General features: G+C 41.9%; 3 protein-coding genes, 2 long non-coding RNA genes and 1 pseudogene across 22 annotated transcripts; 3 read left to right on the top strand and 3 right to left on the bottom strand.

Annotated features, from left to right (window-relative positions):
• The first annotated feature begins 75,040 nt into the window (after nucleotides 1-75,040).
• LOC115153616 (vinculin) lies at nucleotides 75,041-122,007 on the top strand. 5 transcript variants are annotated; one of them, XM_029699249.1, is made up of 24 exons: nucleotides 75,042-75,571; nucleotides 86,305-86,375; nucleotides 87,778-87,928; nucleotides 90,710-90,818; nucleotides 92,789-92,911; nucleotides 93,330-93,490; nucleotides 93,919-93,921; nucleotides 94,118-94,208; nucleotides 94,372-94,519; nucleotides 96,720-96,873; nucleotides 96,987-97,162; nucleotides 110,228-110,418; nucleotides 110,598-110,624; nucleotides 111,206-111,405; nucleotides 115,293-115,421; nucleotides 115,562-115,711; nucleotides 115,801-115,909; nucleotides 116,128-116,430; nucleotides 116,524-116,648; nucleotides 116,805-117,005; nucleotides 118,253-118,423; nucleotides 119,327-119,530; nucleotides 119,621-119,725; nucleotides 121,178-122,007. In XM_029699249.1, the coding sequence occupies exons 1-24, from the start codon at nucleotides 75,404-75,406 to the stop codon at nucleotides 121,322-121,324; spliced, it is 3,417 nt and encodes a 1,138-aa protein (XP_029555109.1). In that variant the 5' UTR covers nucleotides 75,042-75,403; the 3' UTR covers nucleotides 121,325-122,007. The 5 variants fall into 5 exon arrangements, with proteins under 5 accessions (XP_029555113.1, XP_029555109.1, XP_029555110.1 ...); XM_029699250.1 differs by lacking the exon at nucleotides 110,598-110,624; XM_029699251.1 differs by lacking the exons at nucleotides 93,919-93,921; nucleotides 110,598-110,624.
• Nucleotides 122,008-133,626: 11,619 nt separating this feature from the next.
• LOC115153613 (AP-3 complex subunit mu-1) lies at nucleotides 133,627-157,318 on the bottom strand. 9 transcript variants are annotated; one of them, XM_029699243.1, is made up of 10 exons: nucleotides 156,906-157,318; nucleotides 155,392-155,599; nucleotides 151,601-151,691; nucleotides 151,330-151,501; nucleotides 140,191-140,328; nucleotides 139,965-140,050; nucleotides 139,395-139,528; nucleotides 139,063-139,270; nucleotides 138,688-138,832; nucleotides 133,627-134,425 (listed from the first exon to the last, which is right to left on the bottom strand). In XM_029699243.1, exons 2-10 carry the CDS (start codon nucleotides 155,592-155,594, stop codon nucleotides 134,325-134,327), a joined length of 1,278 nt encoding a protein of 425 aa, XP_029555103.1. In that variant the 5' UTR covers nucleotides 155,595-155,599; nucleotides 156,906-157,318; the 3' UTR covers nucleotides 133,627-134,324. The 9 variants fall into 9 exon arrangements, with proteins under 9 accessions (XP_029555103.1, XP_029555102.1, XP_029555104.1 ...); XM_029699242.1 differs by having other exon boundaries at nucleotides 155,392-155,596; XM_029699244.1 differs by having other exon boundaries at nucleotides 155,392-155,596; nucleotides 157,081-157,193.
• On the top strand, nucleotides 157,024-204,967 carry LOC115152704 (inactive tyrosine-protein kinase 7-like; annotated as a pseudogene).
• On the bottom strand, nucleotides 169,604-171,691 carry LOC115153614 (uncharacterized). 2 transcript variants are annotated; one of them, XR_003867721.1, is made up of 7 exons: nucleotides 171,515-171,691; nucleotides 171,275-171,384; nucleotides 171,103-171,194; nucleotides 170,892-170,996; nucleotides 170,460-170,564; nucleotides 170,189-170,348; nucleotides 169,604-170,063 (listed from the first exon to the last, which is right to left on the bottom strand). It is a non-coding gene; the product is annotated as an uncharacterized LOC115153614 (long non-coding RNA). The 2 variants fall into 2 exon arrangements; XR_003867720.1 differs by having other exon boundaries at nucleotides 171,275-171,691.
• LOC115153615 (uncharacterized) lies at nucleotides 174,548-176,245 on the bottom strand. The gene is made up of 3 exons (XR_003867722.1): nucleotides 175,994-176,245; nucleotides 175,115-175,619; nucleotides 174,548-174,766 (listed from the first exon to the last, which is right to left on the bottom strand). It is a non-coding gene; the product is annotated as an uncharacterized LOC115153615 (long non-coding RNA).
• Nucleotides 204,968-213,432: 8,465 nt separating the features above from the next.
• LOC115153612 (serum response factor) lies at nucleotides 213,433-273,351 on the top strand. 5 transcript variants are annotated; one of them, XM_029699234.1, is made up of 8 exons: nucleotides 213,433-214,556; nucleotides 250,563-250,796; nucleotides 266,993-267,236; nucleotides 270,190-270,339; nucleotides 270,983-271,084; nucleotides 271,346-271,567; nucleotides 271,966-272,042; nucleotides 272,986-273,351. In XM_029699234.1, the coding sequence occupies exons 1-8, from the start codon at nucleotides 213,924-213,926 to the stop codon at nucleotides 273,079-273,081; spliced, it is 1,758 nt and encodes a 585-aa protein (XP_029555094.1). In that variant the 5' UTR covers nucleotides 213,433-213,923; the 3' UTR covers nucleotides 273,082-273,351. The 5 variants fall into 5 exon arrangements, with proteins under 5 accessions (XP_029555094.1, XP_029555096.1, XP_029555097.1 ...); XM_029699236.1 differs by having other exon boundaries at nucleotides 213,434-214,556; nucleotides 250,563-250,829; nucleotides 271,966-272,067; XM_029699237.1 differs by having other exon boundaries at nucleotides 213,435-214,556; nucleotides 250,563-250,829; nucleotides 271,346-271,525; nucleotides 271,966-272,067.
• Nucleotides 273,352-283,314: the final 9,963 nt, after the last annotated feature.

The following is a 283,314-nucleotide window of genomic DNA, read 5'->3' as shown; positions in this document are numbered from 1 at the left end:
CAGAGTAATCGTTTTTGGTGACAAAAATAGATCTGCAATTTTTGTGAAAATAGTTTTAACATTTTTTTTTAGGCTCTGTCCAGAATGTCGCTAGTTCGGCATGTCCGTGGTCACTGTTTTTTGTCACGAAAATGAAAAAAAAAATCTGCAATTTTTTGTGAAAATGGTTTTAAAAATTTTTTTAGGCCTGTCCAGAACGTCGCTTTTTCGGCATGATCGGAGTCATCGTTTTTAGGGACAAAATAGAAATCTGCAATTTTTTGTGAAAATGGTTTTAAATTATTTTTTTTAGGCCTGTCCAGAATGTCGCTAGTTCGGCATGATCGGAGTCATCGTTTTTGGTGACAAAAATAGAAATCTGCAATTTTTTGTGAAAATGGTTTAAAAATGTTTTTTTTAGGCCTGTCCAGAATGTCGCTATTTCGGCATGACCGGGGTCACAGTTTTTGTGTCACGAAAATGAAAAAACAATATCTGCAATTTTTTGTGAAAATGGTTTTTATAGGCCTTGTCCAGAATGTCGATACTTCGGCATGACCGGGGTCACTGTTTTTGTGTCAAAAAATGAAAAAAAAAATCTGAGCTTTTTTGTGAAAATTGTTCTAAATGTTTTTTTTTTAGGCCTGTCCAGAATGTCGCTAGTTCGGCAAGATCAGAGTAATCGTTTTTGGTGACAAAATAGAAATCTGCAATTTTTTGTGAAAATGGTTTTACATTTTTTTTTAGGCCTGTCCAGAATGTCACTAGTTCGGCATGTCCGTGGTCACTGTTTTTAGTCTCGAAAATGAAAAAAAAAATATCTGCAATTTTTTTGTGAAAATGGTTTTAAAACATTTTTTTAGGCCTGTCCAGAACGTCGCTTTTTCGGCATGATCGGAGTCATCGTTTTTAGGGACAAAATAGAAATCTGCAATCTTTTGTGAAAATGGTTTTACATTTTTTTTTTAGGCCTGTCCAGAATGTTGCTAGTTCGGCATGATCGGAGTCATCGATTTTGGTGACAAAATAGAAATCTGCAATTTTTGTGAAAATGGTTTTTACATTTTTTTTTTAGGCCTGTCCAGAATGTCGCTAGTTCGGCATGACCGGGGTCACAGTTTTTGTGTCACGAAAATGAAAAAAAATATCTGCAATTTTTGTGAAAATGTTTTTAAAATGTTTTTATAGGCCTGTCCAGAATGTCGATAGTTTTTGTGTAAAAAAATGAAAAAAAAAAATCTGAGATTTTTTGTGAAAATTGTTCTAAAACATTTTTTTAGGCCTGTCCAGAACTTCGCTTTTTCGGCATGATCGGAGTCATCATTTTTAGGGACATAATAGAAATCTGCAATTTTTTGTGAAAATGGTTTTAAAATGTTTTTTTTAGGCCTGTCCAGAATGTCGCTAGTTCGGCATGATCAGAGTCATCGTTTTTTGGTGACAAAATAGAAATCTGCAACTTTTTGTGAAAATGGTTTTAAAATGTTTTTTTTAGGCCTGTCCAGAATGTCGCTAGTTCGGCATGACCGGGGTCACAGTTTTTGTGTCACGAAAATGAAAAAAAAAATATCTGCAATTTTTTGTGAAATGGTTTTAAAATGTTTTTATAGGCCTGTCCAGAATGTCGATAGTTCGGCATGACCGGGGTCACTGTTTTTGTGTCAAAAATGAAAAAAAAAAATCTGAGCTTTTTTGTGAAAATTGTTCTAAAATGTTTTTTTTAGGCCTGTCCAGAATGTCGATAGTTCGGCATGACCGGGGTCACTGTTTTTGTGTCAAAAAATGAAAAAAAAAATCTGAGCTTTTTTGTGAAAATTGTTCTAAAAATTTTTTTTAGGCCTGTCCAGAATGTCGCTTTTTCGGCATGATCGGAGTCATCGTTTTTAGGGACAAAATAGAAATCTGCAATTTTTTGTGAAAATGGTTTTACATTTTTTTTTTTTAGGCCTGTCCAGAATGTCGCTAGTTCGGCATGATCGGAGTCACCGTTTTTTGGTGACAAAAATAGAAATCTGCAATTTTTTGTGAAAATGGTTTTAAAAATGTTTTTTTTAGGCCTGTCCAGAATGTCGCTAGTTCGGCATGATCAGAGTAATCGTTTTTTGGTGACAAAAATAGAAATCTGCAATTTTTTGTGAAAATGGTTTTAACATTTTTTTTTAGGCCTGTCCAGAATGTCGCTAGTTCGGCATGTCCGGGGGTCACTGTTTTTGTGTCACGAAAAAGAAAAAAAAATCTGCAATTTTTTGTGAAAATGGTTTTAAAACATTTTTTTAGGCCTGTCCAGAACTTCGCTTTTTCGGCATGATCGGAGTCATCATTTTTAGGGACAAAATAGAAATCTGCAATTTTTTGTGAAAATGGTTTTAAAATGTTTTTTTTAGGCCTGTCCAGAATGTCGCTAGTTCGGCATGATCGGAGTTATCGTTTTTGGTGACAAAAATAGAAATCTGCATTTTTTTGTGAAAATGGTTTTAAAATGTTTTTTTTTAGGCCTGTCCAGAATGTCGATACTTCGGCATGACAGGGGTCACTGTTTTTAGGGACAAAATAGAAATTTGCAATTTTTTGTGAAAATGGTTTTAAATTTTTTTTATAGGCCTGTCCAGAATGTCGATAGTTCGGCATGACCGGGGTCACTGTTTTGTGTCAAAAAATGAAAAAAAAATCTGAGCTTTTTTTGTGAAAATTGTTCTAAAATGTTTTTTTTAGGCCTGTCCAGAATGTCGCTTTTTCGGCATGATCGGAATCATCGTTTTTAGGGACAAATAGAAATCTGCAATTTTTTGTGAAAATGGTTTTAAATTGTTTTTTTTTAGGCCTGTCCAGAATGTCGCTAGTTCGGCATGATCGGAGTCACCGTTTTTGGTGACAAAAATAAAAATCTGCAATTTTTTGTGAAAATGGTTTAAAAATGTTTTTTTAGGCCTGTCCAGAATGTCGCTAGTTCGGCATGATCAGAGTAATCGTTTTTGGTGACAAAAATAGAAATCTGCAATTTTTTGTGAAAATAGTTTTAACATTTTTTTTTAGGCCTGTCCAGAATGTCGCTAGTTCGGCATGTCCGGGGGACACTGTTTTTGTGTCACGAAAAAGAAAAAAAAATCAGCAATTTTTTGTGAAAATGGTTTTAAAACATTTTTTTAGGCCTGTCCAGAACTTCGCTTTTTCGGCATGATCGGAGTCATCATTTTTAGGGACAAAATAGAAATCTGCAATTTTTTGTGAAAATGGTTTTAAAATGTTTTTTTTAGGCCTGTCCAGAATGTCGCTAGTTCGGCATGATCAGAGTAATCGTTTTTGGTGACAAAAATAGAAATCTGCAATTTTGTGTGAAAATGGTTTTAAAATGTTTTTTTAGGCCTGTCCAGAATGTCGATACTTCGGCATGACAGGGGTCACTGTTTTTAGGGACAAAATAGAAATTTGCAATTTTTTGTGAAAATGGTTTTAAAATTTTTTTATAGGCCTTTCCAGAATGTCGATAGTTCGGCATGACCGGGGTCACTGTTTTTGTGTCAAGAAATGAAGGAAAAAAATCTGAGCTTTTTTGTGAAAATTGTTCTAAAATGTTTTTTTAGGCCTGTCCAGAATGTCGCTTTTTCGGCATGATCGGAGTCATCGTTTTTAGGGACAAAATAGAAATCTGCAATTTTTTGTGAAAATGGTTTTAATTTTTTTTTTTTAGGCCTGTCCAGAATGTCGCTAGTTCGGCATGATCGGAGTCACCGTTTTGGTGACAAAAATAGAAATCTGCAATTTTTTGTGAAAATGGTTTAAAAATGTTTTTTTAGGCCTGTCCAGAATGTCGCTAGTTCGGCATGATCAGAGTAATCGTTTTTGGTGACAAAAATAGAAATCTGCAATTTTTTGTGAAAATGGTTTTAACATTTTTTTTTAGGCCTGTCCAGAATGTCGCTAGTTCACTGTTTTTAGGGACAAAATTGAAATTTGCAATTTTTTGTGAAAATGGTTTTAAATTTTTTTTATAGGCCTGTCCAGAATGTCGATAGTTCGGCATGACCGGGGTCACTGTTTTTGTGTCAAGAAATGAAGGAATGTCGCTAGTTCGGCATGATCGGAGTCACCGTTTTTGGTGACAAAAATAGAAATCTGCAATTTTTTGTGAAAATGGTTTAAAAATGTTTTTTTAGGCCTGTCCAGAATGTCGCTAGTTCGGCATGATCAGAGTAATCGTTTTTGGTGACAAAAATAGAAATCTGCAATTTTTTGTGAAAATAGTTTTAACATTTTTTTTTAGGCCTGTCCAGAATGTCGCTAGTTCGGCATGTCCGTGGTCACTGTTTTTTTGTCACGAAAATGAAAAAAAAAATCTGCAATTTTTTGTGAAAATGGTTTTAAAATTTTTTTTAGGCCTGTCCAGAACGTCGCTTTTTCTGCATGATCGGAGTCATCGTTTTTAGGGACAAAATAGAAATCTGCAATTTTTTGTGAAAATGGTTTTAAATTATTTTTTTTAGGCCTGTCCAGAATGTCGCTAGTTCGGCATGATCGGAGTCACCGTTTTTGGTGACAAAAATAGAAATCTGCAATTTTTTGTGAAAATGGTTTAAAAATGTTTTTTTTAGGCCTGTCCAGAATGTCGCTAGTTCGGCATGACCGGGGTCACAGTTTTTGTGTCACGAAAATGAAAAAACAATATCTGCAATTTTTTGTGAAAATGGTTTTTATAGGCCTGTCCAGAATGTCGATACTTCGGCATGACCGGGGGTCACTGTTTTTGTGTCAAAAAATGAAAAAAAAAATCTGAGCTTTTTTGTGAAAATTGTTCTAAAATGTTTTTTTTAGGCCTGTCCAGAATGTCGCTAGTTCGGCAAGATCAGAGTAATCGTTTTTGGTGACAAAAATAGAAATCTGCAATTTTTTGTGAAAATGGTTTTACATTTTTTTTTAGGCCTGTCCAGAATGTCACTAGTTCGGCATGTCCGTGGTCACTGTTTTTAGTCTCGAAAATGAAAAAAAAAATATCTGCAATTTTTTGTGAAAATGGTTTTAAAACATTTTTTTAGGCCTGTCCAGAACGTCGCTTTTTCGGCATGATCGGAGTCATCGTTTTTAGGGACAAAATAGAAATCTGCAATCTTTTGTGAAAATGGTTTTACATTTTTTTTTTTAGGCCTGTCCAGAATGTTGCTAGTTCGGCATGATCGGAGTCATCGAATTTGGTGACAAAATAGAAATCTGCAATTTTTTGTGAAAATGGTTTTACATTTTTTTTTTAGACCTGTCCAGAATGTCGCTAGTTCGGCATGACCGGGGTCACAGTTTTTGTGTCACGAAAATGAAAAAAAAATATCTGCAATTTTTGTGAAAATGTTTTTAAAATGTTTTTATAGGCCTGTCCAGAATGTCGATAGTTTTTGTGTAAAAAAATGAAAAAAAAAAATCTGAGATTTTTTGTGAAAATTGTTCTAAAATGTTTTTTTTTAGGCCTGTCCAGAATGTCGCTTTTTCGGCATGATCGGAGTCATCATTTTTAGGGACAAAATAGAAATCTTCAATTTTTTGTGAAAATTGTTTAAAAAAATTTTTTTTAGGCCTGTCCAGAATGTTGCTAGTTCGGCATGATCGGAGTCATCGATTTTGGTGACAAAAAAGAAATCTGCAATTTTTTGTGAAAATGGTTTTAAATTATTTTTTTTAGGCCTGTCCAGAATGTCGCTAGTTCGGCATGATCAGAGTAATCGTTTTTGGTGACAAAAATAGAAATCTGCAATTTTTTGTGAAAATGGTTTTACAATTTTTTTTAGGCCTGTCCAGAATGTCACTAGTTCGGCATGTCCGGGGTCACTGTTTTTGTGTCACGAAAAAGAAAAAAAAATATCTGCAATTTTTTGTGAAAATGGCTTTAAAACATTTTATTAGGCCTGTCCAGAACTTCGCTTTTTCGGCATGATCGGAGTCATCGTTTTTAGGGACAAAATAGAAATCTTCAATTTTTTGTGAAAATGGTTTTAAAAATTTTTTTTTTAGGCATGTCCATAATGTTGCTAGTTCGGCATGATCAGAGTCATCGATTTTGGTGACAAAATAGAAATCTGCAATTTTTTGTGAAAATGGTTTTACATTTTTTTTTTAGGCCTGTCCAGAATGTCGCTAGTTCGGCATGTCCGTGGTCACTGTTTTTAGTCTCGAAAATGAAAAAAAAAAAATCTGCAATTTTTTGTGAAAATGGTTTTAAAACATTTTTTTAAGCCTGTCCAGAACGTCGCTTTTTCGGCATGATCGGAGTCATCGTTTTTAGGGACAAAATAGAAATCTGCAATTTTTTGTGAAAATGGTTTTACATTTTTTTTTTAGGCCTGTCCAGAATGTCGCTAGTTCGGCATGACCGGGGTCACAGTTTTTGTGTCACGAAAATAAAAAAACAATATCTGCAATTTTTTGTGAAAATGGTTTTTATAGGCCTGTCCAGAATGTCGATAGTTCGGCATGACCGGGGTCACTGTTTTTGTGTCAAAAAATGAAAAAAAAATCTGAGCTTTTTTGTGAAAATTGTTCTAAAATGTTTTTTTTTAGGCCTGTCCAGAATGTCGCTTTTTCGGCATGATCGGAGTCATCGTTTTTAGGGACAAAATAGAAATCTGCAATTTTTTGTGAAAATGGTTTAAAAATGTTTTTTTAGGCCTGTCCAGAATGTCGCTAGTTCGTTATGATCAGAGTAATCGTTTTTGGTGATAAAAATAGAAATCTGCAATTTTTTGTGAAAATGGTTTTAAACATTTTTTTAGGCCTGTCCAGAACGTCTCTTTTTCGGCATGATCGGAGTCATCGTTTTTAGGGACAAAATAAAAATCAGCAATTTTTTTACATTTTTTTTTAGGCCTGTCCAGAATGTCGCTAGTTCGGCATGTCCGTGGTCACTGTTTTTTGTCACGAAAATGAAAAAAAAAATCTGCAATTTTTTGTGAAAATGGTTTTAAAACATTTTTTTAGGCCTGTCCAGAACGTCGCTTTTTCGGCATGATCGGAGTCATTGTTTTTAGGGACAAAATAGAAATCTGAAATTTTTTGTGAAAATGGTTTGAAATTATTTTTTTTAGGCCTGTCCAGAATGTCGCTAGTTCGGCATGATCGGAGTCACCGTTTTTGGTGACAAAAATAGAAATCTGCAATTTTTTGTGAAAATGCTTTTAAAATGTTTTTTTTAGGCATGTCCATAATGTTGCTAGTTCGGCATGATCAGAGTCATCGATTTTGGTGACAAAATAGAAATCTGCAATTTTTTGTGAAAATGGTTTTACATTTTTTTTTTTAGGCCTGTCCAGAATGTCGCTAGTTCGGCATGTCCGTGGTCACTGTTTTTAGTCTCGAAAATGAAAAAAAAAAAATCTGCAATTTTTTGTGAAAATGGTTTTAAAACATTTTTTTAAGCCTGTCCAGAACGTCGCTTTTTCGGCATGATCGGAGTCATCGTTTTTAGGGACAAAATAGAAATCTGCAATCTTTTGTGAAAATGGTTTTACATTTTTTTTTTAGGCCTGTCCAGAATGTCGCTAGTTCGGCATGACCGGGGTCACAGTTTTTGTGTCACGAAAATAAAAAAACAATATCTGCAATTTCTTGTGAAAATGGTTTTTATAGGCCTGTCCAGAATGTCGATACTTCGGCATGACCGGGGTCACTGTTTTTGTGTCAAAAAATGAAAAAAAAATCTGAGCTTTTTTGTGAAAATTGTTCTAAAATGTTTTTTTTAGGCCTGTCCAGAATGTCGCTTTTTCGGCATGATCGGAGTCATCGTTTTTAGGGACAAAATAGAAATCTGCAATTTTTTGTGAAAATGGTTTAAAAATGTTTTTTTAGGCCTGTCCAGAATGTCGCTAGTTCGTTATGATCAGAGTAATCGTTTTTGGTGATAAAAATAGAAATCTGCAATTTTTTGTGAAAATGGTTTTAAACATTTTTTTAGGCCTGTCCAGAACGTCTCTTTTTCGGCATGATCGGAGTCATCGTTTTTAGGGACAAAATAAAAATCAGCAATTTTTTTACATTTTTTTTTAGGCCTGTCCAGAATGTCGCTAGTTCGGCATGTCCGTGGTCACTGTTTTTTGTCACGAAAATGAAAAAAAAAATCTGCAATTTTTTGTGAAAATGGTTTTAAAACATTTTTTTAGGCCTGTCCAGAACGTCGCTTTTTCGGCATGATCGGAGTCATTGTTTTTAGGGACAAAATAGAAATCTGAAATTTTTTGTGAAAATGGTTTGAAATTATTTTTTTTAGGCCTGTCCAGAATGTCGCTAGTTCGGCATGATCGGAGTCACCGTTTTTGGTGACAAAAATAGAAATCTGCAATTTTTTGTGAAAATAGTTTTAAAATGTTTTTTTTAGGCCTGTCCAGAATGTCGCTAGTTCGGCATGACCGGTGTCACTGTTTTTGTGTCACGAAAATGAAAAAAAAAAATCTGCAATTTTTTGTGAAAATGGTTTTAAAAAAAATTTTCAGGCCTGTCCAGAATGTCGCTAGTTCGGCATGACCGGGGTCTTTGTATTTGTGTCCCGAAATGAAAAAAAAAAAATCTGCAATTTTTTCGGCATTATCGGAGTCATCGTTTTTGGTGAAAAAAATAGAAATCTGCAATTTTTTGTGAAAATGGTTTAAAAATGTTTTTTTAGGCCTGTCCAGAATGTCGCTAGTTCGGCATGACCGGAGTCACTGTTTTTGTGTCAAAAAATGAAAAAAAAATATCTGAGCTTTATTTGTGAAAATGGTTCTAAAATGTTTTTTTTTAGGCCTGTCCAAAATGTCGCTAGTTCGGCATGATCGGAGTCATGGTTTTTGGTGACAAAAATAGAAATCTGCACTTTTTTGTGAAAATGGTTTTAAAATGTTTTTTTTTAGGCCTGTCCAGAATGTCGCTAGTTCGGCATGACCGGAGTCACTGTTTTTGTGTCACGAAAAAAGAAAAAAAAAATATCAGCAATTTTTTTTGAAAATGGTTTCAAAATGTTTTTTTAGGCCTGTCCAAAATGTCGCTAGTTCGGCATGATCGGAGTCACTGTTTTTGTGTCACAAAAATTTTAAAAAAAAATTTTGCAATTTTTTCGGCATGATCGGAGTCTTCGTTTTTGGTGACAAAAATAGAAATCTGCAATTTTTTGTGAAAATGGTTTTAAAATGTTTTTTTTGACCTGTCCAGAATGTCGATAGTTCGGCATGACCGGGGTCACTGTTTTTGTGTCAAGAAAATGAAAAAAAATATCTGCAATTTTTTTTGAAAATGGTTTTCAAACATTTTTTTAGACCTGTCCAGAATGTCGCTTTTTCGGCATGATCGGAGTCATCGTTTTTAGGGACAAAATAGAAATCTGCAATTTTTTGTGAAAATGCTTTTAAAATGTTTTTTTAGGCCTTCCCAGAATGTCGCTAGTTCGGCATGACCGGGGTCACTGTTTTTGTGTCACAAAAATTAAAAAAAAAAATCTGCAATTTTTTCGGCATGATCGGAGTCTTCGTTTTTGGTGACAAAAATAGAAATCTGCAATTTTTTGTGAAAATGGTTTTAAAATGTTTTTTTTGGCCTGTCCAGAATGTCGATAGTTCGGCATGACCGGGGTCACTGTTTTTGTGTCAAGAAAATGAAAAAAAATATCTGCAATTTTTTTTGAAAATTGTTTTACATTTTTTTTTTAGACCTGTCCAGAATGTCGCTTTCTCGGCATGATCGGAGTCATAGTTTTTAGGGACAAAATAGAAATCTGCAATTTTTTGTGAAAATGCTTTTAAAATGTTTTTTTAGGCCTGTCCAGAATGTCGCTAGTTCGGCATGACCGGGGTCACTGTTTTTGTGTCACAAAAATGAAAAAAAAAAATCTGCAATTTTTTCGGCATTATCGGAGTCATCGTTTTTGGTGACAAAAATAGAAATCTGCAATTTTTGGTGAAAATTGTTTTAAAATGTTTTTTTAGGCCTGTCCAGAATGTCGATAGTTCGGCATGACCGGGGTCACTGTTTTGTGTCACAATTTTTTTTTTTTTTAAATCTGCAATTTTTTCGGCATGATCGGAGTCTTCGTTTTTGGTGACAAAAATAGAAATCTACAATTTTTTGTGAAAATGGTTTTAAAATGTTTTTTTTAGGCCTGTCCAGAATGTTGATAGTTCGGCATGACCGGGGTCACTGTTTTTGTGTCACGAAAATGAAAAAAAAAATATCTGCAATTTTTTGTGAAAATGTTTTTAAAATGTTTTTTTTGGCCTGTCCAGAATGTCGATAGTTCGGCATGACCGGGGTCACTGTTTTTGTGTCAAGAAAATGAAAAAAAATATCTGCAATTTTTTGTGAAAATGGTTTTAACCTCTTTGGTATAGGGGGCAGTATTGAGAATTTTGGAAAAAATATGTTCCCATTTTTAACTGCCTCCTACACCAACTCAGAAGCTAGAATATGCATATTATTGTTCAGGTTTGGATAGAAAACACTCTGAATTTTCTAAAACTGTTTGAATGGTGTCTGTGAGTATAACAGAACTCCTATGGCAGGCAAAAACCTGACAAGGCTTCAAGCAGGAAGTACCCTGTCTGACAAGGAGTCGTGCGTCTTACCTCTTTTTATTGAAAAGTAAGGATCTTAGCTGTAACGTGACAATTCCCAGGGCTCCAATAGGCTCTCAGAGCCCGCGAAATAACTGAAGGTTTACGAGGGAACCTCAGGTTGAAATATATTATCGCCTTTTGTAAGTGGATGCTCGGAGGACCTTTCAATGATGCGCGTGCATGAGTCGCTTCTGAGGAGAAATTTTATTCGGCTGTTTAGGCTCAATGCATACTCCCGGTCGGAATATTAACACTTCTCTATGACATAAATGGCATAAAAATTGGTTTTAAACAGCGGTTGACATGCTTCGAAGTACGGTAATGGAATATTTAGACATTTTTGACACGCCAATGCGCCATGCGCGACACCGCGAAGAAGCATTCTAGAACTCACGAACAAAACGTCGCTGTTGGAACATAACGATGGATTATTTGGGACCAAACCAACATTTGTTATTGAAGTAGAAGTCCTGGCAGTGTATTCTGATGAAGAACAAGCAAGGTAAGAACATTTTTCTTATAGGAAATGTGATTTTGGTGGAGGCTGAACTGGGTGGGTATCTAAATAGCTAGCCCTGTAATGCCGGGCTATGTACTTAGATTATTGCAAAATGTGCTTCATCCGAAAAGCTATTTTAAAATCGGACATATCGAGTGCATAGAGGGGTAATGTATCTATAATTCTTAAAATAATTGTTATGCTTTTTGTGAACGTTTATCGTGAGTAATTTAGTAAAATCACCGGAAGTGTTCGGTGGGAATGCTAGTTCTGAACGTCACATGCTAATGTAAAAAGCTGTTTTTTGATATAAATATGAACTTGATTGAACAGACATGCATGTATTGTATAACACAATGTCCTAGGTGTGTCATCTGATGAAGATCATCAAAGGTTAGTGCTGCATTTAGATATGGTTTGGGTTTATGTGACATGATATGCTAGCTTGAAAAATGGCTGTGTGATTATTTCTGGCTGGGTACTCTGCTGACATAATCTAATGTTTTGCTTTTGTTGTAAAGCCTTTTTGAAATCGGACAGTGGGGTTAGATTAACGAGATTCTTGTCTTTAAATAGCTGTGAAATAGTCATATGTTTGAGAAATTGAAGTTATAGCATTTCTAACGATTCAAAAATCGCGCCACTGGATTGAAGTGGCTGTTACGTAGGTGGGACGAAATCGTCCCACATAGCCCAGAGAGGTTAAAAAAATTTTTTAGACCTGTCCAGAATGTCGCTTTTTCGGCATGATCGGAGTCATCGTTTTTAAGGACAAAATAGAAATCTGCAATTTTTTGTGAAAATGCTTTTAAAATGTTTTTTAAGGCCTGTCCAAAATGTCGCTAGTTCGGCATGATCGGAGTCATCGTTTTTGGTGACAAAAATAGAAATCTGCAATTTTTTTCGAAAATGGTTTAAAAATGTTTTTTTAGGCCTCTCCAGAATGTCTCTAGTTCGGCATGATCGGAGTCATCGTTTTTAGGGACAAAATAGAAATCTGCAATTTTTTGTGAAAATGCTTTTAAAATGTTTTTTTAGGCCTGTCCAAATTGTCTATAGTTCGGCATGACCCTGTTTTTGTGTCAAAAAATGAAAAAAAAAAATCGGAGCTTTTTTTGTGAAAATGGTTCTATAGTTCGGCATGATCGGAGTCATCGTTTTTGGTGACAAAAATAGAAATCTGCAATTTTTTGTGAAAATGGTTTTAAAATGTTTTTTTTTAGGCCTGTCCAAAATGTCGCTAGTTCGGCATGATCGGAGTCATCGTTTTTGGTGACAAAAATAGAAATCTGCAATTTTTTGTGAAAACGGTTTTAAAATGTTTTTTTAGGCCTGCCCAGAATGTCGCTAGTTCGGCATGACGTGTGTCACTGTTTTTGTGTCACGAAAATGAAAAAAAAATATCTGAGCTTTTTTTGTGAAAATGGTTCTAAAATGTTTTTTTTAGGGCTGTCCAAAATGTCGCTAGTTCTGCATGATCGGAGTCATGGTTTTTGGTGACAAAAAAAGAAATCTACAATTTTTTGTGAAAATGGTTATTAAATGTTTTTTTAGGCCTGTCCAGAATATCGATAGTTCGGCATGACCGGGGTCACTGTTTTTGTGTCACAAAAATGTAAAAAAAAAAATCTGCAATTTTTTCGGCATGATCGGAGTCTTCGTTTTTGGTGACAAAAATAGAAATCTGCAATTTTTTGTGAAAATGGTTTTAAAATGTTTTTTTTGGCCTGTCCAGAATGTCGATAGTTCGGCATGACCGGGGTCACTGTTTTTGTGTCAAGAAAATGAAAAAAAATATCTGCAATTTTTTGTGAAAATGGTTATAAAATGTTTTTTTAGGCCTGTCCAGAATGTCGATAGTTCGGCATGACCGGGGTCACTGTTTTGTGTCACAATTTTTTTTTTTTTTAAATCTGCAATTTTTTCGGCATGATCGGAGTCTTCGTTTTTGGTGACAAAAATAGAAATCTACAATTTTTTGTGAAAATGGTTTTAAAATGTTTTTTTAGGCCTGTCCAGAATGTCGATAGTTCGGCATGACCGGGGTCACTGTTTTTGTGTCACGAAAATGAAAAAAAAAATATCAGCAATTTTTTGTGAAAATGGTTATTAAATGTTTTTTTAGGCCTGTCCAGAATGTCGCTAGTTCGGCATGACCGGGGTCACTGTTTTTGTGTCACAAAAATTAAAAAAAAAAATTCTGCAATTTTTTCGGCATGATCGGAGTCTTCTTTTTTGGTGACAAAAATAGAAATCTGCAATTTTTTGTGAAAATGGTTTTAAAATGTTTTTTTTGGCCTGTCCAGAATGTCGATAGTTCGGCATGACCGGGGTCACTGTTTTTGTGTCAAGAAAATGAAAAAAAATATCTGCAATTTTTTTTTGAAAATGGTTTTAAATTTTTTTTTTAGACCTGTCCAGAATGTCGCTTTTTCGGCATGATCGGAGTCATCGTTTTTAGGGACAAAATAGAAATCTGCAATTTTTTGTGAAAATGCTTTTAAAATGTTTTTTTAGGCCTGTCCAGAATGTCGCTAGTTCGGCATGACGTGTGTCACTGTTTTTGTGTCACGAAAATGAAAAAAAAAAAATCTGCAATTTTTTGTGAAAATGGTTTTAAAAAAAATTTCTAGGCCTGTCCAGAATGTCGCTAGTTCGGCATGACCGGGGTCTTTGTATTTGTGTCCCGAAATGAAAAAAAAAAAATCTGCAATTTTTTCGGCATTATCGGAGTCATCGTTTTTGGTGAAAAAATAGAAATCTGCAATTTTTTGTGAAAATGGTTTAAAAATGTTTTTTTAGGCCTGTCCAGAATGTCGCTAGTTCGGCATGACCGGGGTCACTGTTTTTGTGTCAAAAAATGAAAAAAAAATATCTGAGCTTTATTTGTGAAAATTGTTCTAAAATGTTTTTTTTTTAGGCCTGTCCAAAATGTCGCTAGTTCGGCATGATCGGAGTCATGGTTTTTGGTGACAAAAATAGAAATCTGCACTTTTTTGTGAAAATGGTTTTAAAATGTTTTTTTTAGGCCTGTCCAGAATGTCGATAGTTCGGCATGACCGGGGTCACTGTTTTTGTGTCACAAAAAATAAAAATAAAAAAATCTGCAATTTTTTCGGCATGATCGGAGTCTTCGTTTTTGGTGACAAAAATAGAAATCTGCAATTTTTTGTGAAAATGGTTTTAAAATGTTTTTTTAGGCCTGTCCAGAATGTCGATAGTTCGGCATGACCGGGGTCACTGTTTTTGTGTCAAGAAAATGAAAAAAAATATCTGCAATTTTTTGTGAAAATGGTTATAAAATGTTTTTTTAGGCCTGTCCAGAATGTCGATAGTTCGGCATGACCGGGGTCACTGTTTTGTGTCACAATTTTTTTTTTTTAAATCTACAATTTTTTCGGCATGATCGGAGTCTTCGTTTTTTGTGACAAAAATAGAAATCTACAATTTTTTGTAAAAATGGATTTAAAATGTTTTTTTTGGCCGGTCCAGAATGTCGATAGTTCGGCATGACCGGGGTCACTGTTTTTGTGTCACAAAAATTAAAAAAAAAAATCTGCAATTTTTTCGGCATGATCGGAGTCTTCGTTTTTGGTGACAAAAATAGAAATCTGCAATTTTTTGTGAAAATGCTTTTAAAATGTTTTTTTAGGCCTGTCCAGAATGTCGATAGTTCGGCATGACCGGGGTAAATGTTTTTTTGTAAAAAAATGAAAAGAAAATCTGAGCTTTTTTTGTGAAAATTGTTCTAAAATGTTTTTTTTTTAGGCCTGTCCAAAATGTCGCTAGTTCGGCATGATCGGAGTCATGGTTTTTGGTGACAAAAATAGAAATCTGCACTTTTTTGTGAAAATGGTTTTAAAATGTTTTTTTTAGGCCTGTCCAGAATGTCGATAGTTCGGCATGACCGGGGTCACTGTTTTTGTGTCACAAAAAATAAAAATAAAAAAATCTGCAATTTTTTCGGCATGATCGGAGTCATCGTTTTTGGTGACAAAAATAGAAATCTGCAATTTTTTGTGAAAATGGTTTTAAAATGTTTTTTTAGGCCTGTCCAGAATGTCGATAGTTCGGCATGACCGGGGTCACTGTTTTTGTGTCAAGAAAATGAAAAAAAATATCTGCAATTTTTTGTGAAAATGGTTATAAAATGTTTTTTTAGGCCTGTCCAGAATGTCGATAGTTCGGCATGACCGGGGTCACTGTTTTTGTGTCACAATTTTTTTTTTTTAAATCTACAATTTTTTCGGCATGATCGGAGTCTTCGTTTTTTGTGACAAAAATAGAAATCTACAATTTTTTGTGAAAATGGATTTAAAATGTTTTTTTTGGCCGGTCCAGAATGTCGATAGTTCGGCATGACCGGGGTCACTGTTTTTGTGTCACAAAAATTAAAAAAAAAAATCTGCAATTTTTTCGGCATGATCGGAGTCTTCGTTTTTGGTGACAAAAATAGAAATCTGCAATTTTTTGTGAAAATGCTTTTAAAATGTTTTTTTAGGCCTGTCCAGAATGTCGATAGTTCGGCATGACCGGGGTAAATGTTTTTTTGTAAAAAAATGAAAAGAAAATCTGAGCTTTTTTTGTGAAAATTGTTCTACAATGTTTTTTTAGGCCTGTCCAAAATGTCGCTAGTTCGGCATGGTTTTTGGTGACAAAAATAGAAATCTGCACTTTTTTGTGAAAATGGTTTTAAAATGTTTTTTTTTAGGCCTGTCCAGAATGTCGCTAGTTCGGCATGACCGGAGTCACTGTTTTTGTGTCACGAAAATGAAAAAAAAAAATCAGCAATTTTTTGTGAAAATGGTTTTAAATTTTTTTTTTAGGTCTGTCCAGAATGTCGCTTTTTCGGCATGATCGGAGTCATCGTTTTTAGGGACAAGATAGAAATCTGCAATTTTTTTGTGAAAATGGTTTTACATTTTTTTTTAGGCCTGTCCAGAATGACGCTAGTTCGGCATGACTGGGGTCACTGTTTTTGTGTCACGAAAATGAAGAAAAAAAATCTGCAATTTTTGTGAAAATGGTTTTAAAATATTTTTTTAGGCCTGTCCAGAATGTTGCTTTTTCGGCATGATCGGAGTCATCATTTTTAGGGACAAAATAGAAATTATGCAATTTTTTGTGAAAACGGTTTTAATTTTTTTTTTTTTGGCCTGTCCAGAATGTCGCTATTTCGGCATGACCGGGGTCAATGTTTTTGTGTCACGAAAATGAAAAAAAAATATCTACAATTTTTTGTGAAAATGGTTTTAACCTCTACGGGCTAGGGGGCAGCATTGAGAATTTTGGAAAAAATATGTGCCCATTTTTAAATAGTGAGCAAAAAAATTTACTTACAAAGTGTATCAAACATGATTTAGACCTTGTTTATGGAAAACTGTTTATAACTGTATTTCATGGTTGCAACTTGCTGAAAATTCTCCACAATGCTCCTGTCATCTCATTTAAATAGTCATGCAAAAAAATTTACTTACAGAGTGCATCAAACATGATTTAGACTTTGATTATGGAATACTGTTTAAAACTGTATTTCATGGTTGCAACTTCCTGAAAATTGTCCAGTGTTCCTGTCATCTCGTTTAAACAGTGGTGCAAAAAATGTACTACTGAGTGCATCAGACTTGATTTAGAACTTGTTTATTGAAAACTGTTTATAACTGTATTTCATGGGTGCAACATTCTGAAAATTGTCCACAGTGTTCCTGTCATCTCGTTTAAACAGTGTTGCAAAAAATTTACTTACAGAGGGCATCAAACATGATTTATAACTTGTTTATGGAAAACTTTATAACTGTATTTCATGGTTGCAACTTGCTGAAAATTGTCCACAGTGTTTCTGTCATCTCGTTTAAATAGTGATGCAAAAAAATGTACTTACAGAGTGCATCAAACATGATTTAGACCTTGATTACGGAATACTGTTTATAACTGTATTTAATGGTTGCAACTTGCTGAAAATTGTCCAGTGTTCCTGTCTTCTCGTTTAAACAGTGTTGCAAAATGTATTTACTTACAGAGTGCATCAAACTTGATTTAGAACTTGTTTATGGAAAACTTTATAGCTGTATTTCATGGTTGCAACTTGCTGAAAATTGTCCACAGTGTTTCTGTCATCTCGTTTAAATAGTGATGCAAAAAAATGTACTTACAAAGTGCATCAAACATGATTTAGACCTTGTTTATGGAAAACTGTTTATAACTGTATTTCATGGTTGCATCTTGCTGAAAATTGTCCACAGTGTTACAATCATCTCAACTACCCAGTACTGCAAACATTTTTACTTCTAAAGTATATCAAACATGATTTAGACCTTGTTTATGGAAAACTGTTTATAACTGTATTTCATGGTTGCAACTTGCTGAAAATTGTCCACAGTGCTCCTGTCATCTCGTTTAAATAGTGATGCAAAAAAATGTACTTACAGAGTGCATCAAACATGATTTAGACTTTGATTATGGAATACTGTTTATAACTGTATTTAATGGTTGCAACTTGCTGAAAATTGTCCAGTGTTGCTGTCATCTCGTTTAACCTCTTATGGCTAGGGGGCAGTATTTTCACGGCTGGATAAAAAACGTACCCGATTTAATCTGATTATTAGTCCTGCCCAGAAACTAGAATATGCATATAATTATTAGCTTTGGAGAGAAAACACTCCACAGTTTCTAAAACTGTTTGAATGGTGTCTGTGAGTATAACAGAACTCCTATGGCAGGCAAAAACCTGAGATGCTTCTGTTCAGGAAGTACCCTGTCAGACCTTTTATTTTCTTTGTTTGACATCTCTTCCAAAACTCAGGATCTCTGCTGTTACGTGACACTTCGCACGTCTCCAATGGAGTCTCAGAGCCCGGGAAAAACAGGAATGACGTAATTCAAAGCCCTGGCTGAAACAAAGGAGAGCAAAAGCTAAGTGGTCACTCAGTGGACTAAGCCTTACGCTCGCGACCCGCCCCGCCCCCGGCTTTCGGTTTTTCCCTCAGTATACAGACAGGCAGATTCCCGGTCGGAATATTATCGCTTTTCTACGAGATAAATTGCATAAAAATTGGTTTTAAACAGCGGTTTACATGCTTCGAAGTACGGTAATGGAATATTTAGAATTTTTTTGTCAAATTCTGCGTCATGCTCGTGGCCGAGATTTAGCGTTGGGATAGTGTCTAGAACGCACGAACAAAACGTCTTGATGGAACATAACGATGGATTATTTGGGACCAAACCTACATTTGTTATTGAAGTAGAAGTCCTGGCAGTGTATTACGACGAAGAACAAGCAAGGTAAGAACATTTTTCTTATAGGAAATGTGATTTTGGTGAAGGCTAAACTGGTTGGGTGTCTAAATAGCTAGCCCTGTGATGCCGGGCTATGTACTTAGATTATTGCAAAATGTGCTTCATCCGAAAAGCTATTTTAAAATCGGACATATCGAGTGCATAGAGGAGTTCTGTATCTATAATTCTTAAAATAATTGTTATGCTTTTTGTGAACATTTATCGTGAGTAATTTAGTAAAATCACCGGAAGTGTTCGGTGGGAATGCTAGTTCTGAACGTCACATGCTAATGTAAAAAGCTGGTTTTTGATATAAATATGAACTTGATTGAACAGACATGCATGTATTGTATAACATAATGTCCTAGGTGTGTCATCTGATGAAGATCATAAAAGGTTAGTGCTGCATTTAGCTATGGTTTGGGTTTATGTGACATGATATGCTAGCTTGAAAAATGGGTGTCTGATTATTTCTGGCTGGGTACTCTGCTGACATAATCTAATGTTTTGCTTTCGCTGTAAAGCCTTTTTGAAATCGGACAGTGTGGTTAGATAAAGGAGAGTCTTGTCTTTAAATAGCTGTAAAATAGTCATATGTTTGAAAAACGGAAGTTTTCGGATTTTAGAGGAGTTTGTATTTCGCGCCCAACCCATCATTGGATATTGGAGCAGACGTTCCGCTAGCGGAATGTGTAGATGTAAGAGGTTATTAAACAGTGTTGCAAAAAATGTACTACTGAGTGCATCAGACTTGATTTAGACCTTGTTTATGGAAAACTGTTTATAACTGTATTTCATGGTTGCATCTTGCTGAAAATTGTCCACAGTGTTCCTGTCATCTCGTTTAAACTGTGCTGCAAAACATTTTACCTCCGAGTGCATCAAACTTGATTTAGACCTTGTTTATGGAAAACTGTTTATAACTGTTTTTCATGTTTGCAACTTGCTGAAAAATGTCCACAGTGTTCCTGTCATCTCAACTACGCAGTACTGCAAACAATTTTACTTACAAAGTGCATCAAACATGATTTAGACTTTGTTTATGGAAAACTGTTTATAACTGTATTTCATGGTTGCAACTTGCTGAAAATTGCCCACTGTGTTCCTGTCATCTCGTTTAAATAGTGATGCAAAAAAATGTACTTACAGAGTGCATCAAACATGATTTAGACCTTGATTATGGAATACTCTTTATAACTGTATTTCATGGTTGCATCTTGCTGAAAATTGTCCACAGTGTTGCTATCATCTCAACTACTCAGTACCGCAAACATGTTTCCTTCCAAAGTTAATCAAACATGATTTATACCTTGTTTATGGAAAACAGTTTATAACTCTTTTTCATTATTGCAACTTGCTGAAAATTGTCCAGTGTTCCTGTCATCAGGTTTAAACTGTACTGGAAACATTTTTACTACAGAGTGCATCAAACTTGATTCATGACCTTGTTTAAGGAAAACTGTTTATAACAGTATTTCATGGTTGCAACTTTCTGACAATGGTCCACAGTGTCCCTGTCATCTCGTTTAAACAGTGTTGCAAAACATTTTACTTACAGAGTGCATCAAACTTGATTTAGACCTTGTTTATGGAAAACTATTTATAACTGTATTCCATGGTTGCAACTTTCTGAAAATTGTTCACAGTGTTGCTATCATCTCAACTGCCCAGTACTGCAAACATGTTTACTTCCAAAGTATATCAAACATGATTTAGACCTTGTTTATGGAAAACTGTTTATAACTGTATTTCATGGTTGCAACTTGCTGAAAATTGTCCACAGTGTTCCTGTCATCTCATTTAAATAGTGATGCAAAAAAATGTACTTACAGAGTGCATCAAAATTGATTTAGACCTTGATTATGGAAAACTGTTTATAACTGTATTTCATGGGTGCAACATTCTGAAAATTGTCCACAGTGTTCCTGTCATCTCGTTTAAACAGTGTTGCAAAAAATTATACTTACAGAGTGCATCAAACTTGATTTAGAACTTGTTTATGGAAAACTTTCTAAATGTATTTCATGGTTGCAACTTGCTGAAAATTGTCCACAGTGTCCCTGTTATCTCCTTTAAACAGTGATGCAAAACAATGTACTTACAGAGTGCATCAGACTTGATTTAGACCTTGTTTATGGAAAACTGTTTATAACTGTATTTCATGGGTGCAACATTCTGAAAATTGTCCACAGTGTTCCTGTCATCTTGTTTAAACAGTCTTGCAAAATGTATTTACTTACAGAGTGCATCAAACTTGATTTAGAACTTGTTTATGGAAAACTTTATCGTTGTATTTCATGCTTGCAACTTGCTGAAAATTGTCCACAGTGTTGCTATCATCTCAACTACTCAGTACTGCAAACATTTTTACTTCCAAAGTGAATCAAACATGATTTATACCTTGTTTATGGAAAACTGTTTATAACTGTTTTTCATGGTTGCAACTTGCTGATAATTGTCCAGTGTTCCTGTCATCTCCTTTAAACTGTGCTGCAAACATTTTTACTACCGAGTGCATGAAACTTGATTTAGACCTTGTTTATGGAAAACTGTTTATAATTGTATTTCATGGTTGCAACTTTCTGAAAATGGTCCACAGTGTTCCTGTCATCTCGTTTTAAATAGTGCTGAAAAATTGTCCTTACAGAGTGCATCAAACATGATTTATACGTTGTTTATGGAAAACTGTTTATAACTGTTTTTCATGGTTGCATCTTGCTGAAAATTGTCCACAGTGTTCCTGTCATCTCGTTTAAACTGTGCTGCAAAACATTTTACCTCCGAGTGCATCAAACTTGATTTAGACCTTGTTTATGGAAAACTGTTTATAACTGTTTTTCATGTTTGCAACTTGCTGAAAAATGTCCACAGTGTTCCTGTCATCTCAACTACGCAGTACTGCAAACAATTTTACTTACAAAGTGCATCAAACATGATTTAGACTTTGTTTATGGAAAACTGTTTATAACTGTATTTCATGGTTGCAACTTGCTGAAAATTGCCCACTGTGTTCCTGTCATCTCGTTTAAATAGTGATGCAAAAAAATGTACTTACAGAGTGCATCAAACATGATTTAGACCTTGATTATGGAATACTCTTTATAACTGTATTTCATGGTTGCATCTTGCTGAAAATTGTCCACAGTGTTGCTATCATCTCAACTACTCAGTACCGCAAACATGTTTCCTTCCAAAGTTAATCAAACATGATTTATACCTTGTTTATGGAAAACAGTTTATAACTCTTTTTCATTATTGCAACTTGCTGAAAATTGTCCAGTGTTCCTGTCATCAGGTTTAAACTGTACTGGAAACATTTTTACTACAGAGTGCATCAAACTTGATTCATGACCTTGTTTAAGGAAAACTGTTTATAACAGTATTTCATGGTTGCAACTTTCTGACAATGGTCCACAGTGTCCCTGTCATCTCGTTTAAACAGTGTTGCAAAACATTTTACTTACAGAGTGCATCAAACTTGATTTAGACCTTGTTTATGGAAAACTATTTATAACTGTATTCCATGGTTGCAACTTTCTGAAAATTGTTCACAGTGTTGCTATCATCTCAACTGCCCAGTACTGCAAACATGTTTACTTCCAAAGTATATCAAACATGATTTAGACCTTGTTTATGGAAAACTGTTTATAACTGTATTTCATGGTTGCAACTTGCTGAAAATTGTCCACAGTGTTCCTGTCATCTCATTTAAATAGTGATGCAAAAAAATGTACTTACAGAGTGCATCAAAATTGATTTAGACCTTGATTATGGAAAACTGTTTATAACTGTATTTCATGGGTGCAACATTCTGAAAATTGTCCACAGTGTTCCTGTCATCTCGTTTAAACAGTGTTGCAAAAAATTATACTTACAGAGTGCATCAAACTTGATTTAGAACTTGTTTATGGAAAACTTTCTAAATGTATTTCATGGTTGCAACTTGCTGAAAATTGTCCACAGTGTCCCTGTTATCTCCTTTAAACAGTGATGCAAAACAATGTACTTACAGAGTGCATCAGACTTGATTTAGACCTTGTTTATGGAAAACTGTTTATAACTGTATTTCATGGGTGCAACATTCTGAAAATTGTCCACAGTGTTCCTGTCATCTTGTTTAAACAGTCTTGCAAAATGTATTTACTTACAGAGTGCATCAAACTTGATTTAGAACTTGTTTATGGAAAACTTTATCGTTGTATTTCATGCTTGCAACTTGCTGAAAATTGTCCACAGTGTTGCTATCATCTCAACTACTCAGTACTGCAAACATTTTTACTTCCAAAGTGAATCAAACATGATTTATACCTTGTTTATGGAAAACTGTTTATAACTGTTTTTCATGGTTGCAACTTGCTGATAATTGTCCAGTGTTCCTGTCATCTCCTTTAAACTGTGCTGCAAACATTTTTACTACCGAGTGCATGAAACTTGATTTAGACCTTGTTTATGGAAAACTGTTTATAATTGTATTTCATGGTTGCAACTTTCTGAAAATGGTCCACAGTGTTCCTGTCATCTCGTTTTAAATAGTGCTGAAAAATTGTCCTTACAGAGTGCATCAAACATGATTTATACGTTGTTTATGGAAAACTGTTTATAACTGTTTTTCATTGTTGCAACTTGCTGAAAATTGTCCAGTGTTCCTGTCATCAGGTTTAAACTGTACTGCAAACATTTTTACTACCGAGTGCATCAATCTTGATTCATGACCTTGTTTAAATGAGATGACAGGAACACTGTGGCCAATTTTCAGAATGTTGCAACCATGAAATACAGTTATAAACAGTTTTCCATAAACAAGGTCTAAATCAAGTCTTATGCACTCGGCAGTACATTTTTATTGCAGCACTGTTTAAACGAGATGACAGGAACACTGGACAATTTTCAGCAAGTTGCAACCATGAAATACAGTTATAAACAGTTTTCCATAAACAAGGTCTAAATCATGTTTGATATACTTTGGAAGTAAACATGTTTGTAGTACTGAGTAGTTGAGATGATAGCAACACTGTGGACAATTTTCAGCAAGATGCAAGCATGAAATACAGTTATAAACAGTTTTCCATAATCAAGGTCTAAATCATGTTTGATGCACTCTGTAAGTACATTTTTTGCATCACTATTTAACCTCTTACATCTAGACGTTCCGCTAGCGGACGACCTGCTCCAATATCCAATGATGGGCGTGGCGCGAAATACAAACTCCTCTAAAATCCGAAAACTTCCATTTTTCAAACATATGACTATTTTACAGCATTTTAAAGACAAGACTCTCGTTAATCTAACCACACTGTCCGATTTCAAAAAGGCTTTACAGCGAAAGCAAAACATTAGATTATGTCAGCAGAGTACCCAGCCAGAAATAATCAGACACCCATTTTTCAAGCTAGCATATAATGTCACAAAAAACAAAACCACAGCTAAATGCAGCACTAACCTTTGATGATCTTCATCAGATGACAACCCTAGGACATTAAGTTTTACAATGCATGCATGTTTTGTTCAATCAAGTTCATATTTATATCAAAAACCAGCTTTTTTACATTAGCATGTGACGTTCAGAACTAGCATACCCCCCGCAAACTTCCGGTGAATTTACTAAATTACTCACGATAAACGTTCACAAAAGGCATAACAATTATTTTTAGAATTATAGATACAGAACTTCTCTATGCACTCGATATGTCCGATTTTAAAATAGCTTTTCGGTGAAAGCACATTTTGCAATATTCTTCGTAGATAGCCCAGCCATCACGGCTAGCTATTTAGACACCCACCAAGTTTAGCCCTGACCAAACTCCGATTTACTTTTAGAAAAGTTTGATTACCTTTGTGTTCTTTGTCAGAATGCACTCCCAGGACTGCTACTTCAATAACAAATGTTGGTTTGGTTCAAAATAATCCATAGTTACATCCAAACAGCGGCGTTTTGTTTGTGCGTTCAAGACACTATCCGAAGTGTAAATAAGGGTCACGAGCATGGCGCATTTCGTGACAAAAGATTTCTAAATATTCCATTACCGTACTTCGAAGCATGTCAACCGCTGTTTAAAATCATTTTTTATGCCATTTTTCTCATAAAAAAGCGATAATATTCCGACCGGGAAAGCATGTATACGTACAAAGAGAGAGAAAATAAAAGCATGGGATCACCTCGTGCACGAGCCTGAGTTTCATAGTACTGTGACTGGCCACTATCCAAACGCGCTACTTTTTTTCAGCCAGAGCCTGCAAAGCCACGATTCAGCTTTTTGCCACCTTCTGAGATCCCATGGGAGCCGTAGGAAGTGTCACGTAACAGCAGAGATCCCCTGTAATGGATAGAGATAATCAAGAAGGGCAAGAAATGGTCAGACAGGGTACTTCCTGTACAGAATCTTCTCAGGTTTTGGCCTGCCAAATGAGTTCTGTTATACTCACAGACACCATTCAAACAGTTTTAGAAACTTTGGAGTGTTTTCTATCCAAAGCTAATACTTATATGCATATTCTAGTTTCTGGGCAGGAGTAATAATCAGATTAAATCGGGTACGCTTTTTATCCGGCCGTGAAAATACTGCCCCCTAGCCATAACTAGCCTCTTACATCTAGATGTTCCACTAGCGGAACGTCTGCTCCAATATCCAGTGATGGGCGGGGCGAGAAATACAAACTCCTCTAAAATCCGAAAACTTCCACTTTTCAAACATATGACTATTTTACAGCTATTTAAAGACAAGACTCTCCTTTATCTAACCACACTGTGCGATTTCAAAAAGGCTTTACAGCGAAAGCAAAACATTAGATTATGTCAGCAGAGTACCCAGCCAGAAATAATCAGACACCCATTTTTCAAGCTAGCATATAATGTCACAAAAAACAAAACCACAGCTAAATGCAGCACTAACCTTTTATGATCTTCATCAGATGACACACCTAGGACATTATGTTTTACAATACATGCATGTCTGTTCAATCAAGTTCATATTTATATCAAAAACCAGCTTTTTACATTAGCATGTGACGTTCAGAACTAGCATTCCCACCGAACACTTCCGGTGAATTTACTAAATTACTCACGATAAACGTTCACAAAAAGCATAACAATTATTTTAAGAATTATAGATACAGAACTCCTCTATGCACTCGATATGTCCGATTTTAAAATAGCTTTTCGGATGAAGCACATTTTGCAATATTCTAAGTACATAGCCCGGCATCACAGGGCTAGCTATTTAGACACCCAACCAGTTTAGCCTTCACCAAAATCACATTTCCTATAAGAAAAATGTTATTACCTTTCCTGTTCTTCGTCAGAATGCACTCCCAAGACTTCTACTTCAATAACAAATGTTGGTTTGGTCCCAAATAATCCATCGTTATGGTCCATCAACGACGTTTTGTTCGTGCGTTCTAGACACTATCAGAATACTAAATCGCGGTCACGAGCATGGCGCAGAAAGTGACAAAAGATTTCTAAATATTCCATTACCGTACTTCGAAGCAAGTCAACCGCTGTTTAAAACCAATTTTTATGCAATTTATCTCGTAGAAAAGCGATAATATTCCGACCGGGAATCTGCCTGCCTGTAAACTGAGGGAAAAACCGAAAGCTGGGGGCGGGGCGGGTCGCGAGCTTAAGCATTTCCCCACTGAGAGACCACTTAGCTTTTGCTCTCCTTTGTTTCAGCCAGGGCTTTGAATTACGTCATTCCTGTTTTTCCCGGGCTCTGAGACCCCATTGGAGATGTGGGTATTGTCACGTAACAGCAGAGATCCTTAGTTTTTGGAAGAGATGTCAAAGAAAGCAAATAAATGGTCAGACAGGGTACTTCCTGAACAGAACCGTCTCAGGTTTTTGCCTGCCATAGGAGTTCTGTTATACTCACAGACACCATTCAAACAGTTTTAGAAACTTTGGAGTGTTTTCTCTCCAAAGCTAATAATTATATGCATATTCTAGTTTCTGGGCAGGACTAATAATCAGATTAAATCGGGTACATTTTTATCCAGCCGTGAAAATACTGCCCCCTAGCCATAAGAGGTTAAACGAGATGACAGGAACACTGTGGACAATTTTCAGCAAGTTGCAAACATGAAATACAGTTATAAACAGTTTTCCATAAACATGGTCTAAATCATGTTTGATATACTTTGGAAGTAAAAATGTATGCAGTGCTGGGTAGTTGAGATGATAGCAACACTGTGAACAATTTTCAGAAAGTTGCAACCATGGAATGCAGTTATAAACAGTTGTCCATAAACAAGGTCTAAATCAAGTTTGATGCACTCGGTAGTAAACATTTTTGCAGCACAGTTTAAATGAGATGACAGGAACACTGTGGACATTTTTCAGCAAGATGCAACCATGAAAAACAGTTATAAACAGTTTTCCATAAACAAGGTATAAATCATGTTTGATTCACTTTGTAAGTAAACATGTTTGCAGTTCTGAGTAGTTGAGATGATAGCAACACTGTGGACAATTTTCAGCAAGAAGCAACCATGAAATACAGTTATAAAGAGTTTTCCATAAACAAGTTCTAAATCAAGTTTTATGCAATCTGTAAGTAAAAAATTTTGCAACACTGTTTAAAAAAGATGACACGAACACTGTGGACAATTTTCAGAATGTTGCACCCATGAAATACAGTTATAAACAGTTTTCCAAAAACAAGGTCTAAATCAGGTCTGATGCACTAGGCAGTACATTTTTTTGCAGCACTATTTAAACGAGATGACAGGGACACTGGACAATTTTCAGCAAGTTGCAACCATTAAATATTGATATAAACAGTATTCCATAATCAAGGTCTAAATCATGTTTGATGCACTGTGTAAGTACATTTTTTTGCATCACTATTTAACCTCTTACATCTAGACGTTCCTCTAGCGGAAGACCTGCTCCAAAATCCAATGATGGGCATGGCGCGAAATACAAACTCCTCTAAAATCCCAAAACTTCCATTTTTCAAACATATGACTATTTTACAGCATTTTAAAGACAAGACTCTCGTTAATCTAACCACACTGTCCGATTTCAAAAAGGCTTTACAGCGAAAGCAAAACATTAGATTATGTCAGCAGAGTACCCAGCCAGAAATAATCAGACACCCATTTTTCAAGCTAGCATATAATGTCACAAAAAACAAAACCACAGCTAAATGCAGCACTAACCTTTGATGATCTTCATCAGATGATAACCCTAGGACATTATGTTATACAATGCATGCATGTTTTGTTCAATCAAGATCATATTTATATCAAAACCCAGCTTTTTTACATTAGCATGTGACGTTCAGAACTAGCATACCCCCTGCAAACTTCCGGTGAATTTACTAAATTACTCACGATAAACGTTCACAGAAAACATAACAATTATTTTAAGAATTATAGATACAGAACTCCTCTATGCACTCGATATGTCCGATTTTAAAATAGCTTTTCGGTGAAAGCACATTTTGCAATATTCTGAGTAGATAGCCCAGCCATCACGGCTAGCTATTTAGACAGCCACCAAGTTTAGCCCTGACCAAACTCCGATTTACTATTAAAAAAGTTTGATTACCTTTGGTGTTCTTCGTCAGAATGCACTCCCAGGACTGCTACTTCAATAACAAATGTTGGTTTGGTTCAAAAAAATCCATAGTTACATCCAAACAGCGGCGTTTTGTTCGTGCGTTCAAGACACTATCTGAAGTGTAAATAAGGGTCACGAGCATGGCGCATTTCGTAACAAAAGATTTCTAAATATTCCATTACCATACTTCGAAGCATGTCAACTGCTGTTTAACTTCTTAGGGCTAGGGGGCAGTATTGAGAATTATTGTTCAGGAACACTGTGGACAATTTTCCGAAAGTTGCAACCATGAAATACAGTTATAAACAGTTTTCCATAAACAAGGTCTAAATCATGTTTGATGCACTCTGTAAGTACATTTTTTGCAGCACTGTTTAAACGAGATGACAGGCACACTGTGGACATTTTTCAGCAAGTTGCAACCACGAAATACAGTTATAAAGTTTTCCATAAACAAGGTCTAAATCATGTTTGATATAATTTGGAAGTAAAAATGTTTGCAGTACTGGGTAGTTGAGATGATAGCAACACTGTGAACAATTTTCAGAATGTTGCACCCATGAAATACAGTTATAAACAGTTTTCCATAAACAAGGTCTAAATCACGTCTGATGCACTCGGTAGTACATTTTTTTGCAGCACTGTTTAAAGGAGATGACAGGAACACTGGACAATTTTTAGCAAGTTGCAACCATTAAATACAATTATAAACAGTATTCCATAATCAAGGTCTAAATCATGTTTGATTCACTCTGTAAGTAAATTTTTTGCATCACTATTTAAACGAGATGACAGGAACACTGTGGACAATTTTCAGGAAGTTGCACCCATGAAATACAGTTATAAACAGTTTTCCATGAACAAGGTTTAAATCAAGTCTGATGCACTCTGTAAGTACAATTTTTTGCATCACTATTTAAACGAGATGACAGAAACACTGTGGACAATTTTAAGCAATTTGCAACCATGAAATACAGTTATAAACAGTTTTCCATAAACAAGGTCTAAATCATGTTTGATATATTTTGGAAGTAAAAATGTTTGCAGTACTGGGTAGTTGAGATGATAGCAACACTGTGAACAATTTTCAGAAAGTTGGAACCAAGGAATACAGGTATAAACAGTATTCCATAAACAAGGTCTAAATCAAGTTTGGTGCAGTCGGTAGTACATTTTTTTGCAGCACTGTTTAAACGAGATGACAGGAACACTGGACAATTTTTAGCAAGTTGCAACCATGAAAAACAGTTATAAACAGTTTTCCATAAACAAGGTATAAATCATGTTTGATACACTCTGTAAGTACATTTTTTTGCATCACTATTTAAACGAGATGACAGGAACACTGTCGACAATTTTCCGAAAGTTGCAACCTTGAAATACAGTTATAAACAGTTTTCCATAAACAAGGTCTAAATCATGTTTGATTCACTTTGGAAGTAAAAATGTTTGCAGTACTGAGTAGTTGAGATGATAGGAACACTGTACAATTTTCAGCAAGTTGCAACCATGTTATACACGTTATAAACAGTATTCCATAAACAAGGTCTAAATCATGTTTGATGTACTCTGTAAGTACATTGTTTTGCATCACTGTTTAAACTAGATGACAGGGACACTGTGGACAATTTTCAGCAAGTTGCAACCATGAAATACAGTTATAAACAATTTTCCATAAACAAGGTCTAAATCATGTTTGATGCACTCTGTAAGTATATTTTTTGCAGCACTGTTTAAACGAGATGACAGGCACAATGTGGACAATTTTCAGCAAGTTGCAACCACGAAATACAGTTATAAAGTTTTCCATAAACAAGGTCTAAATCATGTTTGATATAATTTTGAAGTAAAAATGTTTGCAGTACTGGGTAGTTGAGATGATAGCAACACTGTGAACAATTTTCAGAATGTTGCACCCATGAAATACAGTTACAAACAGTTTTCCATAAACAAGGTCTAAATCAAGTCTGATGCATTCGGTAGTCAATTTTTTTGCAGCATTGTTTAAACGAGATGAGAGGAACACTGGACAATTTTCAGCAAGTTGCAACCATTAAATACAGTTATAAACAGGTATTCCATAATCAAGGTCTAAATCATGTTTGATTCACTCTGTAAGTACATTTTTTTGCATCACTATTTAAACGAGATGACAGGAACACTGTTGACAATTTTCAGCAAGTTGCAACCATGAAATACAGTTATAAACAGTTTTCCATAAACAAGTTCTAAATCATGTTTGATACACTCTGTAAGTACATCTTTTTGCATCACTATTTAAACGAGATGACAGGAACACTGTGGACAATTATCCGAAAGTTGCAACCATGAAATACAGTTATAAACAGTTTTCCATAAACAAGGTCTAAATCACGTTTGATTCACTTTGGAAGTAAAAATGTTTGCAGTACTGAGTAGTTGAGATGATAGGAACACTGGACAATTTTCAGCAAGTTGCAACCATGAAATAAAGTTATAAACAGTATTCCAAAAACAAGGTCTAAATCATGTTTGCTGCACTCTGTAAGTACATTTTTTTCTAGCCCTGTTTAAACGAGATAAAAGGCACACTGTGGACAATTTTCAGCAAGTTGCAACCATGAAATACAGTTATAAACAGTTTTCCATAAACAAGGTCTAAATCATGTTTGATGCACTCTGTAAGTACATTTTTTGCAGCACTGTTTAAATGAGATGACAGGCACACTGTGGACAATTTTCAGCAAGTTGCAAAAACGAAATACAGTTATAAAGTTTTCCATAAACAAGGTCTAAATCATGTTTGATATAATTTCGAAGTAAAAATGTTTGCAGTACTGGGTAGTTGAGATGATAGCAACACTGTGACCAATTTTCAGAATGTTGCACCCATGAAATACAGTTATAAAGTTTTCCATAAACAAGTTCTAAATCAATTTTGATGGACGCTGTAAGTAAAAAAAATTGCAACACTGTTTAAAGGAGATGACAGGAACACTGTGGACAATTTTCAGAAAGTTGCAACCATGAAATACAGTTATAAACAGTTTTCCATAAACATGGTCTAAATCATGTTTTATTCACTTTGGAAGAAAAAATGTTTGCAGTACTGAGTAGTTGAAATGGTAAGAACACTGGACAATTTTCAGCAAGTTGCAACCATGAAATACAGTTGTAAACAGTATTCCATGAACAAGGTCTAAATCATGTTTGACGCACTTTGTAAGTACATTGTTTTGCATCACTGTTTAATCGAGATGACAGGGACACTGTGGACAATTTTCAGCAAGTTGCAACCATGAAATACGGTTATAAACAGTTATCCATAAACAAGGTCTAAATCATGTTTGGTGCACTCTGTAAGTAAATTTTTTTGCACCACTATTTAATCGAGATGACAGGAACACTGTTGACAATTTTCAGCAAGTTGCAACCATGAGATACAGTTATAAACAGTTTTCCATAAACAAGGTCTAAATCAAGTTTATGCACTCTGTAAATAACATTTTTTTGCAACACTGTTTAAACGAGATGACAGGAACACTGTGGACCATTTTCAGAAAGTTGCAAAGACGAAATACAGTTATAAACAGTTTTCCATAAACAAGGTCTAAATCAAGTTTATGCACTCTGTAAATAACATTTTTTTGCAACACTGTTCAAACGAGATGACAGGCACACTGTGGAAAATGTTCAGAAAGTTGCAACCATGAAATACAGTTATAAAGTTTTCCATAAACAAGTTCTAAATCAATTTTGATGCACGCTGTAAGTAAAAAAAATTGCAACACTGTTTAAACGAGATGACAGGAACACTTTGGACAATTTTCAGCAAGTTGCAACCTTGAAATACAGTTATAAAAAGTTTTCCAAAAACAAGGTCTAAATCATGTTTGGTGCACTCTGTAAGTACATTTTTTGCAGCACTGTTTAAACGAGATTACAGGAACACTGTGGACAATTTTCAGCAAGTTGCAACCATGAAAAACAGTTATAAACAGTTTTCCATAAACAAAGGGATAAATCATGTTTGATTCACTTTGGAAGCAAAAATGTATGCAGTACTGATTAGTTGAGATGATAGCAACACTGAACAATTTTCAGAAAGTTGCAACCATGGAGTACAGTTAAAAACAGTTTTCCATAAACAAGGTCTGAATCAAGTTTGATGCACTCGGTAGTACATTTTTTTGCAGCACTGTTTAAATGAGATGACAGGAACACTGGACAATTTTCAGCAAGTTGCAACCATTAAATACATTAATAAACAATATTCCAAAATCAAGGTCTAAATCATGTTTGATGCACTCTGTAAGTACATTTTTTTGCATCAATATTTTAACGAGATGACAGGAACACTGGACAATTTTCAGCAAGATGCAACCATGACATACAGTTATAAACAGTTTTCCATAAACAAGGTCTAAATCATGTTTGATATACTTTGGTAGTAAAAATGTTTGCAGTGCTGGGTAGTTGAGATGATTGCAACACTGAACAATTTTCAGAAAGTTGCAACCATGAAATACAGTTATAAAGTTTTCCATAAACAAGTTCTAAATCAATTTTGATGGACGCTGTAAGTAAATAGTTTGCAGTACTGAGTAGTTGAAATGATAAGAACACTGGACAATTTTCAGCAAGTTGCAACCATGAAATACAGTTATAAACAGTTTTCCATAAACAAGGTCTAAATCATGTTTGATGCACTTTGTAAGTACTTTTTTTTGCATTACTATTTAAACGAGATGATAGGAACACTGTGGACAATTTTCAGCAAGTTGCAAACATGAAATACAGTTGTAAACATTTTTCCATAAACATGGTCTAAATCATGTTTGATTCACTTTGGAAGTAAAAATGTTTGCAGTACTGAGTAGTTGAAATGATAAGAACACTGGACAATTTTCAGCAAGTTGCAACCATGGAATACAGTTAAAAACAGTTTTCCATAAACAAGGTCTGAATCAAGTTTGATGCACTCGGTAGTACATTTTTTTTCAGCACTGTTTAAATGAGATGACAGGAACACTGGACAATTTTCAGCAAGTTGCAACCATTAAATACAGTAATAAACAGTATTCCAAAATCTAGGTTTAAATCATGTTTGATGCACTCTGTAAGTACATTTTTTTGCATCAATATTTTAACGAGATGACAGGAACACTGGACAATTTTCAGCAAGATGCAACCATGACATACAGTTATAAACAGTTTTCCATAAACAAGGTCTAAATCATGTTTGATATACTTTGGTAGTAAAAATGTTTGCAGTGCTGGGTAGTTGAGATGATTGCAACACTGAACAATTTTCAGAAAGTTGCAACCATGAAATACAGTTATAAAGTTTTCCATAAACAAGTTCTAAATCAATTTTGATGGACGCTGTAAGTAAAAATGTTTGCAGTACTGAGTAGTTGAAATGATAAGAACACTGGACAATTTTCAGCAAGTTGCAACCATGAAATACAGTAATAAACAGTTTTCCATAAACAAGTTCTAAATCATGTTTGATGCACTTTGTAAGTACTTTTTTTTTGCATTACTATTTAAACGAGATGATAGGAACACTGTGGACAATTTTCAGCAAGTTGCAACCATGAAATACAGTTGTAAACATTATTCCATGAACAAGGTCTAAATCATGTTTGACGCACTTTGTAATTACATTGTTTTGCAGCACTGTTTAAACGAGATGACAGGAAAACTGTTTATAACTGTATTTCATGGTTGCAACTTGCTGAAAATTGTCCAGTTTTCCTGTCATCTCGTTTAAACAGTGCTGCAAAACAATGTAATTACAAAGTGCGTCAAACATGATTTAGACCTTGTTCATGGAATACTGTTTACAACTGTATTTCATGGTTGCAACTTGCTGAAAATTGTCCACAGTGTTCCTATCATCTCGTTTAAATAGTAATGCAAAAAAATTACTTACAGAGTGAATCAAACATGATTTAGACCTTGTTTATGGAAAACTGTTTATAACTGTATTTCATGGTTGCAACTTGCTGAAAATTGTCCAGTTTTCCATAAACAAGGTCTAAATCATGTTTGATTCACTCTGTAAGTAATTTTTTTGCATCACTATTTAAACGAGATGACAGGAACATTGTTGACAATTTCAGAAAGTTGCAACCATGAAAAACAGTTATAAACAGTTTTCCATAAACAAAGGGATAAATCATGTTTGATTCACTTTGGAAGCAAAAATGTATGCAGTACTGATTAGTTGAGATGATAGCAACACTGAACAATTTTCAGAAAGTTGCAACCATGGAATACAGTTAAAAACAGTTTTCCATAAACAAGGTCTGAATCAAGTTTGATGCACTCAGTAGTACATTTTTTTGCAGCACTGTTTAAATGAGATGACAGGAACACTGGACAATTTTCAGCAAGTTGCAACCATTAAATACAGTAATAAACAGTATTCCAAAATCAAGGTTTAAATCATGTTTGATGCACTCTGTAAGTACATTTTTTTGCATCAATATTTTAACGAGATGACAGGAACACTGGACAATTTTCAGCAAGATGCAACCATGACATACAGTTATAAACAGTTTTCCATAAACAAGGTCTAAATCATGTTTGATATACTTTGGTAGTAAAAATGTTTGCAGTGCTGCGTCATTGAGATGATAGCAACACTGAACAATTTTCAAAAAGTTGCAACCATGGAATACAGTTATAAACAGTTTTCCATAAACAAGGTCTAAATCAAGTTTGATGCACACTGTAAGTAAATTTTTTGCAGCACTGTTTAAACGAGATGACAGGAACACTGTGGACCATTTTCAGGAAGTTGCAAAGATGAAATACAGTTATAAACAGTTTTCCATAAACAAGGTCTAAATCTTGTTTGGTGGACTCTGTAAGTACATTTTTTGTAGCACTGTTTAAACGAGATGACAGGAACACTGTGGACAATTTTCAGAAAGTTGCAAACATGAAATTTAGTTATAAACAGTATTCCATAAACAAGGTCTAAATCATGTTTGACGCACTTTGTAAGTACATTGTTTTGCATCACTGTTTAAACGAGATGACAGGGACACTGTGGACAATTTTCAGCAAGTTGCAACCATGAAATACAGTTAAACAGTTTTCCATAAACAAGGTCTAAATCATGTTTGGTGCACTCTGTAAGTACATTTTTTGCAGCACTGTTTAAACGAGATGACAGGCACACTGTGGACAATTTTCAGAAAGTTGCAACCATGAAATACAGTTATAAACAGTTTTCCATAAACATGGTCTAAATCATGTTTGATTCACTTTGGAAGTAAAAATGTTTGCAGTACTGAGTAGTTGAAATGATAAGAACACTGGACAATTTTCAGCAAGATGCAACCATGAAATACAGTTAAACAGTTTTCCATAAACAAGGTCTAAATCATGTTTGATGCACTTTGAAAGTACATTTTTTTTGCATTACTATTTAAACGAGATGTTAGGAACACTGTGGACAATTTTCAGCAAGTTGCAACCATGAAATACAGTTATAAACAGTTTTCCATAAACAAGGCCTAAATCAAGTTTGATGCACACTGTAAGTAAATTTTTTGCAGCACTGTTTAAACGAGATGACAGGAACACTGTGGACCATTTTCAGGAAGTTGCAAAGATGAAATACAGTTATAAACAGTTTTCCATAAACAAGGTCTAAATCTTGTTTGGTGGACTCTGTAAGTACATTTTTTGTAGCACTGTTTAAACGAGATGACAGGAACACTGTGGACAATTTTCAGAAAGTTGCAAACATGAAATTTAGTTATAAACAGTATTCCATAAACAAGGTCTAAATCATGTTTGACGCACTTTGTAAGTACATTGTTTTGCATCACTGTTTAAACGAGATGACAGGGACACTGTGGACAATTTTCAGCAAGTTGCAACCATGAAATACAGTTAAACAGTTTTCCATAAACAAGGTCTAAATCATGTTTGGTGCACTCTGTAAGTACATTTTTTGCAGCACTGTTTAAACGAGATGACAGGCACACTGTGGACAATTTTCAGAAAGTTGCAACCATGAAATACAGTTATAAACAGTTTTCCATAAACATGGTCTAAATCATGTTTGATTCACTTTGGAAGTAAAAATGTTTGCAGTACTGAGTAGTTGAAATGATAAGAACACTGGACAATTTTCAGCAAGATGCAACCATGAAATACAGTTAAACAGTTTTCCATAAACAAGGTCTAAATCATGTTTGATGCACTTTGAAAGTACATTTTTTTTGCATTACTATTTAAACGAGATGTTAGGAACACTGTGGACAATTTTCAGCAAGTTGCAACCATGAAATACAGTTATAAACAGTTTTCCATAAACAAGGCCTAAATCATGTTTGATGCACTCTGTAAGTACATTTTTTGCTCCACTGTTTAAACCAGATGACAGGAACACTGTGGACAATTTTCAGCAAGTTGCAAACATGAAAAACAGTTATAAACAGTTTTCCATAAACAAGGTATAAATCATGTTTGATTCACTTTGGAAGTAAAAATGTTTGCAGTACTGATTAGTTGAGATGATAGCAACACTGAACAATTTTCAGCAAGTTGCAACCATGGAATACAGTTAAACAGTTTTCCATAAACAAGGTCTAAATCAAGTTTGATGCACTCGGTCAGTACATTTTTTTGCAGCACTGTTTAAACGAGATGACAGGAACACTGGACAATTTTCAGCAAGTTGCAAACATTAAATACAGTTATAAACAGTTTTCATAAACAAGGTCTAAATCAAGTTTGATGCGCTCGGTAGTACAGTTTTTTGCAGCACAGTTTAAACGAGATGACAGGAACACTGGACAATTTTCAGCAAGTTGCAACCATGAAAAACAGTTATAAACAGTTTTCCATAAACAAGGTCTAAATCATGTTTGGTGCACTCTGTAAGTACATTTTTTGCAGCACTGTTTAAACGAGATTACAGGCACACTGTGGACAATTTTCAGAAAGTTGCAACCATGAAATATAGTTATAAACAGTTTTCCATAAACATGGTCTAAATCATGTTTGATTCACTTTGGAAGTAAAATTTTTGGCAGTACTGAGTAGTTGAAATGATAAGAACACTGGACAATTTTCAGCAAGTTGCAACCATGAAATACAGTTATAAACAGTATTCCATAAACAAGGTCTAAATCATGTTTGATGCACTTTGTAAGTACATTGTTTTGCATCACTGTTTAAACGAGATGACAGGGACACTGTGGACAATTTTCAGCAAGTTGCAACCATGAAATACAGTTATAAACAGTTTTCCATAAACAAGGTCTAAATCATGTTTGATTCACTTTGGAAGTAAAACATTTTTTCAACACTGTTTAAACGAGATGACAGGAACACTGTGGAAAATTTTCAGCAAGTTGCAACCATGAAATACAGTTATAAAGTTTTCCATAAACAAGTTCTAAATCAAGTTTGATGGACGCTGTAAGTAAAAAAATTTGCAACACTGTTTAAACGAGATGACAGGAACACTGTGGACAATTTTCAGCAAGTTGCAACCATGAAATACAGATAGAAAGTTTTCCATAAACAACTTCTAAATCAAGTTTGATGCACTCTGTAAGTAACATTTTTTTGCAACACTGTTTAAACGAGATGACAGGAACACTGTGGACAATTTTCCGAATGTTGCACCCATGAAATACAGTTATAAACAGTTTTCCATAAACAAGGTCTAAATCATGTTTGATATACTTTGGAAGTAAAAATGTTTGCAGTACTGGGTAGTTGAGATGATAGCAACACTGTGGACAATTTTCAGCAAGATGCAACCATGAAAGACAGTTATAAACAGTTTTCTATAAACAAGGTCTAAATCATGTTTGATGCACTTTGTAAGTACATTTTTTTTGCATTACTATTTAAACGAGATGACAGGAACACTGTGGACAATTTTCAGCAAGTTGCAACCATGAAATACAGTTATAAAGTTTTCCATAAACAAGTTCTAAATCAAGTTTGATGCACTAAGCCAGTGCATTTTTTTGCAGCACTGTTTAAACGAGATGACAGGAACACTGGACAATTTTCAGCAAGTAGCAACCATTAAATACAGTTATAAACAGTTTTCCATAAACAAGGTCTAAATCATGTTTGATGCACTTTGTAAGTACATTTTTTTTGCATTACTATTTAAACGAGATGACAGGAACACTGTGGACAATTTTCAGCAAGTTGCAACCATGAAATACAGTTATAAAGTTTTCCATAAACAAGGTCTAAATCATGTTTGATGCACTCTGTAAGTAAATTTTTTTGCAACACTGTTTAATCGAGATGAGAGGAACACTGGACAATTTTCAGCAAGTTGCAACCATGAAAACAGTTATAAACAGTTTTCCATAAACAAGGTCTAAATCACGTTTGATGCACTCTGTAAGTAAAACATTTTTGCAACACTGTTTAAACGAGATGACAGGAACACTGTGGACAATTTTCAGCAAGTTGCAACCATGAAATACAGTTATAAAGTTTTCCATAAACAAGTTCTAAATCAAGTTTGATGGACGCTGTAAGTAAAATAAATTGCAACACTGTTTAAACGAGATGACAGGAACACTGTGGACAATTTTCAGCAAGATGCAACCATGAAAGACAGTTATAAACAGTTTTCTATAAACAAGGTCTAAATCATGTTTGATGCACTTTGTAAGTACATTTTTTTTGCATTACTATTTAAACGAGATGACAGGAACACTGTGGACAATTTTCAGCAAGTTGCAACCATGAAATACAGTTATAAAGTTTTCCATAAACAAGTTCTAAATCAAGTTTGATGCACTCTGTAAGTAACATTTTTTTGCAACACTGTTTAAACGAGATGACAGGAACACTGTGGACAATTTTCCGAATGTTGCACCCATGAAATACAGTTATAAACAGTTTTCCATAAACAAGATCTAAATCATGTTTGATATACTTTGGAAGTAAAAATGTTTGCAGTACTGGGTAGTTGAGATGATAGCAACAATGTGGACAATTTTCAGCAAGATGCGACCATGAAAGACAGTTATAAACAGTTTTCTATAAACAAGGTCTAAATCATGTTTGATGCACTTTGTAAGTACATTTTTTTTGCATTACTATTTAAACGAGATGACAGGAACACTGTGGACAATTTTCAGCAAGTTGCAACCATGAAATACAGTTATAAAGTTTTCCATAAACAAGTTCTAAATCAAGTTTGATGCACTAAGCCAGTGCATTTTTTTGCAGCACTGTTTAAACGAGATGACAGGAACACTGGACAATTTTCAGCAAGTAGCAACCATTAAATACAGTTATAAACAGTTTTCCATAAACAAGGTCTAAATTCATGTTTGATGCACTTTGTAAGTACATTTTTTTTGCATTACTATTTAAACGAGATGACAGGAACACTGTGGACAATTTTCAGCAAGTTGCAACCATGAAATACAGTTATAAAGTTTTCCATAAACAAGGTCTAAATCATGTTTGATATACTTTGGAATTAAAAATGTTTGCAGTACTGGGTAGTTGAGATGATAGCAACACCGTGGACAATTTTCAGAAAGTTGCAAACATGGAATACAGTTATAAACAGTTTTCCATAAACAAGGTCTAAATCAAGTTTGATGCACTCTGTAAGTAACATTTTTTGCAACACTGTTTAATCGAGATGACAGGAACACTGTGGACAATTTTCAGCAAGTTGCAACCATGAAAACAGTTATAAACAGTTTTCCATAAACAAGGTCTAAATCAAGTTTGATTCACTTTGGAAGTAAACATTTTTGCAGTACTGAGTAGTTGAAATGATAAGAACACTGGAACATTTTCAGCAAGTTGCAACCATGAAATACAGTTATAAAGTTTTCCATAAACAAGTTCTAAATCAAGTTTGATGCACTAAGCCAGTGCATTTTTTTGCAGCACTGTTTAAACGAGATGACAGGAACACTGGACAATTTTCAGCAAGTAGCAACCATTAAATACAGTTATAAACAGTTTTCCATAAACAAGGTCTAAATCATGTTTGATATACTTTGGAATTAAAAATGTTTGCAGTACTGGGTAGTTGAGATGATAGCAACACTGTGGACAATTTTCAGAAAGTTGCAACCATGGAATACAGTTATAAACAGTTTTCCATAAAAAAGGTCTAAATCATGTTTGATGCACTTTGTAAGTACATTGTTTTGCATCACTGTTTAAATGAGATGACAGGGACACTGTGGACAATTTTTAGCAAGTTGCAAGCATGAAAAACAGTTATAAACAGTTTTCCATAAACAAGGTATAAATCTTGTTTGATTCACTTTGGAAGTATAAATGTTTGCAGTACTGTGTAGTTAAATTGGTAGGAACACAATGAGACATTGTCAGCATGTTGCAATCGTGAAATACAGTTATAAACAGTTTTCTATAAACAAGGTCTAAAACATGTTTGATGCATTATGTAAGTGAAAACTAGTGCAGTACTTGTAGTGTTCCTACCATCTCAATTACACAGTACTGGACAATGTTTTACTTACAAATTGCATCAAACATGTTTTTAGTCCTTGTTTATGGAAAACTGTTTATAACTATATTTCACAGTTGCAACATGCTGAAATTTGTCTTATCTGCTTTCAGTCCTGTACTAGTTTTATGGAAAAATTGCCTCATGTTAATCACCAATGGTGGAAAACTGACTAAAAGTATATTTGTGGGTAAAATAGACAAAACCATGTCTACTATTTTTGAAAAAGATCTCTCATGGGTGAAAATCTCTAAATTGAACCTCCTTTCTGTCCTTTAGTAGTGTTGAGTACCGCTCCTTTTCTTTGTTTGCTGATGCGCGAAGGCCCATGCTAAATACACTGATGTTATTGGAGTGTAACGTGTCAGTTCTCGGAATAATTCTATGTGGGTTGGGTCGGAATGTGGAGAAAAATCTGTCCTGGTGTCGAGTGGGCCTCAGAATTGATATGGCAGGGTGCAGCTTCAAAGAACTTCCCCGTGCAGGACTCTGACTCTTAGATTCCCAGTAGTGTATTTTCTGAGTTTCTTAGTTCCATGTAGCATATGAACACAGCATAATGTCACTACAGGAGTGATTCACGATTGATTCACTGATTCATGTTGGACCAGTTGGAACATAGTTGGCAGGTAAAAACATCTTGGATTTGATGTTCTTCAAGGGTTACTGAGAAACACACTTACATCACTAATACATACCTAATATACAGTCCTACGGTGCACACGCTAGGTTACATCATAACATACCATGGTACGAACAGCATTATGTGAATCCAAATGGTAACTTAGCCCTGCCAAGCTTTCCCTCCTGCGGTCCCAACATCATTTTCATCCTGAAGAACAAGTGCTCTGCTCGGCGCTCACACACGCCAACTCTCACCCCATCTGCCCTTCTGCTATACTGTGTGTGTGTGTGTGTGTGTGTGTGTGTGTGTGTGTGTGTGTGTGTGTGTGTGTGTGTGTGTGTGTGAGCGTGAATGTGCTTATACAGCAATGCAGCAGGTATAAGAATCTTGTCCGGATAGACTGGCGGCATTACCGATACAATAGGGGTGGGAATACTAGTAATGACCTAATCATCATGGGCATTCCAAGGGTCCTGATTACAGTAACTTCTGGATTTAGATGTTTCGTTAAATGGGTTAGGAATGTCCATGAATATTTTTGTGTTGGGTGGTGGGGACTGGGGATGGAAAGGGATGGATTGGGTTGGGATTTAAAACCTGAAACACTCCTTGAAGGTTTGTAAGCACTTCAAAGGACTTATGTTGACTAACCCAACAGATGGCGCTATATGATAACAGTCCAACTAAACTGGTGTAAACTAGACGAGTCATCTTTCTGAGTCTAACACTCATACTTTCTGTCCGTCCGTCTGTCTGCCTGCCTGTCTGTCACATAGGACACTGTCAAATGAAGAGTTAAATAGAACAGAATGTTACAGGGTGTTTGACAGCATAGTCAGACAGCAGAGTCAAGTTTCCTACTCCTGACCCCTAACCACTTCCCCTTGACCTGGCCTGCAATGTCCGTCGGTCTGTCAGTTTGTCTGTCTGTGTCTGTCTGTTACATAGGACACTGTCAAATGTTTGTATTATTACATATCAGCTTGCAAGGTTGCTAGCCAACTAGCCTGCTGACGTTATCCCTACTAGCCTTTTAACATTAGCCCTACCAGCCTGCGAATATTATGTTAGTATTGCATGAGTAAGCCAGTTGCTATCACCACCTAGCTCACAGCTATATTAATTCTTAAAAGCACAGAGAGGATAAATGTGGGTTCCAATGCTTGTTAGGGAAGTCACCAGGACCTTAGATGTATGTGAGTGCCACTGGAAAGTTGGTAGCCTATAATTTCCTCCTTATATTGAGTACCACAGTATGAGTCATAATACCCATAAAACCTAGAGGTAAAACCCGGAAAGGGTTAAAATCGTTTTTCCACCATTCATTTTTTCGTGGGGGATTTTAGAACGACTTCATATAAGGCCTGTGTTGTGTGTAGGCTTACCCTGGCGTGACGTTTTGATAACCGTGCAAATCTCTCTCGGACAATGTAACTTTTATCATTATACACCCCAAAAAATGAAACGCTAATTAGCCGCTAATGTGGCCGCTAATCATACAGAACTACACATCCTGTCACAAGTTTTGACTTCATCACTCATGGAACAGGGTGGGAAAAACCTTAACATTTCTCCATGCAAACTCTCATTGACAAGTAGCAAGTAACCTAGCAAGTAGATATTATAGCCTTTTTAGTTTCTCATGTAAATAATTTATATAATGTATTTCTTGTGTGTATTCTTGTTTAGCATTTTTGTAATTACCTAGCTAGCTACCTTAGCATTTTTTAATTAGTAGAAATGTTTTTGAATTACCCTGGCTTTTGAAGCTAACTGGCTAACCTTAGGTCTCTTCGTCAATCAGAAGCAAGGATGGTTCTGTGCTATGTACCGAATTGTAACTACTACTCTGATAAGCACACATGCATTTTATCGTTTTCAAACTTCTGTAAACGAGAGGCGTTGCTGGAGCTGTGTGACAAGTTAAGCCCTGTTTGCTAGCTGCTAACAAGCTATTTTGGTTAGGTCAAAATCTGTGATTAGCTAGATGCTTATTAGGTAGATAACCACTGACTGTAGTTACGTGTACAACGCACGTTACCTTTCTTACAGCTAACGTTGTACCATATCTCACTGTGGTGTAAGCAGACTTTTCCGACAGGTGTTGACATGCTAGCGAATGTGCCTAAAGTTAGCAATGTGCCAAACTAGCCTGACACAGCAGTGAAATGGCTAGTACAAAATTGGACAAACTAGCCTGACACAGCAGTAAAACTTTGCCTTACAAACATCGCATGCCACAGATTTAGGACTTGAATGTTACCCGGGTTAGTAGAAATCGTGGTCTGCTGGCTAGTGCCCAAAATCCTTATGTTCCATCTCTGCATGTCAGTCCCTTTCAGACAATCTCCCTATCACTGTTGGTCTTCCTCAGTGACCTCACAGCTGAGGTCTTTAACTTTCCTTTTGAAAATTAGTATCAGAAGTACAGTTGTAATAAGTCACCTCATCACCTTTCATTCTTCAAAAATGCCATAAGGTCTGAAATTGACACCAAAGTTGACATACTGTACAAACAGTTCTTTAGGCCAAGTAATACAAAATATTTTTTTAATCTACTGCACTGATAACTAGCTAGCTAAGGTGTAGTCAGTGGCTAGCTAGGACGGTAGCTGACAGTGTCTTGCTGAATTAGTAGTCTTGCTGAGGTCTTCTCTGTCGCTAGTTAACTTTTTTTTATTCAGTAAATGGAGGCGACTATATTGATAAAAACTCACCTTGTACGAGAGAGAATTACACGGTTATCAAAACGTCATGCCAATGTAAGCCTACACCAAACACATACTTAATATGAAGTGTTTGTAAAATTCACTATGTGAAAAATGAATGGTGGAAAGACGATTGGAACCATTTGCGTATTTGACCATTAGGTATTGTGGGTATTATGATGCATCCACTATGACACGTCCACTGTGTAGACCAACAATCTGTTTATCCACCATTTTCATTGGCCTCTGCTATTGGTTGCATTTAAGATATGGGTTGTTTGTTTTATTGATCTCAGTATGTCAATGTCAGAGTATCCTGTCATTTGGGTCACTTGTGTGGTATTAAAAAATATTATTGTAAAGTCTCCAGTCATGTAAAATTATGTGGAATTACAGGAAATTATATATTTTTTGGACTTAGACTGTTAAAATGCAGGGGGGAAAGGCAGACATATTATATAAACATTGGAATTCTGGCTCCAGTTTAATAATCATTTTCGTTTTCAGGCATTTTCCGTTCGTAGACCTACCGATGTGTCTCGCCTCACTCGGAAAGCCTGCTCACTGATGTCAATACCAAAGCTGATAATTGTGAGTTGATTCATTTTGAATGATGGGAACAATGATAATGATAATGATGGTGAAAGCCCAGTATAGCCTACCCTTTAATCATAGGCTATTGTTACTTTGTGTCTCTAAAATCACAATGTTTCCATTTCTATTGTCAGTGCTGTGGATAACTGTAGGGCCGTAGGGAGACCGGGCAAAGGGAGGAGACGGCAGGACTTAGAAAACCGATCCAAAACGACCAGGATTGTGGTGTTACCCTGTGAGGGAGGAAGATCCGTCAGGAAGTCCACCGACAGGTGCGACCACGGCCGTTGTGGAACGGGTAAGGGTTGTAACTTCCCTCTGGGCAGGTGCCTAGGAGCCTTGCACTGGGCACACACCAAGCAGGAGGAAACATAAACCCTCATGACCACCAGTACTTCCCACTAAGACAGCGCACTGTCCAACCGATGCCCGGATGACCAGAGGAGAGTGACGTGTGGGCCCAATAGATCAAACGGTCGCGGACAGCAAACGGAACATTCAGATGCCCAGCAGGACACTGGAGGGACGTGGGCTTTGTATGTAATGCCCGCTCGATGTCCGCGTCCAGCTCCCACACTACCGGTGCCACCAGGCAAGATGCTGGGAGTATGGGAGTGTGATCCATGGACCACTCCTCTGTGTCATACATCCGGGACACTGCATCTGCCTTCGCGTTCTGGGAAACTGGTCTGTAGGATAGGCTGAAGACAAAACGGGTAAAGTTCATGGCCCACCTTGCCTGGCAAGGGTTCAGTCACCTCGCCGCCCGAATGTCCAGATTGCGGTGATCCGTCCAGATGAGAAAAGGCTGTTTAGCCCCCTCAAGCCAATGTCTCCACGCCTTCAAAGCCTTGACGACAGCCAACAGCTCCCAGATCCCACGTCATAGTTTCGTTCCGCCGGGCTGAGCTTCTTCAAAAAAAAGGCACAGGGGCGGAGCTTTGGTGGCGTACCCGAGCGCTGAGAGAGCACGGCTCCTATCCCAGCCTCGGACGCGTCCACCTCCACTATGAATGCCATAGAGGGATCTGGATGAGCCAGCACCGGAGCCGAGGTAAACAGAGCCCTCAGGTGACCAAAAGCCCTGTCCACCTCAGCCGACCACTGCAAACGCACCGGTCCCCCCTTCAGCAGTGAGGTAATGGGAGCCGCTACCTGACCAAAACCCCGGATAAACCTCTGGTAGTATTTGGCAAACCCTAAAAAATACTGCACTTCCTTTACCTTGGTTGGAGTCGACCAATTACGCACGGCTGAAATGCGTTCAATCTCCATCTCCACCCCTGAAGTGGAAATGCGGTACCCTAGGAAGGAGACGGGTACCTGCTCCAATATCCAATGATGGGCGTGGCGCGAAATACAAAGTCCTCGAAAATCCGAAAACTTCCATTTTTCAAACATATGACTATTTTACACAATTTTAAAGACAAGACTCTCCTTTATCTAACCACTCTGTCCGATTTCAAAAAGGCTTTACAGTGAAAGCAAAACATTAGATTATGTCAGCAGAGTACCCAGCCAGAAATAATCAGACACCCATTTTTCAAGCTAGCATATAATGTCACATAAACCCAAACCACAGCTAAATGCAGCACTAACCTTTGATGATCTTCATCAGATGACACACCTAGGACATTATGTTATACAATACATGCATGTTTTGTTCAATCAAGTTCATATTTATATAAAAAAAAAGCTTTTTACATTAGCATGTGACGTTCAGAACTAGCATTCCCACCGAACACTTCCGGTGAATTTACTAAATTACTCACGATAAACGTTCACAAAAAACATAACAATTATTTTAAGAATTATAGATACAGAACTCCTTTATGCAATCGCGGTGTCCGATTTTAAAATAGCTTTTCGGTGAAAGCACATTTTGCAATGTTCTGAGTAGATAGCCCGGCCATCATGGCTAGCTATTTTGACACCCACCAAATTTGGTACTCACTAAACTTAGATTTACTTTAAGAAAAATTGGATTACCTTTGCTGTTCTTCATCAGAATGCACTCCCAGGGCTTCTACTTCAATAACAAATGTTGGTTTGGTTCCAAATAATCCATAGTTATATCCAAATAGCAGCATTTTGTTGTGCGTTCAAGACACTATCCGAAGGGTAAAAAAGGGTGACGCGCCTGGCGCGTTTCGTGACAAAAAAAATCAAAATATTCCATTACCGTACTTCGAAGCATGTCAAACGCTGTTTAAAATCAATTTTTATGCGATTTTTCTCGTAAAAAAGCGACAATTTTCCGACCGGGAGTCGTTTTCGTTCAAAGACGGACAAAGTAAACATGGGGTCATCTCGTGCACGCACGCACCATTCTCATTGTTCTCAGATCGACCACTATCCAAATGCTCTACTGTTTTTCAGCCATGGCCTGCAAAGTCATCATTCAACGTTCTGGCGCCTTCTGAGAGCCTATGGGAGCGTTAGAAAATGTCACGTTACAGCAGAGATCCCCTGTTTTGGATAGAGATGATCAAGAAGGCCAAGATATGGTCAGAGAGGGCGCTTCCTGTTTGGAATCTTCTCAGGTTTTGGCTTGCCAAATGAGTTCTGTTATACTCACAGACACCATTCAAACAGTTTTAGAAACTTTGGAGTGTTTTCTATCCAAAGCTAATAATTATATGCATATTCTAGTTTCTGGGCAGGAGTAATAATCAGATTAAATCGGGTACGTTTTTTATCCGGCCGTGAAAATACTGCCCCCTATCCATAACAAGTTAAAGAACAGGCATTTCTCAGCCTTGTCGTACAGGTCATGCTCCAACAGTCAACCAAGTACCCTGCGCACCAGGGACACATGCTCGGCGCGTGTAGCAGAGTATATCAGAATGTCGTCGATATACACCACTACACCCTGACCGTGCAGGTCCTGGAAAATCTAGTCTACAAGGGCCTGGAAGACTGATTGAGCATTCATCAACCCGTACGGCATGACAAGGTACTTATAGTGCCCTGAGGTGGTACTAAATGCCGTCTTCCACTCATCCCCCTCCCAGATACGCACCAGGTTGTAAGCGCTCCTGAGATCCAATTTTGTGAAGAGCGCCCCGTGCATTGACTCGACCGCACTGGCTTTGAGAGGTAGCGGGTAACTGTACCTCACAGTGATTTGGTTGATGCCTCGACAGTCAATACACGGGCACAGACCTCCATCCTTTTTCTTCACAAAAAAGAAACTCGAGGAGGCAGGTGAAGTGGAGGGCCGAATGTACCCCTGCCCCAGAGATTCGGAGACATGTGTTTCCATAGCCGCCATCTCCTCTTGCGACGTGACTCCTGGGAAGTGCTGCGTCTACCAGGAGATTTATCGCACAATCCCCAGTCAATGGGGTGGTAATTGAGTCGCCTTCTTTATACAGAAGGTGAGAGCCAATTCGGCATATTCAGAGGAAATGCGCACGGTGGAGACCTGGTCTGGACTTTCCACCGTAGTAGCACCGACGGAAACCCCTAAACACCTCCCCAAGCACTTTCGTGACCACCCCGTGAAAGACCTCTGTTGCCACGAAATAGTGGGGTCATGACAGGCCACCCAGGGTAGGCCCAGCACCACGGGGAACGCAGGAGAATCAATTAGGAAGAGACTGATTCTCTCCTTGTGACCCTCCTGCGTAACCATGCCCAGTGGAGCGGTGGCCTCCCTAATTAGCCCTGGCCCTAATGGTCGACTATCTAGGACATGCACAGGGAAGGGCATGTCCACTGAAACAATGGGGATCCCTAAACTATGGGCAAATGATCTGTCAATAAAATTCCCAGCTGCACCTGAATCTACGACTGCCTTATGCTGGGAATGTGGGGAAAACTCAGGAAAATGAATAAACAAAAACATGTGAGCAACAGGGGGCTCTGGGTGAGCCTGGTGCCGACTCACCTGGGGTGACACGAGAGTGCCCTGCCTGCTGCCTCGACTCCCAGAAGAACCTCCCCAACACCGACTGGCAGTGTGCCCTCTGCGGCCACAGATGGTACATGGAACGGCCCCTCCTCCGGTCGCCCTAAGTGCAGCACCTCCCAGCTCCATGGGTGTCGGAGTGGTGGTGCTGGGGGATGGAACCGACAGACCCCGATCTGGACGTCCGCGGGTAGCCAGCAGGTTATCCAGCCGGATGGACAGGTCCACCAGCTAGCTGAATGTGAGAGTGGTGTCCCTGCAGGCCAACTCCCGACGGACATCCTCACACAGACTGCACCGGTAGTGATCGATCAGGGCCCTGTCGTTCCATCCCGCACCGGTGGCCAGGGGCCGGAATTCCAACACAAACAACTGTGCGCTCCTCGTCCCCTGCCTCAGGTGGACGAGATGTTCACCCGCCGCTCTACCCTCAGGCGAGTGGTCAAAGACTGCCCGGAAGTGGCGGGTGACATTCTCGAAGTGGTCCAACACCGCTTCTTCTTCCCCCCATACGGCGTTGGCCCACTCCAGGGCTTTCCCTGAGAGGCAGGAGATGAGGGCGGCCACACTTTCACGGCCCGAAGGAGCCGGCTGGACGGTTGCCAGGTAGAGCTCTAGCTGGAGCAAGAATCCCTGACAACCCGTCGCCTTTCCATCATACTCCCTTGGGAGGGCGAACCGAATCCCACTGGGCCCGGGTGAAGGAGGGGTGAGTGATGGTGAGATTGGTGGTGCTGGTGGGGACGCTGGAGGAACTCCTCATCTCTCCCAGCGCTCCATGGTTTGTAGAACGCGATCCATGGCGCTGCCAAGATGCTGTAGCATGGCAGCGTGCTGCTGGACTCGCTCCTCAACCCCTACTGCAGGGGCACCTGCTCCTGCTGACTCCATTCCGAGTGGGTGCGTGTTTCTGTCAGGGCTGTAGATAACTGGTGAAAGGAGTCAGGCACAGGAGAGCTGAGATGCATGGACAAGGTATTTAATACAATATAACACCAGTATAAACACAATACTACGGTGCGGGAAAAATACCGGTACCATGAAATAAACGTCCGTAATAACAAAACCCAGCAAGAAAATACCAGCCGTCAGTAACAGCCTGAACAATAGAACAAACACGCACACAAACATGGGGGAAACCAGAGGGTTAAATAATGAACATGTAATGGGGGAATTGAAACCAGGTGTGTAGAAAACAAATACAAAACAAATGGAAAATGAAAAGTGGATCGGCGATGGCTAGAAGACCGGTGACGTCGACCGCCGAGCGCCGCTCGAACAAGGAGAGGGACCGACTCCAGCGGAAGTCATGACATCTATTGTCTAGTAACCAAGTATTTTTTAATTGAAACGGGGGGGCAGTGGGGGAGGCAGATGGACGAATACTCCCTGCAGCAAGAGAATCCTCAATGTACCTCTCCATAGTCTTGGTTTTCCAGACCCGACAGGGAATAAAGCCCCCCCTGCGGCGGTGAAGTAACCGGGAGAAGATCAATAGTGCAGTCGTAGGGTCAATGCGGAGGGAGAGATGTAACATGGGCCTTATTGAAAACCTTCCGGAGGTCCTGGTACTCAACGGGAATGGCGTAGAGATCCGAGGCTTCTCCCAAGATCCCTCCCAGACATCAGCCTTATCAAGTACTCTATCCTCGAGCGATCTGAGGAAAATGAAGAGGGCTGCAGCTCAAAGATGAGAAAACACTGGGAAAGAAACGCCCGGCAGGATCCTGGATCTCTAGCGTAGAGCTCCGGAGGAGGTAAGCAGGGTTCTCGGGGAAGCTGGGGTAGATTGGGGAGAAGCGCCTCTGGTAGCATGGTAAATGACAGTCTGGGGGGTTACTGTAGTGGCAGGCTGCCTAACAGACAATCCGCGGAATTGCTCCAACAATGTATTGAAGGCACGGACATGGCGTTCCGCCAAGGTCTGGAATTCTTCCATAAGACCTTGAAGTAACTCCTTGTGGATCCTTGGGAGGAGATGGTGTTGCGGAGCTGGTCCGAGTCTGCTGGGTCTGTCATGGCCAGTTCGTACTCAGGCTAGGACCCAGATGCAGACACAGGAGGCGCTAGTATGGGTCTCAGAGTTTATTATAGTACAAGGAGCAGGCAAAAGTTAAGTCAAGGCAGGGAAAGGGTCGTAATCCAAATCAGAGTCAGGCAGGTACAGGTCGGCGGGCAGGATCAGGACAGGCAGAAAGGTCAGAACTGGGAAGACTAAGAAAAACGAAAACTAGAGCACAGGAAACATGGGAACATGCTGGTAGGACTTGACGGGACAAGACAAACTGACAGCAGACAAACAGAAAACGCAGGTATAATACACAGGAGATAAAGGGGACAAATGGGAGACACCTGGTGGGGGTGGAGACAAGCACAAAACAGGTGAAACATGTCAGGGTGTGACATCAATCATATAGTGGGAAGGATCCTTTGAATGAAGACTCTGTGAATGCATGTACCACTCCAAATAAATACTGTGCCTTTGAAGATTTGTCTCTGGCCATGAAACTACAATATAGACTGGATGTTTAAACAAAGTCATTTCTGAATGTCAATAGATTTGTTTTATTCATTCTCATCAATGACAACATTCTAGAACTAAGTCTGTTATCCAGGGTAATCTGGTTCATTATTGTATAATTGATTGTGTCTCTTTCCTTGTATTTCTAATGCTAAAACGTATTTAATATCCACGCTCACCAACACAGGAAAACTTTATCCGTCATGCTGGCCCTGACCAAACCGGTAAGTTGCCCCTAACTATAGAGGGCTTGCAGTTGCACAAATATCACCAGCTTGCTCACTTCATATTAGCTAGTTAGCTAGCTATTTTGATGTATTTATCGTTGTAACTCGAAATGCATTTGTAGCTAGGTAGGTAGCTAGCTAACAGCCATGATTGACCGTGAAAGGATTAGCTAGCAGTTCCAGCTGTCAGAGAAGGGATAGTAGGCTACTCTGGATAGGGCAAGTACCTTTTGTAGGAGGACATTATGAAAAGATTGTTATTAATTCCAGTTCCTAGCAAGAAAAACGTAGGACAGAGGGATATAGCAACATAATATTCAGTGCTGTCTAATTTGAGTATAATGCAGCCTGTTTCTTTTGTGATGTTTTCTGTCCTCAGATACAGAGAGCCGTAAAACCCTGTCTGCAGATGAAGAGATCCCAACGAACGACTCAAAAAACTAAAGGTACATCATTGTATACCATAGATTATATGTGTACCTATATTAGCACATTTTGTGAACAAAAATAGAGTTCTAAAGTCACACACAATGTATGAACCTATTACAACTGGAGCAGGCCAACCTTGATGGGTGTGCAGGCTTCTGTTCCAGCCCAGCACTAACACACCTGATTTAATGTATCAAACCTAATTAGTTAATAGGCTCAGTTGGTAGAGCATGGTGTTTGCAACGCCAGCATGGTGTGTGCAACGCCAGGGTTGTGGGTTCGATTCCCACGGGGGGCCAGTACAAACAAAAATGTAAAATGCATGAAATGAAAATGAAATGGATGTATTCACTACTGTAAGTCGCTCTGGATAAGAGTGTCTGCTAAATGACGTAAATGTAATAATCCAGTGTGCTATTGCTGGGCTGGAACAGAAGTCTGCTACAGAAGTCTACCAACTGACCCATTTCCCTGTGGCTCAGTTGGTAGAGCATGGTGTTTGCACCGCCAGCATGGTGTGTGCAACGCCAGGGTTGTGGGTTTGATTCCCACGGGGGGCCAGTACAAAAACTGGCTGGAGTGTGTCAGCAGTTCCTGCAAGAGGAAGGCATTGATGCTATGGACTGGCCCGCCCGTTCCCCAGACCTGAATCCAATTGAGCACATCTGGGACATCATGTCTCGCTCCAACGCCACATTGCACCACAGACTGTCCAGCAGTTGGCGGATGCTTTAGTCCAGGTCTGGGAGGAGATCCCTCAGGAGACCATCCGCCACCTCATCAGGAGCATGCCCAGGTGTTGTAGGGAGGTCATACAGGCACGTGGAGGCCACACACACTACTGAGCCTCATTTTGACTTGTTTTAAGGACATTACATCAAAGTTGGATCAGCCTGTAGTGTGGTTTTCCACTTTAATTTTGAGTGTGACTCCAAATCCAGACCTCCATGGGTTGATAAATTGGATTTCCATTGATTATTTTGTGTGATTTTGATGTCAGCACATTCAACTATGTAAAGAAAAAAGTATTTAATAAGATTATTTCATTCATTCAGATCTAGGATGTGTTATTTTAGTGTTCCCTTTATTTTTTTGAGCAGTATAGTATTTATTCTTTGATGTTAAGTCTTTAAACTTGTTTTAATTGTTAACTTAACTATTATCCAAGATGAACAAGTGTCGATGTTGATTAATCCCATATCACAATCCTGCATTAAAGAGGGGAAGGGAATGTTACTAATTTGTCTGTTTCTGTGTTATATTCTCAAATGAACATTACATTTTTGTTCAGTCATAAGATCTTTAATTAGTTTTGAATTGAGTTTATTTTGGGTAAGAGACATATACAACAATTTACAATGTGGACCCAGAGGATATCACTTGAAAGTATTCATCAAAACGCTTGTTTCCAAAGTGGTCCTCGATGGTAAAAACAATAACACATATAATGATGACAAAATTGCAAACAACCATAAATACACTCATTTATATTGACATCCTAAAACGTGGCACTATTCACTGCACTTTTCCCTAACCTTAAAAATGAACCATATCAATTTCACATTAAAACAATCTATTCATTGCACATCATATCTATCAAGTGGCTGTGGAGTGGTTTCTCTTACTTATACAACCTTGTCCAAATTTAAACTTTTGACTGCTTTTTAAAGCTATTTCTACTTTTTCATTGCTTGATCTCCAGGGGGAGGCTATTCCATAGACAAATGCCTGTAAAAAAACGTACTCCTGGCAGTACTGTTTACTCTTGGGATTTTACAAGACATAACACTAGCTCTGGTATTGTAACTGTGTTGGTTATAGACCATATCAATGTGGTTTTTCATATAACCTGGGGCACGATCATTTAAGATGACAAACATATGATTAAGTTTAAGTTGGTCCATTCTGAACTCAAGGCAACAAGCCCACCTCCCGGAATTCCTGTACCCCTATGTGGGTCCTACCTGATATCATTATTTTGCATGACCTGCATTCTCTTTTTCAGCATTGTTGATAGCCCACTATACCAAGCAGAGCAGGCATAATAAACATGACACTGAATCAAGGTTGAGACAAGCAGTTTATTTTATTTATTTAACTAGGCAAGTCAGTTAAGAACAAATTCTTATTTACAATGACAGCCTAGGAACAGTGGGTTAACTGCCTTGTACAGGGGCAGAATGACAGATTTTTTTACCTTGTCAGCTCAGGGATTCGATCTAGAAATCTTAATTGCTCTAACCACTTGGCTACCTGCCGCCCCGTCTTAACTTTGATGTTAAAATAGTTAGTGTTACAATACAAACATTTCAATTTGTTCGCCATTTTAGAAATAATTTTTGCAGTAATCATGTCTCACGAAAGGGATTGATCAAGGGACACACCAAGATAAGTAACACTTGTTTTAGATTCAATTTCCTTGCCTGCACAGTTTGCCTTTATCTTGTCAGCCCTAAGCAATCTACGTTTGGTTCCAAACAAAATCAATTAAGTTTTTCCAAAATGTAGCAACAATTTGTTGTCAGTTAACCAATCGCTAACAAAATATGCAATTCCTTATTCAGGGTCTCCTCTATGTAAACTATATCCTTCCCTGATACCAGAGTATGGCTGAGTCATCAGCATAAAGCAAGATTTTGCACTTTACTGTATCTGGCATATCATTAACATATACAAGAGAAACCCTTAAATGTATCCCTGCGGTACTCCATAGGATATTTCTTTGGCTTCTGACAGAACATCACCAACATTACATACTTGTGTTCTGTTGATCAGATAAACCAATTCACTGCTACAGCATTTAGACCCATGCACTTCAGTTTCATCAGGAAAATATCATGGTCCACAGTGTCAAAAGCTTTCTGCAAGTCTAGCATTTTTTTTTGTACCTTTTTTGTACCTAGCAGAAAGCAAACGTGACCACACTGTACCTGTATAACTCCCCTTCTCACATTCCTGCTTGATGTGGTCAAAAAGGTGTATAAGGCAAGTATCAGTGGAATGAGCTGTTCTAAAGCCAGATTGGAGTTCATAAAGAAGTTTGTGCTCGAGAAGCTATCCCTCAAGTTGATTAAAAACGAATCTCTCAACAACTTTGGATAAGGTGCTGAGGATTGACACAGGCCTGTAGTTTCCTACATTTGTTTTGCTGCTCTTCTTGTGGAGCAGAATCACCCGGGCTGTTTTGAGATCAGTGGGAAATGTACCACTACTAATAGAAAGGTTTACAATATGCATTATCATTTTAGCAGTGACACAAGCACTATCCTTTATGAATCTTGCAGGAAGGTTATCCAGCCCAGCTGCTTTGTTTGTGCTCATTGTCTGGGCTAGGGGGCAGTATTTTCACGGCCGGATGAAAAACGTACCCAATTTACACAGGTTACTACTCTAGCCCAGAAAATAGAATATGCATATTATTAGTAGATTTGGATAGAAAACACTCTGAAGTTTCTAAAACTGTTTGAATGGTGTCTGAGTATAACAGAACTCATATGGCAGGCAAAAACCTGAGAAAAATTGAATCAGTGTAACGGTTGTCGCCGGATTGAGACCAAAACGCAGCAGGTATATGTGTACTCATCTTCTTTTATTAGGGAAAGAAGGAAAAAACAAAATAAACACGTACACCAAAAAGAACACAACGACGAATAAACAGTCCTGTAAGGCCATAAGCTATACATGGAACAATATCCCACAAACACTAAACCAAACACATACCCATATATAGGACTCTCAATCAGAGGCAACGAGAAAACACCTGCCTCCAATTGAGAGTCCAACCCCAATAAACAAAACATAGAAATACAAAAGACTAGACAGAACATAGAAATACACTAACACAGAACAGTACCCAAAAACCCAGAAATAACAAATCAAACACCCTACTAAATAAACCACCACCCCAAACCACATAAAACAAATACCCTCTGCCACGTCCTGACCAAACAACAATAACAAATAACCCTTATACTGGTCAGGACGTGACAGTACCCCCCCCCCTAAAGGTGCAGACCCCGGATGCACCTCATCAATAAAATCAACAAAAAAACAACAACAACAAAAAATCCCCCTAAACTAAAGGGAGGGAAGGGAGGGTGGCTGCCATCACCGACGGCACTTGTGCTACACCCCCCCACCCCAACCCACCTATACAGGAGGTGGTTCTGGCTCCGGCCTACTGTTCTCCAGAATGCAGACAGACTTGATCAGTTTCGGGCCGTTGGCAGACTCCCCTCGTTCCGGATCGTAGGCAGACCTCTTCCGTTCCACACTGTAGGCAGACTCATTCGGACTGGGTTGACGCACTGGAAGCCTGATGCGTGGTGCTGGTACTGGAGGTATCAGCCTGGGGACACGCACCTCAGGGCTAGTACAGGGAGCGGGAACAGGCCGAGTCGGACTGGGTTGACGCACTGGAAGCCTGATGCGTGGTGCTGGTACTGGAGGTATCAGCCTGGGAACACGCACCTCAGGGCTAGTGCGGGGAGCGGGAACAGGACAGGTCGGACAGGGCTGATGCACTGGACCGTAGAGGTGTACTGGCGGTCTCGAGCGCAGAACTGGCATCGCTCTTACTGGCTGGATGCCCACTTCCCCCTGGCAAATGTGGGGCGCTGGTACTACGTGTACCGGCCTAAAAATACTTGGCCCCGCCACCGTACCCGTTACCCCGAAGCACGGGACCTGTCCAGTCACTGGTTGCCCAGAAAAGGTACGGGGATTTGGCTTGGGGCTCAATCCTCGCCCAGCCAAACTACCCGTGTGCCCCCCCAAAAAAATTATTGGTGCTGCCTCTCGGGCTTAAACGCCAGTCGTGTTTCCCTGTAGCATTCCCTGTCTTTGCTCCACTTCCTCCATGGACCTTCTCCGGCCATAATCTCATCCCACGTCCACTTCTCACGATCGTCCCTCCGTTGCTCCTTCCTCCGCTGCTTGGTCCTTATTTGGTGGGAGATTCTGTAATGGTTGTCGTCGGATTGAGACCAACACGCAGCGGGTATATGTGTACTCATCTTCTTTTATTAGGGAAAGAAGGAAAAACCAAAATAAACACGTACACCAAAAAGAACATAACGACGAATAAACAGTCCTGTAAGGCCATAAGCTATACATGGAACAATATCCCACAAACACTAAACCAAACACATACCCATATATAGGACTCTCAATCAGAGGCAACGAGAAAACACCTGCCTCCAATTGAGAGTCCAACCCCAATAAACAAAACATAGAAATACAAAAGACTAGACAGAACATAGAAATACACTAACATAGAACAGTACCCAAAAACCCAGAAATAATAAATCAAACACCCTACTAAATAAACCACCACCCCGAACCACATAAAACAAATACCCTCTGCCTCGTCCTGACCAAACAACAAGAACAAATAACCCGTATACTGGTCAGGACGTGACAATCAGGAAGTGGGAGAAATTAGAAATGTAGTTTTTCTTTTGAATCCCTTGAAAAACTACAGTGACATAGGATTTACGTTGCACCTCCTAACTCTTCCATTGGCTGTCAACAATCTTTAGGAACTGGTTTCATCCGTCACCTGTTACCGGGCAGAAAATTGTGGCTCAGTCAATCAGTGGCCAGTCTGAGGACAGGTGTCTCCTGACACGCATGCACGTGACTTCGTTGTTTTTTATTTTTCTTCTGGGCTGAATACCTATTGCCCGGTTGTAAAATTATCACAATTTTACGTTAAAAAATACCCTAAAGGATTGATTGTAAACATCGTTTGACGTGTTTCTACAAACAGTAATGGAACTTTGAACATTTCGTCTATGGATTTGCGTCCACGCCACATGGCATTGTAAAGTGTTCTGGATGGGTCAACAAAACGGATGTATTTGGACATAAATGATGGACTTTGCAGAACAAATGACCATTTCTTGTGGAAGTGGGTGCCCTTCCGAGTGCATTCCGCCGAAGATCAGCAAAGGTAAGTAAATATTTCAAACATATTTTTAGAGATTTGTCGACGCCGTGGTTGTAGGCTAACTGTATAGCTTAGCATTGAAGGCTAAGTTCTGTACTCAGAATATTGAACAATGTGCTTTTTCCGTAAAGTTATTTTGAAATCTGACAAAGTGGTTGCATAAAGGAGTAGATTATCTCTAATTCTTTAAATAATTGTTATAAATTTTGTCAACGTTTATGAGTTCTTCTGTAAATGAATGTGCCTATTCACCGAAGGTTATGGGGAGAAAACATTTTCTTAACGTCACGCGCCAATGTAAAAATTGGGTTTTTGGATATAAATATGAACTTGATCGAACAAAAAATGCATGTCTTGTCTAACATGATGTCCTAGGAGTGTCATCTGATGAAGATTGTCAAAGGTTAGTGCTTAATTTTAGCTGTATATCTGGTTTTGTGATGGCTATCCGTGCTTGGAAAATTGCTTTTCTTTTTTTTTGCTAAGGTGCTATGCTAAAATAATCTAATGTTTTGCTTTCACTGTAAAGCCTTTTTGAAATCGGACAATGTGATTGGATTAACGAGTAGAGTATCTTTAAAATGCCGTATAATACTTGAATTTTAATTTTGAGATAATTTTTTTTTTGAATTTTGCGCCGTGCTATCTCACTGGTTGTTGTCCAACCAATCCCTTTAACGGGATTGTATCTCGAAGGGGTCCTCAAGAGGTTTTAAGCATAGTAGATTGGAAACGTTGTCCTCTGTAACTACGTACAGCTCGAACAAATAATTTGTGATACCTTCGCTATGGTAAAAGTTCTTAATGAAAGATGGGCCATAGTATCCGGAGCAGGTCCGTAATTTCTTAACCAGAGATTAGGCTATAGTAGTAAAAATTGTGTTAAAATAATTTGCAACCTTTTCCTGGTCATAGCATAAAACATCATCAATATCCAGGCCAATACTACCGGATTTTACCTTATGGGGAGATTTTGAGCCAATGTCAATGTCCTTTAACATTTTCCACAGTTTACGAGGCTGATGTAAGTTGTCATTAACAGCGTCTACATAATGTTGGGATTTTGGCCTTAAGCCATTTTGTATCTTGCCTGGTTTCTACAGTTAATATAACCATCATAATCTTGTTGTAGTTTGTGCTTTCAAGACAAGGTCGTTTTTATTGATCTGTTGTCAGTGTCAGTAGAGTAGGCTTAATTAAGCTACTATCGCATTAAACAAATATTTTGCTATCCTTTGTTATAAAGATGTTTATTTTATGTTGAAGAAAATACCTTCCCCAAAACTTGAAACTCACGAGACACATGCTAATAGCTAGAATGACTACATGCTATCTAGCTAGCTAATTTTGTCTGACATACTGTGGTGTTATTGTTAACACCTGGTTAGCATAACATAATGTCCTAGGGTTGTCATCTGATGAAGATCATCAAAGGTCAGTGCTGCATTTAGCTGTCGTTTTGTTTTTTGTGACATTATATGCTAGCTTGAAAAATGGGTGTCTGATTATTTCTGGCTGGGTACTCTGCTGACATAATCTAATGTTTTGTTTTCGTTGTAAAGCCTTTTTGAAATCGGACAGTGTGCTTAGATAAAGGAGAGTCTTGTCTTTAAAATGGTGTAAAATAGTCATATTGTTGAAAAATGGAAGTTTTCGGATTTTAGAGGAGTTTGTATTTTGCACCACGCCCATCATTGGATATTGGAGGAGGTGTTCCGCTAGCGGAACGTCTAGATGTAAGAGGTTCAGCTAAACTAAACTCGAAATCGATCAGACTTGATTTACCAGTGATGAAATTATCGTAGCAGACTCTATACTGACAGCTGTTTGCGTTCAGGTTTTGACGGGCAAAAAGGTCTCTTCACTTTTCTCATTGGCATCACCAATGGTGTTTCATGCCTTGTTCGAGTAGTGGTGATGAATCAACTAGTTTTAGGCACTGTTTTTATGCAGTTTGGGGTAGCCACTCAGCTGTTGTTGCCGGAAGAATTCATGCGGTGGTCTTCCAACATGACCCCTCGAAGGCGTCGTATGTCAACTGCAAGCCCTCTATATTTGCACTTCTCCACATGGCCAGACATAGTGGTCTTCTCCCCTTGTAATGCTCTTATGCTCATCCTTGAAAAATGCCATAAGGTCTGAAATAGACAACGATGTCGGCATACTGTACAAACAATTATCTAGGCTTAGTAATATCAAATTATTTTTTGATCTACTGCTCTGCTAACTAGCTAGCTAAAGTGTAGTCAGTGGCTAGCTAATACAGAGAAAGGGGACGGAAGAGGTTGAACACTTTCTGGTTCATGAAACAACCTATGAGAATTGTTAGGGGGCGCAGTAAATTTGTTATTTTGTGATTTTCTTGTCCTCCCTCCCTTTGCTCCCTTCATCTCATCTAGAGGGTATTATTGGTGCTTATTTTTTGCCTACGCTACAGACGGCTATATAGGTCCACGAATACAGGACTAGTAAAGACCTGCTCACTACTTTTGTGAAAAAAAATCTTATTCAAATTTTGTAAAAAAAAAATGTAAATGATGTATTCTGATTTTTCAGGGGGTGCTGCAGTGCTGCAGTACCCTCAGCATCCCTAGTTCTTGTGACTACGCCGGTCCGGACAGAACCAAAAAAAAACATTTCGAATCCCACCGTACCTTCTCCGCTGTGCAATCTAGTTTCCGAGCTGGTCATGGGTGCACCTCAGCCACGCTCAAGGTCCTAAACAATATCACAACCGCCATCGACAAAAGACAATACTGTGCAGCCGTATTCATCGACATGGCCAAGGCATTCGACTCAATCACTGTCAATCACTGCATTCTTATCGGCAGACTCAACAGCCTTGGTTTCTCAAATGACTGCCTCGCCTGGTTCACTAACTACTTCTCAGACAGAGTTCAGTGTGTCAAATCGGAGGCCCTGTTGTCCAGACATCTGGCAGTTTCTATGGGGGTGCCACAGGGCTCAATTCTCGGGCCGACTCTTTTCTCTGTATACATCAATGATGTTGCTCTTGCAGCTGGTGATTCTTGATCCACCTCTACGCAGACGGCACCATTCTGTATACTTCTGGCCCTTCTTTGGACACTGTGTTAACTAACCTCCAGACGAGCTTCAAATCCATACAACTCTCCTTCCGTGGCCTCCAACTTCTCTTAAATGCAAGTAAACTAAATGCATGCTCTTCAACCGATCGCTGCCCGCACCTGCCCGCCCGTCTAGCATCACCACTCTGGACGGTTCTGACTTAGAATATGTGGACAACTACAAATACCTAGGTGTCTGACTAGACTGTAAACTCTCCTTCCAGACTCATATTAAGCATCTCCAATCCAAAATTAAATCTAGAATCGGCTTCCGATTTCGCGACAAAGCATCCTTCACTCATGCTGCCAAACATACCCTCGTAAAACTGACCATCCTACCGATCCTTGACTTCGGCGATGTCATTTACAAAATAGCCTCCAACACTCTACTCGGTAAATTGGATGCAGTCTATCACAGTGGCATCCGTTTCGTCACCAAAGCCCCATATACTACCCACCATTGAAACTTGCATGCTCTCGTTGGCTGGCCCTCGCTTCACATTCGTTTGCACACAATGTATATAGATATTTTTTCTATTGTGTTATTGACTGTATGTTTGTTTATTCCACGTGTAACTCTGTGTTGTTGTTTGTGTCGCACTGCTTTGCTTTATCTTGGCCAGGTCACAGTTGTAAATGAGAACTTGTTCTCAACTGGCCTACCTGGTTAAATAAAGGTGAAAGAAATAAAATAAAAAAATACTGGAGTGTAGCCTGCAGTGTCAGCCTGCAATGGAATCTTATAAATGCCCATTCATGTGGTAGGCCCAGTGCTTAATTCAAGCCTCTCCATTTTTAACTGTTTCATTCCGGAACCTATTTGGCCGGATCGGGTGCCTCTACGTGCGAGGATAAAAAAATCCTTGTTTGCAATGTAAATATTATAATAAAAGCGACCAGAGTTCATTCGCGTTACCTCTTCATTATCTACTGCCTACTAAAAAAAAATTGGCCCGGGTTGGGTTGGCGGGTTGGCCCGGGCTTATGGTTTGCCGCAACATTATAAACTATGTTTCAGAAAACGTGGTGAGAGAAATGTGGTGAGAGAAATGAGCGTGCCTGTATCTCTCATAGAACTAGAATGAGATTCACATTCTGTCATACCCTGATCTGTTTCACCTGTCTTTTTGCTTGTCTCCACCCCCTTCCAGGTGTCGCCCATCTTTCTCATTATCCCCAGTGTATTTATACCTGTGTTCTCTGTTTGTCTGTTGCCAGTTTGTTTTGTTCGTCAAGCCTACCACCCTTGTCACACTACCCTGGATTATTGAACTCCGCCTGCCCTGACCCTGAGACTGCCTGCCGTTCTATACCTTATGGACCCTGATCTGGATTACTGACCTCTGCCTGCCCTTGACCTGTCATTTTGCCTAGCCCCTGTTCTAGTAATAAACTTGTGTTACTTCGACACTGTCTGCATCTGGGTCTACTCCTGAAACGTGATAGTACGAACTGGCCATGACTGACCCAGCAGACTCTGACCAGCTCCGCAACACCATCTCCTCCCAAGGAGCCACGAGGAGTTGCTTTGTGGTCTCATGGAAGGGTTCCAGACCTTGGCCGAACGCCATGACCGAGCGTTGAGCACATTGCTGGAGCAATTCCACAGGATGTTTGTTAGGCATCCTACCGCGACGGTAGCCTACCACGACGATGGCAGCCTACCATGGCAGCCTAACTTCCCAGCCCCTCAGTATTAACAGCACCGCCTCCCCAGCCACCCAATTTCCCGGGGAACCCCACTTACCTCCCCCGGAACGCTTCGATGGAGAGTCGGGCACCTGTCGGGCATTTCTCGCTCAGTGTTCCCTCATCATCGAGCTGCAGCCCTCCTCCTTCCCCTCAGACCAATCTAAGATAGCATACCTCATCACGGTGATGGCCGGGAGGGCTCTCACCTGGGCTACGGTAGTATGGGAACAACAATCGGCCGTATGCTTCAGTCTGGAGTTGAACAAAGTTTTCAATGCTCTATTGTCCGGGAGAGAGGCTAACCCGAACTTACTCCAGCTTCGGCAAGAATCCCGCAGTGTGGCAGACTATGCAGTGAATTTCCGCACATTGGCAGCTGAGAGTGCCTGGAACCCGGAAGCGCTGTTTGACATGTTCCTGCACAGAGTATCGGAGGAAGTAAAGGATGAGCTTGCAGCCCAGGAACTACCTGACGGATCTCGACTCGCTCATCGCTTTGTCCATTCAAATTGATGGGTGACTACGGGAGCGAAGGAAGGAGAGGAGAGGAGATTTCACTCGCCCACCCAAGGCTTCCACCTCGCCTCCGAGACATCCCAGAAGTCCCAGACGGCTCCGTTGCTGAGAGAACCTGAGGCTGCCCGAGTTCTCCCGAGAGTCTCCGAAGTCTGCCAATTCCCCTCTTCCCATGGCGATGCAACTAGGCAGAGCTAGGCTGTCCCCAGCAGAATGGCAATACAGGCTTCACACGAAGAGTTGCCTGTATTGCGGGACTACTGGTCATTTCCACTAAAAGACAAGGCTCACGGGTAGGAGCGAGTACTCTGGTGGGCCATATGGAGAACTTTTCCTCTCCCCTTACTCGCACCTCCTTTCATGCCATCTTGCTGTGGGGGAACCAGTTGAAATCTCTCCGGGTACTCATCGACTCTGGGGCCGATGAGAGCTTTATGGACGCTACCCTTTCGTCCGAGCTGGGTATCCCCACACAGCCTCTCTCCATTCCCATGGACGTTAGAGCGCTGGACGGGCGCTCTACAGGTCGGGTCACCCACAATACCAACCCCATCAACCTACGTGTGTCAGGGAACCACAGCGAGACAATCCAATTCCTGCTGTTTAAGTCTCCTCAGGTCCGGTGGTATTGGGATTCTCTTGGCTCCAGTGACACAATCTCTTTATTGACTGGCCCGCTGAGCTGGAGCCCATTCTACTCAGCCTGCCCCGGGACGTCTTCCTGGGGGCTCGGAAGTTTCCCCGGATGTCTCCACCATTCCTGCGGAGTACCAGGACCTCCGGGAGGTGTTCAGTAAGGCCCAGGCCTCTTCGCTTCTGCCGCACCGACCCTATGACTGCGGGATCAACCTTCTCCCAAGCACCACTCCATCCCCGGGGACGACTGTACTCCCTGTCGGGTTCGGAGACCAAGGCTATGGAGACGTACTTTGAGGACTCCCTAGCTGCAGGGTTCATCCGTCCTTCCTCCCCCACCGGTGCAGGGTACTTTTTTGTGGAGAAGAAGGACAAAACCCTGCGCCCATGCATCGACTATTGCTGCCTCAACAACATCACGGTGAAGAACTGCTATCCGCTACCACTCATCTCCTTGGCCTTCGAGCTGCTCCAGGGGGCTACTGTGTTCTCCAATCTGGACGGAACGCATACCACCTGGTACGGATTGGGAAGGAGAAGAGTGGAAGACTCCCTTCAACGCGGTCACTACGAGTATCTGGTCATGCCAGTTGGCCTTACCAACGTCCCTGCTGTGTTCTAGACTCTGGTGAATTATGTTCTCCGCAACATGTTGAAGCAGTTCGTCTTTGTCTACCTCGACGACATCCTCGTTTTCTCCTGCTCGGCCCAAGAACACGTGCTCCACGTCCGACAGGTTCTCCAATGCCTCCTGGAGAACCAGCATTTTGTGAAAGCAGAGACTTGCGAATTCCACCATCCCCTTCCTGAGTTACTTCATCGTTGCAGGGAGTGTACAGATGGATCCCGGGAAGGTGAGAGCGTTGGTGGATTGGCCCCAGCCTAGGTCCAGAGTGCAACTGCAACGTTTCCTGGGATTTGCCAACTTTTATCGCCACATTAACCGGGGTTACAGCACCGTGGCTTCCCCCCTGTCTGCACTCACCTCTCCCAAGGTTCCATTCACGTGGTCCCCAGCTGCTGACCAGGCGTTCCGGGATCTCAAAGACCGTTTCACCACAGCTCCCATCTTGGTCCATCCTGACCCATCCTGCTAGTTCGTGGTGGAGGCCAATGCTTCAGATGTTGGAGTGGGGGCTGTCCTGTTCCAGCGTTCTGCCCTGGACCTCAAGTTACATCCCTGCGCCTTCTTCTCCCATCGCCTCAACGCCACAGAGAGGAACTATGATCTGGGAAATCGTGAGCCTCTTGCGATGAAGATGGCATTGGAGGAGTGGAGGCACTGTCTGGAGGAGGCGGCACATCCGTTCATTGTGTGGACAGACCACAAGAACCTGGAATATCTCCCCACCGCCAAACATCTCAATTCCAGGCAGTTAGGTGGGCCCTGCTTTTCCCTCGGTTCAACTTCTCCATCTCATACTGACCGGGATCCAAGAATGTCAAGCCGAATGCGCTGTCATGCCGCCATAGCCCCTCGGCTACACCCCATGGAACCCGAGACTATTCTTCCCACCTCGTGCCTGGCGACGGCACTCAGCTGGGGAATAGGGAAGCAGGTTCGTGAGGCGCAGCGTTCCCAGCCGAACCCCGGACAGGGGGCCCTGCTTTTCACTCGGTTCAACTTCTCCATCTCATACTGACCGGGATCCAAGAATGTCAAGCCGTATGCGCTGTCATGCCGCCAATGCCCCGTGGCTACACCCCACGAAACCCAAGACCATCCTTCCCACCTCGTGCCTGGCGACGGCACTCAGCTGGGGATTAGGGAAGCACGTTCGTGAGGCGCAGCGTTCCCAGCTGAACCCCAGACAGGAGTCCAGATAATCAGATGTTTGTTCCAGATGCTGTCCTATCCTCGGGCCTAGAGTGGGCCCACTCCTCTAAGCTTGCCTACCACCCGGGCTCTCGTTGGACCCTGGCCTTTGTGCAACAGCGCTTTTGGCGGCCTACCATGGTTCCTGACGTCTCCGCGTTTGTCGCCACATGCACGATCTGTGCGCAGAACAAGACTCCTCCGGCGATACTTTCTATTATCTTTCTCACTCTCTCTGCGAGACATGAGCCTGCAACTCTCATCTCTCCAGTGTTGCACTTCATCATTTATTTTCAATCATAGCAGCGGGAAGAGTGCTGGAGGAGCTGCAGCACCCCTGATTAGGCTAATTGAAATACATTTGAAATAATTCAGAATACTACATTGGAGTAGGCCTATAATTTAGCCACACAGGACCAATAGCTTATTTTTTTTTATTGTCTGTGGATTGTGTTTATGCAGCCGAATCACAAGGCATGGCCCAGGAACGCACAGAAAATTTGTCAGTGAACAGCATGCAGCCAGAACAAGCCTTTCGCAGTATTTCAGATACAATTGCGGGAAAACATAGGTTGGAAAGCAAATTGCCTCTGCTTAAAACAGAACACTCTAGTCTGACTGTTGGGTGCTAAAATAGTTTATCAACTTCCAAATAGGCCTATTGATAGAGTCTCGTGCCAAAAGCCTATCGCCATCGCGGGCAATTGAGCTGCGCATCATTGGGTGAGTCAGTGAAAGTGAAAAGCTTTTCTAAGACTATAATTTCCTCCACATATTGCATGCACACAGTTTGCAATATACCAAAAACAAGTTAGTTCAATCAATCAAAGCTAAATATGATGTGGCTGTCCATGGTTCTGATTTGTGTGTGTGCATGCTTGAGTTTGTGTAGAAAAAACATGTTGACTTACCTGCCATCCTCTTCTCTTTCATGTTGATGAAACGGTCAATGACTGACATACAGTACAAGCTGTATTTATTTTTTGTTGTCCGAAGCTACCTAGCTAAAATGCTTGCTCGCTAGCCTAACTTCCTTTCATGGCAATGTTAGCTAGGTAACATTAGCCTTCTACATCTAGCTACTTCCATCCTCTCAGTCCAGTGGCACAATGTATACATTTAAGGTTCGATCAGAATCAGCATTCTAATATTTTTTTCATTTAATTTAACCTTTATTTAACTAGGCAAGTCAGTTAAGAACAAATTCTTATTTACAACGATGACCTACCCAGTTACAATGGCCATTACGGAGAATTAAGTAAAACCACAAGTCCAAATCCCTATCTCTATCCATGGCTAATTTAGGAAAGGGTCAATTTTAACTTGCTAGCCACTGGAGGACAATAACACAACGAGGTGCAACAATTCAAGTTGTTTCAGTTATTTTTTTGTGATAGGGGTTAAGTCAAATCCAAACTGGCTTCCTTAACACTTTTTTTTGGTGAGCCAGGACCATTCACAGTTGAGCTCACTCAGTTTAGCTCAAAGCTGATTGGCTATTATTTTATTATTATTTTATCAAGTGAGACCAAATTCTCACTGGCTTCGCTTGTATTCAATGCTACAGGTGGCAGTAATGTCATACTCTTTATGACCAGACAGATGATAGATGGATGGCTTACAGAGACAGAGAGGCACTGTTTCACTCGCTCGGATGCTTTCTCCAGTGAGATAGATACATTCAGCCTCTTGAGAATTGAAGGGAAATGATGAAAACACAGTGACGAAAAATTAGTTACTTCATTTTTTATTTATTTTTGTCAATTTTTGGGGGAAGCTTGGCTTCCCTTGGCATCCTGTCATGCCCTGGCCATAGAGAGGTTTTTGTTCTCTATTTTGGTTAGGCCAGGGTGTGACTAGGGTGGGCATTCTATGTCCTTTTTTGATGTTTTGTATTTCTTTGTTTTTGCCTGGTATGGCTCTCAATCAGGGACAGCTGTACTTCGTTGTCGCTGATTGGGAGCCATACTTAGGTAGCCTGTTTTCCTTTGGGTTATGTGGGTGGTTTATTTCTGTTTAGTATTACTTACCTGACAGAACTGTTTGGCTGTCGTCTTTCTGTTTCTCTGTTTATGTCTTCTCTGTAAAATAAAATACATGATGAGCACTAACCACACTGCGCCTTGGTCTACTCCCTGCAACAGCCGTTACACATCCATGAACACACGCCACTGCGTGTGTATAACTACTGTAAGTGCCTCTACTCTAATGCTCTGTGCATGATATTCCTCCATTCCTCCCAGGCAGTTGCATTATTAGTCCTGATTCCTGTGACTAATCAATTTGGCTATTTAATATCAGCTACCCAACTTTATCAGGAGTTAACCTGAGCATATTTGCAATGAGAATCTATAGTTTATTTTCTTTTTCGCCATGATCTGCTCGTATAAAAACATTTACGGATACAAACTTGAAACCATTGATCATGACCATTTAGCCCACGGGGTGAAACTCCTGGACAGTAGTTTTGAGTAGCCTGTGTTGTGACATGACTATCATTAATGTGATGACTGCTACTTATCGAATAATTACCTACTACGTTTAATTATTACTCTAATTCAATTAATCATGTAAGAATGAACTCATTAGGAATTTGGAGCACCACATGAAAAGTTTGTTAAACGAATTACCAACTCCCGAATTAATCAAGAATATATAAATATCATACCAGTCACTAAATAATCATTTACTCATATCAATCTCATTCTGAACGTCGTTGAGTTCATTAATCTACACAATCATTTTAATCATTCTGTACCACACAAATTTATTGTATTATTTATTTACTAACAAGCTAAATGATAACATAAGATAATACACACACACACACAACACACACACAATATATAGGTTATTGATTGGAAACTTAGTCTGCTAGGGATTTGTTGTCGTCGTATTAACACAAGATGGAGATTTAAAGAGAGAAAGAGAAGCAACACTTGGATACATTTGTAAACAACGCTTAGTTTAGCCCTAATACCTTGCCCTGAACAGCCGTTCCTTTGGGTAAGAAGTAATGTAAGGATGTATTTACGTGTTGACGGTCTTTGTCGTGTATCTCTGTTGAGCCCTCTTCGGATGGCCTTGTCTTTCATTCTCAGGTGTAAGTCTCTGATTGTCCACAAGAGGTCACAATGTCCTTAGTTGTCTGTTTACTTGCACTCATTCTGGACAAGTGGCCTCCTGAGGACGGCTAATCAACCGTGTCAATGATCCCAGAGTGGTGATGAAAGCAGTGTAGGACACGATGATTTGAAGAGATTAACTGGATTGTCGTACTTAAATTAACTTTCTTAGATACAGTACTACTCTACCATAGCATTGATTGTTAAGAGGTGATTTTGTCTTCAACCTCGTGTTGCATTTTCGGGGTCGCAACTATCTTATCCCACCCTGCACCTGTGCTCCGTTTTAGAGTGATATGTTAATTCTTAAAACCTCTTACATCTAGATGTTCCGCTAGCGGAACGTCTGCTCCAATATCCAATGATGGGCGTGGCGCGAAATACAAATTCCTCTAAAATCCGAAAACTTCCATTTTTCAAACATATGACTATTTTACAGCTATTTAAAGACAAGACTCTCGTTAATCTAACCACACTGTCCGATTTCAAAAAGGCTTTACAGCGAAAGCAAAACATTAGATTATGTCAGCAGAGTACCCAGCCAGAAATAATCAGACACCCATTTTTCAAGCTAGCATATAATGTCACAAAAACCCAGAAGACAGCTAAATGCAGCACTAACCTTTGATGATCTTCATCAGATGACACACCTAGGACATTATGTTATACAATACATGCATGTTTTGTTCAATCAAGTTCATATTTATATCAAAAAACAGCTTTTTACATTAGCATGTGACGTTCAGAACTAGCATACCCCCCGCAAACTTCCGGGGAATTTACTAACAATTTACTAAATTACTCACGATAAACGTTCACAAAAAGCATAACAATTATTTTAAGAATTATAGATACAGAACTCCTCTATGCACTCGATATGTCCAATTTTAAAATAGCTTTTCGGATGAAGCACATTTTGCAATATTCTAAGTACATAGCCCAGCCATCACGGGCTAGCTATTTAGACACCCGGCAAGTTTAGCCTTCACCAAAATCACATTTACTATAAGAAAAATGGTCTTACCTTTCCTGTTCTTCGTCAGAATGCACTCCCAGGACTTCTACTTCAATAACAAATGTTGGTTTGGTCCCAAATAATCCATCGTTATATCCAAACAGCGGCGTTTTGTTCGTGCGTTCTAGACACTATCCCAATGGAAAATCAGGGTCGTGCGCATGGCGCATTTCGTGACAAAAAAATTCTAAATATTCCATTACCGTACTTCGAAGCATGTCAACCGCTGTTTAAAATCATTTTTTATGCAATTTATCTCGTAACAAAGCGATAATATTCCGACCGGGAATCTACGTTTCGTTAAAAAGAGGGAAAAACAGAAAGGCGGGGGCGGCCAGTGCACACGCCTAAGCCTTTTGTCTGCTGATAGACCACTTAGCAAAAGCGCTCGTGTGTTTCAGCCAGGGCTTTGAATTACTTCATTCAGGTTTTTCCCGGGCTCTGAGAGCCCATTGGAGCCGTAGGAAGTGTCACGTAACAGCAGAGATCCTTTGTAATGAATAGAGATGACAAAGAAAGCCAATAAATGGTCAGACAGGGTACTTCCTGTACAGAATCTTCTCACGTTTTGGCCTGCCAAATGAGTTCTGTTATACTCACAGACACCATTCAAACAGTTTTAGAATCTTTGGAGTGTTTTCTATCCAAAGTTAATAATTATATGCATATTCTAGTTTCTGGGCAGGACTAATAATCAGATTAAATCGGGTACGTTTTTTATCCAGCCGTGAAAATACTGCCCCCTAGCCATAAGAGGTTGACTCAAATGCTTTATACCCTTGGGTAAAAAGGGGGTCTTTACATCAGGCTGACATGCTCTCTGGGTTCCCTGGGGCGTGGCTAGGTACACGAAGCAAGGTATCACAACTTACTATGATCTTGTTAGAGAACTAAAATCACAATCTTATTGTCACAATAACGTTCTCTTTATCCTGGATATTTTCCACACAACGTAAAGCATGTAACATGATATACACAGTATGAAAACTCTTCAAGTTAGTGTTTTCATTATAACGTCTTCATGCAACTTTTAATGACATCACAAAATAGACATTCATTTTCCATATTCAATCTCTCATCATTCCCAATATTCGGATGTTGAAATATATTGTCTCAGTGCCCATGGTTTGATGTTGTAGTTTTTGGCGACAAACTCTTCATAAGACGAAAAGACATTCCGATCACCCAAACTAGGCCCCAAAAGGAATCGTCTGCTGCCTATGGTTTTACGATCAACGTGAGGTGTCATAAAACCCCCACATCCATCCCTCTCCCCCTCTGCGGTAGAGAGAGCTCTGTAAAGTTGATCCACAGAAGCCTGATCTTTTGGACCCTCACAGGAGATTCATGACACCTGATTGTCCATTCCATTTTGTCCATTTTACCTTGACCTGTCCTGTTTTTAGGATATAGTGTTTGTTAAAACCTGTTGGGGATAGGGGCAGTATTTGCACGGCCGGATAAAAAAAACGTACCTGATTTAATCTGGTTACTACTCCTGCCCAGTAACTAGAATATGCATAGAATTGTTTGATTTGGATAGAACACAGCCTAAAGTTTCTAAAACTGTTTGAATGGTGTCTGTGAGTATAACAGAACTCATATGGCAGGCCAAAACCTGAGAAGATTCCAAACAGGAAGAGCCCTCTCTGACCATTTCTTGGCCTTCTTGATCATCTCTATCCAAAACAAAAGATCTCCGCTGTAACGTGACATTTTCTACGGCTCCCATAGGCTCTCAGAAGGCGACAGAACGTTGAATGATGACTCTCTAGTCTCTGGCTGAAAAACAGTAGCGCATTTGGTAAGTGGTCGATCTGAGAACAATGAGACTGGTGAGCGCGTGCACGAGATGACCCCATGTCTACATTTTCAGTCTTTGAACGAAAACAGGGTATCCCGGTCGGAATATTATCACTTTTTTACGAGAAAAATTGCATAAAAATTGATTTTAAACAGCGGTTGACATGCTTCGAAGTACGGTAATGGAATATTTTGACATTTTTTGTAACAAAATGCGCCACCTTTCTTTACCCTTCGGATAGTGTCTTGAACGCACAAACAAAACGCCGCTATTTGGATATAACTATGGATTATTTGGAACCAAACCAACATTTGTTATTGAAGTAGAAGTCCTGGGAGTGCATTCTGACGAAGAACAGCAAAGGTAATCAAATTTTTCTTATAGTAAATCTGAGTTTGAGTACCAAATCTGAGTACCAAACTTGATGGGTGTCAAAATAGCTAGCCATGATGGCCAGGCTATCTACTCAGAATATTGCAAAATATGCTTTCACCGAAAAGCTATTTTAAAATCGGACACCGCGATTGCATAACTTCTTGGGGCTATGTGGGACGCAAGCGTGCCACCCGTGGTGCACCCTATCAACAGCAGGTGCATTTCAAGAGCGGCAAATTTGAAACCAAATAAATGTCAAAATTCAAATTTTTCAAACATACAACTATCTTACACCCTTTGAAAGATAAACATCTCCTTAATCTAACCACGTTGTCCGATTTCAAAAAGGTTTTACGGCGAAAGCATAAAGTTAGATTATGTTAGGAGAGGACAGTGACAATAGCTGTGTGTAATGTTTTGTCAATTCAAAGACAGGCGTCACCAAAACCATAAAATCAGCTAAAATTATGCACTAAACTTTGACAATCTCCATCAGATGACACTCCTAGGACATTATGTTAGACAATACATGCATTTTTAGTTCTATCAAGTTCATATTTATATCCAAAAACAGCGTTTTACTATGGCGTTGATGTTCAGGAAATCGTTTCCCTCCAATAACCGGCAGTCAAGTCAGCACAACAAACTAAATAATTAATATTAGAAAACATTGGTAAAATATTATATTGTCATTCAAAGAATTATAGATTTACATCTCTTGAACGCAATCGACTTGCCAGATTTAAAAATAACCTTACTGGGAAATCACACTTTGCAATAATCTGAGCACTGCGCCAGAAAAATACGCTTTGCGATACAGACTAACCGCCATGTTGGAGAGATCTAAAATCGAAAATACTATGTAAATAATCCATTACCTTTGATTCTCTTCATCAGATGTCACTTCCAGGAATCCCAGGTCCATAACGAATGTAGTTTTGTTCAAAAAAGCTCATAATTTATGTCCAAAAAGCTCCGTGTTGTTAGCACATGATCTAAGCCCGTGGGAATTCACTTCATGAATGAGGGGAAAAAAAATATTTACGTTCGTTCAAACATGTCAAACGTTGTATAGCATAAATCATTAGTGCCTTTTTTAACCAGAACATGAATAAAATTCAAGGCGGACGATTGCATTCTCTTTTAAAACGTATTGGAACGAGAGTACCCAACATGAACTCGCGCGCCAGAGTCTAATCGGCCATCACCGTTCCATGGCTCTTGTTCGGTCAGATCTCACAGTAGAAGACTCAAAACACTTTGTAAAGACTGGTGACATCTAGTGGAAGCAATAGGAAGTGCCAAAACATTAATAAGCCCCTGTGTGTTTCAATGGCATAGGCTTAAAGGTAATTCAACACATCAGGTATCCACTTCCTGTCAGAATCTGTCTCAGGGTTTTGCCTGCCAAATGAGTTCTGTTATACTCACAGACACCATTCAAACAGTTTTAGAAACTTTAGGGTGTTTTCTAGCCATATATAATAAGTATATGCATATTCTAGTTACTGGGTAGGATTAGTAACCAGATTAAATCGGGTACATTTTTTTATCCAGCAGTGAAAATACTGCCCCCTAGCCCCAACAGGATAAAGGAGTTCTGTATCTATAATTCTTAAAATAATTGTTATGTTTTTTGTGAACGTTTATCGTGAGTAATTTAGTAAATTCACCGGAAGTGTTCGGTGGGAATGCTAGTTCTGAACGTCACATGCTAATGTAAAAGGCTGGTTTTTGATATAAATATGAACTTGATTGAACAAAACATGCATGTATTGTATAACATAATGTCATAGGAGTGTCATTTGATGAAGATCATCAAAGGTTAGTGCTGCATTTAGCTGTGGTTTTGTTTTTTGTGACATTATATGCTAGCTTGAAAAATGGGTGTCTGATTATTTCTGGCTGGGTACTCTGCTGACATAATCTAATGTTTTGCTTTCACTGTAAAGCCTTTTTTGAAATCGGACAGTGTGGTTAGATAAAGGAGAGTCTTGTCTTTAAAATGGTGTAAAATAGTCATATGTTTGAAAAATGGAAGTTTGGGGATTTTTGAGGAATTTGTAATTCGCGCCACGCCTATCATTGGATATTGGAGCAGGTGTTCCGCTAGCGGGCAGGAGTAATAACCAGATTAAATCGGGTACGTTTTTTATCTGGCCGTGAAAATACTGCCCCTATCCATAACAAGTTAAAAGCCCAAATGCCACTTTTTGAGATAAATTGTCATTGTTTTTAAGCAGAATTATGTGAGTTTTTATGTGTTGTTGGAGGTGCGTCTTGGTCAGTTTAGCTTGTCAATCTGCCGCCATAGGCAGCCGACTAATCCTGACCAATGGGCACGCCGGCCATGTTCACAGAGATTATGTGGCACCTGGAACAAGCGTCCCACCCCTGGTACACCCTATCAACAGCAGGTGAAATATCAAGGGCGCCAAATTTGAAAACAATTAAATGTCATAATTCAAATTTCTCAAACATACAACTATCTTACACCCTTTGAAAGATAAACATCTCCTTAATCTAACCACGTTGTCCGATTTCAAAAAGGCTTTTCCCTCAGCCCCTGCTACAGTTTCTGGTTTCCAACCCTAGATTCAGATGAACCTCTATGGGCCACTGCTTATACACACAGACCACCCAAACCTAAACATGTACAGTGTACACACCATACATCTAACCCCAACCCTTTTCCCATACACTCAACAAACGTATAATCCTGCCCAGAAAACAAATGCACTGACCAGACCCTACAGACCTCCTGGAGAGGGGGAGAGCTGGAGTTATGTCAATGTCCTCCTGGTAGTTCACCTTAGAACCAGAAATCATCCACCTACTCCATCTCCTTCATTTTCAGCATACTAGACAGTCAGGCAGGCTCTACAGAGGAACAACCAAACAGACAACAAATTCTGGCCAAGTCTAAACCCAGGCAGTCCATTTGCCATTACAAGCCTCCAATGTCCTTATTAACCCAGCACACAGTAAGGAAAGTTGGGCTGGGGTAATTGGGTGGTGTAGTAGCTTAGTGTTACATTTCCATTCCTCCTCCCAGCTCCTGTGGGCTGCAGAAGATAGCTGAGCTGCTTGAGCTGGGGAAGCTAGGAGCTACAGAAGGAGCCCTTGGTCTTATTATAGAGCTGGTGGCCAAAAACTACAGGCTGGAGACACGTTAACGGTAACTCCTGACCCTCCTTTAAGCTAACCCAGATCAGGTGACAGACCAGGAGAAGTCCCAATTGGCACCCTATTCGTATATAGTGCACTATTTTCAACCAGGGCCCATAGGGCTCTGGTCAAAAGTGGTGCACTAGGGTATAGAGTGCCATTTGGGATTGACGCCAGCTCTAAAGTAGCATAACACTCAGACTCATAGACCAGAGAGAGTGTTTTTTTCACCAGTGGCTTGGATTGGGTGCGGTTTCAGTTGTGGTCTACTTGTGGTTTACTTATGGTCTGGTTGAAGGTATATGATGGCATCTCCGAAAGTTACTTTGTTACCATCCAGCTCCGGTATGAAATGTTGCAATAACTCCATACTAATACCAGGTCTTTCTCACTCCCCACCCCCGACCCCCAACCCCTCACTCCAGCACTCCCTTTTTCGGCAACCAGAATGCATGACGTCATTTGGGAACAGCTTTCACTTGCAGTGGGGTAACGGTGTGTGTGCGTGTGCGCGTGTAAGTGTGATGAGAAGCCGTCTGTGCGCACCAATCCTATTAACAGATGTATCTCGTGCAGTCAGTCATTGGCTGAGATCTCGAACTGTGATTTCTCCTGTCACGATTTTCGGTGTTAGTCTCACAATCACAGACAAGGTGCTGACACCGCGCATTGCAGACCGTCCTCGCTGGAATACAGGAGTGGAACTAAAGAAGAAAAAGGCATTTTGTCTGTCAATTTTTGTCGGGTAAAGACGGCGGAGGAATAGAGCAGGATTTTACCAGCAGGGTGTTGGAGCTGCAGCAGCCGTGTTTCAGGTCTCTTTGAGCGGGCTAACAGCTGTAACCATGCCGGTGTTCCACACTAAGACCATCGAGGGCATCCTTGAGCCGGTGGCCCAGCAGATCTCCCACCTGGTCATCATGCACGAGGACGGGGAGGTGGACGGGAAGGCCATCCCGGATCTGACCGGCCCGGTGGCCGCGGTACAGGCAGCGGTCAGTAACCTTGTCAGGGTAAGTGCGTCTCTCTCTCTCTCTCTCCTCACCACTCAGTTTGGTGTAGTGATTTTGTATTGTACTGGATGGTAATGAACCAAGAGGAGTTTGTGTGGCAGAATGAAACGGAAGTGTTGTTATTGTTTGTTGTAGTGGTAAACACTTTGTTACAGTGACAATCTAGACAGGCACTGCTGTCACTGTGGACTGGTCAAATGGGGTTAGGGCAGTATCAACTCATGTTGAATAAACCTACATCTGTAGCAGAAAGAAGGCAGTGTAAAAGCAGTGTAATAGTATTGTCATAGTAAATACCATGTCATACAGTAGTCTACATTGGAAGAATCTTATCTCTGGAAAACTGAGCTAGCAACAGAATAGCCTACCCTTTCAGCACATGTGAATGACAGTGTGTGTGTGTGTGTGTGTGTGTGTGTGTGTGTGTGTGTCTCCCCTCTTCGAGTGAGTCCATTAGACTTGAGGATTCTCACAGGAACCAGCATTGAGAATGCTCCCTCTTTCCCTCTTGCCCCCTTTCTCTCTCTCTGTCTCTCGTTCGCTCTCTCTCTCACTATTTCCTTCCCCCTCACTCTCCTCTGTAAAAAACAGAGTCATGTCGGGTTGTTTTCAGTGAGACAGCAACAGTGGTGTAGTGTTGCCTGGAGAAGTGCATATACTCAAATTTTGCAAAATAATTCCCCAAACGGCCCTCCAAAGGAAAAATGCTCTGTGAAAAAAGTTATATGAGAAACCGTGTCATACACTCTGAATTACCTAAAATGAAAAATTCCACATTGGTAATTCACAGTCACGCCAACCCAAGGTGTACTGTGCAAGTAGGCTAATTGTAGGTATATTATTGAAACAGATAAATGAGGCTGTGAACTGAGTCAGAAATACTTCGGGTTTCAGATTTGTTCATTTTTTCACAATTTTTTTGCTCTCAAAGTCACACTTTTTAATAGAAAACAACAAATTGGATGTTGTAAGTTCATAACATGCTTACACCACTTCAGGAGACCAATTTTGAGGTCTTGTGTTTTTGTGTAGTTACCCTTTAATTCAAGTGTGCAGGCACCTAGCTCTGTTGTTTGTATGGTGGTGTTTCTGTAGCACATGAGAGGGAGTTTGCAAAACAAATGGCCACTGGATTGATGTAAATAATCATATAATTCTACCTGGTAGGCATAGGCTACTCTGTGGCTAGTTTACATGTAATTTAGAAGGTTTTGGGAAAGCCTCTCCATCTACCAGAAGATGGTTAGGCCTATCATTAGCATCACTATATTTTACCTGTTCCTTAATTGTTTGAAATCTGGACTTTTTACTTCATATTATGAGGCACAATTACAAAATAAATGATTAGCTAGTTAAACACAGTGTATTCTTTAAAATTGTAATTACATATCAAAGAATAAGTGTAAACAAATTATCCACCTTGCTGGCTGACCCCTCACCCAATAAATAAAAACTTCATTTTGGCATACAATGACATACAAATCATTAAAATCCAGACGGAAAATATTTACACAAGAAGCAACCTAATATCACACAGTCAAACTCTCAGTCATTTAGTAAGTTCACCATTATGCCATTCTCACTGTTTGTAACGGCCGTCAGAAGAGAAAGTAGACCAAGGCGCAGCGGAGTTAGTGTTCATCATAGATGTATTTAATTAACGTAAGAACACTATACAAAACAAGAAAACCGACAGCAAAACAGTCCTGTTCGGAAATAATCTAAACAGAAACAATTACCCACAAAACGCCAACGGAAAAACAGGCACTTATGTGTGACTCCCAATCAGCAACAACCAACAACAGCTGTGCCTGATTGGAAGCCACACGGCCAAAATCAATGAAAAAGACAACATAGAAAAATGAACATAGAACACCCACCCAATGTAACACCCTGGCCTAACCAAAATAAAGAACAAAAACCCCTCTCTATGGCCAGGGCGTTACAGTACCCCCCCCCCCAAGGTGCGGACTCCGACCGCAAAACCTGACTCTGAAGGGGAGGGTCCGGGTGGGCCTTCTTACGGCAGCGGCTCAGGTGCGGGACGTGGCCTCCACTCCACCCTCGGCGTCGCCCAATTAGGTAGCGCCTCTGGCGGCTCGGGACTGGCAGGCGGCTCTGACGGCTCCGGACTGGCGGGCGGCTCTGACGGCTCCGGACTGGCGGGACCCACTGGAGGCCTGGTCCGTTGAGCAGGCACAGGACTGACCAGGATGGGGAGACCCACTGGAGGCCTGGTCTGTGGAGGCGGCACAGGAGAGACCAGAATGGGGAGACCCACTGGAGGCCTGGTCCTAGGAGGAGGCACAGGATAAACCGGGCTGTGGGGGAGCACTGGAGTTCTAGTATGGACGCTCTTTACCCACACTCCAGGCTGAATGCCCACTTTGGCCCGGCACGGGCGGAGCGCAGGCATTGGGTGAACTGGACCCTCCCAGCGCCCGTTTGGAGAGCTGGGAGCGAGTCGCTCCTTCACCCCCACCAGGACCAAGTCATCACCCTGCGCCCCTACCGACACCCACCGAACCCAGTACAGGCGGGATCCGGATCATGGCTCCCAGGGAGTTCGATGGGACGGCCGCTGGGTGCAAGGGGTTTTTGCTCCAGTTGGACCTATACCTGGCGACCGTCCGGCCCTCTCCCTCCGATGAAGAGAGAGTGAGCGTCCTCGTCTCGTGCCTCACGGGTAGAGCTCTGGAATGGGCCAACGCCGTCTGGGAGGGCCCAGACTCAGCTAAGGACAACTACCCAGAGTTCGCTCGCCGCTTCCGGGCGGTATTCGATCATCCCCCGGAGGGCAAGGCGGCGGGCGAGCGATTATTTCATCTGAGGCAGGAGACGAGGAGCGCTCAGGACTTTTCCCCGGAGTTCCGGACTCTAGCCGCCGGATCGGGGTGGAATGAGCAGGCCCTGATTAACCACTACAGGTGTAGTTTACGTGAGGACGTCCGCCGGGAGCTGGCTTGCCGGGACCATACCACCACCCTGGACCAGTTGATTGATTTGTCCATCACATCAGGCTGGACAACCTGCTGGCTGCCCGGGGACGTTCCGATCAGGGCCTATTCATTCCACCTCCCAACCCTCCTGCTCCAATGCCCATGGAGCTAGGAGGGACTGCTGCTAGGAGGACCAGAGGGGGGGGCCTCTCCTGCACCCACTGTGGCCATAGAGGACACACTGCGGACCGGTGCTGGAGAGGTTCTCCCGGGAATTCAGATGGCAGGCAGAGCACCACTTCGACCCCCCAGGTGAGTCAGCACCAGACACACCCAGAGCCCCCTGTCGACCACATGTACGTCTCTGTTTTTTTCCCTGAGTTTTCCCCTCACTCCCAGTATAAGGCACTAGTCGATTCAGGCGCAGCTGGGAGTTTTATGGACCGTGGGGTTGCTGATAAGTTAGGGATTCCCCTGGTTAAACTGGACCAACCCTTCTCCGTGCACGCTTTAGATAGTCGACCACTAGGGTCTGGCCAAGTGAGGGAGGTAACAGTGCCACTGGTCATGGTGACGCAGGGGGGTCATGAGGAACGTATCAGCCTGTTCCTTATTGATTCCCCGGCATTTCCGGTGGTGCTGGGACTTCCCTGGCTAGCCTCTCACAATCCTCAGATTTCATGGGGGCAGAGGGCTCTTAAGGGGTGGTCGAGGGAGTGCTCAGGTAGGTGTATAGGAGTTTCCATCGGTGCAACCACTATGGAGAGTCCAGACCAAGTCTCTACTGTACACATTCCCTCTGAATATGCCGATTTGGCTATCGCCTTCAGTAAAACGAAGGCGACTCAATTACCACCCCATCGACAGGGGGATTATGTGATAAACCTCCAGGCTGGCGCGGCCCTTCCTAAAAGTCACGTGTATCCTCTGTCGCAGGAGGAGACAGTGGCTATGGAGACATACGTCACTGAGTCCTTGAGACAGGGATACATTCGGCCATCTAAATCACCCGTCTCCTCGAGTTTCTTTTTTGTGAAGAAGAAGGGGGGAGGCCTGCGCCCGTGCATTGACTATAGAGGTCTAAATTCTATCACAGTGGGGTTCAGTTACCCACTACCTCTCATTGCTACGGCCGTGGAGTCATTTCACGGGGCGCGCTTCTTCACCAAACTAGATCTCAGGAGTGCGTATAACCTGGTGCGTATCCGAGATGGAGACGAGTGGAAAACCGCATTTAGTACCACATCTGGCCATTATGAGTACCTCGTCATGCCGTATGGGTTAAAAAAATGCTCCTGCCGTCTTCCAATCCTTTGTGGACGAGGTTCTCAGAGACATGCTCGGACAGGGTGCGGTGGTGTACATCGATGACATCTTGATCTACTCCGCCACACGCGCCGCGCATGTAGCTCTGGTGCGTAAAGTGCTTGGGCGGCTGCTGGAGCATAACCTATACGTCAAGGCTGAGAAATGTGAGTTCTCCAAACAAGCCGTCTCTTTTCTGGGATATCGCATTTCCACCACAGGGGCTGTGCATAATTTGCCGACCCCTACCACGGTGAAGGAGGTGCAGCGGTTCTTGGGGTTTGCCAATTATTACCGGAGGTTTATCCGGGGTTTTGGTCAGGTGGCAGCTCCCATTACCTCACTGATGAAGGGGGGTCCGGTGCGATTGCGGTGGTCGGCAGAGGCGGACAGAGCCTTCCGTCGTCTGAAGGTTCTGTTTACCGACGCTCCGGTGCTGGCGCATCCGGATCCCTCTTTGCCATTCATAGTGGAGGTGGATGCGTCCGAGGCTGGGGTAGGAGCTGTTCTTTCGCAGCGTTCGGGCGTTCCTCTGAAGCTCCGCCCCTGCGCATTCTTTTCTAAGAAGCTGAGCCCGGCGGAGCGCAACTATGATGTGGGGGACAGGGAGTTGTTAGCCGTGGTCAAGGCTTTGACAGTGTGGAGACATTGGCTTGAGGGGGCACGTCACCCTTTTCTCATCTGGACCGACCACCGTAACCTGGAGTACATCCGGGCAGCGAGGAGACTTAATCCTCGTCAAGCCAGGTGGGCCATGTTCTTTATGAGGTTTCAGTTTACCCTTTCATATATTCCGGGTTCTCGGAACCGGAAGGCTGACGCACTGTCGTGTCTCTACGACACCGAGGAGCGGACCATCGATCCCTGCTTCCTGTCTGGTGGCACCGGTGGTATGGGAGGTGGATGCGGACATCGAGCAGGCGAGTCAGTCAGAACCCACTCCACCTCAATGTCCCGCGGGTCTGAAGTTCGTTCCTCTGAAGTTCGTTCCGCTTGATCCGATGGGCCCACACTCGACCCTCCTGCGAGGCCTGAAGGGGAAGTACTGGTGGCCCACCTTGGTTGAGGATGTAAGACACTATGTCTCTTCCTGTTCGGTGTGCACCCAGTGCAAGGCTCCTAGGCACCTGCCTCGAGGGAAATTACAGCCCCTCCCCGTTCCACAGCGGCCTTGGTCTCACCTCTCGGTGGATTTCCTTACGGATCTCCCGCCATCTCAGGGGAATACGACGATCCTGGTTGTTGTGGATCGGTTTTCGAAGTCCTGCCATCTGCTTCCGTTGCCCGGTCTTCCTACGGCCCTACAGACCGCGGAGGCCCTATTCACCCACGTCTTCCGGCACTACGGGGTGCCCGAGGACATCGTATCTGATCGGGGTCCACAGTTTACGTCCAGGTTATGGAGGTCGTTTATGGAGTGGCTGGGGGTCTCGGTCAGCCTGACCTCGGGTTTCCACCCCGAGAGTAATGGGCAGGTAGAGCGCATTAACCAGGATGTAGGCAGGTTTCTGCGGTCGTATTGCCAGGACCGGCCAGGGGAGTGGGCACGGTTCGTGCCCTGGGCCGAGATGGCCCAGAAATCTCAGCGCCACTCCTCTACTAACCTGTCACCCTTCCAGGTCGTGTTGGGTTATCAGCCGGTCCTGGTGCCATGGCAACAGAGCCAGACAGAGGCTCCTGCGGTGGAGGAATGGGTCCAGCGCTCTAGGGAGACCTGGAATGCTGTCCAGGAGTGTATAAAGAGGGCTGGAGAACGACACAAGGAGAGCGCTGACCGCCACCGCAGTGAGGCCCCTGTGTTTAACCCAGGGGATAGAGTCTGGCTCTCGACCCGGAACCTGCCCCTCCGCCTGCCCTGCCGGAAGCTGGGTCCGCGATTTGTGGGGCCATTCAAAGTCCTGAGGAGAATAAACGAGGTGTGTTATAGGTTACAACTTCCTACATATTACCGTATTAACCCCTCGTTTCATGTGTCTCTCCTCAGGCCGGTGGTAGCTGGTCCGCTGCAGGACGCTGAGGTGCGGGAGGCCCCCCCGCCCCCCCTGGACATCGGAGGGGCCCCGGCGTATACAGTCCGGGCCATCTTGGACTCCCGACATCGGGTGGGGGGCCTGCAGTACCTCGTGGACTGGGAGGGGTACGGTCCGGAGGAGAGGTGCTGGGTCCCGGCGAGGGACATTCTGGATCCAGCCATGTTGCGGAATTTCCACAGCCTCCGCCCGGATCGTCCGGCGCCTCGCCCTCCGGGTCGTCCCGAGGCCGGAGTCGGCGCGCTGCGGGACCCGAGGATCAGGGGAGGGGTACTGTCACAACGTCCACAGAAGGTGGCGCCTCTCCTCGGTCGGGCGGTGCTCGGCGGTCGTCGTCGCCGGCCTACTAGCTGCCACCGATCTGTGTTTCAGTGTCTGTTAGTTATGTCTGTTTTTTGATTGCACCTGTTTCGTGTTTGTCATTAGTGGGGGGGGTATTTAGTCTGTCTATGTTTAGTTAGGATTCGTGCGAGATTGTTCTTTGTTCCGTGTGGTGTTATATTGTTTGGTTTACGACTTATTGTATAGGCATTAGGGTTGCCGGGCTGCGCCCCGTCGGCCTTTTTGAGCGGAGCTTCTTTTAGTCTTTTTGACTGTTGTGCTCCCAGCCGTACATGGATTTTGCCCTTGGATTTATTAAATCAAGTTTGTTCCAACGGACCTCAGTCTCCTGCGCTTGACTCACCCTTAAAACTGTTCTATCCGCCCGTGACAATATGTACATGTGTATGTATAATGCATATGTACATGTGTATGTATAGTGCATATGTTATCGTGTGTAAGGGGGGAAAAAATGTATGAAATGAATTGAAATGTATGCATTCACTACTGTAAGTCGCTCTGGATAAGAGCGTCTGCTAAATACTAAAATGTAAATGTTTGTGTGTGTGTGTGTGTGTGTGTGTGTGTGTGTGTGTGTGTGTGTGTGTGTGTGTGTGTGTGTGTGTGTGTGTGTGTGTGTGTGTGTGTGTGTGTGTGTGTGTGTGTGTGGGCCAATGTTTGTGTTGCTTCACAGTCCCCGCTGTTCCATAAAGTGTTTTTTAAATCAAATTTCAGTTTCTAGATGTGGAGTAGAGTTCCGTGTAGTCATGGCTCTATGTAGTACTGTGTGCCTCCCATAGTCTGTTCTGGACTTGGGGACTGTGAAGAGACCTCTTGTGGCATGTCTTGTGGGGTATGCATGGGTGTCCGAGCTGTGTGCCAGTAGTTTAGACAGACAGCTCGGTGCATTCATCATGTCAATACCCCTCATAAATAAAAGTAGTGATGAAGTCAATCTCTCCTCAATCTCTCCTCAATCTCTCCTCCACTTTCAGCCAGAAGAGATTGACATGCATATTATTAATATTAGCTCTCTGTGTACATCCAAGGGCCATCTGTGATGCCCTGTTCTGAGCCAATTGCAATTTTCCTAAGTCCTATTTTGTGGCACCTGACCACATGACTGAACAGAAGTCAAGGTGTGACAAAACTAGGGCCTATAGGACCTACCTTGTTTATAGTGTTGTTAAGAAGGCAGAGCATCACTTTATTATAGACAGACTTCTCCCCATCTTAGCTACTACTGCATCAATATGTTTTGACCATGACAGTTTACAATCTAATGTTACTCCAAGCAGTTTAGTCATCTCAACTTGCTCGATTTCCACATTATTTATTACAAGATTTAGTTGAGGTTTAGGCTTTGGTGAGTGTTTTGTTCCAAATACAATGCTTTTAGTTGTAGGAATATTTAGGGCTAACTTATTCCTTGCCACCTGCTCTGAAATGAACAGCAGCTCTTTATTGAGTGTTGCAGTCATTTCAGTCGCTGTAGTAGCTGACGTGTATAGTGTTGAGTCATCCGCATACATAGAAACTCTGGCTTTAATCAAAGTCAGTGTCATGTCATTAGTAAAAATTGAAAAAGCAAGGGGCCTAAACAGCTACCCTGGGTATTTCCTGATTCTAACTGGATTATATTTGATAGGCTTCCATTAAAGAACACCCTCTGTGTTCTGTTAGACAAGTAACTCTTCATTCACATTATAGCAGGGGGTGTAAAGCCATAACACATATGTTTTTCCAGCAGCAGACTATGATCAATAATGTCAAAAGCTGCACTGAAGTCGAACAGGACAGCCCCCACAATCATTTTATCATCAATTTCTCTCAGCCAATCATGTCATTTGTGTTAGTGCCGTGCTTGTTGAGTGTCCTTCCCTATAAGCATGCTGACATTCTGTTTTTACTGTAAAATAGCATATGTTTGTGCAGTCTTTTCAAAAACGTTTTTTTTTTTAAAGTTGTCATTTCCATTATTACGTTAGAAAGGAAAAATTACCATTATGGATGTTACACCCTCTGTATGGATGTTATAGTCTAAAATGGACATTCAAATCTTAAAGATTTTTTGATTAAATTCTATCATAACACATTTGTTGTCATCTGGAACGTTTCTAAAATGTCAGCAGAAGTCATAGTACCTTAGGACGATATAATTACAGGTAGCCTGAATACCGCATAGGCTAAGGCCATACACCACACCCTAATAAGGTCATTTTTTCTCTTTATAGGGCCACACAAGGACAGGCCAAAAATATTTGGGGTATGAGATTGTTCTGGAAATTCTCACATAGAAACATTATTGGGAGGAAGACTATTTGACATGCTTTCTACATGTCACTTTTACAATATTTTAGGCCCTTTTTAGACTTGCCTCCTGTAAGACCCTGTGATCAGTAAACCGTACATGATACAGACATCATCTTGGTGTTATTATACTCCTTACAGTGTGCTCTCAAATATTGAGTATTTCTAGATACAACAATAAAAATAATAATATTAATATCCCAAAGGCAGCCTTTTTGATGTTGATTTTTATTTAATTTTTTTTTACATATTGTTCGGAACAATATATTCTTCAAACATGTCAAATTTCCAAAGTGGGCTCTCTGGTACTTTTGAAGATATAACCCATTTTATACATAGACATTGACAATATAGGTCATTAACCATTCAGCAAATCACCAACAGAGGGAGTTTGAATCCATTTTCCCATTCACTTTTTTGGTGGTGCTCATTAGTAGAAAGCCCACTCTGAAAAGTTGCTGTACTTGTAGAGTTTATTGTTTCAAACAATGTCTAAGAAACTCAAAAAGGGTACTTTTGAAATGTACTTATCGAAATAACGTTTTTAATTCAAACATGTCAGTCATTGTATTAATATGTTGGTAGCCGGTTTATAAAAGCAATAAGGCGTAGTTGGTTAAAATATGTTTAATAATCTACATTTATCAATCTGACTCCAATTTAATATAAAGGTTTATAGACACACTATTTTAGCAAGAGACTCTTTTCGTGACTAACGGGTCTAGCCATGCAGCAAGCTTGGGCATTACCAGACTTGACACAAAAAAAATAACACGTGTTTAAAATGAACCTTTATGCAATTAACAAGAGACTAGACACAAAGAGCTGTTCTAGCATTAGATTAATTGAGTCAGTTTTAAGCAGAGGTGTCAAGTTGGTACCTCAAGAATACAATGTGTGTGTAATTAACTTAATGAATAGGAATTGGCCAATTCTAATTTATGAAAGTAGTCAATCAAAGAGGTACTCTATGAACGAGGAATGCATTCACTCAAATCAACTAATAGATGTATTAGTCAAGAATAAACGAACTCTCAAACAATAACAGTGTACATGGAAGACATTATACAGCATAAAACAGAGTAAATTACTATCAACTAATAAGACTTCAGAGATTAACCTCTAAGAGAGAAGATCTATGTGTGTCTGTACACAAAGGAGGCACATGAAAGTCTCCTGTACTTCGTGGGAAAGTCCCGCCATGTGGAGAAGGTGCAAACACAGCTGTGCCTTGCTCTTTTAAGTGGTAAAACACAATACATTCTCTAGATAATTCCATGAAGTGTGATTGACCACACGCTGGTCTCCCACGCCAGCAAGTCGCCAATGTAGTCTTCATCACATTCCAGGATGGCCATCCTCTCTCCCCTACAAAGGCGCCTTCACGTTGTGCCTAAAAACAGTCCTTGGCCATATACCACACACCCTCAATAAGGATTGCTTAAGTATAGCCCAGGAGGTGCTTACATGGCAGCCATAAAGCTATGTGATGTAATTTTCAAGGGTTCATGATGTTTAGTGGTTGAAATATCGATTGCCAACCTGTCTTTATTTCTGTACACTGAGTATACCAAACATTAGGAACACCTTCCTAATATTGAGTTGCACTGTATACTCAGTGTAGTTCTAGTGCTGTATATGCTGCACTACATTACTCATGTATCCCTGCTGTTGATGCTTTGATACTGACACACCAATCTACTGTACACTGTCAACCCCTCTTCCTGTTCTTATATGTGTGTGTGTGTGTGTGTGTGTGTGTGTATGTGTATTCTTGCATGTGTGCGTGTGGTGCATGCATGTGTGCGTGTGTGGTGTGTGTGTGTAGGTGGGAAAGGAGACTGTTCAGACCACAGAGGACCAGGTGATGAAGAGAGACATGCCTCCCGCCTTCATAAAGTGAGTCACACCTCTTACATTGACCTCTGATCTACTCCTGACCCCCTAACCTCTAACACTAACTATTGGGACTGATTTCTAGGGGTTTGCAGTGTGTACTCTTCAGCCAAACAGCAGCATTCATTGATCAGTAAAGTACCAGAGAGAAACACAAAAACCAACAGGACAGGGGGACTGGAGGGCTGAGGTTTACACTCCATGTCAAATCAAACTTGATTAATTCTAACAAAGTCTAATTATACATATTTTATACTATCCCCTTTAGCCTTGGTAGCCTTCAGCTTCAGAGGCCTTCTGTCTTTATAGTTTATAAATGGTTTAGTAATGATGCCCATCTCTTGTGTCAGTGAGTGATGTTGCTCTCTTTTCCGCCCATCTGGTCTTTTTGTATCTGCGTCTGTTTCTCGCTCTCTCATCGGTGGAGGAAATAATAATTATAATTTGTTTTAGGTTTGCTTAGCAGGATGTGAACTCTGTCTGTGTTGGTGATGTAATTTAATAACAACAGGCCTGACTGGACTGTCTGTTTTGCCTGAGAATGCTCTGCCCAGAGGTGTATACTGGAGCTGTGCTCTGTCTTCTGCTGTGAGTCTGTCTATCAGTATGTTAGTTCTGCTGTGTGGTTCTGTCTGTCTGTCCAGAACTCTCCTGTGGGGTTCTACTGACTGTCTGATCTGATATGCTCAGTGTCCAGAGGAAAGTGAGCGTAAATTAGACTAGGACTCTGTTACTCAGCAGTCCTGCTGCTACCTCTCTTTCTTTTTCACTCTCTTTCTCTTCTCGCTCCTGGTGACTGCTGTAGGAGTAAAGTTTTTAGATCTCTTCACATGAGAAGTCCACAGCGCAGTCCCACGCAGACACACACACACAAACTGGCACTGGATCATAAATATCATACTCAGTGCTCAGCAGGGGTTATGAGGGAATGTGAACCCTGCTATATTTAGTTCTCTTTGCAGAAAATTGATACTCTGTCCAATGAGGGCTCAACCCATTGATACTCTAACCAATGAGGTCACAGGAAGGCCCTGTTCCAATAGTCTTAAAATCCTCCCTCCTTACCTTTCTTCAACCCGTACTTTATTCTTCTTTATCCGTCTTTCATTGCTTCCTTCCTTCCATCCTTCCTTCTCTGGGCTGTCAATAATAATTAATGTTATATATCCAGTACTGTAGGTAAATTGTTCTAAGTTGTATCTATGTTCTAACAGAGAGGAAAATGTCTGTTTTAAGAGGGTTCTATGGTCTGTGTTCTAACAGGGTGGAGAACACCTGTTCTAAGCTTGATCTATGTTCTAATAGGGTAGAGAACACATGTTGTAAGCTGGTTCTATGGTCTATGTTCTAACAGGATGGAGAATGCGTGTGTTCTAAGCTGTTTCTATGGTCTGTGTTCTAACAGGGTGGAGAATGCGTGTTCTAAGCTCGTGCAGGCAGCTCAGATGTTGAAGGCGGATCCCTACTCGGTTCCTGCCAGAGACTACCTCATTGACGGTTCTAGAGGAATCCTGTCTGGAACCTCAGACCTGCTGCTCACTTTCGACGAAGCTGAGGTGTGTGTGTGTGTGTGTGTGTGTGTGTGTGTGTGTGTGTGTGTGTGTGTGTGTGTGTGTGTGTGTGTGTGTGTGTGTGTGTTGGCAGCAGTGTAATAGGCATCACACTGTTTCATCACCAGCTGCCCTGCTACTGAACGACCACAACTCCCCTCGATCACAAGACTTACATCACAAGACGCACACACACACACACACACACACGCAGGGTTCAAAAGGACAGATGTAGGTACTTAAAAGCGGTACTTCTGTTGTGAAACTGTTTTTACAATCACAAGCAACAACATCCTTTAAGTCAAACTGTGTCCTGATTCTCAACCCATCTCCTAAAGTGTGCACTTGCAAGCATTGGCTGGAGGGAGTTTTCACCACTGTTAAATCTATGGAGAATTGGTCAAAGTGAAGAGGTCCTATTATACTGTACAAAAATATAAACGCAACATGTAAAGTGTTGGTCCCATGTTTCATGAGCTGAAGTAAAAGATCCCCAAAATGTTCCATACGCACAAAAAGCTTATTTCTCTCAAATGTTGTTTACATCCCTGTTAGTGAGCACTTACATTTAGATTTACGTCATTTAGCAGACGCTCTTATCCAGAGCGACTTACAAATTGGTGCATTCACCTTATGATATCACTTCTCCTTTGCCAAGATAATCCAGCCACCTGACAGGTGTGGCATATCAAGAAGCTGATTAAACAGCATGATAATTACACAGATGCACCTTGTGCTGGGGACAATAAAAGACCAATCTAAAATGTGCAGTTTTGTCACACAACACGTTTCAAGTTTTGATGGAGTGTGCAATTAGCATGCTGACTGCATAAATATCCACCAGAGCTGTTTCCAGGGAATTTAATGTTAATTTCTCTACCATATATCAGGTATGAAGGTAAGACCCAGATGCAGACATCGTCGAATTAACAATGGTTTAATAATCCAACAGGGGCAGGCAATAGACAGGTCAAAGCAGGCAGGGGTCAGAAAACCAGAGGTGGGGCAACAGTACCGGACTGCAGGCAGGGTCAGGGTAGGCAGAGGTCAATAGTCTAGAGGTGGGGCAAAGTTACAGGTCGGTAGGCAGGTTCAGGGTCAGGGGTAGGCAGAGTGGTCAGGCAGGCGGGGTCAGAGTCAGGACTGGCAAGGGTCAAAACCAGGAGGGAGAGAAAAAGAGAGACTGGAAAAAGCAGGAGCTGAGACACCAAAGCACTGGTTGACTTGACAAACAAGACAAACTGGCAACAGACAAACAGAGAACACAGGTATAAATACATTGAGGATAATGGGGAAGATGGGGAAGATGGGCGACACCTGAAGGGTGGTGGAGACAATCACGAAGACAGGTGAAACAGATCCCTCCAACGTTGTTTTAGGGAATTTGGAAGTACATCTAACTGGCCTCACAACCGCAGGCCACGTGTAACCACACCAGCCCAGGACCTCCACATCCAGCTTCTTCACCTGTGGGATTGTCTGAGACAAGCCACCCGGACAGTTGATGAAACTGTGTGTTTGCACCGAAGAATTTCTGCACAAACTGTCAGAGATCGTCTCTGGCAAGCTCATCTGTGTACTTATTGTCCTCACCAGGGTCCTGACCTGACTGCAGTTTGGCATCATAACTGACTTTGGTCGGCAAATGCTCACCTTTGATGGCCACTGACATGCTGGAGAAGTGTGCTCTTCAAGGATGAATCCTGTTTTCAACTGTACGGGGCACGCTTTTTCTGATGTCAACGTTGTGAATAGAGTGGCATAAGCTACGGACAATAAACACAATTGCATTTTATCAATGGCCATTTGAATGCACAGAGATACCGTGAAGCAATCCCGAGGCCCATTGTCGTGCCATTAATCCGCCGCCATCACATGATAATGTGATGCATGCATGATGCATGTGTTGCATGCATGATAATGAACGGCCCCATGTCGCAAGGGTCTGTACACAATTCCTGGAAGTTAAAAATGTCCCTGGTCTTCCATGGTCTGCATATTCACCAGGCATGTCACCATCCATTGAGCATGTTTGGGATGCTCTGGACCGACGAGTACGACAGCGTGTTCCAGTTTACGCCAATATACAGCAACTTTGCACAGCCATTGAAGAGGAATTGGACAACATTCCACAGACCACAATCAGCAGCCTGGTTAACTCTATGCAAATGAGATTTGTCGCGCTGCATGAGACAAATAGGGATCACACCAGATACTGACTGGTTTTCTGATCCACGGCCCTATCTTTTTTTAAGAGGTATCTGTGACCAACAGATGCATATCTATATTCCCAGTCATGTGAAATCCATAGATTAGGGCCTAATGAATTTATTTAAATTGACTGATTTCCTTATGTGAACTGTAACTCAGTAAAATCTTTGAAATTGTTGCAAGTTGCGTTTATATTTTTGTTGGTCAGTCCCGTTGGGTGTGCTGTGGTGTCACACAGCTAGATGGGTTAAGGGTTAGAGCCAGGGGGTTAGAGATAAGGTCAGGGTTATGGTAGCCTCTACCGATACCCCAACAACCTGACGCTTTTGGACGTTAACACTCCATCTTATCTCCTCCATTGCAGAAGAGAACCTCCCCCAACAGTTTTTTTCATCGCATCAAGACCAGTATGTAGGGGATCTAGTTTCAGGCGTTTATTTTACGCCTGCTATGTTATGTTAAGGTTATGGTTAAGAGTTGCTGTAGCTTAACTAGATGCTATCTGTTGTGTACATGAAAGCTCATCCAAGTGTGTGTATTTGTGTGTGTGTGCATGTGTGTTTTACTTTTTTTTAGGTGCGTAAGATCATTCGTGTGTGTAAGGGGATCCTGGAGTATTTGACTGTAGCTGAGGTGGTGGAGACCATGGAGGACCTGATCACCTACACCAAGAACCTAGGACCAGGTAACCTCACCTGTAGGCTCTGACCCTTAACTTCTATGGGCTACGTGGGACGCTAGCATCATAATTCAACTTTCTCAAACATACAACTATTTTACACCATTTTAAAGATACACTTCTCCTTGATGTAACCGCATTGTCCGATTTTCAAAAAGGCTTTACAACGAAAGCAAAACATTAGATTATCTTAGGAGAGTACAATAATCGTACAGCCATTTTCCAAGCAAGGACATGTGTCAATAAAACCCAAAACACAGCTAAATGAAGCACAGACCTTTGACGATCTTCATCAGATGACACTCCTAGGACATTATGTTACACAATACATGTATGTTTGTTCGATAAAGTTCATATTTATATCCACAGCATTTTACATTGGCGCGTGATGTTCAGAAATGTATTCCCACCAAAACCGCCGGTGAATGTGCACATCAATTTACAAAAATACTCATCATAAACGTTGACAAAATATATAACAATTATTTAAAGAATTATAGATAGACTACTCCTGGATGCAACCGCTGTGTCAGACTTTAAAATAGCTTTACGGCTAAAGCCCATTTTTCAATATTCTGAGTACATAGCTCAGCCATCACAGCGAGCTATACAGACACCCGCCAAGTTTGGGTCAACCTAAACTCAGAATTAGTATTAGAAATATTATCTTACCTTTGCTGATCTTCGTCAGAATGCACTCCCAGGACTGCTACTTCCACAAGAAATGTTGTTTTTGTTCGAAATAATCCATATTTATGTCAAACTACCTCCGTTTTGTTCATGCGTTCAGGTCACTATCCAAAGGCATAACGCGCGAGCGCGGTACCAGAGACAAAAAGTCAAAATGTTCCATTACCGTACTTAGAAGCATGTCAAACGCTGTTTAAAATCAATCTTTATGGTATTTTTTATGTAAAATTGCGATAATATTCCAACCGGACAATAGCATATTCATTCAAGAAGAAAAAGAAGGAACGGCGCCCTTGCGGGACCGAGCATATCCAATCCCTTTGTTGCCAGGCAGTCCACTCAGTAACTGAGCTCCTATTATCTGCCCAGTGACAGGAGAATGCTCAAACCACTTTCTGAAGGCTTTTGACAGCCAATGGAAGCCTTAGGAAGTGCAACATAACCCCACAGATACTGTAGTTTCGAAAGGGACTAGAAAGAACTACTACAATTCTCAGATCCTCCACTTCCTGGTTGACTTTTTCTCAGGTGTTTGCCTGCCATATGAGTTCTGTTATACTCAGAGACACCATTCAAACAGTTTTAGAAACTTCAAAGGGTTTTCTATCCAAATCTACTAATAATATGCATATTATAGTTTCTGGGCCAGAGTAGTAACCTGTTTAAATTGGGTACGTTTTTCATCCAGCCATGAAAATACTGCCTCCTAGCCCAGACAGGTTAACCTCTGAACTAACCTCTAACCCTGATCACCTATACAAAGAAACTGGGACCAGGTGACCTCACCTTAAGCCTCTGTCCCATAACCTCTGACCTCTAACCCAGCGGTTTCCAACCTTTTCTGTTCTGGGAACCACCAAATCACCATCAAAAGTTCATGAGGACCACCATTTGTGGAGTCTTTTTATTTATTTTATTTAGCCTTTATTTAACTAGGCAAGTCAGTTAAGAACAAATCCGGGGTAGGTCAAATGTAGAGTATTTTTTCTCAGTGAAGGTAATAGATTAGAGCCCTATTATTATTAACAATTTGACTTGTGAAAAGTAACATAAAAGTAACTTTAAATTGCTTAGAATACCATTAATACTGTTATTAATTTTGGAAGAAAAAAAATATTGACAAAATAAAATAAAATCTCTTAAAAAATGCGGACCACCAGACCACAGGTTGAAACGCTAACCTGACCTCTAACCCTGATCACCTACACTAAGAACACCAGGTAACCTCTGACCATGAAGATAGTTGGTTCAGGATATTTTTCACTCCGTGTTGTGATTGGCTACAGGTATGACTAAGATGTCTAAGATGATTGAGGAGCGACAGCAGGAGTTGACCCATCAGGAACACAGACAGATGCTATTCAACTCCCTGAACACTGTCAAACAACTACTGCCTGTACTCATATCAGGTCGGTCGGTCTGTCGGACTGTCTGTCTCTCTCTTTCTCTCTTCCTCTCTCTCTCTGTTGGTGTTTGTGTGTGTGTGTGAATTTGTTCACCTCCATGAACACTGTCAAACAACTATTGCCTCTTCTCATATGAGCTCTGTCTCTCTGTGTTTATTTGTGTGTGTCTGCCTGTCTGTCTGTCTTCTCTGCACACTCTTCACACACACAGCCGCCCAGCAGATACCAGAGTTGTCATAGCAGCACTGATAATTGCAGTGGTAATTAGAACTTGGCTCTGACAGAATGACTCCCAGCCCACTATTTCTCTATACACACTCTCAGGCTCTCATTCTCTCAAAGATACACACTCACACACACACACACACACACACACACTAGTCCATGTACTCTGCAGTAATCCTCATCTCTCTCTCACCAGCCATAAAGATCTTTGTAGCGACTAAGAGCACACACAGTGCTGGGGTGGATGAGGCAGAGAGAAACAGATTCTTTACGTTTGAGAAGATGAGTGCTGAGATTAGTGAGATCATCAGAGTCCTACAGCTTACCACCTGGGATGAAGACACATGGGCCAACAAGGTACACACACACACACACACACACACACACACACACACACTTCACCCCCTGACTCCCCTTCCAGACACACACTAGTCTCTCGTAGTCTCTCCCTTCCCATGTTCCTCTACACTAGACGCAGCATTTCCTAAACCAGGGGTGTTCCTATCCAGGTCTGGTGGTCTGCTGGTTTTTTCTTCCTGGTAATTAATTGATTGACCAGAGAGTCCACTCGCCTGGTTTTCCAAATCTGAATTAGTCCCTGAATAGAGGGTAGGGTGAACATCAGCAAGTACTATTGACCTTCGGAACTAGATTGGAATAACCCTGTCTTAATGCATACTTCACTTTCTCTGTTTAGTTTCCACTCTTTTCTTCTGTTGGGCTTCTGTTATAACTATTTTCTTTTCATTTTCTTTTTACTCCCTTCATTCTTTTCCTCCCTGTAGAAGGTAAGCCTGTCTCTTTCCCCTCTGCCATGCTGCAGTGTGTGTGTGAGAGAGAGTGAGAGCGTGTGTGTGTGTGTGTATGCGTGTGTTTGCGTGTTTATGTCTGTAAATGCTGTGTGAGGAGAGTGAGCGGCGTGAGTGCATGTGTGTGTGTGCATGTGTGTGCGAGTGTATAACTGCTCTCTTTGTGTCTCTCTAGGACATGGAGTGTATGAAACGTTCTCTGGCGGTGATAGAGGCTAAGATGGCCCTGGCAAAAGGCTGGCTCAAAGACTCCCATGGACAACCAGGTACACACACACACACATATCCTATCCATAATCCTATCCGCCATGGTCTTGTGATACAGTCTACCCAAATACCTGCCTGCCCCATCATCCTTATAGTGACGTCCTCACAATACTAGCACTACACTCCTTATGATTAATTCATTGTGTGTGTGTGTGTGTGTAGGCGAGCCTGGGGATGTAGCGGTGCGTGTGATATTGGATGAGGCAGGGAAGGTAGGAGAACTGTGTGCTGGAAGGGAACGCAGAGACACACTGGGAACAGCAAAGACTCTGGGACAGATGACCGACCAGGTCACAGAGCTACGTGTCAGGTACTGTGTGTGTGTGTGTGTGTGTGTGTGTGTGTGTGTGTGTGTGTGTGTGTGCTTGTTCGTTGTTATAATAACCATGTATAAGCCTTTCCAATCTCGCATGATAAGGCTTACATTATGTTATGTAGGGATGCACCGATATGAAATTTTTGGCCGATACTGATATCTGATATTTTCCTTGCCAAAAAACCGACAAAAAGAAAATGTGCGGCCCTTTAAGCATTCTAGAAGTTAAATAGTTGAAACACATACACACACTGACTAAAATGTTATTTTGTTGGCATTTACGTATGTCCCCATTACCAGTAAAACATAATGAAAACCTATTATTTCACGTACTTGCTGTGCTGTATTGTTGTTCATTGTTTCAGTCGTTTCATTCTCCAGGATGAAACCAGGATTTCATCATACATATCAAGCAGTGAAGTCTCAGCTCTGTCTGTCCATGGCCTCTTCTGTCATGGGTCCTCTTCTTTGGTGCGCATTGTCACTGTATCTGTTTCCATCTTGTCCAGCTGTGTCTGTAACATTTCACATAAACCCTGTTTCTTGTCTGCATCGAAGTAGCGGTCCTTGTACCTAGCATCAAGCATGGTGGCGATGCCACTGAATCGCTTGTTCACAGCCTCTAGTAGACTACCTTTGCAAGTTTTAACCCCGCGGTCTGTTGGCAGTTTTGTTGAGCAGGCATTTTAATGTCATGACAGAGAGTATCACGTCTGCTGCAGACGCAGTTGATGAGCTTATTTCTCGAGTCAGTTGTTCGAATGGAGCTAAGAGTGTGTTCATGTTTCCAAGTGTCAAACATGTTCTCAAATGCCATTGAAATGGCAGCAGCGGTATGAGAACCAGCACATTCTTGAGCATTTCCTCAGTACAAAATCCTCATTGACCCACTGTGCTGTCAGACTCAGCATGCTCATGGGGTTCACATCGCTGGTTCAAATGTCAGTCATGAAGCTAATAGCAGTGACGACCATAGCAAGTAGCTCATGGATGTGCGTTTCAACAATACTGTGTAACTAGGACAAAAAGGCTTCTCTACAGTTTTTACCCCAAGCCATAAGACCCCAACCCCTCTTTTACGCTGCTGCTACTCTCTGTTTATCATATATGCATAGTCACTTTAACTATACATTCATGTACATACTACCTCAATTGGCCCGACCAACCAGTGACCCCGCACATTGGCTAACCGGGCTATCTGCATTTTGTCCCATCCACCCACCACCCGACAACCACTCTTTTATGCTACTCTCTGTTTATCATATATGCAAGCATAGTCACTTTAACCATATCTACATGTACATACTACCTCAATCAGCCCGACTAACCGGTACCTGTATATAGCCTCGCTACTGTTATAGCCTCGCTACTGTATATAGCCTCGCTACTGTTATTTTTCACAGTCTTTTTACTGTTGTTTTTATTTCTTTACTTACCTATTGTTCACCTAATAAATTAGCATTTCACTGTAAGGTCTACGTGACAAATAAACTTTGATTTGATTAACTCCGGTAGGTCAACATCTGAAAAATATTGCCTACTTGATAATGTGTACCGAGGCTCGCGGTGCTCGACCAGTCGGTGAAAGCCAACATCATCCAAGACAGAGAATGGTTGATTGTCAAGAGCTTTTGTTCTAAATAGTCGCTGCACATCTGGGGGTGATGTACTTTCAAATGAGTAATTAGGTTTGTGGTATTGAAAGATTTCACTTTCTCCCCTTCTTGGGAAATAATAGTAGCACAAACGTTGCATATGGCCTTTTTGTTATCTTCCTTTGAAACTTCAAAATAGATCCACATAGCAGACATTGTGGGCTAGGTTAGGAATGCTGTATTTTTCGTGGCGTCATTACGTCATCTACCTACGTTATATAGGTATGCACATCAACTTTGACATCGGTTTTCCACATCGGCGTTAAACTAGACATCGGGCCGAGGCCGATGTTGGCATTTTTAGCTAATATCTGCCGATTCCGATATACTTACCGATATATCGTGCTTCCCTAATGTTATGTCTATATGTATCATCATTTCAACTTTCTAATGGCTGGTATTTAGTCGGGATCATGTTGAGTTGATTCGAACACATTGTAAGGGTGTCTTACATGGTCATGACAATCTTACAATACATTAAACCTGCTAAGTGTTAAAGTGTGTGTGTGTGTGTGTGTGTGTATAATCTCCTCCTGTAGAGGACATGGTCCGTCTCCACCATGTGTTCAGCGGGCCGGTCAGTGTTCTCAGGGTCTGGACCTGCTGCTTGGGAAAGTGGACAGCGCCACCCGCAGGCTCGAGGCTTTAACTAAAGCTAAACTGGCATTCGCTAGGAGACTGGATGCTGCCCAGGTCAGCACACACATAACAATATTTGACGTTTTGTTTCTGGGTTGGTCGAAATATCAGATTAAATATTAAAAGGACAAAACCTAAAATGTCAAGTATGTGTGTGTGCCTCATAGGCATGGCTGGCAGATCCTAATGGGGGTCCAGAAGGTGCAGAAAACATCAGAGCCTTGCTGGCCAATGCCCAAAAAATTGCTGACCTGTGCGAAGACCTCCTCGAGAGAGACGACATCCAGAGATCCATCAATGAGATTGCGGGGCTCACCGCACGACTAGTGGAGCTACGCAAGCGGTACATTTTTTGGTTTCTTTGTTGTTGTCTGTTTTTTGAAGCGTGTAACTGTTGTTGTCTATTTTGTATTGTGTTTATCTTTTGTCTGTTTGCAGTCCATACATGGGTAACTACTGTTGTCTGTTTGCAGGCCACACTGTGTATAAATGTTGTCATCTGTGTGATTGTCAGTTTGTCAGTTTTAGGCACATGCTGCAACCTCATGTCACCAGCATGTTCTGCCTACCCAGGGAGCCCTGTCTGGCTGGGTCTGTCTGCCCACTAGCAGGTTCAACACGTGGAGTGGACACATGCACGCACAAAACATATTTTCTTTGGGATGGTTTGGAGACAGTCCAGATGAAAAAGTCAACAGTAGACAAGACAACAGAGTTTAAGAACAATTTGATTGATCTGAATTGCCTAGTTTTAAAGAGCCTGCTGACGGCTATTGACATCTCGGGGTGTTTTCAAACAAATGTTTGTGAACTCAGTGGAGTTCGCTTTTTTTGTGCAGTGTGAACACTCCAATGGAACTCAGACCCCTCAAAAGAGCCCCCGAAAGGAATCAAATTATCTCAGAGGTCTGTGGTGGTCTGAGTTCGGTTCGCTTGAATTCCGCAGTCCGGTTCCATTTTTTTAGGGCAATGTGAACACAAAGCTCCCCAGGTTCGCTTGTAATTATTCCCACACCACACATTAGACTACTGCAACACAATTTCCCCTGCCATAAACCCTTTCACATTCACAAAATAGTGAAGATGATGATATGCAGGTTCACTGAAAAAACATGTGCTGTTTTTGGATAGGCCTATTGATTAGCAAGGCATAGAAATTCCAAAATATGTGTGGAGTTTTTAGTTCAATTTATTTGTTTTCAATATGTGATCTTTAGGCTAAGAGAGCTTCATAAGCTGTTAATTTGTGGGGTTTGAATAGTGTGAGAAGACACCAACATATTTGATGAGAATCACAACATAGAAAAATCTGATTCTAGCTCTTAAAGGGGCAGTAGCCTACATGGGGTGTGTTAATCTACAGTTATTTTTCAGCTATGTTTTCTGTTACCAATAATATGTACATTTTAATAGGGCTGGTCGGTATACCGTATTTTACGATATACCGGTATTGATGCACTGACCAGTTTGGGTTTTTACTTTACCTTCTATAACCCTATTTGAATGTTTGATTTGTTAAATGGTATACGCCGTGTGTAACGTCCATTTTTATAGTTTACTTCGCTACTTGAGTCCTCTCTCTCTCTCTCCGCTCTCTCTTTCTCCATGCTGCTTTCCACACAGACCTAGCCCCGCCTTATGTCACACAAGGAGCGCATTTATTGTTCCTCGACCACGAAACAGTTGCGTTCAGTCTGCATGGTCAATGCAGCACATGTGACAATGTTGATAACAATGATGCTGTTTTCACTTTGCTTCTTAATATAAATCCACTAGCATTCTATAATTACGCTATAAATTTGTGTTTCTTACATCTTACATGTGCTAGTTTGTCTTTTCTTAGCAAGTTGGGCCTAAACTTTATTAGCCACTAATGCTAATCGCAAGTTAACTGGCTAGCTACCTAATAAATGTCAGTGGTAGAAAAAGTACCCAATTGTCATACTTGAGTAAAAGTAAAGATACCTTAATAGAAAAGGACTCAAGTAAAAGTGAAAGTCACCCAGTAAAATCGTAATTGAGTAAAAGTCTAAAAGTATTTGGCTTTAAATATACTTTAGTATCAAAAGTGAAATAGTGTGAATTAGAAGTAGCTAAAAGAAAACATTCAATGTAGCCAAAGATTATAGGGTCCCCTAGGAAATACTTTGTATTTGTATGTTTTCTTTAGCTACAGATGGTGTCAGGGCGTGACACCATCTGATTCAATGAATGAAGGAGCCGAGTTGTCTTTTTTTCCCAAAATGTCATTTAAGGTGCCCCATAGCTTTCTACTATCATTCTTAATATAATTTATCTTTGTTTCATAGTGTAGTTTATTTATTTATTTTGTCACATGATTTCTTAATTTGCGGTACGCTTGCCAATCAGTTGGGCTGCCAGACTTAATTGCCATACCTTTTGCCTCATCCCTCTCAACCATACACATTTTCAATTCCTCATCAATCCAAGGGGATTTAACAGTTTTTACAGTAATTTTCTTATTGGGTGCATGCTTATTAGTAACTGGAATAAGTCGTTTCATAAATGCATCAAGTGCAGCATCTGGTTGCTCCTCATTACACACCACAGACCAGAAAATATTCTTTACATCATCAACATATGAATCACAACAAAACTTATTGTATGACCTCTTATACACTATATTAGGCCCAGCCTTTGGAACTTTGGTTTTCCTAGATATAGCTATTATATTGTGATCAAATAAAAGTTTATTTGTCATGTGCACGAATCACATGCTCACTACATCCTATGGATTTGGATACTGCTTTAAAGCAAATATCTGCAGTGTTAGTAAAGATATGATCAATACATGTTGATGATTTAATTCATGTGCTGTTTGTAACTACCCTGGTAGGTTGACTGACAACCTGATCCAGGTTGCAGGCACTGGTTACAGTTAAGTTTTTTCCTGAGTGGGCAGCTTGATGATAGCTAGTCAATATTTAAATCACCCAGAAAATATGCTTCTCTGTTGATATCACATACATTATCAAGCATTTCACACATATTATCCAAATACTGACTTTTAGCACTTGGTGGCAGCTCCCACAATAATGGGCTTTAGGTGAGGCAGATGAACATGTAGCCATATTACTTAAACAGTATTTAACATTAGATCGTCTCTAAGCTTTACAGGAATGTGGTTCTGAGAATAGACCGCGACACCACCTCTGTTGGCATTTCTGTCTTTTTGGTAGATGTTATAACCATGTATTGCTACCACTGTATCATCAAAGGTATTATCTAAGTGAGTTTCAGAGATAGTCAGAATATGAATATCTTCTGTTACAAGCAAGTTATTGACTTCATGGATCTTGTTTATTAGGCTACATATGTTAATATTGGCTATTTTTCACACTTTTATGGGTTGTTTGATTGTTTTTAATGCTTTACTGGGAAGCTTATCAGAGGTAGACTTACTCATGTTATTTACATTGGAGCTGATAGTGCAGGGTGAGCTGCATAAAGTTGTCTTCCTACTATTGCACACCGCCTCAGTGCTAACAGTGTAACTCTGGTTTATAGGCTCATGATTACGGCTTAAGATAGCTGTAGGATAAACAGATGTATTCGGTGCAATTAGGGGTACATAAATTAAATTACTTACATTGTGTTTGCTAATGCCCCTAAGATCATGCACATTTGATGCAGCATTATAACGACTCATTGTCACAATGGTAGGGGTTAACTGAGCTGGTCTTGGATCATTTACCAGTCATTGTTTCAATGCAGCCTTGAAATGCGTGGACAGAGTCCAGGAGACAAGATGATTTTTATTTTTTATTTCACCTTTATATATCCTCTATGGGCTAGGTGGGACGCAGGTCTACCTGTGTCGATTCTAAGCTTCCTGTGCCAACCGGAAGTGCCTTAAATTGGGGTCACAGTTGCATTATTCAAATACCTTAGAAATGCTATTACTTCAATTTCTCAAACATATGACTATTTTACAGCATTTTAAAGACAAGACTCTCGTTAATCTAACCACACTGTCCGATTTCAAAAATGCTTTACAACGAAAGCAAAACATTAGATTATGTCAGCAGAGTACCCAGCCAGAAATAATCAGACACCCATTTTTCAAGCTAGCATATAATGTCACATAAACCCAAACCATAGCTAAATGCAGCACTAACCTTTGATGATCTTCATCAGATGACAATCTTAGGACATTATGTTATACAATACATGCATGTTTTGTTCAATCAAGTTCATATTTATATCAAAAACCAGCTTTTTACATTAGCATGTGACTAGCATGTGACTAGCATTCCCACCAAACACTTCCGGTGAGTTTACTAAATTACTCACGATAAACGTTCACAAAAAACATAACAATTATTTTAAGAATTATAGATACAGAACTCCTTTGTGCACTCGCTATGTCCGATTTTAAAATAGCTTTTCGGTGAAAGCACATTTTGCAATATTCTGAGTAGATAGCCCAGCCATCACAGGCTAGCTATTTTGACACCCACAAAGTGTGGTACTCACCAAACTCCGATTTACTATTAGAAAAGTTTGATTACCTTTGGTGTTCTTCGTCAGAATGCACTCCCAGGACTTCTACTTCAATAACAAATGTTGGTTTGGTCCCAAATAATCCATAGTTATATCCAAATAGCGGCGTTTTGTTCGTGCGTTCAAGACACTATCCGAAGGGTAAATAAGGGTGATGCGCCCGACGCGTTTCGTGACAAAAAAATTCTAAATATTCCATTACCGTACTTCGAAGCATGTCAACCGCTGTTTAAAATCAATTTTTATGCAATTTTTCTCGTAAAAAAGCGATAATATTCCGACCGGGAGTGGTTGTTTTCGTTCAAAGAGAGAGAAAGTAAACATGGTGTCAGCTCGGGCACGCGCCTCCAGTCTCATTGTCCTCAGATCGACCATTATCCAAATGCGCTAATGTTTTTCAGCCAGGGCCTGCAAAGCCACCATTCAGCTTTCTGGCGCCTTCTGAGAGCCTATGGGAGCGTTAGAAAATGTCACGTCATGCCAGAGATCCCCTGTTTTGGTTAGAGATGATCAAGAAGGCCATGAAATGGTCAGAGAGAGCGCTTCCTGTTTGGAATCTTCTCAGGTTTTGGCCTGCCAAATGAGTTCTGTTATACTCACAGACACCATTCAAACAGTTTTAGAAACTTTAGGGTGTTTTCTATCCAAATCAAACAATTATATGCATGTTCTAGTTACTGGGCAGGAGTAGTAACCAGATTAAATAGGGTACGTTTTTTATCCGGCCGTGCAAATACTGCCCCCTATCCCCAACAGGTTAAATTCTAACTATAGGATTAGAATAATCATTCTATGTCCATGATTTCAACAGTTCATGCAAGTGCTTTGCTCTTAACCTTAAGTCAAATTGCAATTGCAACATTTGGCTTAGGTTGTTTGCCCATATCGTGCCACCCTACGTGGCAGTGTGGAAATTATCTCAAATTACAGCAGGAAATGCAGAAATGTATGAAAATGCAGAATTTTTGGGGGGGTTGAAGTTGAAAGAACCCATTGAAATCACTTAGAATGTATGTGTTGCCACCTTAGGGTCACGCATACCTTAGGGTCACGCATACTACTCGCCAATGTCCAGTCTCTTGACAACAAGGTAGACGAAATGCGAGTAAGGGTTACCTTCCAGAGAGACATCAGAGATACTAACATTCTCTGTTTCACAGAAACATGGCTCTCTCGGGATATGTTGTCGGAATTGGTCCAGTCACCGGGCTCCTCCATGCATCGCGCCGACAGAGATAAACACTTCTCTGGGAAAAGGAAGGGCGGGGGTATATGTTTTATGATGAACAACTCATGGTGTGATCAACACACATGAACTCAAGTCCTTCTGCTCACCCGATCTAGAATTCCTAACAAGAAAATGTCGGCCATTCTACCTACCAAGAGAATTCTCGTCAGTAATAGTCACAGCTGTGTACATCCCCCCCCCTCCCCCTTTGTCTCGTCCGACATCCCTGTCGAAAAGCAGCAGCTGGTTTCATCTGTCCGGTCAAAATTATCTCCTCCAGGGTACCGATCAAGGGGGAAAGAAAGTGACGCAAACCTTGCAGGGGCGAGCCTTGCAAGCTTTGCAAGGCTTTCCCCGGCAAATGCCGGGGGTTTCAGGAGTTCAAGCGGAGGGAAAGCCTGGACACTCAAATTAAATCAAAATCAAATCAAATGTATTGGTCACATACACGTGTTCAGCATATGTTACTGCAGGTGTAGCTAAATGCTTGTGTTTCTAGCTCCGACAGTGCAGTAATATCTAACAAGTAATATCTAACAGTTTCACAACATATACCCAAAATACACGTACATCTAAGTAAGGAATGGATTAAGAATATATACATATGTCAGAGCGGCATTGGACTAAGATACAATGGCATAGTACAGTATATACATATGAGATGGGTGATGCAATATTTGCACACAATTAAAGTGACTAAAATAGCGTAGAATAGTACAGAGTACAGTTTATACACCTTTACTGACCGCACCTTCTGGATGATAGCGGGGTGAACAGGCAGTGGCTCGGGTGGTTAATATCCTTGATTATCTTTATGGCCTTCCTATGGCATCGGCTGTAGGTGTCCAGGAGGGCGGGAAGTTTGGCCCCGGTAATGCATTGGGCAGACCGCACCACCCTCTGGAGAGCTTTGTGGTTGTAGGCGGTGCAGTTGCCATATCAGGCGTTGATACAGCCCGACAGGATGCTCTCAATTGTGCATCTGTAAAAGTTTGTGAGGGTTTTAGGTGTTAAGCCAAATTTATTTTGCCTCCTGAGGTTGAAGAGGCACTGTTGCACCTTCTTCACCACACTGTCTGTGTGGGTGGACAATTTCAGTTTGTCAGTGATGTGTACGCCGAAGAACTTGAAGCTTTCCACCTTCTCCACTGTGGTCTCATCGATGTGGATAGGGGGGTGCTCCCTCTGCTGTTTCCTGAGGTCCACGATCATCTCCATAGTTCTGTTGACGTTGAGTGAGAGGTTATTTTCCTGGCACCACACTCCCAGAGCCCTCACCTCCTCCCTGTAGTGTGTCTTATCATTGTTGATAATCAAGCCTACTACGGTTGTGTCGTCTGCAAACTTGATGATTGAGTTGGAGGCGTGCTTGGCCATGCAGTCATCGGGGAACAGGGAGTACAGGAGGGGGCTGAGCACGCACCCTTGTGGGGTCCCAGTGTTGATGATCAGCGAAGAGGTGTTGTTTCCTACCTTCACCACCTGGGGACGACACATCACGAAGTCGAGGACCCAGTTGCACAGGGTGGGGTTCAGACCCAGGGCCTCGAACTTGATGATGAGCTTGGAGGGTACTATGGTGTTGAATGCTGAGCTATAGTCAATGAACAACATTCTTACATACATATGTATGCCTCTTGTCCAGATGGGAAAGGGCAGTGTGCAGTGTGGTGGCGATTTGAATCGTCTGCGGATCTATTGTGGTGTTAAGGAATTTGAAGTGGGTCTATGGTGACAGGTAAGGTGGAGGTGATATGATCCTTGACTAGTCTCTCAAAGCACTTCATGATGACAGAGGTGAGTGCTACGGGGTGACAGTCATTTAGTTCAATTACCTTTGCTTTCTTAGGTACAGGGACAATGGTGGCCTTCTTTTAGCATGCGGGGACACAGACTGGGATAGGGAGAGATTGAAAATATCTGTAAACACACCAGCCAGCTGGTCTGCGCATGCTCTGAGGACACAGCTAGGGATACCATCTGGGCCGACAACCTTGCGAGGGTTGAAACGCTTAAATGTCTTACTCGGAGAAGGAGAGCCCACACTCCTTGATAGTGGGCAGCGTCGGTGGCAGTGTATTATCCTCAAAGCGAGCAAAGTTGTTCAGCCTGTCCGGAAGCAAGACGTCGGTGTCTGCGACGTGGCTGGTTTTCCTTTTATAATCCGGGATTGTCTGTAGACCCTGCCACATGCGTCTCGTGTCTGAGCTGTTGAACTGGGACTCAACTTTGTCCCTATACCGACATTGCTTTGCGGAGGGAATAACTACACTGTTTGTATTCTTTCATATTCCCAGTCTTCTTTCCCTGGTTAAATGCGGCAGACCGCATGATCAAAACAATCTTGAAGCGTGGATTCCAATTGGTCAGACCAGCATTGAATAGTCCTTACCACGGGTGCTTCCTGGTTGAGCTTCTGCCTATAGGAGGGGAGCAGCAAGATGGAATCGTGGGCCGATGTGCCGAATGGAGGATGGGGGAGTGCCTTATATGCATTCTGGAAGTTAGTATAACAATGCTCGAGAGTTTTAGCAGTGCCAGTACAACAATCAATATGTTGATAGAATTTCGGGAGCCTTTTCCTCAAATTTGCTTCATTAAAATCCCCAGCTACAATAAATGCAGCCTCAGGATATGTGGTTTCCAGTTTGCATAAAGTCCAGTGAAGTTCTTTGAGGGCCGTTGTGGTATAGGTTTTTGAGGGGATATATACCGCTGTGGCTATTATTGACGAAAATTATCTCGGGAGATAGTACGGTCGGCATTTGATTGTGAGATATTCTAGGTTGGGTGAACAGAAGGACTTGAGTTCCTGTATGTTATCACAGTTACACCGTAAGTCGTTAATCATAAAACATATACCTCCACCCTTCTGCTTCCCGGAGAGATGTTTGTTCCTGTCACGTCCTGACCAGTAGAGGGGGTAGTTGGGTCAGGACGTGGCAGAAGGGAGTGTGTGTTTGTTATTGTTTCATTGATTTTGGCCGTGTGACTTCCAATCAAGCACAGCTGTAGAGGGTTGTGGTTGATTGGGAGTCACACATAAGGTGCCTACTTTGCCTTGTGGGGTTGTGGGTGGTTGTTTTTTTACACTGCTTGTATTAGCCTGTAGAACTGTCACTGTTGTCACCCTTTTTGTTGTTAAGTGAATGCTCTACTCCTTTTTTGGCAATAAATGACCATGAGTATTCACATACCTGCTGCGCCTTGGTTCATTTCAGAAGACAGCCGTTACAGAACCACCCACCAAACCAGGACCAAGCAGCAGAAGAGGAGGAAGCCACAGGAGAAAAAAAGGAGGAATGGACATGGGAGGACGTCCTGGACGGCAAGGGAGCCTACACCTGGGAAGAGATCCTGGCCGGAAGGGATCGCCTCCCATGGGAACAGGTGGAGGCACTCAGGAGAGCGGAGGCAGCTGGACAGAGGAACCACCGGGAACGTTTCCGAGGTACACGACTAGCGTTCAAACCCGAGAGGCAGCCCCAAGATTTTTTTTGGGGGGGGCACACGGGTAGCTTGGCCAGGCCAGGGAAGAGCCGTAAGCCAGCTACCCGTGATTACAGGGAGGTGCGTATGAGGTGGAGGGCGCCATGTTACTCTGTGGTACGCACCATCTCGCCTATACGGATGCACAGCCCAGTTCGCCCAGTACCAGCGCCCCGCAGGTGCCAGGGTAAGGGGAGCATCGAGCCGGAAGGAGTGATGCCAACCCTGCACTCAAGACCGCCAGTGCGCCCTTTCGGTCCGGTGTTTCCCGCTAGACGCACTAGCATGGAGGTGCGTGTCTCCAGGCTGGCAAGTCCAATACCAGCCCCACGCATCAGGAGTCTAGTGCGTCAGCCCAGCCTCGCCAGTCAACCATCACCAGAGCTGGCCGCCAGTCAACCATCACCAGAGCTGCCCGCCAGTCAACAGTCGTCAGAGCTGCCCGCCAGTCAACAGTCGTCCGAGCTGCCCGCCAGTCAACAGTCGTCAGAGCTGCCCGCCAGTCAACAGTCGCCAGAGAGGTCAGACTGCGCTGAACTGCAGGAGTGGCCAGACTGCGCTGAACTGCCGGAGTGGCCAGACTGCCCTGGACTGCCGGAGTGGCCAGACTGCCCTGTTCTGCCGGAGTGGCCAGACTGCCCTGTTCTGCCGGAGTGGCCAGACTGCCCTGTTCTGCCGGAGTGGCCAGACTGCCCTGTTCTGCCGGAGTGGCCAGACTGCCCTGTTCTGCCGGAGTGGCCAGACTGCCCTGTTCTGCCGGAGTGGCCAGACTGCCCTGTTCTGCCGGAGTGGCCAGACTGCCCTGTTCTGCCGGAGTGGCCAGACTGCCCTGTTCTGCCGGAGTGGCCAGACTGCCCTGTTCTGCCGGAGTGGCCAGACTGCCCTGTTCTGCCGGAGTGGTCCTCCTGCCCTCCGGCCCAGCCCGAGTGGCCCTCCTGCCCTCCGGCCCAGCCCGAGTGGCCCTCCTGCCCTCCGGCCCAGCCCGAGTGGCCCTCCTGCCTTCCGGCCAAACCCGAGTGGCCCTCCTGCCTTCCGGCCCAGCCCGAGTGGCCCTCCTGCCTTCCGGCCCAGCCCGAGTGGCCCTCCTGCCTTCCGGCCCAGCCCGAGTGGCCCTCCTGCCTTCCGGCCCAGCCCGAGTGGCCCTCCTGCCTTCCGGCCCAGCCCGAGTGGCCCTCCTGCCTTCCGGCCCAGCCCGAGTGGCCCTCCTGCCTTCCGGCCCAGCCCGAGTGGCCCTCCTGCCTTCCGGCCCAGCCCGAGTGGCCCTCCTGCCTTCCGGCCCAGCCCGAGTGGCCCTCCTGCCTTCCGGCCCAGCCCGAGTGGCCCTCCTGCCTTCCGGCCCAGCCCGAGTGGCCCTCCTGCCTTCCGGCCCAGCCCGAGTGGCCCTCCTGCCTTCCGGCCCAGCCCGAGTGGCCCTCCTGCCTTCCGGCCCAGCCCGAGTGGCCCTCCTGCCTTCCGGCCCAGCCCGAGTGGCCCTCCTGCCTTCCGGCCCAGCCCGAGTGGCCCTCCTGCCTTCCGGCCCAGCCCGAGTGGCCCTCCTGCCTTCCGGCCCAGCCCGAGTGGCCCTCCTGCCTTCCGACCCAGCCCGAGTGGCCCTCCTGCCTTCCGACCCAGCCCGAGTGGCCCTCCTGCCTTCCGACCCAGCCCGAGTGGCCCTCCTGCCTTCCGACCCAGCCCGAGTGGCCCTCCTGCCTTCCGACCCAGCCCGAGTGGCCCTCCTGCCTTCCGACCCAGCCCGAGTGGCCCTCCTGCCTTCCGACCCAGCCCGAGTGGCCCTCCTGCCTTCCGACCCAGCCCGAGTGGCCCTCCTGCCTTCCGACCCAGCCCGAGTGGCCCTCCTGCCTTCCGACCCAGCCCGAGTGGCCCTCCTGCCTTCCGACCCAGCCCGAGTGGCCCTCCTGCCTTCCGACCCAGCCCGAGTGGCCCTCCTGCCTTCCGACCCAGCCCGAGTGGCCCTCCTGCCTTCCGACCCAGCCCGAGTGGCCCTCCTGCCTTCCGACCCAGCCCGAGTGGCCCTCCTGCCTTCCGACCCAGCCCGAGTGGCCCTCCTGCCTTCCGACCCAGCCCGAGTGGCCCTCCTGCCTTCCGACCCAGCCCGAGTGGCCCTCCTGCCTTCCGACCCAGCCCGAGTGGCCCTCCTGCCTTCCGACCCAGCCCGAGTGGCCCTCCTGCCTTCCGACCCAGCCCGAGTGGCCCTCCTGCCTTCCGACCCAGCCCGAGTGGCCCTCCTGCCTTCCGACCCAGCCCGAGTGGCCCTCCTGCCTTCCGACCCAGCCCGAGTGGCCCTCCTGCCTTCCGACCCAGCCCGAGTGGCCCTCCTGCCTTCCGACCCAGCCCGAGTGGCCCTCCTGCCTTCCGACCCAGCCCGAGTGGCCCTCCTGCCTTCCGACCCAGCCCGAGTGGCCCTCCTGCCTTCCGACCCAGCCCGAGTGGCCCTCCTGCCTTCCGACCCAGCCGAGTGGCCCTCCTGCCTTCCGACCCAGCCCGAGTGGCCCTCCTGCCTTCCGACCCAGCCCGAGTGGCCCTCCTGCCTTCCGACCCAGCCCGAGTGGCCCTCCTGCCTTCCGACCCAGCCAGAGTGGCCCTCCTGCCTTCCGACCCAGCCAGAGTGGCCCTCCTGCCTTCCGACCCAGCCAGAGTGGCCCGCATGCCTTCCGACCCAGCCAGAGTGGCCCGCATGCCTTCCGACCCAGCCAGAGTGGCCCGCATGCCTTCCGACCCAGCCAGAGTGGTCCGTCTGCCAGGGTCAGCCCGAGTGGCCCGTCTGCCCGGCGCAGCTATCGGCGCCAACAAAGTGGGCGACGCCGAAGGTGGAGCGAGGTCCACGTCCTGCACCTGAACCACCTCCAGGATAGGTGGGTTGGGGAGGGAGGGTGTAGCACAGTGCCGTCGGTGACGGCAGCCACCCTCCCTTCCCTCCCTTATTGTTTAGGTGTTAAATTTTGTTTCTTGTTTTCCTTTTTTTTAGGTGCATCCCGGCGTCTGCACCTTGAGGGGGGGGTACTGTCACGTCCTGACCAGTAGAGGGGGTAGTTGGGTCAGGACGTGGCAGAAGGGAGTGTGTTTGTTATTGTTTCATTGATTTTGGCCGTGTGACTTCCAATCAAGCACAGCTGTAGAGGGTTGTGGTTGATTGGGAGTCACACATAAGGTGCCTACTTTGCCTTGTGGGGTTGTGGGTGGTTGTTTTTTTACACTGCTTGTATTAGCCTGTAGAACTGTCACTGTTGTCACCCTTTTTGTTGTTAAGTGAATGCTCTACTCCTTTTTTGGCAATAAATGACCATGAGTATTCACATACCTGCAGCGCCTTGGTTCATTTCAGAAGACAGCCGTTACAGTTCCTGTCGGCGCGATGTACTGAGAACCCAACTGACTTTACAGAGTCAGACAGTATATCTTGAGAGAGCCATGTTTCCGTGAAGCAGAGTTTGTTACAATACCTGGTGTCTCTCTGAAAAGCAACTCTCGCCTTGAGCTCATCAACTTTATTATCCAGAGATTGGACATTAGCGAGTAAAATACTCGGGAGCGGTGGGTGGTGTGCACGCTTCCTAAGTCGGACCAGAAGACGTCGCCGAGTATCTCTCCTCCGCCAGCATTGTTTTGGGTCAGCCTCTGGAATAAGTTCAATTGCTCTGGGGAGAGCAAACAAAGGATCTGCTCCAGCAAAGTCGTAATCCTGGTTGTAATGCTGGATGTTCTGGTGAGTTACCGGCGCTCTAATATCCAATAGTTCTTCCCGGCTGTATGTAATGACACAAACCAATTCCTGAGCTAATAACGTTAAAAAGAGCAGATAAACAAACAAACAAAATACTGCAGTTCCTAAGAGCTAGTTGCGATGCTGCCATCTCCGTCGGCGCCATCTTCATCCCTCCGCTTGAAGTCCTGACAAAATTCTTCCCAGGGGCCGATGAGCCTGGTACCGCTATAAGTTTTTTCCTTCTATGTAGTTTTTCCTTGCCACTGTGCTTCTGCTTCTGCTAGCTCTTTGTGGTCTTGGACAGATTACTGTAAAGCACTTTGTGGCAAAGGCTTAATAAATAAATATGATTGCTTGATATCTTTCTTGCCCTCATCCTCTCTCTTCTCCCCCCTCACTCTTTCACTTTGTCTCGGTTTCTCTCCTCTATCTCTCCATCTCTTCTATTTCTCCCTGTATCTCAGGGGTAAAGGGGACAGTCCAGAGGCGCGTGCGCTATATAAACTCATTGGAGCAGCTCTCCTGACCCTGCAGGCTAAGACCAACAGAGCGGTGGCCAACATGAGACCTGCCAAACCAGCTATCACTCTGCAAGGCAAGATGGAGCAGGCCCTACGCTGGGTCAACAACCCTGGACAGGATGACAGGGGTGTGGGTGAGTGAGGGAGAATGGGATGTGGGGAGAGGAGAGTGGAGAAGGCAGGGGAGAGTAAAGGAGAAGGAGAGGAAAGGAGATGATAATACAGTACAGTGTCCATCTTTATTTTGCACACCCCTATGTGCATGTGTGTTTATGTTGTACTCTGTTTCTGCCATGCTGCCGTCTGAGTGCAGTGTGTGAGTGGCCACAGCACAACTCAGGTAACTGCTTTTACAGAGAACTGAACCATAAAGCTGTTGTGCTGTACAATGAGCTCCAAAAGTATTGGGACAGTGACAAATGTTTTGTTGTTTTGGCTCTGTACTCCAGCACTTTGGATTTGAAATGATACAATGACTATGAGGTCAAAGTGCAGACTGTCAGCTTTAATTTGAAGGTAATTTCATCCATATTGCGTGAACTGTTTAGAAACTATTGCACTTTTTGCAAATAGTCCCCCCATTTTAGGGGGGACTATAAACGGTTCAACTGATATGGATGAAACCCTAAAATGAAAGCTGGCAGTCTGCATTTTAACCTCAAAGTCACTGCATCATTTAAAATCCAAAGTGCTGGAGTACAGAGCCAAAACAACTAAATATTTGTCACTGTCCCAATACTTTTGAAGCTCACTGTATATAATTTTACTATACTAAAGTAGTACTATCATGTCATCAGAGACATGGCCATGAACTCTGAGTCGCATTAGTGCACACTGTAGCAAAAACGTTTTGCAATGGGTAATGTTTTGCAACAGTCTATCAAATCCAGTGTGTTACACATGCATTACTCTACACTCAAGGTCAGGCAGCAATCCGGGGCTTGGTATCGGAGGGCCGCCGGTTGGCTGGAGGGCTGGGAGGGCCGTACCGGCAGGACATGATTGTCCGCTGTGATCGCAACGAGGTGCTGATGACATCACTGGCAGACATAGCGGGGAGGGGAGAGGCCGAAGCCCCGCAGGCTAAAGCTACTGCTTCACAACTACAGGAAAGTCTGAAGGTAACACACACGCAGTGATGGGCAAAGATACAGGTAACTTCCAAAATAAAGTAAACACTTGAGTAAATGAGGGATACAAAGTATATTGAAAGCAGGTGCTTCCACACAGGTGTGGTTCCTGAGTTAATTAAGCAATTAACATCCCATCATGCTTAGGGTCATGTATAAAAATGCTCAGTTGCCCATTATTTTGGCTACCATGGCTAGAATAAGAGATTTCAGTGACTTTGAAAGAGGAGTCTCAAAGGAGCATAGGGTGTTTAAAGTGTGGGTGTGTGTCTCAGTCACCAGATCCCAACCCAATTGAACACTTCTGGGAGATTCTGGAGCGACACTTGAGACAGCCTTTTCCACCACAATCAACGAAACACCAAATGATGGCATTTCTTGTGAAAGAATGGTGTTACATTCCTCCAATAGAGGTCCAGACACTTGCAGAATCTATTCCAAGGCACATTGAAGCTGTTGCAGCCCAAAGCCCTATTAATGTGATAACCACACCACCCGCATCATGTGCGCGAGCGTTGCAAAATAAATGTACACATACATGTTATTCAATCATTGCACCCACACTGCTCGCGTGCATCAACTAAAATATAACTTGGTTCTATTTGTGACGCTTGACACGCTGCAAGTCCCGCCTCTCCAATCTCCTGCATATATCCACGTGGGTGATTGAACAATGAATTGAGGTCCACACTCCAGTCCAGTTGTTGGAGGTAATGCACCTTAAAGTTGGATGCCAACCGCCATATAAAGTCCAAAGAAGAAGAAGCCTGATGGAGAGATTACGAACTCGGTTCACCCTTTTATCTGTGGATTAATTGTCGGAGTAGAATACCTTGTGCATTTCAGGTAAAATAAAAACCAACATTTTCTATCCCAGGACAAATTAGCTAACAACAGCAAGCTAGCTAGCTAAATTGCCATAAATGTTTAATGCTTTTCGACCTGTCCCCAAATTATTATAGTTGATTAAGAGTTTTGATATTTCAACCTGCGTGTCCTGATTGCGTCTGGTGTGGGCGGACAAAATCAACATGCGTGTGAGCGGTGTGGTCAGCACATAAGACACTTAATGTTGGTGTTTCCTATATTTTGGCAGTTACCTGTACAAAACCTGTACAGTTACATGTATCTTGTTACAAAATACCCTGATGTATCAAAATAAACAACACTGGTGCCAAAATATGTATTTAATTAAAATGTGTATTTTGTATTTTCAAAATACAGAATATACATTTGCGGGTAGCCTCAAATGAATTATAAAACATTTACATTACTTATGACCCTAGGCTAACACGCTGAACAGTATCAATAGCCCAGACAATTGGCACAGTTCATAGAGTTGTTAGTCTTCAGAGCTTTGTGGTCCCCTATTACTACAAATTTGCATCATTGGTGTCAGAAATTAGATACTGTGCCTCAACATGAGCTCGCAGTCAGAGGTGCAAGTGGAGGTGGAGGTGAAAATGGGTTTGGAAGAAAGTCAAGGCATGGAACTCACTCCCCGAATGAGAGGGAGTGTACTGATGGCATAGTATGGCATAGGCAATAACACAGTGTTTTGCTTTCAAAGTCAAATTCACTTTCCCCTTTTGGACCAACTTCACTGCATTATTCTCGCTCTGGAAGTGCATCCTTGGGCTTCAACTTTCTTTCAAGCTCCTCCACTCATCCACTGACCCCTCTCATGGCCTCACACAATAACGCCATAAGACTTTTGATACCAATTCAGCAAATTTGGGGTGACAGGGGGCTACAAAATTGTGAACCGCTTTTGATATTATTTTTTGAGCATTTTGAAAATATTAAAATAGGCTACCATTCTCTGAAGTCTCTTGTTACAAATTACATGGTGATTTTTTTTTTTTCAGGCCATTCAAATACAAATGACAGAATAGTAATTGAAATATGTTCTTTAAATACATGTAACAAAAATACTGTCCATCTCTGAAATTACACACAGACACGTATAACTTGATCAAGGGCTCCTCGCTCATCAAAAATGACTTCTTTTTCTGTCATCATTCTTTATTTCTACAGTCGTGGCCAAAAGTTGAGAATGACACAAATATACATTTTGACAAAGTCTGCTACCTCAGTTTGTATGATGGCAATTTGCATATACTCCAGAATGTTATGAAGAGTGATCAGATGAATTGCAATTAATTGCAAAGTCCCTCTTTGCCATGCAAATGAACTGAATCCCAAAAAACATTTCCACTGCATTTCAGCCCTGCCACAAAAGGACCAGCTGACATCATGTCAGTGATTCTCTCGTTAACACAGGTGAGTGTTGACGAGGACAAGGCTGGAGATCACTCTGTCATGCTGATTGAGTTCGAATAACAGACTGGAAGCTTGAAAAGGAGGGTGGTGCTTGGAATCATTGTTCTTCCTCTGTCAGCCATGGTTACCTGCAAGGAAACACGTGCCGTCATCATTGCTTTGCACAAAAAGGGCTTCACAGGCAAGGATATTGCTGCCAGTAAGATTGCACCTAAATCAACCATTTATCGGATCATCAAGAACTTCAAGGAGAGCGGTTCAATTATTGTGAAGAAGGCTTCAGGGCGCCCAAGAAAGTACAGCAAGTGCCAGGACCATCTCCTAAAGTTGATTCAGCTGCGGGATCGGGGCACCACCAGTACAGAGCTTGCTCAGGAATGGAAGCAGGCAGGTGTGAGTGCATCTGCATGCAGAGTGAGGCGAAGACTTTTGGAGGATGGCCTGGTGTCAAGAAGGGCAGCAAAGAAGCCACTTCTCTCCAGGAAAAACATCAGGGACAGACTGATATTCTGCAAAAGGTACAGGGATTGGACTGCTGAGGACTGGGGTAAAGTAATTTTCTCTGATGAATCCCCTTTCCGATTGTTTGGGGCATCTGGAAAAAAGCTTGTTCGGAGAAGACAAGGTGAGTGCTACGGTCGGAAAGTCGGAGCTCTTGAAAGATGCCAGAGTTTCAGACTTGGAATTCCGAGTTGCATGACTGTTCAAAAGTTTTTTCCCAGTTGTATAGAGTTTATCAAATTGACGAATATATATATATATATATATATATATCAGTCCTGTGTCATGTCAACAGTAAAGCATCCTGAGACATTCATGTATGGGGTTGCTTCTCAGCCAAGGGAGAGGGCTCACTCACAATTTTGCCTAAGAACACAGCCATGAATAAAGAATGGTACCAACACATCCTCCGAGAACAACTTCTCCCAACCATCCAGGAACAGTTTGGTGACGAACAATGCCTTTTCCAGCATGATGGAGCACCTTGCCATAAGGCAAAAGTGATAACCAAGTGGCTCAGGGAACAAAACATCAATATTTTGGGTCCATGGCCAGGAAACTCCCCAGACCTTAATCCCATTGAGAACTTGTGGTCAATCCTGAAGAGGCGGGTGGACAAACAAAAACCCACAAATTCTGACAAACTCCAAGCATTGATTATGCAAGAATGGGCTGCCATCAGTCAGGATGTGGCCCAGAAGTTAATTGACAGCATGCCAGGGCAGATTGCAGAGGTCTTGAAAAAGAAGGGTCAACACTGCAAATATTGACTCTTTGCATCAACTTCATGTAATTGTCAATTAAAGCCTTTGACACTTATGAAATGCTTGTAATTATACTTTTTTTTGTCATTTAGCAGACGCTCTTATCCAGAGCGACTTACAGTAGTAGTGAATGCATACATTTCATTTTCATGCATTTTTTTTGTATACTTCAGTATTCCATAGTAACATTTGACAAAAATATCTAAAGACACTGAAGCAGCAAACTTAGTGAAAATGTATATTTGTGTCATTCTCAACTTTTGGCCACGACTGTACATTAGACATATAAAACATGTACTGATATAAATATCCATGCTGTATGTCTGTCAGGACTTGAAGGGTCGTATGCAGGAAGTCATGACCCAGGAAGTATCCGATGTGTTCAGTGACACCACCACCCCCATTAAACTACTGGCCGTGTCTGCGACTGCCCCCCTAGAGGCCCCGCACAGAGAGGAGGTACTGTCTGTCTTTCTGTTACATATACTGTCTGTCTCCTTGTCTGTGTGTATGTCTATATATGTATATTTCCTTTCTATAATGTTGTGTTGCGTTACGGTCAGTGTTTGTAGAGGCTAATTTGTGTGTGTGTGTTGCAGGTGTTTGAGGAGCGTGCTGGTAACTTTGAGGCCCATGCGGGTCGCCTGGGCGCAACAGCAGAGAAGGCGGCGGCCGTGGGATCAGCCAATAAGAACACAGTTGAGGGAATACAGGCTACCGTTAAACACACCAGAGAACTCACTCCACAGGTGTGTGTGTGTGTGTGTGTGTGTGTGTGTCCACGGACTTAGTCTTTAGATTGACACAACAATGATGTTGATTATGAGTGTGTGTTCAGGTGACCTCCGCAGCTCGTATCCTGTTGAAGAATCCAGGTAACCAGGCGGCCTACGAACACTTTGACACCATGAAGAACCAGTGGATTGACAATGTAGAGAAACTCACTGGTAACACACACACACACACACACACACACACACACACACACACACTCGCATGCATGCATATGCAACCACACACACACACGTGGACACACACCCAAAGATTTCTGAAGGCTGTGTACTGTATGTTTCACTCTTCCTCATGTCTCTTTGTGTGTGTGTGTGTGTGTGTGTGTGTGTCTGTATACGTGTCTGTCTGTGTGCTTACATGCGTGTGTGTGCAGGTCTGGTGGATGAAGCCATAGACACCAAGTCTCTGCTGGATGCGTCTGAGGAGGCGATAAAGAAGGACATCGATAAGTGTCGTGTCGCCATAGCGAATGTACAGCCGCAGATGCTAGTTGCCGGGGCGACCAGCATAGCTCGGCGAGCCAATCGCGTACTACTGGTAGCGAAGAGAGAGGTGGAGAACTCAGAGGACCCATGGTTCAGAGAAGCAGTGAAACGTGCATCAGATATACTCAGCCACACTATATCACCTATGGTTATAGACGCTAAGGCTGTGGCCGGAAATATACAGTACCCAGGTACTTACATGCACGCACACATATATGGCTTGTTTCTGTCACTTGTGTGTACATAATTTGACTGAAATTCATGCCCATACCTCTCCCACTCAGCCCTTCAGAAGGCCTTTTTAGATTCTTGCCTCAGAATTCTGGCTGCTGTTGGGAAGATCAGAGAAGCCTTCAGCCTCCCGGAGCCAGACTTCCCCCCTCCACCCCCAGACCTAGACAAGCTACACGTGAGGACAAACAAACACACACGCAGTGTTACACAAACTCTTGAACTGTTTCAGCGTCAGGCATTGTTAATTAAAACAAGAAAAACAATGCTATCTGGGGCTTACATCTCTCCGTCCGTCCAACCGTCCATCTGTCCGTCCGTCTGTCCCCTCCAGGTGAGTGATCAGGAGCAGGCCCCCCCTAAGCCCCCCCTACCAGAGGGAGAGGTGCCCCCGCCCCGCCCCCCACCTCCAGAGGAGAAAGAGAGAGACAAAGATGAAGATTTTCCAGAGCAGAAGGCAGGAGAGCTGCTCAGTGAGCCCATGATGGTGGCTGCTAGGCAACTACACGACGAGGCACGCAAGTGGTCCAGCAAGGTCAGCGCACACACACACACACACACACACACAGCTCTGGTGTTAGGGTGCTAGCCATTAGCTTTAGTGCAGCTGTAAGTATGTGCTAGTGTGTATGTGTGTTAGTGCAGGTGTTCATGCATTTCCCAGACAGGAGTAGACCTACTGTATAGGGTTTAGCTGTGCTAGTAGGCCCTACCAGTGGTATTACTGTGGTAATGCAGTCTTAGTTCCAGTGGTAATGTAATCTTATTACCAGTGGTAATGTGATTGTACAGGGTTTAGACCAGAGTTTTACTGCAGCTACTGTATTCATATCTACAGAGGAAGGATTGGTTATGACAAATAGGAGAGTTATTGAGGGGTTATGGTTATGATATAGGAGACATGTGGAGTGGTTGGGTATGACAGACGCAGTTCTCTGATGTCCTGTGTATCTCTACTCTGAGTTGTGCAATAAAGGGATTTCTCCAACACGACTGTGTTGCTGAAATATGAAGATCTGGGAGCTGATTCCAATTTCAGACGAAAACTGGAAACTGTCATCTGAGAAAGGTGTCTGCATGCTGTGTCTCTAATCTAACCTTCCAACAAGAGTAGGGTTGCAAAATTCCCTTAACTTTACCAAAAATTCCACAAATTCTCAGATTTTCCAGAAATTGTAGGATTCTGTATTTCTTGCTTATTCCTTTCTGATTCCGGGAATCTTCCAACCAGGATTTCTGGAAAACCTGGGAATTTTGGGAAAGTTACGGGAATTGTTTAACCCTAAACAGGAGGACTAGAACAGAACAGTCTTACAGAGTCTGGACAAAAACACAATTCTCTCTCTGTCAGAGTCAATATTGGTTTGGTTTCTGTCTACTACACAACATTGAAACAATTATAGAATAGTTTTGTACCTGCCTGTACCTGTATCTAAATGAACACTGTAGCCCAGGCTGACTCCCTCTCCCCCTACCACAGCTCTCCTCATTGCTACCTGCCTAGCCCAACTCTTCCTTCCCCTCCTCTCTCCTCCCTGATAGAACTGTCTGCCTCTTCTCCTCTCTTCTTTCTGTTCTCCCCCAGTGGTAGTATCGCTTTTTTCCCTCCATCCTCTCATTCCTCCTCCTCCGACTGTAGACTTCCTCTTGTCCTTCTCTCCATTCAGTGCGTCATACAAACACTATACTTTCTACATGCTGCCTCCCCTCCCCTCTTATCACTCTCCTCACCCCTATCCCTCCTACTCCTCTCCCCTCCTCTCCTCTCCTCACCCACCCCAGCTTGAGGAAGAGGAGGGTGTAGAGGTAGATGATGAAGACGAGTTTACTGACGGTGAGGATGACTATGAGCCAGAGCTGTTGATGATGCCATCTAACGGCAATGCCGTAAATCAACCCATCCTAGCCGCCGCACAATCGCTTCATCAGGAGGCGCGCAAGTGGTCCAGCAAGGTACTGGCCACTGCATCCCCTCTGCATCCTGCTGTTGAAAAAGTAACTTACTGTTACTATGGGAACAAGTAATTTACTGTTACTATGGGAACTTGTAATTTACTGGGATTACGTTTTCAGAAAGGTGTAGACTACGTCCTGACTGCATCCCATCTGCACCCTTACTATGGAAACTCTCGGCTCTGCATCCTGCTGTAACCATGGGGACATCCAATCAGCTATGGCTGCTGCATTACTCCTGGACACTTAGTTGACACACAGTTGTGTTTACATTGTGTTGTTGGGGTTATGTTAAGGTTGCCTGTAAGGATTGTTGTTGGAATGGCACCTTTGTTGCACCTGCTGGATAAACTGATACTGGCTTCTCAAGTCCCTCCCTTGGGAAACTAAGTGGTTTAGAGGAGGAGCCAGTCGCTCTGACTCTGCCTTTGTCCAACCTGTGAAGCCAAGGATGACAGTTTCTCAATACTTTCTGGATGATGTAGTGTTCTTAGCTGCCTGCTGTTGGTAGGATGACACTTCTTGCTTTGCCTGATGATAAATATTAACCTCCACCTGACCATCATGACATGGTATAACCTATCGGCGCTGTATGTGAGTGTGTGTGTGTGCGCGTGCGAGCCTGAGTGTTGTAAAACATTCTAAATCAAGCTCAAGAAAACTAACTTTTGGACTTCACATTTTCATTACACATGATCGTCAACCATTGAAGATCAATGTCTGAGAACATAAATGTATGAAATACTATTAACACAGAGGCATGGAGATGTGGAACGTGAAACACGTCAGATGCATTCAGGAGTACCCCACCCATCCACAATACTAACTCCCTCTTTCCCATTGTCCCTCCCCCCAATCTCCCCCATCACACTAACCCCTCTCCCCTTCCGCCTTCCTCCACAGGGAAATGACATCATTGCAGCGGCCAAGAGGATGGCGTTGCTGATGGCTGAGATGTCCCGGTTGGTACGCGGCGGCAGCGGTAATAAGCGGGCTATGATCCAGTGTGCTAAAGACATTGCCAAAGCCTCGGATGAGGTCACCAGGCTGGCCAAAGAGGTGGCCAAGCAGTGTACTGACCGACGCATCAGAACCAACCTGCTGCAGGTACACATACACAAGCACGCACATACAAACACGCATCTGCACGCACACTCACTCAGGGGGTGTACTGTAACATGCTGTTTATGTGTCCAGGTGTGTGAGCGTATCCCCACCATCAGTACTCAGCTGAAGATCCTGTCAACAGTCAAAGCCACCATGCTGGGACGAACCAACATCAGCGAGGAGGAGTCTGAACAGGTGAGAGAGAAAATTAAGAAAAAAAATCCTCAGCAATCTACACACAATACCTCATACTGACAAAACGAAAATAGGTTTTTCCATTTTTTAAAAAAATTTATAAAACATAAATACCTTTTTTACATAAGTATTCAGACCGTTTGCTATGAAACTTGAAATTGAGCTCAGGTGCATCCTGTTTCCATTGATCATCCTTTGATGTTTCTACAACTTGATTGGAGTCCACCTGTGGAATATTAAATTGATTGGATATGATTTGGAAAGGCACACACACTGTCTATACAAGGTTCCACAGTTGACAGTGCATGTCAGAGCAAAAACCAAACCATGAATGAATTGTCGAGGCACAGATCTGGGGAAGAGTACCAAAGAATGTATGCAGCATTGAAGGTCCCCAAAAACACAATGGCCTCCATCATTCTTAAATGGAAGAAGTTTGGAACCACCAAGACTCTTCTGAGAGCTGGCCGCCCGGCCAAACTGAGCAATCGGGGGAGAAGGACCTTGGTCAGGGAGGTGACCAAGAACCCGATGGTCACTCTGACAGCGCTCTAGAGTTCCTCTGTGGAGATGGGAGAACCTTCCAGAAGGACAACTATCTCTGCAGCACTCCACCAATCAGGCCGGAAGCCACTCCTCAGTAAAAGGCAAATGACAGCCCGCTTGGAGTTTGCCAAATGGAACCTAAAGACTCTCAGACCATGAGAAACAAGATTATCTGGTCTGATGTAACCAAGATTCAACTCTTTAGCCTGAATGCCAAGCATTATGTCTGGAGGAAACCTGGCACCATCCCTACGGTGAAGCATGGTGGTGGCAGCATCATGCTGTGGGGATGTTTTTCGGCGGCAGGGACTGGGAGACTAGTCAGGATCGAAGGAGATCTGAACAGAGCAAAGTACTGAGAGATCCTTGATGAAAACCTGCTCCAGAGCGTTCATGATGTCAGACTGGGGAGGAAAGTTCACCTTCCAACAGGACAACGAGACAATGTAGGACTGGCTTCGGGACAAGTCGCTGAATGTCCTTGAGTGGCCCAGCCAGAGCCCGGACTTGAACACCGATCGAACATCTGCAGAGAACTCCCCAAATACATACCCAAGACTCGAGGCTGTAATTGCTGCTTCAACAAAGTATTGAGTAAAGGGTCTGAATACTTATATAAGTGATATTAAAAAAAAAATATATATATATATATATATATATATATAAATGAGCAAAAATGTCTAAAAACCTATTTTTGCTATGTAATTATGGGGTAGTGTATAGAGGATAAAAACAATTTAATCAATATTAGAATAAGGCTGTACCCTAACAAAATGTGGAAAAAGTCAAGGGGTCTGAATACTTTCTGAAGGCACTGTATATATTTTCAAACCTGTTTCAACTCCCTTGCTCCCCCAAAGGCTACAGTGTTTAACCTATCTCTCGCTCTCTCCCTCCAACATCCAGGCTACAGAGATGCTGGTCCATAATGCCCAGAACCTGATGCAGTCAGTCAAGGAGACCGTGAGAGAGGCCGAGGCTGCTTCAATCAAGATCCGCACCGATGCAGGCTTCACCCTGCGCTGGGTCCGTAAGACCCCCTGGTACCAGTAACACACACTGGTGCCAACACACACAAACAAACAGGTGTAGTTTTACGACATACTCTGTATGTATAGTTAGGTGTACTCTACTAACAACATCCCTGTTGAAATAAGTTTGAGTTGTTAGCTCCAAAGTTCAATTTATCCATTATCATGTTATTATGTAGGACAACAGCTTTAATATATATTTTTTAGTATGTTGGGTTTCAAGAGTTTTTTAGCATGAAGAGTTTTTATATTTTCTAACCGTGGTGACTTTTTTTACCTGTCCCATTCTAAATGAATGTCAACGGCACACTTCAACCACTGGTACACAATGAGTGGGTCCTAAATGGCACCCTATTCCCTATATAGCGCACTACTTTTGACTACAGCCCTATGGGCGCTGATCAAAAGTAGAGCACTACATAGGGAATAGCATGTGACGTACAGTGACAGCTTTGTTTGTATGATGTATGATGCTAATATGATATAAGGTGAGTGATATATACTATTTATTGACTTCTGGAAGCTGTCAGGCTGGCGTGTTGGTTGGTGCTCAAGGGATGCTTCCTGTGTTTTTACGGAATTTTATTTGACATGTCACAAACACCACCAAAGACTTTGTTTTACACCACTGTATATGAACATACACTACCGTTGGACAGTTTGGGGTCACTTAGAAATGTCCTTATTTTTTTAAAGAAAAGCTAATTTTTGTCCATTAAAATAACATGAAATTGATCAGAAATACAGTGTAGACATTTAATGTTTTAAATGACTATTGTAGCTGAAAAACAGCCGTTTATTTATTTTTTATGGAATATTTACATAGGCGTAGAGGGCCATTATCAGAAACCATCACTCCCGTGTTCTAATGGCATGTTGTGTTAGCTAATCCAAGTTTATCATTTTAAAAAGGCTAATTGATCATTAGAAAACCCTTTTGCAATTATGTAAGCACAGCTGAAAACTGTTGTGCTGATTAAAGAAGCAATAAAACTAGCCTTCATTAGACTAGTTGAGTATCTGGAGCATCAGCACGTGTGGGTTTGATTACAGGCTCAAAATGGCTAGAAACAAAACTTTCTTCTGAAACTCGTCAGTCTTATTGCTTAAGGCCAGACTAAAGGCCAGTTGTATTACTTCTTTAAATCAGCACAACAGTTTTCAGCTGTGCTAACATAATTGCAATTATAATGATCAATTAGCCTTTTAAAATGATAAACTTGGAATAGCTAACACAATGTGCCATTGGAACACGGGAGTGATGGTTGCTGATAATGGGCCTCTGTACACCTATGTAGATATTCCACAAAAACAAAAATCGTCCGTTTCCAACTACAATAGTCATTTACAACATTTAAGTGTCTACACTGTATTTCTGATCCATTTGATGTTATTTTAATGGACGAAAAAAGTGTTTTTCTTTCAAAAACGAGATTTCTAAGTGACTCAACTTTTGAACAATAGTGTATATACAAAAGTATTTGGACACCCCTTCAAATTAGTGGGTTCGGTTATTTCAGCCACACCCGTTGCTGGCAGGTGTATAAAATCGAGCACACAATCATGCAATCTCCGGAGACAAACAATGGCAGTAGAATAGCCTTACTAAAGAGATCAGTGATTTTCAACGTGGCACCGTCATAGGATGCCACCTTTCCAACAAGTCAGTTCACAAATTTCTGCCCTGCTAGAGCTGCCACGGTCAACAGTAATTGCTGCTATTGTGAAGTGGAAACATCTAGAAGCAACAAAGGCTCAACGGTGAAGTGGTAGGCCACACAAGCTCACAGAACGGTAACACCGAGTGCAGAAGCGCGTATAAATTGTCTGTCCTTGGTTGCAACACTCACTACCGAGTTCTAAACTTCCTCTGGAAGCACCGTCAGCACAATAACTGTTCGTCGAGAGCTTCATGAAATGGGTTTCCATGGCCAAGCAGCCACGCACAAGCCTAAGATCACCATATGTAAGGCCAAGTGTCGGCTGGAGTGGTGTAAAGCTTTCAGCCATTGGACTCTGGAGCAGTGGAAACACGTTCTCTGGAGTGATGAAACGTTTCACCATCTGGCAGTCTGATGGCCGAATCTGGGTTTGGTGTTTCCAAAGAAAAAGCTACATGCCCCAATGCATAGTATCAACTGTAAAGATTGGTGGAGGAGGAATAATGGTCTGGGGATGTTTTTGAAGGTTCGGGCTAGGCCCCTTAATTCCAGTGAAGGGAAGTCTTAACGCTACAGTATTCGAATGAATGGAAGCAATGACATTGTAGACAATTCTGTGCTTCCAACTTTGTGGCAAAAGTTTGGAGAAGGCCCTTTCCTGTTTCAGCATGACAATGCTCCCATGCACAAAGCGAGGTCTATACAGAAATGGTCTGTCGAGATCGGTGTGGAAGAACTTGACCCCATCGGACACCTTTGGGATGAATTGGAACGCCAACTGCGAGCCAGGCCTAATCACCCAACATCAGTGCCCGACCTCACTCATGCTCTTGCGGCTGAATGGAAGCAAGTCCCCGCAGCAATGTTCCAACATCTAGAGGAAAGCCTTCCCAGAAGAGTGGTGGCTGTTATAGCAACAAAGGGGGGACCAACTCCATATTAATGCCCATGATTTTGGAATGAGATGTTTGATGGGCAGGTGTCCATATACTTTTGGTCATGTAGTGTATGATAGGACTTTCTGACAACCTTAAAAGCACAATTAATGCAGATGTAAGGATCAAGTTAGAAAACACAATGTACTCAAGTTTATTAGAACCTTGTTTTCTGGAGTTCAAAAACACAATGAAATAAGATTGTTTTGCAGTGTGATTGTGACGCTTATTAGATTATTATTTTCTGTATGTTCCATGTAACAGTTGAACTGTTAGTTTGGTACTTTTTCATGAGTGAACACTAAAGCCAATCTTTACAGTTACACATCCCGTCCACCTGCTCTATCAGTGTGAGTGTGTTTGTCTGTGATATATGTTTATGTGTGTGTGTGCGTTTGCGCATGCGAGTATTGGTATTAAGCTGTAATGGTTAAGGCCGGTAAAGCACCACAGTACTAGTTAGGGTAAAGCAGGCTACTAGTTGGGTTTAAGGCTGTCAATACTGTGGTTTATGCTGGTACAGTCCAGGTGGCAGTTCTAAAAATGTTGAATTTTATTTTTAGCCAGCTAACTTTACAAAATTGCTTGAAATAACTTCATGTTTTTGAGAAATGTGACTGTTTATTAAAGTTGTGGCTAACTTGATAGTCCCACTTTCTGGAATACCCCACTTGTTAACAAGCTTTATTTATGCTATTATGGTTACATATTGAGCATGTAGTCACTGAGCCCCCTGTCCATGTTTAGGTGCAGTGTGACGGTGTGTTCACACGGTTAGGGTTATTTATTCTGTGAATGTACAGTGGGGGAAAAAAGTATTTGATCCCCTGCTGATTTTGTACGTTTGCCCACTGACAAAGAAAGGATCAGTCTATAATTTTAATGGTAGGTTTATTTGAACAGTGAGAGACAGAATAACAACAAAAATATCCAGAAAAACGCATGTCAGAAATGGTATAAATTGATTTGTATTTTAATGAGGGAAATAAGCATTTGACCCCCTCTCAATCAGAAAGATTTCTGGCTCCCAGGTGTCTTTTATACAGGTAACGAGCAGAGATTAGGAGCACACTCATAAAGGGAGTGCTCCTAACCGCAGCTTGCTACCTGTAAAAAAGACCTGTCCACAGAAGCAATCAATCAATCAGATTCCAAACTCTCCACCATGGCCAAGACCAAAGAGCTCTCCAAGGATGTCAGGGACAAGATTGTAGACCTACACAAGGCTGGAATGGGCTACAAGACCACCGCCAAGCAGCTTGGTGAGAAGGTGACAACATTTTGTAAGTCGCTCTGGATAAGAGCGTCTGCTAAATGACTTAAATGTAATGTAAATGTAAACATTTGGTGCGATTATTCGCAAATGGAAGTAACACCTAAAGAACTGTCAATATCCCTCGGCCTGGGGCTCCATGCAAGATCTCACCTCGTGGAGTTGCAATGATCATGAGGAATCAGCCCAGAACTACACGGGAGGATCTTGTCAATGATCTCAAGGCAGCTGGGACCATAGTCACCAAGAAAACAATTGGTAACACACTACGCCGTGAAGGACTGAAATCCTGCAGCACCCTCAAGGTCCCCCTGCTCAAGAATACATATACATGCCCGTCTGAAGTTTGCCAATGAACATCTGAATGACTCAGAGGACAACTGGTGAAAGTGTTGTGGTCAGATGAGACCAAAATGGAGCTCTTTGACACCAACTCAACTCGCCGTGTTTGGAGGAGGAGGAGGAATGCTGCCTATGACCCCAAGAACACCATCTCCACCGTCAAACATGGAGGTGGAAACATTTTGCTTTGGGGGTGTTTTTCTGCTAAGGGGACAGGACAACTTCACCGCATCAAAGGGATGATGGACGGGGCCATGTACCGTCAAATCTTGGGTGAGAATCTCCTTCCCTCAGCCAGGGCATTGAAAATGGGTCGTGGATGGGTATTCCAGCATGACAATGACCCAAAACACACGGCCAAGGCAACAAAGGAGTGGCTCAAGAAGAAGCACATTAAGGTCCTGGAGTGGCCTAGCCAGTCTCCAGACCTTAATCTCATAGAAAATCTGTGGAGGGAGCTGAAGGTTCGAGTTGCCAAACGTCAGCCTCGAAACCTTAATGACTTGGAGAAGATCTGCAAAGAGGAGTGGGACAAAATCCCTCCTGAGATGTGTGCAAACCTGGTGGCCAACTACAAGAAACGTCTGACATCTGTGATTGCCAACAAGGGTTTTGCCACCAAGTACTAAGTCATGTTTTGCAGAGGGGTCTAATACTTATTTCCCTCATTAAAATGCAAATCATTTTCTAACATTTTTGACATGCGTTTTTCTGGATTTTTTTGTTATTCTGTCTGCCACTGTTCAAATAAACCTACCATTAAAATTATAGACTGATCATTTCTTTGTAAGTGGTCAAACGTACAAAATCAGCAGGGGATCAAATAATTTTTCCCCCCACTGTACGTATAAAACACTGTTAGACAGCCTGCCAACACATACATTGTGCCTTGGAATAATAAAGAAAACATTAAAATATATTTTGTCTTTCATTTATATATTACATGTACAGTGCCTTCAGAAAGTATTCATATCCCTTGACTTTTTCCACATTTTGTTGTTACAGCCTGAATTTAAAAATGCTAAAATACATTTTGTCACTGGCCTAGACACAATACCGCATAATGTCAAAATGGAATTACAGTGAGATCAAAGTATTGGGACAGTGACAATTCTGTTGTTGTTTTGGCGCTGTACTCCAGTACTTTGGGTTTTAAATGATTAAGGAGGTTAAGGTGCAGACCCTTTAATTTGAGGGTATTTTCATTCATATCAGGTGAACTGCTTACAAAATACAGCACTTCTGTACATTGTTCTCTAAATTTAGGGGACCAAAAGTATTGGAACAAATTCAATTATGTATTAAAGTAGTAAAAAGTTAAGTATATTGAACAAAATATAAATGCAACATGTAGTGAAATTTTCCATACTCACAAAAATCTTATTTCGCTCAAATTGTGTGTACAAATTAGTTTATTTCCCGGTTAGTGAGCATCTCACCTTAGCCAGGATAATCCATCCACCTGACAGGTGTGGCATATCAAGACACTGATTAAACAGCATGATCATTACACAGATGCACCTTGTGCTGGGGGGACAATAAAAGGACACTAAAATGTGCCATTCATCCACCACAATCACCTCATTTCAGCATGATAATGCAAGGATCTGTACACAATTCCTGGAAGCTGAAAATCCCAGTCCCAGTTCTTCCATGGCCTGCACACTCACTAGACATGTCACCCATTGAGCATGTTTGAGATGCTCTGGATTGACATGTAAGACAGTGTGTGCCAGTCCCCCCAATATCCAGCAACTTCGCACAGCCATTGAAGAGGAGTGGGAAAACATTCCACAGGCCACAATTAACAGTCTGATCAACTCTATGCGAAGGAGATGTGTCACGCTGCATGAGACAAATGGGGATCACAACAGATACTGGTTTTCTGATCCAACTATTTTTTTTAAGGAATCTGTGACCAAGAGATACATATCTGTATTCCCAGTCATGAAATCCATAGATTAGGGCCTAATGAATTTATTTCAATTGACTGACTTCCTTATAAATCAAATCCCATTTTATTTGTCACACGCGCCGAATACAACAACACCTTAGTGAAATGCTTGTACATGTAGGTAGAAAAAAGTGACTATGCACAGAAAATAAACAGAATAGCAGCAGCGTGCAGGGGGGATGCAAATAGTCTGGGTAGACATTTGATTAGCTGTTCAGGAGTCCTATAGCTTGGGAGGAGAAGCTGTTAAGAAGTCTGACAATTTTTATGGCCTTCCTCTGACACCACCTGGTATAGAGGTCCTGGTTGGCAGGAAGCTTGGCCCCAGTGATGTACTGGGCCGTACAAACTACCCTCTATAGTGCCTTGCGATCGGACGCCAAGCAGTTGCCATACAAGGCAGTGATACAACCAGTCAAGATGCTCTCGATGGTGCAGCTGTAGAACTTTGAGGATCTGAGGACCCATGCCAAATCTTTTGGGTCTCCTGAGGGGGAATAGGCTTTGTCGTGCACTCTTCTTGACTGGTGTGTTTGGACCATGAGTTTGTTGGTGATGTGGACACCAAGGAACTTGAAGCTCTCAACCTGCTCCACTACAGCCCGGTCAATGACAATGGGGGCATGCTCGGTCCTCCTTTTCCTGTAGTCCACAATCATTTCCTTTGTCTTGATCATGGCCAGGTCTTGATGCATCACATGCCAACTGTAATGGCAAGTTGGGGTTGAAGTGGGTTAGGGCCTCTGACTGAGCTAAGGCTGTTTTCGCTTTCTTGAATGCCTCCTCACATCTGTCTGTCCACTTCCACTGTTTGGTTTTGTTCAAAAGTTCATGCAGTGGCTTTAACATGTTAGCTAGGTTTGGCACAAACTTTGCGTAGTATGTCAGTAGTCCTAAGAATGATCTCAGCTGACTCACGTTCTGTGGGGATGGAGCTTCCACAACAGCCTTCACCTTCGATGGCGCCTTGTGGAGCCCCGAACTGTCGATGATGTGGCCCAGGTACTCAACAGAGGGCCGGAAAAACTCGCATTTGTCCTTCCGGACCCTCAGACCGTACTCCTCCAATCTCTGTAGTGTAGCGTTCTGGTTTCTCAGGTGCTCCTGCTGGTCTTTGCCGGTGATAAGTAGATCATCGAGGTAACATTGGAACCCAGTGAGCCCGCTCAGTATCTGGTCCATAGCTCCCTGAAACAAGGCCGGAGCTGAAGTGATTCCAGGACCTGTACAGTCCTTTGTGAGTCACTATGGTCAACAGTTCTTGTGACTCTTGGTCCACATGCATCTGTAGATAGACTTATGTCAGACCTATCTTACTGAATTTTTGTCCTCCAGCTAAACCAGAAAAGAGGTCGTCAATGAGGGGTAGTGGATATTTTTCAGCAGTCAAGACTGGGTTAATGGTGACTTTGAAATCACCACATTGTCTGAGTGATCCATCTTTTTTTATGACTGGAAAAACAGGTGTAGCCCATTCACTGGATCCAATACTCCACTCTCCACTAGTCTGTTTAGCTCAATTTCAACTTTTGGTTTTATTGCGTATGGGACAGGTCTAGCTTTGAAGCATTTTGGCTTGCTCTCTGGTTTCACGGTCAGTTTAACTGTTTTGTCCTTACTGCCAAGGTCTCCTTTGAACACATCCGTGTGTTTCCTCAATATCCCTTGTAGGTTTGTGTCCTCTTTTGCAACCATGTGAATTTCCTGCCAGTTTAGTTTGATCTTTTCCAGCCATGTGCGTCCTAGCAATGCTGGATGGTTGCCTTTCACAATGTAGAGTGGTAGCTTTACCTTCTGTTTGTTGAGCTCCACTGTAACAATCACGCTTCCTCTCACTGGAACAATCTCACCGGTGTATGTTTTCAGCGTCATCTTTGTGGGCTGTAGTGTGAGGTGATGTAGTTTCTCCTTGTATACAGCCTCAGACAGCAAAGATATGGCTGCTCCAGTGTCCTCTTGCATCTGTACTGCGTTTCCATCCAGTAGCGGTGTCTCCCAGTAGCCGTATCCATTGTCTGAAATTGACATAACATGCAAAGATTCTTCCCCTTCAGACAGGGTATCACTTTGTTCATCCTCTGTGTGCTCCATTTTATGCACTTTCTTTTTGTACTTACTGAAGTCGCTTTTCCTTTGTTCAGTACTTTTGTTTGATTGTGTCTTTTTGTTTTTACATGCACGTTTGATGTGACCCTTTTTCCCACAACTTCTGCAGTCTAAGTCTTTGCACCAACACTCCTCTGCTTGGTGACCTGGTTTCCCACAGCGATAGCATGGCTTGCCACCTCCTGCCTTGTTTTTTAACTCCGTAGACACCTTATGCACTTTGGTTGATGCACTTAGCTGTTGTGCGTCTTTATTTGCCATTTCCATTGATGTACTCACTTCTATTGCTCTTTGCAATGTTAAGTTACTCTCAGTCAAAAGGCGTTTCTGAATTGCCTCGCTGCGCATGCCACACACTAACCTATCACGTATAGTGTCGCTCATTGATCGCCCAAATTCACAGTGTTCAGATAACTGTTTCAATACAGCCACAAACTGTGAGATCGATTCTTCCTCCTCTTGATTTCTCTTATGAAACCTGAATCTCTCTGCGATTATCAGTGGTTTGGGAGAATAATGTCCTTTTAAGGTAGCCACAATTTCATCATATGATTTATCACCAGGTTTTTCAGGCGTTACAAGGCTGCGCAGTAGATTGAATGTTTTTCCTCCCATAACAGTCAAAAATGTTGGCACAACGACTTCTGCTTTAATGCCATTTGCCAACAAAGTACTCAAAACGTTCTGTGTAAGAACTCCATTGTTCCACAGATTCATCAAATGTTCCTATATTTCCAATCAATGCAGACATTTTCGGTTTATTTTTCTAACTCACACATTTCAGACGGTCCCTTACACCCAGACTACTCCCCCCCCCCTTCTTTTATCTCACGATGACTTCACTTTCTCCCGCAGCGAAACTCTTCCTATCCCTCAAGGCTCTCGTTGCCGTGACATCAAAGGCTAGCTAGCATCACTCGACTGGCTAGCTCCACGTTTTGTTTGCGTCTTTCTACAGCGAAAAAAAACTAAAACTAATTTAACTCAGACTTTCTGCCGAAGATGACGAGTACAAACGTGAGAACATTTCTTCCTTGTCGCCAGTTTTGTTGTATAGCACACTGTATTACTTGTACAACTAATGTAAGGACAGGACATGAGTAGAAATTTACGTGGGCATTGTTTAATGCGTTTCACAGGAAGAACATTCCAAGCGTTTTTAACGTAGGTAAGCAAGGGGGGGTTACAGGTGCCCTAAAGGGACAAAACTAGAATATCAATACACAACACATTCCGTTACTTAGATTTGTGTGTATATGTTGTGAATTTTTTTGCTATTACTGCACTGTCGGAGCTAGAAACAAGCATTTCGCTACACCAAAATAACATCTGCTAAACATGTGTATGTGACCAATACAATTTTATTTGGATGCATTTGCTTCAGGTTGTATTTTGCCCAATATGAACTGACTGGAGTAATTTTCTTTCTAAGTGAGTACACTGAACAAAAATATAAAACGCAACATGCAAAGTGTTGGTCCCATATTTCATGAGCTGAAACAAAAGATCCCAGAAATGTTCCATACGCATAAAGCGCATATTTCTCTCAAGTGTTGCGCACAAATTTGTTTACATCCCTGTTCGTGATTAAACATGATCATTACACAGGTGGACCTTGTGCTGTGGACAATAAAAAGCCACTCTAAAACGTGCAGTTTTGCCACAATACAATGCCAAAGATGTCTCAAGTTAAGGGAGAGCGCAATATACATTCTGAGTGCAGGAATGTCCAACAGAGCTGTTGCCAGACAAATTAATATACATTTCTCTACCATAAGCCACCTCCAACATTGTTTTAGAGAATTTGGCAGTACGTCCAACCGGCCTCACAGCTGCAGACCACGTGTAACCACGCCTGTCCACATCCAGCTTCTTCACTTGCAGGATTGTCTGAGACCAGCCAGCCAGACAGCTGATGAAACTGTGGGTTTGCACAACCGAAGAATTTCTGCAAACTGTCAGAAACTGTCTCAGGTAAACTAATCTGTGTGCTCGTTGTCCTCACCAGGGTCTTGACCTGATTGATTGCTGGTAAAGTGTGCTCTTCACTGATTAATCCCGGTTTCAACTGTACCGGGCAGATAGCTTCATGTGGGTCAGCGGTTTGCTGATGTCAACGTTGTGAACAGAGTGTCCCATGGTGGCGGTGAGGTTATGGTATGGGCAGGCATAAGCTTGCATTTTATCGATAGCAATTTGAACGCACAGAGATATCAACACAAACATTGGCAGACACACGATAACATACACACTATACATACACATGGATTTAGTGTGTGGTAGTGGTGGAGTAGGGGCCTGAGGGCACACAGTGTGTTGTGAAATCTGTGAATGTATTGTAATGTTTTAAAAAATGGTATAAACTGACTTAAATTTTGCTGGACCCCAGGAAGGGGATCCATAATAAATAAATACAAATACCGTGATGCCATCCTGAGGCTCATTGTCGTGCCAAAAATCCGCTGCCATCACCTTGATTCAGCATGATAATGCACGGCCCCATGTAGCAAGGATCTGTACACAATTCCTGGAAGCTGAAAATGTCCCAGTTCTTTCATGGCTTGCATACTCACCAGACATATCACCCATTGAGGATGTTTGGGATGCTCTGGATCGATGTCTACAACAGCGTGTTCCAGTTCCCGCCAATATCCAGCAACTTCGCACAGCCATTGAAGAGGAGTGGGACAACATTCCACAATCAACAGCCTGATCAACTCTATGTGAAGGAGATGTTGTGCTTAGATTTTTGTTCAGTGTAGATAAGATGTTTCTGAACACTTCTAAATTAATCCTGAAAAATGCCATGATGATCGTTGTGCCTCTAACTTTCTCACTCATCTGTATTCATGATTATGCATAATCATGGTAGCATCCACATTAACCCCAACCTCTACTCTAACCCTCTATGGGAAAATGTCTATTGTGTATCAGGCATGACTTAAATTCCAGCTAGCACATTTCGTTCCTTGGAAGTTGTGGGAACGTAAGCATTTGGTTTCCCATTGGTTCAGAAGTGAACATTTTGCCTGTTCTGTGAATGTATATTTTAGGTTGCAGGGAGGTTTTGAGAAACTGAAAGTTCTCCTGGGATGTTTTATAAACATTATTTAATTAATAAAATAATTTGGTAATAAAATAAGTTTGAGAACATTCTAAATGTTGTGACCCCAAATCTAACTTTCACTAAGACTTTTAATTACACTGCTAGCTTAAATTTGGGATAACTGTTCTGAACTCCAAGCACACGGCTCATGGAAATTAATTTAGGCATTAAATCATGCAAACATAATTTTATTGTGGCATGCCGTCAGTGACATTCTAACCTATGATCTTCTTGACTCCATCCATGCATTTAGTCCACTGTACCACCAGGAAGGAGCTACCATGCCATGTTTTTTAACTCATACAAAGCTGTTAATATTAGTCTATTCAAACAAACCCCATTTCAAAGAAAACAAGCTCAGGCCAACACACCTGAACACACTTAACAAGATAGAGGATAGAGAGTTTTGTTGACACTGAGAATGGATATGTTTTTAAATAACATTCTTAGAACATTACAAAATATTTGCTTTTGGTTTTTATGGAAAGTTTTCTTAATGTTCCGAGAAAATGACTTTAAATAGAACCATGACGAAACCTGCAACATTATGCTGAAGTACTGAAATTTCCACAGAAGAACGATGTTTCTTAATGTTCTCTGAACTTTGAGAACATTCCCAATGTCAAACAAGTTGGAGAACGTTCCTAGAACATTACCAAAATTGAAATTAAATGTAACCATGTTTGAACTTTTAGGAAACGTTGTGTTAAAGTAATGAAATACAAAGAAAATAATGTTTTTTTGTCAAGTTCTTTAACTGTGCTGACAATGTTCCAAAGCCAAGCAACTATCCTGCACCATTCCCAGAAGGTTGTGGGAAGGTTGTATGCAAAATAACCATAGGACAACCACGCTCTCACCAAGCTCTATATGTGCTAACTGGGATGACAACAGTTACAATGGCTACCCAAAAGGCCCTGGTGAGAATGGCAAATAACATGCAGTAGTGACTTTATGTATTTTTTATTAATACTTGCAGTAATTGTTAGCCTGTATATTAATTAACACCATGTATGACCAAATGAGATTCCACTCTTGGTTGCAGTTACTCAGCATTAGAGGGTTATTAGTAATAAACTGGTCAAAAAATATGCTTTATATAAAACTAGATATTAAATCTTTACCTACTAAAGCAGAGAAATAGAAGAAAGAAAGAGGGGAGATGAGTGAGCGAGAGAGACAGAGAGCGAGAGGTGGGCTGTGCTGGAACACAGTGAGATTCCGTAGAGGTTATTTAATTCCAGATACAGGACAAATAATAGGTTGATTGTCCAAAACAATTCCCTTCGCAGACCAACAACTCCATTCCATCCAAATAATAAACATTTAAATAAACAACCAAGTTATTAATACAGGCTCTGTCCCTAATACAGAGGGAGTATAGGGGTATAAAAGGCATAAGGTAGAAGAGTTGACACGGCATGTAGAAAGCTCAATTCATAGTTTGCTGTTGCAGAGCCACAGCAGTCTGCTGTGATGTGAACCTTTTTACAAGTTTCAAACATTTGTCATAATGGACCGATCACGGCTCTGAACTACAAATAAAGAGCATAATAGTTGACAGCTAGCGTGTCTAAGAGTTGACCTTTGACCCAGAGCATTAGGCACGTTGGCTAGTTGACCTATGACCTTTAGGTTTCACTCTTCAAGTCCGCACCTGGAACTTCCCGGCCTTGGTGATGTATTTAACCCCTTTAAAAGGCTTGTACTTCTCCCCAAACATATCCAGCCTGTTCACCTTCAGTCCTAAAACACAGTTAGCATAAACGTATCACCATTTGTTTTGCTCTGAACTGAATTTTCTTTAACTTGACATTTTGACTGCTAACATGCACTATTTTTGGGGAATGTATTAACAGTGGACAAATAAACAAAATACTAAAAGATTGTTTTTGGGTTAACTATATCATGGATTTACTTACCGTAAACTGTACAGTTACCATATATTTACACATTTATCAAAACGACAATACTGAAACATTTATCAACACACATATTCTCCATTGAGTCTGAGGTTTATTAGGTACACCCATCTATACTGAACAAAAATATATGTAAAGTGTTGGTCCCATGTTTCATGAGCTGAAATAACAGATCATAGACATTTTTCAAATGCACAAAAAGCTTCTCTCAAATTTTGTGCACAAATTTGTTCACATCTCTGTTAGTGAGCATTTCTTCTTTGCCAAGATTATCCATCCACCTGACAGGTGTGGCATATCAAGAAGCTGGAAATTAATCCCAGTTTGAACTGTACCGTGGAGATGTGAACAGTGCCCCATGATGGCGGTGGTGTTATGGTATGGGCAGGCATAAGCTACGGACAACAAACACAGTTGCATTTTATTGATGGCAATTGGAATGCACAGAGATACCATGGCGAGATCCTGAGGCTCATTGTCGTGCAATTAATCTGCAACCATCACCTCATGTTTCAGCATGATAATGCACGGCCCCATGTCGCAAGGATCTGTACACAATTCCTGGAAGCTGAAAATGTCCCAGTTCTTCCATGCCCTGCATACTCACCAGATATGTCACCCATTGAGCATGTTTGGGATGCTCTGGATTGACGTGTACGACAGCGTGTTCCAGTTCCCGCCAATATGCAGAAACTTAGCACAGCCTTTGAAGAGAAGTGAACATTCCACAGGCCACAATCAACAGCCTGATCAACTCTATGCAAATGAGATGTGTCCCGCTGCATGAGGAAAAAGGTGGTCACACTTAATACTGACTGGTTTTCTGATCCACACCCCTTTTTTAAAAAGGTATCTGTGACCAACAGATGCATATCTGTATTCCCAGTCATGTGAAATCCATAGATTGGGGCCTACTTTACTTATATGAACTGTACAGTGGTTCCTCCTTTAAAAGTTGTGAGCTTACGCTGCGGGACTTAGAGGTAATTTGTGGTTTAGTACGGTACCCTGCTTCACCACTTCATTGCTCCAGACCAGCGCAAGGGGTAGTTAGAGAACGTATTATGCTTTTGGGCCTACTGTGTCTCTAACTGAAAATGAATGGGCGACAAACCTAAATAGAAACTGATAATTGTGCACGACTTCAGTATTACTTCCTAAAACTGTTGTTACACTAAGGTTTTTATTCTTTTATTGTTTAGGATTATTTTGCTCTTACTGAAGTACTGTATGCCACTCCCGACTGGTCACGTTGTACAGTTCTTGAGTGGCGCAACGGTCTAAGACACTGCATAGCTGTGTTACAGATGCTGGTTCAATACCTGTGGTGGGCTCAACTGGGAGACCCATGAGATGACTGAAGGTTTTTGGTTTTTCTCCCTCTAAAAACAGAAATAAATAATTATAAATAACAAACTGGCTTGATTTACAAATTAGTAACAATATCTCACCCCGTGTTCAAGAATGTCCTTTTTCCTCGCTCATTTTACATTATTTGAAAACAAAATCTCCAAAATATTGTTATTTTTTAAACAAAGCGACTATTATTATTAATTTAGAATTATATAAAAGCCCGTTGGATATTCTCACATATATATTATTAACCCCGTTATTAGCAGGACAATATATATTGGTCACAGCTCCCAAGTGGCACACAATGGGACTGCATTGTAGTTCTCCAGCTGTGTCCACTGAAAGCGCGCAAGGTTCAAGGCACAAGGGCAGGGGGCACGGGATGGGCCGCAGAGCCGCGCGCAGAAGACCGACCTAGCCCATGGGGAAGTGAGGAGGAAGGGGGTGGACCCCCACCCCGCCACACTGGCAACACTTTAAGGGGCATTGCACTAATAATGGCGCTGACTAGGGAAACGTTCACGCTGTTCTGTTCTTAGTTCCAGTCTGCACGTTCAAACTAAAACAATGTAACTAATAAATGGCATCTTTATGCTTTCATTCATAAAATAATAAAAATACTCTTTCAAAATGCTGATGTTTATTTAGTTATGGATCCATAACGAATTACTACGGGAATAAATATCACTGAATTACAGAAATATCCTCCAATCCTCTCTATATGTAATTATTGGCGGAGAGTCACATATTTTTAGATATACTGTAGGCCTACCATAGGCGACATGAGTCTCACTAGTATTGAGTAATGTGCTGTTAAAAGTGGTGTAGGTCTTATTTAAAGAGCATATTGAAGTTAGAAGAAATAGGATTTATTTAACTAGGCAAGTCAGTTAAGAACAAATTCTTATTTACAAGAACAGCCTACTCCTCCCGCCTCGTCGGGGAATTGAACCCCGGTCTCCTGCGCACCCGCAGGACACTGCATTCTTTCGCTAAATAGACCAGTACTGTACTCCCACCCATCACGTTGTACAGCATCATATTTCCCGTTCCATCCTAACGGAAACCCAGAGGGTTTTTCGTTTTCCTTGGAATAGAACCACCATAATATTAATCAAATTAATTAAGCAAGTACCAGTCAAAAGTTTGGACAAACCAACTCATTCCAGGGTTTTTCTTTATTTTTACTATTATTCTACAATGTAGAAGTGAAGACATCACAACTATGAAATAACACATATGGAATCAGTTAAGAACAAATTCTTATTTACAATGCTAGTTAGTGCTAGTTTGACCACCAGAGGGCATCTTTGAGAAGCATTTGGTAGCCTTCAATAATGCCTGTACTAGAGATTGCGGGCACGCGGGAGACAGGGGTTCAATTCGCCGACAGGGAAAAACTAGCACTAACTAGCATTAATGGTACCAGTGTTCACACTTAAATAACGTGCCATAGAATTCTGCGGCACCATGCAAGCTGCGCTGCAACTTTTAAAGGAGGAACCATTGTAACTCAATAAAATCTTTGAAATTGTTGCATTTATATTTTTTTCAGTGTAGTGCAGCGTAGGATGCCCCTATGTCTCCAGAACCTGAATTTTTCGGGAAACGGAAGTGTTGCGCAATTGGTATCAAGAGGACCTAACATGTGCCAGGAAAATATTCCCCAAACCATTACACCATCAGCCTGTAACGTTGACAGAAGGCAGGATGTGGCCATGGACTCATGCTACTTACGCCAAATCCGGACTGCCATCAGCATGACTCAACAGGAACTGGGATTCGTCAGAAGAGGCAATGTTTTTCCACTCCTCAATTGTCCAGTGTTGTAATCACGTGCCCACTGCAGCCGCTTCTTCTTGTTTTTAGCTGATAGGAGTGGAACCCGGTGTGGTTGTCTGCTACAATAGCCCATCCGTGACAAGGACTGACGAGTTGTGCATTCTGAGATGCCGTTCTGCACACCACTGTTGTACTGCACCGTTATTTGCTTATTTGTGACTTGCATGTTAGCTTGTATTTATCCTTTGACCTCTCATCAACGAGCCGTTTTCGCCCACAGGACTGCCACTGCCTGGATGTTTTTATTTTGTCTTCTCATTCTCGTTAAACCCTAGACACTGTCGTGCATGAAAAGTCCAAGAGGTCGGCCGTTTCAGAGATACTGAAACTGGCGTGCCTGGCACCGACGATCATACCACGCTCAAAGTCGCTTAGGTCACTCGTTTTGCCCATTCTAAACGTCCAATCGAACAGTAACTGAATGCCTTGATGCCTGTCTGCCTGCTTTACATAGCAAGTCACAGCCACGACTCACTGTCTGTAGGAGTGAACCATTTTGGTGAACGGGGTGGTGTACCTAATAAACTGAGTATTCATTGATATTTAGCATGCCGTATTACTATGACAATACAACCTTTTACAGAGCAGGTTACTACCCCCAACACCATAAACTTTACTGCCAAGATACTGAGAGAAAGATTAGCTAAATTCCAAATTTACCCCTAGTGCCTATTACCGAGCCACTCATAGATCTATGAAAATTGGATCGGTGGAAGCAATATGGTCACATTTCAACAGTCAATAAGGAGGCAAGACTAAACTATTACCATAAGGCTTCTACTTATCCAATTCCTTCAGATCTACAAGGGGGCTAGGTAGTAGGAACTGATTTGGAATTCAACAATTGAAAGGGAGAGGCTGAAAGGGACAAAAGTTACAGGTCAGGGGTACCTGATATGGCAAGTTGCTGTATCTTCAGGTCGATGTTCAGACTGGGGTTCTCCTCTGGTTTGGGGGCTCCAGCCTGCAGACTCAGACTACCTCGCAAGTTAGGAAGCTTCTGTGGGTTCAACTTTCCAATGTCCCACACCAACAACTAGAGAGAAGAGAGCGAGAGAGAGAGGGAGAGAAAGAAAAAGAGAGAGAAGGGGGGGTTAGGTTCAGAGGTCCTTGTGAGATGGAGAAGTTTGTTAATAGTAATGTCTGCTGATTGGCTGTTTACCTGGTCTAACTTGGAGATTGGGATGTAGGTATAGCTACTCTGTGTAGTGGTTAGGCTCAGGGGTTAGAGATTACAAGGTAACAGGGTAGTAGGCGTGTAGTTACCTTTGTACCATTGTCATATGTGTAACTGCCCTGTGTGGCAGTCAGATTGATGCTGAGGATAGTTTTGGGCAAGTGGACTGTGACCATCACCCCTTCGACCGTCTTCCTCATGGTCTGCTTCGGTCCAACGGTCACGTCTAGACGGCCACCAGAACCACCCTCAAAGAAACTGATGCTCTGCTTCACATACACTGGGATGTCTACAAGACTGCATAGAATATAACAGAATAAATAGAATATTACCAATATTATTATTAAACTGGGATGGCTACCAGACTGAAAATAATAGACATGCTAGTGTTAGGATTAGGGGTCAGAGTTTAAAGTCTTACTTCTGTGCATTGACGTGATAGGTCATTAGGGTGAAGTTCCCATCGGGGGGAATGAAGGAGAGGACGCGCTCAGACTCCCAGCGTTTATAGCGAACACATGGGTGGAAACTCACATCGTCAAGGAGACGAGGATTCTGCAACGACAAAATGCAGTATGAATAGACGAATACACTGGGGCTCTCTCTCTGTGTGTGGGAAGGGAAATGCCTAGTTAGTTGCACAACTGAATGCATTCAGCCGAAATGTGTCAGGCTGCCTTAATCGATGTCCACGGCACCCGGGAGCAGAACGGCAATATTTTTCCACTTTCCTGGCTCGGTGATTCGAACCAGCAACCTTTCGGTTACTGGCCCACGCTCTTAACCGCTAGGCTACCTGCCAGCTGTGTGTGTGTGTGTGTGTGTGTGTAGGTTTGGGGTCAATTTGAATTGAAGGAAATCAATTCAAGAAGTAACTTTCAAAAGTTAATATTTCAATTTTTGTATTAAAAAATCAATTCACTTCCTGAATTGACTACCTTCAATTCGAATAACCCCGACCCTGATATAGTGTGTGTGTGTGGGGGCCCACCATGAAGGAGAGTGTGAGGTCGGGCATACCAGACAGCTTGACACACGCCTCGACCACACCCTGGATCTCTGCTAACACTGTCGTACCTGTTAACCAATCACAACACAGCTTACAAACTACACACACACACACAAACAAACTCCTGATGCCTGACCTTTAACCTCTGGATCTGACTTCCTGGATCTCTGCACCGTGGTGCCGGTGGACCAGTCAGTACTGCTCCTACCTGATTGGTCCAGGATAGCGTCAATCTCCTCCACCACGTCAAAGTAAGCTTCGTTATTGGTGTACTTCACTCCGGCCCGCCTCCATGGGATGGTCGACAGCTGACCAGTTGGCAACGTGTCTCCAACGTTACTGGTCCCTGGAACACACACACACACTTTTTGCACTAACTCATAACATACGCTGCTGCTACAGTTTATTATCTATTCTGTTGCCTAGTCAATTTATCTCTACCTACAGTGCCTTTAGAAAGTTCACACCCCTTGACTTTTTCCACATTTTGTTGTGTTACAAAGTGGGATTAAAATGGATTTGTCATTTTTTTGTCAACGACCTACACAAAATACTCTAATGTCAAAGTGGAAGAAAATGTAAAACAATTTAATGGAAAATAAAACACTAATATTTCTTGATTAGATAAGTATTCAGCCCCCTGAGTCAATACATGTAAGAGAGTCACCTTTAGCAGCAATTATAGCTGTAAGTCTTTCTGGGTAAGTCTCCAAGAGCTTTTGCACAGCTGGATTGTATGATATTTGCCCATTATCTAAAAAATTATTCAAGCACTGTCAAGTTGGATGTCGATCATTGCAAAACAGCCATTTTCAAGTCTTGCCATAGATTTTGAAGCCGATTTAAGTCAAAACTGTAACTAAGTTACTCAGGAACATTCAATGTTGCCTTGATAAGCAACTCCAGTTACCTAAAACACAGCCTTGTGTTTTAGGTAATTGTCCTGCTGAAAGGTGAATGTGTCTCCCAGTGTCTGTTGGAAAGCAGACTAAACCAAGTTCTCTCTATAATTTTGCCTGTGCTTAGCTCTTTTCCGTTTATTTTTATCCTAAAAAACTCCTTAGTCCTTGCCGATAACAGGACGCAGCCACCACCATGCTTGAAAATATGAAGAGTGGTACTCAGTGAAGTGTTGGATTTGCCCCAAACATAACACTTTGTATTCAGGACAAAAAGTGAATTTCTTTGCCTCTATTTTTGCAATATGTACTTAAGTGCCCTGTTGCAAACAGGATACATGTTTTGGAATATTTGTATTCTGTACAGGCTTCCTTCTTTTCACTGTCATTTATGTTAATATTGTAGAGTAACTACAATGTTGTTAATCCATCCTGTTATCTCCCATTTCAGCCATTAAACTCTTGAAATCACCATTGACCTTATGGTGAAATCCCTGAGCGATTTCCTTCCTCTCCGGTAACTGAGTTAGGAAGGGCGCCTGTATCTTTGTAGTGACTGGGTGTATTGATACACCATCCAAAGTATAATTAATAACATCACCATGCTCAAAGGGATACTCAATGTCTGCTTTTTGTTTTTACCCAATAGGTAGGTGCCCTTTGTGAACCATTGGAAAATCTCCCTGATCTTCGTAGTTTAATATGTGCTTAAAATGAACTGCTCAACTGAGAGACCTTTCAGATAATTGTATGTGTGGGGTTCAGAGATGGGGTAGTCATGAATAAATAATGTTAAACACTATTATTGCACACAGAGTGAGTCCATGCAACTTATTATATGACTTGTTAAGCACATTTTTACTCCTGAACAGTGTTGTGTTCGAGACCACCTAAAGCAAGACCGATTCAAGACCAAGACCGGACAGGGGCGAGACTGAGTCAAGACCGAGACAAGGGGTCCAAGATCGAGTCAAGACCACGACCAGAAAAGTGCGAGTCCAATTCAAGACCATGATTGTCATTTTGTCAAATCACCACCATAATAAGAGTTCAAAATGTCCAGAATTTCTGTGTTCATATTTCAGAACAACATATGGATTCTTTAAACATTCAGAATGGTGAAAAAAAACACATGCTGAGGGAAAATAGAGACACTCTACAAATTATTACTAACCCAAATACAGTGGGGAATAATGGGCCTTCTTCACCTTCAGAAAAGGGATTTATAAAATCATTATAATAATATTATTTTCAATGATGTTCTGATTTGATCGCTTCTGTTTTTGTTGGAAAGGAAAGGGTTAACACTGAAGAGGAAAAAAAGATCCCATCAGGATCGTTCTTTGCTGGTCTCTGGGGAGATACATCTAGCTAAGTCAGCCATTGGCTAGACCATCAGAAGCTAGATAAAAGCATCTGCCATTCAACTATATTAGGGCAACATTTTGGAGTTACAGTGGAATCACTAATCCATTTTGACTTAATGGGTGGGACCGTTTTTACAAAAACTTATGGAAACTTCTGCCTTCATGAAGGCCAACAGGTTACTGCCCAATAGCGAGCAGTAGTTTTCCCACTGTCTAGCTAGCTAAATGTTGTTGTTGGCTAGTTTTCAGCGGCTGCAGCAGGTGTTATCAAAGAGGATTTTGTTGCTAATTTGTAACCGTCTCCCTTTCAATAATAACGTTCAACAAGAAGTTAAGTTTCAAATGACCATCATCTGGTGAGTGGAACTGTATTTTTTTTATTGCAGCGCGCTAGCTGTTGTTAGCCATCTCTTTGAAAAGAACTTGTGTGTGTGTGTGAAACATTGTTGCATTTAAAGTGGAACTGAAATCTTATTCAAATCTGTTCATTTACACGACCAGGAAGAATGACACCTTCTTAAAAAAAAAATCTGACAAGTGACCACTTAGATATGGTAATTTTCACGTTTGCTTAACCTCACTAGGGGTAGGAGGCACTATTTTCACCACCGGATGAAAAGCGTGCCCAAAGTAAACTGCCTGCTACTCAGGGCCAGAAGCTAGGATATGCATATAATTAGTAGATTTGGATAAAAAAAAAACACTCCAAAGTTTCTAAAACTGTTCAAATGGCAGGCGAAAACCTGAGGAAAATCCATCCAGGAAGTGCCATTACTTTGAAATGGCTGTTTTTCCAATGAAAGCCTATCCACCATTTAAAGGGATAGGACCCAGATTTCGTTCCCTATGGCTTCCACTAGTTGTGAACAGTCTTTAGACATTGCTTCAGGCTTTTATTCTGAAAAATGAGGGAGAATGACAACATTGAGTGAGTGGACCCTGGGATGTCCCCAGAGCTGGTTACTGCGCACGACCGAGAGTGCGCCTTTCTTGTTTTTCTTTAATATTGACGACACTATTGTCCGGTTGAAATATTATTGATTATTTAGGCTAAAAACAACGTGAGGATTGATTATAAACATCGTTTGACATGTTTCTACGAACTTTACGGATACTATTTTTGAATTTTTGTCTGCCTCTTGTGACCGCATTTGAGCCATTGGATTACTGAACAAAACGCGCCAAGAAAATTGAGGTTTTTGGATATAAAGAGGGACTTTATTGAACAAAATTAACATTTATTGTGGAACATGGAGTCTTGTGAGTGCAACCATAAGAAGATCATCAAAGGTAAGTGATTAATTTTATTGCTATTTCTGACTTTCGTTACTAATCTACTTGGCTGGTAACTGTATGTAATGTTTTGTGTGCTGAGCGCTGTCCTCAGATAATCGAATGGTTTGCTTTCGCCGTAAAGACTTTTTGAAATCTGATACGGCGGCTGGATTAAAAAGAAGTTAAGCTTTATTTTGATGTATAACATATATTTTCAAGAATGTTAAATATTTGAATTGAGTATTTTTGAATTTCGCTCTCTGCAATTTCACTGGATGTTGGCCAGGTGGGACGCTACCGTCCCACACCCCCTAGAGAAGTTAAATTCTTAGTATGTTTGGGATTATACTTATACTAAGGCATTTGTGAAAATTCTATAGCAATTCTATAGCGGCCGTGCATTTGGTCAATTAATAGACACTGCAGTAAATAAAACTGAATAAAAACATTGTCTTGTCAAGGACCAGAGACTTACAAACCGGTGCGCTATAGCCAGAGCTACAGTAGGCCTTTATACAAACAAGCCATTTGTCACACGGGCCTGCCATCATTCACTTTGAACTGGACTGTGTGTTTACAGGCAGTTGCAACATCGCAACTGGGTGATTGGTTGTGACAAGCATGAATTGGCAGGCAAGCTGCAGAAGGATGAGGAGACTACAATTCCCCGTCATTAAAAAAAAAAGTTTTGTCTATTGAGCTTCTAGTCATGAAATCTATGCAGCCTACTCAATCACTTTTTATAGCTCCTGTTACAGGCCTCCTGGGCCATATACAGCATTCCTCACTGAGTTCTCTGAATTCCTATCAGACCTTGTAGTCATGGCAGACAATATTCACATTTTTGGTGACTTTAATATTCACATGGAAAAGTCCACAGACCCACTCCAAAAGGCTTTCGGAGCCAACGACTCAATGTGTTTTCTCCAACATGTCTCCGGACCTACTCACTGCCACAGTCATACTCTGGACCTAGTTTTATCCCGTGGAATAAATATTGTGGATCTTAATGTTTTTCCTCATAATCCTGGACTATCGGACCACCATTTTATTACGTTTGCAATCGCAACAAATAATCTGCTCAGACCCCAACAAAGGATCATCAAAAGTCGTGCTATAACTTCTCGGACAGCACAGATTCCTAGATGCCCTTCCAGACTCCCTCCGTTTACCCAAGGACGTCAGAGTACAAAAATCAGTTAACCACCTAACTGAGGAACTCAATTTAACCTTGCTCAATACTCTAGATGCAGTCGCACCCCTAAAAACAAAAAACATTTGTCATAAGAAACTAGCTCCCTGGTATACAGAAAATACCCGAGCTCGGAAGCAAGTTTCCAGAAAAACGGAAATGGCACTACACCAAACTGGAAGTCTTCCGACTAGCTTGGAAAGTCAGTTCCGTGCAGTATCGAACATCCCTCACTGCTGCTCTATCATCTTATTTTTCCAACTTAATTGAGGAAAATAAGAACAATCCAAAATGTATTTTTGATACTGTCGCAAAGCTAAATAAAAAGCAGCATTCCCCAAGAGAAGATGGCTTTCACTTCAGTAGTGATAAATTCATCAACTTCTTTGAGGAAAAGATCATGGTCTGTAGAAAGCAAATTACCGACTCCTCTTTAAATCTGCGTATTCCTCCAAAGCTCAGTGTCCTGAGTCTGCACAACTCTGCCAGGACCTAGGATCAAGGGAGACACTCAAGTGTTTTAGTACTATATCTCTTGACACAATGATGAAAATAATCATGGCCTCTAAACCTTCAAAGCTGCATACTGTGCTTGGCCCTCCTATGTTGAACATACTACACGGCTCTCTATCCACCGGATGTGTACCAGACTCACTAAAAGTGGCAGTAATAAAGCCTCTCTAGAAAAAGCCAAACCTTGACCCAGAAAATATTTTTTAAAACTAAATCGGCCTATATCGAATCTCCCATTCCTCTCCAAAATTTTGGAGAAAGCTGTTGCGCGGCAACTCACTGCCTGAAGACAAACAATGTATACAAAACACTTCAGTCTGGTTTTTGACCCCATCATTGCACTGAGACTGTACTTGTGAAGGTGGTAAAGGACCTTTTAATGGCGTCAGACCGAGGCTCTGCATCTGTCCTCGTGATCCTAGACCTTAGTACTGCTTTTGATACCATCGATCACCATTCTTTTGGAGATATTGGAAAGTCAAATTGGTCGACACGGACAAGTTCTGGCCTGGTTTAGATCTTATCTGTCGGAATGATATCAGTTTGTCTCTGTGGATGGGTTTGTCCTCTGAGAAATCAACTGTAAATTTTATTATATATATTTTACCTCTTGGTGATGTCATTCGGAAACATAATGTTAACTTTCACTGCTATGTGGACCACACACAGCTGTACATTTCGATGAAACATGGTAAAGCCCCAAAATTGCCCTCCCTGGAAGCCTGCGTTTCAGACATAAGGAAGTGGATGGCTGCAAATGTTCTACTTTTAAACTCGGACAAAACAGAGATGCTTGTTCTAGGTCCCAAGAAACAAAGAGATCTTCTGTTGAATCTGACAATTAATCTTGATGGTTGTGCAGTCGTCTCAAATAAAACTGAATGACCTCGGCGTTACTCTGGACCCTGATCTCTCTTTTGACGAACATATAGAGACTGTTTCAAGGACAGCTTTTTTCCATCTACGTAACATTGCAAAAATCTAACTTTCTGTCCAAAAATGTGGCAGAAAAATTTATCCATGCTTTTGTCATTCCAGATTAGACTACTGCAATGCTCTACTTTCCGGCTACCCGGATAAAGCACAAAATAAACTTCAGTTAGTGCTAAACCCGGCTGCTAGAATCTTGACTAGAACCAAAAAATGTGATCATATTACTCCAGTGCTAGCCTCTCTACACTGGCTTCCTGTTAAGGCGAGGGCTGATTTCAAGGTTTTACTGCTAACCTACAAAGCATTACATGGGCTTGCTCCTACCCATCTTTCCGATTTGGTCCTGCCGTACATACCTACACGTACACTACGGTCACAAGACGCAGGCCTCCTTACTGTCCCTAGAATTTCTAAGCAAACAGCTGGAGGCAGGGCTTTCTCCTATAGAGCTCCATTTTTATGGAATGGTCTGCCTACCCATGTGAGAGATGCAGACTCTGTCTCAACCTTTAAGTCTTTATTGAAGACTCATCTCTTCAGTAGGTCCTATGACTGAGTGTAGTCTGGCCCAGGAGTGTGAAGGTGAACGAAAAGGCACTGGAGCAACAAACCGTCCTTGCTGTCTCTGCCTGGCCGGTTCCCCTCTCTCCACTGGGATTCTCTGCCAGTGGCTTACTGGTGCTCTTCCATGCCGTCCCTGGGAGGGGTGCGTCACTTAAGTGGGTTGAGTCACTGATGTGAACTTCCTGTCCGGGTTGGTGCCCCACCTTGGGTTGTGCCGTGGCGGAGATCTTTGTGGGCTATACTCAGCCTTGTCTCAGGATGGTAAGTTGGTGGTTGAAGGTATCCCTCTAGTGGTGTGGGGGCTGTGCTTTGGCAAAGTGGGTTGGGTTATATCCTGCCTGTTTGGCCCTGTATCGTCGGATGGGGCCACGGTGTCTCCCGACCCCTCCTGTCTCAGCCTCCAGTATTTATGCTACAGTAGTTTGTGTCGGGTGGCTTGGGTCAGTCTGTTATATCTGGAGTATTTCTCCTGTCTTATCCGGTGTCCTGTGTGAATTTAAGTATGCTCTCTCTAATTCTCTCGCTCTCTTTCTTTCTCTCTCGGAGGACCTGAGCCCTAAGACCATGCCTCAGGACTACCTGGCCTGATGACTCCTTGTGGTCCCCAGTCCACCTGGCCTTGCTGTTGCTCCAGTTTCAACTGTTCTGCATGCGGCTATGGAACCCTGACCTGTTCACCGAACGTGCTACCTGTCCCAGACCTGCTGTTTTCAACTCTCTAGAGACAGCAGGAGCAGTAGAGATACTCTGAATGATCGGCTATGAAAAGCCAACTGACATTTACTCCTGAGGAGCTGAACTGTTGCACCCTCGACAACCACTGTGATTATTATTATTTGTCCCTGCTGGTCATCTATGAACATTTGAACATCTAGGCCATGTGCTGTTATAATCTCCACCTGGCACAGCCAGAAGAGGACTGGCCACCCCCCATAGCCTGGTTCCTCTCTAGGTTTCTTCCTAGGTTCTGGCCTTTCTAGGGAGTTTTTCCTAGCCACCATGCTTCTACACCTGCATTGCTTGCTGTTTGGGGTTTTAGGCTGGGTTTCTGTACAGCACTTTGTGACAGCAGCTGATGTAAGAAAGGCTTTAGAAATAAATTAGATTGATTGAGGTTTATCAGTGCAATTTTCAGCTAGTTGGCCGTAAAAATTGCACTGATAAACGACGGGGAATTGTAGTCTCCTCGTCCTTCTGCAACTTGCCTGCCAATGCATGCTTGTCACTACCAAACACCCAAGCTAACTGACTAAAGTTGGTTAGATTGCTACTTCCAAACAGAAATGAGAAAACACCTCAATCTGACCATGTTACTCACAGAAGCAGAACTGGTTAGTCTGTTTACTTGTTGTTATCTAAAGCGTTCTTGACTAACTATTACTTCTTTTGCCTACATTTACGGACACCAGTCATATTCAGCGGTTGTTGAGCATTCGTAAATGTATCAGTTGTTCTGCGCTCTGCCACATTCAGATGTGAGTGCTCTGAAATCGGAGTAGATAACTAGAGTGAATTTGCGAACGCAAGAGATACGCTAACTGGATAACAGTTGGTTAGCCTGCAAGAACTTGAAGAAATGAAACCTGCATCTGTAGCTGTGTATTGCCACCAAAAGACAATATGAGGAGAAAAGTCAGTCAGTCCCTCACCCACTCCTCCAATGGCATGACATGAAATTATCCTAGCTAGCTAACGATAGTCTCTGGGTTTAAAGCTTGCTAAATAATTGTATTTTTTATTTGATTTAACCTTTAACTAGACAAGTCAGTTAAGAACAAATTCTTATTTACAATGGCCAACCCTGGCCAAACCCTTCCCTAATCCGGACGACGCTGGACCAATTGTGCGCCGCCCTATGGGACTCCTGATCACGGACGGTTGTGATACAGCCTGGGATCGAACCAGGGTCTGTAGTGACGCCTCTGGCACTGAGATGCAGTGCCCAAGACCAATACACTGGCCTATTAGCCACGTTATGACTGACTTGTGATCATTGCCCTTGCTAGTTTGATTGTACTGACATTCCCAGCCTTAGTTACATTCGTCTGTTTCTGTCCAGAATATTGAGTCATTGAAACGGAAACAGTGCATTCTGAATTGAGGCAGCAAACAATGTACCAGGCCAGCTGTGATTTACAACCTGATAGCAATATTATTTGGACTACCAAGAAATGTATTGGTGAATTATATTAATCTTGCATTGAACTGCACCCATCTATTCTACCAACAATGCCTTCGGGGTGGCAGGTAGCCCAGTGGTTAGAGCGTTGGGCCAGTAACCAAAAGGTTGCTGGATCGAATCCCCGAGCTGACAAGGTAAAAATCTGTCGTTCTGCCCCTGAACAAGGCAACCTTTTCCCTAGTAGGCCGTCATTGTAAATAACAATGTGTTCTTAACTGACTTGCCTAGTTAAATAAAGGTTCAATAAAAATATTTTAAAAATAGTGTACGTCATGGAACGTTGAGTCAAATAGAACCTATTTTTAAAACCTCTTATAAGGTTTGTTTTGTAGCATTACCTGGGGATTTGATATTTTGACTGCAGATATGAAACAGACAAAGTACTGTCAGTTCCACTTTAAACTCTAGGTCCCCGTTACTTTGTGTGCTAAATGTGAAATGTTTTTTTTGCAATGGGAAGTAATAGTAATAGATTTTGATTGGGAAATGCTTAATGGTTGTGTTTTTGTATTTTTATGATTGGGACCTACTGGCTTATTATGTCCCAGTTTATGGACTGTTTATCTTTAACATAATGCAGTGTGTAACTGCTGTCTTTCCATCGGCCCTATGCAGTGGTGTAGTGGTGCCTGGAGAAGTGGGTATAAGCTAATTTTGCCAAAAAGTTCCCAAACGGCCCTCCCCACGAAGGAAATGCACCCGGTCTGAAAAATCCAGTTTTTTTTGTTGTAAGTTTTCCTATACATTTTTCAGATTTTCACTCTCAAAATTATGTATTTTTTTTAATAGAAATAACAAAAGTTTGATCTAAGTCCACAACAATGCTTAAACCACATCAATCTGATTGGGTGGGCCTGTCAGGTCCTGGCTCCCCAGTGGGTGGCCCTTTGTCCACCCAGGACCATCCATGTCTATGCCCCTGATGCAAATTGCAGCAACACAAATAACACTTCGGACTAAACTGTTTCAATATCTGGTTTGCATACCCATTGTTGCCTAAGATAGCATTTACTGGCGGATATCATTAGTTGAAACATCTTTCCTACCCTACAGGCTACCGATGTCATTCTTCTGTGAGCTCTTCCATGCCAAAACCCGTTGAGAGCTACACACTCTTGCTGCCTGCAGATGATATTCTGCTGAAACTAGGCTGTGTACATGTGAATATATTTCACGTGCTTTGTGATTGTGTAGGCTACTTTGTGCATGATTTCTCTATTGTACTACATAACTGATAAGTCGTATACCTCCACTACACTACTTTGATACGCATCAGTAGGGATTAATAAGTGAGTATACGCAATGCCCACTGAAAAAAGTTGCACAAAGTAGATATCCTAACCTACTTGCCAAAACTATAGTTTGTTAACAAGAAATTTGTGGAGTGGTTGAAAAAAACGAGTTTTAATGACTCCAACCTAAGTGTATGTAAACTTCCGACTTCAACTGTATATATGGCCTGGTGAAGCGGTTTTATGCACTGACTGAATGGAAGCTGGTAATTATGAGTTTTTTTACTCCGTTGGTCTCAGGAAGAAATTACGAGTCCTCACTGTCCGAGACAAGACCGAGTACAATTGTATCTGACACTGAGACAAGACCGAGACACTCAATGTGCGGTCTCGAGTACTACAATACTGCTCCTGAACTTATTTAAGCTTATCATAACAAAAGGGTTGAAAATTTGACTCAAGACATTTCAACTTTTCATTTTTAGTGAATTTGCAAACATTTCTTAAAATATAATTCCATTCTGACATCATGGGGTATTGTGAGGAGATCATTGACAAAGTCTAAATGTAATCTATTTTAAACTCAGGCTGTAACAAAAAAATTGGGAAAAGGCAAGGGATGTGAATACTTTCTGAAGGCACTATATGAACATATCTACCTTAATTACCTCGTACCCCTGCACATCAACTCAGTACTGGTACCCCGTGTATATAGACAAGTTATCATTACTCATTGTGTATTTATTCCTTGTGTTATTATTTTTCTATTATTTATCTTTTTGTGCTTCTTCATTGTTGGGAAGGGCCCTTAAGTAAGCATTTCACTGTTAGTCTAGAACTGTTGTTTATTTATTTTAAAACATATTTAACTAGGCAAGTCAGTTAACAACAAATTCTTATTTACAATGACGGCCTACCCCGGCCAAACCCTTCCCTAACCCGGACGATGCTGTGCCAATTGTGCGTAGCCCTATGGGACTCCCAATCACGGCCGGTTGTGATAAAGCCTGGAATCGAACCAGGGTCTGTTGTGATACCTCTAGCACTGAGAGAACCTTATGAAGCATGTGACAATTTTTTTTATTTGATTGTGACACACACACACACTTTTAGGGAAGTAGGCATTACGGGTTAGGGTGTAGGGGTCAAGGAGGCTGTATGGTAGAGGTTAGCATGTAGGGGTAGGGTACCGGTCAGTGTGTTGACAACAGATCGGAGGATGGTGGGTGGTCTGATCATCTCTTTGAGGACGTTAGATTCGGTTGCCAGGGGAAAACCGTTGTCAAGCATCTCCTCCAACAGCTCATACACCATCACCATGTTGTCCTTGACTACTGTCTCCGAACACTCCCCAAAGTAGTCCTGCAGAAAAAAACGTACACACACACACACTTAAACATTACTGGTTATAAAATAGTTAACTAATCCTGGCAATTTGTCAGGCTTAGAGTTGAGTCAGACCTGGATCATCTCTGCGACGCGGTGCAGGAACTCAATGACAAACAGCGGAGGAACCTCAGTCTGGATGACGGAGAGGAAGAACAGCTTGTCCCTGTAATAATAAATACAGTAATAATAATCAATATTTGTGAAGCAATGTTCACACATTATACAAAACAAATGTTTAAAAAAAAAAACACTAATAAAGACAGACCTTAAAACTATGTCTTGAGTGAGCAGGTATTTACATTGGTTTTGGATATATGGCGGTTTCTTAAATAGTGATATAAAATCCAATAAAATAACTTGTAGATGCTGATGAGGTGTGAGTGTGAGTCCTGTAGCTGTTGAAGAAGTGTGTGTGTGTGCGCGCGTATGTCTTTCTATGCATACATACAGTGCATTCAGAAAGTATTTAGACCCCTTGACTTTTCCCATATTTTGTTAGCTTTATTCTAAAATTGATTAAATTATTTGTTTCCCCTCATAAATCTACACACAATACCCCACCATGACAAAGCGAAAGCAGATTTTTAGAAATTGTAGCAATTGTATTAAAAATACCTTATATACATACGTAAGTATTCAGACCCTTAGCTATGAGACTCAAAATTGAGCTCTGGCGCATCCTGTTTCCATTGATCATCCTTGAGATGTTTCTACAACTTGGAGTCCACTTGTGGTAAATTCAATTGATTGGACATGATTTGGAAAGGCACACACCTGTCTATATAAGGTCCCACAGCTGACAATGCATGTCAGAGCAAAAACCAAGCCATGAGGTCGAAGGAATTGTCCGTAGAGCTCCGAGACAGGATTGTGTCAAGGCACAGATCTGAGGAAGGGTAGAAAACATTTCTGGAGCATTGAAGGTTGCCAAGAACACAGCGGCCTCGTCATTCTTAAATGGAAGAAGTTTAGAACCACCAAGTCTCTTCCTAGAGTTGGTTGCCTGGACAAACTGAGCATTCGGGGGAGAAGGGCCTTGGTCAGGGAGGTGACCAAGAACCTGATTGTCACTGACAAAACTCCAGAGTTCTTCTGTGGAGATGGGAGAACCTTCCAGAAGGACAACCATCTCTGCAGCACTCCACCAATCAGGCCTTTATGGTAGGGTGGCCAGACGGAAGCCACTCCTCAGAAAAAGGCACATAACAGCCCGCTTGGAGTTTGCCAAAAGGCACCTAAAGGACTCTCAGACCATGAGAAACAAGATACTCGGGTCTGATGAAACCAAGATTGAACTCTTTGGCCTGAATTGCCAAGCGTCACATCTGGAAGAAACCTGGCACCATCCCTAAGGTGAAGCATAATGTGGGGATGTTTTTCAGCGGCAGGGAATGGGAAACTAGTCAGGATCGAGGGAAAGACGTACAGCGAGATCCTTGATGAAAACCTGCTCCAGAGCGCTCATGACATCAGACTGGAGAGAAGATTCACCTTCCAACAGGACCCTAAGCACACAGACAAGGCAACGCAGGAGTGGCTTTGGGACACATCTCTGAATGTCCTTGAGTGGCCCAGCCAGAACCCGGACTTGAACCTGATTGAACATTTCTGGAGTAGAGGTCGACCGATTAATCGGAATGGCCGATTATTTAGGGCCGATTTCAAGTTTTCATAACAATCGGTAATCGGTATTTTTGGCCACCGATTTGCCGATCAAAAAAATATTGTATATATATATATAAATAAATAAATACATATTTTTTAACTAGGTAAGTCAGTTAAGAACACATTCTTATTTTCAATGACGGCCTAGGAACGACAGATTTTTACCTTGTCAGCTTGGGGATTCAATCTTGCAACCTTACGGTTAACTAGTCCAACGCTCTAACCACCTGCTTTACATTGCACTCCACGAGGAGCCTGCCTGTTACGCGAATGCAGTAAAAAGCCAAGGTAAGTTGCTAGCTAGCATTAAACTTATCTTATAAAAAACAATCAATCAATCATAATCACTAGTTAACTACACATGGTTGATGATATTACTAGTTTATCTAGCCTGTCCTGCATTGCATATAATCGATGCGGTGCGCATTCGCGAAAAAGGTTGCTCCAACTTGTACCTAACCATAAACATCAATGTCTTTCTTAAAATCAATACACAAGTATATATTTTTAAACCTGCATATTTAGTTAATATTGCCTGCTAACATTAATTTCTTTTAACTAGGGAAAATGTGTCACCTCTGCAACAGAGTGAGGGTATATGCAGCAGTTTGGGCCGCCTGGCTCGTTGCGAACTGTGTGAATACTATTTCTTCCTAACAAAGACAGCCAACTTCGCCAAACGGGGGATAATTTAACAAAAGCGCATTTGCGAAAAAAGCACAATCGTTGCACGATTGTACCTAACCATAAACATCAATGCCTTTCTTAAAATCAATACACAGAAGTATATATTTTTAAACCTGCATATTTAGCTAAAAGAAATCCAGGTGAGCAGGCAATATTAACCAGGTGAAATTGTGTCAGTTCTCTTGCATTCATTGCACGCAGAGTCAGGGTATATGCAACAGTTTGGGCCGCCTGGCTCATTGCGAACTAATTTGCCAGAATTTTACGTAATTATGACATAACATTGAAGGTTGTGCAATGTAACAGGAATATTTAGACTTATGGATGCCACCCGTTAGATAAAATACGGAACGGTTCCGTATTTCACTGGAAGAATAAATGTGATAGTTTCCGGATTCAACCATATTAATGACCTAAGGCTCGTGTTTGTGTGTTATTATGTTATAATTAAGTCTATGATTTGATAGAGCAGTCTGAGTGAGCGATGGAAGGCAGCAGCAGGCTCGTAAGCATTCATTCAAAACAGCACTTTACTGCGTTTTGCCAGCAGCTCTTCGCAATGCATTGCGCTGTTTATGACTTTAAACCTATCAACTCCCAAGATTAGGCTGGTGTAACCGATGTGAAATGGCTAGCTAGTTAGCCGGGTGCACGCTAATAGCGTTTCAAACGTCACTCGCTCTGAGACTTGGAGTAGTTGTTTCCCTTCCTCTGCATGGGTAACGCTGCTTCGAGGGTGGCTGTTGTCGATGTGTTCCTGGTTCGAGCCCAGGTAGGAGCGAGGAGAGGGACGGAAGCTATACTGTTACACCGGCAATACTAAAGTGCTTATAAGAACATCCAATAGTCAAAGGTATATGAAATACAAATCGTATAGAGAGAAATAGTCCTATAATTCCTATAATAACTACAACCTAAAACTTCTTACCTGGGAATATTGAAGACTCATGTTAAAAGGAACCACTAGCTTTCATGTGTTCCCATGTTCTGAGCAAGGCACTTAAACATTAGCTTTCTTACATGGCACATATTGCACTTTTACTTTCTTCTCCAACACTTAGTTTTTGCATTATTTAAACCAAATTGAACATGTTTCATTATTTATTTGAGGCTAAATTGATTTTATTGATGTATTATATTAAGTTAAAATAAGTGTTCATTCAGTATTGTTGTAATTGTCATTATTACAAATAAATAAAAAATAAATAAAAAAAAAAATTAAAAAAAATCGGCTGATTAATCAGTATCGGTGTTTTGGCCCTACAATAATCGGCATCGGCGTTGAAAAATCATAATCAGTCGACCTCTAGTCTGAATACTTATGTAAATGTGATTTCTGTTTTATTTTATACATTTGCAAACCTATCTAAAAAACGGTTTTCACTAGTTCATTATGGGGTATTGTGTGTAGACTGATTAAGGGGAAAAAACGATTTAATCATTTTTCTTTTTTTTTTATAAGCCTGTAACGTAACAAAATGTGGGAAAAGTCAAGGGGTCTGAATACTTTCCTAATACACTGCATGCATGACCTGTAGATGCTGATGAGGTAGTGATGAGGGGTGTGTATGACAGGTGGAACGTCCTCAGGTTCCAGAGCCTTCTCTTTGGCTTCCAGGAAGTAGTCACACACCGACCGACTGACCACACTTTTCCAGTGCTTCTCCAGGAAGATGTCCCCCGAAGGGTTGATCAAGAACAGGCTGTTGATCATCTCTGCTGGTAGAGAGGGACAGGTGTTACACGGGTAGGTTTGTTTGTGTGTGGCCTACCGAGTGGTGCAGTGGTCTAAAGAGATTCTGGATTCGAGTCCAGGCTCTGTCGTGACCGGGAGACCCATGGGGCGGCGCACAATTGACCGGGTTAGGGGAGGGTTTGGCCGGCAGGGATGTCCTTGTCCTATCGCGCACTAGCGACTCCTGTGGCGGGCCGGGTGCAGTGCACGCTGACACTGGAGCAGTGTACTCGTTTCCTCCGACACATTGGTGCGGCTGGCTTCCGGGTAAAGTGGGCATTGTGTCAAAAAGCAGTGCGGCTTGGTTTGATTGTGTTTGAGTACGCTCAGCTCTCGACCTTCGCATCTCCCGAGTCCGTACGTGAGTTGCAGCAATGAGACAAGACTAACTACCAATTAGGGGTAAAAATAAATAAATATAAAGGTTTGTTTGAGTGCGTCACGGGTCCCCAGCCCTAAGCCAAAGGTGTAACACGTGTCCTACATTACAGGGCTAGAGATATATTATCTACCCCATGGATCAGATCAGTGGGATAGACAGCTCAGAACAGTACTACAGACCAGGGTTGTGTACAATGCACAATGAAATCACTGTCATCCACTTTAGTTTGGTATGTGCCACGTTGCATCCAAGATGCAGAGACAAACTCCAGATGTTAGAAGAGGTGTACAGCATAAAACTGATCCATGATGATAAATCTCATCCACTGTCAGATGTTAAAATCAAAGCGTAGTTGTCCACTGGCTAAACAGTACAATCTGGTTATTAACTAGCCCATAAACTTTGTCTGCACCGATATTGACTCAACGAAGTTAGCCTAGCCTCACAGCCTCGAGCACAGTGATCGAACTGTCTGCAACATTGTAGCCAGCAATCTTATTCTAGCTTGTGACATTCAGCAAGTCGAGTCTTGTTAAATTGGATGATTTTGCGGTTAAGTTAGTTAAAGTGTATCAAAAAGTATCGTTACCTGCTTTGTTCCAGTGCTAGTGGCAGGAATACAACTGTGTTGCACTGTCAGAGAGTAGTCTGGCCACTATACACAGAAGCCTGATTTAATATGCACATGTATACTCTTATCAGCACAATATAACTTTACATAAAACCTTTAAACATTCAACCTTGACATTTGTGAATATCTGTGTGTAACATGCACTGACCGAAAAGCACAACATCAACTTCTGATTAAAGTTCCTGTATTTCTAGTCAGGCGCAATCGTCTGCATGCAGCTAATGCCGCGTTCAAAACAACTGGGAACTCCTTTTTAAAGTGTGATTGTAAACCTAACCTTCAATTAAGTCCAAAAATAAAAACACGTGTCATGAAGTTTGACTTTGTGGATGTGGTAGCCGTTGTATTGTCAGTGATTATTTTACAGCCGTTTCCCCTGTCTTGATTCCTTTTGATATTCTCATCTTTACTCAAGGAGGTCTCGGCATAATCATTCATGGCGTCAGGCGAACCTTGTGCAAAGAAACTCCGACCGTCCGAGGAGAAAAAGGATAACACATCAGAAAATAAAAAAACTTCAGAGAAAGCTCCAAAGAGGAAAACTCCGGAGAGAACCTCGACCAAACCCAGGTAGCTAATAGCTATAGTAGCTAGTTGAATGCAGCTATTCTAGGCATGGCTACTGACTGTACACACTAGTCTGGCTTCAAGAGTTTTAGCTAGCTTGCAGCTACTGTATACGTGTGTTTGCCAAAACCTCGAAGCGAGGGGCTAGTCGGTGAACTCTGAATGTATCTAACTTGCCAGCTGGCTTATTCAGTTCGGAAATGTGTGCACACTGCTACACACGGAAATCATTATGAATTATTAAGCCTTTGTTTGTTTTTTATTACATAAATACTTAAATTCACAAAAAGTGATGTTATAACAAAACGTATAGCTAAAATCTCTTAAACATGTGTTTACCACAGAGTTTATTTTCTGCATTTATCCAAAAACCCTATAAAAAAATAAAAAAACATTTTCCCATAGGTTTTGTTAAATGAACCACAAGAAGGTCAGCATCCGGACTTTTGAGGCGTCTGTTTCTCAAACTAGACACTCCAATGTACTTGTCCTCTTGCTTAGTTGTGCACTGGGGCCTCCCATTCCTCTTTCTGTTCTGGTTAGAGCCAGTTTGCGTTGTTTTGTGAAGGGAGTAGTAAACAGCTTTGTACGCGATCTTCAGTTTCTTGGCAATTTCTTGCATGGAATAGCCTTAATTTGGAAAAATGTATCTCTGTAATTTAGGCCAATAGGGTGGAAATTTGAGGCGGTCATACAGACTAATAACATGAAACATTTATACAACTTTGAGTGTTTCAATTTATTTAGCTTTGCACCATAGTTTTTTCCACCAAAGAAATTGTCACTTCCTGAATGTGGTGTCATTGTAGGAAGTGGGTTGTTTTCTTAAATGGAGAATTACAACAAACTAGCAAGGTGGAAAGTGATCTCAGGGACACACAGAAAATCTTAAATAAATAATCAATACAAAAATTGTGAAAACATTTTATTGATGAGAGGGAATTTAACTAGGACTACAAAATGCTTTGAATATTTTATTACTTTTATGGCTTCTGTTTCTTGTGGAAGTTGATGAATAACACCTGGGGACAGAAAAGGCACCACTTTGTAGGAATGACCCAGTTAGTGCAGCCCATATGTCTTTATGTAGCTATGCGTGCTTTAAAGTTCCCTGCAATCAGTGGTTTAGGGTAAGAGGTTAGGAGTCAGAGGCTCTGTACTGTCACCCGAGTCTCCTTGGTCTGTCTGACTCAAAATCCTTGAAGCACCGATGGAAAATAATGTTTTAGTCTGAGTGGCTGTCTGTCCTCAGCACAAGTTCAATGTCACTGTAGTGTCATGAAAGGAGAGCTACTCACTCCGCAATTTTTTTAAATTTATTTGACCTTTATTTAACTAGGCAAGTCAGTTAAGAACAAATTCTTATTTTCAATGACGGCCTAGGAACAGTGAGTTAACTGCCTTGTTCAGGGGCAGAACAACAGATAATGGACTAGATAAAGGAGCCTTACGTTACTCCTTATTGTCCAAGGACCTTACATGTTCTGTTTCAAGGCGAAGTGACTCTAGCAGCCAAAATGGCCAAATATTCCATCTAAATGTGAATCGATTCTCAATTACGTTATGGTTCGAGAAACAAAGCCCTCTACTTTCATATCACATTAAAATAATTTCACAAATGCAAAATACAATGTTTTAACCAGTTTTAAAACAGTTATAGCTGAGGAACGCTCAACTCTGTAAGCTTATATCAAGGTGGAGTTGAGTTTTGATAACTGGTCGCGTGATTTTCGAACAACAACATTGAGTCACTGTCAGTCAATACTTGTAAAAAAATGTCAATTCTGAAAAACCTACGTTTGTCCTGTACATATGTTTTAATAACTTTTATCGAATACAACCAAACTTTTTCCTCATCTGTAGTCAGTATGCATTTTGGAAACATACAGTGGGGGAAAAAGTATTTGATCCCCTGCTGATTTTGTACGTTTGCCCACTGACAAAGAAAGGATCAGTCTATAAAATCATGTGTTTTTCTGGATTTTTTGTTGTTGTTATTCTGTCTCTCACTGTTCAAATAAACCTACTATTAAAATTACCGTAATTTCCGGACTATTAAGCCCACCTGAATATAAGCCGCACCCACTGAATTAAAAAATATATATTATTTTGAACATAAATAAGCCGCACATGTCTATAAGCCGCAGGTGCCTACCGGTACATTGAAACAAATTAACTTTACACAGGGTTTAACGAAACACGGCTTGTAACAAAAATAAATAGGCTTTAACGAAACACGGCTTGTAACAAAAAATTAAAAATTAGCAGTAAGCTTTAGTTGTCTTTTTGCACTGAGTCAATTCCTCACGCTACTGTTTCGAATGTCTTATCATCGACTCATTAAGACCAAGCTCCCGTGCAGGAGCTCTATTTCCTTTTCCAACAGCCAGATCAATCGCCTTCAACTTGAAAGCTGCATCATATGCATTTCTCCGTGTCTTTGCCATGAGGGTGACAAAATGACTACCGTAATAAGTTTGAGAGCGCTCGATTTAATCTAAACAGTAAACAAAAAAGTTGTTTGACCTTAAACTGTTCGGCAATTTCATTGGTCTAATGAAAGCTTCATGCCGCCAAAAAACTGAGCACCTCACAGAATGTGTTTTTTTTTAGAAAAAAAAATTGAAAGCGGGGAAAAATCAATATATTAGCCGCGTCATTGTTTAAGCCGCGAGGTTCAAAGTGAGAAAAAAGTTGCGGCTTATAGTCCGGAATTTACGGTATAGACTGATCATTTCTTTGTAAGTGGGCAAACGTACAAAATCAGCAGGGGATCAAATACTTCTTTCCCCCACTGTACTTAATGGTTTACTTCATATTATGAAGCATGTCTTACCTTACTTGAAAATTTGACCATAGAAAGGTGGAGGCAATTATTTTATAGACTTCATAGGCAGTGCGCGAGTTACAGGTTTGGGGAAGCATACAAAAGATCTATGTCAGTTAGATCATGTCAGTTAGGATTTTCATATGTGCATTTTCGTGGAACAGTTTCATTTAAATAATAGCATTTTAGTTTCTCAATCATTGTCATGTGGTTAATCATAAAATGATAAAAGTTAATTCAACTAAGGCAGAGCACCAGCCTCTGCCGTATAGACACATTGATACACCGGGATCATTGGTGGCTAAATGAGCACTTGGTCTATAACTCCATTGTCAACTAAGTAAAAATAGCCTACATAAAGCTGACAAAAACCGTAGATAATATGAATGAGAATACTGTTTTTATCAATCACATCTAAGCCTGTCATCCTCCCTTTTCTATCTGTCTTGACTTGAGCTATCACTAGTGAAGTGCAACATTGTATCAAATCAACTGGATCTGGCCTGAAGCAATTGTTTACAGACAGATTATTTCACTTATAGGTCACTGTATCACAATTCCAGTGGGTCAGACGTTTACATACGCTAAGTTGACTTTGCCTTTAAACAGCTTGGACAATTCCATAAAATGTCATGGCTTTAGAGGCTTCTGATAGGCTAATTGACATAATTTGAGTCAAATGGGGGGTTCCTGTGGTTGTATTTCAAGGCCTACCTTCAAACTCAGTGCCTTTTTGCTTGACATCATGGGAAAATCAGCCAAGACATGGCCACATGGCCTCAAACCATTTTTCTCTACGTCAGACACGCACTTTCAACATTAAGATAATTAAAGCATTTTTATATTTTTTTCTAATGCTTCTATGCCTTTAGTTTTCTATGTAGACCAATTTATTTGTGAATTCTGAAAAGCTATCCAAGGATTGTTCCATAGGGTTGTGTTTTTAGTGAGTGATATTGGTTCTTGTTAGAATAGGTTTCACTTTCGTCCATATTGTTATAGTGTTCTTAACTATGACGTTGTTAATATTCTTAGCTTTATCCTTTGAAAATAGGCAAGTGAAAAGATTCTGAGGATGAGCATGCACATCTTCAATATGTACCCATTGTTCCTCTTTAGTGCATTTAACCATATGTCGCAAGTAAAAGCCTGGATGGTAAAAACCACCCTCCGACTTAAGATATAAAACTTTATTACCGTATCACCGAAAATACACAGAACAAAAATAAACGCAACAATGTTAAAGATTGAGTTATGGTTCATATATGGAAATCAGTCAATTAAAACATGTATTACAGTGTTTTACAGGAAGTTTATGCTGCAACCGTTAGTGGTAGCATTCTGTCATTACACCACACTAACGCAAGGGGGAGTTAGAACGCTGATTTATTGGTAGTCTAAACTGTCGCAATTAATGAAGGCATTTTCAATCTGAGAGTATGTTCTCTGGCACTAGAGTCATGCGTCAGGCAACAAAAAAAACTGTCGGTGGTCCTGGAGTTAAGAGAGAACTTGGGTAAATACAATGGGGGAATTTCACTTGACATGTGGACTGATGATTTTTGAAAAATAGGCACCGTTGGCTTTTGGTTTCTTTCCAGCTAAAAACAGAAATGAATAATTCTAAATAACAAACTGGCTTTATTTACAAATTAATAAGAATGTCTCACTCCATGTTCAAGAATGGCCTTCCCAAAATAGTTGGTAAGAGATTTTTGGTATACCGATGGTTTATGAATTGACACGTAATTTTCCATTTATTATAACCTACTGCAGGCCTAAAACCTATGGGTTTAACCTTCTGAATTAATGATTATATTGAAGATAGAAGCCGCCCCTTAATGAGTTCACGAGAGCCGATCTGTTATCCAACTATTATTAACCCTGCATTTAATTATATAAAAGCCCCTTAGATTCTCACAGACCAGATTTGCCCTAACAAATGCTTTGAATGTTTTTACCATGTTAATCTGCTTGCGTGTGTTCAATTATTTGTGACATTGTGGTTACAATGAAGAATGTAAACAAGCTTCTTTTTTGTAGCGAATTCAATAATATATTTGTACCACTTTAGATGCTGTGTTTTTATTTACAGTGGTGATGGACAGCTGGAGGCATTTTGAAACATTTTTTTTCACAAGTGTACTGTAGCAGGTGTAGCCCATCATGCAAACAATGTTTCCATGATGGGCTATTAGCAGGACAATAGACTCTTCATATATCAATATATTTACAAAATGGTAGTTTAATAGCCCAGGACTGTAGGTGTGAAAATCCCCCTAACAATTCCAGTGGGTTAGAAGTTTACATACACTATGTTGACTGTGCCTTTAAACAGCTTGGAAAATTCCAGAAAATGTCATGGCTTTAGAAGCTTCTGATGGCTAATTGACATAATTTGAGTTAATTGGAGTTGTACCTGTGGATGTATTTCAAGGCATACCTTCAAACTCAGTGCCTCTTTGCTTGACATCATGGGAAAACTGCCATAAAAAAGCCAGACTACGGTTTGCAACTGCACATGGGGACAAAGATCGTACTTTTTGGAGAAATGTCCTCTGGTCTGATGAAACAAATATAGAACTGTTTGGCCATAATGACCATTGTTATGTTTGGAGGAAAAAGGGGGATGCTTGCAAGCCGAAGAACACCATCCCAACCGTGAAGCACGGGGGTGGCAGCATCATGTTGTGGGGGTGCTTTGCTGCAGGAGGGACTGGTGCACTTCACAAAATAGATGGCATCATGAGGTAGGAAAATTATGTGGATATATTGAAGCAACATCTCAAGACATCAGTCAGGAAGTTGAATCTTGTTTGCAAATGGGTCTTCTAAATGGACAATGACCCCAAGCATACTTCCGAAGTTGTGGCAAAATGGCTTAAGGACAACAAAGTCAAGGTATTGGAGTGGCCATCACAAAGCCCTGACCTCAATCCTATAGAACATTTGTGGGCAGAACTTAAAAAGCGTGTGCGAGCAAGGAGTCCTACAAACCTGACTCAGTTACACCAGCTCTGTCAGGAGGAATGGGCCAAAGTTCACCCAACTTATTGTGGGAAGCTTGTGGAAGGCTTCCTGAAATGTTTGACCCAAGTTAAACAATTTAAAGGCAATGCTACCAAATAATAATTGAGTGTATGTAAACTTCTGACCCACTGGGAACGTGATGAAAGAAGTAAAAGCTGAAATAAATAATTCTCTCTACTATTATTCTGACATTTCACATTCTTAAAATAAAGTGGTGATCCTAACTGACCTAAAACAGGGAATTTTTACTAGGATTAAATGTCAGGAATTGTGCAAAACTGAGTTTAAATGTATTTAGCTAAGGTGTATGTAAACTTCTGACTTCAACTGTATGTATGTGTCTTAGAGCCTTTCCATAAGTCCACTCAAGTTTCTTCAACTGTCTTCTGACTGTGATTAGAGCAATGTTGTGCGGTGATGCCAGCAGATTCCAGATTGCCTTTGCCTATCGCTCATCATCTTCAACCATCAGTAAGTTGATGGCTTGAATAGTTTCGCTGGAAATTGAATACAGTGTAAAAATATGCAGCATAAGACCAGCAGTTGATTTATTTAAGCATTATTAGGCCTACTGTACCTTTTAATTTTCCTGGGATTTCGCGTGGAGGCTTAACATAGGCGAATAGCACTGTCTGTGACCATAACCCCCACGTCTAGCAGTATTTTACTGACATGTTTAATTATTAATTATCCACCCCATGTTAACTAATCTTTTTCTTTCTTATTCTCCTTTTTTCTTCTCGCTAAATAAAAGGTACTGTAGTTGCCCAGATACTTCCCACCTTTCCCTCAGCTATACAGCCATGGCTCTTCCTATAACATCTGCCTCCATCTAATCCTTGTTTAGTGTTACTAAATCAGTCTGTCAGATGTATAATTTTTAGTTTTTCCTGGAATAGAAACACCATAATTTTAAGCTAAATTTCTTAAAATCAATCCCATATACTATGTTATGGGTACACGCAATGCCGTCTGGTGTAGGCCAAATAAAAATGTGATTCACATTTTCAAACAGTCCATTTACATTTTCCAATGGGGCTATACATTTGGGTGATGTTTTTTTCTTGCCTAAGTAGCCTCGTTTCACTGCCAAAAATAAAATGAAACCATGTAGTGTTCAGCGAAATAACACAATGTCAAATACAGGTAGCCTAGTTAAATATTTTAAATTCAATCACATTAACTGTTACTTTCTTGCGGGAATTCCACTAACGGTCCGTATGTAGCCAAACGTAGCTGCTGCTCATTCCGTTTGCTCGAAAATTGATAAATGGTTAAAAATAAGTAAGTCCAACATCTATAGAGAGACATACCAGCTCTACTGGTAGTACTGCTACTACCAGCAGTACTACAGCTGCACCTGAAGACACAAGTTGTTCTGCTACCACGAGCACATCCAATGCTAGCTCAGTAATTCTACATTTGTTGCTAGCCCAGCTGGCATGGACACTGACATTTGTGAATCTGATGCAGCTGAAGAGCTACTGCCCCCTTACCCGGGAAAGCACCGAACAACAGACAGGGATGTTGGACCATCGAAGTGGCGCAAATATGATGAGAACTACATTGATTTGGGGTTTACTTAGATTGGGAGTAGTGCCTTTCCTCAGCCACAGTGTGTTATCTGTAAAAGTACTATCTCACAACTCGATGAAACCTTCACTCTTGCACAGACGTTTAGAAACGAAACATGCCAATTTGAAAAAATAAGCCACGGGAATTAAGACAACTTTCGAGTAGTAAGACGTATAAAAGCAACAGATACCATTAATTAGAAGGGGCTAGAAGCGTCTTATATGGTGAGCTACCGAGTGGCTAGGACAGGCAAGCCCCATACTATTGTGGAGGACTTAATAATTCCCGCTGCCGCAGATATGACTGGGACAATGCTGGGGGAAAAGGCCCAAAAAACTTTACAGACAATGCCTTCATCAAACAACACTGTTTCATGACGCATCAGTGAAATGGCAGGATATGTTTTGAAACAATTACTGCTTTGCATACAAGCCAGGGAATTCTATGTGTTACAGCTGGATGAGTCAACAGATGTGGCAGGCCTGTCACTGCTCCTGGTATATGTCCATTACGTTTATGGGGGAGTCAATTAAGGAAGACATCCCCTTCTGCAAACCACTGGAAAACAGAACAACAGGAGATAATATTTTTCAAGTACTGGACAGCTTTTTAAAATCAAATGGACTTTGGTGGTCAAGATTTGTTGGTATCTGTACTGATGTACCATGACAGGGAGACATACTGGAGTGGTAACGTGCGTGCAAGCAGTTGTTCCCAACGCCACTTGGTTACACTGCAGCATCCAACGAGAGGCTCTTGCTGCCAAGGGAATGCCTGACAGCTTGAAAGACGTTTTGGACACTACAGTGAAAATGTTTAACTTTGTTAAGCAATGATATGGGCACCGACCATGTACCGCTTTTACAACATACAGAAATGCGCTGGTTATCAAGGGGCAAAGTATTGACATGCATTTTTGAATTGAGAGACAAGCTTAAAGTTTTTACTGACCATAATTTTCACTTTTCTGACCGCTCGCGTGATGAGTTTCTCACACGACTGGCCTATCTGGGTGATGTTTTTTCTCACCTGAATGATCTGAATCTAGGATTAAGTTGGCTATCCTCTCTGTCTGCATTAACAAGGACAACACACAGGTCTTTCCATTGTATGATTTGTGTGCAAATTATCTCAAGCTTACGGACAATGTCAAATGTGATTATAACGAAGCACCTGAGTGAGCTGGGTGTGCAATTACACAGGTACTTTCCCAAAACGGACGACACAAACAACTGGATTCGTTATCCCTTTCATGCCCTGCCTCCAGTCCACTTACTGATCTCTGAACAAGAGAGCCTCATCGAAATTGCAACAAGCGGTTCTCTGAAAATGTAATCAGAAGCCACTGACAGATTTCTGGATAGGGCTGCGCTCAGAGTATCCTGCCTTGGCAAATCAGCTCTTAAGACACTGATGCCCTTTGCAACCACATACCTATGTGAGTGGATTCTCGAACCTCACTAGCATAAACTAAATACAGGCACAGACTGTGTGTGGAAAATAGTTTAAGACAGACTCTCTCCAATACAGCCCAACATTGCAGAATTATGTGCATCCTTTCAAGCACACCCTTCTCATTAACCTGTGGTGAGTTATTCACAATTTTTGATGAACAAATATGTGAGATGGTTAAATAAAGTGCAAAATTATTGATTATTATTATTATTTGTGCTCTGGTCCTGTAAGAGCTGTTTGTCACTTCCCATGATCCGGGTTGTGACAAACTCACACTCAATCTTATGTTTAATAAATGTATTGTGTGTGTGTGTGGCAGGCTTACAATGATGGCAAAAAAACACATTCTGTGTACGCTGACACTGGTGCTCGAGGTTGAATGTTTGAAGGGGTACGGGACTATAAAAAGTTTGGGAACCACTGCTCTAGTACATCCAATATTAAAAACAGTCAAATGCTTCTCAAAGATGCCCACTGGTGGTCAAACTAGCACTAACTAGCATTAATGGCAACAATGGCTGACACTTAACAACAGGTTAAAGGCTACTTGTTTCCTTCTGTCTTTCTTCTGGAAGAATGTTAGTTCAATGGATAAAGGAACTGGATAATTTCTTTCCAAATGCCACCCTATTCCCTTGAAAGTGCACTACGTTTGACCAGAGGCCTAGGCACAGTATAATGTTGATACATTAGTTATGAGCAGTGGATTGGGCTGATCAACTTTAGTACTTAGTGAATGTCTTATGAGAAAATAATCAAAAGTTATGAGAATGTTGCATTTTGGCTGACTGACCTTGAACTTCGCAATTCATATCAAAGTTTATTATAGGCCTATAGGCTGGGCGCAACTAGGCTATATATTCTAATACATAGGATTACGTGTATATCAACATAGCTTACATATATATGGATTATATATACACAATGCTATTACATATTACTTTACCTGCATTTTTTATGTTGGATATAGGCCTACCCCTGAGTCATATTGGCATGCAGCATGTTTAGTGCATAGAGGCAGACCGTCTATCTGCTTGGTCTCTAGGCTAGTTGTCCACGGAAAATATTTAATGAAGGTGAAAGCCAAATCATTTCACAACTGCTTTTTTTTTTTGAATAGGCAGTGAGAATTAATTTTCATCATTGTTGCTTATCAGGAATATGATGTGCCGAGGACCATGGCAATAGAGGGCCATGTGGGTAATGGGTATAGGGGCTGAAAGGCCACATATAGACTGTTGAATGTCTATTTTTTTTTACTTCTAGAAGCGCCAATATCGATGTAACAATGTTTATATAAGCATTTCTATACATACACTTGTTTTCTGCCATGAACCTTTATACACCCCTAGAAAACAGTTATAAGAGGTCAACTCTGGTCATGGAGTCCCCAAAAATATGTTTTTGTTGTTTTTTTTGTAGCTCAGTCTTATGGCTTGGCACAAATAATCCTATGCATGAATTAAACGGTTATGTAATCCCATACCCCTGGTGGCCATGGGGTGCTCAGTAGCGCCACCAACAGTTGACTTTTCCCCAAACTTTTTTTTTCTTTATCAAGAATAGATTAGCATATCCGAATGTTATTTGACATGATGGTTTAGTAAGGGGTCCTTATTAAATCAAAATAATCACATGTCAAGCTTAAATAGTTATGACGAAAAACACATTTCAAAAAGTGCGCTACTTCAGACATTGAATTGGCATGTGCTGATGCAGTACGGCGTTATGTATGTCCTAATGAATGTACATATCATTCTACACATCAATTAGAATGATATTGGCGATGATATTGATAAAAAAAATGTTTTAAAACGTTTAGGGTTAGATGATAACTACAAAATGGCGCCACATTTGTAGTTCACAACTTTTCCCGTTTCTGTAACGTAAGAACTTCTGTTACATCAATTATTTAATAGAATCCAACAATGTTTACGACATTCGAATGAAAGTAACATTGCGCAAGAATAATTTATGAATAGTTTAAAAATGTAATCAGTTAATTCAGAAACATAGTCTCTTACGTCACAGGCATTGCGATGCACATAACCAAAACAAATTGACTGAACGACCAAACCGAAGACGTGGCCAAACGCTGTGACAACACAGATATATATATACGTGCATGTTCACAATTCTCCCGCTATGTCAGACCTGCCTGCATAAGTTAAAAAAAATTTAATCTAATTTTAATAATAATACGGTGTTGCTAATAGTAGCGTTAAGAGTATTTCACTTGCAACTGGCCTGTTCAGTATGGGACAACCCATTTCAATAGGAACATTTCCAAGTTTGCAGCTTAACACACAAGGGCTATGCATTATTCTTCCCAAAAGATGTCATGGGTCATAATTGGGTCAGCATAATAAAATACAATAATCACTTCAATCATTCTGTGTCCATACTTTTGATGATTAATTGCGAGTGCCTGTAGATTCTAGGCAACATTATTTTTCAACTAACCTGTTTCATCTGCAGCTGATGGAAGTCAGTTCTTGTACTCAAGTACAAGTAAAGTAGCCCTCTCAAAAACTACTTGAGAGTAAAGAAGTAACTGGTCAAAGTACTCAGTACTAGTTAAGCATTTGTACATCTCATACATACATAAGGAATCGTTGACTTAAAAGCCCATGACTAATGTACTGATGTAGCTCCATCAGGATGCAAATGATTACTTGAAAATAAGGATAGCCTTTTTTAGTTTTTTTTATTAACTAAACTAATAAGCACAGTACATTGCAGTTTAACAATGTTTAAATCGGAAATCACCAGGTGAAACAATAAATAGTTCTCCCCGCCAATGGTTCTGTAAAAAGCAGAGGGATGGGGCTGGAGAAATGTAACCATAGTTTAAACCATGTTTCCAGGCTATAGTCCAGTGGTGTCAATCTCATTCCATGGAGAGCCTAGTGTCTGCTGGTTTTTGTTTTTTCCTTTCAATTAAGACCTAGACAACCAGGTGAGGGGAGTTCCTTACTAATTAGTGACCTTAATTCATCAATCATGGCAGGAGCGAAAAACCCGCAAGACACTCTGCTCACCCGTGGAATGAGTTTGACACATGCTAGTGTATGTTTACATTTACTTTGTTTACAAACATTGGAGTAGAACAAAATATATATCTTGGAATCTGATGGGGTATGGCAGTTGAACTATGTTCATGAGGCATTTGTAAATTATATTCTTCAGAATCCAAAAGTGGATGTAGCAACCTCAGATTGGCCATTTAAAGGGGTGCATCGGACCTGGTCATGTAACTGGGCAAAAGCAGTAACAGACGAGCGCCCTTCTCAAATCTGTGCCACATGATCACATTGTTAACAAGGAAGAAACATACGTTTATTTTCCATAAAATGTTCAAACTATTTTTCCTTAGGTAGGCAGATAAAGCACATATGCAAAACAAATTGAATCCCTTTTCACCCAGTGCAAACTGCACCTACCCAAACGAACACCGTCAGTATGTGATATAGATTACTCGTCATCAGAGCTGTAGTGGATGCTTTCATAGATGTCATCTAGGTCCTCTTCCACGAGGTCACCTATGAAGTTATTTTCTAGGAGGGAGGTGTCTTGGCCCATAGCTTTGCTGTATATCAGTTTGACAGAGTCCTGGTGTCTTCTGAGGCCGCTGACTCTCCTCTGAAGCATGGAGAAGAGACCTTTGCGCCCAGCTTCCGACTGATTCAATTGCCAGCCTAACACCAACAATTGTAATGTGTAGGGTAAATACAATGAAGTATTCCTTAAATACAATAGCAATTACAGGGTGCCATCATCAATTGTACATATTAATGAAAGTTCCCCTACTTTGCCTGCTTAGGTCAAGTACCACATGTGAAGCAAGGTCTTGCACATTCTCCAATTCCCTCTTTAGGCTTTCCCAGTGCTGCTTGACTTCCTTTAGGACAATTAACTCCTCCTTCAGCCGTTTCGGGAGCATCACCCTGTCAAAGGCTATTTTCTTTGTGAGTAGGTCAGCTGTAAATTCATAAGAATGCAATGTGGATTTATAACTTTGGCAGTGCTTTCTGTGTTTGCGCAACTGAACAAACACAGATAGCAAAACAAACATAGTTATTGTGACACACAAACATACTACTTACTTTTTCCATGCAGCTCCCAAGGTCATGCATGAAGGTCTGTGGAAAGGATCTCATCTGCAGATGGTATTGCTGAATCTGGTACAAGGGTGTTGTACTCCTCTACGGCAGCTGTCAATTTGGCCTTTTCTTCCAATATCTTTCTGCGCAGAGGGTGTCTTTTCTTGCATCCATCAAAACAAAAGGAGAATGGAATTATTTGTTAAATTGCATGGCTTTGAAATGAAAGAGAAATTAAGTGTGTGCAATTCAATATTCATGAAATTTAACAAACCTGTCTGATGGTAGAGGTTCTGTTTCCTTTGTTTGATGCTAAGAAAAAGGACTTCAACTGTTCTCTGTAGTACCTGGGGACCATCCATGTTCATATTTGTGTCCTCTGAAATACAATAAATCTATAAATTAACAACGTATCTCCAATGGTGAGTAGTTGCACTCACTTCCTAGAGGAACATCGGGCCTGTGAAGGTTTCTGTAACAAATGATTTGTTATGTGGGGGGTGAGTGAGCCCCAACCTGGAGAACCAGGGAATGTTTTGTCTGTCTCCTACCCTTCCACCTGTCTGGCTTGATTTCACCTGCCGGTGGAAAACACCCTCTAAGGGTTAGCTTTCAGGGTCATTGGAGTACGCAAGCCTCTCCACTACGTTAAGGTGACAGTCCAGGAGAGTTACATTTAGGATTATTTAGGTTTGTATTCATTTACCTGTATTAGCCGATTGCTGAACTTCCGTTGTAGAGTCTCATCACCTACACCCAAATCACTCTTAAACTTTGAGAGTCTGGGTCTCCTCCTGGATTTTGCTGTTGTCTGAGAATTATGACAAAAACAAAACAGAATAATTAATTGTTTTAAAATAAATTAAATGCATAGATATAATACTTCTAAAATAAATGTATTGATCCACACAATACACCTTCAAGTATCTTCTGGACAATACTCTGTGCAGGTTGTTTTTCTTCCTTCTGTTCCACCCCATGGCCTGGATGGTTAGCATGTCTGTTCTTGCTAGAAAAGCCAAATAGAACTCCTTATTCCAGATAAGTATTAACATAGCTGAATAGAACAACCTTAAACAAATTGTTTACCTCCTTTGGACATTTGCTTGGAACAGATTGCAGCCTTCGACAAGAAGCTGTTCCACTTCCTCCCCCAGAGTTGTGCCAGCTCCTTCCTGATTCCGTCCTCCCCACTTAATCTTAATTTACATGAAAAAAAATATTGACTTAATATTGCAATTATGTGAATAACAAACATCTAAATGGGAAGCCTTGTAAAGGACTGAAGCTGGAAATTCTCGTTGAACAGTTTAATAAAGAAAAACTTACCGCGCATTTCAAACGATGTGCCTTTGCATGCATGACAGAAAGAAGTGGCTTCATGTCTAGAAGAGTGGCGAGCTCTGGACAATGAAGGGCAACTTTCGTCAGGTATGGCCAACATTTGCAGATCACATGAATTCATTGGCGAAAATCTGATATCAACTTTGGAGGGGACAATTACATGACATTTTCTCAAGAGCAATTCCTGAAGGGGACACCAAAAGTAGTGCTGTAACACAGCCTACATTGTAATATGGTAAATGTATATTGAGGAACCAAAGAAATAAGGTGTTTGCCGTACTCCTAACTACCGGTACCCAAAACTACACAACTAATCACAACAGCAATACCATTGCCTTTAACGAATCTTAGTTCAGTCACCAGTTTAAGTTGAGAGTGGGGGTATCCATGGCATTTTCCAATTATGTTCCTATTTTACAAGTCAAAAAAATTGAGAACCTTTCATAATGTTGCCAAACAGACTCAACAAACTTACCTGAGACTCCCTGTCTCTGCCAGTCTGTCCCTGCATATCTGTCCCCAACTCTGCTGTCTGTGTGCCATCTGTTGCCTGCTCTGCCTAATGACATCATTGTGAAGCATTTCCATTAGAATTTCATTTCTTTCTTATGCACATTTTATCAACTAGTCTTTGAGATATTAGGCTACTAGGGTTCTTACTATGCGTTTTGGTGTATTGAAAAATACTCTGATGTCCGTCTTTTATTTTTCTTCCATTTTTCTACCTGGCTGGCTGGCTGGCTGGCTACACACCCAGTGTGTAGGTTATTTACAGTAGGAGATGGGCTTCTATCATCTTCAATCATTCTATTTGGGCTTCGATCTAAAAGGTAGCTAGCAAATGTGAAATGGATTAAAATGACAAGAGTTAACAGCTGTATGAGTTCACCATTTACACAACATATGCTGCAACCTTTTGTAATTTTAATAGTTTGTTTCATATTGGCTGGCTTCCAACAATAGCTGAATTTGCAAAGCTAGCGAGCACCAATTCAGTTTCAGTGGTGTTGCTACCCGGGTTAAATAAAGGTGAAATAAAATAAATAAATAAAAGTTCACTTGCGACAATTTAGCTTTTGCAACGAGACCATTAAATATATTTAAGACAATGGTAGAAGAGTTCTGTAGTTCTGTTCAGTTTGGATTTCAGTTTATCGCTAACCTTATCACAGGGACTTTGAAGCACTAACTTACATAATCTGCATGCTGATTCCATCTTTGACAACGCCACATAAATGGAATAGGTACTAGCTAGCTTAATAGTTAATATTTGCGCGCTAGCTCTGCATATTCAGCTAGTGTGTGTGTGCGATTAACTGCTACGTCAGTTACGTAGCAAGCTAAGGAACTGGCAGTGGATCAAACCATTGTGAGGCAAAGGGTGGGGGGGTTGCAATCTTTTGAAACTTAAAAACGCGCTATTAAGTGTCTATAATCAGCACAATTGCTTTCATTGCGTATTATTAATACATCTACACGTTCCGCTAGCGGAACGTCTGCTCCAATATCCAATGATGGGCGGGGCGCGAAATTCAAACTCCTCTAAATCCGAAAACTTACACTTTTCAAACATATGACTATTTTACAGCTATTTAAAGACAAGGCTCTCCTTTATCTAACCAAACTGTCCGATTTCAAAAAGGCTTTACAGCGAAAGCAAAACATTAGATTATGTCAGCAGAGTACCCAGCCAGAAATAATCACACAGCCATTTTTCAAGCTAGCATATCATGTCACATAAACCCAAACCATATCTAAATGCAGCACTAACCTTTGATGATCTTCATCAGATGACACACCTAGGACATTGTGTTATACAATACATGCATGTCTGTTCAATCAAGTTCATATTTATATCAAAAACCAGCTTTTTACATTAGCATGTGACGTTCAGAACTAGCATTCCCACCGAACACTTCCGGTGATTTTACTAAATTACTCACGATAAACGTTCACAAAAAGCATAACAATTATTTTAAGAATTATAGATACAGAACTCCTCTATGCACTCGATATGTCCGATTTTAAAATAGCTTTTCGGATGAAGCACATTTTGCAATAATGTAAGTACATAGCCCGGCGTTACAGGGCTAGCTATTTAGACACCCTGCAAGTTTAGCCTTCACCAAAAATCACATTTCCTATAAGAAAAATGTTCTTACCTTGCTTGTTCTTCATCAGAATACACTGCCAGGACTTCTACTTCAATAACAAATGTAGGTTTGGTCCCAAATAATCCATCGTTATATCCAAACAGCGACGTTTTGTTCGTGCGTTCTAGACACTATCCCAACGCTAAATCTCGGCCACGAGCATGACGCAAAATATGACAAAAAATTTCTAAATATTCCATTACCGTACTTCGAAGCATGTCAACCGCTGTTTAAAACCAATATTTATGCAATTTATCTCGTAGAGAAGCGATAATATTCCGACCGGGAATCTGCCTGTCTGTAAACTGAGGAAAAAACCGAAAGCCGGGGGCGGGGCGTGTCACGCGCCTAAGGCTTAGTCCATTGAGTGACCACTTAGCTTTTGCTCTCCTTTGTTTCAGCCAGGGCTTTGAATTACGTCATTCCTGTTTTTCCCGGGCTATGAGACCTCATTGGAGACGTGTGAAGTGTCACGTAAGAGCAGAGATCCTTTGTAAACGATAGAGATAATAAAGAAGGGCAAGAAATGTTCAGACAGGGTACTTCCTGAACAGAAGCATCTCAGGTTTTTGCCTGCCATAGGAGTTCTGTTATACTCACAGACACCATTCAAACAGTTTCAGAAACTTTGGAGTGTTTTCTCTCCAAAGCTAATAATTATATGCATATTCCAGTTTCTGGGCAGGACTAATAATCAGATTAAATCGGGTACGTTTTTTATCCAGCCGTGAAAATACTGCCCCCTAGCCATAACAGGTTAATATTATTTAAATTACATAGTTATGTTTCAGTGATATATTGGGGGGGACAAATCATATTTTTCCCAGGATGGGGGGGTCGTGTCCCCCCCCCGGGATTTCCGCCCCTGCATGAATTGTATGTTCCTGCTGCCAGACAATTTATTCTGCAAGAACAGTGGGTAGGCAAATATCTCTCTACGCATCATGTTGAGGCTCCTTAGAAGTATTCCGTGGCGGCAGACGGCAATTTCGAGTCCCTCTTCATCAAGTTTGTCGTTTGTTTTCCTTGACGACTCTTTAGCTGCTGTCCACTGGGATGCTCCACATACCCCTTTTCCATAACCCTAGACAAGGAAGTAGAAGAGTATAGGTAGAAAAAAATATTTTGGGGGGAAGTGTTAATGGGACAGTGGTTAGGTTTTTAAAATCTAGCTGAAGGCGCTGAGCTACCCCCTGTGTTCGCTACAATGGAGATCAGAAGTTGGAGATTGACTGTAAAAAATAAACACTTGTAAAGTGTGTTGCATTTCTGAACAGAGGGAGTGGTGTAACAACCCTGGACTTGAAGAGAGAGGATTATCTCTCCAAAATGATATGTTTTTATTGGAATAGTGTATAACGAGTCTGCCTATGAGTCAGATGGCCCGAGGCCAGTCCTATTTCACAGATTAGAAGATACACAGGAAACGTACATGTTTAGTCTTTGTATGGACATAGTTCAAAGTCAGACTCGTCCTTGCAGATAAATACGCCATCAAAGAATCCTTTGTCATCAGTCCTTGAAAGGATACGTGAAATACATTAAATATATGACATATGAAATAGCAATCAACCTCAGTAACTGATTGTGGGACACTTGACAATGTTGATATTTCATTACAAACTCAAAATATTTAAGTTAAAAATGAACTCGACTGCATCTGAAAACGTTCACACTGGACAAAGAAAAGGCAAACCTTGTTTGGATTGTTTAAATGATATAGAGTACGGTGTTATTTGAAAAATTATGAATAGTTTTACATACCCTTTTTTGAATCGACACAGCTTCTTGTTCCTGTCCACTGACACTGCAAGCATGCCGGGGGAACAGGCTGGGCAGTCAAAGTACTGTATATCACAGACCTGATCAACTTCAGAGTGGCAGCACGTCCACTCAAAGAAGCTTTTTTGAAAAGTGTCCCCACAGATCATTCCGTTCTGGTAAGGGAAAAATACATATAGAAAATATGAAATAACTTACAATAATATAAACAAAACATACTATAATTCACTATGGCTGACTGGATTTCAGTTAAAGCAGGGCCAGTGCATAGTGTTGACAGCCAATGCAAAAGTAGGACGAGTACTTATGTTGTAAAGAGCAGGAAATATTGGATGCAAGAGGGGCACAGATAAGGGGCATGGTAGGACAGTGGTGCAGGAGGCTAACACATACTGTAGCAAGAGACCTGCAGTTTTAGCATAGTTGTAGTACTGGAAATACATTTTGTTCCAACTCTTTGGGTAACATAACTAACATATTGTTAACCTGAAGTCAGACATTGGTAAAGCTGAGTATAATTTATTGTTACCCTGCCAAAGAAGTCAATTTGCTGCTCCAAAATCCGCATAAACGCCAGACGGGACATTCCTGGGGCTGATACTTTCAGCTCCTCAAAAGAGCTGAACAGATCTCTGGTATATGGTGTCACAGTTGACAGTGGCAGGCCAGTACCCATTCTTTATCAGATCTGCCAAGTTTGCTGTCCAGGTGCTAAGGCAGGTTGTGCAGGTCAGCACAGGCACTGTGACCTTGTAACGACCTTGAGGAAAAAAATGTAGTCTGAATTAATGCTTTTACATTGCATTGCTACATCACTGTTTGGTTCTTGTAGATATTGCACATACCATTTATTCTTACAAGGATTATATGTTTCCCAGGGCCAACATGGATGGTGCATGTCAGGCAACCACATATCACCTCTGGTACGTCCAATGGTAAGAAACAATCTAGGGATAATATTTATATACAACAATAAACAAGAATACATTGGAACTTTGATATAATACATTCAGCCGCAAAAAAAAATAAAAACACACCCTGTTCATGAAGTGCATATTTGCCATCACTGTGGAGAGATATGGCTGTAGTTGGAGGAAGGGGCATGTAGAATCCCTCGATCATGGACTATCTCTTGTGCAGGGTGAACTTTGCATGTGTAGAGACATTAGTCTTCGCAGTAAAGCTGTTCCAGCAGACAGTCTCTACATTGCAGAATAGCCCTTTTCACATTGCATGACTGACAGATCTTCTGAGAAGCATGCTCTGCAGCCAGCAGAGAATCTACAATCTCAGGCCTGGACTCCCTCCACCTATCCTGTGAGAGTTCCTTCCTCACACTCCAACTGTGTGATGCACCAGGCAGAGCAGGATTTGATCACTCAGGGTCTTCTAACTCAGCTAGGAGGATGTTAAATTCTCGATGAAGTATTGCTTTTTTGAAAACACAAAAATGGGAAAAGGATTAAATTAAGAATATTATATAATGAATCTATTAAAACACACATAGGGCTGTAAGTAGGTGACAGCAAATATATCTCTGCACAATCTATGGTGTGACAAGCCAAAAACCTCAGCTTTGATTCTACAGTAAATTCAATTACAGGGCAGACCAAAATATTGAGTAGTCTAAATTGGAATATCAAACAATAGAACTTGATCCCATCGTCAAATAGAAATTCTGAATGTTCTTAAAACAGCAAAAACACACTGAGTGTACAAAACGTTCTCTTTCCCTGACAAACTGACCAGGTCAAAGCTATGATCCCTTATTGATGTCACCTGTTAAATCCACTTCAGTGTAGATAAAGAGGAGGAGACAGATTAAAGGAGGATGTTTAAGCCTTGAGACAATTGAGACATGGATTGTGTATGTGTGACATTCAGAGGGTGACTGGGCAAGACAAAATATTTAAGTTCCTTTGAAAGGGGTATGGTAGTAGGTGCCAGGTCCAACGGTTTGTGTCAAGAACTGCAACCCTGCTGGGTTTTTCCACGATCAACATTTTCCCTTGTATATCAAGAATGGTCCACAACCCAAAGGACATCCAGCCAACTTGACACAACTGTGGGAAGCATTTGAGTTAACATGGGCCAGCATCCCTGTGGAACGCTTTCGACACCTTGTAGACTCCATGCCCTGACGAATTGAGGCTGTTCTGAGGGCAAAAGGGAGTGCAACTCAATATTAGGAATGTTCTGTACACTCAGTGTATTTTGACTACAGAGTAAACTCTCCTCAAAGGCAAATGCTTCCAGCTTCCACAATAACAAACAGTGGTTACAAAAGAAAAGACACTGTGTAAATATTCCAATAGTGGATTTGAATGAATTCAACTAAGACTAATTCCATAACGTGGAATGGCAGATTGCTTCATATTAAAGGAAATGTGCAGGAAAAAGCTCTGCCAGGATGTTATTGCCCTCCCCTACATAAGAATTTGGACAGTGATGCTAAAATGTCGAGAAGCAACCTGCAAGTAAGCATTTCATTGGATGGTGTTACCATCAGTATCCTGTACATACGACTAATAAAACTTGCAACTAGACATATAAAGTGCTTTCATTTCGAAACGGTAAATCAGAAAAGTCTGAAAATACCCTGAAATAAAAGGTGACATTCTGTACTGTAACTTAATATCAAACATTTGATCTCAAATCCGAAATTCTGGAGACTTGAGCCACATTTAAAAATGTTGCATCACTGTCAAAATAAAGATGTAGTGCAGTATAATTCAGTAACACCAAGATGACCCCAGTTTTGAAAGTAAAACAATTTAAACATACCTATTTCTTCATCAATGTTTAAAACTGGAGTGGATTCCAATCCACTGGTCCTTGTCTCTAAAATAAGATATGCAAAAAAGGAAAGTATTAGACTTAAAGGGGAATTCAGAAGTTGATAAAGCTATTTTTGGATTTATATTAATGATATATACCCATTGGTTCTAGAAGATTATAACTTATTAATGCCTCATGAGTTTAATTCAACTGTTGTAACCCATCAGAACCCAAACTAGAAGCTTGTTTTAGTCAATGTTTGCAAACAAAGTAAATGTAAAGAAACACTGTATAGCCTTAAAACATGGTTAAAACTATTATTTTAATAACATTGATGGTAAGTTATAGCAATAATAGCTCTGTTAATAAATTGAAAGTGGTTACATTTCGCCAACAGTATTGCACTTGATTTATCGTTCTCATAACCGTAGGTGCAGCCAAGTTGAAATACGAAAGCTTTCTAGCTATTTCGCACTGACTGTAATTTGAACAAGAAAGTTTCTAGTGAAAAGGTGCTTAACCCAGCTCATAGTACAATTCCACCCTAGCCTTAGTACGGGTTAACGTTTTGGTAATTTTGGTTGGCCAACAAAATTTAAGACTACAATGACTGCATACGTTTCCCAAAATGTTATACGAAGAAAAAAAAATGTTTTGGTATTGATGGACAATGGCAAGGCTTCTATTGTATTTTCAGTTACATTTTGGTCAATAAAAATGGTTTACATATGTTTTTTTTGTAAGAAATACATGGAACTACAACCGAATAAAACACCATTCGCCATCATGCATTGCTTACATTCATTCTATTCTAAAAGGTCTGTTCAGAAAAATCGAACAGTACATATAGGCATACAACGTAATAGGGATTAAAAAAAGACAAAATATCTATATTTATAACGTAAAATAAATAAATAATGAAATACAGGCTATAGCGTCTTTGGTTGTTGCAAAGTGTTGTGTGTCGCCTACTGATTAAATTCGTGTCTTTTCGCACAAATTAAGTAGCACATAAATTCGTGTACGATTTGAACCACACAAACATGCACAAAAACGCACGAAATCTGCTGAAATACATTTTGTACATATATGCGCAAATTGAATGTGAGGTTGGGCTGAACCAGGGGGAGAGGCCTCATTTAACACAGTAAATTCATCAGGCTTAAGCCATGTTTCATTCAGGCCAATCACATCAAGATTATGATCAGTGATTAGTTCATTTCATTGACTATAACTACTTTGGAATTGAGGGATCTAACATTAAGTAGCCCAATTTTGAGATGTGAGACATCACAATCTCTTTCAATAATGACAGGAATGGAGGAGGTTTTTGTTCCATAGAGATTGCTAAGGCCATGTTTAGTTTTGCCCAACCTAGATCGAGGCACAGACACGGTCTCACTGAGGATAGCTGACTACACTGACTGTGCTAGTGGCAGACACCACTAAGCAGGCTCTCATTGTGGAGCTAGAGGAGTTGGAGCCATGTCTATGTTCATAGATAAGATGAGCGCAACCCTCAGCAGGCCAGGCTTGGTCCTGTTTGTGGGTGAGTCCCAGAAAGAGGGCCAATTGTGTACAAATTCTCTATTTTGGGAGGGGCAGAATACAACAGGAAAGGATGAAACAGCGTCTGTGCCACCAGGTAGTACAGATAGTAGTATAATTCCTCTCTCACAGTCCTCGCAGCTGGACAATTTTCTCATGGCTTCTGGAAGGAAATGCTGTTGGAATGCTCAACTGGTGTCGCCCATTCAGCCGACAGAAACTTTCAACCGGTTCTCCCCATTTAACTTTTTTGGGATAGGGGGCAGTATTCAGAAATTCAGATCAATACGTGCCCAAATTAAACTGCCTGCTTCTCGGGCCCAGAAGGTAGGATATGCATAGTATTAGTAGATTTGGATAGAAAAGTTTCTAAAACTATTTGAATGATATCTGTGAGTATAACAGAACTCATATGGCAGGCAAAAACCTGAGAAAAAATCCAACCAGGAAGTGACTTGTAGTTTTTCTATCTAATCCCTATTCAAACTAAAGTGTCTGTGGGGTCATTTTGCACTTCCTAAGGCTTCCATTGGCTGTCAACAGCCTTTAGAAACTTGTTACATCCTTCTACTGTTACTGGGCAGAGAATAGGAGCTCAGTCAATCAGTGGACTGCCTGGGACCAGTGAGTTGTTTACTGCGCTGGCACACTGGCGCGCCGCTCCTTCTTTTTCCTCTGTAATGAATACGCTATTGTCCGGTTGGAATATTATTGAAGTTTTATGTTAAAAGACCCTAAGGATTGATTGTGAACATCGTTTGACATGTTTCTACGAACGGTAATGGAACTATTTCACTTTTTGTCTCTGGTTTTACGCTCGCGCGTTATGCCTTTGGATTAGTGATCTGAACGCGCGAACAAAACGGAGGTATTTGGACATAAATATGGAGTATTTCGAACTAAAATAACATTTCTTGTGGGAGTCCTGGGAGTGCATTCCAACGAAGATCAGCAAAGGTAAGGGAAGATTTATAATACTAATTCTGAGTTTAGTTGACTCCAGAACTTGGCGGGTAACTGTATAGCTTGCTTTGATGGCTGAGCTCTGTACTCAGAATATTGAAAAACGTGCTTTCGCCGAAAAGCTATTTTAAAATCTGACACAGTGGTTGCATTAAGGAGAAGTGTATCTATAATTCTTTCAATAACTGTTGTAAATTTTATCAACGTTTATGATGAGTATTTTTGTAAATTGATGTACTCATTCACCGGGAGTTTTGATGGGAATACATTTTCTGAACATCACGCGCCAATGTAAAATGGGGTTTATGGATATAAATATGAACTTTATCAAACAAAACATACATGTATTTTGTAACATTGAGTCCTGGGAGTGTCATCTGATGAAGATCATCAAAGGTTAGTGATTATTATTAGCTGTATTTCTGTTTTTTGTGATGCCTCTCCTTGCATGAAAAATGGCTGTGTGGTTTTTCATGTTTAGGCGCTGTCCTAACATAATCTAATGTTATGCTTTCACTGTAAAGCCTTTTTGATATTGGACACTGTGGTTGGATTAAGTATGCCTTGAATTCTAAATGAAATCACTGACAGTGTCACCAGCAAAGCACCATCACACCTACCCCTCCATGCTTCACGGTGGGAACCACACATGCAGAGATCATCCATTCGCCTATTTTGCGTCTTATAAAGACATGGCGGTTGGAACCAGAAATCTCAAATTTGGACTTATCAGACCAAGGACAGATTTTCAGCACTCTAATGTCCATTGCTCGTGTTTCTTGGCCCAAGCAAGTCTTTTCTTATTGGTGTCCTTTGGTAGGGGTTTCTTTGCAGCATTTTGACCATGAAGGCCCGATTCACGCAGTCTCCTTTGAACAGTTGACGTTGAGATGTCTGTTACTTGAACTCTGAAGCAGTTAGCTCTAATGAACTTATCCTCTACAGCAGAGGTAACTCTGGGTCTTCCTTTCCTGTGGCGGTCCTCATCAGAGCCAGTTTCATCATAGCGCTTGATGGTTTTTGCGACTGCACTTGTAGAAACTTCAGAAGTTCTTGACAGTTTCCACATTGACTGACCTTCATGTCTTAAAGCAATGATGGACTGTCATTTCTCTTTGCTTATTTGAGCTGTTCTTGCCATAATATGGACTTGGTCTTTTACAAAATAGAGCTATCTTCTGTATACCTCCCCTACCTTGTCACAACACAACTGATTGGCTCAAAAGCATTATGGAAAGAAATTCCACAATTGAAATGCATTCCAGGTGACTCCCTCATGAAGCTGGTTGAGAGAATGCCAAGAGTGTGCAACGCTGTCATCAAGGAAAGGGGTGGCTACTTTGAAGAATCTCAAGTATATTTTTACTTGTTTAACACTTTTTTGGTAACTACATGATTCCATATGTGTTATTTCATAGTTTTGACGTCTTCACTGTTATTCTACAATGTAGAAAATAGTACAAATAAAGAATAACCTTGGAATGAGTAGGTGTGTCCAGACTTTTGACTGGTAATGTGTGTGTATACACTATCGTTCAAAAGTTTGGGGTCAACTTAGAAATGTCCTTGATTTTGAAAGAAAAACCAATTTTTTTGGTCGATTTTATTATTATTTTTTTTTTTTTATTATTATTATAATTTTTTTTAAATAACATCAAATTGATCAGAAATACAGTGTAGACATTGTTAATGTTGTAAATGACTGTTGTAGCTGGAAACTGCAGATTATTTTATGGAATATCTACAAACGCGTACTGAGGCCCATTATCAGCAACCATCACTCCTGTGTTCCAATGGCACGTTGTGTTAGCTAATCCAAGTTTATCATTTGAAAAGGCTTATTGATCATTAGAAAACCCTTATGTTAGCACAGATGAAAACTGTTGTTCTGGTTAAAGAAGCAATAAAACTGGCCTTCTTTAGACTATTTGAATATCTGGAGCATCAGCATTTGTGGGTTCAATTACAGGCTCAAAATGGCAAGAAACAAATAACTTTCTTCTGAAACTCATCAGTCTATTATTGTTTTGAGAAATGAAGGCTATTCCATGCGAGAAATTGCCAAGAAACTGAAGGTCTCGAACAACTCTGTATACTACTCCTTTCACAGAACAACGGAAACTGGTTCTAACCAGAATAGAGAGAGTGGGAGGCCCCAGTGCACAACTGAGCAAGAGGACAAGTACATTGGAGTGTCTGAGAAACAGACGCCTCACAAATCCTCAACTGGCAGCTTCCTTAAATAGTACCCGCAAAACACCAGTCTCAAAGTCAACAGAGAAGAGGCGACTCCGGGATGCTGGCCTTCTAGGCAGAGTTGAAGAAAAAGCCATATCTCAGACTAGCTAATTAAAAATAAAAGATTAAGATGGGCAAAAGAACACAGACTCTGGACAAAGGAACTCTGCCTAGAAGCATACATACAGTGAGGGAAAAAAGTATTTGATCCTCTGCTGATTTTGTACGTTTGCCCACTGACAAAGAAATGATCAGTCTATAATTTTAATGGTAGGTTTATTTGAACAGTGAGAGACAGAATAACAAAAAAATCCGGAGGTTAACACATGTCAAAAATGTTATAAATTGATTTGCATTTTAATGAGGGAAATACGTATTTTACCCCTCTGCAAAACATGACTTAGTACTTGGTGGCAAAACCCTTGTTGGCAATCACAGAGGTCAGACGTTTCTTGTAGTTGGCCACCAGGTTTGCACACATCTCAGGAGGGATTTTGTCCCACTCCTCTTTGCAGATCTTCTCCAAATCAAATCAAAATCAAATCAAATTTATTTATATAGCCCTTCGTACATCAGCTGAAATCTCAAAGTGCTGTACAGAAACCCAGCCTAAAACCCCAAACAGCAAGCAATGCATGTGAAAGAAGCACGGTGGCTGGGAAAAACTCCCTAGGAAAAACTCCTGAGAAAGGCCAAAAACCTAGGAAGAAACCTAGAGAGGAACCAGGCTATGAGGGGTGGCCAGTCCTCTTCTGGCTGTGCCGGGTGGATATTATAACAGAACATGGTCAAGATGTTAAAATGTTCGTAAATGACCAGCATGGTCAAATAATAATAATCATAGTAATTGTCGAGGGTGCAACAAGCACGTCCGGTGAACAGGTCAGGGTTCCGTAGCCGCAGGCAGAACAGTTGAAACTGGAGCAGCAGCATGGCCAGGTGGACTGGGGACAGCAAGGAGTCATCATGCCAGGTAGTCCTAGGGCTCAGGTCCTCCGAGAGAAAGAAAGAAAGAAAGAAAGAGAGAATTAGAGAGAGCATATTTACATTCACACAGGACACTGGATAAGACAAGAGAATACTCCAGATGTAACAGACTGACCCTAGCCCCCCGACACATAAACTACTGCAGCATAAATACTGGAGGCTGAGACAGGAGGGATCAGAAGACACTGTGGCCCCATCCGATGATACCCCCGGACAGGGCCAAACAGGCAGGATATAACCCCACCCACTCTGCCAAAGCACAGCCCCCACACCACTAGAGGGATATCTACAACCACCAACTTACCGTCCGAAGACAAGGCCGAGTATAGCCCACAAAGATGTCTGCCACGGCACAACCCAAGGGGGGGCGCCAACCCAGACAGGAAGACCACGTCAGTGGCTCAACCTACTCAAGTGACGCACCCCTCCCATGGACGGCATGGAAGAACACCAGTAAGTCAGTGACTCAGCCCCTGTAAAAGGGTTAGAGGCAGAGAATCCCAGTGGGAAGAGGGGAACCGACAAGGCAGAGACAGCAAGGGCGGTTCGTTGCTCCAGCCTTTCCGTTCACCTTCACACTCCTGGGCCAGACTATACTTAATCATAGGACCTACTGAAGAGATAAGTCTTCAGTAAAGACTTAAAGGTTGAGACTGAGTCTGCGTCTCTCACATGGGTAGGCAGACCATTCCATAAAAATGGAGCTCTATAGGAGAAAGCCCTACCTCCAGCCGTTTGCTTAGAAATTCTAGGGACAATTAGGAGGCCTGCGTCTTGTGACCGTAGCGTACGTGTAGGTATGTACGGCAGGACCAAATCGGAAAGATAGGTAGGAGCAAGCCCATGTAATGCTTTGTAGGTTAGCAGTAAAACCTTGAAATCAGCCCTTGCCTTAACAGGAAGCCAGTGTAGGGAAGCTAGCACTGGAGTAATATGATCAAATTTTTTGGTTCTAGTCAGGATTCTAGCAGCCGTATTTAGCACTAACTGAAGTTTGTTTAGTGCTTTATCCGGGTAGCCGGAAAGTAGAACATTGCAGTAGTCGAGCCTAGAAGTAACAAAAGCATGGATTAATTTTTCTGCGTCATTTTTGGACAAAGTTTCTGATTTTTGCAATGTTACGTAGATGGAAAAAAGCTGTCCTTGAAGCAGTCTTGATATGTTCTTCAAAAGAGAGATCAGGGTCCAGAGTAACGCCGAGGTCCTTCAGTTTTATTTGAGACGACTGTACAACCATCCAGATTAATTGTCAGATTCAACAGAAGATCTCTTTGTTTCTTGGGACCTAGGACAAGCATCTCTGTTTTGTCCGAGTTTAAAAGTAGAAAATTTGCAGCCATCCACTTCCTTATGTCTGAAACACAGGCTTCTAGCGAGGGCAATTTTGGGGCTTCACCATGTTTCATTGAAATGTACAGCTGTGTGTCGTCCGCATAGCAGTGAAATTTAACATTATGTTTTCGAATGACATCCCCAAGAGGTAAAATATATAGTGAAAACAATAGTGGTCCTAGAACGGAACCTTGAGGAACACCGAAATTTACAATTGATTTGTCAGAGGACGAACCATTCACAGAGACAAACTGATATCTTTCCGACAGATAAGATCTAAACCAGGCCAGAACTTGTCCATGTAGACCAATTTGGGTTTCCAATCTCTCCAAAAGAATGTGGTGATCGATGGTATCAAAAGCGGCACTAAGATCTAGGAGCACGAGGACAGATGCAGAGCCTCGGTCTGACGTCATTAAAAGGTCATTTACCACCTTCACAAGTGCAGTCTCAGTGCTATGATGGGGTCTAAAACCAGACTGAAGCGTTTCGTATACATTGTTTGTCTTCAGGAATGCAGTGAGTTGCTGCGCAACAACTTTTTCTAAAATTTTTGAGAGGAATGGAAGATTCGATATAGGCCGATAGTTTTTTATATTTTCTGGGTCAAGATTCGGCTTTTTCAAGAGAGGCTTTATTACTGCCACTTTTAGTGAGCTTGGTACACATCCGGTGGATAGAGAGCCGTTTATTATGTTCAACATAGGAGGGCCAAGCACAGGAAGCAGCTCTTTCAGTAGTTTAGTTGGAAAAGGGTCCAGTATGCAGCTTGAGGGTTTGGAGGCCATGATTATTTTCATCATTGTGTCAAGAGATATAGTACTAAAACACTTTAGTATCTCCCTTGAGCCAAGGTCCTGGCAGAGTTGTGCAGACTCTGGACAATGAAGCCCTGGAGGAATACCCAGATTTAAAGATGAGTCCGTAATTTGCTTTCTAATGATCATGATCTTTTCCTCAAAAAAGTTCATACATTTATTACTGCTGAAGTGAAAGCCATCCTCCATTTGCGAATGCTGCTTTTTAGTTAGCTTTGCGACAGTGTCAAAAAGAAATTTCGGATTGTTCTTATTTTCCTCAATTAAGTTGGAAAAATAGGATGATCGTGCAGCAGTGAGGGCTCTTCGATACTGCACGGTACTGTCTTTCCAAGCTAGTCGGAAGACTTCCAGTTTAGTGTGGCGCCATTTCCGTTCCAATTTTCTGGAAGCTTGCTTCAGAGCTCGTGTATTTTCTGTATACCAGGGAGCTAGTTTCTTATGACATATGTTTTTAATTTTTAGGGGTGCAACTGCATCTAGGGTATTGCGCAAGGTTGAATTGAGTTCCTCGGTTAGGTGGTTAACTGATTCTTGTCCTCTGACGTCCTTGGGTAGGCAGAGGGAGTCTGGAAGGGCATCAAGGAATCTTTGGGTTGTCTGAGAATTTATAGCACGACTTTTAATCTTCCTTGGTTGGGGTCTGAGCAGATTATTTGTTGCAATTGTAAACGCAATAAAATGGTGGTCCGATAATCCAGGATTATGAGGAAAAACATTAAGATCCACAACATTTATTCCATGGGACAAAACTAGGTCCAGAGTATGACTGTGGCAGTGAGTAGGTCCAGAGACATGTTGGACAAAACCCACTGAGTCGATGATGGCTCCGAAAGCCTTTTGGAGTGGGTCTGTGGACTTTTCCATGTGAATGTTAAAGTCACCAAAAATTAGAATATTATCTGCTATGACTACAAGATCCGATGGGAACTCAGGAAGGAACACTGCATATGGCCCAGGAGGCCTGTAAACAGTAGCTATAAAAAGTGATTGAGTAGGCTGCATAGATTTCATGACTAGAAGCTCAAAAGACGAAAACGTCATTGTTTTTTTTTTTGTAAATTGAAATTTGCTATCGTAAATGTTAGCAACACCTCCGCCTTTGCCGGATGCACGGGGGGTTTGGTCACTAGTGTAACCAGGGGGTGAGGCCTCATTTAACACAGTAAATTCATCAGGCTTAAGCCATGTTTCAGTCAGACCAATCACATCAAGATTATGATCAGTGATTAGTTCATTGACTATAACTGCCTTGGAAGTGAGGGATCTAACATTAAGTAACCCAATTTTGAGATGTGAAGTATCACAATCTCTTTCAATAATGGCAGGAATGGAGGAGGTCTTTATACTAGTAAGATTACTGAAGCGAACACCGCCATTTTTAATTTTGCCCAACCAAGATCGAGGCACAGACACGGTCTCAATGGGGAAAGCTGAGCTGACTACGCTAACTGTGCTAGTGGCAGACTCCACTAAGCTGGCAGGCTGGCTAACAGCCTGTTGCCTGGCCTGCACCCTATTTCATTGTGGAGCTAGAGGAGTTAGAGCCCTGTCTATGTTCGTAGATAAGATGAGAGCACCCCTCCAGCTAGGATGGAGTCCGTCACTCCTCAGCAGGCCAGGCTTGGTCCTGTTTGTGGGTGAATCCCAGAAAGAGGGCCAGTTATCTACAAATTCTATCTTTTGGGAGGGGCAGAAAACAGTTTTCATCCAGCGATTGAGTTGTGAGACTCTGCTGTAGAGCTCATCACTCCCCCTAACTGGGAGGGGGCCAGAGACAATTACTCGATGCCGACACATCTTTCTAGCTGATTTACACGCTGAAGCTATATTGCGCTTGGTGACCTCTGACTGTTTCATCCTAACATCGTTGGTGCCGACGTGGATAACAATATCTCTATACTCTCTACACTCGCCAGTTTTAGCTTTAGCCAGCACCGTCTTTAGATTAGCCTTAACGTCGGTAACCCTGCCCCCTGGTAAACAAGTCATCAAGGTTTCAAGGCTGACGTTTGGCAACTCGAACCTTCAGCTCCCTCCACAGATTTTCTATGGGATAAAGGTCTGGAGACTGGCTAGGCCACTCCAGGACCTTAATGTGCTTCTTCTTGAGCCACTCCTTTGTTGCCTTGGCCGTGTGTTTTGGGTCGTTGTCATGCTGGAATACCCATCCACGACCCATTTTCAATGCCCTGGCTGAGGGAAGGAGGTTCTCACCCAAGATTTGACGGTACATGGCCCCGTCCATCGCCCCTTTGATGCGGTGAAGTTGTCCTGTCCCCTTAGCAGAAAAACACCCCCAAAGCATAATGTTTCCACCTCCATGTTTGACAGTGGGGATGGTGTTCTTGGGGTCATAGGCAGCATTCCTCCTCCTCCAAACACGGCGAGTTGAGTTGATGCCAAAGAGCTCCATTTTGGTCTCATCTGGCCATAATAAAGATAGTTGCTCAGCGAAACTCCATTATTTGACTCTGGAGGAGTTTGCAGACAGTACTGTATTCAGTGTACATACAAATCATTAAAATCCATAAGGAAAATATTTACACAAGAAGTGTGTGATATAAGGTGCTTCTTGTGTAAATATTTTCCGTCTGGATTTTAATGGTGTGTGTGCGTGCGTGCGTGCGTGCGTGTGTAGTGTATATCACCTTCAAGCTGGAGCCAGAGAACACCACAGTGTACCAGGGCCACAGAGCCATCCTACACTGCCAGGCCACAGCAGACCCTGAGCCCCACATCCAGTGGATGGTCAAGGACAAAGTGCTGGACACCAGCAGGAGAAGGTAAGGCTTTACACACAGTCTTGTAGAGACAATAACAACACACAACAACATTTTTTCCCTTTGTGGTGCTGGGAATAAAAAGGACTGGATTGCATTGCACCACAATGTGTTTTTGTGTATGTTTTGGAAAATCTATAAAAAGTGTAATCACAAAAACAGCATTTTCTTCAACTTGTTGACTGAAACATGAACAAATGACGATCCAGAGCTGAAAAGTGTATTGCACAACGTGAGGAGAGACACTGCACACTGGGCGACTAAGTGCATCTGCTAAATTACTAGAATGTAATTTATTCTTGGATACTATTTACGATACAGATACTGCAGTGAACTGGAGAATAATGTTCCATGATAGATAGCTTTCAGGAATCAATCAATCAACAGTGAAGAAGTCACTTGATGTGGAGCATGTGAATAAGTCCAAGCCACTCACCTCAGGCATATTTTCAAGGCCATTCTTGTGTATTGGAAGGAGGCAATCAATGGAACAAGGGATAAAGCCTCATCATACTGTGTAACTTTATTTCACAATTTCTTTCTCTCTCTATCACTATTTTTATCTCTCTCTTTCTATCTCACTCCCTCTCTTTCTATCCCCCACTCTCTCTCTCTTTCTCAGGTTCCAGATAATGCCCAATGACTCTATGGTGATAACTGATGTCACCACGGACGACACAGCCAAGTACACCTGCACTGCCGGAAACAGCTGCAGCATCAGTGACGTCGTGGCACAGCTCTACAGTCATGGCCAAAAGTTTTGAGAATGACACAAATATTAATTTTCACAAAGTCTGCTGCCTCAGTTTGTATGATGGCAATTTGCATATACTCCAGAATGTTATGAAGAGTGATCAGATGAATTGCAATTAATTGCAAATTCCCTCTTTGCCATGCAAATGACCTGAAACTCCCCCCAAAAACATTTCCACTGCATTTCAGCCCTGCCACAAAAGGACCAGCTGACATCATGTCGGTGATTCTCTCGTTAACACAGGTGTGAGTGTTGACGAGGACAAGGCTGGAGATCACTCTGCCATGCTGATTGAGTTTGAATAACAGACTGGAAGCTTCAAAAGGAGGGTGGTGCTTGGAATCATTGTTCTTCCCCTGTCAACCATGGTTACCTGGAAGGAAACACGTGCTGTCATCATTGCTTTGCACAAAAAGGGCTTCACAGGCAAGGATATTGCTGCCAGTAAGATTGCACCTAAATCAAACATTTATTGGATCATCAAGAACTTCAAGGAGAGCGGTTCAATTGTTGTGAAGAAGGCTTCAGGGCGCCCAAGAAAGTCCAGTAAGCGCCAGGACAGTCTCCTAAAGTTGATTCAGCTGCGGGATCGGGGCACCACCAGTACAGAGCTTGCTCAGGAATGGCAGCAGGCAGGTGTGAGTGCATCTGCATGCACAGTGAGGCGAAGACTTCCGCAGACCTTAATCCCATTGAGAACTTGTGGTCAATCCTCAAAAGGCAGGTGGACAAACAAAAAACAACAAATTCTGACAAACTCCAAGCATTGATTATGCAAGAATGGGCTGCCATCCGTCAGGATGTGGCCCAGAAGTTAATTGACAGCATGCCAGGGCGGATTGCAGAGGTCTTGTAAAAGAAGGGTCAAAACTGCATATATTGACTCTTTGCATCAACTTCATGTAATTGTCAATAAAAGCCTTTGACACTTATGAAATGCTTGTAATTATACTTCAGTATTCCATAGTAACATCTGACAAAAATATCTAAAGATACTGAAGCAGCAAACTTTGTGGCAATAATTATTTGTGTCATTCTCAAAACTTTTGCCCACGACTGTATGTAGTGGGTGAGTCTCTCTCCCTCACACGCACACAAACAAACACACGGCTGAAACGGGATGCCACCAACACCATGTTACTGTGTGTGTGTGCGTGCGTGCAGTAATCACGAAGACTGGATGAGGACTGTAATTAACCACTCAGCCATCTGAGCATTCTAATAACCTGTGATGCCAGGGCCATCAGTGAGGTGACATGGACTGGACAGACCCTAGATTTAATCAACCCGCTCTCTCACACTGTGACGCCTTCTTGTGCTTGGCTTGTAGCTTAAAATAGGTTGATAAGGGTATTTTATTATCCAAACCTCTCCCTTTGAGGAGTTAAGGTAAGCAAACAATTTAGTTTGCAGAAGTAGTTTATTGTAGGAGAGACAATTCATTTAGCATTTTGTTCTAGTTTTTAAAGCTCTGGTTATGAATCGATGATGTGTGTGAAATCTTTGGATATTTTTTTTCTGGGCCAGTTTGCCGAACAAAGACAGTAAAGAAAAGAAAGTTCATAACTAACAGTTCTGAACTTGATTGAACCATATGCTGTGTATTCAATTTTGCTTGGATGGACACACAACACTATTTTCTCAAGCAGTGGGTACCTGATTAAAAAACATTCCAAGCTGAGATCTGTCCAACCATGTCTCATGTCATCTGTTGTGTATATGACATCTCAATCCCAAATGACTGGAAAAGAGCATTATTTAAAATGATATTGAAGAAATTAGACTATCTTTGTCTTTCATTTGGGATTAAGGCATATAGCTGGATCTACACAACAGATGGCATAAGTCATGAACTCATCTTGCCATTTGACCAATTTTGAGATTCTGAAAAATCTGACAAACTTAACAAACAACCTGCTCTGTTACAGTAAAACAGGCCGTTATTGTTTATGGGAATGTATTCTCAATAACCTACATGGATAAATAAAAGTAACATCTGATGAACTATCACGTCAGCTTTAACACAAATAACTATGTTTAACAAAGGGAATTGCTCTCATCAACCTACATGAATAAATAACCCTATGTCCTCTTTCCTCGGTTTTTGTCAGAGAAACCAGTGCAGACATTGGTGGACCACGAGGAGAAGGCACCCTATAAGATGATCCAGACTATAAGTCTGTCTGTGGGGGCAGCCGTGGCCTACATCATTGTGGTGCTGGGCCTCATGTTCTACTGCAAGAAGAAATGCAACGCCAAGAGACTGCAGAAGGGCCAGCAGGGAGAGGAGCCTGAGATGGAGTGTCTTAACAGTGATTTGGGAGGATGGCTGTGTGTGTGGGGTAGTGGAGGCTGCTGAGGGGAGGACTGCTCATAATAATGTCTGGAACGGAGAAAATGGTATGGCATTAAACACAAACACATGGCTTCCATGTGTTTTTGATACCATTCCACCTATTCCACTCCAGCCATTACCATGAGCCCCTCCTCCCCAATTAAGATGCCAATTAAGTGGGGAGGTTGGTAGGTGTGGAGTGTGTTGGGTAACATGGTGCTGGGTGGGTGGGTAGGTAGGTAGGTGTGTGTGTGGGAGCATGCGGGTGGGTGGATGTGTACGTGCTTGCATTCAAGTTTAATAGTATGGATAGGGAGATAGGGAGAAAGGGAGCGTCGATTGACAGTGGGTTTCTGAGTAAATGCAATATTTGCTATCATCTTGTGTATGCTACGTGTCTGGCAAGTAGTTGTGTCCGTGTGAGTCACAGAATAAACATTTATTTATTAGTCTGTGTGTCTGAATGCTCCTACCTACATCAAACTCTGCCCCTATGTTGAACATTTTGTACTCACTCATCCAGTTGACATGCCACCACCTTGTGGCTACCAAGAGCATTGCAAGGAAAATGCAATAGTCACATACATACCTGGGTTTTGAGTGTTACATAGTCTTGTAATTTGGTGAGTCTTAAAGATTAAGGAAAATAAACTGGGGTGCTCTCTTTAAAAACTAAAAGCATTTGTTTGTGAAGTTAATCCACGTATAATGTCTCCACTTGTTCCCTCTCATCTGTACAACCCAACACTAATCTCAGTTTTGCCCCTAAAGTGCTCAGCTCTTAAAGTGGGGGTTGTGCACTCAACGAACTTTACTCTGATTTCAAAATATTATCATGTTTCCAATCATAAAGGCTTGAGTATGTTTAATTTGTAGTGGGCAATATCTGCCCACGTTACTGTGCACTTTTTACTATGCTTAGTTCTTGTGGATTTCAAATCACATGACACAGTGTTTCAGGGGATCATTTTGGCCAAGGCGAGGTGCAGAATCGCTCATCTTGATCACATAATGAGTAATTATTTGGGATGCAAGGTGATTTGTAGATCAGTGATTTTGTGCAGTCGACTGCAATATAGTCAATCTCAAACATGCAAATTGTGTAATGTGGTTGCTGTCCACCAGGAAGAGCTGTGCAGCAGAATGGCCACTGTGCTGCCATCCTGTTAGAAGGTAACAGATCATTTTATTACAGTGGTTAAGCGGGATTTTCAATGTGTTCCATGGTGTTATTCGCCCCCTAGTGGAGCTTTATGGTACTTCGACTGTAACGAAACAGGAAGAGACGCTGAGAAGCAGCTAAAAACAACGCTACGGTGCAGGTCTTTCAGTGCCGTTCTCTTGTCACGCTTCAGCCTCAAAATATTTGTAAGTTCGATTCAAGCATTTAGCTAGTGATGATAATCTTGTTATTGATAGAATTGCTTACATATCAATGTTGGTTGCATTTACTCACACATTGCCTTGCCTTTCATGTATGCCGTCAGCTGTATTACTTTGCTCGTGCGTCATGCAAACGAATTGTAAAATATACAATACTGTAGTTACTGTTTCTAGTGTAATATGCTTTGTTGTTCAACAGAGATGGTTGTACATTATTAGAGTAATGAAAGGAGTTAGCCAATTACCATGAGTAACAATTAGCTATATGGTTTGGCGTCATGCCAGATACATGGTACCTTGGCACGTGCTTTGTATTTATGCAACTTTAACTTGAAATGTATAATGTACAGCTACAATATGTTGAATTGAATATTGAAGTATATTTTCTGTATTTTGCAGTTTCACAACATAAGCGTTTTCAATATATTCATTCAAGAAAAGTCACGCCTTGGGAGTTTTATTGAAGACTTAGTTGTTAGCTATCTGTTTAGTTTTGCATGGGAACACAATTCAAGGGCAGAATAGCCACACCACAGCTGAGATCCAGGAAGAGGTGGCGGTAGCAGAGAAACGCCATAGCAGTACCAATGACGAGCTTCACTTCCCCAGGGCAGACCTACACACAATCACTACAATGGGTAAGGTAGTTACACCTGTTTGAGGAGTAAGTCGTAATTGAGAGCGTCAAGTACAGCCGTACGCTGTAAAGCAATTGCTGGAGTAAACACTTGAACACATTTTCATTTACTTACATAATTTCACCTCTATTTACCAAGTTTGTCTTTAGTTTTAAGTAGTAGTGTTAGCAGTTAGGCCAACATTCTCTTCCAGGGTTAGGTTTATCAGAGTGAGCTGGTAAAGACACAGTACACACAAGTGAGCGAGCACAGATGCAGACACATACACAAGCGAGAATGAGCACACACACAGGTATTGGGTAGTAACGGGTTACATGTAATCTGTTGCATGACCAGCACAAATATTGTAATCAGATTACCGATACTTTTATTAAAAAGTAGATAATTACTTTCAAATTTAGAAGGGATGTTTGCAGAAAAAAGTCCATGAAACAATTGCCAGTTTTTTCTTAATGACCTCTTATATTAACGTCAGTCATTAACTGAAAAAGTACTACTTGATCTTCCTGCCTGAGCAACATACACGGTCACAAAAGAAAAGGGTATGGCGTGCCAGCACAGCGCATGTTTTTGGATGGTGCTTCAAATAACAATTTGTGTTCAAAGATGAAAAGGGCAGGAATGTAACAGTTCACTGTTTGCCCACTGTAAAGCTGCTGTCGACATCCAGAGACTTGACTTTGAACCTGAAGAAACACTTGGAGGTAAGGATGACAATTGGCAGGTGTGGCGCGTTAGCTTGCTTAACTGCTCTAGAGGCAGACAGGTTGTTTTCACAATGTTACCAATGTTCCAGCATAGGTCAGAGAGTACTAGCTAGCTAGTTAGATTTCTAGCTAGCCTGTTTAGTTTGCTAATTTGCTTGGCAACTCTCCCACACTATGGGGTATGCTGCTCACTTAAAGTTGCCCTGTCGGTTGCTAGCTACTGTAGTTAGCATAGCAAGTATGCTAATTTATCTTTCTAACAATTTTGCTAATTAAGTATTTTAACTAAGATAAAATCAGTTGTAGATAGTTGGGTGAGAAACTATGCTAAATAGCCTCGCTGGCTAGCTAAATCAAAAGTAAAAACAAAAATAAATGTTGAACACTAGCTGCGCTCTAACTCAACATAAGATACTGTCAGGGTTGTTGCTAGCTATGGTTTCAGATTAACATGTTACCCAAATCAATAAAGCCACACTGCAGTTTTCCTACTGTTCAGTTGTTTTTTTCAACCCAAATAAAGGCCTGTATTATTCAATCAGAACTCAAATATATATATTTTTATGAGTATTTCTAGACAAACAAATCATCATAGGCATCCATCAACCCTGGAAAGAGAGTGGAGATGCGGAGCACATTAGTTCAAGAAGCAGCTTCCATGGAGAACATACACGCCGAAGAGGTTGAGGGAGCACAGAACGAGTCTGAGTCGTCATAAGAATTTTTCTGTTCGGAGGTGCAACAACAAGGGCCGGTGGCACTGCAGAGGATGAGGTGAGGAAGTACCTCCAAGACAAAGACAAGTCTTTGGACTCCTTGAAATCGTTCCCCATAGTTCATAACTGAAGTACAACACTACACTGCCCTCCAGTGCCCCAGTTGAGTGTCTTTTCAGCTTGGGGGTGCAAACCTGTTTACTCCTCAGCAAAACAGGATGTCTGATGCTCATGTAGGGCATGTCCTCTTGGTGCGATACAACAGTAATTTCTGCCTTAAATCATCTAAGCTAGCTTCAGAATAGGCCTACTGCAATGCCATGTGTGATATGTGGGTTTATTGCACCTAGCTGCACTTTTTGCTTAAACGTTTAAAAAAACTACTTGGTGGACTGTCTGATTACACAGTGCATGTTGTAAATATTTTTTTCTTCTATTTCTCATTTTAGTCATTTAGCAGATGTTCTTATCCAGAGTGACTTACAGTAGTGAGTGCATACTTTTTTGTACTGGTGTCCCGTGGGATAAGTGTTTAGCACCATCTACAGTTGAAGTCGGAAGTTTACATAGGTTGGAGTCATTAAAACTCGTTTTTCAACCACTCCACAAATTTCTTGTTAACAAACTATAGTTTTGGCAAGTCGGTTAGGACATGTACTTTGCATGACACAAGTAATTGTTTTCAAACAATTGTTTACAGACAGATGATTTCACTTATAACTCACTGTATCACAATTCCAGTGGGTCAGAAGTTACATACACTAAGTTGACTGTGCCTTTAAACACCTTGGAAAATTCCAGATAATTATGTCATGGCTTTAGAAGCTTCTGATAGGCTAATTGACATCATTTGAGTAAATTGGAGGTGTACCTGTGGATGTATTTCAAGGCCTACCTTCAAATTCAGTGCCCCTGTGCTTGACATCATGGGAAAATCCAAAGAAGTCAGAAAAAAAAAATTGTAGACCACAAGTCTGGTTCATCCTTGGGAGCAATTTCCAAACGCCTGAAGGTACCACGTTCATCTGTACAAACAATAGTATGCAAGTATAAACACCATGGGACCACGCAGCCGTCATACCGCTCAGGAAGGAGACGCGTTCTGTCTCCTAGAGATGAACGTACTTTGGTGCGAAAAGTGCAAATCAATCCCAGAACAACAGCAAAGGACCTTGTGAAGATGCTGGAGGAAATGGGTACAAAAGTATCTATATCCACAGTAAAATGAGTCCTATATCGACATAACCTGAAAGGCCGCTCAGCAAGGAAGAAGCCACTGCTCCAAAACCGCCAAAAAAAGCCAAACTATGGTTTGCAACTGCAGAGAAATGTCCTCTGGTCTGATGAAACTAAAATAGAACTGTTTGGCCATAATGACCATCGTTTTGTTTGGAGGAAAAAGGAGGAGGCTTGCAAGCCGAAGAACACAATTCCAACCATGAAGCACGGGGGTGGCAGCATCATGTTGTGGGGGTGCTTTGCTGCAGGAGGGACTGGTGCACTTCACAAAATAGATGTCATCATGAGGAGGAAAACTATGTGGACATATTGAAGCAACATCTCAAGACATCAGTTGGGAAGTTAAAACTTGGTCGCAAATGGGTCTTCCAAATGGACAATGACCCCAAGCACACTTCCAAAGTTGTGGCAAAATGGCTTAAGGACAACAAAGTCAAGGTATTGGAGTGGCCATCACAAAGCCCTGACCTCAATCCTGTAGGAAATTTGTGGGCAGAACTGAAAAAGCGTATGCGAGCAAGGAGGCCTACAAACCTGACTCAGTTACACCAGCTCTATCAGGAGGAATGGGCTAAAATTCACCCAACTTATTGTGGGAAGCTTTTGGAAGGCTACCTGAAACGTTTTGAAGTTAAACAATTTGAAGGCAACGCTACCAAATACTAATTGAGTGTATCTAAACTTCTGAACCACTGGGAATGTGATGAAAGAAATAAAAGCTGAAATAAATCACTCTCTACTATTATTCTGACATTTCACGTTCTTAAAATAAAGTGGTGATCCTGACAGGGAATTTTTACTAGGATTAAATGTCAGGAATTGTGAAAAACTGAGTTTAAATGTATTTGGCTAAGGTGTATGTAAACTTCCCACTTCAACTGTATGTTGCTGTGTTACTCAAGCCCTTACTTATTCCTGGTTTTAACATGTATTCAGTGAATGGTTAGTGAGGGAGGCCTTGCGCTCTCGCTTCCCCAGTTGGTTAGTTAATTTTCATTCCAGTCTCCTTTACATTAGCGTAGCCTCTCCTGTAGCCTTTCAACTATGTGTCTGTCTATCCCTGTTCTCTCCTCTCTGCACAGGCCACACAAATGCCTCACACCGCGTGGCCGCTGCCACTCTAACGTGGTGGTCCCAGCGCGCACGACCCACGTGGAGTTCCAGGTCTCCGGCAGCCTCTGGAACTGCCGGTCTGCGGCCAACAAGGCAGAGTTCATCTCAGCCTATGCTACCCTCCAGTCCCTCGACTTCTTGGCGCTGACGGAAACATGGATTACCACAGAAAACACTGCTACTCCTACTGCTCTCTCCTCGTCTGACCACGTGTTCTCGCATACCCCGAGAGCATCTGGTCAGCGGGGTGGTGGCTCTGGAATCCTCATCTCTCCCAAGTGGACATTCTCTCTTTCTCCCCTGACCCATCTGTCTATCTCCTCATTTGAATTCCATGCTGTCACAGTCACTAGCCCATTCAAGCTTAACATCCTTATCATTTATCGCCCTCCAGGTTCCCTTGGAGAGTTCATCAATGAGCTTGACGCCTTGATAAGTTCCTTTCCTGAGGATGGCTCACCCCTCACAGTTCTGAGTGACTTTAACCTCCCTACGACTTTAACCTCCTTTGACTCATTTCTATCTGCCTCCTTCTTTCCAGTCCTCTCCTCTTTTGACCTCACCCTCTCACCTTCCCCCCCTACTCACAAGGCAGGCAATACGCTTGACCTCATCTTTACTAGATGCTGTTCTTCTACTAATCTCACTGCAACTCCCCTCCAAGTCTCCGACCACTACCTTGTATCCTTTTCCCTCTCGCTCTCCTCCAACACTACACACTCTGCCCCTACTCAGATGGTATTGCGCTGTCGCAACCTTCGCTCTCTCTCTCTCCTGCTCCACTCTCCTCTTCCATCCTATCATCTCTTCCCTCTGCTCAAACCTTCTCCAACCAATCTCCTGATTCTGCTTCCTCAACCCTCCTCTCCTTCCTTTCTGCATCCTTTGACTCTCTATGTCCCCTATCCTCCCGGCCGGCTTGGTCCTCCCCTCCTGCTCCGTGGCTTGACGACTCATTGCGAGCTCACAGAACAGGGCTCCGGGCAGCCGAGCGGAAATGGAGGAAAACTAGCCTCCCTGCGGACCTGGCATCTTTTCACTCCCTCCTCTCTACATTTTCTTCCTCTGTTTCTGCTGCTAAAGCCACTTTCTACCACTCTAAATTCCAAGCATCTGCCTCTAACCCTAGGAAGCTCTTTGCCACCTTCTCCTCCCTCCTGAATCCTCCTCCCCCCTCCTCCCTCTCTGCGGATGACTTTGTCAACCATTTTGAAAAGAAGGTTGACGACATTCGATCCTCGTTTGTTAAGTCAAACGACACCGCTGGTCCTGCTCACGTTGCCCTACCCTATGCTTTGACCTCTTTCTCCCCTCTCTCCAGATGAAATCTTGCGACTTGTGACGGCCGGCCGCCCAACAACCTGCCCGCTTGACCCTATCCCCTCCTCTCTTCTCCAGACCATTTCCGGAGACCTTCTCCCCTACCTCACCTCGCTCATCAACTCATCCTTGACCGCTGGCTACGTCCCTTCCGTCTTCAAGAGAGCGAGAGTTGCACCCCTTCTCAAAAAACCTACACTCAATCCCTCTGATGTCAACAAATACAGACCAGTATCCCTTCTTTCTTTTCTCTCAAACTCTTGAGCGTGCCGTCCTTGGCCAGCTCTCTTGCTATCTCTCTCAGAATGACCTTCTTGAGCCAAATCAGTCAGGTTTCAAGACTGGTCATTCAACTGAGACTGCTCTTCTCTGTGTCACGGAGGCTCTCCGCACTGCTAAAGCTAACTCTCTCTCCTCTCCTCTGCTCTCATCCTTCTAGACCTATCTGCTGCCTTTGATACTGTGAACCATCAGATCCTCCTCTCCACCCTCTCCGAGTTGGGCATCTCCGGCGCGGTTCACTCTTGGATTGCGTCCTACCTGACAGGTCGCTCCTACCAGGTGGCGTGGCGAGAATCCGTCTCCGCACCACGTGCTCTCACCACTGGTGTCCCCCAGGGCTCAGTTCTAGGCCCTCTCCTATTCTCGCTATACACCACGTCACTTGGCTCTGTCATATCCTCACATGGTCTCTCCTATCATTGCTACGCAGACGACACAATTAATCTTCTCCTTTCCCCCTTCTGATAACCAGGTGGCGAATCGCATCTCTGCATGTCTGGCAGACATATCAGTGTGGATGACCGATCACCACCTCAAGCTGAACCTCGGCAAGACGGAGCTGCACTTCCTCCCGGGAAAGGACTGCCGTTCCATGATCTCGCCATCACGGTTGACAACTCCATTGTGTCCTCCTCCCAGAGTGCTAAGAGCCTTGGCGTGACCCTGGACAACACCCTGTCGTTCTCCGCTAACATCAAGGCGGTGACCCGATCCTGTAGGTTCATGCTCTACAACATTCGCAGAGTACCACCCTGCCTTACACAGGAAGCGGCGCAGGTCCTAATCCAGGCACTTGTCATCTCCCGTCTGGATTACTGCAACTCGCTGCTGGCGTGGCTCCCTGCCTGTGCCGTTAAACCCCTACAACTCATCCAGAACGGCGTAGCCCGTCTGGTGTTCAACCTTCCCAAGTTCTCTCACGTCACCCCGCTCCTCCGCACACTCCACTGGCTTCCAGTTGAAGCTCGCATCTGCTACAAAACCATGGTGCTTGCCTACGGAGCTGTGAGGGGAACAGCACCTCCGTACCTTCAGGCTCTGATCAGTCCCTACACCCAAAGAAGGGCACTGCATTCATCCACCTCTGGCCTGCTCACCTCCCTACCTCTGCGGAAGCACAGTTCCCGCTCAGCCCAGTCAAAACTGTTCGTTGCTGTGGCACCCCAATGGTGGAACAAGCTCCCTCACGACGCCAGGACAGCGGAGTCAATCACCACCTTCCGGAGACACCTGAAACCCCACCTCTTTAAGGAATAGGATAAAGTAATCCTTCTAACCCCCCCCCCCCAAAAAAAAAAAAAATATATATATAGGTGTACTATTGTAAAGTGGTTGTTCCAATTTGTAAGTCGCTCTGGGTAAGAGCGTCTGCTAAATGACGTTAATGTAATGTAAATGTCCTGCTCATTGTGTTTGTGCCCACATTTTTAGACAGGTGTACATGATTAAAAGACGCATTGTGGTCTGACTGTGATGAGATCTTATAGGTGTAAATGGAAAAGATCAGGATGAAGGATGCATGTTAGAGGCAGGTATACAGGGCTTAAATACATTGTCACAATGTTTTGTGATGTGTTCTGATGTGGCTCTTCTTAGTGGCATCCTGCAATAAATGTTGTTAAATTGGTAATCTATTTTTTCTTGTGTTTTATTGGTGAAGTAATCTGAAAGTAATCTGATTACATTGCTGAGTTTTTGTAATCCAAAAGTTAGATTACTAATTAGTTTTACAGGGAACTAGTAACTGTAATAGACTACATTGAGAAAAAAAAGAACCTGCACATGCACAACACACACACACACACACTACAAGATAGATGCTGAACAATTACATACCCATTTAACATAGTATAACACTCGTATTCATGCTTTATATTCATATAGACCAGCGGTGTCAAACATACACGGATCCGCGAGGGGTTTGAATTGTCTCAATATACCTTAAAATGACTAAAACCAAATTGGCACTATGTAGAAATTACAATGGACCTACATTCATACAGTTTCTTGACTGTCCAGCTCACTAATAATTCCCGAAATGAAAGCTAGACAGTCAGGGAGCATCCAAAATGATAGGACTGTTTTTTGCAAATTTTGAGGGGGAGGTAACATAATAATTTTTGTATGCGGGCCTCCGGACCTTGTTGAAGACCGAATGCGGTTCCAGGGGCAAAATTTGTTTGACACAACTGATATAGACTATATCAATTATCTATGCAAGGTTTAGGAAGTTATGCAGTTTAACCTTGAGACATGCCTCCAAGTGTATTATATTTATTGTTATGCTGCTGTTTTTGAATTTTTTTACATTTGATTCTCTATTTTTCTATTTTTTTCTTTTTCGGTTTCCTTAGAAATAGGGAGATCTGAAACAGTTCTTGAGAATCTACCAAAGCAAAGATGAGAAAATCAAGTCTCAACCGATCAGCACAAAGACCAAAGTAAGTAGCATTCACTACATGTTGGATGCAATTTGCTAATTTCATTTGAAAAACAAGCACACAACACAATCATTATGCTCTGTTGGAAACCTTATGTGCCAGCTGGAGGGTAAACAGGTTTCTGCATTTTGATGCAATTGAGTCCTTTTTTCTCTAATCGGATTGCTTTGTCTAAGGGTTTTTAAAAGCTGTCTAAAGCCCCATATGTAAAACCTGCCTGATTCATGCCATTCTGGATCTGAGTTGAGCAGCTTTGTATTATATGCCAATGCCCTTTCTCTGTCTCTCTCTCTCTCTCTACCCAGGTATCCATCTGTGCCCAGGTAGCTCATGGGATGGAGCATATGTCCAATCACCGCTTCGTTCACAAGGACCTGGCTGCCTGATCAGCGGCCCACTCAGTGTCAAAATCTCAGCTCTCAGCCTCAGCAAGGACGTTTACAACAAGTAAGAGATGGGGCCTGCCACGTGTAGTGACAATCCATCATGTGAAAAGAAAGTATAGCACATTTGTACTAGGATAATGTATGCAGCCTTGGTTAAGCATAAAGTCAAGACAAAATAATAACATCATGCACATAATTAAACTCTCTTGACATTGTCTGACCCTCCTATACATGTCGGTCTGTCTACCAGCAGGTGTGGATCCCCCTGCGCTGGCTCCCGGCCGAGTCTGTGTTTGAGGATGACTTCTCCACCAAGTCAGACGTCTGGGCCTTCGGGGTGCTCGTGTGGGAGGTGTTTAACCATGGGGAACTGCCATACACCAAACTCAGTGATGACGAGGTGCTGGAAGGTTTGTATAAATCTATAAAAATGTTTAAATTAAGTATTTTGACTAGTGCAATTTACCAGACTACATAGTGCCCACCAATCTTTGTAATCCAATGGCTGAGCAATCACTACTGTCTGTAAGCGAACGAGTGATGCGCATTTGGAGCAATACTAGCTGTATCCAAGGCTCAGCCAATCATTCACATAACAACAGAATGCAGCACGCGACTGGAGAGAAGAGACAACCAACTTGCTAGTTACAGCATCAGCACGCGCTCTGGAAAGACAGCAGAGAGTGGAAAGGGAGTTTGCCAGTTACAGCAGCGCGTCCCCTGAACGATAATGAAGAGGTAGGTGAAAAGCCTGACGATGGGAGTGAGATGGTGATGAAGCTATTTCATGAGCTGTAACCGAAAAACAACTGGCATTTGGAAAGTTTGAGGTGAGGGAGCAAGTGTGGTGGAACAATAATTGTTAGCATTGTTAAGTATCTTGCTAGCTGGATCAAATTATCCGTTAACTAGACAGAGAACTGTTCAGCAACATTAGCTGATCAAATAATTAAGTTTATGGTGTGAAAATTAGCTGGCTAATAAAGTCAGACAGCTAGTTGACGTTACAACAACAGATGAGCTAACGTTAGTAACCTAACCAATTCGCTAACTGGTATACGACTCCTTGCCTTTCCTCAAGTTATAACGTTTGTTGCTTAATGAACTATCTATGAACTAATATTTTCCCTCTAGTATGTGGTTAATTTCAGAGTGAGAGAGTTAGGTGAAAAGGAGGCGTTGCTTGTTAAACAAGTGGATTCAGGGATGAAGTGGAGCTGGGCCTGGCTTAAACTGGATGCCACTATAGAGGTGAAGGGAACACCACACACTTTTCCTCTTTCTGACTTTTTCAATACAGTGGATAAAAAGAGCTATGCCAGGTGTACTCTCTGCCTGAAAGAGATCAATTATGCCAACAACGGGTCTCATGCTCTGCTGCTAGCACATTGTAGAACACATGTCCACAGGCAGAAAGTGTACAATGTAATAACGTGCCGTGTAGCCCAAAGACATTGCTTTTGTCTTGTTGAACTTTACATAGTGTAACACTTGTGAGGGGGGATTATAAAACATTTTACACAGTGAACGTTATTTTTTTTTGGTGCACTTGACCGATGTCTACTATAGTGGCCATTATAATCGAGCAAAAATAGAATGCCTGTTTGTTTCATTCTATTTCTACTTTAAGATGTTTTTTTCCCCCAATTGCAATATTTAGATGTATGTGGTCACCAAGCATTCTATTATAAAGGCTGTCATGGCTAACTGCAATATTCATGTATTGTTTTTTTCTCTGGACTTTCTCTGGACTCATTTGCAGTAAAGTCTAGGCAACAAATAACATTGGATTGCTTTCCTTACATTTTTTAGCAGTGAGATAGGTTCACATTTACCACTTTTTATTTTACACACAGAGACTGATCATGTAGATCATATTCTTTGTTGTTTAATTAGTTCAAACCTGCATTAAGAAGGGATCCAGCCTAAGTCACTAGAAATTAGCATTTTAAAGCTAATTTTTGTTTCGGTGCCAAAAAAAAAAGTGTCACCTTTTTGGACCCTCACCAGTTTGCATCCCTGGTACTTCTGTTCTAAATAGTAGGATGATTGGATATGAGAAAATAATACGTCTTATCTGCTCTGTGTACGTACCCCCTAGTGCCAAGGCTGCGAGGGCTGCTGCCCAAGTGGCTGACACACCCCAAAAGCCCCTATTCTTATTTTGGGGGACTTCAATCATTGCAAACTGGAAATGTCACTACCTGGGTATGAACAATATATTACATCTGACAATAGAAATGTTACGGAAATGTTAAAAATGCATATACTGCTACAGCCAAACCACCCCTGTCTAACTCTGATCACAACGTTCTTCAGATCTCGAGCCGTAAACCCCTTGTGAAATCTGTGAATGTGTGGACTGAGGACAGCATAGAATCCCCTAAAGGATGTTTGTGTACAGGATATTTTTAATGAGTTAGACATGCACAATCAATACAGATTGTCACAGACTACATACATTTCTTTGACTCTGTGACACCCCAAAAAACAACAAAGGCATATCCAAACATCAAACCGTACATCACAGAGGTAAAGGACAGTATCAACTGCAAGAGACAAGCATTCAAAAACAAGGACCCACAACAACTGAAATGTGTGCAAAAGGAGCTCAGCCAAAAGCTCAGGGAGACAAGGAAACAACAAATGGAATCAATGAAAAAAAGAGTTCCTTACAATGAACTCCAAAAAACTGTTGGGAGTCGATGACAACAATCACCATGAACCCTGCAACAAAAAAAATCATTGCACACACCAGATGAGCAGACCAAGGCCAATTAATTAATAGGGGTTTTTTTCATGTAAAATTTGATGTACATGACTTCTCTGTTGAGTGTGATAATGTGATTGATTCCATTGTTATTGATGATTGTGTTCATAGAAGGTATATTTTCTGGGTCATTTAAATATTGACTGGCTTTTATCAAGCTGCCCACTCAAGAAAAAGCTTCAAACTGTAACCAGTGCCTGCAACCTGGTTCAGGTTATCAGTCAACCTACCAGGGTAGTTAAACAGCACAGGAATTATATCATCAACATGTATTGATCACATGTTTACTAATGCTACAGAAATGTGCTTGAAAGTATTATCCAGATCAATCGGATGTAGTGATCACAATATAGTAGCCATATCTAGGAAAACCAAAGTTCCAAAGGCTGGGTCTAACAGTGTATAAGAGGTCATATAAGAAGTTTTGTAGTGATTCCTATGTTGTTGATGTAAAAAATATTTGTTGGTCCATGGGGTGTAATGAGGAGCAAACAAACGTTGCTTATCCCAGTTACTAATAAGCATGCACCCTAAGGCTAGGCGTCCCACTAGCAGGTCAACTGGAGGGCACGCAATTCAAATAAATAATCATAAAGATTATGGGTATTTAACATTTAGGAACATACAAGTGTCTTATATCGGTTAAAAGCTTCAATTCTTGTTAATCTAACTGCACTGTCCGATTTACAATAGGCTTTACAGCGAAAGCATGCCACGCGATTGTTTGAGGACGGCGCCCCACATCACAATATTTTTCCACCAAATTCACAAATAGCAATTAAATATTCACTTACTTTTTTGAAAATCTTCCTTTGATTTGTCATCTAAAGGGTCCCAGCTACAATATGTAGTGTCGTTTTGTTAGATAAAATCCGTCTTTATATCCCAAAAAGTCAATTTAGTTGGCACCATCGATTTGAGTAATCCACTCGTTCAACATACAGAGAAAGGAATCCAAAAAGCTACTGCTAAACTTTGTTAAAACAGGTCAAAATATGTTTCTATTTAATCCTCAGGTACCCTAAAATGTAATTAAACTATAATATTTCATACAGAAAGAAGTATGTTCAACAGGAAAATGATATTAGCAGGTGTGCATCATCTTCGTCGCGTGTGCACAGACTGATTTCCAAGTCTGTATCCAGTACTAAAACTCATAATTCTTCCTTGTTTGGGAAGAAACAAGCCTGAAACCTTGAACAAAGACTACTGACATCCAGTGGAAGCCATAGGAATTGCATACTGGGAGCTAGATTACATTTTTTCCCTATACGTTCTAATGGAAGAGCATTGGCTTTCAAAGAAAAAAAAACAATTATGGTTGGTTTTTCTTTGGATTTTCTCCTACCATATCTATTGTGTTATAGTCTCCTACATTATTGTAACATTTCTACAAACTCCCAAGTGTTTTCTTTCCCCTTGTACCAATTATATGCATATCCTGGCTTCAAGGCCTGAGCAAGTTTAGGCCCTGAAGCCAGGCAGTTACTTTGGTCATGTCAATCAGGCGGAAATTGAGAAAAATAGACCCTAGCCTGAAGAAGATTTATTAAGAAAATGACTAAAAACAAATCCCAGTGGATTGATAAGGAATTGAAAAATGGTATGGTTGAGAGGGATGAGGCAAAAGGAATGGCAAATAAATCTGGGTGCACAAACGATTGGCAAATGCACTGTAAATTGAGAGATCATGTGACTAAACTGAATAAAAAGAAGAAACTACACTATGAAACAAAGATGCATGACATAAAGAATGATAGTAAAAAGCTTTGGTGCACCTTCAATTAAATTTTGGGAAAAAAGGCAAACTCAGCTCCACCATTCATTGAATCAGATGACTCATTCATCACAAAACCGACTGATATTGCCAACTACTTCAAAGACTAGCAAACTTAGGCATGACATACCAGCAAAAAACGCTGACACTACACATCCAAGTATATCTGCCAAAATTATGAAAGACCAAAATAAAAAAAATTGCATAAAAAAACTTTTGCATATATATTTGTTTATTAGATATTTTTTTACAAATGTGTATTTTTACCGCTTTTTCTTCCCAATTTCGTGATATCCAATTGGTAGTTAGTCTTCTCCCATCGATGCAACACCCGTACGGACTCGGGAAAGGCGTAGGTCGAGAGCCATGCGTCCTCCGAAACACGACCCTGCAAAGCCACACTGCTCGCTTAACACGGAAGCCAACCGCACCGATGTGTCGGAGGAAACACCGTCCAGTTGGCAACCGTGGTCAGCTTGCAGGTGCCCGGCCTGCCACAAGGAGTTGCTAGAGTGCAATGGGACAAGGAAATCCCGGCCGACCAAACCCTCCCCTAATGCGGACAACACTAGGCCAATTGTGCGCCGCCTCATGGGTCTCCCGTTCACGGCCGGCTGTGACACAGCCTGGGATCGAACCCGGGTCTGTAGTGACGCCTCAAGCGCCTTAGACCGCTGCGCCACTCGGGAGGCCCTATTTTTGCATATTTTTGATACTGAATTTTATCAGATTTTCAACCAAAACGAAATATTAGACAAAGGGAATCTAAGTGAACAAATAACACAACAATGACATACAGTACTTATTTCATTTATTTCATACAGAAAGTTATGCAACACCCAATGCCCCTGTGTGAAAAAAGTAATTTCCCCCTTACACTCAATAACTGGTTGTGCCACCTTTAGCTGCAATGACTCCAAACAAATGGTTCATGTAGTTGTTTATCAGTCTCTCACGTCGCTGTGGAGGAATTTTGGCCCACTCTCCCATGCAGAACTCAGCGACGTGTGGGTTTTCAAGCATGAACTGCTTGTTTCAATTCCTGCCACAACATCTCAATTGCAATTAGGTCTGGACTTTGACTAGGCCATTCCAAAATGTCAAATGTGTTGCTTTTTAGCCATTTTCATGTATACTTGATTATGTGTTTTGGATCATTGTCTTGCTCCATGACCCAGCTGCGCTTCAGCTCACGTACGGATGTCCTGACATTCTCCTGTAGAATTCTCTGATACAGAGCAGAATTCATGGTTCCTTCTATTAAGGTAAGTCATCCAGGTCCTGAGGCAGCCAAGCATCCCCAAACCATCACACTACCACCACCATGCTTGACCTTTGGTATGAGGTTCTTACTGTGGAATGCAGTGTTTGGTTTTCATCAGGCATAATGGGACCCATATCGTCCAAAAAGTTATACTTTTGAATCATCTGTCCAGGTGCTTTTTGGCAAACTTCAGTCAACCTTTTGGACGACATGGGTCTCATTATGCCTGGCGAAAACCAACCACTGCATTCCACAGGAAAAACCAACAGTCAAGCATAGTAGTGTGGTGGTTTGGGGAGGCTTTGTTGCCTCAGGACCTGGACGACTTGCCTTAATAGAAGGAACCATGAATGCTGCTCTGTGATAGAGAATTCTACAGGAGAATGACAGGCCATCCGTATCTGAGCTGAAGCTGAAGCGCAGCTGGGACATTCAGGAAGACAATGATCCAAAATACAAAATCAAATCTACATGCAAATGGCTAAAAAGCAAAATGGCCTAGTCAAAGTCCAGACTTAATCCCAATTGAGATGTTGTGGCAGGACTTGAAACGAGCAGTTCATGCTTGAAAACCCACAAATGTCGCTGAGTTACAGCAGTTCTGCATGGAAGAGTGGGCCAAAATTCCTCCACATCGATGGGAGAGACTGATCAACAAATACAGGAAGCGTTTGGTTGGAGTCATTGCACCTAAAGATGGCACAACCAGTTATTGAGAGTAATGGGGCAATTACTTTTTCCACACAGGGGAATTGGATGTTGCATAACTTTGTTAATTAAATAAATAAAACAAGTATATATTTTTTTGTAAACTCAGGTTCCCTTTATCTAATATTTGGTTTTGGTTGAAGATTTGATAACATTCAGTATCAAAAATAGAGAAAATCAGGAAAGGGGGCAAATACTTTTTCACGGCACTAGTGTTTCAGACTTGGAATTTGCAGCCTCTAATGTGTGCCACTGATGCTGTTGTTTAAACTTGTTCTGATATCTGTTGAAGAGGCAAAGATCAGGGTAGAAGCACAAATGGACAAGGTTTCGCATGAAGGTTTATACTATTAAAATTGTAACTTTTTTTATAGTCAGTTACACATTGTGTCTGGGGAACTCAATGGATTGACTTGAACTTCACATGAACAAAAATACTATCAAATGTATAGCCAAGGAATATTTAGAGTGAGTGAGTTTTGTTTGTGTGCACGTTCTTTGATCTCTGAAGTGCTCAATGGTGACCATCATTGACGGAATTTACCATATAATAGACCACATATTACATATATAACCAGTCTGTCATTACAACACAACCTGCAACGCTGTCTCTTCAGAGGTCCAATCACAATACCCCTTATTTTCTAGCTGGTCCAATGATTTTGTGCAATGTTGCACATTCCACCAGGCGATGTGTATGTGATGTAGAAGCCATGCACTAACTTCACTTAAAAATATCCCTTTTTATTACTATCATATTGTAGAAGGATGTACTTACGGGAACCTTTTTATTTATTTTGAAGGTCCTGTCTTTATTAACCATATTTTTTCATTAAAAGGTACTTTGATCTCTTAATGCAGTTGCATATGTATTCAGTATCTTATAATACATTTCAGTAATGCAGTCAGTATGGTAATACATATGTTATTACAAAGAAGTCTGACTACAAGTCACCAATGCTCTTCAAGGGACTCTGAAGTGCCTGGTAAATGAAGGATAATTAGCTGTTTTCCCTCGTTCCCTTTACACAATATCTAATCAAAATGCAATGGGCTTTTTTGTTTGTAAAGACCTTGCTTTTTTTATATGGTTTTTAGTTCGAAATTGTTTTTAGTTTTTTATAAAGGCTATGTGCTCACACTTAGGCCTGTTTTTGAGTCCGCTTCAGCTAATGGCCACAGTAACCACAATGTATACAAGTTGCTACCAATAAAGTTTCATGTGTTTTTGAACAAGGTGTCTCGTCTTTCTAATTTCTGTGTTACATAGAACTCACTCTGATTTTCCCCATACATGTTCAAGTTGTGAAACTGATGTGCAACACGTTTTGCATGTACACTTAGAAGAAAAGGTGCTATCTAGAACTTAAAAGGGTTATTTGGCTGTCCCCATAGGAGAACCCTTTTTGGTTCCAGGTTAGAACCCTTTTGGGTTTCATGTAGAACCCTTTCCACACAGGGTTCTACATGGAACCCAAAAGGGTTATTCTACCTGAAACCAAAAAGGGTTCTCCGATGGGGACAGCCGAAGAACCCTTCTGGAACCCTTTTCTCTAATAGTGTATGGTTGTGATACAATGGAGTGCTTTTCTGTACAAAAATAAGTACACTAGTGTTGTGGAGATGCCACACTGGTTGTGTACATGTTTTGTGCAGACTAACCCTCCACTGTGTAACAAAAATATCAGTTGTGCCACAACCATTGTGTCAAATGTGTTGTACATGAGTTGACCAACATGAATATATGTGAACAGGGCCATGTAGACTGGAGAGATTGGAGATACTGAAGAGCCAGCAGTGTAAGGAACTTTGAAGAAGTTAAATAAAGATTGTTTGACAAATGCCCCTCTGAGGCTTTAGGGACGTGTCATTGTAGGCCTGTATTCTGTGGGTCTATAGAGCTGTTGTGTGTTTACATGAATGGACGGTCACACAGGATCGAGGCAACAGGATCTTGGGCTGACGCATAACTTCAGACAGAACTTCACAGCCCCATTATGTTGCTACCTCTTCCTAGGAGAGAGCTTTAAAAAACATGTAATGAGAGCCTAAGCAGTGTATGGTCCAGTCTGTTAACGTACAGTACCAGTCAAAAGTTTGGACACACGTACTCATTCAAGGGTTTTTCTTTATTTTTACTATTTTCTACATTGTAGAATAATAGTGAAGACATCAAAACTATGAAATAACATATATGGAATCATGTAGTAAACAAATGAGTGTTAAACAAATCAAAATATATCTTATATTTCATATTCTTCAAAGTAGCCACCCTTTGCCTTGATGACAGCTTTGAACACTCTTGGTATTCTGTCAACCAGCTTCATGAGGTAGTCACCTGTAATGGATTTCAATTAACAGGTGTGCCTTGTTAAACATTCCTTTGTGGAATTTATTTCCTTCTTATTGCGTTTGAGCCAATCAGTTGTATTGTGACAAGGTAGTGGTGGTATACAGAAGATAGCCCTATTTGGTAAAAGACCAAGTCCATATTATGGCAAGAACAGCTCAAATAAACAAAGAGAAATGAGAGTCCATCATTACTTTAAGACATAAAGGTCAGTCAATACGGAACATTTCAAGAACTTGTAAAGTTTCTTCAAGTGGAGTCGCAAAACCCATCAAGCGCTATGATGAAACTGACTCTCATGAGGACCACCACAGGAAAGGAAGGCCCAGAGTTACCTCTGCTGTAGAGGATATGTTCATTAGAGTTAACTGCACCTTAGATTGCAGCCCAAATAAATGCTTCACATAGTTCAAGTAACAGACATATGTCAACATCAACTGTTCAGAGGAGACTGCGTGAATCAGGCCTTCAAGGTCGAATTACTGCCAAAAAATACTACTAAAGGACACCAATAATAAGAAGAGACTTACTTGGGCCAAGAAACACGAGCAATGGACATTAGACTGCTGGAAATCTGTCCTTTGGTCTGATGAGTCCAGATTTGAGATTTTTGGTTCCAACCGCCGTGTCTTTGTGAGACACAGAGTAGGTGAACGGATGATCTCCACATGTGTGGTTCCCACCGTGAAGCATGGAGGAGGTGTGATGGTGTGGGGGTGCTTTGCTGGTGACACTGTCTGTGATTTATTTACAATTTAAGGCACACTTAACCAGCATGGCTACCAAAGCATTCTGCAGCGATATGCCATTCTATCTGGTTTGCGCTTAATGGGACTATCATTTATTTTTCAACAGGACAATGAACCAACACACCTCCAGGCTGTGTAAGGGCTATTTGACCAAGAAGGAGAGTGATGGAGTGCTGCATCAGATGACCTGGCCACCACAATCACACGACCTCAACCTAATTGAGATGGTTTGGGATGAGTTGGACTGCAGATTGAAGGAAAAGCAGCCAACAAGTGCTCAGCATTGTAGGAACACCTTCAAGACTGTTGTAAAAGCATTCCTCCTGAAGCTGGTTGAGAGAATGCCAAGAGTGTGCAAAGCTGTATCGTCTGTATACCACCCCTACCTTGTCACAATACAACTGATTGTCTCAAACGCATTTATAAGGAAAGAAATTCCACAAATTAACTTTTAGCAATGCCTTTCCACCTGTTAATTGAAATGCATTCATGTGACTACCACATGTAAGCTGGTTGAGAGAATACCAAGAGTGTGTAAAGCTACCATCAAGGCAAAGCGTGGCGACTTTGAAGAATCTAAAATATATTTGGATTTGTTTAACACTTTTTTTGGTTACTACATGATTCCATATGTGTTATTTCATAGTTTTGATGTCTTCACTATTATTCTACAATGTAGAAAATATAGAAAAACCCTTGAATGATTGAATGAGTAGGTGTGTCCAAACTTTATCCTCAAAAAATAAAAAAATCTGTGGGGGGGGGGGGGGGGGGGGGACTGATATGTGAGAGCTAGTTGGACTTATACTTACAAATAATTTTTTCCATTGAGTATTTGCAAAGGTATAGAGGATATTTAGGTGTAATACTGTGATCCTACTGTGCTCCCAATATTCTGTTGCCTTTGATATGTAGGCCTTCTGCTTATCGTTAATGATGTCATTGATCCTTGATTGGCCTGATTTATTCTACAACGATCTACTGGGCTTGTTGTCCATGGCCCTTGATTGAAGGTGATTTGTTTAAGGAGGAGTATTAATTACCTCTAATATGTAAAATTATAACATTTTATTACTAAGTATTTAACAACATCCAATGTCGCTCATTCTAACAAAAATATACCAAAATGATTTAGGCTATTACCATCAGATAAAGTATTTATCAAAATTTGGAACATGTAATGTTCAAATTCAATCTGCTTTTGAATTATTTTCTAAATGTGATATTTTAGATAGTACCACCATTTATTTAGCTATGATAAATGTAGTAAATTCTAAGACCCACTATCCTGTTCTTAGGCACAACACGTTTTATCGTCTATAACACGTTTATTATACTATTATTACTATACCCCTTAATTTACTGTCTTGATACAAATTAAATACTATGCTGCTTTGAGGGCATGCATGTTTTTATATTTCAATATCTCAACGCATGACCACATTGACGTCGTGTACAGCGCAACCATTTTGGTATTTATTCTAATAACATGCTATATTGACCAATGGTAGCGCTACTGAGATCCTAATCGGCCAATCCGTAGACAACGCTTTGACTCGCCAAATAAGGAGAGACAACTCCATAAAAGGAAACATTGTATCTCTTTATAAGGAGGAAAGTAGTTCTTGGGTTGTAATTTTAGTCCACTATCTGATACATTATTTCAAAAGGCATCAGGTCTGTGTGCAAATGCAGGGCTAAAATTCTAATATTGCGTGATATTCGATTGAATATTTGCAGCGTTTGTGCATTGAAGGCGGAAACCGATGACACTTGAAGCGTTTAAGGTGTGAACTACATGACATGGCGGAGTAATAACTAATGCGCTCTACGCTTTTTCCTTTTTGAGAAATTGCTCTGAGTTTTGGAAATAGAGGAGGTTGAGCCAAGCTGTAACCGGGCTGAAGAGTCCTAGGGGTAGCGTCACTTTTGAAAGTTTACGCCAATTTCGCCATGTCCTCATTTTCGCAGTTTGTTTACCTTTTTGGTGGTTGGGTTGCATGAGCTGTGCCGTAATTTTACTAACACACGCGCTCCAGCAGTCGGCTGGCGATTTCAGAGACCGGGTCCTCTAAATAGAATGTTACCAAGCCAGGCTGGATCAGCACCATCTGGAAACGGATCAGCGTCTGTCAGTGGTAACACAGGTCACGGTTCTGTGGTTATTGGGAGTGGAATTCGCCCCATGTTGGTCAGAGCAGTGCAGACGACAACTGGGGTCAGCGACAGCACCGGTGCGGTTGGGATGTTGGGGGGCAACGGTCCCGAAGTGGGTCCAAGAGGTGGGGCAAGACCAGTGAGCGGGACGGGACTGACGACTCTACAGACCGCCGGCCAGGGAGGCATCGGAAGTCTGAACACGGGAGTTGGGGTTCACGGAGGCAACCGGTACGACCCGGACAAAAAGTGTGCGCCCATGGGGTGCAGTGGGTCAGACGCTGATTCGGACTCGGGGGATGATGACGACATGATGGGATCAATCAGAGACAACAGAAGAGGTGTAAAGCGGGAGAGACTGGAGATGGAGGCTGCGGTGACAGGGCAGGGGACTGGGGTACCACCGGGGGCTTATGGTTTAGTCCCCGGAGGTGTTGCTGGCGCAAAGCCGGGGAAGAAGACACGTGGACGTGTAAAGATAAAAATGGAATTTATCGACAACAAGTTGAGGCGATACACAACTTTTAGCAAGAGGAAGACTGGCATAATGAAGAAGGTGAGCAATCACAGTGAAAATTCCAGCTGTTGCATCTCTCTCATCACACGTGACACTCAGGTGTGATGGGACACTCAGTAGCCTAGTGTGTCCACTCCAAAATGTTACTTGTTCATGCATCATTTTGCATAGTCTATATACAGGCTGAAACGAATGCCTGCAAAATCGTGTAAATGATCCTTACAAGCCAGAACGTTGAATAAAATTATATTTGAACTTACTTCCGGGTGTCTGTGTGGTTTGTCCTTCGGCTGCTTAACATTTTGACTAAATATCCACAAGAAAGTAGGCTATTGTTTTACCAACATTTTGAAGAGCACCAGGTATAATTAGGTTAATATTGGATATTCGGTTCGCTCAAATAGCTATTGAACCAAGCGCTTCATGACAATGAATCAGTAGAGGATGGAGAACAATTGATGTGAATTTTAAATGTTTAATTTGGATTTCAATTTTATATAAAAAAGTTAATTGTTCTTCAGCCTCCCCTGATTCAGAATATAATGTTCATTGTCGATTTATCCAAAATGAAACTAATTTTACCTCGTTGTGGAACTGAACCATATCTACAGGCACTCTAAAAAGTCTAGTAAACAATACTTTCCTGTGGATATTTTATCTCAAATTTCAAGCAGCTGAAGGACAAACCACACCGTCAACCGGTAGAGTAAGTTAAAAGGCTATATTATTAAACATTCTGGCTTGTAAGGAACATTTACGCCACAGGAGGTTGGTGGCACCTTAATTGGGGAGGATGGCTTGTGGTAATGGCTGGAGTGGAATGGTATCAAAGACACGGTTTCCATTCTATTCGCTCCGTTCCAGACATTATTATGAGCCGTCCTCCTCCTCAGCAGCCTCTACTGATTTAAATGATTTTGCAGACATTAGTTTCAAGCTGTGTGTATACTAGGCTTGGGCGGTATCCAGATTGTCATGTCAACCATGTGCCATCCTGGGATATTCTGTAATACCGGCACTGAACACAAGGGGCACAACAAGTACATATAAAATCCCATAGCACTCTCTGAAAAACTGTTTGCAGGGCAGACATCCCAGCTCATAAAGTAACTTATAAATACTACTGACAGTTTGCTGCACACACAAAACAAATATTAGACCGCAAGTCTCTTGATCTGGTTGGGGGGATTCTCTGCTGTTACCAAGAAGAGCTTGATTGCAAGAAGCTAACCACTTAGCTAGCTAGATAACTAATTACTAAGTTAGCAAACCAAATGCACAACTGTAGAGCATTTAGCACATTTTAGACAGTTAATAGTTATAAGATTAGGGATGTCATGACATCAAACGTTCAGCCTGCTGCACAGACCCTATGGACGCTATCCCATAATGACAGTAAAAACATGTTTTTATACATTTTTGCACATTTATTGAAAATGAAGTACAGAAATATCAAATTTACATACAGTACCAGTCAAAAGTTTGGACACACCCACTCATTCAAGGGTTTTTCTTTATTTTGAGTATTTTCTACATTATAGAATAATAGTGAAGACATCAAAACTATGAAATAACACATGGAATCATGTAGTAACCAAAAAAGTGTTAAATAAATCTAAATATATTTGAGATTATTCAAAGTCGCCACCCTTTGCCTTGATGGCAGCTTTGCACACTCTTGGGATTCTCTCAACCAGCTTCATGAGGAATGCTTTTCCAACAGTCTTGAAGGAGTTCCCACATATGCTGAGCACTTGTTGGCTGCTTTTCCTTCACTCTGCGGTCCAACCCATCCCAACCATCTCAATTGGGTTGAGGTCGGGTGATTGTGGAGGCCAGGTCATCTGATGCAGCACCAACACTCTCCTTTGTCAAATACACAACCTGGAGGTGTTTTGGGTCATTGTCCTGTTGGAAAAACAAATGATAGGCTCACTAAGCGCAAACCAGATGGGATGGTGGCCAATTCAATTGTTTGGGCATGATTTTAGAAATAAACACTTGCCTATATAAGGTCTCACAGTTGGCAGTGCATGTCAGAGAAGAAACTATACCATTCTCTGAGATATAATTGTGATGAGGCATATATATGTGGAATGGTATAAAACATCATTCGTAAATTGAAAAAAATATGGAACTACCCAGACTTTGCCTAGAGCTGAAAGTCCGACCAAACTGATTAACTGGTCAGGGAGGTGACCAATGACCACTCTGACAGAACTACAGAGTTCTTCTCTGAGATGGGAGAACCTGCCAGAAGGACAAGAGTCTCTACAGAGAATGGCCAGATGAAGGACACTCCTGAGAAAAAGGCACATGATAGCACATCTGGAGTTTGCAAAAAGGCACATGAAAGACTCGGATCATAAGGCGACAGGACAATGACCCCAAGCATACAGCCAAAGCAATGCTGGAATTGCTTCAGAACAAGAATGTGAAAGTCCTCAAGTGGCCTAGCCAAAGCCCAGACTTGAATCCCATTGAACCTCTGTGGAAAGACTTGAAGATTGTTATTCATGCCGCTCCCCATCTAACTTAACAGAGCTTGAGAAAATCTGCAAGGAAGAATGAGAGAGAATCTCTAAATCCAGATGTGCAAAGCTGATACAGACACCCAAGATGACTCAAATCTTTAATCGCAGCCAAATGTGCTTCTACAAAGTATTGTCTCAGGGGTGTGAATACATATGTAAATTAGATTTCTTTATTTATATTTTTAAAAGCATGTTTTCACATTGTCAATACAGGGTATTATGTGTAGATGGGTGAGGGGGAAAAATGTAGTTAATCCATTTTGAATTCAGACTAACACAATGTGGAATAAGTCAAGAGTAGGGTTGCAAAGAGTCTGAACATTTCTGCAATTTTTCCATGGGAAGTTGAGCCCTGAAATTTTGGGAATTTTGCTTAAATTCATCAAAAAAGTTATCTTATAACAGTGAACCTTTTTTTGTGGGATACACAAGGCAATTCTAGGTCTTGTGACATATTTTGGTTAAACTGTCCCCAATTAAATGGTATTGCAACCCTCTGTATGCATAGTGCATTCTTCCATCACATGTACAGCTGATTCAAGGTCTTGCACACTAATGAGATGCTATGGAGCCCACACTACTATACTGTCTGAGCCAAGGACTACATGCTTTCTGGTAAGTTTTGATTACAATACTGGGTGGGGTGAATATATTTTATGACATACATTATTTTTTTGTTAACTAGTAAATAGTAGCCTACAGCAAAGTGTTTTTTAAATAATTTCTAACTTGTTAACATTTCTGCTAGTTAGTTTTTGCTACCATGTGGGTTTTGGCTTGCTTGAGCCTGCTAACTGAGTGTTAATTCACCTGTTTCCATACACGTTTCATTTTAAAACATTTATCTTACAAAGGAGTTGTTTAATCTAACCGCTTAACTATTTATCTGTACATGGAATTGTATATATTTTTCCCCCCCTCATTCTTTCCCCCTAATCTTCACAGGAAAATGCCACGGGCACTATCTGATGTGTGGAGACATTTCACTGCAGCCAATGTAGAAGGAAAAGCTGTGTACGTTTGCAAATACTGTGCCAAATCATATGTGAAGAATGCAACAAAGATGCAGAATCATCTGGCCAAGTGCCTAAAGTTCCCTCAGTATTGAAAGAGATTTTCTGAATGTTCTTCGCACAGCATACACCCCTCCAACCAGACATGTTTTATCTACTCATTTGCTGGATGCAGAGTTCAGCAGAGTTTAAGTGAAGCAAATCATAGAGAAAGCAGACTGTATTACAATCATCTCTGATGGGTGGTCAAATGTTTGTGGCCAAGAAATAATTAACGACATCATCTCCACCCCTCAACCAGTATTCTAGAAGAGCACAGACACAATGTACAACATATACACCGGTCTCTACATTGCAGATGAGATGAAGGCAGTCATGACCTTGGACCACAGTAGGTATTTGCACTGGTGACAGACAATGCTGCGAACATGAAGGCTGCTTGGTCTAAAGTGGAGGAGTCCTACCCTCACATCACAACCATTGGCTGTGCTGCTCATGCATTGAATCTGCTCCTCAAGGACATCATGGCACTGAAAACAATAGATACACTCTACAAGAGAGCCAAGGAAATGGTTAGGTATGTGAAGGGTCATCAAGTTATAGCAGCAATCTACTTCACCAAGCAAAGTGAGAAGAATAAGAGCACCACATTGAAGCTGCCCAGCAACACCCGTTGAGGTGGTGTTGTCATCATGTTTGACAGTCTCCTGGAGGGGAAGGAGTCTCCAAGAATTGGCCATATCAGTCTGCCGATATGGACAGCCCCATCAAGAGGATCCTCCTAGATGATGTATTTTGGGAGAGTGGTATTGAGGGAGACAATGCCATCCCGTCTGATGTTCAGACTCTGCTTGCAGATGTAAGAGAAGAAATCCATACTTCCCTGTCCACTTCACTGTTGCTCCAAGCAGAGGAAACTGCAGCTCTGAAATACATCAAAAAGCGTGAAGACTTCTGCCTGAAGCCCATACATGCCGCAGCGTACATGTTGGACCCCAAGTATGCTGGCGAGAGCATCCTGTCTGGTGCAGAGATCAACAAGGCCTATGGTGTCATCACTACTGTGTCTCGCCCACCTTGGCCTGGATGCGGTCAAGGTTCTTGACAGTCTGGCGAAGTACACTTCCAAGCAAGGGCTATATATCTCATCTCATCTCATCAGCCACCTGGTGGAAGTGAGTTTGTGGATCTGAGGCTCTTTCCCCTGTTGCCTCCATCATCCTCCAAATCCCACCAACATCAGCCGCCTCAGAGCGCAACTGGTCCTTGTTTGGGAACACACACACCAAAGCACGCAACAGGCTGACCAATACAAGGGTTGAAAAATTGGTGACTATCTGGGCAAATTTGAGGCTTTTTGAGCCTGACAACAAGCCATCCACAACAAGGTTGGAAAGTGACAGTGAAGATGAGGCCTCAGAGTCTGATGTTCAAGAGGTGAACAATTAGAGGTCCAGGGAGAAGACATGTAAGCCTGAGAGGAAGACAATCAAAGCTTTAGATTCTAGATTATCATTTTACAGATGTATGTTGAAAATGTTATTGTGAGATGCGACGAAATCATCCCATGTTAAAAGTAATTAAAGTTAAATTTGTAACTAAGTTGTTTTGTTTTATTTCTATTGGCAATATTAAATCATTTGCAATTATGTCCACTGATAAGGTGAAAGGTTTATGTTTCTGTCTTCATATGATATGGTAAATATATCCAATGCAAAAAACATTTACATTTTAAATGGTATTAATAACAATTTGCATATGTTTCTGTTAATTCCCATGGAAAATTTCCACCTCTGACTATTCCCCAAAATGTGCAACCCTAGTCAAGAGGTATGAATACTTTCTGGAAGCCCCTGTATATTACGCTACTTTCCATGAAGCGGACATTTTTACAGAAGCGGACATTTTGATCACATCGAATTGGGGAAGTGGTTATCCTTTTTACCTCATATTCGTGATGTTAGTATAAAAGTTTATAGTCAACATAGTGACACAATCAATTGCTTAAAATTGATCAATGTATTTGGTTTTGTAGTTTTGAGTTGATCAAATGGTACTGGATAATTCTGGAGGGAGGTCTATCTATAAAAGTCATTGGCCACACACCAATACAGAGTTGACAGTCAAACTATCACTTAAATAGCAGCTAACTGTTGTCACTTTTAATATCCTGTGGCGGTTCGTGATTCATTGAAGTTGACTAACAACATATTTTTTTCCCTTTTCTATGATGGCAGCCTCCCGAAATCAACGTCCGCCATTCCAAAATATAGATGGAAGCCTTCAACACATTTTCAGCTAACCAACCATGTATAGGTTATTTCAAGTTTCCGTGTGGCCTTTGAATCATTTTAGTTTAAACAGCGCTACACCCCAAATGTTTGCACACTGTACTGTTGATTTCTGCATAATATCAATGGAAGTGATTTAACAAAAGTGTTGGGTTACACTTACCACATTGGCGACCCACTTGAATCAAAATGCAACACCTCAAAATGTAGCTTGCTGTCTTATACAAATTGTCCTCTAACCAGTGATGTACAAAAATACTTTGAAGCACTTTAAATGATGTCTGCGTGTTGTAGTGTTCCCTTGGATATCCATTAATAAATAAATAAAAAAATAAGATTGTGCTGTCCGATTTGCTTATTATAAGCAATTTGAAATGATTTATACTTTTTGATACTTAAGTATATTTTTGCAATTACATTTACTTTTGATACTTAGGTATTTTTCTGGGTGACTTTCACTTTTACTTGAGGCATTTTCTATGAAGGTATCTTAATTTTAGTCAAGTATGACAATTGGGTACTTTTTCCACCACTGCCAGATTCCGTGTGGTTTTTGAGCTGTGTTAGTTTTAACACCGCCCCCCGCAATTTGATTTCAATGTGATAATCGATAAGAGTGATTGACAAAAGTGTTGCGCTCCTCTTTCAGTTTTGGTGACCCCTGTATCAAAATGCAACATTCTAAAATCTAGCTAACAAGCAATATGATTACTATTAATTGCACATGTGTAGGTTGTTGTCAACAGGAAGCAGCGACCGCATCAATTTATATTCTTAAGTTAAAAATGAACTTTCAACATTGAATTTCCAATGATATTGTACTTAATCAGGTAAAACACTTCTGAATGAGCTCAAAAACGTGTTGTGATTTTATTTTGATATACCAGAAATCACCAAAACTGGTTTGCCCTGCCTAATAAGATATCTAGCTGGCAAATATTTAGCTGTGAATTCCATACTGTAACTAGATCAGTGTGTGTGTGTGTGTGGTGCACAACAGTGAGTGAGTTACTCATAAGGCTCTGGTCTCTCGTCGTTGTGTGCGTGTAAACAAACGTGACTAGGGACTATCTCTAAGCCTCATAATGTGACTGTTGAAATAAAGAACGTGATCTGCTTTATCTCCTAAAGTATTGCACAAGTTGACTGCAGGTATTTAATTTAAAAGTAGCTACAAATATTCAAATGTATTTAAAAAAAACTTCAAAACCAGCCCGTGGCTATTTCCAAGTACCCCGGTATACTGCCCAAGCCTTGTGTGGGTGGGTGAGTGTGTGTATATACCAATTAATTGTGTGTGTGTGTGTGTTACAGCCTGATTAATCAGACTAGATGTTGCATTGCTTGATGTATATGGGGCATCATCAAGTCCTGTGAGTCTGTAAAACTCCTGAGTGGCGCAGTGGTCTAGGGCACTGCATCTCAGTGCAATAGGCGTCACTGCAGTCCCTGGTTCGAATCAAGACTGCATCACATCCGGCTGTGATTGGGAGTCCCATAGAGTGGCGCACAATTGGCCCAGCATCGTCCGGGGTAGGCCGTGATTGTAAATAAGAATTTGTTCTTACATGACATGCGTAGTTAAAGGTAAAAAAAAACATGCACCTATAGCAGGGATCATCAACTAGATTTAGCTGCGTGCCATTTAAAAAATTAAAACATTCAAGAGCGCATGGTTAGGGGGCTGGAACATAAATACAAATCATTTGTAGACTGCAAATTGACTGCAAGAAGCTCAAACGGATATAATTTAATCATTTCAAACTTTGCTTCCATTTGTATACGATCACATCTCTCTATTATGCATGGAAATATTTTGGAATAGATTTCAAAAATTATAATCACTTAGAGCTTGTTTTTAGTCTTATGTCCAACAATTAAAAAAATATATTTTTTGGGTGAGCTGCCGCCGCCGCCAGTTGGGGAGCCCTGACCTATAGGCTACACCAACACTGACCAAGAATGTCATCATGAGGTAGACTTCAACTTCCCTGTACAATATCCTTCCCTTGTGTCACTTTGACTTATATATTATTTAACCCGTGGAAGGCCCAATTCAACCCAAAATCCCACACAATTTGCCATAATCTGATGTAATAAGACTCGCAGACATAATGTGTAAAGAACCAAGTGGGACATGCCATCTCTGTCCTGGCACTGAGTGACTGGAAGTCACAACATTCATGTCTGGCTTTGTGTTTTAAATAGACTAGAGCAACTGACATTCCTATTTCTAACCACAACGTCACCTCCACTATACATCTCTGTGTCCTGTAGGCATAGTTGCAGTCACACACTTCTAAATTTAGAATTATTATATTTTTAGCAAACTATTTTCAATGTAAATGTTTTGCACATTTTCAAAGAGCAGTTTCTGCTCAGTATGTTTTAATGTTTCTCATTCAACCTTTTAAAGTAAGTATTTGTATTTATTATGGATCCCCATTAGCTTAAAAGTGTGTGAACCAAAGCAGCAGTCACTCTTCCTGGGGTCCAGCAAAATTAAGGCAGTTTATACAATTTTAAAAACATTACAATACATTCACAGATTTCACAACACACTGTGTGCCATCAGGGCCCTACTCCACCACTACCACATATCTACAGTACTAAATCCATGTGTATGTATGTTATCGTGTGTATGTTATTGTGTGTGTATGCATGTGTCTGTGCCAATATTTGTGTTGCTTCACAGTCCCCGCTGTTCCATAAGGTGTTTTTAATTTTTTTAATCTGTTTTTAAATCTAATTTTACTGCTGGCATGAGTTACTTGATGTGGAATAGAGTTCCGTGTAGTCATGGCTCTATGTAGTACTGTGTGCCTCCCATAGTCTGTTCTGGACTTGGGGACTGTGAAGATACCTCTTGTGGCATGTCGTGGGGTATGCATGCGTGTCCGAGCTGTGTGCCAGTAGTTTAGACAGACAGCTTGGTGCATTCAACATGTCAATACCTCTCATAAATATAAGTAGTGATGAAGTCAATCTCTCCTCCACTTTCAGCCAGGAGAGATTGACATGCATACTATTAATATTAGCTCTCTGTGTACATCCAAGGGCCAGCCGTGCTGCCCTGTTCTGAGCCAATTGCAATTTTCCTAAGTCCTTTTTTGTGGCACCTGACCACGCAACTGAACAGTAGTCAAGGTGCGAAAAAATTGGGGCCTGTAGGACCTGCCTTGTTGATAGTGTTAAGGCAGAGCATGGCTTTATTATAGACATACTTCTCTCCATCTTAGCTACTACTGCATCAATAAGTTTTGACCATGACATCTTACAATCTAGGGTTACTCCAAGCAGTTTAGTCAACTTGCTCAATTTCCACATTATTTATTACAAGATTTAGTTGAGGTTTAGGGTTTAGTGAGTGTTTTTGTTCCAAATACAATGCTTTTAGTTTTAGAAATATTTAGGGCAAACTTATTCCTTGCTACCCACTCTGAAACTAAGTGCAGCTCTTTGTTGAGTGTTGTAGTCATTTCATTCGCAGTAGTAGCTGACGTGTATAGTGTTGAGTCATCCGCATACATAGACACTCTGGCTTTAGTCAGTCAGTGGCATGTTGTTAGTAAAAATTTAAAAATGCAAGGGGCCTAAACAGCTACCCTGGGGAATTCTATGCTCGTTAATGTCAAAAGCTGCACTGAAGTCGAACAAGACAGCCCACACAATCATTTACCGTAAATTTCTCTCAGCCAATCATCAGTCATTTGTGTAAGTGCTGTGCTTGTTGAGTGTCCTTCCCTATAAGCATACTGAAATTCTGTTTGTCAATTTGTTTACTGTGCATTGTATCTGGTCAAACTGTTTGTATTTTTTCCAGAAGTTTACTAAGGGTTGGTAACATTTGTTGATTTCTAGGCATACTGGAAGGAGAGCGAGTGCACAAAAATTGTGGCAGAAAGTTATGTTTAACAAGCTCGTCTATGTTTCATTACATTTTTTAAAAGTTTTTGGTGTATTTACCGATGACCTGTATAGGTCTGGAAAAATACATCAGTTATTGTCTCTTCTTTTTTTACTCTCCCTGTAAATCGTTATCTATGCAACATGGATTATGTTGCTATGTCTCTTCTCATGGAGGCTTCCCCGTTCAGAGGTAAAATTTAGCATTTTGTGCGCTGCAGGAGCTGTATTTACTACACGCTCTTCCAGGACAATGTGGACCAACTGGAGTTCAAATGCAACAATTGTTTACCCACAGAGGACTATAGAGAAAAAGTTGCCACTATTAACAAATAGATTTAAGAACTTGCAAAATCTACTGGGGAAAGCACCCCCGCCTACCTTCTCCTCTATTCCACAGTCTGGACGATGTGCTGAGAGTATCACCGCCATGTCAACACTCATTCACTACATGGCCAATGCCTTCCAGGGACCCCTCGCCAAAGAAATCTCCCACTTCCCTGGAAAATTAAGCAGGACTGTCGCTTCTGATGGATTTAGTGGATGATACTGTCACCATTCCTGCTGTCCAACCATGGAAGCATGTCATCTGCGGTAGGCCAAATGGATGGAAGCAGCCTGTGGCGAGTGGGGCTTCTTTGGCGTTGGGAGCCTTACCCAAATCCAGTTGTCAAACAGCTTCGTCCTCTTGGCTTTGGAGGTTCCAGCGCCACCGGCCCCTATCCTGACTCCTTCCCAGGGAGATTCTGACCCGGATTCTACCTTGGAGTCAGATCACTGGACCTTGAGGGTGACTGATGCACCGGTTCCTCTGTCAGCCACAATGGGTTTTGCGGCCGGCACGAGGTGAAAAAACTACCGGATCTCCACTGCCATCTCTTCCTACCGTTTTATGCCAGAACATGGAGGCTGTCGCGGTCGTAATCCATGTGCGATCTAATGACATTAGGATGGCTAGCTCAGAATGTCTGAATCTGGATTTTATAGAACTGATTGGAACTCTGAAAGACTGAAATAAATAAATAAATTAAAATCAAATTATTTCAGGCCCAGTGCCATCACTGAGTCGTGGCAGCGAAAGATTCAGTAGGTTGCTGGCACTACATGACTGGCTATGAGTCTACTGTAGTTCTTTTGGAGTTACTTTTCAAATCAAATTTATTTATATAGCCCTTCTTACATCAGCTGATATCTCAAAGTGCTGTACAGAAACCCAGCCTAAAACCCCAAAAAACTCCCTAGAAAGACCAAAACCTAGGAAGAAACCTAGAGAGGAACCAGGCTATGAGGGGTGGCCAGTCCTCTTCTGGTTGTGCTGGGTGGAGATTATAACAGAACATGGCCAAGATGTTCAAATGTTCATAAATGACCAGCATGGTCAAATAATAATAATCATAGTAGTTGTCGAGGGTGCAACAAGTCAGCAACTCAAGAGTAAGTGTCAGTTGGCTTTTTCATAGCCAATCATTGAGAGTATCTCTACCACTCCTGCTGTCTCTAGAGTGTTGAAAACAGTAGGTCTGGGACAGGTAGCACGTCCGGTGAACAGGTCAGGGTTCCATAGCCGCAGGCAGAACAGTTGAAACTGGAGCAGCAGCACGGCCAGGTGGACTGGGGACAGCAAGGAGTCATCATGCCAGGTAGTCCTGAGGCATGGTCCAAGGGCTCAGGTCCTCCAAGAGAGAGAGAATTAGAGAGAGCATATTTAAATTCACACAGGACACTGGATAAGACAAGAGAAATACTCCAGATGTAACAGACTGACCCTAGCCCCCCGACACAAACTACTGCAGCATAAATACTGGAGGCTGAGACAGGAGGGGTCAGGAGACACCGTGGCCCCATCCGATGATACCCCCGGACAGTGCCAAACAGGCAGGATATAACCCCACCCACTTTGCCAAAGCACAACCCCCACACCACTAGAGGGATATCTCCAACCACCAACTTACCACCCTGAGATAAGGCCGAGTATAGCCCACAAAGATCTCCGCTACGGCACAACCCAAGGTGGGGCGCCAACCCAGACAGGAAGATCACGTCAGTGACTCAACCCACTCAAGTGACGCACCCCTCCCAGGGACGGCATGGAAGAACACCAGTAAGCCAGTGACTCAGCCCCAGTAATAGGGTTAGAGGCAGAGAATCCCAGTGGAGAGACAGCAAGGACGGTTCGTTGCTCCAGAGCCTTTCCGTTCACCTTCACACTCCTGGGCCAGACTACACTTAATCATAGGACCTACTGAAGAGATTAGTCTTCAGTAAAGACTTAAAGGTGGATAAAATACTTTTGTGGATAACTTTGACACCTTTTGGAAACAGAAGATGTTCTATAGAGAGGATAGGGTCCATCCAAATCATCTTGGTGCCTGGACCCTGTCTTTTCATTTTAAGGTTGCGCTGAGACATTGACTTATCAACACCCCAAGTCCCACTTTGGTAATCCCAACCATACATTCTTAGTATTATCATCATATTGAAGGTCTGCAACAAGTAACCATCATTGATACTTGTTTTAACCCACAACCTCGTGGCATCGACCCAATGGTACAGTTATAGACAATCTTGTATATACTGTATACCAATTCAAGCTATCCCTATAGTATTTTCAAATAAGTGGTTAACTACTGAGCATAGTTCGAGGCATAGGCCCAATAGTTCACTTCTAGGCAATCTTGTATCTATTCCAATTCAAGCCAACCATGGTATTTTCTATTAGGGGGGTTATCTGTTGAACATGGCATGTTTGTATTAGAATCTCAATTTGATCTGAAATCCTGCAGTTAGGGCTGTGGCGGTCACAATTTTGTCAGCCGGTGATTGTCACGCAAATAACTGTCGGTCTCACAGTAATTGACCATTTTTTATTAATATAAACACATTTAGCATCTCCTGGCTTCCACTCACAGCCTACAAGCCACTGATGCAGACCTTTTGGAACGTCTACATTTTAAAGCGTCTAAATCCATGGGATATAGTCTACACCTTCACAATAAATCCCTGATTTATTTTAGAAGGGTCTAAAGAAACACCATGATATGGAGAAAATGTAGTCCATTTCAGAAGAACAGAATAGCATACCCTTAGTTGTCCTGATCTGGCTATGCCATATGGCTGTGGGCTACACTAGTTCATTTAGTAGACAAGATTTGCTTAGAATTCCGTGGCATTATTTTATACTATGAAGAATTCAATTGAACAAAGCTGAATAAAATAGAAAGGATATTTTCTCCAAACGATTTGAGTGGTTAACAAAGACATAGGTACTCCTATATGCTTAATTTAGAGTTATTACTGTAACTTTAGTTGTTCTACAAATGTTGGGCTGTATGTTTTGATTTTTAATCTATTGTAAAGTTGCATGATGCGACAAATGATTATTTTAAAAAAGTTGCTTGAAAAGCATGAGCTCTGCTTTGTTTTATTGCGCAGGCTGTACACACTTCCTCAGTCTCTCATTCACAATTTGAGAAGCACTTGATAATGCCTCGAATTTCCCGGCGGCATCCCCTTTGTGTGGCCATAATGCACCCTAAAAAATCCATGCCCTTTACAACCCTACTCCCTGCTCCCTGAGTACTGCACATCTCACTCACACGGCTCTCCATCAAGTGATCGGGTCTTTCTCACAGGCTACAAGTGAAGACCGACACATCGGGGACGCAACTACGCACATCCTTATCCAATTCCAAGGTGCATATTGAAGATATTGGAAGAACTGTCCACATTTACGTTTTGTCAGCCAACAAGATGAGTAGGCCTAACGAACAGCAAAAGCACTAGCCTTTGTCAATGTACTTTCCACCATAGTACAAAAGTTGAGCTGTTCGAAATAAATATTCCCAAACAGTCTGGGACAGTTGTGAGATGCGATAGATCCCAAATGAATACAAGCACTAGCATCAAAACACTTTTTTTACGCAATGAGTCTGACACAACCGATCAGAACGTTTAGCTTAAAATGCTGTTAAACTATTAGGCTATTTCTTCACTTTATGCGCACACGGCAGCAGGCTATAAGCACGAATGTTCCATTAGGAGAAAACACCATTCTCAAAAGTGACCACAAATGTGATTATGGATGCAATGCTTTTATTATAACGGTGCATTTCCATGGTGAAAATGATCTTCCCCAAACTTGAAACTCACACGCTGCTTATGTATGCCAGTTAGGCTCTACACCCCTATAAAGCAGATTCATGTGCTTCATTTTAATAAGTTATTTGGCCACTCTAGTTGAACAAAAACTGTATCAAAACATATAGGTCTATGGGCTAGGCTACATGAGGTGTGCGACTATGATTCGAAAAAGTAAAAACATTTAAATAGCCGTTGTTTCTTGCCTTAAGCTGGGCATCATTCACAAGTGATAATATATCATTCACAAGTGATAGGCTAATATTGTCACCCATCAGACTATTCTTTATTTAATCTTGTCTTTACATATACTACATAATATATGTATGAAATTCATTTGGATTTAGAATGGACCATTTATCATGCACCTATCTCAAAACAGGGGCAGGGGAAAAAATACATGTCATCTCTGCACTTAAATAGTGAACGGAGGAGGCTTTTCCTGTGGTTCATTTTCATGCCAGCCAGGTAGGCTATACTCCTGTTGTAAATATGCTTAATATTAGGAAAACTGAGAAAAAATTTACAGTGGGGGAAAAAGTATTTGATCCCCTGCTGATTTTGTACGTTTGCCCACTTACAAAGAAATGATCAGTCTATAATTTTAATGTTAGGTTAATATGAACAGTGGGAGACAGAATAACAACAAAAGAATCCAGAAAAACGCATGTCAAAAATGTTATAAAATGATTTCCATTTTAATGAGGGAAATAAGTATTTGACCCCTCTGCATAACATGACTTAGTACTTGGTGGAAAAACCCTTGTTGGCAATCACAGAGGTCAGACGTTTCTTGTAGTTGGCCACCAGGTTTGCACACATCTCAGGAGGGATTTTGTCCCACTCCTCTTTGCAGATCTTCTCCAAGTCATTAAGGTTTTGAGGCTGACGTTTGGCAACTCGAACCTTCAGCTCCCTCCACAGATTTTCTATGGGATAAAGGTCTGGAGACTGGCTAGGCCACTCCAGGACCTTAATGTGCTTCTTCTTGAGCTACTCCTTTGTTGCCTTGGCCGTGTGTTTTGGGTCATTGTCATGCTGGAATACCCATCCATGACCCATTTTCAATGCCCTGGCTGAGGGAAGGAGGTTCTCACTCAAGATTTGACAGTACATGGCCCTGTCAAATGATGCGGTGAAGTTGTCCTGTCCCCTTAGCAGAAAAACACCCCCAAAGCATGTTTCCACCTCCATGTTTGATGGCGGAGATGGTGTTCTTGGGGTCATAGGCAGCATTCCTCCTCCTCCAAACACAGCGAGTTGAGTTGATGCCAAAGAGCTCCATTTTGGTCTCATCTAACCACAACACTTTCACCAGTTGTCCTCTGAATCATTCAGATGTTAATTGGCAAACTTCAGATGGGCATGTATATGTATTCTTCAGCAGGGGGAGTTTGCGGGCGCTGCAGGATTTCAGTCCTTCACGGCGTAGTGTGTTAGCAATTGTTTTCTTGGTGACAATGGTCCCAGCTGCCTTGAGATCATTAACAAGATCCTCCCGTGTAGTTCTGGGCTTATTCCTCACCGTTCTCATGATCATTGCAACCCCACGAGGTGAGATCTTGCATGGAGCCCCAGGCCGAGGGATATTGACAGTTCTTTAGTGTTTCTTACATTTGCAAATAATCGCACCAACTGTTGTCACCTTCTCACCAAGCTGCTTGGCGATGGTCTTGTAGCCCATTCCAGCCTTGTGTAGGTCTACAATCTTGTCCCTGACATCCTTGGAGAGCTCTTTGGTCTTTGCCATAGTGGAGAGTTTGGAATCTGATTGATTGATTGCTTCTGTTGACATGTGTCTTTTTTACAGGTAACAAGCTGGGGTTAGGAGCACTCCCTTTAAGAGTGTGCTCCTAATCTCAGCTCGTTACCTGTATAAAAGATACCTGGGAGCCAGAAATCTTTCTGATTAAGAGGGGGTCAAATACTTATTTCCCTCATTAAAATGCAAATCAATTTATAACATTTTTAACATGCGTTTTTCTGGATATTTTTGTTGTTATTCTGTCTCTCACTGTTCAAATAAACCTACCATTAAAATTATAGACTGATCCTTTCTTTATCAGTGGGCAAACATCAGCAGGGGATCAAATACTTTTCCCCCCACTGTAGTAGGCCTAGAAAGCTGATGGGGGGGGGGATTATTGTATGGTAACCTACGGACAACGAACGCATTTTGTCGGTGGCAATTTGAATGCACAGAGATACCATGGCGAGATCCTGAGGCCCATTGTCGTGCTTCATGTTTCAGCATAACAATGTACAATGTAACCATGTCGCAAGGATCTGTACACAATTCCTGGAAGCTGAAAATGTCCCAGTTCTTCCATGGCCTGCATATTCACCAGACATGTCACCCATTTTAGCATGTTTGGGATGCTCTGGAACAACGTGTACGACAGCGTGTCCAGTTCCCGCCAATGTCCAGCAACTTTGTGCAGCCATTGAAGAGGATTGGGACAACATTCCACAGGCCACTATCAATAGTCTGATTAACTCTATATGAAGGAGATGTTGCGCTGCATGAGGCAAATGGTGGTCACCAGATACTGACTTTATTTCTGATCCACGCCCCTACCTTTTTTTTAATGTATTTGTGACCAACAGATGCATATCGGTATTCCCAGTCATGTGAAATCCATTGATGAGGGCCTAAAATCTTTGAAATTGTTCGCATTTATGTTTTTGTTCAGTGTTTATGAACAGAATGGCGTGAAATGGAATTGTTAAATTATATGTGATGTCTAAATCTGGTTTCTCTACGGCCTCTGCATGATGAATCAATGCTCACATGCTGACCAAACCGGACGTGCGGAAGTCAATTTTGTTCACCCACACCAGAAGTGATCAGGACTCGCAGGTTGAAATATCAAAACAAACTCTGAACCAATTATAATAATTTGTGGGCAGGTCAAAAAGCATTAAACGTTTATGGCAACTTAGCTAGCTAGCTTGCTGTGGCTAGGGAATTTGCCCTGGGATATAAACATTGGGTTGTTATTTTACCTGAAATGCACAAGGTCCTTTACTCTGACAATTAATCCACAGATAAAATGGTAAACCGAATAGGTTTCTTGTCATCTCTCCTCCTTCCTACAGGCTTATTTTTCTTCTTTGGACTTTATATGGCGGTTGGCAACCAACTTCAGGGTGCATTACTAGAACTGACGTCCACACTCCAGTCGGTTGATCTTTCAATCACCGACGTGGCTATATGCTTCTAAAAACCAATGAGGAGATTTGAAAGACAGGACTTGCAGCGTCACAAATAGAACCAAGTTTTATTTTGGCCATGCAAGACGTGTGGGTGCAGTGTTTGAATAACACGTATGCTGACCACACGTGAGCGGTGTGGTCAGGGTGGGGACATACCCATCTCAGTATGGAGCACATTTCACAGTGCATGTAGACCTATCATCTCATGGTAAAAAAAATCTTGTCACAGGCAAGCCTAAATTTGCTGCAGCTTAGCCTATGCTACAGTAATATAAAGACAGAATGTCTAATTGACCCATCTCCATCTGGCTTTCGGGGGTCACCTTGTTTTTTAAAATTAAATATATACGTTGTTAATTGCAGCTCAAGTTAATAGCCTATCACTCCAATGTCGTTGCTTTAAATCAGTGCACACACGAGTGCTCTCGCAGTCTCTCTCCAACTCCATTCAAATTTCATCTAAAATAGGTCATCCTTTTGTAGATTGATATGTTGCCCTATATTTAAATATCCTAGACTACCTCTTTCAGGTAACATATTTAGCTAATTAATGATGGGTTATACATAATATGCTTTTAAGTTATAGCTTCGGTCTCTTGCGCAGTACGCAAGCACCTGTGCTCTGCTGGCCTCTCCTTAAAAAAATACTCCTTAGCTCTTGGCGCCCCATGCAAGAAGAGCTAGACTAGAATAGCTTGCTGAACATTATTTTTGTTTTAGCATTTCTTATACCAATATTTGAGGAGTGAGGCAAGTTCTATTTTGCTGAATGTTAAATACAGCAGCCAATAAAACTCACCGGTAGTTTGAAAGAGTGAACGCGTGATGGTGGTAGGCTATAGCAGTTAACCCATAACCTTTCAATCTTCGTGAAGAGAAGTGAAAGCCTTCTGCATCTAATTCTAGTCCTATATTATTCAAGGATGTCATTAGAATGATTAAGATGAGGACAATGAAACTTATTTAATTTCATTGTTGAAAGGAATGAAGCAACAATCGAGAGCAAAAGGGGAGGTAGGCTAACATTAGGGGAAATATTATGAAGGGTATATATGCGTCAGCCTACTAATTATACAAATAGGCCCTATTATATATCAAATTCGCTAGCCTATATTTGTAACTTTGTAGGCCTTATGTTCTGCAGGAGAATCACATGTTCTCTTCTGCTTTATCATGGTTTGAACGATGTGTGTAATTCCAGTCCATATAATACAGTACAGTAAGACAGTACACACTCAAAACGATTAGCCTACTGGACCTAGTTTCATTTATTTACCCAAGATAATAAGTACTGTAGCTAGCTACATCTATGGGCTTTTATAATTTTCTGTCGTGCGTAATTGGCAGTAGTCTATATCATATGTGACCGACTGCCTCGATTCGGTCTAATGTAGCAAAATTGAAATTGTATTTTTTACATTGGCTAAAAGTAGAGACTCTGAGCTAGGAAATGGTATCTCATACACTGCAGATGAAGAATATTGGGACAGTAATTCTGCTTTGAAAGTTGATAAACTTGTAATCCCACTTTTGAGAAAATGGCCCTTGAATGTTTTTGTACACCTACTGGAGAGCTCTTCTTTGTCTATACCCATTCAGCATCGTTCACACCCTTTTGAGCCTTAGACCCACCCATCTCTTTAAGGATTCACATGAGACCATTTGCTGTACAGAGTGATTTAGTTTAGTAAACAAACAAACAAAGATTGCAAGACTAAGAGTGGTGAAAGTAGTAGCCTACAATAAGGAAAAACTCCAGGTAAAAATACACTATCTAGTCCTTGACATATATCGTAATCAGACTTTGGTGCAGGTCACATTACCGTCTCTGGGAAACACTCCCGGAATGTCCAGCCCATCCATTGTCTCAGCCAATCATGGCTAGTGGGAAGGTTCCTTACTTTTTCCGTGGCTTAACCAACTAGGCTGGTAATTTTAACAATTGTATTTCTATTTACAGGATGGAATACAAGTTTGTTATAAAGGCACATGAAAGTTCACATGTTCCAGAAGGCATTTCTGGCCAAAAATGCATTTTGATTTTAACCCTTTCACGCGTGAGTTCCAAATATCTCTAACGGTCGCCTCAGCGTGAGTTTTTTTATGCACGTGATGTTCGAACGTTCTCTCCATTCCAGGATGTGATTGTTACATAAACAACAACACTGAATGGCTCAGAGTGAGAGGTTACCGTGATTGACTGCCTGCACGCGCCATTTGTATCAATAAATCACTATCAGAAAATGTTTTGTGTGGTATTATTGATATATTTAGTATTTTATTAACGTTTTTCAATTACCCGTGATAAATCATGCATTCCGATTTTTGCATAAATTGTAATGTGCGCATAGTATGTGTGTAAAATAATGTTTTGAAGGTTGTACTGATTATGATGAGCTAAGCTAATTCCAGCTATGTGTATGGAGCCATGTTTGTTGACATACAATGCATTCTGGGTTTCACGTAATCATCCGTTTGACCAAAGATGTTATAACAAAATGAGGTGAGTAAGAGTTCACTCATTTTTTGAGGACATTGCATCATCTGTGGATCTATTAGGGCGGTATGCAAATTGGATTGGGTCTAGGGTTTCTGGGACAATGGTGTTGATGTGAGCCATGACCAGCCTTTCCAAGCACTTCATGGCTACAGACGTGAGTGCTACTGGTCGGTAGTCATTTAGGCAGGTTACCTTAGTGTTCTTGGGCACAGGGACATTTACATTTACATTTAAGTCATTTAGCAGACGCTCTTATCCAGAGCGACTTACAAATTGGTGCATTCACCTTATGATATCCAGTGGAACAACCACTTACAATAGTGCATCTAAATCTTTTGGGGGGGGGGTTAGAAGGATTACTTTATCCTATCCCAGGTATTCCTTAAAGAGGTGGGGTTTCAGGTGTCTCCGGAAGGTGGTGATTGACTCCGCTGTCCTGGCGTCGTGAGGAAGCTTGTTCCACCATTGGGGTGCCAGAGCAGCGAACAGTTTTGACTGGGCTGAGCGGGAACTGTGCTTCCTCAGAGGTAGGGAGGCGAGCAGGCCAGAGGTGGATGAACGCAGTGCCCTTGTTTGGGTGTAGGGCCTGATCAGAGCCTGAAGGTACGGAGGTGCCGTTCCCCTCACAGCTCCGTAGGCAAGCACCATGGACTTGTAGCGGATGCGAGCATCAACTGGAAGCCAGTGGAGAGAGCGGAGGAGCGGGGTGACGTGAGAGAACTTGGGAAGGTTGAACACCAGACGGGCTGCGGCGTTCTGGATGAGTTGTAGGGGTTTAATGGCACAGGCAGGGAGCCCAGCCAACAGCGAGTTGCAGTAATCCAGACGGGAGATGACAAGTGCCTGGACTAGGACCTGCGCCGCTTCCTGTGTGAGGCAGGGTCGTACTCTGCGAATGTTGTAGAGCATGAACCTACAGGATCGGGTCACCGCCTTGATGTTAGTGGAGAACGACAGGGTGTTGTCCAGGGTCACGCCAAGGTTCTTAGCACTCTGGGAGGAGGACACAAGGGAGTTGTCAACCGTGATGGTGAGATCATGGAACGGGCAGTCCTTCCCCGGGAGGAAGAGCAGCTCCGTCTTGCCGAGGTTCAGCTTGAGGTGGTGAGCCGTCATCCACACTGATATGTCTGCCAGACATGCAGAGATGCGATTCGCCACCTGGTTATCAGAAGGGGGAAAGGAGAAGATTAATTGTGTGTCGTCTGCGTAGCAATGATAGGAGAGACCATGTGAGGATATGACCGAGCCAAGTGACTTGATGTATAGTGAGAATAGGAGAGGGCCTAGAACAGAGCCCTGGGGGACACCAGTGGTGAGAGCACGTGGTGCGGAGACAGATTCTCGCCATGCCACCTGGTAGGAGCGACCTGTCAGGTAGGACGCAATCCAAGCATGGGCCGCGCCTGAGATGCCCAGCTCGGAGAGGGTGGAGAGGAGGATCTGATGGTTCACAGTATCAAAGGCAGCAGACAGGTCTAGAAGGATGAGAGCAGAGGAGAGAGAGTTAGCTTTAGCAGTGCGGAGAGCCTCCGTGACACAGAGAAGAGCAGTCTCAGTTGAATGCCCAGTCTTGAAACCTGACTGATTAGGATCAAGAAGGTCATTCTGAGAGAGATAGCAGGAGAGCTGGCCAAGGACGGCACGTTCAAGAGTTTTGGAGAGAAAAGAAAGAACAACTCTGGTCTGTAGTTGTTGATATCGGAGGGATCGAGTGTAGGTTTTTTCAGAAGGGGTGCAACTCTCGCTCTCTTGAAGACGGAAGGGACGTAGCCAGCGGTCAAGGATGAGTTGATGAGCGAGGTGAGGTAGGGGAGAAGGTCTCCGGAAATGGTCTGGAGAAGAGAGGAGGGGATAGGGTCAAGTGGGCAGGTTGTTGGGCAGCCGGCCGTCACGAGACGCGAGATTTCATCTGGAGAGAGAGGGGAGAAAGAGGTCAAAGCACAGGGTAGGGCAGTGTGAGCAGGACCAGCGGTGTCGTTTGGCTTAGCAAACGAGGATCGGATGTCATCAGCCTTCTTTTCAAAATGGTTGACGAAGTCATCCGCAGAGAGAGAGGAGGGGGGGGGGAGGGGGAGGAGGATTCAGGAGGGAGGAGAAGGTAGCAAAGAGCTTCCTAGGGTTAGAAGCAGATGCTTGGAATTTAGAGTGGTAGAAAGTGGCTTTAGCAGCAGAGACAGAAGAGGAAAATGTAGAGAGGAGGGCGTGAAAGGATGCCAGGTCCGCAGGGAGACGAGTTTTCCTCCATTTCCGCTCGGCTGCCCGGAGACCTGTTCTGTGAGCTCGCAGTGAGTCGTCGAGCCACGGCGCAGGAGTGGAGGACCGGGGAGGATAGGGGACAGAGAAAATCAAAGGATGCAGAAAGGGAGGAGAGGAGGGTTGAGGAGGCAGAATCAGGAGATAGGTTGGAGAAGGTTTGAGCAGAGGGAAGAGATGATAGGATGGAAGAGGAGAGAGTAGCGGGAGAGAGAGAGCGAAGGTTGGGACGGCGCAATACCATCCGAGTAGGGGCAGAGTGAGAAGTGTTGGATGAGAGCAAGAGGGAAAAGGATACAAGGTAGTGGTCGGAGACTTGGAGGGGAGTTGCAATGAGATTAGTGGAAGAACAGCATCTAGTAAAGATGAGGTCAAGCGTATTGCCTGCCTTGTGAGTAGGGGGGGAAGGTGAGAGGGTGAGGTCAAAAGAGGAGAGGAGTGGGAAGAAGGAGGCAGAGAGGAATGAGTCAAAGGTAGACGTGGGGAGGTTAAAGTCACCCAGAACTGTGAGAGGTGAGCCATCCTCAGGGAAGGAACTTATCAAGGCATCAAGCTCATTGATGAACTCTCCAAGGGAACCTGGAGGGCGATAAATGATAAGGATGTTAAGCTTGAAAGGGCTGGTAACTGTGACAGCATGGAATTCAAATGAGGAGATAGACAGATTAGTCAGGGGAGAAAGAGAGAATGTCCACTTGGGAGGGACTATAGTGGTTTGCTTAAAACATGTTGGTATTACAGACTTGGACAGGGAGAGTTTGAAAATATCAGTGAAGACACTTTCCAGTTGGTCAGCGCATGCTCACAGTACACATACAGGTAATCCATCTGGCCCTGCGGCTTTGTGAATGTTGACCTGTTTAAAGGTCTTACTCACATCGGCTGCAGAGTGCGTGATCACATAGTCTTCTGGAACAGCTGGTGCTCTCATGCATGTTTCAGTGTCATTTGCCTCAAAGCGAGCATAGAAGTAGTTTAGCTCGTGTGGTAGGTTTGTGTCACTGGGAAGCTCTCGGCTGTGCTTCCCTTTTGTAGTCTGTAATGGTTTGCAAGCCCTGTCACATCCGACGAGCGTCAGAGCCTGTGTAGTATGATTCGATCTTAGTCCTGTATTGACACTTTGTCTGTTTGATGGTTCGTTTGAGGGCATAGTGGGATTTCTTATAAGCTTCCGGGTTAGAGTCCCACTCCTTGAAAGCGGAAGCTCTAGCCTTTTAGCTCAGTGCGGTGTTGCCTGTAACCCCAACCAGAAGCCATGGATATGTACATACGGCCACTGTGGGGACGACATCATCGATGCACTTATTGATGAAGCCAATGGCTGATGTGGTGTACTCCTCAATGCCATCGGAGGAATCCCGGAACATATTCCAGTATGTGCTAGCAAAACAGTCCTGTAGCTTATCATCAGCTTCATCTGACCACTTTTTTTATTATGTAAGGCCAGAAACAGAGCATACAGTGCCTTCAGAAAGCATTCACAACCCTTGACTTTCTCCACAATTTGTTGTTACTGCCTGAATAAAAAATTAAAAAAGGAAATTCTGTGCCACGGGCCAACAGATAATACCCCATACTGTCAAAGAGGAATTATGTTTTTAGAAATGTCTACAAATTAATCAAAATGGAACCTTAAATGTCTTGAGTCAATAAGTATTCAACCAGTTTGTTATGGCAAGCCTAAATATTTTTGTAATATTTTTATTTATTTAACCTTTTTAGCTTGGCTAGTCAGTTAAGAACAAATTCGTACTTACAATGACGGCCTGCCAAACGGCCTCCTGTGGGGATGGGGGCCTGGGATTAAAATAAAAAATATATACAGTATAATTATAGGACAAAACACACATCACAACAATAGAGACAACTGAACATTACACAGAGAGAGACCTAAGGCGGCAACATAGCAAGGCAGCAACACATGACAAAACAGCATGGTAGCAACACAACATGGTACAAACATTATTGGGCACAGATAACAGCACAAAGGGCAAGAAGGTAGAGGCAACAATGCATCACACGAAGCAGCCACAACTGTCAGTAAGAGTGTCCATGATTTGAGTCTTTGAATGAAGAGATTAAGATCAAACTGTCAAGTTTGAGTTTGCTGCAGCTCGTTCCAGTCACTAGCTGCAGCGAACTGAAAAGAGGAGCGACCCAGGGATGTGTGTGCTTTGGGGACCTTTAACAGAATGTGACTGGCAGAAGTGGTGTTGTATGTGGAGGTGGCAAATCTGATGGCCGAATGGTAAAGAACATCTAGCCGCTTGAGAGCACCCTTACCTGCTGATCTATAAATTATGTCTCTGTAATCTAGCATGGGTAGGATGGTCATCTGAATCAGGATTAGTTTGGCAGCTGGGGTGAAAGAGGAACAATTACGATAGAGGAAACCAAGTCTAGATTTAACTTTAGCCTGCAGCTTTGATATGTGCTGAGAGAAGGATAGTGCACCATCTAGCCATACTCCTAAGTACTTGTATGAGGTGACTACCTCAAGCTTTAAACCCTCAGAGGTAGTAATAACAACTGTGTGAGGAGGGGCATTCTTCTTACCAAACCACCTGACCTTTGTTTTGGAGGTGTTCAGAACAAGGTTAAGGGTAGAGAAAGCTTGTTGCACACTAAGAAGGCTTTGTTGTATAGCATTTAACACAAAATCCAGGGAAGGGCCAGCTGAGTATAAGACTATCATCTGCATATAAATGGATGAGAGAGTTTCCTACTGCCTGAGCTATGTTGATGTAAATTGAGGAGAGCGTGGGGCCTAGGATCGAGCTTGGGGTACTCCCTTGGTGACAGGCAGTGGCTGAGACAGCAGATTTTCTGACTTTTTACACTGCAGTCTTTGGGAGTGGTAGTTAGCAAACCAGGCCAAAGACCCCTCAGAGACACCAATACTCCTTAGCCGGCCCACAAGAGTGGAATGGTCTACCGTATCAAAACCTTTGGCAAAGTCAATAAAAATGGCAGCACAATATTGCTTAGAATCAAGGGCAATGGTGACATCATTGAGGACCTTTAAGGTTGCAGTGACACATCCATAACCTGAGAGGAAACCAGATTGCATACCCGAGAGAATACTATAGACATCAAGAAAGCCAGTCAGTTGATTATTGACAAGTTTTTCCAACACTTTTGATAAACAGGCCTAATAGAAATAGGCCTATAACAGTTAGGATCAGCATTATCTCCCCCTTTAAATAAAGGATGAACTGTGGCTGCCTTCCAAGGAATGGGAACCTCCCCAGAAAGGAGAGATGGGCTTGGCGATGATAGGGGCAGCAACCTTAAAGAAGAAATGGTCTAAACCATCTGACCCAGATGGTTTTTTGGGGTCAAGTTTAAGGGGCTCCTTTAGCACCTCGGACTCAGTGACTGCCTGCAGGGAGAAACTTTGTAGCGGGGCAGTGGAAAAAGAGGGAGAAGCATCGGGGATAGTCGCATTAGAAGGGGTGGGAGATGAGGAAATGTTGGACGGGCAAATAGGAATCCTGACATAATGAAGTGGTGATTAAAGAGCTCAGCCATGTGCTTCTTGTCAGTAACAACCACATCAACATTAAGGGACATGGGCAGCTGTGAAGAGGAGCGTTTATTCTCCAGGTCTTTAACCGTTTTCCAGAACTTCTTGGGGTTAGACCCACAGAGGGAGAACTGCTCCTTAAAGTAACTAACTTTGGCCTTCCTGAGTGCACTTATGCTTGTGCCGAGCCTTTCGCCAAAAGCAATTCTTGAGGTGGAGTAACTCTGCAACATCACGGTAGAATCAGGGGCTGAACCTATTTTTACATTTTCTTTATGGGGGCGTTAACATTACCACTGAAAATATATAAAAGAAGGGCCAAGCGTCTTCGACAGAGGGTATCAAGCTGATTCTTTACCATTTTACAGAGGCCAGTTCATGAAGGAAGGCTTGCTCATTAAAGTTTTTTAGCAAGCGTCTATGACAAATCAGGACCGGTCGTTTCACTGAGCAGCCATTACGAACACAGGCTGTAAAACAGTGATCACTAAGGTATTTACAGAAAACACCAGGCTGATACCTATCAGGATTATTTGTCAGGATAACATCGAGGTGAGTTGCCTTGCATGGGTGTTTGGAGTCATACCTTGGGATTGGTAATAATCTGAGAAAGATTTAGGGAGTCCCATTGCTTTAAGTATGTCACAGTTTAGGTCACCAAGCAGGACAAATTCAGACTTGGTGTAAGGGGCCAGGAGAGAACATAGGGCAGGTAGGGTACAGGCCGGTGCTGATGGAAGACGATAGCACCCAGTAACAGTCAACATAGAGCTATTTGAAAGTTGAATTGTTAAAACCAGCAAATCAAATTGTTCGGGTAAAGACTTGGTGGAGACAACTGAGCACTGAAAGGTGACCCTTGCTAAAGATTGCCACTCCCCCACCTATTGGAAGATGTGTCTTGCCAGAAATAGGTTATAACCAGAAAGGTTAACATCAGTATTCAAAACACTCTTTCTTAACCACGTCTCCGTAATGACCAACACATCTGGATTGGAGCTGTGAACCCACACTTTCAATTGATCCATTTTAGGGAATAAGCTTCTAGTGCTAACGTGCAGAAAACCCAGGCTTTTACGAGAGCAGAAGTCAGTGAAGCAGATATCAAAGCACAAGTCAGAATTGGGGCTAGCAACAGTAGATGGGCCAGCATGTACATGCACATTTCCAGATATCATCAACAGTAATACAATCAAGGCACGGCATAGGACAGGAGTAAACATTTGCCAGTCAGCGTTAGTCCTGTGGGTGAAAACAGCTTGTTGATATTAGAGGTCGAAGGAGAATGGCAAGTTAACGGGCGGGCCACAAACGGACAAATAATGGCTCAGTACAACAGTGGTGTGCTGAATTGCATCTCGGAACGCACAACTAGTCGACCTTTGTCACAGATGGGCTATTGCAGCAGACAACCACAACGGGTTCCACTCCTATCAGCTAAAAACAAAAAAGTGGCGCCAGTTGGCACACGATCACCAACACTCGTCAATTGAGGAGTGGAAAAACATATCAAGTGGGTAAAACGGTATGTAAACATTTATTAAAGTGACCAGTGTACATAGGGCAGCAGTCTCTAAGGTGCAGGGTAGAGTACAGGGTGGTAGATGGCTAGTAACAGTGACTAAGGTTCAGGGCAGGGTACTAGATGTCTTCATGGGTCTGGGTGGAACTGATATACCCAAGACTCGACCTGGGCTCGATTGGGTTTGGCTCTGAAATTCTAACTTTGGTCAGGCCACGGCTCCCCAGCTCTGCTAATAAGGTGAATTTATTGACGTATAGAAGGCCTAGCCAACATCTATAAAGACTTATTAATTAACCAGAAAAGCAACTTAGCTGATATACATATTTTTTTGTCACCCAGGTCCATTCTGGTCTGGACCCGTTAGACCCAACCAGTACCCTATGTCGAGTTGTCCTCGGGTCCATTCTGGTCTGGACCCGTTAGACCCAACCAGTACCCTATGTCGAGTTGTCCTCGGGTCCATTCTGGTCTGGACCCGTTAGACCCAACCAGTACCCTATGTCGAGTTGTCCTCGGGTCCATTCAGGTCTGATTATTCTCTGGTTCGTCCAGGTCCCCATTTTTGTTATTTTATTTTTAAAAATTGGGGGTCCATTCGGGTCAGTTCTGATTGTCCTCGGGTCTAACTTTTTTTTTTCTTCAGCCTCCTGCCTCCTTATTCAACATACTGTCTGTGTGAGTGGACCATTTCAGGTCCTCAGTGATGTGCACGCCAAGAAACTTGAAGCTTTTCACCCTCTCCACTGCTGCCCCGTCGATGTGAATGGGGGAGTGCTCTCTCTGCTGTCTCCTGAAGTCCACGATCAGCTCCTTCATTTTATTGACATTGAGGGAGAGGTTATTTTCCTGGCACCACTCTGCCAAGGCCCTCCCGTCCTCCCTGATGATTGAGTTGGAGAGGTGTGTGGTCACGCAGTCATGGGTATCAGAAGTAAAATGACAGGCAAACTGGCATGCTACTGTGCCTTTCTAGATCTTAAACTGTCGAGTAGATCCACGACTGATCCAAATGGAATGAAACATTCAAATCACTGGGCTTTTGCACCGTTATTCAAATGACATTTCACCTCAGGTTAGAGTAGAATTTTGTACTCCCTTATAAACAATAATGCAATTATTCATTGCATTGTGGTGTTGTAGGCTAGTCTAGGCAGGATAATTGTATTGTCCTTCAAGATCAATAGGGAAGCTTGTTTGTAAACAAAGTAAAAGTAAACAAACACTATACAAAACATTGTTAAAACTATAATTTTGATATCATGTATGGTCAGTCTGTGCATCCAAATCTCTGTTTATGAATTTAATTGGTTACATTTCTCCAGCTCCATCACGCTTTTTACTTTAACAACAGGGGCGAGGAGGCTGCTTTGTTATTGTTTCAACTGTTAATTGCCTCTCTAAGGAATACATTTGATGTATTATCACTTAATTTCATGTTATTTTTATGAAAATGACACTTACTAAGCTATTTTAAACATGACTATGGATTCATTACATTGGCAGCCATTTTGAATTCCGCTTCCTGCCTAAAGTTTACAATGAACACCGCTTCTAGGATGGTTTCATATCACAATCGCTGCCCTATCCCACCTTGACAAGAGTAATACATATGTGAGAATGTTGTTAATCGACTACAACTCAGCCTTCAACACCATAATGCCCTCCAAGCTCATCACTAAGCTCAGAGCCCTGGGTCTGAACCCCTCCCTGTGCCACTGGGTTCTAGACTTCCTGATGGACCGACCCCAGGTGGTGAAGGTTGGCAACAAAACTGCTCCACCACGCTTATCCTCAACACGGGGGCCGCTAAGGGGTATGTGCTTAGTCCCCTTCTGTACTCCCTGTTCACCCATGCTGCGTGGCCGCACAAGATTCCAACACCATCATTAAGTTTGCTGACAACACAACAGCTTACAGGGAGGAGGTGTAACCTCAATGTCAATAAAACGAAGTAACTGAGGAGACTGCAGTGAGCATGCCCAACGGGGCCGCAGTGGAGAGAGTCAAAAGCTTCAAGTTTCTCACTGAGGACCTGAAATGCTCCCTCCACATCGACATCGTGGTGAAGAAGTTGCAACAGCGCCTCTTCAACCTCAAGAGGATGAAGAAATTCGTCTGGGCTCCTAGGACCCTCCAAAACTTCTACAGATGCACCATCGAGTGCATTCTGTCGGGCTGCAGGGCTCTCCAGAGGGTGGTTAGGTCAGCCCAACACATCTCAGGCGGCACACTGCCTACCCTAAGGACATCTACAGCACCTGGTGATACAGGAAGGCCAAAAAGATAATCAAGGACCTCAGCCACGGCTTGTTACACCCTGCTACCAGACTGAGACCGTACAGGTGCATCAAAGCTGGGCCCATCAGACTGTTGAACAGTCATCACTAGCCGGCCTCTGCCCGGTTCCCTGCCCTGCACGTCAGACACTGTCACTAGCCGGCTACTGCCCGGTACTCTACCATGTATTTTTGTCTACTGCCCTATGTCTATATAGTCATTGAACACTGATCACTTATTAATTATTGTTGTTCTGAAATCGTTTCTGTAGTTGGAAACAGATAGGAGTAGGATTCGTGCAACATTGTTTTGTTTTTATTTTCTCTGAGAAATAAAGCTACAGTGGGGGAAAAAAGTATTTGATCCCCTGCTGATTTTGTACATTTGCCCACTTACAAAGAAATGATCAGTCTATAATTTTAATAGTAGGTTTATTTGAACAGTGAGAGACAGAATAACAAAAAAATCCAGAAAAAACGCATGTCAAATGTTATAAATTGATTTGCATTTTAATGAGGGAAATAAGTATTTGACCCCTCTGCAAAACATGACTTACTACTTGGTGGCTAAACCCTTGTTGGCAATCACAGAGGTCAGACGTTTCTTGTTGTTGGCCACCAGGTTTGCACACATCTCAGGAGGGATTTTGTCCCACTCCTCTTTGCAGATCTTCTCCAAGTCATTAAGGTTTTGAGGCTGACGTTTGGCAACTCGAACCTTCAGCTCCCTCCACAGATTTTCTATGGGATTAAGGTCTGGAGACTGGCTAGGCCACTCCAGGACCTTAATGTGCTTCTTCTTGAGCCACTCCTTTGTTGCCTTGGCCATGTGTTTTGGGTCATTGTCATGCTGGAATACCCATCCACAACCCATTTTCAATGCCCTGGCTGAGGGAAGGAGGTTCTCACCCAAGATTTGACAGTACATGGCCCTGTCAAATCATGCGGGGAAGTTGTCCTGTCCCCTTAGCAGAAAAACACCCCCAAAGCATAATGTTTCCACCTCCATGTTTGACGGTGGAGATGGTGTTCTTGGGGTCATAGGCAGCATTCCTCCTCCTCCAAACACAGCGAGTTGAGTTAATCTTAAAGAGCTCCATTTTGGTCTCATCTGACCACAACACTTTCACCAGTTGTCCTCTGAATCATTCAGATGTTCATTGGCAAACTTCAGACGGGCATGTATATGTGCTTTCTTGATCAGGGGGACCTTGCGGGCGCTGCAGGATTTCAGTCCTTCACGGCGTAGTGTTTTACCAATTGTTTTCTTGGTGACTATGGTCCCAGCTGCCTTGAGATCATTGACAAGATCCTCCCGTGTAGTTCTGGGCTGATTCCTCACCGTTCTCATGATCATTGCAACTCCACAAGATGAGATCTTGCATGGAGCCCCAGGCCGAGGGATATTGACAGTTCTTTTGTGTTTCTTCCATTTTCGAATAATCGCACCAAATGTTGTCACCTTCTCACCAAGCTGTTTGACGATGGTCTTGTAGCCCATTCCAGCCTTGTGTAGGTCTACAATCTTGTCCCTGACATCCTAAGAGAGCTCTTTGGTCTTGGCCATGGTGGAGAGTTTGGAATCTGATTGATTGATTGCTTCTGTGGACAGGTGTCTTTTATACATGTAACAAGCTGCGGTTAGGAGCACTCCCTTTAAGAGTGTGCTCCTAATCTCAGCTCATTACCTGTATACAAGACACCTGGGAGCCAGAAATCTTTCTGATTGAGAGGGGGTCAAATACTTATTTCCCTCATTAAAATGCAAATCAATTTATAACATTTTTGACATGCGTTTTTCTATATATTTTTCTCTTTATTCTGTCTCTCACTCTTCAAATAAACCTAACATTAAAATTATTCACTGATCATTTCTTTGTCAGTGGGCAAACATACAAAATCAGCAGGGGATCAAATACTTTTTTCCCCCACTGTATGTACATACTGCATTCTCGACATAGCTCATCCTATATAACCACTGCTATAGATACCTTTTCTTACTAGTATATTGTCCATAATTTCTATACACACCACGTATTAGTATTCCAGACTCTGACATTGCTCATTCTGATACTTGTTAATTTCTTGTTTTTGACTTTTTTTGGGGGGGGGGGGGGGGGGGATTATTTGTGCATTAGTATTTGTACTGCTTTTTTTGTATTGTACTGTTAGACACTTGCTCCACTGCTGGAGCTAGAAACACTAGCATTTCGCTGCACCTGCTTTAACCTCTCTGGGCTGTTTTAGAATAAGGCTGTAACGTAACAAAGTGGAAAAAGTCAAGGGGTGTGAATACTTTCCGAAGGCACTGTACATGGTTATTACCACTCCCCCTTTCCTTTCTCTCCCTTACAACCAAGACACTCATCGCAAGGAACGCAATCATTCTCACTATATCACACTCTATTCTTGGACCTTTTATCTCATGATATTTTAGCTACATTTGTGCTATATGTCCAGAGTTCACCAGAGAGGTATTTTTAGAATTGCAGTGTGTTTCTTGGCTAGTTGGCTGCAATTTCAACCTGTTATCTGTGGGTAACACCATTAAGAATTATGCTTTTTCCTATTCAAATTAAGTCTTGTCTGTGTTGGTAAGGAACGTTTTTTAAATAATTTGTTTCAGTTATTAACGTCTGCTAGTCTGTGTACGTGACAAACTTTGATTTGATATGTCACCAAATGTCATGCTTTTATCTGTTGCATCATACATGCATACATTTTTTTCGGGTCAAATACCAGCTATTATGGCAACCATTTGGTATTTTTGCAATAACTCGTTTCCTGGTGAAGTTTGAAATGGGCACCCCTTCTGGGATGTTTTCATATCACCTGAAGAATGTTTGTACCAAATTTCATGCTTTAATCTACCACGTAATGTTTTTTTTTGCTCAGGGCCTGGACTATAAAGCAAACAAGCTAGAATGACAGAGGGTACAAATGGGAATGAACAAACTCCCCCTTCCCCATTTTCAACACTATGTAGTTATCAAGCCGTGCACTTGGGTATTGGCCAAGCCACCCTGACACACACAGACACACATATAGCCCTGGTATGGCTGAGACAAGCTGACCACACAGTTCTTGGTACAGCAAGACATCCTCTGTCATTGAATTATGGATAAAATCCATTGGAAGTGTTACTGAGCGCTGCATACTCTATGCACTCCATTTCTAAGAATATTTCCGCAGGGCCCACTGAAGCTGAATAATAAAATGGTTAAGTGAGTCCAGCCAACCACAGGTCTCATCTTCGCTGCTTTTCAGAGCATGCATATATTTCCACAGGCTGGCTGTCTTTGATTCGTTCATTAGACACATCAGCTCTAGAAGTGAAGCCTGCACCGCTGGCCTAGCAAGTGTGACAGACCCACAGAAAGAGTGTTGGAAGTTGCTCATACACTCCTTGCCCCTCTATTTATTTTCCCCTTTTTCTCTCCAATTTCGATCTTGTCTCATCTCTGCAACTCCCCAACGGGAACAGGAGGCGAAGATCGAGTCATGCATCCTCTGAAACATGACCCACCAAACCAAACTTCTTAACACCCACCTGCTTAACCCGGAAGCCAGCCACACCAAAGTGTCGGAGGAAAAACCGTTCACCTGGTGACCAAAGTCAGCCTGCAGGCGCCCGGCCTGCCACAAGGAGTCGCTAGAGCAAACCCCAAGTAAACCCCAACCAAACCCGGCTTATGCTGGGCCAATTGTGCGCCTCCCTATTGGATTCCCTAACACGTCCGGTTGTGATACAGCCCAGAATCGAACCCGGGTCTGTAGTGATGCCTATAGCACTGCGATGCAGTGCCTTAGACCGCTGCGCCACTCAGGAGGCCCTTCTACCTTTATTTCATGTGGAGTTGCATTTCACCTGCCAAACAATGATTAGATTAGTAGCTTCAGCATTGTCCAATTGCTACATTAAATGAATGCAGTACATCATATCTGAAAATGAGATGACAGGCTAACAATGAACAAAGTAACACGTTGCCACACTTCCAAGCCTTGTGATGTCTGAAAGTTCCTTGAAAGCTAGAAACCGGTAAGTTCCTTGAGAGAATGTAACTTAAAGTAACTGTATTGATACGTTTGATGCGAGTTCTGTTTAATAGAAATTTGGCACTATAGTTTAACAGTATAGGTCCTATGATTTCACATAGGCTATTTGATAAACGTAAAGAAGCGATTGTTGGTTGTGTGAATGACAGCCATCCTCTAGTCCTCCTTCCTACTCTGCATTTCTGATAGAATGATACCCAGTGGCTAGCAATGAAATCATTCATCAGCCAACGGAAATTGTATTCATTAACATGATGGTAATGGTAGTCTGCCTACTCTACATCTCTCCTTTTCTCCCTTTCTCTCTCAAAAACGTGCCACCAGAAGCATCCTACACTTTACCGATCACTCAAGTAAATCAAAAGGCTCTCTTAGGGAGTGCACAAGGTTCACTCCAAGTGCAACAATAAGTCTGTGTGAGAATAGCTCATGGTGTGGGTTGCATATCTGATGCAAGACCTGTTCTGTATTTGTGGAACACTACACAACTGGCTTTGTGGTTAGAGTGTCCACCCTGAGTTTGGATGGTTGGGAGTTCGATCTCTGACCGAGTCATACCAAAGACCAAAAATGGGACCTGATGCGTCCCTGATTGGCACTCCGTACTAAGGAGATAGATTGGGGGTAAGGCCCTGTGATAGACTAGTGTCCTGTCCAGGGGGTGTACTTGTACATCAAGATGCCTCATGCTACAGAAACAGGAGATAGGCTCCTGCTCCTATGAGCTGTTCCGGCTCACTCGTGCAAGGTTAATTACTTATACAACTGGTGTGTGCGTGTGTGTGTGAGAGAGAGAGAGATGTCTGGTGTAATGTATGACAAGGCGGGACAGCTCATTTTCTAATGTTTCACAGCTTGTGAGAGGAGTCATTGCTCATGTGCTCTATTTAAGATCTACAGTGCCTTCGAAAAAATATTCAGACCCCTTGGCTTTTTCCACATTTTGTTACGTTACAGCCTAAACATTTTCCCCATCAATCTATACACAATACCCCATAATTACAAAGCAAAAACAGGCTAGCTAATTTATTAAAAATAAAAAACTGAAATATCACGTTTACATAATTATTCAGACCCTTTACTCAGTACTTTTTTGAAGCACCTTTTGGCAGCGATTACAGCATTGAGTCTTCTTGGGTATGACACTACAAGCTTGGCACACCTGTATTTGGGGAGTTTCTCCCATTCTTCTCCCTCAAGCTCTGTCAGGTTGGATGGGGAGCGTTGCCTTACAGCTATTTTCAGGTCTCTCCAGAGATGTTCAAGTCCAGGTTCTGGCTGGGCCACTCAAGGACATTCAGAGACTTGTCCCGAAGCCAATCCTGCGTTGTCTTGACTGTGTGCTTAGGGTCGTCCTGTTGGAAGGTGAACCTTCACCCCAGTCTGATGTCCTGAACACTCTGGAGCAGGTTTTCATCAACAATCTCTCTGTACTTTGCTCCATTCATCTTTGCCTCGATCCTGACTAGTCTCCCATTCCCTGCCGCTGAAAAACATCCCCACAGCATGATGCTGCCACCACCATGCTGTGGTGGCAGCATCATGTGACACTTGGTTTTCAGGCCAAAGAGTTCAATCTTGGTTTCATCAGACCAGAAAATCTTGTTTCTCATGGTCTGAGTCCTTTAGGTGCCCTTTGGCAAACTCGAAGTGGGCTGTCATGTACTGAGGATTCGCTTCCGTCTGGCCACTCTACCATAAAGGCCTGATTGGTGGACTGCTGCAGAGATGGTTGTCCTTCTGGAAGGTTCTCCCATCTCCACAGAGGAACTCTGGAGCTGTGTCAGAGTGACCATCGGGTTATTGTTCATCTCCCTTACCAAGGTCCGTCTCCCTCGATTGCTCAGTTTGGCCGTGAGGCCAGCTCTAGGAAGAAACTTGGTTCCAAACTACTTCCATTTAAGAATGATGGAAGCCACTGTGTTCTTGGGGACCTTCTTCAATGCTGCAGATATTTTTTGGTACCCTTCCCCAGATCTGTGCCTCGACACAATCCTGTCTCTGAGCTCTATGGACAATTTCTTTGACCTCATGGTTAGTTTTTTTCCCAAATCATGTCCAATCAATTGAATTTACCACAGGTGGACCCCAATCAAGCCAAATAAACATCTCAAGGATGATCAATGGAAACAGGATGCACCTGAGCTCAATTTAGAGTCTCATAGCAAAAGGTCTGAATACTTAAGTAAATAAGGTATTTCTGTTTTTCGCTTTGTCATTATGGGTTATTGTGTATAGATTGCTGAAATTTATTTCTTTTTTAATCTGTTTTAGAATAAGGCTGTAACGTAACAAAGTGGAAAAAGTCAAGGGGTGTGAATACTTTCCGAAGGCACTGTACATGGTTATTACCACTACCACCTTTCCTTTCTCTCCCTTACAACCAAGACACTCATCGCAAGGAACGCAATCATTCTCACTATATCACACTCTATTCTTGGACCTTTTATCTCATGATATTTTAGCTACATTTGTGCTATACGTCCAGAGTTCACCAGAGAGGTATTTTTAGACTTGCAGTGTGTTTCTTGGCCAGTTGGCTGCAATTTCAACCTGTTATCTGTGGGTAACACCATTAAGAATTATGTTTTTTCCTATTCAAATTAAGTCTTGTCTGTGTTGGTAAGGAACGTTTTTTAAACAATTTGTTTCAGTTATTAAGAACGTGGTGGGATGTCAGCTTACTTTGTTTATTTTGGCACATTCCTCAGAGACTGATGTTGATGCTCATGCTAAAACTGAAGCTGATGTGGATGTTGAAACTGATATTGGATGTTGATGCTGATTCACTCCCTCCCTGCCATGACAGGCTTATGAGCTCTCCACGTTGACAGGAACCCAGGTCCTGCTACTGGTGGCCAGCGAGACGGGCCACGTCTACACGTTCGCCACGCGGAAGCTCCAACCCATGATCACCAGCGAGACAGGCAAGGCCCTCATCCAGACGTGCCTCAACTCTCCGGACTCCCCGCCCCGCAACGACCCCTCCACTGACCAGCGTATGAGCGCCACAGGCTTCGAGGAGACGGACCTTACCTACCAGGTGTCTGAGTCGGAGAGCCTTGGGGAGACCAAGGTGAGTTCTGCTGCTGCTCTTCACCATAAGGACCAGGGTCGTATTCATTAGGCACCGAACATTAAAAAAAATGGACTGAAACAAGGAGGGAGTACATGAACTTGACCAATAAAAAATGCTCATTATATTTTCCGTTGCAAAACTTTTTGCTACAGAGTGCCCTAATGAAAATGACCCAGAACAAACTGGCTTTGGAACAGAAACAGAACACATCTGCATGTTCTGCTCATCAGTTTACCTGTACTGTACGTGCTGTCCGGTTCCCAAGTGTTTACAAAGAATGGCATTGCTATTTTTTTTTTGTGAACTGTTGTCTGTATTTCAATGCTAAAGGAATACAGTAATTGCAGTCAACATAGCCGCTTACTTAAAAAATATATAATACCAGAAAGTTACTATAATAGATTCTCAGTCAAATCCCCCCAGAATTTTACAGCCAAGCACAGCAGAGGAGAACTAGACTAGTTCATCAGATTCACATTCAGTTATGGAAACTCAGCTTACTGGTATGTATAGAATGAGCTGCGGTTTGTCAACGGTTTTAAACCTTTAATGTCAAACTCAAGGCAACCTCTTTTGGCTTGTTGCTGGTGGTTTTGTTTGATTGTCTACTAAATATGTTTTAATTGGCTCAAACAGCCTGGTTACGTCTCTTGTGGCAGGACGCAGGGGTGTAAAGACAGACCAAAGTAGTGGAACACGAAACCACTCAATAGAATGGATTAGAAGTTATCTTCACTCTCCCTCGCTGAACTTGGCACAGAAAAGCTTCCAAGCCCCTGTCTATAAACCTGTAGGTCAAGGCAGGTCGGGGTTGTATTATGAGAAGCGTACAGCCGGTTGTATATGTATGTGTGGATGTTTTTTTTATACTATGATTGATTCATGTCGTCCTATAATGTCTATAATACCATACATATTTTTTTATCTTTTAGAATAAAAGTTTTAGTTTTTTTGCATGCTGATCCAGCATGAGCACTTCACTGTAGTTCCTCACTGTATCAGTGGAAGAAGGGTTTTTCATGAGATACTCAATATCGCTATTCTATTTGTGCAGTGATATACCTGATATTGTTCTAAAAAAGTAGTAGGCTTTGTGATGTGCAGTGGAAAGAGATTACAATGTTTTAAAGCCATTTGGACATTCTTTATAGTCAGATGTGCTTCATTACCCAATGGAACACCATGGTGCTGTTGCTCACATAGTCACGTGCTAGCCACCAGGATTTCCTCCGCTGTTGACTTGATTTAAGTACACTTCTTTGAAGAGGACCATACCCTATGTGCTCATTTCATGTTTTCACAAGCCAGTTACTTGCTGTCTACCTTGAGGATGGTGATCAACCTTTGGGTTGTTAAGTCACTAATGCCCGCTTCACTCATTGGTAAAAAAAAATTGATTCTGCCTCCAAGGCCATATATGGTATGGTTTCCCTGCCTGTTCTCTTGGCTGAGGCTCCTCACATTCCTTATAAGCTGCAGCTGTCTTTGGAGTCCTGCAACAGTGATGTGGTGGTGGGTTGTATGTACATTTGAGTGGGGTGATGTAGGTGTAGATAGGGATATATTATTTAAGAAGACCAATGGAATGGAAACATTTGGCTGTTATCAGTGATATGTCCCCTTTGATGTCATTTGTCATTGAGACTGTGGATGGGCCTTGTGCAGTTATTGTGTGGAAGATCAGTGTGTGTGTGTGTGAGAGAGAGAGAGACTCTTGAGTATGGTTTCATTGTAAAGGCAATCAAAGTTTAACACATGTGGGGGATCAACACTCGTATTGTTAGACCCTGGCAGATGGTTACTGTAGCCATGATGAACTCTGGATCCTTTTGCTTTAGTTTTCAAGGCTGCTGCTTTATGCTTCCCTGATGTCTCTAGATACCATTGGTCTTACATTTTTACATTTTACATTTTTAGTCATTTAGCAGACGCTCTTATCCAGAGCAACTTACAGTAGTGAATGCATACATTTCATAAAAAATTTTTTTCCCGTACTGGTCCCCTTTGGAAATCGAACCCACAACCCTGGCGTTGCAAACACCATGCTCTACCAACTGAGCCACACGGGACCACAGTATGTCATACATACTGTAGAAACTAGTCTAAACATTTCACCTTTTGGTCTGGTTGGTGGAGGAAGAGGGGGGAGATGGAGGGAGAGGGGGGAGATGAAGGGAGGGCCGGGTGCAAGGTGAAGCAGAAGAGTTAGGTCAGCAGCACCCACGTGACAAGATGCAGTTGAGCCATGCTGCGAACATTATGTGACATTTGGAAACCTGTCATAGCCTAATGATGTGTGTACTACTGTACATCATATGATTACTTTCAATAGGTTTTCTCTGCATCTGTCACTTTCTGTCTCCTTTAGTTGTTTGTGTATTTCCCTGTTCTGTCTGTTAGTAAGTTACTCAAGACACTGATCTAAGGCAAGTGTTGTTTTTCTCCATAACAGTTATGGTTAGGATTTGGGGAGGGTAAACTGATCCTAGATCTGTGTGTAAGGGTAGCATCCTAGTGACACCATGCCCCTTCTCTTGCACTCCCTCCTTCCCGCTCTCTCTGCCTGGCTGCTAGTACTGTCGTAGTTGTAATTGGGGTGGTTTTATTTGTTCCCAGCAGTCGTTAGTGCAGATCATGTATCCTCACCAGCACTGTTGTAACATTGTTGCATTTTTCTCACCAGAGCTCACCACACAAAGACACCACTAGGCCAGAGAATGCCATCTAAGATTTAAAATGTTTGATTTTCTAGATATGGTGATCAATTAGTTCAGTTGTACAATAATTGCCACTCAGGGATGAATAATATTGTTCAATTATAATGTTCTCATTATTCAAATCATTCAAAGCTTAATTTTCTCTATTAGTCCTCATTCCCCATAGTAATGAATCAGGTCTGTTATATTATTCCAGTCGATGGAAAACTGCTGTAGGTAAATGTCGTTTTTCTACTTCTGCTCTCCCACCACTGTACCACTGTGTCTCTCTGGACACAAGGTGAGCTTTGGCTTTGGAGGGCTGCAGCAGGGCAGGGGGCTGAAGCATTCTGTGACAATTGAGTGTCATTGAGATAATGGAAAGTTAATTTACTCAGATATGCAGCCTTATCACAAGGTTACTCCTAAATAGGGTGTCTAGTGAAAGGGAGAGGGGGAGACGGACACAGGGAGAGGGAGTCTGTGACACATTTAGTGGAAGTGGGTGGATGGGGGAAGGTGAGTGCAATGTGTCGCTGTGCAAGAGAGGGAGGGCTGTGACATTATGTTACCCCCCTTTTATTTTACAGTGAGCAAGTGGACAGGCCAGCTGCCATTGGCTGCACCTCCTCCACTTGGGCTGCCTTGCCTTTTTTAGAAGTCCCCCAAAAGGAGCTGTGAATTCCATGTTGCTGGCAGGGTGCCAGTGCGTGAGTTTCGGAGCCAGCAAATGGGAGATTATTAGGGGGACAGACAGCTACCAGTGAAGTTGTAGCTAGCTACAATGGGCACTCAAAGCAGAAAAGGATCTGAAAGAGTGGTGGACTGCCAGTTGTCACCTTCATTTGGGATTTATTTAACCTCCCATGTATACTGAATCATCTCACAAGCCCCCAATGGGGGGGAGACCCTTTCTCCTTTCCCTTCACTTTATCTATCATCACAACATTACTTTTATTTGAAAAGAATTGTCACCTCAGTTAAATAGAAGAACGAGCACAAGGACAGGCCATTGTATGTATGTGTGTGCTCTGTGTGTGCGTTACGTGGAAATTTGACCATGTATGTGTGTGTAAAAATGATTGGTAATATCTCTCCTGGCTTAAGTAGTATAATAATGTTCCTCAGATGTAAGAGGGTATTTAAGTACATGCATTCTCACTGGAAGGGGGCAGACAGATACATTAGCCCAGAGAGGACCCATCCATCCATAACTCCTGTCCCAACTAGCACAGCTAGTTGTTTTACCCCGAACAATACATTTGGACGTACTTTGTTAAATCCTGTTGCCGCTCCATTATATTAAGTGGTGTGTTTCTCTGCGTCAGTGTTTTTCTCTGCGTCAGTCTTGGTTTCCTTAGAGATGGTTGCAGTGCTGGAGATGAAGTAAAGGAGTAGGGGGCATGGGGGCTGAGGTTCCATTAGTGACTAAGCTTCTCTCACTGAGGTCCCATGGAGAAATGACAAAAGCATATAGTGCACCCTTGATAAATAAATGCAGCTGTGTGACATGAGTAGTGTTTGATTGAATGACAGAAAGAGACAGGTTTCAGGTAGAGAATACTACTGGAGGAGAGTTTCAAGAAAATGTAACGCTGCCCTCGTAGAGTTGGCTCCCGTAAGTGGAATCTTTATGTCAAGGACTGATGTTTTCTTCTGTACCACCGGACTGAAGGAGTAACTTGAGTGCACTGTGGTAGGCTACATTTAATACACTGCTAGCCTGGCTTGCAGCCTCAGAGCCCGTTGCTTTGGGGAAAGACTAATGCAAGGCTGCAGGTTCCCTGCGGGCAAAAAGCCTGGCATAATGTAACATTTTGATTTGATATTTAGTTGAGTTATCAACCAATGTGAATTCTACCTGAAATAAACCAACCCCTGAAATCCTGTAGTTGATTTGTGGTTGAAATCTGGTTCAAATTAGTGTATTTCACCACTTTTTAGTGTTTTCAACCAAAAGTATAACTGATGTTCAACATCAGTATGTTGAAAAGAAACTTGGTTTAACATATTTTTTTCCAGGTTGGTCTGAACCAAAAATCAATGCAGATGTTCTGGTTCAATCAACCTGTGGTGAGGAATTCAGAGGAGAGTGTAGAGGGAGATGGTCAAGCAAACATGTTTGAGGAACAATGATAAGTCGGCCATAGAGATAGCGTGGCTGAACTGACAGAGTATTAGTGCCAGGTAACTGATGGCAATATTTGACTGACTTCGATTCAGTCCAGTGCCCCATTTCTGTAGGAGTTTCCTGCTCAGACAAAGGACTATGGAAAATGTGATTGCGTCATGTTGATAATGATGTGTCTTACAGCATGGTCAGCTGCCCTATAGTAAATTGAGTATTTTCAAATAATGTGGCCGAATCAACTACTTCTATTTTAAGTATTTCAAAGTATTTTCAAATAGCCTACTTGTTTCTAAATAAGTTTCAAATACCCCTAGGACCAAACAGCAATGTTGTAGTACTCGAGTCCGGGCTTGAGACAACATTTTGAGTGTTTCGGTCATTTGTACTTGGTCTTGACTCTGTCTCGGACAGTGATGACTTGTAATTTCTTCCAGAGACCAGCGGAATAAAAAACTCTTAATTATTAGCTTCCATTCAGTAAGCGCATAAAACCGCTTCGCCATGGCAAAATATATACACTCCTTTCTTGAAACATTAATACCTGCAGTCTTTATATCTATTATAGACATGTTTGTGCAATGGCGAACCTATTGGACCTAGGCCTTCAGTGTGTGACAGGTTTGTGATGCTGAAAGTACAGCAACGGTAATACCAACACACTCCTGTAGGAGAGTGCACTTTTTTTTTAATGGGCGTTGCGTATACGCACTTCTTAATCCCTACTGATGCTTATCAAAGTAGTGTGGTGGAGGTATACGACTTATCAGTTATGTAGTACAATAGAGAAATCATGCACAAAGTAGCCTACACAATTGCAAAGCAACACAAAGCCTAGTTTCAGCTGAACATCATCTGCAGGCAGCAAGAGCGCACAGCTCTCAACTGGTTTTGGCATGGGGACAGCTCACAGACTAATGTTTTTTTGTAAAAACTGTCCCACCAATTACAAGTCAAAATGTGATTGGTTGACTCCACTGTCACTCCAAAATGTTGCCCTAATAGAGTTGAATGGCAGACGCCTTCTATCTAGCTTCTGATGGCCAAGCCAATTGTTGACTTAGCTAGCTAGATTTATCTCCCCAGAGACCACTAAAGAAAAATCCTGATTGGATCTTTTTTCGCTTCAGTGTTAACCCTTTCCTTTCCAACAAAAACTGAAGAGGGGTAGTAATAATTTGTAGAGTGGCTCTATTTTCCCTCAGCATGCATTTTTCCACCATTTTGAATGTCTAAAGAAGCCATATGTTTTTCTGAAATATGAACACAGAAATACTGGACATTTTGAACTTTTAGTATGGTGGCGATTTGACAAAATTACAATCATGGTCTTGAATTAGACTCTCATTTTTCTGGTCTCTGTCTTGACTCGGTCTCGGACCCCTTGTCCCCCTCCTGGTCTTGACTCTGTCTCACCCCCCTCCGGTTTTGGTCTTGAATCAGTCTTGCTTTAGGTGGTCTTGAACTAAACACTGCCAAACAGACCTGGGTTCAAATGCATGACGTTTTTAAATATTTGTATTTGAAAATACACTTATCTGTGCATTTCAGTATTTTCAAATACATGCCAATACTTTCCTAATGTATTTCCAAATACTTTCCAATATTCGTCTTGTACTTTCAAAGACATTTTTTTCAAAATACTTACATCGAAACGTATGTGAAAGTAATTGAAATACTTAGTGGTATTTGAATCCCAGGTCTGTACTGAAGCAGTGTCTGCCCGGAGATTGGTGGACTTTAAAATTGGGGCCCAATGTCCCTCTGTTTGGCATTGGGGGTAAGGCCCTGAGACAGACTAGCGTCCTGTCCAGGGGATGTACTTCATCAAGCTACCTCACACTTCAGAAACAGGAGATTCACTCCTGCCCTATGGTTCGGACAAGGCTTACTTACTGCTACTACTGAAGAAGGATGCGTTTGAGTTTCACAAGAACGCAGTCTTCTCATACCACTCATGTCAGACCAAAGGGCTGCAACATGACATCTATTCAGGCTGTGGCCTGTGGCTCCTCACGCCGGCTGGCCTCCTGCCCTGTCGTCCCAGCTGGTGTGGAAAGGGTTAACTCTCCTCCCGAGGTGCTTGGGTTACCCCCCCTCCCACCAGCTGTCTACTGCCCCCTCAGCTGTTCATACACTCACCCTTGTCCTCTCTCTGTCCCCTGTCCCAACCCTGGCCCTCATGGCCCTCCCTCCTGAATACCTCAGACACTCCTCACACCCTCACTCCCACCCCGTGGTCTTGCCGCCTAACAACTGGTCCTCACCCTGTCACTCTCTGTCACTCTCTCTCTTTAGCCCATGGCAAAAGCACTATAGTAGTTATTCAGTGCTTTTTGGGCTATTCCTCTCGGGTCGATATATCTCTGTTGATTTGATGTTATTGAACCCAAACACCAGAGGCACGGTGTCCTCTTGTCTAGACCTACTGTTATCCTATCCCCCACACACAGACATGTATGCACATAAATAGTGGCCATATGATAGACACACAACTGTAATTACATGATATGATGGCACATATTGGTTAGACTAAATTATGTATAAATCAACCAATTTTTGCTCTCTAGTAACCTCGACCCCAGGCTCAATTGCTACCAAGACGGCTGCAGACGAGATAAGCTCTCTAGTAGAGAAGCAGCACAACACACCTCTCACGCCCCCTCCCTTTATGCTGTTTAACTAGAGAGGGAAAGGACCTTGGCCTAGTAGAGCTCCCTTTCTCTGTGTGGATTAGAGTTGTGGTTTGGAGAGGACGGACACTGCTCTGCTTTGCATTTGTGCCATGCTTATGCTGCTCCCTTCTGTCTGTTTGGCAGTCAGGAATACTCATTTGTCTAGTCTCTGATAAGGAGCATGTTTACAAATTATTAATGTATGGTAGTGGACACTACTCATATACTATGCGTTTTGGTATGTAGATTATATTCTCAATGGAAATATTTGATGTAATTTATTGAACCTCTTCCTATTTATTGAACCTTTTCCTATTTTGTGATAGGAAAATAAGGAAGGTATTTTGGGGCTCTCTGCGACATGGGACTGTGGGTTTGTGTTGGTGTGTGGGTGGTTGCAAGCACGTGTGTCTCTCGCCCACGTGTGTGTGTGTGTGTGTGTGTGTGTGTGTGTGTGTGTGTGTGTGTGTGAGAGGAGGGCCTTATCAGTAAAGCTTCTGTAGTCCATTGTGCATCCAGTACCTCTCACCCACTAAATCAGTCACATATAAAAACCAACAGGGGTGTTACTCAGGTTTGCTGCTGCTGCAGTAGCCTGCACTGATCATGAGTCAAATGTTATTCGTCACATGCTTCGTAAACAACAGATGTGGACTAACAGTGAAATGCTTACTTACTTATGGGCCCTTCCCAACAATGCAGAGAGAAATAAAAAAGAGAAATAATAGAAAACTAAAACACATATTAATAAAAAAAAGTAATAATAGATACACAATGAGTAATGACTTTACAGTGTGATGCTTACTTACAGTTGTTGTCGGAAGTTTACATACACTTTGGTTGGAGTCATTTAAACTCGTTTTTCAGACACTCCACAAATTTCTTGTTAAATTTCTTGCTTTGGCAAGTCGGTTAGGACAATTTTTCCAACAATTGTTAACAGATTATTTCACTTATAATACACTGTATCACAATTCCAGTGGGTCAGAAGTTTACATACACTAAGTTGACTGTGCCTTTAAACAGCTTGGAAAATTCCAGAAAAATGTCATGGCTTTAGAAGCTTCTGATAGGCTAATTGACATAATTTGAGTCAATTGGAGGTGTACCTGTGGATGTATTTCAAGGCCTACCTTCAAACTCAGTGCCTCTTTGCTTGACCTCATGGGAAAATGAAAAGAAATCAGCCAAGACCTCAGGAAAAAAGAGTGTAGACTTCCACAAGTCTGGTTCATCCTTGGGAGCCATTTCCAAACGCCTGAAGGTACCACGTTCATCTGTACAAACAATAGTACACAAGTTTAAACACCATGGGACCACACAGCTGTCATACCGCTCAGGAAGGAGACGCGTTCTGTCTCCTAGAGATGAATGTACGAAAAGTGCAAATCAATCCCAGAACAACAGCAAAGGACCTTGTGAAGATGCTGGAGGAAACAGGTACAAAAGTATCTATATCCACAGTAAAACGAGTCCGATATCGACATAACCTGAAAGGCCACTCAGCACTGCTCCAAAACCACCATAAAAAAGCCAGAATACGGTTTGCAGTTGCACATGGGGACAAAGATCGTACTTTATGGAGAAATGTCCTCTGGTCTGATGAATAAAAAATTGAACTGTTTGGCCATAATGACCATCGTTATGTTTGGAGGAAAAGGGGGATGCTTGCAAGCTGAAGAACACCATCCCAACCGTGAAACACGTGGAAGGCTACCTGAAACGTTTGACCCAAGTTAAACAATTTAAAGGCAATGCTACCAAATACTAATTGAGTGTATGTAAACTTCTGACCCACTGGGAATGTGATGAAAGAAATAAAAGCTGAAATAAATCATTCTCTCTACAATTATTCTGACATTTCACATTCTTAAAATAAAGTGGTGATCCTAACTGACCTAAGACAGGGAATTTTTACTAGGATTAAATGTTAGGAATTGTGAAAAACTGAGTTTAAATGTATTTGGCTAAGGTGTATGTAAACTTCCGACTTCAGAAGAATTAGCAACTAAAAAAAAGGAAATATTAACACAAAAAAATAGCAAGGCTATACAGTATACAAGGAGTACTGGTACCGAGTCGATGTGTAGGGGTACGAGGTAATTGAGGTAATATGTACATGTAGGTAGGGATGAAATTGACTAGGCATTTAGGATAGATAATAAACAGAGTAGCACCCGTTTATGTGAAGAGTGTGTGTGTGTGTGTGTTTTGGAATGTCAGTGTAGTATGTGTGAGAGTTTGGGTAGAGTCCAGTGAGTGTGCATAGAGCCAGTACAAGAGTCAGTGAAAAAAAATGTACTGGGCCGTACGCACTACCCTCTGTAGCGCCATGCAGTCAAACAGTTGCCTTACCAAGCGGTGATGGTGTAGCTGTAAAACTTTTTAGGGATCTGAGGGCCCATACCAAATATTTTCTGCCTCCTGAGGGGGAAGAGGTGTTGTCGAGCCCTCTTCACGACTGTGTTGGTGTGTTTGAACCATGATAGGTCCTTAGTTAGGTGGACACCAAGGAACTTGGCGCTGTCGTCCTGTTACACTACAGCCCCTTTGATGTGAATGGGGGCGTGTCCGGCCCTCCGTTTCCTGTAGTTTTCCTTTGTCTTGCTGACGTTGAGGGAGAGGTTGTTTTCCTGGCACCACACTGCCAGGTGTCTGACGACCTCCCTGTAGACTCTCGTCGTCGTCGGTGATCAGTCCTACCACCGTTGTGTCCTTGGTAAACCTAATGATGGTGTTGGAGTCGTGTGCGGCCACACAGTCGCGTGTGAACAGGAAGTACAGGCGGGTACTAAGCACGCACCCCTGAGGGGCCCCCTGTGTTGAGGGTCAGCGTGGCGGATGTGTTGTTGCCTACCCTTACCACCTGGGGGCGGCCCGTCAGGAAGTCCAGGATCCAGTTGCAGTGGGAGGTGTTTAGTCCCAGGGTCCTTAGCTAGATAGATAGACCAGTAGATAGACCAATAGACCAGAGGGTCGAGGTGGATTATTTACGTGCAGACGAGTTTCATCAGGGTGCCCGCACACTGGCTTCTATATTGCCGTCTGTTTCTCTTCCGAGTGTTGGGGATTAGGGCCTGGTCTGGGTTGAGCAGTATGTCCTGTGCCGCAGACCTGTTGAAGTGGAAATCTTCATCCAAATCCAGAAGCTTTTTTCTGTCATAGGACATTTATTTCTTCTGCATTCAGCGTGCAGTTTGCTCTGCCTTCCCTATCTTTTGGTAGTGTTGTCTGTCTTGTATGAATGGCAGTGGCAGTATGAAATCAAACTTTTAGGGGCAGTTTCCTGGACATAGATTAAGCCTAGTCCTGGACTAAAAAGCATGTGCATTCTCCATTGAGTTTGCTATTCAGTCCAGGACTCGGCTTAATCAGTGTCAGGGAAACCCCTCCCTCAGAGTTGAAAAGAATATAGATCACATTGACCGTCTATCCAGTGTGTGTTGTAATAATACTGATGTTAAGGATTTCTGAAATAGCCCTATCAACAGGGTGTGGGGGTGGGTGTGTCTGTCTGATATGTAGCTTTTCTCTGCCTAATGCCCATCTCTCCTTGCAGCCCACTCACAACAATGTTTTACTGTTGTATACTAGGGCTGTGACGATACACATCACAATAACTCTTTGGTCCAAAACCCTGCTGTATGTAAAATATTGTGTCCTATAATTTGGAAAATAAATAAATGTGACTCTGGATGGAAACATAATGATGTTTGTTTCCAACATTAGGGCTGTTTCCAACATTAGGGCTTTTCCTAAAGGAGTTCAATCTGCTTCGTGTTTTGTTTGCTTGCCAGCATACTAATGAGTATCGTGATACAGGTATCATCCCGGCCCTATTGTATACCCTCACATAATCATGCTTATCTTTTGTTATTATGATATACACTATACTACCACTTCTTGCCAACTTATTACACAGCTTAGTTAAATAATTTGCATTCGTTATTATTATTTCTGCTTGTTGTTGAATTGGTATGATTCCACTCTGATGGTTTTGAGGACAGAAAGACAATCAAGGCAAAACAATAAGGCTCTGTTAAAACATGTCAATAGTCCTATTATGCTGATACAAGTACATAACTTATTCCTGACAACTTTGACGTTCTGTAATGATTATTCCTGTTTGACACTACTTTTCAGTCCACTGACATGCATTTACACTGGAGTAAATGCTGTGGCATTGATGTCCAGTAGACCTTAGTGCAGTAAGTGGTTGGGTTCCGATTCTCTTTAATGAGACGTGTGTACTGGACTCGTTCAATCCCCCCATGCATTTACAAGCATTTGATTGGTTCAAGCAAGGGGAGTGTACATGAAACTGTATTGACTGACATTCGGCTACGGACATGTTCAGGCATGTAAATGCATCTTAGGACTGTCTCCGACTAAAAATAAAATGGTGGTCGACCAAGAGTAGTCTGTTCTTTTGACCAATCGACTGTTCAATGTTTTTAAATGTGTATTTTTCCATATATACAGTGTCTTCGGAAAGTATTCAGACCAATTGACTTTTTCAAAAACAAAGCCATGAGGTCGAAGGAATTGTCCGTAGAGCTCCGAGACAGGATTGCGTCAAGGCACAGATCTGGTTAAGAGTACCAAAAAATATTGAAGGTCCCCAAGAACACAGTGTCCTCCATTCTTAAATGGAAGAAGTTTGGAACCACCAAGATTCTTCCTAAAGTTGGTCGCCTGGCCAAACAGCAATCAGGGGAGAAGGGCCTTGGTTAGGGAGGTGACCAAGGCCCGAACCCGATGGTCACTCTGACAGAGCTCTAGTTCCTCTGTAGAGATGGGAGAACCTTCCAGAAGGGCCTTGAGTTTGCCAAAAGGCACCTAAAGGACTCTCAGACATGAGAAACACGATTCTCTGGTCTGATGAAACCAAGATTGAACTCTTTGGCCTGAATGCCAAGCGTCACGTCTGGAGGAAACCTGGCATCATCCCTACGGTGAAGCATGGTGGTGACAGCATCATGCTGTGGGGAAGTTTTTCAGCGGCAGGGACTGGGAGACTAGTCAGGATCAAGGGAAAGATGAACGGAGAAAAGTACAAAGAGATCCTTGATGAAAACCTGCTCCAGAACACACAGAACCTCAGACTGGGGACGAAGGTTCACCATTCAACAGGACAACGACCCTAAGCACACAGTCAAGACAATGCAAGAGTGGCTTCGGGACAAGTCTATGAATGTCCTTGAGTGGTCCAGCCAGAGCTCGGACTTGAACCCGATCGAACATCTCTGGAGAAACCTGAACATAGCTGTGCAGTAAAACTACCCATCCAACCTGACAGAGCTTGAGAGGATCTGCAGAGAAGAATGGGAGAAACTCCCCAAATAGAGGTGTGCCAAGCTTGTAGCGTCATACCCAAGAAGACTCGAGGCTGTAATCGCTGCCAAAGGTGCTTCAACAAAGTATTGAGCAAAGGGTCTGAGTACTTATGTAAATGTGATAGTTCAGGTTTTTTTTGTAATACATTTGCAAACATTTCTAAAAACCTGTTTTGCGTGTAGATTGAAGAGGGGGGAAAACAACTACTTAATTTTAGAATAAGGCTGTAATGAAGAAAATGTGGAAATAGTCAAGGGGTCTGAATACTTTCAGAATACATACATACATACATACATACATACATACATACATACATACATACATACATACATACATACATACATACATACATACATACATACATACATACATACATACATACATACATACATACATACATACAGTTGAAGTCGGAAGTTTACATACACCTTAGCCAAATACATTTAAACTCAGTTTTTCACAATTCCTGACATTTAATCCTAGTAAAAATTAGATGTCTTAGGTCAGTTAGGATCACCACTTTATTTTAAGAATGTGAAATGTCAGAATAATTGTAGAGAGAGTGATTTATTTCAGCTTTTCACATTCCCAGTGGGTCAGAAGTTTACATACACTCAATTAGTATTTGGTAGCATTGCCTTTAAATTATTTAACTTGTGTCAAATGTTTTGGGTAGACTTCCACAAGCTTCCCACAATAAGTTGGGTGAATATTGGCCCATTCCTCCTGACAGAGCTGGTGTAACTGAGTCAGGTTTGTAGGCCTCCTTGCTCGAACACGCTTTTTCAGTTCTGCCCACAAATTTTCTACAGGATTGAGGTCAGGGCTTTGTGATGGCCACTCCAAAACCTTGACTTTGTTGTCCTTAAACCATTTTGCCACAACTTTGGAAGTATGCTTGGGGTCATTGTCCATTTGGAAGACCCATTTGCGACCAAGCTTTCACTTTCTGACTGATGTCTTGATGTTGCTTCAATATATCCACATAATTTTCCTCCTCATGATGCCATCTATTTTGTGAAGTGCACCAGTCCGTCCTGCAGCAAAGCACCCCACCACATGATGCTGCCACCCCCGTGCTTCGCGATTGGGATGGTGTTCTTCGGCTTGCAAGCCTCTCCCTTTTTCCTCCAAACATAACGATGGTCATTATGGCCAAACAGTTCTATTTTTGTTTCATCAGACCAGAGGACATTTCTCCAAAAAGTACAATCTTTGTCCCCATATACAGTTGCAAACCGTAGTCTGGCTTATTTTATGGCGGGTTTGGAGCAGTGGCTTCTTCCTTGCTGAGCGGCCTTACAGGTTATGTCGATATAGGACTAGTTTTACTGTGGATACAGATGCTTTGTACCTGTTTCCTCCAGCATCTTCACAAGGTCCTTTGCTGTTGGTCTGGGATTGATTTGCACACATCTCTAGGAGACAGAATGTGTCTCCTTCCTGAGCGGTATGACGACTACGTGGTCCCATGGTGTTTATACTTGCGTACTATTGTTTGTACAGTTGAACGTGGTACCTTCAGGTGCTTGGAAATTGCTCCCAAGGATGAACCAGACCTGTGGAGGTCTACAATTTTTTTTCTGAGGTCTTGGCTGATTTATTTCTATTTTCCCATGATGTCAAGCAAAGAGGCACTGAGTTTGAAGGTAGGCCTTGAAATACATCCACAGGTACCTCCAATTGACTCAAATTATGTCAATTAGCCTATCAGAAGCTTCTAAAGCCATGACATCATTTTCTGGAATTTTCCAAGCTGTTTAAAGGCACAGTCAACTTAGTGTATGTAACTTCTGAGCAACTGGAATTGTGATACAGTGAATTATGAGTGAAATAATCTGTCTAAACAATTGTTGGAAAAATGACTTGTGTCATGCGCAAAGTAGATTTCCTAACCGACTTGCCAAAACTATAGTTTCTTAACAAGAAATTTGTGGAGTGGTTGAAAAACGAGTTTTAATGACTCCATCCTTAGTTTATTTAAACTTCCGACTTCAACTGTACGCACATACATACATACATACCCGATGTGAAATGGCTAATTAGTTAGCAGTGGTGCACGCTAATAGCGTTTCAATTGGGTGACGTCACTCGCTCTGAGACCTGAAGTAGTTGTTCTCCCTGCAAGGGCCGCGGCTTTTGTGGCGCGATGGGTAATGATGCTTCGTGGGTGTCAGTTGTTGATGTGTGCAGAGGGTCACTGGTTCAAGCCCAGGTTGGGGCGAGTAGAGGGACGGAAGCTATACTGTTACATTGTTGCTGTTGACCTGGATCACTGGTTGCTGCAGAAAAGGAGGTCGAAAGGGGGGTGAGTGTAACCGATGTGAAATGGCTCGTTAGTTAGCGGTGGTGTGCGCTAATAGCTTTTCAATCGGGTGACGTCACTCGCTCTGAGACCTGAAGTAGTTGTTCCCCTTGCTCTGCAAGGGCCGTGGCTTTTGTGGCGCAATGGGTAACGATGCTTCATGGGTGTCAGTTATTGATGTGTGCAGAGGGTCCCTGGTTCGAGCCCAGGTTGGGGTGAGGAAGCTTTACTGTTACACATACATACATACATACTATTGGGTTCTTATTTTTCAGAGTAAATAACCCACGGACACTAGAGAAGCTTTAACCAAGTTTATTCTTCCCAAAGGTTCTGTACAGCTGAAAACAGACAGCAAAAGATGTCAGACTTCACAGTTTATATGCATCCTACTTAAGACACTCCCCTTTCTCTCCAATCCTTACATTTTATGGCTTTACAGGAAGCTAATAAAGAGGGTAACAGGATTCCAAACATTTATTACTCTCTTAAGAGAATCTGTCCTCACCTCCTGACCTCAACCCCTCTTTCATCTAATACACAGATGTCCATCTGTCTCCCCTATATCAACACATCGCTCTGCTCTCCTCCATCAAACACATTCCAAAGCCGCCTTCTTTCTTCTGAGAACCATTAACTTCTAACATAACCCAGTCTCTTTCATTTCCTATTATTCATTTAATATCTCAATGTTCAAAGTTTAGCTGATTCCAACAATTCATACATACATACAGTATATTAAAGAGGGGAAATGGCTACCTGCTGGGAACATAGGGCTGAGAGTAAATCAATGGTAATTGCTTGGCTATGAACTTCCTCTCTACCCCACTAGCTCTAGTGAATAGTGCTGTCATGGGCTTGGTTGGTTCAATAAAATATGTCTGTCAGTAATTGAGTTAGTCAGTAAGTCCAGTGGATAAGAGCCAAAAAAATACAAAATTTTTGCACTTTCTGATGGAAGCATGAAACTACTATTTTGACAGCCCCACTCATAATTCATATTTTCCCTCCTTTCCCAGGACCAGCTAAAGCCTGCGTTCACAGTGGCCAGCCTCCCGGGCACCACCAGTACCCACACGCCCACGGCCCCCACCACCTCCACCAGCATGCAGGTAAGCAGCGGGCCCTCCTTCCCAATTACCAACTACTTGGCGCCCGTCTCGGCCAGCAGCAATGTCAATGCCAACGGCACCATCCTCAAGACCACCGGTGCCTCCGGAGGGCAGGTCATGCAGCTGCCCAGCGGCTTCACCTTCATGTCAGGTAACTATAGCTATGCTATGCTATACTTTAATAAAAAATACTATGCTATGCTCCACTATACCATTACCAGTCAGCATCCAGGGTCACCGATTTGTAAGTCGCTCTGGATAAGAGCGTCTGCTAAATGACTTAAATGTAAATGTAATGTTTTCACATTTTTTGCAACAGAAAATTAAAATGAGCGCCTGTATTCTTCTGCTTGGTGGCTAAAGGAGAAAACTCACCAGACCAAATATTGGTCTGTACAGTAGGGGGCCATTAGTTTGCCGTTTGTTCGCTTGCTGACTGTGTGGTGTGTTATAGGCACCACCCGCCAGTGGACGACTGACGGATGTCCTTTTTGCCCACTTCTACATGTAGAATCAGTTGGCACTAGGTTAGCAAATTATGTCTGGCACTCTGTTCAGAAGTACTAAGTACTCTCGGACAGTAGAAGCTCGACAATCCTACTGGTCTGTCTGTGTCTTAATGAACACAACCCATCTCTAAAGAGAAACGCATATCATTTACTGCAGTTTGTTTGTTTACTGAGATACATAGACATCATTCTCTACAATGGAGTTGGGGTTCACCGGGATCAACTCGATGTGACAATTGTGTACCATGCTTGTGTGTCACTCAAGAGGGTTAGTTCTTCACAGACCTGGGTTCAAATACTTTTTAAAGTATCCAAATTACTTTCACATATATTTCAAAGTAATTATTTTGATATTTTTTCTTAAAAAATACAAGTAGTTGAATATTTGGAAATGTATTCGGAAATACACTTGGTAAGTATTGGCATGTATTTGAAAATACTCAAATACAGACAAGTACATTTTTTAATACAAACATTGAAATACTCCCATGCATTTTAACCCAGGTCTGTTTGGTTCTAGGGGTATTTAAATTGTATTTGGAAACAAGTATTTGAAAATAGTTTCAAATAATATTTATAGGAAATATTTCAAAATACTTCAAATAGAAGTATGTAATTCTGCTAAATGATTTTAAAATACTCAAATACACAGAAAATAAGTATGTAAAATACAAATACTTAAATAAGCGTGTATTTGAATCCAGGTCTGGTTGTCGACATATTTTAACGAAACAAAATGTGGAAAAAGTCAAGGGATCTGAACACTTTCCGAATGCACTGTATAGCAAATCCTGTTACAAGGGGCACATTTTATGCACCATCTCTCTAGATAGATACTGTAGCTTTTCTGGCGCAATGTGATGCAATGTGATGTAATGAGGGGCCACGCCTGGTTCCTCAACACTCTGTCTGAGCCGGGGCTCCATGAAGTAGGACTAAATTATAATCTCAGCACTAGCTGCCCAATATTTATTGAATATTCATTACTAATTATAGGCAGAGTTCGGCAGCCCTCTCAACGATGGCCATTGTGTTGGACCTTCCAATTATTCCTCTATTACAATGGAAATCAAAGGCAGGAGCTGCTGAGCTCATAGATGTACACGTTTCCTTCCTGGATACTGGTGTTTTGTTACACATGTAAAACATAGCCAAACTGAGAGGACTTCCTGGAGATGTGAAATGCGCCATAAGGTAAACAGTTGATGTGGAGACGCAAGTCACGCTACTGCAACGAACCACCTTGAGGTCATAATTGTTACCAAAGGTGCTGCAACAAAATACTAGGTACTTATATAAATAAGGTATTTCAGTTTTTAATTTTTACAAAAAACATTTTTTTTTTAAAGCATAATAACTTTGTCATTATAGGGTATTGTGTGTGGATTGATGAGGAACATTTTTTATTTAATACATTTTAGAATAAGGCTGTAATGTAACAAAATGTGGAAAAAGGTCTGAATGCTTTCCGAATGCACTGTATATCGCATGCCAGGCGGTGTCAGAGGAAGGCCCTAAAAATTGTCAAAGACTCCAGCCACCCTAGTCATAGACTGTTCTCTCTGCTACCACACGGCAAGCAGTACCGGAGCGCCATGTCTAGGTCCAAGAGGGTTCTAAACAGCTTCTACCCCCAAGCCATAAGACTCCTGAACATCTAGTCAAATGGCTACCCAGACTATTCACATTGCACCCCCCCTCCCCTCTCCACACCACTGCCACTCTCTGTTGTCATCTATGCACAGTCACTTTAATTAATTAACTCTACCTACATGTACATACTACCTCAACTAACCGGTGCCCCCACACATTGACTCTGTACCGGCACCCCCTGTATATATTGTTATTTTTTCATTTCTCTTATTCTTATCCATATTTTTTGAAACGGCGTGGTCAGTTAGGGGCTCGTAAGAAAGCATTTCACTGTAAGGTCTACACTTGTTGTATATGGCGCATGTGACAAATACAATTTGATTTGATTTGTATATATTCTGGTTCAGAGCTTTGAAAACTGTGTAATATAAGCTGGCTGTCGCTTTTATAAAGGAGTCTTTGATTTTGTATATTTGCATTGCCATGAATTCATTGTATTACTCTCACTGGAATATTTATATTAAAATAGGTAAAATCAGTACAGGAGGTCCAGGTCTCTTACAACTATGCAATACTGGGCAATATCCACCTTAAAGCTTAGAAAGTCTTATGTCATGTAGTGGTGCAGTCACTGACAGTAAGGTATTACCCTTGTTGTTGCTGGGTGAAGTCTGTATGTAGTGACAGTGTGGCTGAAGCTGTAGCTAGTTGAGGTAGCAGATCTTTCTCCCCATCTCTCTTTTCTCTCCCATTATGACAGCAGGCTGAAGGGGAGCTTGGGAGCCTCTCTCTCTTTCCCTCACTCTCTCTGCACCACCTGTCTGGTACATGACCAGTGCCAGGTGGAACAACACACTACTTAAAAAAAAAAAAAATACTGTTGAAATCAAACCCTAATAGCGCAACTAAAGAAACTGTCAATGGACCATATGACCAAGTGTGGCTATGCAACACCCTTCCCCATGTTTAACTCTTCCTTTTCTCGTCTCCATCCTGCAACAGGCACTCCGCTCCCCCCCGGCACCCCCACCATTCCTCTCGGCCAGCTGCACCAGCACTCCTTGGCCATCCAGGGGCAGACGCTCACCTCATCGCAACTGACACAGCAGGGCCAGCAGGCCATCTTCCGCTTCCCCACTGCAGTCTCCCTAGGTCAGTCAGTCTGTCGAGAGAAAGAAAGAGACTAGGCTGTCTGTCGATAGACTAGTCTGTGTCTGCCTAGAGACTAGTCTGTCTGTCGAGAGAGAAGTGTTGCACATCGTTAGAGCCTGGCGCAGTCCAGTCAGTGTGGTACTGGGTGTGAGATGTGCGCTACAGAAACACAGGGCCCTTTTCCTCCCCTTCCTATATCAATGGGTAAGCGGGCATCCCGTAGCTCTGTAAGACAAGGCCCTGCCCCAGTTGTGTTTTTTGAGATTCGTGGGATGATAAGGCCGATGTCTTGAGGGCTTTATAAAATAAATTTAATTGTAAGAGGGGGGACTTGGGTATAAGCCTTACTACATATTTCCATAAAGGGCTAGTATTTATCTTTCATTTGTGCGGATGTAGTTACTCATGTTCTGATTTGTGCTCCGGGAAAAAATAGGGAGACTAGTCTGTCTGTGGCTGCAGAGGGGATGTACATTGGATAACAGGCATGAGGCAGGCATGAACTTTAGCTGATTATACGTATGAAACCATGTCCAAAACTGTATGGGTCGAAATTGTAATATTCTTATAAGTGTTCTGACATTAAGATAGAATAGTGTACAGGTGAGTGAGCAGGTGTTTGGTGTTGCCTGTTCTCCTCCAGGGGGAGGGATGACCCAGCAGCTGCAGGCCATCCAGGTGCACCCCACCACACATGCCAACGAAAGCAGCTCGGAGATCTCCCAGACCTCCTCTGTCTCCACTGGTAACTATCCTTTGATTAACACAGGGCTGTACATCTCTGGTTATGTGTGAGAAGCTGTAGCCATAGTCTAACTTAACTCTAATGTATCTCTTTGAGTGAGCTGAGTAGGTGGAAGGTTGTAGTCTACAATACTGCTATGAGGGGTCAACTGTGGTTGAACAGAATGGACTTTATCCTCAGTGATACAGGGCCATCTGGTGGGCAATGTCTCTTATAAACTAATCTTTCTTTGTCTCACACTTTCTTTTCTACTCCCCCCAGCGACCATAGTCACATCGTCAGTGCCCACATCTATGGCGGGTCACATGATGTACACCAGCCCCCATACAGTGATGTACGCGTCCACGCCCACGCTGGCCGATGGTGGCCTGGCTGTGCTCAACACCTTTTCTCAGGGCCCCTCGGCCATGCAGGTGTCCCATGGACAGTGCCAGGACACAGGTGAGACCACGCTAGACTACAGTAGGCTACGCTGGGACACAGGTGAGACTACATCAGTCATGGGTTAATGGGGAAACCAGGGAGGGGGAGGTTGATTGATGTATGAATTAGACCTGGGTTCAATTAGTATTTTTTTCTTGACAATATTTTTAGTTGGGCAGATTGAGTTTGGAACTTTCAAAATGCTCCCATTCCAGGCAGGCTCAATCAAGTGCTCAAAGGATGAAAACGCATACTATTTGAACCCAGGTCTGGTATGAATATAGCTACATAGTCAGGACGTTGATTATGACAGGCTAGTGGGTTTGACCCTGACCCAAAGTGGGGTGGTATAGCTTACACACCATGCACATAGTGTCTGTATATATTCAGTGATAAAATGTTAGTTTAGATGAGAGGGCTGTGTTCTTCATGTTGTTTGTGTCCGTCTCTCTGGCTAGGTGCTGTCCCTCAGGTATTCCTTACGGCACCCTCGGGCACCATGCAGATCCCAGTCTCGGCAGTGCAGCTACACCCAGTACGGCAAGACCTACATTTTACAAGTGAAACTCTCATATTCTATCTGCAACCAGCATGCCACTGACCTGCACTAATGCATCCGGACAGAGCACTGTCTTCTCACTGTGGAGGGATAGGGTTTGGCCTGCCTCCTGTACTGTTACTGTATGTGGATGATATAGTCCTATGACATTTGGACAACACTGTTGACACAAGCAAAACCATATGTTATTTGGAAGACTTGTTTTGTTACTATAATTGAGAAAGTCATGCAAGATTGAGATTTCAGATTGTTTTTGTTTAGTGGTTTGTGAATGACTAAAGTTTAGGAACAGAATATAAGCCATTGTGTTTCAAGAGCCCTAGTTAGAGTACAATAGTTACACTGTAAGAACACAAATGACCAAACTTGTGCAAAGTGATGCTTTTAGAAAAGGCGTTCTTATCTAAAAGAGATTATTTAAGTTAGTAAATTTCATGTCAATAATTTGGTGCTTAGGCAGCAGGGTTGGAGTCTATTCCATTTCAATTCCAGTCAATTCAGGATATTCTCTTAACAAATATCAATTAAGTGAATTAAGATCAAATTCGTATTTACAGTGAAGGCCTGGCAAGAGGCAAAAGGGACTGACAAACAACAACAATGTTAGACAAAACGGACAACACAGACCGAAGAAACTGGCAACAGTACAAATACAGCAGCAAAAAAACAGTGGATGTGTGTATGTGTGCAGGCGTGTGGGTGGTATCAATGCTTTTCAATAAGGAAAAATTGTCATTTGAATTTGGTTTAATTCATGAATTTACAGGAATGGAATTGACCCTAACCTTGTTAGGCAGTAGTATTGTGTGACAGAAGGCAGAAGGTGACAACAATCACAAATTAAAGCATGCAAAGTGGAACCGTGCTGAGCATAGAGGTTTTCAGTGGCGCATGCTGACGTTGATGTGTTGTGTTGCAGATGGTGATTAGTCAGAAGTCGAGCCACAGCAGCAGTAACCTGACAGAGCTGCAGATGGTCAACCTGAACACCACACAGAGCGCTAAGAACGACTGACAAACGCATGAAAACCGGCCAAATAGACAAAGACTGACATCTCTATTTATTGATGCCTTAGCACTTCATTTTACACCTCTGTTGCTTTACAGTACAATACTGTAAGTAAACAGTCAATTCGGAAAGTATTCAGACCCCTTGAGTTGTTCCACATTTTGTTACGTTACAGCCTTATTTGATTCAATTGGGGGTTTTTTCCTCTTCAATCTATTGCCCACAATGACAAAGCAAAAACAGGATTTAAAGAAATGTTTACACATTTATTACAAATTAAAAACTGAAATATCAACATTAAATGAGTTGTAAAATTAATAGGAAATATAGTCAAGATGTTGACACGGTTATAAATAATGATTATTAATTGTGTCCTTCAAACTTTGCTTTTGTCAAAGAATCCTCCATTTGCAGCAATTACAGCCTTGCAGACCTTTGGCATTCTAGTTGTCAATTTGTTGAGGTAATCTGAAGAGATTTCACCCATGCTTCCTGAAGCACCTCCCACATATTGGATTGGCTTGATGGGCACTTCTTACGTGCCATACGGTCAAGCTGCTCCCACAACATCTCAATATGGTTGCGATCCGGTGACTGCTTGCCACTCCATTATAGACAGAAGATATTCTGATAAACTGACTGCTTCTTCCCTAAATAGTTATTGCATAGTTTGGAGCTGTGCTTTCGGTCATTGTCCTGTTGTAGGAGGAAATTGGCTCCAATTAAGCGCGGTCCACAGGGTATGGCATGGGGTTGCAAAATGGAGTGATAGCCTTCCTTCTTCAAGATCCCTTTTACCCTGTACAAATCTCCCACTTTACCACCACCAAAGCACCCCCAGACCATCACATTGCCTCCACCATGCTCAAGCAGTCCTCCAGCATCTTTTCATTTTTTCTGCATCTCACGAATGTTCTTTGTGATCCGAACACCTCAAACTTAGATTAGTCTGTCCATAACACTTTTTCCCAATCTTCCTCTGTCCAGTGTCTGTGTTCTTTTGCCCATCTTAATCTTTTCTTTTTATTGGCCAGTCTGAGATATGGCTTTTTCTTTGCAACTCTGCCTAGAAGGCCAGCATCCCGGAGTTGCCTCTTCACTGTTGACGTTGAGACTGGTGTTTTGCGGGTACTATTTAATAAAGCTGCCAGTTGAGGACTTGTGAGGTGTCTGTTTCTCAAACTAGACACTCTAATATACTTGTCCTCTTGCTCAGTTGTGCACTGGGGATTCCCACTCCTCTTTCTATTCTGGTTAGAGCCAGTTTGCACTGTACTCTGAAGGGAGTAGTACACAGCGTTGTACGAGATCTTCAGTTTCTTGGCAATTTCTCGCATGGAATAGCCTTCATTTCTCAGAACAAGAACAGACTTGACGAGTTTCAGAAAAAAGTTATTTGTTTCTGGCCATTTTGAGCCTGTAATCGAACCCACAAATGCTGATGCTCCAGATACTCAACTAGTCTAAAGAAAGCCAGTTTTATTGCTTCTTTAATCAGGACAACAGTTTCAGCTGTGCTAACATAATTGCAAAAGGGTTTTCTAATGATCAATTAGCCTTTTAAAATTATAAACTTGGATTAGCTAACACAATGTGCCATTGGAACACAGGAGAGATGTTTGCTGATAATGGGCCTTTGTACGAGCTATGTAGATATTCCGTACAAAATCAGCCGTTTCCAGCTACAATAGTCATTTACAACATGAACAATTTCTACACTGTATTTCTGATCAATTTTATGTTATTTTAATGGGCAAAAAATGTGCTTTTCTTTCAAAAACAAGGACATTTCTCAGTGACCCTGAACTTTTGTATGGTAGTGTAAGTATTCAGAACCTTTACTCAGTACTTTGTTGAAGCATCTTTGGCAGTGATTACAGCCTCGAGTCTTCCTGGGTATGACACTACAAGCTTGGCACACCTGTATTTGGAGAGTGTCTCCCATTCTTCCCTACAGATCCTCTCAAGATCCTCCCATTCTCCCCATCCAACCTCTGTCAGGTTGGATGGGGAGCGTCGCTGCACAGCTATTTTCAGGTTTCTCCAGAGATGTTCGATCGGGTTCAAGTCCGGGCTCTGGCTGGGCCACTCAAGGACATTCAGAGACTTGTCCCGAAGCCACTCTTGCGTTGTCTTGGCTGTGTGCTTTGGGTCGTTGTCCTGTTGGAAGGTGAACCTTCACCCCAGTCTGATGTCCTGAACTCTCTGAAGCAGGTTTTCATCAACAATCTCTCTGTACTTTTCTCTGTTCATCTTTGCCTCGATCCTGACTAGTCTCCCAGTCCCTGCCTCTGAAAAACATCCCCACAGCATGATGCTGCCACCACCATGCTTCACCGTAGGGATGGTGCCAGGTTTCCTCCAGAGGTGATACTTGGCATTCAGGCCAAATAGTTCAATCTTGGTTTCATCAGACCAGAGAATCTTGTTTCTCATGGTCTGAGAGTCCTTTGGGTGCCATTTGGCAAACTCCAAGTGGGCTGTCATGTGCCTTTTTACTCAGGAGTGTCTTCAGTCTGGCCATTCTACCATAAAGGCCTGATTGGTGGAGTGCTGCAGAGATGGTTGTCCTTCTGGAAGGTTATCCCATCTCCACAGAGGAACTCTGGAGCTCTGTTAGAGTGACAATTGGGTTCTTGTTCACCTCGCTGACCAAGGCCCTTCTCCCCTAATTGTTCAGTTTGGCTGGGCGGCCAGCTCTAGGAAAAGTATTGGTGCTTGCAAACTTCTTCAATTTAAGAGTGATGGGGGCCACTGTATTTTTGGGGACCTTCAATGCTGCAAACATTTTTTGGTAGCCTTCCCCAGATCTGTGCCTTCCCCAGATTCTTCGACCTCATGGCTTGGTTTTTGTTCTGATAATTCACTGTCAACTGTGGGACCTTATATAGACAGGTGTGTGCCTTTCCAATTCATGTCCAATCAAATTAATTTACCACAGGTGGTCTCCAAGTTGTAGAAACATCTCAAGGATGATCAATGTTAACAGCATGCACTTGAGCTCAATTTCGAAGTTCATAGCAAAGGGTCTGAATATTTAGGCAAATAAGGTATTTCATTTTCTTTTTTTAATTAGCCAAAAAATTCAAAAAACCTGTTTTCGCTTTGTCATTATGGGGTATTGTTTATAGATTGATGGAAAAATTTTATTTTATTCATTTTAGAATAAGGCTGTAATGTAACAAAATGTGGAAAAAGTCAAGGGGTCTGAATACTTTCCGAATGCCCTGTACACACGCACGGAAGAGTGTGTGTTGTTAACCCTTGTATGTTAGTAGATGTTTGAAAAAACATATGTATTCATTCACTAAAGCATAGGAAGGAATTGAGGTATTCACTACATCCCCTTTTCTATTGGGTGTTTTTTCTTTTTGTTTATCTTCTTTTGAAAGATCTGTAAGTAATTGCCATGTGAACACGATGCAGGTGCTGCAGCTTCACACGTCAGCCAAAGATACCTTAATTGTCTGAACGTTTGTGCGTGTGTGTGTGTGGGGTTGCAAGATTGGGATTTATAAATGGGTGGGGAATGCGGGACATTGAGGTTAAAGACATTTGGAAATGTACATAATTATTTTTTAAATTGAATCAAATTGTATTTTTAGCCTGTTTGTGCGATGGCATGTAGTTGTTTTCTATTTAGTTGTTTTGTGTGTGTGTGTGTGTGTGTGTGTGTATATATATATGTATATATATATATATATGTATGTATGTATGTATGTATATATGTATATATATATATATATATATATATATATATATATGTATATATATATATATATATATGTATATATGTATATATATATATATATATATATATATATATATATATGTGCAACTAATTTGCATATAAATAAATTATTTACACACTATGTATGTAAATTAATGTAATATTCGTGCATATTATGTTGATTTATATATGCGGATGGGAATTGACATCCAGGACAATTTATTCTTTACAAGTCAGTGCAAAGACGCTGGATATTTGTTGACGTTTTCCATTTTTACATGTGAGGGGTATTTCTTAAAGCAGGATTAACGAGTTGGCTTAACCTTACTAAATAAAATAGTCTGAAACAGCCACTTACTGGACTTCCTGCTTGATCTGTAATGAGTAGTATTTTGATTTCAATAACTATTTTTACATTAATTTATGACTCTTGAAAAATATAAACATAAATATTGAGTAGGATAAACTTGAAACGGGCATGATAAAATGTATAATAAAAATGTTTAAATAATGAGCTAGTTGGATAATGTAATGATCCTGCATTGTGAAATACAAACCAGCTTGTGCCAAACTGACAATGATAGTGGTGAAGAAATGCATTTTCCCTAGTGACGAATTCTTTCTAGAGTGATCCACAATGACACCTTGCCTTGCTGAAGGACTGCATCTACTGGTGCCTGTATGGCCATGTAGGCTACTGAAAGCTACTGTTATGTTCTCGAATCAGGGCAGATGTGAGCAGGACACTGGCACGCTCCTGTGTAGAGGTATTCACAGGTCCAAAAAGTTGGACCTGTACCCGAGAACAATCAGACTGAACCCGAATGGCCCAGAGGACAACTCGACCTAGACCCGACCGGAGTACCACTGAAGTACCCCATCATGTGCATTTTACCAGTAAGCATATGGTCTCATGAGTCTTTTCAAGTACCCCCTGTGGCTAGGCCAAGTACCCCCAGGAGTCCTTGTACCCCTGGTTGGGAACCACTGCTATAGCCTATGCAGAGCAGTGGTCGGATCTATCAGCTGTAGTTACATAGACCCAAGACCCGATAACAATTAAACAGGACCCGACCAGGACCAGAGGGACAAGTTAGAATTTCAGACCCGAACCCAATAGGGCCCGGGGCGGGGCTCTGGTATATTAGGTCCACACGGACCTGTGACGACCTCTACTCCTGTGCCGTTTAAGAGTTAGACATAATTCCAAGATAAAACGCTGACATTTTCAATGGTTTTCTGCTATTCTCATAAACTGAAATAAAAAGGGTCTATCTACGTTCTATAGGTGTCACTACTGTATGATGGGTTTGTTCGTGTCCTTTTAACCATACCTGGGTTCAGGTATTATACACAGTATCTTTCAAATACTTTAAGCATTTGCGTTAGCCTGTCTGGAGTGCTAGGTGGGTGTGCTTTGCACTTTTGGGACTTTTCTATTGGTTCCATCGCAACAGGCAAGCTCACTCAAGCACAACTTAAGTATTTGAAATGACTTCAAATAGTGTTTGGACCCAGGTCTGCTTATACAGTAACATGGTTAATCAATCAATCTGTCATTCTATTGCCTCTGGACCATTTACATTACATAGCCAAAAGTAGGTGGACATCCCTTCAAATTAGTGGATTCGACTATTTCCGACACACCCATTGCTGACAGGCGTATTAAATCGAGCACACAGCCATGCAATCTCCATAGACAAACATTGGCAGTAGAATGGCCCGCATTGAATAGCTCAGTGACTTTCAACGTGGCACCATCATAGGATGCCACCTTTACAAGTCATTTCATCAAATATCTGCCCTGCTAGAGCTGCCCGGTCAACTGTAACTGCTGTTATTGTGAGGTGGAAAAGTCTAGGAGCAACAACGGCTCAGTTGCTAAGTGGTAGGCCACAGAAGCTCACAGAATGGGACCTCCGAGTGCTGAAGCGTGTAGCGCATAAAAATTGTCTGTCCTCAGTTGCAACACTCACTACCGAGTTCCAAACTGCCTCAGCACAAGAACGGTTTGTCGGGAGCTTCATGAAATGGGTTTCCATGGCCGAGCAGCCGCACACAAGCCTAAGATCACCATGCGCAATGCTGAGCGTTGACTGGCGTGGTGTAAAGCTCGGCGCCATTGTACTCTGGAGCAGTGGAAACGCGTTCCCTGGAGTGATGAATCACTCTTCACCATCTGGCAGTCCGACAGACTATTCTGGTTTTGGCGGATGCCAGGAGAACTCTACCTGCCCGATTGCATAGTGCCAACTGTGAAGGCTGGTGGAGGAGGAATAGTCTGGGGCTGTTTTTCATGGTTTGGGCTAGGCCCCTTAATTCCAGTGAAGGGAAATCTTAACGCTATAGTAATGACATTCTAGACGATTCTGTGCTTCCAACTTTGTGGCAACAGTTTGGGGAAGGCCCTTTCCTGTTTCAGCATAACAATGCCCCTTGTGGACAAAGAAAGTTTGAGATCGGTGTGGAAAAACTTGACTGGCCTGAACAGAGCCCTGACCTCAACCCCAATTGAACACCTTGGGATTAATTTGAACGCCGACTGTGGGCATGATCGCCCAACATCAGTGCCCGACCTCACTAATGCTCTTATGGCTGAATGGAAGTAAGTCCCTGCATCAATGCTACAACATCCAGTGGAAAGCCTTCCCAGAAGAGTGGAGGCTGTTATAGCATCAAAGGGGGGACCAACTCCATATTAATGCCCACGATGTTGGAATGAGATGTGGACACCTGCTCGTCAAACATACTTTTGGCCATGGTGTGTACACATACTATACTGGTATTTGCTTGTATTTGTTTAACTGTGTTGAGGAAAAATGTTTTAAAGAGTACTTCATAAAGTTATACGTTTAGTCAACACCAAACAAGTATTAAAGAAAGCGGTTATATCCATCATAGTATTTATTTGGAGAAACTATGGTGGATTGGGTGTAGAGAAAGCACCATTTTCTTTCTTTCTATACCACAATGCCTCTTTCATAAGTGTGGGTTTATGTTTACATGAAGGGAATTTAAACATATTTATTCTGAAAACCATCTCAAGAGCCTTGGCCCTTACCTTATACTGTATATTGAAACTGTCATGTTTTTCTCCCATCCCACAAATTTGTTTCACCAGTCAGTGGAGTCTTGATGAAGTCAATTTTATTGTGTATGGACTGGGCTGACAAGATCTGTTGAGCAGGGTCATGCAATGCTTTGATTTTTCTGAAGTTGCAGACCAGGATCCAATCCAGTCGCGTTTGTAGACAATGTGTATTTTACAGGCACTTACTGTGTTCGCAGAGATCGCATTCAAGGTAAATGCTGCAGATGTCAGCTCAATTGGAGAAAATAAATGTAAAGCGTGGTTTTGGATTGAATCCCATCCAAAGTCTCTTGTGCGTTAGAAGTTGACCCACTTGTTATATTAGATACTCAGGTCCCTCCAATGGTTCTTAAAAACATAAGAATAGTGCATTTTAAAGGGGATTATGAATAAATGGAATGTGCATTCCACTCAGTCATGGCAAAATATAAATGGTTTGTTTTAGTACTTTTGAATCTAAATGTAATAGTATATGTACAAAACTTTTGTAATAAAAACCAAATTAAACCGTTTGAATGTATTTTGTCCATAATCCCACATAATGTGATTCAGCAATAACAACCAAACAACCTGATGAAAGCACTCTTTATTGGGGATGGAAAATGTTAGCCATAATGTCCTGTATGATTTATAATACACACCGAAAAGTAGCAGGCATAAAGCAGAAATGGCAGATGCGAGAAAAGATGTGATGTGCATGAGAGAAACTGTTGAAAATAACCCACCCAGCAGCGATAGTCACCTTCGACACTGATCATAAGCGTCGAGGCATGATGAGGAATGAGCATGCAATTTCTTACATTTAAATAGCATTGCACTAATCACTGAAGAAATCATACTGGTCATCAATCCAATTAAAAAAAACATACCCCGTTTCACTCCATGTTAAGCAGCAATGGAGGTTTTAACGATTAAATGCAGCAAAGATTTTTTTATTAAAGATATACAGTGATTGGTCTATGGTGATACATAACAACGCTTGGCATTGTGCATGGTGATATAAGGCTTGTATGCAGTTGCTCGGCCATGGAAACACATTTCATTTCACATTTCACGGCGGTCCCGTTCTGTGAGCTTGTGTACTAAGTGCTGAAGTGCGTAAAAATCAACACTCACTACTGAGTTCCAAACTGCCTATGGAAGCAACGTCAGCACAAAAACTGTTTGTCGGGAGCTTCATGAAATGGGTTTCCATGGCCGAGCAACTGCATACAAGCCTTATATAACCATGCACAATGCCAAGCGTCAGCTGCAGTTGTGTAAAGTTTGCCGCCATTGGACTCTGGAGCAGTGGAAACGCGTTCTCTGGAGTGGTGAATCGCACTTCACCATCTGGCAGTCCAAATGATGAATCTGAGTTTGCCGGATGCCAGGACAACATTACCTGCCCGAATGCAGTTTGGTGGAAGAGGAATAATGTCTAGTGCTGTTTTTCATGGTTCGGCCTAGACCCCTTAGTTCCAGTGAAAGGAAGTCAACGCTACAGCATACAATGACATTCTAGACGATTCTGTGCTTCCAACTTTGTGGCAATAGTTTAGGGAAGACCCTTTCCTACTGGAGCATGACAGTGCCCCCGTGCACAAAGCAACGTCCATACAGAAAAGGTTTGTAGAGATTGGTATGGAAGAATTTGACTGGCCTGCCCAGAGCCCTGACCTCAACCCCATTGAACACCTTTGGGATGAATTGAAACGCCAACTGCGAGCCAGGCCCAATCGCCCAACCTCAGTGCCCGACCTCACTACTGCTCTTGTGGCCGAATGGAAAGCAAGTCCCCGCAGCAATGTTCCAACATCTAGTGGCACGCCTTCCCAGAAGAGTGGAGGCTGTTGTAGCAGCAAATGGGGGGCGATCTCCATATTAATGCCCATGATTTTGGAATGTTCGATGAGCAGTTGTCCACATATTTCTGGTCAAATAGTGTACATCCTAATTATTTTTTGGTTTATTAAAAACATTAACAGTACTAGTCAAAAGGTTGGACACACCTACTCATTCATTTTTATTTACTTCAAAGTACCGACCCTTTGCCTTGATGACAGCTTTGCACACTCTTGGAATTCTCTCAACCAGCTTCACCTGGAATGCTTTTCCAACAGTCTTGAAGTTCCCACATATGTTGAGCAAGTAGAAAGAGGAGGAAGGGAAGCACTATTAAGGTAAACAATAGTATTTTGGTAGACAGAAGGTACTCTTTGGTAAAAGGGGTGAATTGGTCATCAAAAACAAAGGAGGACCAAGGCACTCTTCATATAATTAATTAAAATGCCTTTATTTGTATGGCATGTTCAATAGAAACAACGTTTTATATACAGTTGTGGCCAAAAGTTTTGAGAATGACACAAATATTAATTTCCAAAGTTTGCTGCGTCAGTGTCTTTAGATATTTTTGGCAGATGTTACTATGGAATACTGAAGTATAATTACAAGCATTTCATAAGTGTCAAAGGCTTTTATTGACAATTACATGAAGTTGATGCAAAGAGTCAATATTTGCAGTGTTGACCATTCTTTTTCAGGACCTCTGCAATCCGCCCTGGCATGCTGTCAATTAACTTCTGGGCCACATCCTGACTGATGGCAGCCCATTCTTGCATAATAAATGCATGGAGTTTGTCAGAATTTGTTGGTTTTTGTTTGTCCACCCGCCTCTTGAGGATTGACCACAAGTTCCCAATGGGATTAAGGTTTGGGGAGTTTCCTGGCCATGGACCCAAAATATCTATGTTTTGTTCCCCGAGCCACTTAGTTATCACTTTTGCCTTATGGCAAGGTGCTCCATCATGCTGGAAACAGCATTGTTCGTCACCAAACTGTTCCTGGATGGTTGGGAGAAGTTGCACTCCGAGGATGTGTTGGTACCATTCTTTATTCATGGCTGTGTTCTTAGGCAAAATTGTGAGTGAGCCCACTCCCTTGGCTGAGAAGCAACCCCACACATGAATGGTCTCAGGATGCTTGAAACCTGAAGCCTTCTTCACAACAATTGAACCGCTCTCCTTGAAGTCCTTGATGATCCGATAAATGGTTGATTTAGGTGCAATCTTACTGGCAGCAATATCCTTGCCTGTGAAGCCCATTTTGTGCAAAGCAATGATGACGGCACGTGTTTCCTTGCAGGTAACCATGGTTGACAGAGGAAGAACAATGATTCCAACCACCAAATCAAATTTATTTATATAGCCCTTCTTACATCAGCTGATATCTCAAAGTGCTGTACAGAAACCCAGCCTAAAACCCCAAACAGCAAGCAATGCAGATGTAGAAGCACGGTGGCTAGGAAAAACTCCCTAGAAAGGCCAAAACCTAGGAAGAAACCTAGAGAGGAACCAGGCTATGAGGGGTGGCCAGTCCTCTTCTGGCTGTGCCGGGTGGAGATTATAACAGCACATGGCCTAGATGTTCAAATGTTCAT

The sequence above is a fragment of the Salmo trutta genome, chromosome 18 (assembly GCF_901001165.1).
Source record: "Salmo trutta chromosome 18, fSalTru1.1, whole genome shotgun sequence".
NCBI lineage: Eukaryota > Metazoa > Chordata > Actinopteri > Salmoniformes > Salmonidae > Salmo > Salmo trutta.
Note: the sequence above shows the minus strand (reverse complement) of the source record. Positions and strands in the feature narration are given on the sequence as shown.

Coding starts and splice junctions, on each gene's coding strand:
- LOC115153612 (XM_029699233.1), top strand. CDS start 213,924: ATGTTACCAAGCCAGGCTGGATCAGCACCATCTGGAAACGGATCAGCG. Junction 270,340..270,982: donor CCCCACTGCAGTCTCCCTAG/GTCAGTCAGTCT, acceptor GTTCTCCTCCAG/GGGGAGGGATGACCCAGCAG. Junction 272,043..272,985: donor CGGCAGTGCAGCTACACCCA/GTACGGCAAGAC, acceptor GTTGTGTTGCAG/ATGGTGATTAGTCAGAAGTC.
- LOC115153613 (XM_029699243.1), bottom strand. CDS start 155,594: ATGATCAACAGCCTGTTCTTGATCAACCCTTCGGGGGACATCTTCCTG. Junction 138,833..139,062: donor CATATGACAATGGTACAAAG/GTAACTACACGC, acceptor TCTTCTCTCTAG/TTGTTGGTGTGGGACATTGG. Junction 134,426..138,687: donor ACAGCAACTTGCCATATCAG/GTACCCCTGACC, acceptor ACTGTGTTTTAG/GACTGAAGGTGAACAGGCTG.
- LOC115153616 (XM_029699249.1), top strand. CDS start 75,404: ATGCCGGTGTTCCACACTAAGACCATCGAGGGCATCCTTGAGCCGGTG. Junction 86,376..87,777: donor ATGCCTCCCGCCTTCATAAA/GTGAGTCACACC, acceptor GTGTTCTAACAG/GGTGGAGAATGCGTGTTCTA. Junction 115,910..116,127: donor CAATGTAGAGAAACTCACTG/GTAACACACACA, acceptor GTGTGTGTGCAG/GTCTGGTGGATGAAGCCATA.